The sequence below is a fragment of the Nomascus leucogenys genome, chromosome 18 (genome assembly GCF_006542625.1).
Source record: "Nomascus leucogenys isolate Asia chromosome 18, Asia_NLE_v1, whole genome shotgun sequence".
In the NCBI taxonomy this organism is placed as follows: Eukaryota; Metazoa; Chordata; class Mammalia; order Primates; family Hylobatidae; genus Nomascus; species Nomascus leucogenys.
In genome coordinates, this window is record NC_044398.1 from 44024426 (window position 1) to 44258711 (window position 234286).

A 234286-nucleotide genomic window follows, 5' to 3' on the forward strand; every position below is an offset into this window, starting at 1 on the left:
ATTTATTTCTGTTCTGCTCTAAATGGCTTCATTTCTAGAAAAGTTGTCATATTTCCTCTTACATCATTTGTTTTCAAGTAAGTTCAGAGTAAAATCCTCTCATAGAATTTTTTTTTCTTTTTAATAGTGAAGACCCTTCTGAGGGTACTATGTTTAACAAAATCAAACTCATTCTTTTTCAAGGTATTCTGTTTCTAGGAATTACTGAAAAGTAAAGGGAAGTTGTACATACCGTATTTGATTTTTAGCACCTGAATCAGACTTTGAAAGAGCTGTGCAATTACAAACAGAAATCACATCTCATCATTTTAGTACTTCTTAAAGCTATAACAATTTTAAAAATAGATGATGGAGAAGAAAAGCCTCCTACACTCACCCACACACACACAAAAAAATACTAATAGCCCAGAAATATGAACCAAAAATTAGAATTTGGTATAATTAACTTGTACATAATTTCTGCCCTCCTAAGGATTTGTGGACAGAATAAATATTGTTTGCTTATTTGCTCATTCATTCTTTCAACATTTATTGAGCACCTACTAGTGACATGAACAGGCACTGCTCTGGACACTGACAACACAACAGTGAGTACAGCAGACAAAAACTTGTGCTCTCGTGGAGTTTACATTTTTTTTTGAGACAAAGTCTCACTCTGTCTTCCAGGCTGGAGTGCAGTGGTGCAATCTTGGCTCACTGCAACCTCCACCTCCTGCATTCAAGTGATTCTCCTGCCTCAACCTCCTGAGTAGCTGGGACTACAGGTGCCTGCCACCACATCCAGCCAATTTTTGTATTTTTAGTAGAGACAGGTTTCGCCATGTTGGCCACGCTGGTCTCGACTCCTGACATCAAGAAATCTACCTGCCTTGGCCTCCCAGAGTGCTGGGATTATAGGAGTGAGCCACTGCACCCGGCCGACATTCTTTTTTTCAAAAAAAAGTTATTTATTTTTATTAAAAAAAATTTTTTTTGAAACAGAGTCTTACTCTGTCACCCAGGCTAGAGTGCAGTGGTGCAGTCTCAGATCACTGCAACCTCCGCCTTCCGGGTTCAAGTGATTCTAGTGCCTCAGCCTCCTGAGTATCTGGAATTACAGGTGTGCACCACCACGCCTGGCTAATTTTTGTATTTTTAGTAAAGACAGTGTTTTGCCATGTTGGCCAGGCTGGTCTCAAATTCCTGACCTCAAGTGATCTGCCCACCTCGGCCTACCAAAGTGCTGGGATTATAGGCATGAGCCACTGCGCCTGGCCTGCTTTCTTGTAAAAACAATTTATTTTATAACTATGAACTTCACTGTCTGATCCTAGTTAAGCCTCTATTAACACACATATGAAGGGTTATCTGAGAATAAAGATCATGGGTTAATCTATCTACTGAGCTTGTGGAATAAATCCTGCCATTAATTTTGTCAAGGCAATCAGTGACTTTCTGAGCCATCGGACAGAATGTCTTCAGTTCAGTGCTGTCCTCTGAGCCTCAGGCTCATGTGTCCAGATCTTGCCTCACTGCCTCACGTGGATGTCCCACAGCCACCCAAGCCCACCTACTTCACGGGTTGGATGGTTGGCCATCTGTATGTGCTTCTATCCTTTCTTCTGATACAGACCCTGCCCCTTTAGGTGCAGTGATTGGTTCAAGAAGTGGGTTTGTGAACCAGGCCAGAACAATCAGAATTCTTCTTCCCTGAGACTGCTAAAACCGGATCTTGGAAAGAGATTCTCTTCTCTTACTGGTGGCTGAGCTGGAAGAATGAGTCCAACAGGCCCTCTCTTCCCTCTCGTGTGAAGAAAGTCTGTTTGCTCTAGGAGAGAAAGAAGCCAACAGGCACTGGGAAGCAAAGAGTTGAAATGAGAGAGACAGAGTGTTCTGCCAGTGTGACGGTTCCTGGATCTTGTCATTCCCAAGGCTCCACAGTTATCTTTTCCTTGGTTTGCTCAATTTTCCCTTTATTGTTTTTTTTTTTTTTTTTGAGACAGAGTCTCACTCTGTCGCCCAGGCTGGAGTACAGTGGCGCCATCTTGGCTCAATGCAACCTCCACCTCCTGGGTTTAAGCAATACTCCTGCCTCAGCCTCCCAAGTAGCTGGGATTACAGCCATGCATCACCACACCTGGCTTATTTTTGTATTTTTAGTAGAGATGGGGTTTCACCATGTTGGCCAGGCTAATCTCGAATTCCTGACCTCAAGTGATCCACCCACCTCAGCTTCCCGAAGTGCTGGGATTACGTGCATGAGCCACCACACCTGGCCTTCCCTTTATTCTTGACCTTGTTTAAATTGGGTTTCTGTCACTTGCAACCAAAAGAATCTCAACTAATACAACATCCAATGCCAAATTCAGGATGTGACATTCTGTCATCCATGCTACAGCTTCAAGAAGTATTAAAACAGTAAGATGTGGTTTCTGTTTGTAATTGCACAGCTCTTTCAAAGTCTGATTCAGGTGCTAAAAACCAAACATGTTATGGAAAACTTCCTTTTACCTTTCAGTAATTCCTAGAAACAGATTACCTCGAAAAAGAATGAGTTTGATTTTGTTAAACATAGTACCCTCAGAAGGGTCTTCATTATTAAAAAAAAAAAATGTGATGAGAGGATTTTACCCTAAACTTATTTGAAAACAAATGATATAAAAGGAAATACAGCAACTTTTCTAGAAATGAAGCCATTTAGAGTAGAACAGAAATAAACTGAAATATTTGACCACCAAGTAGCTAAGCAAACAAATCTTTAGGAAAATATAATGCGAGACGAGGTCTTCAGTTTATTATTTGCCTGGTAAATTCCCTTTGAATGCAAAACATTTATGTTATTCATATATCCTTGTCTGCTTAAACAAGGTGATTAAACTTCTATTGAGAAGGCCTTCAAATAATCCGCATCCATGCTATCCTATCTGAACATTGCATGCTAAATAAGTGCAGAATGCTTATAATTGTAACTATAATTTCAAGACAAATCCCACATGCCTTCTGACTGAATCTCTTCTGTAGAGGAATTCCAGGGCTGCCACTGACTTAGTTCTTCATCCTCCTAGCCAACCTGCTTCTCCTCTTGTATTCTTTCTTTCAGTGAATTGTAGGCACCACCCGGTCATTGAAACTAAATATCTGGGAGCATCCTGGTGTCTTCTCCCATATTGCTCTGACAACAAATAATTACCACAGGTTGCCCATGTACTTCCTGAACCTGTCTTGAATTTGTTTTCTCCTCTCATCCTCCGGACTCCTTCCTTTAAAAAATATCTCTCCTCTGCATCATCTCAGCAGGTTCCTAACTGATCTCCTTGTCTCCATTTTGTTCCGTATGCACCCCCAAATCCGTTCCCATTCAGGATCTCTCCAAAAATAAATCTGACCATCTAATGGAACTGCACAACTTATAAATGTCTTCTCATTATCCCTCAACAGAGCCCAAACTAACCTGCATTTACAAGTCCCATATGCCAGGCCGCTGTGTCTCTCCAGCCTCACTTCTCAACCGCAAGTGCTACCTTCTCATGATGCGTCATCGTCCTGGCCACAGCGGGCCGGTGTTCCCACCTCGGTATTTCCAAAACACTCCTGTATTTTCACATTATTTAAAAATTGCCTGTTTACATAGAAATAACCATTTGGGCCGGGCTCAGTGGCTCATGCCTGTAACCCCAGCACTTTGGGAGGCCGAGTAGGGTGGATCACCTGAGGTCGGGAGTTCGAGATTAGCCTGGCCAACATAGTGAAACCCCATCTCTACTAAAATACAAAATTAGCCGGGCCTGGTGGCGCATGCCTGTAATCACAGCTACTTGGGAGGCTGAGGCAGGAGAATCACTTGAACCTGGGAGGCAGAGGTTGCGGTGAGCTGAGATTGCACCATTGCACTCCAGCCTGGGCAACAAGAGCAAAACTCCATCTCAAATAAAAAAAAAAACAAAAAAAAAAACACAGAATTGAAATAACCAAAGAATGCCATAATTGTTACTGCTTAGCTGAGAACAGAGTGCTGTTTTTCACAAACAAATTATATTCAAAACCCCAAATATTTTATTAAGTAAATTCTTACAGACTACCTTTCCATTTGCAAATCAGTTATTCCCTTTATCTAACCCTGGTTCAAAGTCTAGTTCTCACCTTTTTCTTTCTGCTTGTTTAAATTGGGTTGCTGTCGCTTGCAACCAAAAGAAACTCAACTAATACGATGTCCAATGCTGAATTCAGGGTGGGTATTATCCTGGATTCAGGATATCCTGAAAACTATTTCAAATAGAAGCACTGGGAATGCTGGAGAATCCCAGCATTTGTGGAAGAAGAATCACTGCAAGGCATCCAATGTGTGCCTGGGGTAGAAGGAATGCAAGTGGCGATAGCAATTCTATCTTGCATGTGGTCACCTCCACATCCCTGCGGAGCCCCTCTCATCCCACTTGTGACTTTCTGGCGAGCTGCAGGAGAGGGAAGCATTGTAGAAAAGTAGATACAGATTGGAGAAGGGCCTGACTCAGCCTGGAATCCAGTGTTTTGTGGGGCCACCTTTAAGAAAAAGAATATATTTGGGAGGCTGAGGTGGGTGGATCACCTGAGGTCAGGAGCCCAAGACCAGCCTGACCAATATGGTGAAACCCTGTCTCTATGAAAAATACAAAAATTAGCTAAGTGTAGTGGTGTGCGCCTGTAATCTCAGCTACTCAGGAGGCTGAGACAGGAGAACTGCTTGAACCCGGGAGGTGGAGGTTGCAGTGAGCCAAGATCGTGCTACTACACTCCAGCCTGGGTGACAGAATGAGACTCCACCTCAAAAAAAAAAAAAAAAAAGGAAAAGAAAAGAAAAAAAGAATATAAAATTAGCTGGGCGTGGCAGCATGTGACTGTAGTCCCAGCTATTCTGCAGGCCTCGGTGGGAGGATCACTTGAGCCCAGGAGATGGAAGCTGCAGTGAGCTGTGATCACACCACTGCACTCTAGCCTGGGTGACAGAGTGAGACCTTGTTAAAAAAACAACAACAACAAAAAAGCTGGCAGGCTGCGGCGGCTCACGCCTGTAATCCCAGCACTTTGGGAGGCCAAGGTGGGCGGATCACGAAAATACAAAAATTAGCCATAAAAATACAAAAATTAGCCAGGCGTGGTGGCACGCACCTGTAATTGCAGCTACTCGGGAGGCTGAGGCAGGAGAATCGCCTGAACCTGGGAAGCGGAGGTTGCAGTGAGCTGAGGTTGCGCCACTGTACTCCAGCCTAAGCGACAGAGTGAGACTCTGTCTCAAAAAAAAAAAAAAAAAAAAAAAAAGAGAGAAAAGAAAAAGACAGAAAAGAAAAAAAGGGGTTACAGTAACTGCAAACACCAAATTGAGTATTCATTTAGAATGAGGACAAAATCACAACAAATGAGTGGAGTCCCAGAACTCTAGGTCACTTTCTTCTAAAACCTACTTAGGCAAGTTATCAGAAAAGCTTACGTAACAATGTCCCCTGGGCTGGGCACGGTGGCTCACACCTGTAATCCCAGCACTTTGGGAAGCTGAGGCAGGTGGATCACCTGAGGCCATCCTGGCCAACATGGTGAAACCCCATCTCTACTAAGAATACAAAAATTAGCTGGGTGTGGTGGTGCATGCCTGTAATCCCAGCTACTTGGGAGGCTGAGGCAGGAGAATCACCTGGACCCAGGAGGCAGAGGTTGCAGTAAGGCGAGATCGCACCATTGCACTTCAGCATGGGCAACAAGAGTGAAACTTCGTCTAAAAAAAAAAAAAAAAGTTCCCTGATTGCAAACTAGCTTTCCCTCTCAACCTAGAATATTCCAGCAACTCTTAGCACCCATGGGGGTCTTTGGAAGTGAGGGAGGAGCCTTGAAGTTTAAGCTGCATTAGTTTCTTGGTAAAGCTACTGTAGACTCAGGCCAATAGAATAAAGGACACAGCCATTTTGGGATCCTGATTCCCTGGTTCATGCTCTCTGTTAGGAATTGGCAACATTTGTCCAGGACTGTTCCTGGAACCAGGGCCAAGACATGCCCTGGAATTGGGAGGGGAAATCAGATTACTGAGTGAGGCGAGGCTGGAAATGGCTCTGTAGCTCCCTCCTCCTAAGAAGCGGTTACCTCTCTCCACCTTCTAGTTGAATTATCCCTATAAGCCCAGGTTTAATGGGAAGGTAACCCAAAGAGTAAGCAAGCTGTTGAATGGTATGGTAATATTAGGTTGTGAGTTTAGGAGGAAAGATGGGGTGTTGCAGAAGCCCCAGGCAGTGGCTCAGACCTGAGCCATAGACACCAGCTCCTTTTTTAGTTGCTTGGAATGATTTAAATGACCAGGATAATGTCATAGTTTGTAGGATAATAACCAGAATGTGACTTTAGAGGAAAGGAAACAAGTTTTGTTATTGTTTGTGTGTGTGTGTGCATGCACCTTCTATGCTTATGCACAGTGCTTGGCACTTTATGTATCTTTTCTCATTGAATCTTAACAACTCTACCAGGTAGGGAAGCCAAGGCTTAGATAGGGAAAATACATCTCCCCAAAATACCTCTCTCTACTAGGCACTTGATGTGAAGTCCTTTCCTTGGTGGAAATACTATACTCATCAGAAGCACTGGGAGGAAGACAGAGTTGAGTTTAGTTCCACATTCATTGAGCCTTTACTTTGAGCCAGGCCTCATGCTAAGTAACTAAGTACTTTATCGTGAATTCAGAGGCAAATGAGACACAATTCTTGCCTCACAGAGCTCATAGTCTGGTTGAGGAGATAATTAAGTTATGCATAATTTCACTATCATAAGGCAATAAACGTTTCTTCAACTTTATATAAAGCAGACCTACAAGCAAAGGACAGTAAACACATGTCCTCTAGGAACTTTCTGCAATTGTAAAATTTCTCTTACAATCTAATATTTTAGCTTTAAAAAATCATGCTCTGTTTTAAGTTATTATTATTAAAAAAAAAAAAGATGCCCTGGAGAAGATGCTCTATAACCTTTTCTTTTTTTTTTTTTTTCTTTTTTGAGACGGTGTCTCGATCTGTCGCCCAGGCTGGAGTGCAGTGGCATGCTCTCAGCTCACTGCAACCTCCACCTCCCGGGTTCAAGCGGTTCTCCTGCTTCAGCCTCCCAAGTAGCTGGGACTACAGCCACCTGCCACCACGCCCGGCTAATTTTTTTGTATTTTTAGTAGAGAAGGGGTTTCACCGTGTTGACCAGGATGGTCTCAATCTCCTGACCTTGTGATCCGCCCGCCTTGGCCTCCCAAAGTGTTGGGATTACAGGCGGGAGACACCGCGCCCGGCCTGCTCTATAACCTTTTGTACTCCATATTCAGTGTTAGGTGCCTCAGCTTGAGAAGCAGAAGGCCAGATAAGTGCTACAGGACAGCTCAGCAGGCCACTAACCCAGCCTGGGAGTGGGCTGCCAAGGTTTTCTAGAGAAGGAAATTCCAGAGCTAAGGCTGGAATGAAGAACTGGAGCCCAGCCCAAGCTGAAGCAGAACTCATATACTAATTACTGAACTGCACTGGGTTGTGTTTGAAGTAAGGCTCATTTAGAGTTTTACAGTTCGTTTTCTCTCCCCTTCAACACAAACACTAATGGACCAATCACTTTCTAGAAGGACAAGGAAAGTAACTAAAATTCATTGAGTGCTGACTCTATGCCAATCACTTTGCATATATATCTCAGTTAATTCTGACATCTGTCCCGTGAGATTGGTATTATTTATTCCCATTTTATAGATGAGGAAACTGGGAGTCTAAGAGGCTGACAAACTGCCCAAGGTAAAAAACTGGGAAGTATAGCCAGGATTCTGATTGCAAAGTTTGTGTTCTTCCCACCACATCATGTGGCTAAGCCTGTTTCTCAAGAGTCTCTTTAGTGGATATGCAGAAGCAGTTAAGAAAACAGTGGGATTGGCTTCAAGTTTCAAGGAAGAAAAAACTCTTTGGCCATCTCTTTTGGTCAAAGAAAGTTCTGGAAAGGGGTTTCTGTGCTACTCCTCTGGCTGGCATTGCAGCGCCCTACCTCACCAAGCCAGCTCTGCTGAATCTGGACTTGGAGAAGTGAGAGTTCACAGGACATCCTCTGGGAGTGTCCACTGAGGTCTGCTTTACACGGTTTATACTTTGCTGTAAACAGCTCGCTGTTCCCAATTAAACCTGTACGATCATGTCTGAACTTTTAGGAAATGAGGACTTCTTTTTATGGTTCTCTTCTCAGTGGTAAAACCAGAGCCCTTGTCAGTCCACGAGCCTCCTTAACCTGTTGGGCCTTGACTCTGAGACTCCAGACTGTAGTCCAGAAATGCGTGGATCCTGGCACAACGCCCAGGGAATGCCTAAGTGAGAGGATGGCTCCAGGTCTGGAGCCATGTCTTCCAGAAGGATGTTCTCTGATTCTTCTTAGCAGGGTTCTAGGGCGTCCCAAACCCAGGTCTCTGATGCTATTCACGCTAGGATAGGGAATACAGATCTTTCAACTAAAAAGTGCTGCCTGAAGTAATTTTTGAAGAAACAGTATTTCAAAATGACTACCCTCTCTCTTAGAGAGAAATCACTTTAATTTGAAATTGGGGTAATAAAGAAATGAATGGGTTTAGCTCTCTTTAATGTTGACAAATTAAGAAAGGAATATGTGCTTATTAAATAAAATATGAAAAACACACATAGGCAGAAAGAAGAAAAAAAAGTGACCATAGTCCTACTACTGGGAGACAACCGCTACTTAGCATTTTGGCTAGTTTATACCATTAAAAAAATTGTGTTTTTTTTTGTTGCTGTTTGTTTTTTTTTGAGAGGAAGTCTCGCTCTGTCGCCCAGGCTGGAGTGCAGTGGTGCAGTCTTGGCTCACCGCAACCTGTGCCTCCTGGGTTCAAGCAATTCTCCTGCCTCCCGAGTAGCTGGGACTTCGGGTGCATGCCACCACGCCCAGCTAATTTTTGTATTTTTAGTAGAGAGGGGGTTGCAACATGTTGGCCAGGATGGTCTCGATCTCCTGACCTCGTGACCCACCCACCTCAGCCTCCCAAGATGCTGGGATTACAGGTGTGAGCCACCATGCCCAGACAAAAAATTTGTTTTTTTAAAAGAATCGGCTGGATGCGGTGGCTCATGTCTGTAATCTTAGCACTTTGGGAGGCCGAGACAGGTGGATCACCTGAGATCAGGAGTCGAGACCAGCCTGGCCAACATGGCGAAACCCCATCTCTACTAAAAATACAAAATTAGCTGGGCATGGTGGTGTGTGCCTATAATCCTTGCTACTCAGGAGGCTGAGGCAGGAGAATCGCTTGAACCCGGGAGACAGAAGTTGCAGTGAGCCAAGATCGTTTGACACTGCACTCCAGCCTGGGTGACAGAGTGAGACTCCATCTCAAAAAACAAACAAAAAAATCGTAGTAAGAACACTTAATATAAACGGAAACTTTATATCCATTGAATAGCAACCCCCATTTCTGGTGCTCTGCATGTTTAGAGAAACTTCTCTAGTAGCAAACTACAGAAAAGATCCCTGAATGTGTGGTCTTTCTACCATTTATTTTTAACAGTGAGAACAGAGGCATCAGTTCAGCCAATGGTTTCAGAACCTGTTTTTTTTTTTTCCCACTCCGTCATCCAGACTGGAGTGCAGTGGTGCCAACATGGCACTGCAGCCTCCACCTCTCTGGCTCCAGCGATCCTCCCACCTCAGCCTCCTGAGTAGCTGGGACTACATGTGTGTGCCACCATGCCTGGCTAATTTTTAGTATTTTTTGTAGAGAAGGGGTCCCCCTATGTTGCGCAGGCTGGTCTCAAACTCCTGGGCTCAAGCAATCCTCCCTCCTTAGCCTCCTGAATAGCTAGGACTACAGGTGTGTGCCACCATGCCCGGCTAATTTTTGGTATTTTTTGTAAAGGAGGGGTCTCCGTATGTCACCCAGGCTGGTCTCAAACTCCAGGGCTCAAGCAATCCGCCTGCCTTAGCTTCCCAAAATGCTGGGATTACAGATATGAGCCACCATGCCCAGCCCATTTTCTTTCTTTTTTAAGGTGGCATTTTTTTTAGTTTTAATTTTTGTGGGCATATATATATATATATTTTTTTTTAATCGGGTACATATTTTGATACAGGCATGCAGTTATAATAAGCACATCATGGAGGCTGGGATAGCCATCCCGCAAGTATTTATCCTTTGTGTTACAAACAATCCAATTCTACTCTTTCGGTTGTTTAGATGCTTCATTTTCTTTGTTCCTTTTTTTTTTTTTTTTGAGACAGAGTCTCGCTCTGTTGCCCAGGCTGAAGTGCAGTGGCGCGATCTCGGCTCACTGCAACCTCCGCCGCCTGGGTTCAAGAGATTCTCCTGCCTCAGCCTGTCAAGTAGCTGGGATTACAGCCATGGGTCAGCATGCCCAGCCAATTTTTATATTTTTAGTAGAGACAGGGTTTCATCATGTTGGCCAGGTTGGTCTTGAACCCCTGACTTCAAGTGATCTGCCCACCTTGGCCTCCCAAAGCGTTGGGATTACAGGCGTGAGCCACTGCACTTAGCTGAGATGCTGCATTTTCAATGCCAACCCCTCAATCCCTGCCCATTGTATGCACTGAGACCATCAAGTGATTCTTTTATATATCCTTCGTGTGGACCTGCACTGGCTAGTACATACAATAGCTGCTTGGCATGTGTGACTGTGTAAATTCTAAATTAGTTAAAAATAAATAAAAATCAAAATTGTTTCTCTGTTTAGCCATATCAAATGCTCAATAACCACATGAGATTAGGGGCTACTGTGTTGGAACAGGGAAGATACAGGACATTTTCATTTTCACTGAACGTTCTATTAAACAGTGCTGGTGTCAGTTCTGACCTGCTCAGCTCAGGCCTTAAGAACAAAGTCTTGAGGCCGAGCATGGTGGCTCACGCCTGTAATCCCAGCATTTTGGGAGGCTGAGGTGGGAGGATCACTTAAACCCAGAAGTTCGAGATCAGACTGGGCAATACAGGGAGGCCCTGTCTCTACAAAAATACAAAAAATCAGCTGAATGTGGCAGTATCACCTGTAGTCCCAGCTACCTGGGAGACTGAGGTGGGAGGATTGCTTGAGCCCAGGAGGTTGAGGCTGCAGTGAGCTGTGATCACACCACTGCACTCTAGCCTGGGTGACAGCAAGACTCTGTCTTTTTAAAAAACAAAAAAAAGAAAAAAAAACATTTTTTACCTCAAATAATGACAGAACCCAGAATATTTCTCAGCAATAAAAAAAGCCACCCCAAGAAGCAGCACAGAGATGGGCTCAGTCTCTGAAAAGGAAGTCAGTCATTAGTCACCTTCTGACATCCTAGCAATTAGCTAGTCTTGGGAGAAGAGCAGGTATCTCCAGAGAGGTGCCAAATAAATAGGAGATAAGAGACTATAAAAATGAAAAGCCTTTTGGCCTTTCATCACAGGATAATCCAATGCATGTGAATTAATGGTGAAAGGCTCAGTAATAGCCTTTGTGAGGAAATAGGAGCAATGTAGCAGGATATCCTTTTTCCGCACTAAAGCACCCAATTCTTTCAATTTTATATACAGCGGAAGCAATTAATTGTACTAGAAAGAAATCCACTGCTGGCTTTTCCTGATGGCCTCATAAGCAACAAGCACTATTGTTCAGTTTCCGGGACAGATGTAAAGTCATTCTATTGCACTGCTGAGATTTTTCTGAATGTTTAGTTGGACTTCTCCAAAGATAACTTCTGTGTTAACATCTAAAATTTGGTTCGTCTTGTCATCACACATTTTCAGTATAAGCAACTGTCAAAAAGTTAATTTTTATTGTGCTATTGCACTCCAGCCTGGGCAACAACAGTGAAACTCCATCTCAAAAAAAAAAAAGAAAAGTTAATTTTTGATTTGTGATATAATCCAGCACGTGACTTGATGCTAGTATTTTTTCCAAACGTTATGTGACTGAATCATAAGTTACTCACTTTTGTTTGTTTTACATGTTTACATGCAGTTGAACTGCCCTGCTTCTGCTTTTGTGGTATCATCCACAGTGTTCAGGAATCAGGCATAACAAGATTATACATCAAAAAACTCGGAAATTTAACATTTCAAATGCTGGCCTGTATGGCATTGCTTCGCCTTCTAGATGCATTAAAATACACCATATTTCATTAATTCTCAGATGCACTTTTTTTGACATTTGAAACTTTCTGGAATTGCGATATCTTAATTAACGTGTCAGGGTTTAACTGGCAAGGTTTTTCTTCCTTAGTTGTACATAAAATAATGATGGATCTTATAATCAATGGTATCCATGCTGTTCTTTGGGTGGAAAAAACCCAAAGTGAAACAGTATCCTAGTTTTGGTGACATATGGTATACATAGTTAAAATCTGATGAGTATGATGTGTTATTGCAAGTATAACAACAGAACTAACTCTTTATTTTTTTCTGAGACATGGTCTCCCTCTGTTGCCCAGGCTGGAGTGCAGTGGCATGATCACATCTCACTGCAACCTCTGCCTTCTGGGCTTAAGGGATCCTCTTGCCTCAGCCTCCTGAGTAGCTGGGATGACAGGCAAGTGCTACCATGCCTGGCTAATTTTTGTAATTTTTTTTTTTTTTTTGAGACGGAGTCTGGCTCTGTCGCCCAGGCTGGAGTGCAGTGGCGCAATCTTAGCTCACTGCAAGAAGCTCCGCCTCCCGGGTTCACACCATTCTCCTGCCTCAGCCTCTCTGAGTAGCTGGGACTACAGGCGCCCACCACCACGCCTGGCTAATTTTTTTATATTTTTTTAGTAGAGACAGGGTTTCACCGTGGTCTCGATCTCCTGACCTCGTGATCCGCCCGCCTCGGCCTCCCAAAGTGCTGGGATTACAAGCGTGAGCCACCGCGCCTGGCTGTAATTTTTATAGAGATGGGGTTTTGCCATGTTGTCCCAGCTGGTCTGGAACTCCTGGACTCAAGCGATCTGCCTGCCTCGGCCTCCCAAAGTGCTAGGATTACAGGTGTGAGCCACTGTGCCTGGCCTAGAATAACTCTTTTTACTAAGAAAAATATTCACGTCAATCAAATAAATAAAAACCTTAATTACATATCTTATATGGGATTCTAACTGACTTCATTCTGACAAATATACAATTTGTCACTTTCATTTTTCTATCAATCAACCAGTTCTTTTAAATAATATCCACTCTTTTTTTTTTGGTGCTGAAACCCAGAGTCGAAAATATCTACTTTTCTGATTATAAAATTAACACTGGGCCGGGTACAGTGGCTCATGCCTGTAATCTCAACACTTTGAGAGGCCAAGGTGGGCGGATCATGAGGTCAGGAGTTCAAGACCAGCCTGGCCAACATGGTGAAACCCCATCTCTACTAAAAATACAAAAATTAGCTGGGCATGGTAGCGCACACCTGTAGTCCCAGCTACTCAGGAGGCTGAGGCAGAAGAATCACTTGAACTTGGGAGGCAGAGGTTGCAGTGAGCCGAGATCATACCATTGCACTCCAGCCTGGGCGACAGAGCAAGACTCCATCTCAAAAAAAAAAAAGTAACATATTGTCCATTTTGGGGGAGACAAAGCTTATGGAAGAAAATAATAACCATCCATTAGGCCACCACAGAACACTGCCAACATTTTCTCTTTATTTCAGGATAATCTATTTCTTTATAAACACATATATTTAATAATACAAAATTAACAAATGCTTAAATATATCTTGTTGTATGTCCTGAAAGGTATATAATGTTACACAATAAAAAAGCGGGTTCTTTAAGCAAGCCAGGGACCAGCCTCCCTACTGCCATTGGAGTAGAACTTTCTGGTGTTCGATAGGATCACGTGCAGATGTTGCAATGCATAATTCCAGGGAGCACCATTCGTGTCAGACAGGTTGTGAATGGCACCCCCTTAAAGTTGTGCAACCTAGCAACCCTGGTGCTCAGTACCATGACCATAGCGACAGTGGTACCTATGCAGGGGAGATAGGAGGGAGGATGCAATAGCACAGCAGATGCATCAAGGAGTTTGCAACTACCCACCAACCTTGAAAACAATGGATTCGCAGAAGCAAGGATTCAATAACTGGTAAGCTCCAGTGACCTGGGACTGCTTTTTTGATACTACGTGTATTTTGGTACTCCCTAAACTGTCTCCTCAGGCTGAGAGGCCCCTATTTATGTTGAAGAACAAAGGTATGAAAACTTATTTGGGAGAAAGATATAAGAACAGCTAAGCTATGTGGAAAGTCAGTGATGTAGACCATTGAGAGAAAAGCCTAAGGAGATAAGGATGGAGAAGTCAAAGATGACTTCTGGGAAGAGGTGGTACTCAGGCAGTATAGGGAGGAGAATGGCATTAAATGGAGAATGAATATGGTCCATTCTTCAGAAAGTAGTGAGACCAGTCTAACGAAATGTTACTCTATAGCAGTGTTTTCAGATTTAATGGGACTGGTGTTTCACAACAGAGATCTAAACAACTGGGCAACATTAGTTGAAAGAGGGAATGACCAAATAGGAGGAGAGCTAGCAGCATTCAGGATCGGAGGAAGAGGGGCTTTACGGTAGGTAGCAAACTAAATGGAAAATAATCTGCATTTTAAAAGAAACACTGACAAGTATTGGTTACTGGTTATATATATGACTACGTATGCCTTTGAAATAATAAAGGAAGTTGTTTTAAAGTTTATTTATTGAGAACAAGTTGTTAGATGATAGTTCTGCTATTATGATGTACAGGATTTGTTAGTAGACTCTCATTCCAACAAGATAAGTGCTTTATCATTAATCCTCAAAAATATGGAAAAACAAAACAAAACAAAACACCTAACCCTGCCTTGGCTAATAGAAATAAAAAGAAATGCGCCAGGGCAAACTACCAGTAGAGAACAAAATTAAGTATGTCATTCATTTAATAAATACTTACTACCTACTGGTGTGCCAAGCAGCACACTGGATACAATGGAGTGAGAATGAGACAGTTCCCTGAACTTTTGAGTCCAGCACAGGGTCAGGTACTTTCAACATATCCGATGGGTAAACTAGTATGCCTGGTCACATTGGTGACACCACACCACATCTAGGAATACATCCCAATAACCATGTAAGCCATGAACAGTAGGCAAAGTATGGTGTTAATGAATCTGCACTCCTGATCCAGATTTTATCTCCCTAGTTATCTCAGCTTGAATCTTTTATCATCGCACGTTGCCTTCCTTTTACTAGTCATTCCCAAGGTAATCATATTCAGCTCCACATGCTGGGATTTCTGGACTACTAGCTCCAAAGGAATTCTTGAGTAGAATCAGTGTTTAGGGATAGTAAGAAGAATCAGACATGGGTCTTTTCATTTTTGAATGTATATATGGGTTTTGTGTGTGTACATATACACACACACACGTACATGTATACTTACATATATGCATATGTACATATATACGTACATATGTACATATACATATTTGTGTGTACATATATATGTATATATGTACATATGTACACACAAACACCTACACACACACACACAAATTTCAGACTAGAAATCTATTTGAATTATATTCAATAGATTATATACACACACACCCCCATTACACTTGGATTAATTTTTAGCCAGAAAAAAATACATATACATTTTTTTTTTTTTTTTTTTGAGACAGTCTCGCTCTGTCGCCCAGGCTGGAGTGCAATGGCGAGATCTGGGCTCACTGCGACAAGCGACTCTCCTGCCTCAGCCTCCCAAGTAGCTGGGACTACAGGCGCCTGCTGCCACACCCAGCTAATTTTTGTAATTTTAATAGACACAGGGTTTCACCATGTTGGCCAGGCTGGTCTCGAACTCCTGACCTCAAATGATCCACCCACCTTGGCCTCCCAAAGTGCTGGGATTACCAGCATAAGCCACCACGCCCAGCCAAAATTACATATAATATACCTTTAATATGTACTTAGTGTATGTCCAGAGCATATATATTATATATAGTTTTTATCTGGTTAAAAAATAATCCAAGTGCAATAAACCAGGTGCTGTGAGGATAGGGAAAGGCAGGGCAGTGAGCTGCAGCAGGACAGGGAAGGCCAAGATCTACTGTGGGCTGCGTGGGAGTTGGGGTAGGGAGGCCTCAGCTCCTGGTGCTCAGTGGGAGGAACCATAGTCCTCTAGGCAGTGCCTGATAGCCAGAGAGTAGTGAGCAAACAACAGGTGGTAGTCCAAGAGCGCAGTGGGGATTGGGACATCCAGCCTGAGGTAATGGGGGAAGGGAGGCCCAACAGATAGATAGAACACAGACACAGGGAGTCTAGAAACAAAGAGCTTGAGGCAATTAAGTGATGCCACCAAGAATACCTACAACTGCCCAGCAGTCTGGGTGCAGGGATGCAGCTGAGTCCAAACAACAAGCAGAGAAATTCGAGGTCCTGGCAAGCTAACAGGTTAGGGTTTCAGACACAAGAGAAGGGCTGTCAGTGCTTAGAAAGGGGCCAGGCAGTGGGAGGCTGAGTCTTGAGCTTGGGACCAAAGCTCTGATAATTCTTCCTGCCTCAAGGCCTAGGAAAGATCAGGTTCTATGGTAAAGGGTGCACAGATAGTAGGGGAAGGAGGAATATAGAGGCCATGGACTAGGTAGGACCAAGTGAGGGCAGCAATATCCTCCATCATCTGTCCTTCTTTTTTTTTTTTTTTTTTTTTTGAGACGGAGTCTCGCTGTGTCGCCCAGGCTGGAGTGCAGTGGCGCAATCTCGGCTCACTGCAAGCTCCGCCTCCCGGGTTCACGCCATTCTCCTGCCTCAGCCTCTCCGAGTAGCTGGGACTACAGGCGCCTGCCACCACGCCTGGCTAATTTTTTGTATTTTTAGTAGAGACGGGGTTTCACCGTGGTCTCGATCTCCTGACCTCGTGATCCGCCCGCCTCAGCCTCCCAAAGTGCTGGGATTACAAGTGTGAGCCACCGCGCCCGGCCCATCATCTGTCTTTCAATCATAGTAGCCAGTGCTTTGAGGCAAAGATAAATTAAAATGGAGCTAAGGGAGAAGGAGCAAGTTGTTTAGAAGTAAACAAAAGAAGAAGTAAAACACTGTACCACCACAATGAAAATGAATTCAGGTTTTTAAACTTCCTCTATTTTGTGCACCGAATTATATACATCCATCTTATTCTTAACCACAGTTTCTGTTTCAGTTTAGTCCTTCTAAGCCATGATGGGGTACTATTAACCAAAAAAAAAATAAAATATAAAAGAAATGATGTAGTAGTGTCCATGCTGAAAAATGAAGCTGTTTATTCTCCCTAACACCTACCCATTTAATATTGGGTTTGAAGCCAACCTAAAGGGTCACCCTACCAATGGCATTCCTTCACTCATGCCTCCTTACTGGCCTCAAACTTATCATGAGACCCAGAGACTTTGTGCTGCCTTTTGCCTTATAAAATCTTTACAACATGAAAATGACTTTGAATGGATTAGCTTGGATTAATCTATTCAACTTGGATCCCTGAAGGCAGAAGTCCCATTTCACTGAAGAGGATGTAATCCACAGCTTTCCCAGCCAACCTTCACTCTTTCCAAGATAGCCATGCCACCCTCTAACACTAAAAGGGTCTTGGTGACAAGGTTTAGAAATGCCTAGAGGACATGTATGCTTATTTCTCTTCTCTCATTTAACAAATATTCACTTGCCAGGCACTAGGCTCTGAGGAGAGAGTTGAGAACAGATTGACAAAGTCAAGCTGGCCTGTAGTCCCAGCTACTTGGGAGTCTGAGGTGGGAGGATCACGTGAGCCCAGGAGTTCCAGGTTACAGTGAACTATGACTACGCCACTGCGCTCCAGCCTGGGACCTATCTGGGCAGAAGAAAAGGCCATTTCCAGTCTATCCTAGTAACCCACTTAAAGGAATACCAACACATTACGGAATGTTAACTGTGGATCTCGAGGTGTTGCTTTTGAGTTTGGGGGCCAGACCACACGTGTCCAGATGTCTCCCTGGGCAGACAGACCGGAGAAACGGGCTGGCATGCATAAACATGCCAGTAGCCAGGGAGAACAGCATGCCCCACTAGCTGCTGGTAGCCAGGGCGCTGAGGATTGAAGCCTGGGTACTAGCTGGGCCTTACCAAAGGAGAGCAAAAAATTCCTGAAGATTTGAAAAGGAGAGCCTTTTGCAGAGAAGCAAACATATCACGACTTAAAATTCGGTGCTTCAATTTTGCTCTCATTTCTACAGTGGCAGATAACACAAGCCAGGCAACACTCATTTGTACATTTCAGAAACTTGATGTACTAAGGTTCCCATCTGAGACTGCTGTCTATTTTATACACCAATTCATATGTCTAAAAATCCAACTAGGCTATAAAGAGCATAACACTCTTGCCATGGTTTTCTCTGCCGACACATTGCTCAGCATACGTCAATGAGAGCTTTGACCAATCAATCTGAATCTCCTTAAGCAAAAGGCCCATCTTTTCCTTTAAAACTAAAGCTGGGGCTGGGCGCAGTGACTCACGCTTGTAATCCCAGCACTTTGGGAGGCTGAGGCGGGCGGATCACAAGGTCAGGAGATCGAGACCATCCTGGCTAACACGGTGAAACCCCGTCTCTACTAAAAATACAAAAAATTAGCCGGGCGTGGTGGCGGGCGCCTGTAGTCCCAGCTACTCGGGAGGCTGAGGCAGGAGAATGGCGTGAACCCGGGAGGCGGAGCTTGCAGTGAGCCGAGATCGCGCCACTGCACTTCAGCCTGGGCGACAGAGTGAGACTCTGTCTCAAAAAAAACAAAAGGCCGGGCGTGATGGCTCACGCCTGTAATCCCAGCACTTTGGGAGGCCGAGGCGGGTGGATCACGAGGTCAGGAGATCGAGACCACGGTGAAACCCCGTCTCTACTAAAAATACAAAAAATTAGCCGGGCGCGGTGGTGGGCGCCTGTGGTCCCAGCTACTCGGGAGGCTGAGGCAGGAGAATGGCGTGAACCCGGGAGGCGGAGCTTGCAGTGAGCCGAGATCGCGCCACTGCACTCCAGCCTGGGTGACAGAGCGAGACTTCGTCTAAAAACAAAACAAAACAAAACAAAAAAAAACAAACAAACAACAACAAAAAAACAACAAAAAAACAAAAAACAAAAAACAAAAAAACTAAAGCTGGGTATTATGAAGGAAACTTGAGAAAGAAAAGTGACCAATTTTAGTTGATGCAAGTAATCTCACGTATCCTATTCTTCCTGCATAGCAAGATACTATAACCCATGACTGTCAAACCTGAGACAGCTAAAGAGCCCAGAAAAAAAGATAAGAAAACAGAACTGAAAAATAATTCAGAATGACGGAGGCTATCTGCAGCATTAAGGGCAAAGGGGGTAAAAGAAGAAAAGGGAGACAGAATAAAAGATAAACCAAAAAATTGAAACAAAATACACGGGAATTCAAACATTTACACCAGAATATAAGGGAATACCCTGGAATCTAAACATCTCTTCAGGCAAGAATGTGTGTCAATACAAGTCCCTGGCACATTGTTTTCCTTCCCCCTTTCTTTTTACCCAGTTTTAAAAGTGATTTTAAAAAATGCACCTTTAAAAGAACATCTTTTGTTAAATGACTTAAACTTGACACATTCCTTGGATTACTAAGGAGGTTAAGGTCACATTTGGTGAAAAAGGGGCCTATCTCCTCTTTCTTCACATACGGGTCATCGAATATTTTTAAAAGCATTTTCCACCATGAATGAGGGGAAATGGAAGAAAAGAGGTGGTGACAATTATTTGCATTTTCCAAATGGACGGAATGAGCCTCCGGAGGGTACACGAGGTCACCAGCGTGAGCCCGCGGTGGAGCTGGAGGCGTATTTATAGCTGGCTGACCTCAGTCCTGTTGGGCCCTCGCCGCTCCTTATCTTATGCCGCTGGAATTCGCGGGCTTGCAGGTCACAGGAGCCTGGGCGCGCCGGGCCTGGCGCTCCCGAATCGATGAGGAAAGCCGCTCTCCCCGGCAGATCCTCCCGGCCGGGGCACCTTCATCACACTGCCTGCGCCTCGGCACGCTGGCAAGGAGCCCGGGAAGAGACGACGGGAGCGGTGGGTGGGCGAGAAACAAATGCAATGTGACTTATATTTTTCTTTGTCGCAACTACCACGACCTGGCCATCCCCCACCTTGGTGACTTGGTGCCTTCCCAGCGACCTGCTTATTTCATGCCAGCTGACTGGCGTTCACCGTAGTGTGAGTGTCGGCCGGAGGACGGGTCCACGCGAAGGAGCCCGCGAGAGCAGGGGTCTCGGGCCCCGAAGGCCGGAGCGGGCGTCCCGGGCGCCGATGGCCGCAGGGCCCGGCAGCCGTGTCCGCGCTCCCCTCCGCCGCGTTCCATCGCGTGCTCCCTACGGCGTCTGCGGGACGCTGCCCGGGCGGCGGCGGTGGGGCTGGCTTGCGGGGAGGGGCCGGCGGGCCCGCGCGGAGAAGTTCCCACCCCCGCCCGCACCAGCAGCTCGGCGCCCCCTTGCCGGCGGCTGGCCCTCCTCCCGGGCAACTGGGCGCCGGGCTCCGCGGACCCTTCGGGCGCTTCCGCCGTGCGCTCGGCTCCTTTCGTGTCCGGGGCGGGGCGGGGCAGGCGCCCGTGGTCGGGTGCGCGCGGCGCGGGCGGGGGCCCTCCCAGTGCGCGCGCGCCGTGCAAGGCCCGCGGACGCCCGCCCCTCCCCCAGGCCCCCGCACCCGCGCCGCCCCCTCCCCTCCTGGCGAGAGTCGGCGGCTGTGGCTGCGGCGGCGGCTGCAGAGATTGGAATCCGCCTGCCGGGCTTGGCGAAGGAGAAGGGAGGAGGCAGGAGTGAGGAGGGAGGAGGGCCAAGGGCGGGCAGGAAGGCTTAGGCTCGGCGCGTCCGTCCGCGCGCGGCGAAGATCGCACGGCCCGATCGAGGGGCGACCAGGTCGGGGCCGCTGCACGCCGAGGGCGGAGGCCGAGCCGGGCCCCGCTTCGCCCCGGCGGCTCGCCGCGCCCACCAAGCTCCGCGCCGAGGGCTAGAGGATGCGTTCCCCGGGGTCCGGGTGAGTTGGGAGTGCGCGTGCGGACCGGGAGGGGCTGGCCGCAGCGGGGAGGCCAGCGGGGCTCGGGAGAGGCTGCAGAGGCAGCTGGGCGCGCGGTGGCCGGAGCCAGGGGCTGTCCGGCCCGGCCCCGGCAGCTCCGTAGGCCTCGGCGCGCGCTGGGCCGGGACCGCCCTGCCAGAGACCCACGGCACCCCGCGCCGCGTCCCCCGCCGGCCCCTCTTTTGTCTCCCACTCGCGGGTTGCAGGCCGAGTTTGGGGATGCGGAGTGGGCGAAAGTCGCTCCGGGGACGCTTCTGGAATCCTTAAATGGGAAAGGCGCTCACCTCCCCGCCCCGGAGCGGCGAGGCTGATATTCGTGATTTGGCTCCGGACGCTGTGGGGAGGAACAGGGGAGAACAAAGTGAGTTTCGGGCGGGGGTCGAGCGAGAGGAGCAGCCGGCCCGCCCCGGAGTCCCCGCGGGAAGGGGCCCTGGCCCCCGAGCTCCCGGAGCTGCTTCACCTGTTGTCCTGCGCGGCCTCCGCTCCGTGGCCTGGTGATTCCGCACGTCAGTTTTGGAAAACTTTCTGCTGGATTGCCTGGACCCTTTTTTCTCTTTCCAGACTCCTAGTGGAAAGATTTGGCAAGGAAAAAAAAATGAGCTTGCGTCAGGGAAGAAAAATAATATGCTGTGTGTTAGGGTCTGGCGTTTGAGCGTGGTACTCTTTCATGCTCTCAGATGTTTTAATTTGGTCAAACTCCTGCAGGTTTTCTCTTTTAAGCGGTCAACAAACTGTTCAGAGTACATAGTATGAACTTGGCACCTGTGTTACGTCATTTAATCCTTACAGTGAATCTGGCTTATTGTATTCCTCATTGTTTTAGGGGAAGAAACCGAGGCGCAAAGAGGTTAACTAACTTGTCTAAGGGAGCTGGGATTTGAACCCAGGAGCATCGTATTCTGGCAAACGAATTAGGAAAAAAACAAAACAAAACTGTTTGCAAACACTTTTACGTTTAGGAACATTTTTCAGTTACTCTTACTTGAAATTATCGCTATTTTGTTGCTGGAGTTGAAAACAACTACTTTATTGTATTTACTTGTGAGAGGAGTTAAGCTTTGAATTAGAGTGTAACTTAATGCGTCTCATTGTTTTCAGTTGTTGAAATAAAGAATGTGAACCAGAATTATTTAGATTTTTAAATTTGAAGCTAAAATATGGGCAGTTCTCTGATCTAGGAATGGGGTGAGTGTATGAAAGGCCGATTGAAATGTAGAATGCGTTTTTAGTAGAACCAGACTCAGTTCTTGTTTAATTTTTCCTCCATTTTCCGTGGAGCCCAGTTTAAACTTTTTCTACTTTCTTCACTTCTCCCCACCCTTTATAGAAGAGGTTGAGGCACCTAGTAGGAGCTGCTTCATTAAATTCCTTCTTTTACTGGCTTCTTAACCTTCCGTCAAAGAGGGAGAATTTTTTTTTTTTTGTCTTTCTTATTAGTTAACACCTTGGGGTTTTTTTCCTTCTAATTTTCCTACTTAGTGGAGCGTGAGTCATTTTCTCTGTCGTATTTGGGTTCTTTAAAGTACAAATGTTCTTAAGATTTTTTCAGTTTACAAAAACCTTTTCTTAAGTCTGCTACTCCTTCAAGCTGTCTTGTTGCTGCTTTTTCCTTTTCAGATCTTAATAACATTTTAAAAAGCTTATTCGTAATAGAAGTAACACATGGTTGTTAAAGAATGCGAACTAGCGCAACATTGAAATTAAAATTTAGTCATTCACAATCCAACTCTAGAGATTGCCAAGAGTAGTCTACTTTTCCTGCCTTTGCCTGGTTGGTGGCTAGCCACTCATTTCTTAACCCCTTGTTATCTGGATTTCACCTTCACAAGGAACTGTAACAATAAACACATTTAACCACCTTTTTCTAAGTCCTCTCCTTGAGTTTTCTGTAACATTTAACATCGACTTCACATTTTTCAGATGCCTCTCCTTGGGTTTCATTCATCTATACGTTTCATTTAACAAATACTCGCTGTATTCTAACACAGGGTCCAAGGCAGTAAGATACAACAGATCCTTCCCTCATGGAGCTTAAAGTCTAATGGGGAAATACATATTGAAAAATAAAGTCTCTAGTTAAATATAATTGTGATTTTAATTAAGGTGCAGATTATTATAAGAACTTCAAGTGGAGACCTGACCTGATGCTTGTGGTGGTGGGAAAATCTGGGAAAGATTCCTTAAAATTGCTTTGTTGGAACCCAGGCAGATTGTAAAGGATGAGCAAGAGTTAACTATTAACTAGATGAAGAGGGGCCTTCTGTGACATTATACTGACTTTGTTCCTCCCCGCCACTTTTCTGCCTTCTGTTCCTCTTTTCCTCTTTAATATGCGTTTTCCAAGTTTCACTTTTCAGATCACTTTTCTCTGTCTCTAGTCCCTTAGAATGATTGTTCAGACCTTTCTGTTGGAATAATTCTCAATTCTTTATGTGTCTTCTGAATCACTTTTGTTTGTTTTGTTTTTTCTTTTTTTTTTCAGTTGCTTTATGCATATCTGTACCTGATTGTTCTGAGCTTCTTTTCCTTAGCAAACTTGCCTCTTTGGTGTTCTTTATTTTTGTTGATGTCATACCAAACCGAAACCTTTTCCCATTTCATCATACCTTGTCTGTAGCCAACATCTGTTGATTCTGCTTTATGATATTATAACTCTTCTGCTCTCTATTCTTGCTAACTGTGGGGCAATTCTGAATTCATATTGGTGTCAAGGTAGCAGTCAAATCATAAAATGAGTTGGGCAGCTTTCCTTTTTCTCTTTTTCAGAATCATTTTAGATTGGGATTATCTGTTCCTTGAAAGTTTGGAAGACCTCACCTATGTGACCATTTAGGCCTAGATCTTTTTTCTGGAGAGGATTTTGAATAACACTTCAATTTCTTTAATAGCTGTTGGTTTGTGTCGATTTTCTGATTCTCATATGAATTTTAATGTTTCACATTTTTTTCAGGAATTTATTTTCAAATCTAGTGTTATTTGGCTTTCACGTAGTTCTCCCCCCACCACCCCGTGACTCTACCCCCACCCCCTAACTCTGAATCAAGTTCTCATCCCACCTGGACTAATGTTATGATTTTCTTGCCTTCACTTTTCTCCTTTATCTAATCTTATGTATTTTTGCCTAAATTAATCCGTAAGCCCAGTTCTTAGCACTTAGCCACTCAGAAGTTTCCAAGGTCTTCCATTAAATGAAATATTTTCTGTGGTATTTGCCTCAGATTTACCTGTTTTTTTTTTTTAATACCTTAACTTTTTTTCTTTTTCTTTCTTTCTTTCTTTCTTTCTTTCTTTCTTTCTTTCTTTCTTTCTTTTGTTTTTGTTTTTTGTTGTTGTTTTGTTTTGAGACAGAGTCTCACACTGTCGCCCGGGCTGGAGTGCAATGGCGTGATCTCAGCTCATTGCAACCTCTGCCTCCTGGGTTCAAGGGATTCTCCTGCCTCAGCCTCCCAAGTAGCTGGGACCACACCTGGCTAATTTTTGTATTTTTAGTAGAGGTGGGGTTTTGCCATGTTGGCTAGGCTGGTCTTAAACTCCTGACCTCAGTTTATCTGCTCGCCTCAGCCACCCAAAGTGCTAGGATTACACAGGTGAGGCACTGTGCCTGGCCTTTGTAGCAGTTTTTATACAAATATTAGTTTACTAGTTTGCAGGGTGGGTCTGTAATGGACTTTTCTTGCATATTAAAATGAATAAATGGGGAAAGGCTCCTGTCTAGCCTGGCAGTAGCTGTTGAACTGTCCTGATCTGACTATTGGATCTTAGGAGTAGCGAACCGTGGAGAGAAAGGAAAATGGGTTTCCTATCACACTAAATTTTGAAGTAGGAACCATTTCTTTTCCTTTTCTACTTTCGCACCTTTTACTAGTTTTTAGGCTTTAGGATGTCTTTTTAACATCACAAGGTCCATATTGACCAAGTTGGACCAACTTCTTAACACAAGATTAAATGTTGAGTTGCATTGAGTTTTGTCCATTGTAAGATACACTGTAATTTTACAGACCACTTAAAATATGCTTCTAGTTGTAAGAAGCCATTGATTGTAAGGTGCACCCCAATTCCGGAGATGCTAAAATATGAAAAATGGATGCATCTTAGAATTGATGAATAGGGTTTCTCTCCCTAATCAAAGCTCTTGGATGTGCCTGGAAATCCCCAGTAGTGTTTTTTGAAAAGAACACTAGTTAGGGGCATAGGGAGATCAGATGATCAGTAGACTCCATCTCAGGGTGGGCCCTGTGGTCCCTAAGCCAGTTCGTATGGGCAGTTTAATATATAACTAATGAGTAGACATTGAATAGATGAGTAAATTATCTTTGAGTATCTTTTATTTACTCTGATGTTGTAGACTTTGTTACTCTTTTATAGTTTTATATTTCTGATGAGCCTTCCTTTCTTATGGCACAGATTTGTTATACTGTTAAAGTCTGGAACAGTGGAGCTTGGCTCTTGATCCAGCTATATATAATTGGCTGTTGACTTATGAAGGAGGACAGGAGTATGCTAGATATAGGGATAAAATATTATAATCACATTTGCAGTTAGGGCGATTAGTTACATGTTGGAAAATCATTTTGAAGAAAGGAAGACTGAAGATGTTCAAACTTGTAGGAAGGTCTTTCTGGCCTGGCCCAGATTAAACCCATTTATGCCTAGTGTTCCATTATTGGAACGCTAAGCATGTGGGAGTTATTTATATCCTGCTCAAGGTCATCGCCAAGGTCTGATTGCAAAAATTCAAAAAATTGCAGCCTCAGGCATAAATGGGTTAAGATGGTGGCAGATAATTAGGGCCAGGAATGGACAGGAGGTGATAACTAGCTATGGATGAGGGAAGGAATGGGATTGGCAAGAACAACTCCTGGATTTCTAGCTTGGAAAGCAGGGTAGATGTGGGTGATTGATATGAAAAATGTGGAGGGAGAGCTGGTTTGTAGAAGCAAATAGTATTGGTTGGATCACATGGAGTTTGAGATATCTGAAACAGCCAAGTAGGGATTTCCACTTGGCAGTTGTCTATATGGGGGGGTTTGACAGAGGTTTGCGCTGGAGGTAGGCATCTGGGAGTCATTGCTGTATAGATTTTATATTCCAACAGTGGGAATTGGGTGGCTCTCTCAAGTGACTCTTGCTTACAAGTGACAACCCTAACTCAAGTTAGCTTAAAGGAGGGAAAAGCTTCTCCCCAGTAACCCCTATGATTTTGAAAGGTCTAGAAATAGACATGGCTGGACCTAAGTGCTCAAATGATATAATTAATTGAGGTTGTCTTTTCTGTTCTTCACTTTTGTGGTCTCATTTCAGGCAGGTGCATTTACCTGGCAGAGGAAGACATAGGTTATAGGTTATAGAATTACAGATTATAGGTTATAGACCTCGTATCGAGAACTCCTTGTATGGTCTAGCGAAGAGCCTAAAACAGCCTTGATACTTTTTTTTCTTTTCTTTTTGAGACGGAGTCTTGCTCTGTTGCCCAGGCTGGAGTGCAGTGGTGCGATCTGGGCTCACTGCAACCTCCGCCTCCTGAGTTCAAGTGATTCTCCTGGCTCAGCTTCCCGAGTAGCTGGGTTTAACAGGCACCCGCCAATACGCCTGGCTCCTTTTTGTATTTTTAGTAGAGACAGGGTTTTGCCACGTGGGCCAGGCTGGTCTCAACTCCTGACCTCAGGCGATCTGCCCGCCTCAGCCTCCCAAAGTTCTGGGATTACAGGTGTGAGCCACTGCGCCTGGCCAGCCTTGAGAAATTTCAACTTAAGGCCTGGATAGAGAAGATAGACATTAAATAATTATCTAGTTGTAGTTACGTTAAGATCTACAAAAAGGAAGTCCAGGGAATGTTACAAGACTGATAAGGGAAGCTGGGCTGTTCAGGATGCGGGTACTTTGGAAGGCTTTCCTGAGAAAGGTAGCCCGCAGAGTGAGACCTTAGGCAAGAAAGGACAAGGAGACTGTTTTTGGAAGTATTCAGTAGTATTTATTTATTTATTTGAGACGGAGTCTCGCTCTGTCGCCTAGGCTAGAGTGCAGTGGCGCAATCTCAGCTCACTGCAACCTCCACCTCCCGGGTTAAGTGATTCTCATGCCTCAGCCTCCCAAATAGTTAGGGTCACAAGCGCGAGCCACCACGCCTGGCTAATTTTTGTATTTTTAGTAGAGATGGGGTTTCACTGTGTTGGTCAGGCTGATCTCGGACTCCTGACCTCGTGATCCGCCCACCTTGGCCTCCCAAAGTGCTGGGATTACAGGCATGAGCCACTGTGCCCAGCCAGAAGTATTCAGTAAAGCGAGCAGTTTTTGCAGGTTTTTAAAAATTATAAAGGCAATACATCTATTGTGGGTAATTTGGGAAATATAAAAAGCTATAAAGAAGCAGCAGAATGATTAAGTTTCAGCTTCTAATTTTTTATAAATAATGTCTGATACTGGTTTTACTACTGAGTACCTATGCAATCATCCGCATCTTCGTTTCTTTATCTTAAAAAATAGAAGGAACATGGTGAACTTTAAGATAATTTTTCTGCTTAAAGAAAAAGAAAGAAAATCTCTTGACTTGCAGCACAGTTAGCTGCCGAGATTGAAGGTCATGTAATGCTTTTGGTCCTAATGACATCACTGGACTTCTGACTTTTGGCTGAAGAATCACGCCAGCCTTGGCAGTCCTTGCAAGTACCAAAGGGAATATGGCTTATGCCTGCGGTGCCCTTCCCGCATCCTGCTTTCTTACCTCCTTTTTTGAGCTTTAATTTTTTTTTTCTTTAGCCTTTGGGTAAAGTATCAAAATGTTGAGAAGAAAGACTCAATTTTGAAGGTGAGAAATCTGTAGGAGAGTTGGATAGTTTTTTTTTTTTGAGACGGAGTCTTGCTCTGTCGCCCAGTCTGGAGTGCAGTGGCGCATGTCGGCTCACTGCAAGCTCTGCCTCCCGGGTTCACGCCATTCTCCTGCCTCAGCTTCCCGAGTAGCTGGGACTACAGGCGCCAGCCACCACGCCTGGCTAATTTTTTCTATTTTTTAGTAGAGACGGGGTTTCACTGTGTTAGCCAGGATAGTCTCAATCTCCTGACCTTGTGATCCTCCCGCCTCAGCCTCCCAAAGTGCTGGGATTACAGGTGTGAGCCACCACACCTGGCTGACTTGGATAGTTTTGATACTGTTTTATGTATTTTAAGATTTGTAGGTAGTTTTCTTATTAGTAATTAAAATGCTTTGTAATGTATTTCAAGAGTATAGGGTCTTGAGTGTTTTAAATTTGTATATAAGAATGTTTTAGATTCCTGGCTAAAAGAAGCTCTTGTTAGAAAATATTAAAGTAAAGGCTGTTAAATTTTGGTGAGGCTGTTAATGTCTGCATTTTTCAAGAAGTCGTTTAAAAATGTCATGAAATAAAAATATTTCAGTGGTAACTGTTCAGAAGTGTCTTAAATGTATACCAAATCAATGAAATACAATCGCTGGGTGACAGATTATTCTTTCATTTTATAATCTTTTATGTAATAAAAATGTGGGGGAAAAATTGCATGTTGAAGTTGTATGTGTATATTTTAGCAAAAACTATTATTAATCTTTCTGAAGTACTGCTTTGGTCATTATCCCTGTTTGTTAAATATTTTTCCCTGTTTTCTTATTTGCTTACAATAGAAGATCCAAAATATCTTGGACTGGTCTCCTGCTCTGGCCAAGTCAGCCTTTTCTGCCAACATGGTGAAACCCCGTCTCCATTAAAAATAGAAAAATTAGCCAGGCGTGGTGGCGCACACCTGTAGTCCCAGGTACTCAGGAGGCTGAGGCAGGAGAATTGCTTGAACCTGGGAGGTGGAGGTCGCAGTGAGCCAAGATTGCACCATTGCACTCCAGCCTGGGCAACACAGTAAGACTCTGTCTCAAAAAAAAAAAAAAAAAAAGAATATTCATCTCTCTCCTATGAAGCCCTTCTCAGTGGTCCAAGCCTCATAGTTGGCTCTTTGCTGCATCATTATTTGAAGATAGTCTTTTCGTATTTCTTGTACTATCTATTGGTATATTAGATTTCTTTACTACAAACCTTCTCAGAACTTTTAATATGCTAATATGCTTACTTTCCTACTATTTTATCAGCCTAAGTCACCTAAATATCCGATTCAGGTTTGGGTTCAGAATCCTTAGACCTCTACTGTCTACTACAATAGATAGCCACTACCACAGGTGGCTGTTGAAGACTTGAACTGTGGCTAGTCTAAGTGTGAATTACGTACCAGATTTTGAAGATAGTACCAAAAGATGTAAAATATCTCATTATGCTTTTAAAATATTGGTTATATAGTGAGATGATACTGTTAGGGATACATTGGATTAAAGAAATATATTAAAACTGATTTTGGCCGGGCATGGTGGCTCACGCCTGTAATCCCAGCACTGTGGGAGGATTGCTTGAGCCCAGCAGCTTGAGATCAGCCTGGGCAATGTGGTGGGACCTTGTCTCAATTAAAAAAACAAAACTGATTTCACACGATTCTTTTTACTTTTTTAATGTGGCAACTAGAAAGTTTAAAATTACATGTCATATTGGACAGTACTGCCTTTGACTTTCCTTTCCCTGGTTCTTTGCCCATCAGAATGCTTTAAAATCTAGCATAAATCCTTGGCCAGGTGCGGTGGCTCACACCTGTAATCCCAGCACTTTGGGAGGCCGAGGTGGGAGGATCACGAGATCAGTTACTCGAGACCAGCCTGACCAACATGGTGAAATCCCGTCTCCACTAAAAATACAAAAATTAGCCAGGCGTGGTGGCGCACGCCTGTAGTCTCAGGTACTCAGGAGGCTGAGGCAGGAGAATCGCTTGAACCTGGGAAGTGGAGGTTGCAGTGAGCCAAGATTGCGCCATTGCACTCCAGCCTGGGCAACACAGTAAGACTCCATCTCAAAAAAAAAAAAAAAAAAGAAAAAAAAAGAATATTCATCTCTCTCCTATGAAGCCCTCCTCAGTGGTCCAAGCCTCATAGTTGGCTCTTTGTTGTATCATTATTTGAAGATAGTCTTTTGGTATTTCTTGTACCATCTATTGGTATATTAGATTTCTTTACTACAAACCTTCTCAGAACTTTTAATATGCTAATATGCATGGTGAAACTCTAGTATAGTTTCCCTAACTACGTATTACCATAGAACTGTGTGTTTTCTGTTAACAGAAGTTACACATATTTGTGGTTGAAACTTCAAACAATACAGAAATGAAGTAATGAAAGTCTTCTGTAATCATGCTTCACCTGTGCCCCAAGATTGCCACTGTTGAAAGTATATAGAAAAAATTTTCTTTTGTTGCCTTCTTTCCTTTTTTCTGTCCGCCTTTCCTAAAATGGGGTCATACAATACATCCTTATCTTTAAATTTATTTTCACTGAATATATAGGGGGATTCTTTTTATGTCAGTAAACTTCAATTTCCTCATTCTTTTTTTTTTTTTTTTTTTTTGAGGGAAGGTCTTGTTCTGTTGCCCAGGCTGGAGTGGTGCTGTGGTGCAAACAGCTCACTGCAGCCTCCAACTCCTGGGCTCAAGCAATCCTCCCATCTCAGCCTCCCGAATAGCTGGGACCACAGGTGCATGCCACCATGCCCAGCTAATTAAAAAATTTTTGTGTATGTGTGGAGATGGGATCTCACCATGATGCCTAGGCTGGTCTCAAACTCCTGGGCTAAAGTGATCCTCCCTCCTAGGCCTCCCAAAGTGCTGAGATTACAGGTGTGAGCCATTGTGCGCAGCCTCAATCATCTCATTTTTTATAGTCGTTAAGCAGTTATTCCATTTTCTGATTATACCTTGATTTTATTTACCAGTTTCCTGTCAATGAATAATTAGATTATTTCCATTTTTTTCTTTTGCATTACAAATACTGCTGTGGTGTTTGTACATATCCTTTGAAGACTGTTTTTATTTTACGAGATGAATTCTTAGAAATGCATTTACTATAAGAGAAGCCATGCAGATTTGATGGACAGTGCCAGGCCATCCTGCAAAATCTTCATAACCATTCATATTCCAGCCAACAGTATTTGAGTATGTTTGCTCCTCCCAACAGAATCATATCAGTCTTCTTTTTTTTTTTTTTGAGACAGAGTCTCGTTCTTTCACTCAGGCATGAGTGCAGTGGCGCTATCTCGGCTCACAGCAAGCTCCAAGTCCCGGGTTCACGCCATTCTCCTACCTCAGCCTCCCGCCCGCCATCATGTACAGGCGCCCGTCATCATGCCTGGCTAATTTTTTTTTTTTGTATTTTTAGTAGAGACGGGGTTTCACCGTGTTAGCCAGGATGTTTTTTTTTTTTTTTTTTGGAGACCAAGTCTTGCTCTGCTGCCAGGCTGGAGCGCAGTGGTGCCATCCTGGCTTACTGCAGCCTCTGCTTCCCAGGTTCAAGTGATTCTCCTGACTCAGCCTCCGGAGTAGCTCAGACAACAGGTGCACGCCACCATGCCCAGCTAATTTTTGTATTTTTAGTAGAGACAGGGTTTCACCATGTTGGTCAGGATGGTCTCGACCTCCTGACCTCGTGATCCGCCCGCCTCGGCCTCCCAAAGTGCTGGGATTACAGGCATGAGGCACCACGCCCGGCCATATCAGTCTGTTTTTATCTTTGCCAGTTTGCCAGCTGAAAAAACATTCATGATATAAAGTTTCTTGCTGTTGTACGACTATTAAAAAACAAAAAATTTTAAGTTTCATTTGTCTTATACTCTCAACTTGTTATACACTCCTTTGATTTTTGTGCTAAAATACTTTGTATTGCTAACAGTACACATGCATGCTTTGTACAAAGTAAATGTTCAGATATTTGTATCTGTTCATGGCAAAGGCATCCAGAATATGCTACTGCAACATAAAAATTATTTGGAAACGTGGTGTTCATGCTTGTAATCCCAGCACTTTGGGTGGCCGAGGCAGGAGGATCACTTGAGCCCAGGAGCTCTAGACCAGCCTGGGCAACATGTTGAGACTCTGTCTCTACAAAAATTTAAAAATTAGTGAGATGTGGTGGTATGCACCTGTAGTCCCAGCAACTCAGGAAGCTGAGGTGGGGGGATCGCTTGAGCCCAGGAGTTCGAGACTGTAGTGAGCCATGATCTTACACTGCACTCCAGCCTGAGTGACAAAGCAAGACCCTGTCTCAAACAAAACATATATTTTAATCTGAAAACATTTGAGAATAGCTTTTTTTTCCCCCCCGAACACCCTTGTCTGCCTAAAACTAGATCCTCCCCAAAGAACTCAATTGTCATAACCTCCAGTTGTCATAAATCCCTTCCTTGGGAGTTTTGCAAGCAGGGAAGATGGTGTCTTGTCACTGGAGAGAATTTGGCACCACACCTAAACAGACATTGTTACAAACTATCCTATCTCCAGCTGTTCTCCTAAGGGTCCATTTGTCTTTCCTACATGTTACTTGTTTTCCTGCAACAGCCCATTGTTCTTTCCAGTTCGCCTAGTAAGATGGTACACATGCCCCAAATTCGGACAGCCCCCTTGGGTCACATTTTTCTGTGAATTCTTCTACATATGTGAATCAAATCTGTCATTACTCTTGCAGATGTGTTTTTTGTCAGTTTAATTGATCAGACCTCAATTACTGAACATAAGAGGGTGTAGGAAGTTTTTCTTCTCAGACAATGGCCAAATTGATGTTTTTCTGGCTGTAAGGGCAAGGGATAATAATAAAGTAACGTTTTTCTAAAAATAAATATAAGTATCTTAAATATAAAGAGCATAAGTAAAGTTTCTTTAAACTACATTAAAAAAACTATTATCCAAAATGAAACATTTGTTAAATGAAGTGGATTATGCTATTAAAGATGTGCCCCTCACCCCCCTGTGTTTGTTCCTATGGTAGTAATGCTGATTGTTAATGGATGGCATAGTAACTTTGATTGTGTTCACAGGCCTTTGTTCTTAAAGTTATGCAGTCTTCCCTGTTTTTTTCTTAGCATTTTATCAATTTGCAGAAGAGTAAATGGTTTGTAACAGGTTTCTCTGGTCACATCACTGAGGAGAGACAACAAAAGTCATTCAATTGAGGTTAAATCTTTACACAAAGAAGGCATTAATATCTTAAAAGAATAAAGAAATACTGATATGGTTATTGTGACTTTCCATTTATCTGGTTATGAAATAACTAAAAAGGTTAATTAAATGTTGGCTTATTTCTAGGTTTAGTTATGCATCAGTGTGTTTATTGCTTTCTGTGCCTTATTATTACACTCTGCTTTCTAGGTTTGTGACCTTGAGCCAAAGTTGTTAATTACTCTAAGCCTCCTTTTCTCATATGTAAAAGGAGGATAATAATGGTCCTCTCTCTTAGGGTTACTGAGGACTAAATGAATGATGAGTGCAGTTCAGTGCTTAACACTGTGCTTGCCACATAGTAGCTTAATGAATGTTAGTGTAGATGAATATTTCTGAGAGAAATAAGCTGGACAGTTCCATCTTAAAATGCAGGTTTGAATGGCTTCACATACAGCGTCCTTGAAAATTAAATCTGATCTTGTTGCTTTCTAAAAGTATGCATTATTTTAGCTTCCATGTTAATATTCACATTTGAATTTGCAAAATGCTTCTGTGTATCATCAGTACTGGCAAATTGATATAGGAAATTTTGTTGGTTTTCCTGCTTTGTACATCAAGAATTGGAGGCTAATGAAGGTTAATTTTCCCACCAATGTCAAACAAGTTGGTGTAAAAGAGTAAATAGATGTAGAGCTGAACTCTGTAGTTCTACCTACTAGGGAGGCTGAGGTGAGAGGATCACTTGAGGCCAGGAGTTTGAGGCTGTAATGCATTATGAGAATAGTGTGCTACGTGAATAGCAACTGCACTTCAGCCTGGACAACATAGCGAGACCCTGTCTCTAAAAAGAAAAAAGTAAATAGAATCAGACTTTTCCTCCTTCACTCAGAGTGGATGACTAGGACCTCAAAGTTACATATAAAGTAAAGACTCCACATACTAAAAAAAGCCCTAGGCATTAGTGGCCAGAATCCTTTCCAGGGCTCATTAAGATGTGGCAGAATTAGATCACAAGTTGCGGGGAGAAGGAATTGTGCCAGAGTAGTCATTGCAGCGATTAGTTTGCCTAGCAGGGAGCGCTGTAGTTTTTCTTCCCTTCTCCTTCCCTCGGAGTATCCTTCCCTTAGAAGCTTAGTGTGGAGAGGTCTAAGAGAACCATTCCTGGAGGTTAAGAATACTAGCAGAAGATGGAATGGAATATCTGATTACCTAGGCTATATTAATTATGCAGCAGGCTGGTTTATCTGTACCTATTTGAGCAAAGGATAAGGAAAATTAGAAATCTCAGTGTGGATGGAGGGGTGGCAGTGACCTTTTAGTTCAGGTGGGTAATGCAAATGTAACCAGGCACCAGCCTTCTTGCCAGGCAGGCTGTGCTGGACAGGGAAGCAAAAGTAATTGGAAGAGGGTGAGCTGAGGCTGGGCGAGGTGACACAGACCTATAATCGCAGTACTTTGGGAGGCCAACGTGGGAGGATCACTTGAGCTCAGGAGTTCGAGATCAGGCTGGGCAACATAGTGAGACCATGTCTGTGCAAATAAATGAGCCAGGCCAGGTGTGGTGGCACATGCCTGTAATCCCACCACTTTGGGAGGCCGAGGTGGGTGGATCGCTTGAGCTCAGGAGTTTGAGGCCAGCCTGGGCAACATGGCGAAACCCTGTCTCTACAAAAAATATAAAAATTAGCCAGGTGTGGTGGCGGGCACCTGTGGTCCCAGCTGCTCAGGAGGCTGAGGTGGCAGATTGGCTTGAGCCCAGGAGGTTGAGGCTACAGTGAGCTGAGATCGTGCCACTGCACTTCAGCCTAAGTGATAGTGAGGCCCTGTGTCATATTCCCTGCTTCTTGGGCAACTGAGGCAGGAGGACTGCCTGAGCCCAGAAGGTTGAGGCTGCAGTGAGCTGTGATCTTACCACTGCACTTCAGTCTGTGAGAGAGAGACCCTATCTCAAAACCAAACAAAACAATACAACAAATGGAGGGTGAGCTGAAGCAGATCTTTAGGTGGGCTGAGAGCCTCTAGTCTCCTTTGTCATGAAAGAACCCCACTTGTCCCCAGAAGAAAAGCTATCATTTGTCTGCTTGTGATACAGACAGTGTAGTCAGTATTAGCCAGGGAAGTGGCAAGTAAGATAGCTACTCCAGTCTCCCTCCTCCCTCCCCTAATCAATCAGACCACACCCCTTCCTCCAGGCTAGCTGTCTTGGACTGTGCACCCAATCTGAATTTGAAGAGAAAGGAGGTGATTGTAAGACTGAAGATTAAAGTTTTAAACTGCACTTTTTAACAACCAAGAGCCATAGGAACTTTTCAAGATCTCTGTAAGAAATGGAAAAGGGAGATTTGACCAACCACAATTAGGGATAGGGATAGAGAAACAATTGTTTCTTGTGTTTGTACCAATTTCAGACCCTTTGTTAAGAGCCTTAAGTTCCCATTACCTTAAGTTAAGTTCCCATTAAGGCCTTTGGACACATAAGATCCCATTAAGTTCCCACCTTAAGTTCCCATTAATGCCTTTGGACACCAAATCCCATTCTCTTTTTCTCCGTATGAGGCTGTCACAGTACTATAGATGACCATTTGATCTTCTCAGTGGCCTGTTTCCAAATGCATTCCGATTCTCAATACTATTTTAGCATTAAGTGTATCATTTAATTTTATCTCAGATCTATAAGCTGTATATTATATGATAACCCTTTTAATTGGAACATTAACTCAAATATCTTAATTCCTTTTTATGGAATTGTTGGAGTTTATCAAACCTTGGAAACATTAAATAACATAAAAAGCGCTCAAAAGGAAACACTAGTTCAATATTTTATTTTTATTTAGTGTATGAGATTTTGAGTTTTAGAGTTTTAAATTAATATTCAGCCATTATTCACATATAAAAGGTAAATAGGTTTTAGTTTAAAGAATGTTGAGCAATAAAATACAAGATTGAGATGGATTAAATGGCATCTGACATATTTCCTTACTCTGAATCCATTTAACCTTTACAAGTATTCTATGATATAGTTACTGTTATCAGTTCCCTTTTACATGAGGAAACTAAGGCTGCAGAGGTTAAGTAGCTTGTCAAGGGTTGCATAGTTCATAAGTGGCAGAGCTGGGATTGAAACCCAGGCAGTCTGGATTTTAGAGTCCATGCTCTTAACCACATAATTATATTGTCAAATGGAGGAGGAGAATTTTAAGATGAGGATGTGTACTAGGCACAGAGTTGACTTTTAACAATTAACCTCTCTTTTAATATTTAAAACGTGGTAGAGATTTTCCACATTTAAATTTTCCACAGTTAATCTTTTGAGATTGATTGATTGATTAATTGAAGCAGGGTCTCACACATTCCGTTCCCCAGGCTGGAGTGCAGTGGTGTGAACGCGGCTCACTGTAGCCTCGGCTGCCTGGGCTCAAGCTTAGATCCTCCCACCTTGACCTCCCAAAGTGCTGGGATTACAGCTGTGAGCCACTGTGCCTGGCTCCGATTTATACTTTTTTACTTTACTGATTTTTTTTTTCATTTGTATCTTAAACAATATTAAAAGGTCAGTGGCATATAGTTTAAAAAATATTTATCCAAAATTCTTCCCACACACGTTCTTTAAAAGTTAGTGCGTTTTTTTCTCATCTCTGAGATGTATACATGTTTAATTGGCGATGGTCAGAGATCTTTTTTTTTTTTTTTTTTTTTTGAGATGGAGTCTTGCTCTGTCGCCCAGGCTGGAGTGTAGTGGCGCGATCTCGGCTCACTGCAAGCTCCACCTCCCGGGTTCACGCCATTCTCCTGCCTCAGCCTCCCGAGTAGCTGGGACTACAGGTGTCCGCCACCACGCCTGGCTAATTTTTTGTATTTTTAGTAGAGACGGAGTTTCACCGTGTTAGCCAGGATGATCTCAATCTCCTGACCTCATGATCTGCCCACCTTGGCCTCTCAAAGTGCTGGGATTACAGGCGTGAGCCACCATGCCCGGCCAGAGATAGATCTTTTTTCACAGCTTTACCATGAGTGTTACTCTTAAAATAATTGAACTTGGGTAGATGCTTGCATAACATAATTATGTTATTTGTATCGTTTCATAGAATAAAACCTACCCTGTGAGAGAACAAGAAGAAAAAGAGATGTCAGGTACTGCAACGTCAGTTGAAAATGAAAGTGATTAAGTCCATCTGTGGGGCAGTTTTTGGAGTCAGATAGATTGAGAAATGAAATCTGATTTTTACCTGTTAATGCTGCTGAATAATAATATGGAATATTATTAAATTGCTTTTGTTCTCTTAACAGTTGTTTAAATGTAATTGGTTATGGCATGTAGACATCTAAAAATCATCCCATTCCTTTAAAGTTTCTTTTCAAAACAAGTCTTTTTTCCCTCCTGATTGCAAAAATAATGCTTACAGAACAAATTGAAACACATAGAAAAGCCCTGAGAAAAGAGTAAAAATCCCCTGTATTTATACTAAAAGGTAACATCTATAAACATTTTGGTATATATACTGTAAGTTTAAAAAAATTCTACAATGTTTCTACTGTAACTTAAGAATTTGTGCAAATAAGGTGAGTAAAGCTAAGTTCATCCTGAGTGTCTGAACCTGGAATAAAAGGAACTTGAAATTTGTAGGGGTAGGGGTATCTAAATAGAAATAGAAAGTTCTGAAAATTTGGCTGTCTTATTCTAGTTATCTGGGTTTTTTTTTTTTTTTTTTTCCGAATGTTCTTCCTTTCCTTCTCAGCTTTTGCCACTTTTAAGTTTGTTTTTTTTTTTTAAATCAAGATGTTTCACATTTGATATGTTCTTCGGTAATAATAGACTAAAATATAGTAAGATGTAGGGAAACAGAACCTAAACTGTAGGAGGTTAAAAACCAGATGAAGGCCAGGTGCAGTGGCTCACGCCTGTGATCCCAGCACTTTGGGAGGCTGAGGCGGGTGGATCACCTGAGGTCAGGAGTTTGAGACCAGCCTGGCTAACATATAGTGGCACCCTGTCTCTACTAAAAAAGTACAAAAATTAGCTGGGCATGGTGGCGGTCACCTGTAATCCCAGCTACTTGGGAAGCTGAGGCAAGAGAATCACCTGAACCCGGGAGGTAGAGGTTGCAGTGAGCTGAGATCGTGCCACTGCACTCCAACCTGGGCAACAGAGCAAGACTCCGTCTCAAAAAACAAAACAAAACAAAACAAAAACACCAGATGGAAATAGAAAATCTAAAACCTCTAGCAGAATGAAGCTAGAAAGAATGGAATCTAAACACTGAAATTATACATCTGCTAGGCAGCTGTGTGTTCTTTATAGGTTCTGTTGTGGAAATAGCAAAAGAAACTTTGAAAGAAAAAGATATCTTAAATAGACTAAGCATATATTCTTATCACTGTGATATGCACATTTTTAGCTGTACAGCATGTATGTCATTCTTTTTTTTTTTGAGGCGGAGTCTCACTCTGTCTCCAGGCTGGAGTGAAGTGGTGCGATCTCGGCTCACTGCAACCTCTGCCTCCCGGGTTCAAGCGATTCTCCTGCCTCAGCGTCCTGAGTAGGTAGAATTACAGGCGTCTGCCACTACACCTGGCTAATTTTTGTATTTTTAGTAGAGACAGGGTTTCACCATAATGGCCAGGCTGGTCTCAAACTCCTGACCTCAGGTGATCGCCCACCTCGGCCTCTGAAAGTGCTGGGATTACAAGTGTGAGCCACCGTGCCCAGCCTTCAATTCATCTTTAAATGAATTGTCCCCATTTTCTTTTTTTTTCCTTTTTTTTTTTTTTTTTGAGACAGAGTCTCGCTGTGTTGCCCAGGCTGGAGTGCAGTGGCGCAATCTCGGCTCACTGCAAGCTCCGCCTCCCGGGTTCACACCATTCTCCTGCCTCAACCTCTCCGAAGAGCTGGGACTACAGGCGCCTGCCACCACGCCCGGCTAATTTTTTGTATTTTTAGTAGAGACGGGGTTTCACCGTGGTCTCGATCTCCTGACCTCGTGATCCGCCCGCCTCGGCCTCCCAAAGTGCTGGGATTACAAGCGTGAGCCACTGCGCCCGGCTGAATTGTCCCCATTTGATAGGAGTTATTATCTTTTCTAAAAATAACATAACTTTTTTGGATTAAATTTAGATATCCTATTTATATCTTCAGCATTGAATCAATATTTTATTAAATATACATTAAGGGAGCTTCAGTGATACTAAAAGAGTGTGATGCTGTTGTAAATTTGTCATTGCTTTCCTTTTTGTCAATATTCAAGGATTGTCTTGGACCATGGGCCAAGCCTGAATTGTAAGAAGGAATGGAAAAGCATGGTAACCCATTAAAGGGTAAAGAAATTAAAAAAAATAAAATTGTCAGAGACATACTCTTTAAAGGGCCAGATTTTTTTTTATAAGCCTTTAAAAAGAATTGATGATTCTTATTTTACACAAAGATTTTTAGAGGAAAGAAAAAGTATGCAAAAGAAAAGATGCTCTTTGAAGCTGGCCATAACCCTGCTAGCAAAATCAGACAAGGATGGATCAGAAAAAGAGAACGATGTCTATTCTCACTTACCATGTATTTGTAACATCACAAGTAAAACACTAGCAAATTGAATCAAACAGTATATAGATACTATAGGATAAAGCTAGCCCAAGATTCAAGGATGATTTGACCTTAGGGAATATATTAGTATCATTTACACTAAATAAATCTAAGGAGGAAAACAATGCAACCATCTCAGTTAATGGTAAAAAAATATATTAAATGAAATTAACTCTTTTTGATAGCCTAGTTTTAAGAAAAGAAAGAAACTTCCTCAGCCTGAGGCATGTAGCAAACCCAACTGGTAAAATATTTACCATGAAAGGAAGAACAATACTAAGCTCATTTTTAGTGTTCTTTTTAGTGCTGGAGACTCCAGCCAATGTTTAAGGGAAGCTGAAGTGAAAAAGTTCTAAATATTTGAAGGGAAGGTCATTTGTGTACTGTTTGTTTATGCTTTTCGCTAAGCATGTAATCTACCTAGAAAAGCCAAGAAAATCGATTGACAAACTGAGAAAACTAATAAATGAGTTCAGTAAGTTGGCTCTACACGTGGTAAACGAAGAAATCCATAGGTTCCTGTACACCAGCAATAGCCGTGTGAGACGTACTGTCACATCTGTTACATCTGATAAAACCTGCCTATTAATCTTTGGCCTGCTTGTCAGTTTCTTGTCCCAGACATGCTTTGAGTCATGAGGAGAGCACTCCAGGAGATGAGGCTTTCAGTTTCCTGCTTATCTCAACACGAAAGTCAAATGTTGTGAAGGGTGGACACAAGGCTGATGGTTTCATGATAGCCCCAGAGAGCAAAATTCATTCCCCCTGATGCCCATCTCACCCTGCTATAGAAAGTTTCATTTTTTGGACAGCATTTCCTGAGAGAATGTATCACTGAGTTTTCTGGAGACCTGAGGTCTAATCCTTACTATTCTGCTGAAATTGACCAAAGGATATACTAAGGAAAACAGAAAAGGCATTCCTCTAAAAATAGCTAGTTTTTTTTTTTTTTAATGTAATAGCTTGCAGTAAACAATGGCAACAATACAGAAAAGTGCTTTCCTCCCTACTCTCTTCGCTCTCCCCTCTGTGCTGTTTCCTTTTCCTTGGTAACCACTGTTGTTACTGTATGTATCTTCCTAAGATTTTCTTTCTATTTACAAAAATACATATCCATTTTTTGGTGCTTTATACAGATGGCATCATGCATTGTGCATTGCAGCTTGCCTTTTTCAGCTAACATTTTCTCTGTCTCCCTCCTTTTCCGCTGCTCACCCTGGGGTTCATTTCCCCGCAGAGTCTTTTCCCACTGCACTGCAACTCCTGAAACCTTCCATTGTCTCTCTTTTTCTATTTACCTTCTTGTTCTTAAGGATTCTTTAATGTTTTAAGTAGCCTCTGTTCCCCTTCTTAGACTAATGTTTTTAAATGGGTAAAATACATAAGACTTATGAAAGAAAACAATTATTTTGAAATATAGCTATTAACATTTTTAGATATAGTAATGTTTGTTCTTTTATTAACTCATTAAATAATCCAGGGGTGAGTTTAACAACTGCCCTAATTTTTAGATACTGATGAGCATAAATAATGCTTTGAGTTGCCTGCAGCAAGTAGTTTGACGAGAATATCTGATTTGTTTTTATTACAAAGTCACAGGTGTTGCTAATACTACTGTGTGTCCTGCCTACTCTCATAAGTAAAGAAAAATTCAAAGTTCGGTTAGTGAAAATAAAAATGTAATCTTTTTCACATCTAAGGTTATGAACCTCCTGAATTTTGTGAGGTCATGGGCTCCTGAATAAGAACTTCTGCAATTGAAACTTAGTTCACACTGGAGGACACTGATTCTTTTTTGTAGTCCACTCAAGCAGTGGAATTTTCTCTTGCAGACCCCCTTTCCTTGGGCCTGGAGGGGTTATCCTTTACCCTCTTTGCTACTTCCAGATCACTCTCCCTCCCACCTTAACATCAGATAGAAAACATGATATTCAATCTCATGATACATCCTGTAGTTTTCCTTGGAACCTTGACTGACTTCCTTCTCATTTAATGAAGATTTTGTCTTATATGGCTCCTTTTCCCTAATACTTCTTTATTCTAGTTCTTGATCTCAACATCTGGGTGGGAGACTCTTCACTACCTTCCTTGGCTCTTAATATCTTGACATCCTGCAAAGTTTCCACCCTACCTCAGCTGTCATGGTCGTACCCCAGTTCTGTTATACAATAATAACAAAAAATTATAACCCCTTCCGTAATTTCAGTTCTACCCTGATCATCACTTCCCACTTTACTGGCTCATGCCTTCTAGTGCCAACAATTCTTTTATCTCACTGGGACTTAGAACCCATTGACCCTATTATCTTTGCACTGTTCCTCACCACACTCTCTCCTTATGTCCTTACCCTTCTCTTTATTCAGTTTAATTTCTGTTTTTGGTCATGATTGTTCAGTTGCAAATATTCTCAGTACACTTGCCCTCACTTGCTTCATTGCTTAATTGAGAAACCCCAGTGCTGGTTAAATCCAACTGTGCCTACTCTACACTTGTACTTTTTAAAAATGTGGTTTAAAAAAATGGATATTAACTGGGCACGGTGGCTCATGCCTGTAATCCCAGCACTAAAGTTATTTGGGCATGGTGGCATATATGCCTGTAGTTCTGTGTCTGGAATTGGTGGGTTCTTGGTCTCACTGACTTCAAGAATGAAGCTGTGGACCCTCGCGGTGAGTGTTACAGTTCTAAAGGCGGCCTGTCCGGAGTTTGTTCCTTCCGATGTTCGGATGTGTCCGGAGTTTCTTCCTTCTGGTGGGTTCGTGGTGTCGCAGGCTCAGGAGTGAAGCTGCAGACCTTCACGGTGAGGGTTACAGCTCCTAAGGCGGCACGTCTGGAGTTGTTCGTTCCTCCCGGTGGGCTCGTGGTCTCACTGGCTTCAGGAGTGAAGCTGCAGACCTTCTCGGTGAGTGTTACAGCTCATAAAAGCAGTGTGGACCCAAAGAGTGAGCAGTAGCAAGATTTATTGCAAAGAGCGAAAGAACAAAGCTTCCACAGTGTGGAAGCGGACCCGAACGGGTTGCCACTGCTGGCTCCGGCAGCCTGCTTTTATTCTCTTATCTGGCCCCACCCACGTCCTGCTGATTGGTAGAGCTGAGTGGTCTGTTTTGACAGGGTGCTGATTGGTGCGTTTACCATCCCTGAGCTAGATGTAAAGATTCTCCCTCCCCATCAGATCAGTTTAGATACAGAGTATCCACACAAACGTTCTCCAAGGCCCCACCAGAGCAGCTAGATACAGAGTGTCAATTGGTGCATTCACAAACCTGGAGCTAGACACAGGGTGCTGATTGGTGTGTTTACAAACCTTGAGCTAGATACAGGGTGCCGATTGGTGTATTTACAATCGTTGAGCTAGACATAAAGGTTCTCCAAGGCCCCACCAGAGTAGCTAGATACAGAGTGTCAATTGGTGCATTCACAGACCCTGAGCTAGACACAGGGTGCTGATTGGTGTATTTACAATCCCTGAGCTACACAAAGGTTCTCCACATCTCCACCAGACTCAGGAGCCCAACTGGCTTCACCCAGTGAATCCTGCACCCGGGCTGCAGGTGGAGCTGCCTGCCAGTCCTGTGCCGTGTGCTCGCACTCCTCAGCCCTTGGGTGGTCGATGGGACTGGGCGCTGTGGAGCAGGGGGTGGCGCTCGTCGGGGAGGCTTGGGCTGCACAGGAGCCCATGGAGGGGGTGGGAGGTTCAGGCATGGCGGGCTGCAGGTCCCGAGCTCTGCCCCACCAGAAGGCAGCTAAGGCCCGGTGAGAAATTGAGCGCAGCGCCGGTGGGCTGGCACTGCTGGGGCACCCAGTACACCCTCTGCAGCTGCTGGTCCAGGTGCTAAGCCCCTCATTGCCCGGGGCCGGCAGGGCCGGCCGGCTGCTCCGAGTGGGGGGACCCGCCAAACCCACACCCACTCGGAACTCCAGCTGGCCCTCAAGCGCCGCGCGCAGCCCCGGTTCCCGCTCGTGCCTGTCCCTCCACAGCTCCCTGCAAGCTGAGGGAGCCAGCTCCCACCTTGGCCAGCCCAGAAAGGGGCTCCCACAGTGCAGCGGTGGGCTGAAGGGCTCCTCAAGTGCCACCAAAGTGGGAGCCCAGGCAGAGGAGGCGCCGAGAGCGAGCGAGGGCTGTGAGGACTGCCAGCACGCTGCCACCTCTCAGTTCCAGCTACTTGGGAGGCTGTAGTGGGAGGATCACTTGAGCCTAGTGAGGTTTAGGTTGCAGTGAGCTGTCATTGCACCACTGTATTCCAATGGGTGACACAGCCTGACCCTGTCTCAAAAGAAAAAAAAAAGAACATGTATTTACCCTCTTAACAATTATTAAGTGTACATCACAGTATTACAATATTGTTCGTTATTTTGTACAACAGATCTCTAGAACTTTTTTTTTGTTCTCTGCTGTTACAAGCTTTTAAAAATTTTATTTTTAGGCCAGGCGCAGTGGCTCATGCCTCTAATCCCAGCACTTTGGAAGGCTGAGACAGGTGGATCACCTGAGGTCGGGAGTTCGAGACCAGTCTGACCAACGTGGAGAAAGCCTGTGTCTACCACAAATACAAAATTAGCCAGGCATGGTGGTGCATGCATGTAATCTCACCTACTGGGGATGCTGAGGCAGGAGAATCAATTGAACCCGGGAGGCAGAGGTTGCAGTGAGTCGAGATGGTGCCATTGCACTCCGGCCTGGGTAACGAGCGAAACTGAAAAAAAAAAAAAAAAAAAATGGACAAATGTACGTATTTAGGGGGTACATAATGTTGACATAAATGTACGTATTTATGGGGTATGTAGTGATGTTTTGATACATATAATGCATGACAGGCTTGTCCAACTCGTGGCCCAGGATAGCTTTGAATACAGACCAACACAAATTCCTAAACTTTCTTAAAACGTGAGGTTTTTTTGTGATTTTTTTTTTTTTGGTAGCTCATCAGCTATCATTAGTGGATTTTTTTGTTGTTTTATTTAATTTTTTTATTTAAAAATACATAATTTTTTAATAGAAATGGGGTCTCACCATGTTGTCCAGGCCATTCTCAAACTCCTGAGCTCAAGCAATCTGCTTGCCTTGGCCTCCCAAAGTGCTGGATTACAGATGTGAGCCACTGTGCCTGCCCTGCCGTTAGTGTATTTTATGTGTGGTCCAAGACAATTTTTCTTCTTCCAACGTGGCCCAGGGAAGCCAAAAGATTGGACATCCCTACTGTACAGTGATCAGATCAGGATAATTAGCATATCCATCATCTCAAACATTTATAATTTCTTTTTGTTCGGAACGTTTGATATTCTCCTTCTAGCTATTTGAAACTGTATATTATTGTTCACTATAGCCTTCTTACGGTAGGATAAAGGATAAAGTACTAGAATTTATTCCTCTTGTCTTGCCGTAATTTTGTATCCTTTAACAAATTTCTCCCTGTCCCTCCCTTTCCTCTACCCTTCCTATCCTCTGTTGTGTTTTACTTCTAACTTTTTTAGTTTCCACATGAGTGAGAACATGTGGTGATTAACTTTCTGTTCCGGGCTTATTTCACTTAATATAATGTCTTCCAGTTCCATCCATATTGCTGTGAATGAGTGGATTTTATTTATGTATTTTCTTTTTTTTTTTTTTTTAAGTAGAGATGGAGTTTCACCATGTTAGCCAGGCTGATCTCGAACTCCTGACCTCAAGTGATCCATTCCTCTCAGGCTCCCAAAGGGCTGGGATTACAGGCATGAGTCACCATACTCGGCCCAGATTTTATTTTTTATGACTGAGTAGTATTCCACTGTGTATGTATACCATATTTTCTTTATCCATTCATCTGTTATTAGATGTCTAGTTTGTCTAACCCATATCTAGGCTGTTTGAATAGCAATAAACATGGGGATGCAAATGTGCCTTCAGTAGAATGATTTCCTTTCCTCTGGATAAATTCCTACTAGTGGAATGCGGGATCATATGGTAATTCTGTTTGTAGTTATTTGAGGAAACTCTGTACCGTTCTCTATTGTGGCTGTACTAGTTTATATTCCCACCAATAAAGTATATGTTCTCTTTTCTCCTGTCCTTGTCAGCACTTGTTACTTTTTAAATTGAATTGTTTATCTTTTTCCCCCGTTTGCCCATTTGCCCATTTTTAATTGGATTGTTTATCTTTTTCCTGTTGAGATGTGTGAGTTACTTGTATATTCTGGATATTAGCCATTCTTTTTGATAATAGCCATTCTAACTGGGGTTAGAGTTGTGGTTTTGATTTGTATTTCCCTGATGATTAGTGTTGTTGAGCTTTATTTATTTATTTAGACAGAATCTCGCTCTGTTGTCCAGGCTGGAATGCTGTGGCTTGATCACTGTCCACTCTAAGCTCAACCTCCTGGGCTTGGGCAATCCTCCTGCCTCAACTTCCTGAGTAGCTGGGACTACAGATGTGTGCCAGTGGGCCCAGCTAATTTTTAAGAGTTTTTTGGAGAGATTGGGGCTCACTATGTTGCCCAGGCTTGTCTCAAATTCCTGGCCTTCAGCGATCTTTCAGCATCAGCCTCCCAGAGTGCTGGGATTACAGGTGTGAGCCACCATGCTCTGCCCTCGTTTGTTTTTGTTTTGCGAAAGAGACAGGATCTCCTTGTCACCCAGGCCAGAGTGCAGTAGTGCGATCATAACTCAGTATAACCTTGAACTCCTGGCCTCAAGGGATCCTCCCACCTTGGCCTCCCAAACGCTGGGATTACAGGCATGAGCCCCTGGTAATAGTACCTGGCCTATTTCATATGTTTTTTGGCCATTTTTCTTCTTTTGAGAAATGTCTGTTCAGATCATTTGCCCATTTTTTAATTGGATTTGTTTTGCTGTTGAGATGTTTGAGTTACTTGTATATTCTGGATATTAATCCCCTGTTGGATGACTAGTTTGCAAATATTTTCTCACATTCTGTAGCTCGTCTCTTCATGATGTTAATGGGTTCCTTTGCTGTGCAGTAGCTTTTTAGTTTAATATAATCCCATTTGTTTATTTTTGCTTTTGATGCCTGTGTTTTTGAGGTTTTACCCATAAAATATTTTCCCAGACCAGTGTCCTGAAGTGTTTCCCATATGTTTTCTTACAGTGGTTTTTACCATTTCGAATCTTTTTTTTTTTTGAGACGGAGTCTTGCTCTGTCGCTCAGGCTGGAGTGCAGTGGCACGATCTCGGCTCACTGCAACCTCCGCCTCCCAGGTTCAAGCAATTCTCCTGCCTCAGCCTCCTGAGTAGCTGGGATTACAGGTGTGCACCACCACGCCTGGCTGATTTTTGTATTTTTAGTGAAGATGGGGTTTCACCACGTTGGTCAGGCTGGTCTTGAGTTCCTGACCTCATGATCCTCTTGCCTTGGCCTCCCAAAGTGCTGGGATTACAGGCGTGAGCCACCACGCCTGGCCAAGGATTTATACTAGATTTAAAGCATTCTGATGGGCAAAGAACCAGGAAAAGGAAAGTCAAAGGCAGTACTGTCCAATATGACATGTAATTTTAAACTTTCTAGTTGCCACATTAAAAAAGTAAAAAGAATTGTGTGAAACCAGTTTTGTTTTTTTAATTGAGACAAGGTCTCACCACGTTGCCCAGGCTGGTCTCAAGCTGCTGGGCTCAAGCAATCCTCCCACAGTGCTGGGATTACGGGTGTGAGCCACCATGCCTGGCCAAAATAAGTTTTAATATATTTCTTTAATCCAATATATCCCTAACAGTATCACCATGTTGGTCAAGCTGGTCTCAAACTCTTGATCTTGTGATCCGCCCGCCTTGGCCTCCCAGAATACTGGGATTACAGGCATGAGCCACCATGCCCGGCTCTCATTTTGAATCTTACACTTAGGTCTTTGATTTCTTTTGAGTTGATTTTTGTATAGGGTGAGAGTTGGGAGTCTGCTTTTATTCTTCTGCATATGGATATCCATTTTTCCCAGCACCATTTATTGAAGAGACTGTCCTTTTCCCAATGAGTGTTTTTGTCACTTTTGTGAGAAATCCACTGGCTGTAGATAGGTAGATTAATTTCTGGGTTCTCTATTCTGTTCCATTAGTGTATGTATCTGTTTTTAATGCTGCACCATGCTGTTTTGGTTACTACAGCCTCGTAGTATATTTTCAGGTGTTGTATTGTGATACCTCCAGCTTTTTGCTCAGGGTTGCTTTGGTTATTTGGGGGCTTTTGTGGTTCTGTACAAATTTTAGGATTTGTTTTTCTGTGAAGAATGTCATTGGTATTTTGATAGGGATTGCATTGAATCTGTAGATTGCTTTGTGTAGTATTTCTGGCACTTTCTCATCTTGCCTGACTGAAACTCTGTACTTTAGAACAACTCCCTATTTCCCTCTCCCCTCAGCTCCTGGCAACCACCAGTCTACCATTTTACTTTCTGTCTCTATGAGTTTGATTATTTAAGATACTTAATATAAGTGGAATTATGCAGTACTTGTTGTTTTATGATTGGCGTATTTCACTTAGCATAAAGTCCCCATGGTTCATCCATTTTGTAGCATATGACAGGATTTCTTTCTTTTATTCTTTTTTTTTTTTTTGTGATGGAGTCTCACTCTGTCACCCAGGCAGGCTGGAGTGCAGTGGCGTGACCTGGGCTCACTGCAGCCTCTGCCTCCCAGTTTCAAGTGATTCTTCTGCCTCAGCCTCCCAAGTAGCTGGGATTACAGGCATGTGCCACCACGCCTAATTTTTATATTTTTAGTAGAGACGGGGTTCACCATGTTGGTCAGCCTGGTCTTGAACTCCTGACCTCAGGTGATCCTCCCGCCTCAGCCTCCCAAAGTGCTGGGATTACAGGTGTGAGCCACCATGCCAGGCCCAGGATTTCTTTAGGGCTGTATAATATCCAGTTGTGTATATATACCACATTTGTTCATCCATTTATCTGTTGAGAGACACAAGTTAATTATACACTTTGGCTATTGTAGTGAATAGTGCTGCAGTGGACAAGAGTATGTAAATATCTCTTCGAGAACCTGTTTTCAATTTTTTTAGATATATACCCAGACGTGGGATTTCTGGATCATATGGTATTCCATTTTAAATTTTTTGAGGAACGTCTGTACTGTTTTTCATAGTGATTGTACTGTTTTATAGTCCCACCAGCAATGCACAGGAGTTCTAATTTCTCCACATCCTTGCCAACACTTGGTTTTCTGTTTTATGTTTTTTGTTTTTGTTTTTTTTTTGATAGAGGTAATTTTAACTGGTGTGAGGTGATACCTCAGTGTGATTTGATGTGAGTTTTGCTGATAATTAGTGATGTTGAGTAGCTTTTCATATTTTTCTTGGCCATTTATGTATCTTCTTTGGAAGAATATCTATTCAGGTGCTTAGCTCATTTTAAAGTTGTGTTATTTGTGGTTTTTGTTTTGTTACTGAGTTGTAGGAGTTTTTTTATTATTCTGGATATTAAACCCCTATCCGATATGATTTTCAAATATTTTCTCTCATTCTGTGGGTTGCCTTTTCACTCTTTCTTGGTTTCATTCTGGTTTTGGTTGATTGCTTGCCTTGCTGCACAGAAGTTTGTAAGTTTGACGTAATTCTGTGTCTATTTTTGCCTTTGTTGCCTGTGCTTTTTGTTTTGCAGCCAAGAAATCATTGCCAAATTCAGTATCATGAAGCTTCTCTATGTTTCCTTCTAGTTTTATGGTTTCAGGTCTTATGTTTAGGTTTTTAATCAATTTTTAGTTATTTTTTATTTATGGCTTAAGATAAGGATCTATCTTCATTCTGTTGCATGTGGACATCCAGTTTTTCCAGCACTATTTGTTGAAGAGATTATTCTTTCCCCGTTGCGTAGTCTTGGCTCATCATCTGACCACATACACAAGGGTTTATATCTGGGCTGTCTGTTCTGTTCCATTGGTTTACATGTCTGTGTGCTAGTACTATTTTGATCACTGTAGCTTTGTAACAAGTTTTGAAATCAGAAAGTGTGAGGCCTACAGCTTTGTTCTTAATCAAGGTTGTTTTGGCTATTCGAGGTCCTTTGAGATTACTTACAGATTTCAGGATGGCTTTTTCTCATTTTGCGAAAAATGACACTGGAATTTGATAGAGATTGCATTGAATCTGTAGATTGCTTTGGATAGTATGTACATTTTAACAATATAAGGTCTTCCAGTCCTTGAACATGAGATGTCTTTCCCATTTGTGTGTTTAATTTTTTCCTCAGTTTTTTGTCATTTTTAGTGTACAAGTCTTTTGCCTCCTTGATGTTTATTTTTAAGTATTTTATTTTAGTTTTACTTTATTTTTTTAGAAACGGGATCTTGTTCTGTCACCCAGGTTGGAGTGCAGTGGCGTGATCATGGCTCACTGCCACCTCCCACTGCTGGGCTCAAGAGATCTTCCTGCCTCAGCCTTCTGCGTAGCTGGGACTACAACTACAGGCGTGCATCACCATGACCATTGTCAGCTAACTTTTAAATTTTTTGTACAGATGGGGTCTTGCCATCTTGCCCAAGCTGGTCTTGAAGTGCTGGAATTACAGGTGTGAGCCACTGTGCTGGCCTTGTTCTTAAGTATTATTCATTTTGATGTTATTATAAATGGAGTTATTTTCTTAATTTCCTTTTTGTGTTGTTTATTGTTAGTGTATAGAAATGCAACTTATTTTTGTGTGTTGACTTTGTATCCTCCTGCTTTGCTTAGTTTATTATAATAGTTCTGACAATTTTTTTGTGAAACCCTTAGGGTTTTTCGTGTATAAAATCATGTCGTCCGTGAATGGAGATCATTTTACTTCTTCCTTTCCAATTTGGATGCCTTTTTTCCTTGCCTCCTTTTTCTGATTGTACTGTGTTGAGTAGAAGTGGTGAGAGTGGGCTTCCTAGTCTTGTTCCTGATCTTAGAGGGAAAGCTTTCATTTTTTCACCATTGTGGTGTTTGCTGTGGACATTTTATGTATGGTCTTTATTATGTTCAGGTAATTTCCTTCTATTCCTTCCTAGTTTGTTGAGTGTTTTTACTATGAAAGGTGTTTTGTCAGATGCTTTTTCTGCACCAATTCAGATTGTTACGTGATTTTTGTCCTTCATTCTGTTAATGTGGTGTATTACATTTACTGATTTTCGTGTGTTGAGCCATCCTTGCATCCTAGGAATAAGTCTCCCTCAGTCATCGTGTATGATTTTAACATGCCTTTGAATTTGGTTTGGTAGCATTTTTTGAGAATATGTGCATCAAAGTTTAGAAGTGTTTCTTCAATTTTTTTGGTGAGACTTTGAGGAGATTTGGTATTAATTTTTCTCTAGACGTTTGGTAGAATTCCCCAGTGAAGCTATCTGGTCCTGGGCTTTTTTTGTTGTTGGGAAGTTTCTAAAATTACTGAGTCAATTTTCTTACTAGTTATAGGTTTGTTAAGATTTTCTATTTCTTCATGATTCAGTCCTGGCGGGTTGTGTGTTTCTAATAATTCATCCATTTCTTCTAGGTTGTCTAAATTGTTGGCATGTGATTGTTCATAGTAGTCTCTTATCCTTTTCATTTCTGTGGCATTTGTTGTAATGTCCCCTCTTTCATTTCTGATTTTAATTATTTGAGTCTTGTTTTTTTTCTTAAATCTGGCTAAGGATTTGTCAATTTTATTGATCTTATTTAAGATCTTTTTTAATGTAGGCATTTACTGCTATAAACTTCCCGCTTAGCACGACTTTTGCTATATCCCTTAAGTTTTGGAATGTTCTGTTTTCTTCTTGATTTGTCTCAAGATGTTTTCTAAACTGCTTTGTGATTTCTTCTTTGAGTCGTTAGTTTTTCAAAAGTGTGTTGATTTCTAAATATTTGTGAATTTTCTAGTTTTCCTACTGCTTTTGATTTCCCCTTGTCAGAAAAGATACTTGCTATGATTTCAGTCTTCTTAAATTTGCTAAGACTTGTTCTGTGGCCTAACATGTGGTCTATCTTGGAGAATGTTGCATGTGTACTTGAGAAAATGGGTATTCAGCTAGTGTTGGGTGTAGTGTTTTTGTTGTTTGTTTGTTTTTGAGATGGAGCTTCCGTTTTTGTTGCCCAGGCTGCAGTGCAGTGGTGCGAACTCAGCCCACCCCAGTCTACGCCTCCTGGGTTCAAGTGATTCTCCTGCCTCACCTTCCCGAGTAGCTGGGATTATAGGCATGCGCCACCACGTCTAGCTAATTTTGTATTTTTAGTAGAGACAGGGTTTCTCCCATTTGGTCAGGCTGGTCCCGAACTCCTGACCTCAGGTGATCTGCCCACTCGGCCTCCCAAAGTGCTGGGATTATAGACGTGAGCCACCGTGCCTGGCCGGGTATAGTGTTCTTTATGTGTCTGTTAGTTCCGGTTACTCTCCAGTGTTCAAATTCTGTGTCTCCTCATTGATCCTCTCTCTGGTGGTTCTGTCCTTTATTGAAAGTGGGGATATTGAAATCTCCTGCTATTACTGGGTTACTGTCTGTTTTTTCTTTTAATTCGGTCAATGTTTGCCTTATTATATTTGGGTGCTCTGGTTCTGCACTTGCACCTTTACAGTTGCGCTTGGCTGGAGAATTAACTTGGCTGATTGGCCTTACCACTAATTACCACTAAGTTCAGGAGAGTCCTTAAAACTACACAGCAATAGTTCCTAGTTCATTTATTCTCCCAGTGTGACCTAAATGATCATTTAGACCTGCTCCTTCTCAATCCTTCAACATCACTTTCACCATCTTTAGCACACAACTTTGCTTTTCATTTTGTTGAGAAAACAGATACCACAAGAAAAATATCTGCAAAGCTCCTGCCACTACTGCCTGTGTCTGTGCTTCGTGTATTCTCACATCCCTCAATTATTACGGAATGAACTGACCATGCTTCTAGCCAGGGCCAAAACCTGCACTGTGCTCACTCAGCCCTTGCCTCTACACTCTGCAGGATCATTCTCCTCCACAACAACATACTGTTGTTTCTCTCATCTTAAAACACAACAAAACTTCTCTGAACTCCATTTTTCCTTCTAACCGTTGTTCATTTCCCACCCCCACCCCTTTTTTCCCCAAAAGAAGTATCTACACTTTGTTTCCAATTTTTCTCCTCCCGGTATTTCAGGAGGCTTTCCCTCCCAGCACCCTGTTTCTTGCAGGGCTCTTGCGAGGTCAGCTCTGACCCTACCTTTCTCATCCTTGAATTATTTGACCTAGTAACAGTACTTGACACTGGCGATTACTTATTTCCTGCTCCTTGAAACACTTTGTTCACTTGGCTTCCAGGACAGCATACAAAGAAATTCCCCATCTCAGTCTTTTGTCACGGAGTCCCTCCAGGGCTCAGTCCTTAGACCTCTGTTTTAACTATGCTCATTTCCTTGTTGATCTTATTTGACCCACTGGCTTTGAAACCCTCTTTGTTTTAAAGTTTGACAGAAGTCCAAATTTTATATCTCCAACCTGAGCCCCTTCTTTGAAATGCAGACTTATGTTCCACCTGGATGTCTAATAGGCAAATGAAATGCAGCTTTCTCTAAAGGAAACTTATTCTTCCTCCAGTAACTTAATGGGCCATGCTTAGAATGGCTCTTTTTGTCCAAGAAAATTCAAAACCAAAACCAAATCTATTTTCTTCTGCTTTAACATCAGTCTGCAGATTATTTTTGGTCTAAAGCATGAGATAGGGCTTTTTATTTATTTTTAATCAGGCGGCTAGCTAGTTTCTTAACAGTATTGAATAATATATTTTTAATTGTTTGAGTTGTCATCTTTATTCTGAGAATAATATCAAGGATTTAAGTGAAATTGCCCACTAATGTTTGCATTACAGATTTCATGCCCCTTTAAAACATGTGTTATCTCAATTCGGAGCACACTCTTATAAAGTAGAATCAATGATAATGGATTTTTAAAAAAAGAACTAAATAAATTGAATAACAGCACAGAAACAAACTTTCAATTTAGCATTTAATAGACCAGGAACAACACATCAGTAAAGAAAAGGGGTCACTAATTACTGTTTGGATACTTGGATTTTAGTTTGAAAAATAAGTAAATTTTACATAGTAAAAAGCAGTAAAGTAAATTTAACACAGAAAGTAAAAATGGTGTATGAAATATATGACCAAACTAATGGAAGTTTCTGTCTAAAATAAAAGATCTATTTGTAGGGTAAGTAATCAGATTGGGAGTAAAAGGCAGAAATAGTAAAATCATCACATGCACAAATGCTGTCTGTATTTAATCCCAGTTAAAGACATGGGAAATAAGATAACCCTAAGGCTATACTGCTCACGTATTAAACTGACAGAAGTATGTAATATGAGGAAATAGCATGTCTTGTTTGGTCAGTGTATTAGTCCATTCTCACATTGATACAAAGAAATACCAAAGACTGGGTAGTTTATAAAGAAAAGACAATTAATTGACTCGCAGTAATGCAGGCTATACAGGAGGCATGGCTGGAGAGGCCTCAGGAAACTTACAATCATGGCAGAAGGGGAAGAGGAAGCAGGCCTATCTTCACATGACAGCAGGAGAGACAGCAAAGGGGGGAGTGCCACACACTTCCAGATCTCTTGAGAACTCACTATCATGAGAACAGCAAGGGGGAAATCTGCCCCGCCATAATCCAGTCACCCCCCAGCAGGCCCCACCTCTAACACTCAGGATCACAGTTCAACATGAGATTTGGGTGGGAACACAGATCCAAGCCATGTCAGTCAGTATCATAAATTGGTTCAACCATAGAGGAAGAGAATTTGACTAAATACATATTTTAGGGAAAAGGGAAGTACTGTAGGACTCAGTGGTTTGATCTTAAAATTTCTGTGCAGTGATATCAGACTATATTCCTAATCTAACTAGGGTTTGTTTCAAGGGAATTAGGGATAAGGTGAGTAAGCTAGTAAACCCAAGGCAAAATTTCTTAATGCTTTTTAAAATTTAAAAAGAGGCCCATTCCATTAGAGCATACATTGAATCAAATGTTTCATGTAAAACAGGATGGAAATGAACTTTTCTATTTGGCTAAGTGGTGTAGGCTGAAAAACCTGTAGGCTTTCTCTTTTCATCAACTTCATGCTGAGTCCTGTCTCATTTTATTATTTACACAATTGAAATACAAAAAGTTGTTCCCAAATGATGCCCCCCATACCCTGAGTTTAGGAGGCAGTAATGTAAAGCAGTGTCCAGACATTGGTCTTAGGGCTGGAGTGGAAACAGACTCCTGGAGGTGCACGAGCACATGGATAATTTTACCTGAATCAATTTCCAAATCCTAAACTTTAACATGTCTCTTTTTTAAAGCATTTCTCCCTTTGAACCAGTGTTCAAGCAGTTCTTCCCTTTTTATTTTTTGATGTGGAGTTTGGCTCTTGTCACCCAGGTTGGAGTGCAATAATAGTGTAATCTCGGCTCACTGCAACCCCCGCCTCCTGGGTTCAAGCGATTCTCCTGCTTCAGCCTCCTGAGTAGATGGGACCCCCTGCACCATGCCCGGCATATTTTTGTATTTTTAGTAGAGATGGGGTTTCACCATATTGGCCAGGCTGGTCTCGAACTGCTGACCTTAGGTGATTCACCCACCTCGGTCTCCCAAAGTGCTGGGATTACAGTTGTGAGCCACTGCGCCCAGCTCCCTTTTCAAATTCCTTTCCACTGTGGCTTTTTCCATTATTAAAAAAAATGGCGTAACTCTTCCCCAGCCCTTCTCTTACCATGATGCACTTGCCTTGTAGTGGAAAAACCTCAGGGATGAAAAGGGTGTCAGGACAATTCTAAGACACGAATGGAATAGTGCTGGAACAATTAGATATTCAATTGCAAAAGAATGCAGTTGGACCTTTACCTCATACCATAAACAAAAATCAACTCAAAATGAATCAAAAACTTAAATGTGAGAGCTAAAACCATAAAAATCTTAGAAGAAAACATAGGTATAAATCTTTGTGACCTTGGATTAGGCAGTGATTTCTTCAATATGACAACAAAGCACAAGCAATCAGAAAAAAGTAGATAAGTTAAACTTTATCAAAATTAAAAACCTATGTGCATCAAAGGATGCTGTCGAGTGAGAAAACAACCCATAGAATGGGAGAAAATACTGTAAAATATATTTGATAAGCAGCTTGTATCTAGAATACATAAAGAACACATAACTGGCTGGGCGCCGTGGCTCACACCTGTAATTCCAGCACTTTGGGAGGCTGAGGTGGGCGGATCACTTGAGGTCAGGAGTTCGAGACCAGCCTGGCCAACATGGTGAAATGCCATCTCTACTAGAAATACAAAAATTAGCTGGGTGTGGTAGTGGGCACCTGTAATCCCAGCTGCTTGGGAGGCTGAGGCAGGAGAATTGCTTGAACCTGGAAGGCAGAGGTTGCAGTGAGCCAAAATCATGCCACTGCACTCCAGCCTGGGTGACAGAGTGAAAACTCTGTCTCAGAAAAAAACAAAAACAAACATGTAACTAACTTAAAAAACCAAAAATCTAATTTAAAAACAGGCAAAGGATTCAGATAGACGTTCCTCCAAAGAAGATGTACAAATGGCTACATAAGCTCATGAAAATAATATTGTTAGTCACTAGAAATATGAATCAAAGGCTGGGCGTGTTGGCTCACGCCTGTAATCCTAGCACTTTGGCAGGCCGAGGTGGGCAGATCATGAAGTCAGGAGATGGAGACCATCCTGGCTAACATGGTGAAACCCCATCTCTACTAAAAATACAAAAAATTAGCCAGATGTGGTGGCAAGTGCCTGTAGTCCCAGCTACTCAAGAGGCTGAAGCAGGAGAATGGCATGAACCCAGGAGGCGGAGCTTGCAGTGAGCCGAGATCTTGCCACTGCACTCCAGCCTGGACGACAGAGCGAGACTCCGTCTCCAAAAAAATATATATAAATCAAAACCACAATGAGATTCTGCTTCTTATGCACTAGGATGTCTATAATCGAAAAGATAGATAATAACAAATGCTGGTAAGGATATGGAGAAATGGGAACCTCCAGACACTGTCTGTGGGAATGTAAAATTGTGCAGCTGGTTTGGAAGCAGATTAGCAGTTCCTCAAAAAGCTAAATGTTGAGTTTCCATATGATCCAGCAGTTCCAGTCCTAGATATATATCCAAAAGAATTAAAAACATGTTCACAGAAATTTGTGCATGAAAGTTTACAGCAGCATTATTCATAATAGGAGGAAACAACTCAAATGTCCAACTGATAAATAGATAAACAAAATGTGGTCTGTCTAGGCAATGGAATATTATTCACCCATGAAAAAGAAATGAAGTACTCACTCATTTTGCAACATAGATGAATTTTGAAAATGCAGGTTCAAAGAAGTCAGTCACAAAATATCATATGTTGTATTATTCTATTTTTATGAAATATCAGGAAAAGGCAAGTCCACAGAGAAAGTAGATTAGTGATAAAAATATACTGGAATTACTGTTGATGGTTGCACAACTTTGTGAATATGCCAATAGCTACTGAATTGCACACTTTAAAAGAGTGAATTTTATTATACGTCAATTATATCTCCAAAAAATGAAATAAAGCCTCATGGGGCCCCCAAAGTGGTGATTCCAAATATTGGTTTTAATGTTAAGAAAATAAATGGCCATAGCCTTTGGAGAACAAATCCTTTTATGGTTTTCAATTTTCCCACTTCTAACAAAATTGAAGGATCAATTCCAATATTTACAAATAATAAATGTGTTAGCTACTAAATCATGTAAAATATTTCTGGTGGAAAACCACTACATAATTTTCAACAGATAACTCAGAAGGAATTTTAAAAGTCGTGTGACCCAACTGACAGAATTCCTTTTTTTTCCATTACCTGTTTATATGAACAAGACTTCTCAGTGCTTTCTTTTTTTTTTTTTTTGAGACAAAGTCTCACTCTGTCACCCAGGCTGGAGTGCAGTGGTGTGATCTCGGCTCACTTCAAGCTCCGCCTCCTGGGTTCAAGCAATTCTCCTGCCTCAGCCTCCTGAGTAGCTGAGACTACAGGCACGTGCCACCATGCCAGGCTAATTTTTTGTATTTTTAGTAGAGACAGGGTTTCACCATGTTGGCCAGGCTGGTCTCAATCTCCTCACCTCGTGATCCCCCCGCCTCGGCCTCCCAAAGTGCTGGGATTACAGGCGTGAGCCACCACACCCAGCCCTCAGTGCTTTCTTGAAACACACACACGGAAAAGTAGAAATTCACTAAGTGATGTCTGATTTTAGCAATAATTATTCAGAGATACATGAACTAATGAAGAAAACAAAAACAAACCCTGTCCATCTCATTAAGAGAGGTACATTTCCAGTAATTTTTCCTTCCTTCCTTCCTTCCTTCCTTCCTTCCTTCCTTCCTTCCTTCCATCCATCCTTCTTTCCTTCCTTCCCTCCCTCCCTCCCTCCCTCCCTCCTCCCTCCTTCCCTCCTTCCCTCCTTCCCTCCTTCCCTCCTTCCCTCCTTCCCTCCTTCCCTCCTTCCCTCCTTCCCTCCTTCCTTCCTTCCTTCCTTCCTTCCTTCCTTCCTTCCTTCCTTCCTTCCTTCCTCCCTCCTCCCTCCCTCCCTCCCTCCCTCCCTCCCTCTTGCTCTGTTGCCCAGGCTGGAGTGCCGTGGTGCACTATTTTGGCTCATTGCAACCTCCGCCCCTGGATTCAAGCATTTCTCCCATCTCAGCCTTCCCGAATAGCTGGGACTACAGGTGTGTGCCACCATGCCTGGCTTTTTTTTTTTTTTTTTTTTTTTTTTTTTTTTTGCTAGAGACGGGTTTCACCACGTTGGCCAGGCTGGTCTCAAACTCCCGATCTCAACTGATTCACCTGCTTTGGCCTCCCAGAAATGCTGGGATTATAGGTGTCAGCCACTGTGCCCAGCCTCCAGTAAAATTTTTACCTTTAATGTTGTTAATTACTGTCAGATCTTTTTTTTTTTTCTTTTTTTTTAGATGGAGTCTTACTCTGTTGCTAGGCGGGAGTGCGGTGGCGTGATCTCTGCTCACTGCAACTTCCAACTCCCTGGTTCAAGCAATTCTCTTGCCTCAGCCTCCCGAGTAGCTGGGATTACAGGCACATGCCACCACGCCCAGCTAATTTTTGTATTTTTAGTAGAGATGGGTTTCACCATGTTAGCCAGGATGGTCTTGATCTCCTGACATTGTGATCCGCCTGCCTCAGCTTCCCAGAGTGCTGGGATTACAGGCGTGAGCCACCATGCCTGGCCTACTGTCAGATCTTTAATGTTTGCCATTTAAATGAATTGCATACTGCTAAAAATTGTAATGGTAATTGAATTCAAAATAATTTTTTAAACACTTAGAAACTTCTTTATGGTCAGGAAATTTAATTTTTTTTTCATTTAAACATCAGACAGGCTGGGTGCAGTGGCTCAAACCTGTAATCCCCATCACTTTGGGAGGCCAAGGCAGGAGATCGCTTGATTGAGTCCAGGAGTTTGAAACAAGCCAGGGCAACATAGGGAGACTCCGTCTGTATAAAACATACAAACAAACAGAACTTCAGACGTGTATGACTGAGTGACTAATAAGACTTCCAAACATTAGCAATTGCTATATGCAGGGCAAATGTAATGGAAATATGAGTTCAAGGAGGAAAATATGCTGTGAAAATTTCATTTTAAAATGGATCATGGTGGGTATCAGATCACAATTGTATTTGGATTCTGTTGAAGAGATTTAAGGTTGATATTACAGTGACCTTGCTAAATTATATTGCTGTTCTGTGCTCTGTTTCCCTATATATAAATGGGATAATAATAGCACCTATATCAAGGAGTAATTTATTATTATGTCTAGTGCAGCTTCTTGGCAAATACTCTTTGAACTATGTTCAGTGATTCACATTCTGTTTAATAGCCCACTGCTTTGTTTCTTTCTGGTAAGTCTTCTGCCTTAATGCAGTCTTCTCTAGCTACTGTGTGTCCTTTTTTCATCCTCTTGATCTATACCCCACCCCCCCACCCCCCCACACACATGGTGGTGTGGACAAGGCAAAAGAAAGTTAGCTGGATTTATGTTTCGGAATTTCAAGGCTTTGTATTTACAGTTGACTTGTTAGAAGAGGAAGAAGAGTTAAAAAGTATAGCATTGGGCCGGAATATCATTAAGCAATAAGATCACATTGAGTCATATAGGGAAGGGTACCTGTATTTTTATTTCATCTGTACTGGAGACAGGATTTCCGATGACATGCTTGCTCACTGACAGTTTTTTGTTTTTTTTTTGAGACGGAGTTTCACTGTTGTTGCCCAGGCTGGAGTGAAATCGTGTGATCTCGGCTCTCTGCAACCTCTGCCTCCCGGGTTCAAGCGATTCTCCTGTCTCAGCCTCCCAAGTAGCTGGGATTACAGGCGCATGCCACCATGCCTAGCTAATTTTTGTATTTTTAGTAGAGACAGGGTTTCATCATACTGATAGGCTGGTCTCAGGTGATCTGCCTGCCTCGGCCTCCCAAAGTGCTGAGATTACAGGTGAGCCACTGTGCCCGGCCTGACAGTTTTTTTAGATGATTTAAGACAGTGTCAATTATGTAGTGTAGTTGGTATATTTTCTGTTGTTACTGTAACAAATTACCATACCTTTAGTGGTTTATAGAGCACAAATTTATTATCTTATGGTTCTGCAGGTCAGAAGTCCAACACAGGTCTCACCAGGCTAAGATACAGGTGTCTACAGGGCCGTGTTCCTTTCGGGAAGTTCTAAGGAAGTATGGATTCTGTGCCTCTTACAGTCTCTAGAGGCCGACTGCATTCCTGGATCAGGCTGCTCTTCCTGTTCACCTTCACAGTGAGCAAGGTCACATGGCTCTGACCTGTCATCTCTTTCCCACCGTACTTGGGAGAAGTTCTCTGCTTTTAAGGACCATGTGAGTAGATTGGTCCCAACAAGCTCATCCAGGATAATCGCCCCATCTCAGGTTTTGTACCCTTAGTCACACATCTGCAAAGTCCCTTTTGCCATTTAAATAACATATTCATAGGTTACAGGGATTAGGATGTGAATGTCTGCAGGGTCCATTATCCTGCTACCACCGTTGGTTTTTAGTCAGCTACATAACTTTAAACTGTTCATTTTATCTATTTTTTTTATGACAGTTGTGGTTAGAGGTGAGGCTTGGATTGGTCCTGGCCTGAATCTTGTTCTGCTGTGTAGCAGCACTGTGACGTTAGGCAAGTTTCTTCTCTGGACTTATTTCTTCTTTGGTGAAATCAAGATAGTAATGCTTGTCTGTATGTACTGAAATAAAGTAATAGTTTAGGGTTCTAGACGGGAGGCAAGAGATTTCTATCAGTCTCTTTGTGTCTGTCTCAAATAAGCAAATATGTGATCACCTAACTCACAAGGTTGTTGTGAAGATCAAATTAAGTCATCAAGTTAGAGTGCCTTTTGAAATGGATAAAAAGTATATAAAATTTTGTTGGTATTAATTTTAGAATGGCTTTTAAGATTTTTGTCAAAGGTGAGAAAGTTCAGTACATTCTTTGATACCTGCCTAGCAAATATTTTTAGGTTTCTATTCCTTTCCAGATTTTCAGATTCACATATTTCCTTTATTAAATTATGGTAAATGAAAAGATAAGATGAGAATTAAAAGTAATGACTTCCGTGATTCGTATAGTCACTAGGATTTAAAATTCAAATTTATCTAGAGAGAGAGAGAGAGAGAGAGAGAGAGAGATAGATTTTTTTTTTTTTTTTTTTTTTTTTTGAGATGGAGTTTCGCTCTTGTTTCCCAGGATGGAGTGCAATGGTGCCATCTCGACTCACCGCACACTCCACCTCCTTGATTCAAGCAGTTCTCCTGCCTCAGCCTCCTGAGTAGCTGGGATTACAGGCATGCGCCACCACACCCAGCTAATTTTGTATTTTTAGTAGAGACAGGGTTTCTCCGTGTTGGTCAGGCTGGTCTTGAACTCCCGACCTCAGGTGATCTGCTGCCTTCTGCCTCCCAAAGTGCTGGGATTATAGGGGTGAGCCACCACTCCTGGCCTATCTAGATAATTTTTAATCTTTATTTTTTTTTCTGTAGACTTCTTTGGAGCTATACTATATTTGTTGTAGAAGCAAAATAAATACTAAGTCTACCTTGCATTAGTAAGACTGATTTTTCTTAAATCCTGAGCTACATTTAAAATCTTGGTTAGTAGACATTTTACTCAGATAGTGATTCATTTATAATTGGCTTGTCTAAGTACTCAGTGTTTGACAAAAATATCACTGTGTTAAGCAAAAACCATATTTAAAAAGTGATTTGATTTTTTTTTCTTATGCTGTAATAATGAATAGATGCTTAGGGGAAACTAAGCAGCACAAAGATGCCATTTTGGGAGGTTAAATTACTTTCTAAAAGTTGCTGTGAAGGAGAGAAGGAAAAGAGATCAGGTTACACATTCTTTGTTCCTGAGCCTACCACTGCACACGTTCAGAGAAGCAATAGTGAGGCTAGAGTATGCATTTGCCACTATGTCTTCAACCCTTCCCCATAGTAGGGAGGGAGGGAATTAGGAAGTTTTCCTAACAGGGCCCCGAAGAGTACCATTTTAACTTAAATACTCTTAAAAGTTGCTACTTATTTTTTTTTAAGGCTTTCTTTACTTTTTTATAATTTAGCATTTCAAGTAATCCAAATAATTATTTCTTTGTATATTCAGAGGTATTTAAAAATATTTTCTTTGAGAGCTTAAAGGTTATAGTTTAATAATGCAGTTAAACATCAATTTATCTCAAATTGATATTGAGTTAAATTTAAAGAGTATTTTAAATTATATTTTGAGGGGAAAAAAATAACTTTCTTGGCACAAAATGGCCATGAATTAGATTGTGTGTTTCAGAAAGGTAGTGGTAAAAAGTCCCCAAAGCAGTTACAATATTTCTTTTGTTCTGTTTCCTTGCTACTCTTAGATAAATGAAGAGTTTAAAAAGAATTTTCACATAAAAACGATCATAAAATCCCAGTGCCATATTTTGAATATTAATTTGACTGTTTTATGTTGTAATTTTTTTCCAGTTGGTTTTAGTTAGAATATAAGCTTTTTTTTTAGCCTTTAAGGAATTATTTAAACAATTTTGGTTATTAAAGTTTAAATGTATTTCATAAATACGTGTTTATAAATATGTGACTGGTCCCTTTTCTGAGGGGTTAGGAAGTTTAAGCATTATTTATAAGCTGTTTGTAAATCCCTGTCAAACATTATTCGTCCATTAAGAAATGCTATTTTTGTCTTCACTTTTAGGTCATTTTAAGTATTAATAATGTTCAATCAATTTGCTTACTACCCTTCTGAAGAAAGTCACTGTAATTAGTAATCAGAATTATATCACATACATTTAGGCACATTTATTTATTTATTTATTATTTATTTTTAGTATTTTGAGAGTAGATGCTGTATTTTCTTTTCTTTCCTTGTTTTTTCTTTTTTGTTTTTTGAGACAGAATCTCTATCTGTTGCCCAGGCTGGAGTACAGTGGCATGATCTCAGTTCACTGCAACCTCCACCTCCTAGGCTCTAGCAGTGCTCCCACCTCAGCCTCCCAAGTAGCTGGGACCAGCTCACGCTACCACTCCTGGCTAATTTTTGTATTTTTTTTAGAGACAGGGTTTTGCCATGTCACCGAGACTGAGTTACTGTATTTTCTTAGCAGAATATTGTCCCAGTGAGCTTTTTCCAAAAGAGAAAAGGTACAGCCAATAGAAGTTTGTGGTTGGGTATTGGGAGTTGGTGTTCTGTTTTGTCCTGTTCATAAAAGTTTTATTCTCTCTAGCTCTCATGCTTTAGTTCTAATTTATTCACAGATTTTTGCCCAGTAACTTGATTTTATACTTGGCTTTCTATATTGTGGCTCCAATTTTTCTTCCCAGTTTATACTCTTATTTTTCCTTTCTTTTTCTTTTCTTTTTTTCTTTTTCTTTTTTTTGGAGACAGTCTTGCTCTGTCGCCCAGGCTGGAGTGCAGTGGCGCGATCTCTGCTCACTGCAGCCTCCTCCTCCCAAGTTCAAGCGATTCTCCTGCTTCAGCCTCCAGAGTAGCTGGGATTACAGGCGCCCGCCACCACGCCCGGCTAGTTTTTTTGTTGTTGTTGTTGAGACTGAGTCTTGCTCTGTCGTCTGGGCCGGAGTGTAGTGCCCTAATCTCGGCTCACTGCAACCTCTGCCTCCTGGGTTAAAGTGATTCTCCTGCCTCAGCCTCCTGAGTAGCTGGGATTACAGGCGCCCACTGCTATGTCCAGCTAATTTTTTGTATTTTTAGTAGAGACGGGGTTTTACAATGTTGGTCGGGCTGGTCTTGGAACTCCTGGCCTCGTGATTCGCCCACCTCGGCCTCCCTGAGTGTTGGGAGTACAGGCATGAGCCACCGTGCCCAGCCAATTTTTGTATTTTTAGTAGAGATGAGGTTTCACTATGTTGGCCAGGCTGGTCTTGAACTCCTGACCTCAAGTGATCCACCCACCTCAGCCTCCCAAAGCCCTGGGGATTACAGGCGTGAGCCACCGCGCCCGGCCAGAATTTGAACTTTAATTCTTCAAATTGTATGGCATTTTCAGGTACCATCGAGGGCTTTTCTTCTGTACTTCCGTGTGTTCAAATATGGACCTTGTTCCAAAAAGATTGAGTTGTGGTTCCCTGTAATGTCAAGAAATCTGTTAATGCATGAGACCTGGAAGATGTTTGAAAGTGACTAGTGAGAATTGGGTTGGTTGCTGTAGGATATTGTCATTTAAATTATTAAGTGAATATATTTATATATTTAAAAATTAGATGTAGGTAAGCCTCAGAAATGGGAAAATGAAGATAAATCTTAGGAGAGATTTTTGAATCTTTTACTTAAGACTGTGTTCAAAACTTTATCTATTTGCTATTCATTATTATTTTGATATCTTAATTGCTAGTGAGATTAAGACATTTTTGACACATCGTCTTCATTTAAGGTCATGGATGTTTTGTATCATTCTTATATAAGCATATTTGTAAGACTTTTAGAGGTATTCCTTTCTTAGTCCAATTTTTTTTACTAGGGAGTTATGACTCATTTTGGCACTTTGCTTTTGTATGACATTTTATATCTTTGCAAAAACCAAGTAATTAGACCATTCATCACAATTTCCATACTTAAAAAACTAAGTTTTTGCATGTTATCAATAAAAGTAGCATTTTAACAATTATCCTTTCCACATCATTTGATAAATGCTATTGGTTTTGTCTGTTATTTTTATAAATATATAAATATGCTTTAATTACTTAAATGTTCCTTGAGCCTTAGAACTTAAATCCTGATAAGGGTTTTACTTTTTAAAATACTTAAGTTTATTATTTGTGCATGTTTTACAGAAAAATGAGTGGCTTTTAAAAGATCAAAATTAAAGACTTAAACATGGAATCTCTAGGACATATAAAATATGAGTAGAACTGTGTATTTATAAGATGTTAATGTAAGCCTTCAGGCCTTGTAATATCTTAAAGGAACCACTTCACTGTAAGGGAGCAGTTTGTCTTTCTACCTTTCCAATTGTATTGAGATTTTGCCCAGTATGTCTTTTTACTTAAACACCTTGGTGAAAGCTATCCAGCGTCCTGTTTTAAATCTCCTTTGTGGCACTTACCATAATTACTTTCAGATCTGTTTCCATTCTCAGAAACTGAAACTGTAAGCTCCTGTGAGTGGGGAATCCGACTTGTTTTAATGCATGTGAGCTGAGCACTGTGCCTTGTGTCATTAGTCAGTGGTGTTCTTTTAGTCGTTGTTATGTTAATAAAAAAGCTTTAGTTTTTGCAAGGCTTTGTTTTTAGAGGTTCTGGAAAGGAACATATTAACCAAAAAGAAGAGCTGACTTCAATTTTACTTGTCTTGAAAATAACTACTAAAGGGATGTCAGGGAACATTAGTGAAATTGGAGAACTTAAGGAGTTAAAGTTTTAGCTGTTTTTTTCAAAGGATATTGTCCTTCAAAATCTTTAACTTGCATTTTTGTTACTGTGATTTAAGATGGTTGTAATTATCATTGATTGATGATACCTATCAAAAGGCAACCCTAACCAACCATTTCTGCTGGATTCTGAATGCCGAGAAAGGAAAACTGAGAACTTTGTGAACTATTACAAGTTGTCTGTAAAATGAGATAATAATATCAACTTTACAAGGTAATTTAGGCTTTCATGAAAACCAGAGTGTGAAAATGCTTAGTAATGTGCTGGGCACACTGCAGGTGCTCTACAAATAACTACTGATAACTACTTTTTTTCATGAGTAATTGTAAATTTTCTTTCTTTCTTTCTTTTTTTTGTTCTGTTTTATTTTGAGACAAGATCCTGGTCTGTTGCCCAGGCTGGAGTGAAGTGGTGTGATCTTGGATCACTGCAACCTCTGCCTCTTGGGCTCAAGTGATCCTCCCACTTTATCCTCCTGAGTAGCTGGGACAACAGGCACACATCATCACACCCAGCTAATTTTTGTATTTTTGTAGAGATGGGGCTTCACTTGGTTGCCCAGGCTGTCTTGAATTCCTGGGCTCAAGCGATCCACCCACTACAGCCTCCCAGTGTGCTGGGATTACAAGAGTAATTGTAAATTTAAAATGAATTTCTTTTCCATCCCAAACCAGTATCAAAATGCAATATAGTAAATTACTTTTTAAAAGAGAGATGTTTAATGGCAGTTGTTGTTGGTAGTCTTTTAACTTTGAGTCTTTAAGTGGGTATATTATAGAAAAACAACGTTGCTTGGAGGGAAGATTTAACTAAAAACAAGAAAAAAAGAATAGCGGATGAACCATGATTCTTTAACATACAGGTTGCAAACTAGTGACCTGTCAGTTGGATTTGGCCTGTAGGCATGTATTTGGCTTATAATGTAATTTTTAAAAAATTAGTGGCCAACAATTAAAATTGAGAGAGTTTTCAAAAGAAAATGCAGATTTCTGACTCATCTTGAAAAATGGTAAGATGGACAGCACAGGGCCTGTATTCCCAGTTGCAGACCTCAGTGGAGCTAAGTAGACTGTTCTCCTTGCCATCTCCCCAGCTCTCAGTTGCCATCACTCACTGCATTTGGACTCTTTTTTCATAAAGTCAGCCAAGGGGGGAGTGACAGTTCTCATGTTCCTATCAAAAGAGGGGAACCTAAAATAAGGCCATTCGTGTTTTTGTTTTTGTTTGTGAGACGGAGTTTCGCTCTTGTTGCCCAGGCTGGTGTGCAATGCGATCTCAGCTCACCGCAACCTCCGCCTCCCAGGTTCAAGCGATTTTTCTGCCTCAGTCTTCCAAGTAGCTGGGATTACAGGCTCCCACCACCATGCCCAGCTAATTTTTGTATTTTTTAGTAGAGACAGGGTTTCACCATGTTGGCCAGGTTGGTCTTGAACTCCTGACCTCAAGTGATCCACCCGCCTTGGCCTCCCAAAGTGCTGGGATTACAGGCATGAGCCACCACCTGGCCAGGCCATTTGTGTTTTAAGAAAAACAGGAAAGCATGTAATTCTTTGTGAAAATAATGAACATTTCTATTTATATCTGTCAAAAGTCCTATTTCTTAGGAGTTAAGACATAATTCATAGCAATTAATATATGTGGAGAAGATACGTAATGAATAACTAGAAGAGGAATTCAGACATTGAAAGGCATTATTTTAAAATGAGAATAAAATTAGTAGTGCCGCTGCGAGGAAAAGAATCTTCATGTACTTACGTATGATGAGAAACTTCCTAAGTGTCTAGAGATGGCAAGAAAATTTGTATGTTTTGCATGGCAGTAATTGTAAATGTGAGCTTATCTGGAAATATCGTTTGCATAGATGTTAAAAATATGGGCAGGACAGTGTATACTAAAATGCTAAATAATTTCTACTGAGGCTGACATAAGCTTATTTTTTAAATTCTTTAATTTTTGTTTTTATATATTTTTTGAGACAGGGTCTCATTCTGTCACCCAGGCTGGAGTGCAGTGGTGCTGTCACGGGCTCACTGGAGCCTTGACCTCCCCACGCTCAGGTGATCCTCCCACTCAGCCTCCTGAGTAGTTGGTGGCGTGCGCCACCATGCCCAACTGATAGTTTGTATTTTTTGTAAAGATGAGGTTTCGCTGTGTTGCTCGGGCTGGTCTTGAACTCCTGGGCTCAAGCCATCCACCCACCTTGGTCTCTGAAAGTTCTGGGATTACGGGTGTGAGCCACTGTGCCCAGCCTGATAGAAGCTTAGGGATTAATATCACCTAGTTAGCTCTGTTTGTATATGATATCTGTGTGAATTTTGACTGTTTCTCCCCTCTCTTCTTTAGTCATTACCCCTGTTTTTGGTTCATTCCTATCAGCAAACAATCTCTGGTAGAGACTTGGTAAGAAAACCCAACCATTCCCTTAAAAAAAGTCAGCCTCTACCCCTTCCTTAGCCAGATGCTTCAGGGATGGTCTGCTTGCAACACTTCCTCTCCTTCACCTTCTTTCAACTGTTTAACCTGCCTTATTCTTTTTTTTGTGAGACGGAGTCTTGCTCTGTCGCCCAGGCTGGAGTGCAGTGGCGCATGTCGGCTCACTGCAAGCTCCGCCTCCCGGGTTCACGCCATTCTCCTGCCTCAGACTCCCGAGTAGCTTGGATTACAGGCACCCGCCATGATGCCCGGCTAATTTTTTTTTTTTTTTTTTTTTTTTTTTTAGTAGAGACAGGGTTTCATCATGTTAGCCAGGATGGTCTCGATCTCCTGACCTTGTGATCTGCCTGCCTCCGCCTTCCAAAGTGCTGGGATTACAGGCGTGAGCCACCGCCCCCCACCCTTGCCTGATTCTTATTCTCCTGTCCACTACAGTTTGCATTCCTCAGGCCATTTTTGTCTGCGTCGTTGAGGGCCTCCGTGGTCCAGCCCCATCTTCTTTACTCTCTCAGTAGCATTTGGCACAGCTGGCTCTCCTGTGCCAAACTCTTAGCCGCTGTGATACAACTCTGCATATAGCCTTCCACATCTTTCAGCACAGTCCAGATGGTGGTGAGGGGCGCTCCAGATCAGGGCTGAGGATGGTGTCTTGCTGGCTTCTGCCCTTACCCTGAATCCCTTAAGCCCTGTGTACAGTGAGTATCATAATTCTGGCCTTATATACTATACCGTACATTTTGGGCTAATTTATGAAAGGATGAAAAATGGGACTTGGAAAGTAAAAATAACCCATGTTAAAGAATCTGAACTACATTAGTACTTTTTGCCTCTATATTGCAGATACAAATGCTTGAATGACTATTATGTAAAAGAAAGGGAGAAGAAACTAAGAATTTGACGTGGGATGTCACATTCAAATAAGCAGTTTTTTCCCCTTTAGAACATTTGCTTATAACCTAGGTCATTTAACCAGTTGAGGTTCAAGTAGCTCTCAGATCAGCTGGTACAAGCTTGAGGGAGAAAAAAAAACACCATCCTTACAGATACTTCTCATTCATTAACGTAGAATGTTAGCTTTAATCAGCGTAGGAATTTGTATGCATTTTAATAACTCAACACCAACTTGTCAGAAGTTAGCTGCATTTTAGATAATTTCTTTCATTCCAGCCAAACATAATAATCACAGACATGTTAAAAAAAAAAAAAGGAGTTAATTGGGAGGCTGAGGCAGGAGGATTGCTTGAGCCCAGGAGTTGGAGACCTGCGTGGACAACATAGTGAGACTCCATGTCTCCAAAAAAGACAAAGATTAGCCAGGCGTTGTGGTACATGGCTGTGCCCCTATCTAGGGATCTGCACTCTAGCCTGAGCGACAGAGCAAGACCCGGTCTCAAAAAAAAAAAAAAAAAAAAAAAAGACCCTAAGTCCTTTTTTTACTGCATATCTTCCTAACCATTCTAGGAAAAGTCAGTTGTCAAATCCAAATGAAAAATTGTTTTCTTTAAAGTGAAGTCAGATGGGTAGAATAAAATATACTGATGTTACTGCCATAGTCACAATTCTGAAGCACAACATAATTGTAATAATGTCACAAGCTTACCAAGGTTGCTACATGAAACAGAAGAAAATTAAATTTGGTGTTAATTGTTTTTTTAAAGAGACAGCATCTCACTTTGTTGCCCAGGCTGATCTCAAAGTCCTAGCTTCAAGCAGTCCTTGGCTTCCACAGTGTTGGAATTCCAGGCGTGAGCCACCCTGCCTGGCCATTATTATCTTTAATAACAATTTACATCAGCCACATTTTTCTTTATGGTTTTTACTTTTGATGTCAAACTTAGACATTTCTTTCCCCATTACAGTAGTGTTTTCCAGTTCTTTTATAGTTTTACATTTTATATTTGAACGTTTTATTTATCTGGAATTAGTTTTGTTGCATGAGGTAAGGATCCAACTTAATTTTTTCCCAAATGGTTAGCAGATTCTTTCACCACTCTTTATTGATTTGAGATGTTACTTTTATTATATTCTCATATATATTTGGATCTACTTTTGGTCTCTTGTGACCTGTCTCTTGACAGTGGAGTCACACTGTTTATATCAATATAGCTTTGGGTACATTTTAATACTTGGTAAAGCAAATTTTTCTGACTTTTTCAAAAGTCAAGGATATTTGTTTATTTTTCCAACTGTCTTTAGAAATTTTTTGTCTGATTCTACTTAAAAGCCTGCTAATATTCATTGACTGAATGATTTGATTTGGAGAGGACTACCATCTTTACAGTATATAGTTTACTAATTAATAAAATCGCGTTTCATCTTTCACAAGTCTTTTTTGACTTTCAGTAAAGTTTTGTAGTTTTTCTCGTGTGTTACATTTGTGGGTGCTATTGTGAATGATACTGTTTTTCCACTATCTTTTCTTTTCTTTTTTTTTTTTTTTTTGAGACGGAGTCTCGCTCTGTCACCCTGGTTGGAGTGCAGTGGTGCGATCTCGGCTCACTGCAAGCTCCGCCTCCCGGGTTCATGCCATTCTCCTGCTTCAGCCTCTCCGAATAGCTGGGACTACAGGCGCCCGCCACCATGCCCAGCTAATTTTTTGTATTTTTTTTAGTAGAGACGGGGTTTCACCGTGGTCTCAATCTCCTGACCTCGTGATCTGCCCGCCTTGGCCTCCCAAAGTGCTGGAATTACAAGCGTGAGCCACCGCGCCCGGACTTTCCACTATATTTTCTAACCAGTTTTGTTAATATATACACAGCTTACTAATTTTTATTAAATCATTCAACATGTTTAACTTTCTTTTCTAATAATTTTCAGTTTATTCTCAGGGGATTTAAAATATATCATCTTTAAATAGTAATAACTTTGCTAAATCAGTTTTAATATATTCACAATTGGGACTTAGTAATATATGGGTTTGGTTAGTGGTTTTATGTCACATAGTTTTCTTTTTTTTTTTTTTTTGAGACAGAGTCTTGTTCTGTCGCCCAGGCTGGAGTGCAGTGGCGTGATCCTGGCTCACTGCAACCCCACCTCGTGGGTTCAAGTGATTCTCCTGCCTCAGTCTCCCTTGTAGCTGGGACTACAGGCACTCACCACCACACCCGGCTAATTTTTATATTTTTAGCAGAGATGGGGTTTCGCCATCTCCTGGTCTCTAACTCATGACCTCAAGTGATCCACCCGCCTAGGCCTCCCAAAGTGCTGGGATTACAGGCATGAGCCACTGAGCCCAGCCACACATGATTTTCTTTATAGACCCTATTTACAAATTTATGGTCTGAGGTACTGGGGATTAGGACTTTAATATATGAATTTATTTTATTTATTAAATACAAGATTGGTGCAAGGTTGGTGTTTGATGATTTCCTCAATCTTTATTTTGTGACCACCAGTGAATAACTCAAGTATTTGTGTTTTTAAACACTTGTATTTGGTCAAGTATGTCTCATATCTATAAAAAGTTTTGAATTTATTTTAGCTTAATGTTTGTAGGTGGTTTTTTTTTTTTGTGATTCTAATTATTTGTTTGTTTGGGTTTAGGCCCCACCCTGATAACCTCATTTTAACTTGATTACCTCTGTAAAGACCCTATTTACAAATTTATGGTGTGAGGTACTGGCGGTTAGAACTTGAATATATGAATTTAATTCATTTTTATTTTTATTATTTTGAAATCATTTCATACTTAGAAAAGATGCAGGAATACCATTGTGAATGCCCATACTCTTCATACCCACATTCACCAGTTTTTAACATTTTCCCATATTTGCATTATAATTCTCTGCTTCTGTCTCTTCACTCCTACCTGTACACACACACACACACACACACACACACACACACACATTTTTAAGAGTGAGGTGGTAGATATTATGCCCCTTTACCCTTACTATTTCAGTTTCCATTTTCTTTTTTTTTTTTTTTGAGACAGAGTCTCGCTCTGTCGCCCAGGCTGGAGTGCAGTGGCAGGATCTTGGCTCACTGCAACCTCCACCTCCCCAGTTCAAGCGATTCTCCTGCCTCAGCCTCCCGAGTAGCTAGGACTACAGGCGTGCGCCACCACGCTGGGCTAATTTTTTTGTATTTTTAGTAGAGATGGGGTTTTGCTGTGTTAGCCAGGATGGTCTCGATCTTCTGACCTCATGATCCACCCGCCTCCGCCTCCCAAAATGCTGGGATTACAGGCATGAGCTACTGTGCCCGGCCTTCAACTTCCATTTTCTGAGGACATGGATATTCTGTGTAATCATTCTTCAGTTATCAAATTCAGGGAGTTTAACATTGAGGCGGCACTTTGATCTGCAGTCTGTATTCCAGTTTTGTCAGTTGGCCCAACTGAGGTTTTTTTTTTTTTTTTTTTAAAGCATTTTTCCCTTCCAGTGGAGGATTCAATCTGGAGTCACATATTGCATTTGGTTGTCCTGCCTCTTTAATCTCCTTCTCTCTGAAGCAGTTCCTTAGCCACCTGTTGTGTTTCATGACATCAACATTTTTGAAGAACACCAGGCCAGTTATTTTCTAGAATATTCCTCACTTTGGGCTTGGCATTTTCTCATTATTAGATTCAGGTGATGCATCTCTGGCCAGAAGTCTACATAAATGACGATGTGTCCTTCTAGGGTATCAGACTCAGAAGCATACTGTGTCTGTCCTGCCTGTCATTGGTCATGTTAATTTTGATCACCTGGTCAAGGTGTTTTTCCAGTTTCTCCTCTCTATAATTACCGTTTTCCCTCTTGTAACTAGTAAGCAGTCTGTGGGGAGAAACTTCAAGAGCACACAAATGTCTTATTCCTTATAAAATTCACTACTTCCCTGCAGATTTAATTGGTCTTGACTATTTATAGTTGTAGAATGGTGATTTTTCCACTTTCATCACTAGTTCTACATTTATCATTCTGAATTCTGTAAGAACCCTTCTTACTCCCTTATGTATGTGTTTGATTTATCTATTTAGTTGTCGTCACTATGGGCTGACAGACTCCATTTCGTTCAATGAGTTATAGTCCTTATGGATTTTTTTCATCAGGGTCTCACTCCTGTTGCGCAGGCTACAGTGTAGTGGTGTGATCACAGCTGTCTACAGCCTTGACCTCCCAGACTCAGTTGATCCTCCCATCTCAGCCTCCCAAGTAGCTGGGACTACAGGTGCACACCACCAAACCTGACGAAATTTTTTTTTTTTAAAGTATAAATGGGGGTTTCACCATGTTGCCCAGGCTTGATACTCCTGGGCTCAAGGGATCTGCCTGCCTCGGCCTCCCAAAGTCCTGGGATTACAGGCATTAGCCACTGTACCTGACCAGCCCTTATGTTTTCTGAGGTTCATGTTGTCCCAGAGTTTGATAGTGGAAGTCTCTTTGTTCCGGCTCTCGTGTCCTTTGGATATGGCCTTGTCATTTTTTCTTCCCTTTAAAAAAAAAATAAAATAAAGAGCACTTCTTTTTGCCATAGTGATGTTCCAGGCTTCTATAGGACCTTCTTTGCCCCATCCCCAGAATCAGTCATGTCTCTAAGGAGCCCTGGTTTCTCTTAGTGGGATTCAATATATAGAAACCAAGATCTGGGTCGTAGATGTTCTCATTGATACTGGGGTGTCATTGGTTCTAGCCACTTTCAACAAATGTATCTAGGAAATAGACTATTATTTTTTAACATATTATCTTTAAAATCATTTTTAGTTTATACTAATACTTCTAATTCTAAACCAACCCCTCAGGATTTTTTTGGCCTTTCCCCAGTCCATTTCATTCTAATTTCATTTCCAATTTATTTATTTATTTTTCATTTTATTTTATTTTTTTTGAGAAGGAGTCTCGCTCTTTCACCCAGGCTGGAGTGCAGCGGCGCAATCTCGGCTCACTGCAGGCTCTGCCCCCCGGGGTTCACGCCATTCTCCTGCCTCAGCCTCCCGCGTAGCTGGGACTACAGGCGCCCGCCACCTTGCCCGGCTAATTTTTTGTATTTTTAGTAGAGGCGGGGTTTCACCGTGTTAGCCAGGATGGTCTCGATCTCCTGACCTCGTGATCCGCCCGCCTCGGCCTCCCAAAGTGCTGGGATTACAGGCGTGAGCCACAGTGCCCGGCCCAATTTATTTTTAATTAAAAAAATTGAAGTATAATTTATGGATTTCTGTATTTAGTGAAATGCATAGTTCTTTTTTGACTTACTTGTTTATCTGACGCAGAATCTCTCTCTCTCATCCAGGCTGGAGTGCAGTGACATGATCATAGCTCATGTAGCCTTGAACTTCTAGGCTCAAGTGGTCCTCCTGCCTCAGCCTCCTGAGTAGCTGGGGTTACAGATGTATGCCACCATGCCTGGCAGATTTTTAAATTTTTTTGTGTAGAGACAGAGTCTTTCTATGTTGGCTAGGCTGGTCTTGAATTCCTGGCCTCAAGCAATTCTCCCACCTCCGGCTCCCAAAGCGCTGGGATTACAGGCATATGCCACCATGCCCAGTCCCCATCGTTCTTATGTATTCCGTTTAATCTGTTTTGACAGTGCATACGCTTCTGTAATCCCTATCAAGATACTGTTCTATAGTTGTTTTTTTTCCTTTTGTGACGGAGTTGCACTCTGTTGCCCAGGCTGGAGTGCAGTGGCACAGTCCTGGCTCACTGCAACCTCTGCCTCCCGGGTTCAAGCAGTTTTCCTGCCTTAGCCTCCCTACAAGCTGGGATTACAGGTGCACACCACCATGCCCGGCTAATTTTTGTATTTTTAGTAGAGATGGGGTTTCACCATGTTGGTCAGGCTGGTCTTGAATTCTTGACCTCAGGCAATCCACCCAGCTCAGCAGAACTCATTTGGGCCTGTTGCTTTCTGTTTTGGAAGGTTACTGCTTACTGATCCAATATCTTTAATAGATATAGGCCTATTTGGATTATCTATATCTTCTTGTGTGAGTTTTGGCATATTGTGTCTTTTAAGGAATTGATCCACGTCATCTGAATTATCAAATTTTTAATCGTAAGTTTGTTCATAGTATTCCTTTATAATCCTTTTAATGTACATTTAGAGGGGCTCTGTAGTGATCTTTTTTTTTTCATTTCTGATACTAGCTATTTGTGTCATCTTTTTTTAATTAGTTGGCTTAGCTAAAGGCTTATCAATTTTATGATCTTTTCAAAGAACCAGCTTTTAGTTTTTTCTTATTGATTTCCTATTTTCAGTGTCATTGATACTATTATATTTTTATTTTATTCCACTTACTTTGGATTTAATTTGCTCTTCGTTTTCTAGTTTCCAAAGGTGGAACTATGAGCTTTCGTCCATTCAACTTATTTCATGTAACGTCAATTCACTGAAAGAGTTTAGAGATTTGAAGCAATGGCCTGAGTTTGACAAACCACTTGTCCTGTCTAAACCCTATCTCCCATAAAATGAAAGAAGGATATTACTTAAGTTATGAGATTGCTTGAAATTCAGTTACAATGTTGGTGAAAACTGATTTTAAACTGTGAAGTGCTACAGTTTTGATGTTATCACTTCCCTTAAATGTACAAAGATTATTTCTTTACAATCACCATTGGCATTTTGCCTCAATTTATGGTCAAACTTTGTTTGGTTTTCAGTTTCCAGAATTTCCATCTCCCACCCGTTACCCAAATCAGGACATTATATGCCCATCTTCAATAATCTTTCGTTTCTCCGATTCATCACAGGTTACTTACAGGGATCCACTTATCTTCCCTGAGTGTTTCTCAGTATTTGAATTGTAAATTATAATCCTGTCTTGGAACAACAGAACTTGAACTCATATTGAGTCCTGTGCTCACCTATCTGTTTTGATCTTCTTTATTATGAGTCGTTCATTCATTGTGAAAAATCTCATTTCAGTGATAGGGAAGGCAAAAAAAATCAGTCTCCTGACTTTTTTCCCCTGCTGTTTTATTAAAATTATAGAATATGCATAACAAAATTTACCATTTTAACCATTTTAAAGTATACAATTCCAGTTGCATTAAGTATATTTACATTGTCATGGAATTATCACTACTGTGTATTTTCAGAACTTTTTCATCATCCCAAACAGGCCCCCTCCCCCCCTTTTTTTTTGAGACAGGGTCTCACTCTGTCACCCAGGCTGGAGTGTAGTGGCACAATCATAGCTCACTGCAACCTCCACTTCCCACGCTCAAGCGATTCTCCCACCTCAGCCTCTCGAGTAGCTGGGACTACAGGTGTGTGCCATCACACCTAGCTAATTTTTGTATTTTTATTTTGCAGAGATGGGGTTTTGCCATGTTGCCCAGTCTGGTCTTGAATTCCTGGGCTCAAGTGATCCTCCTGCCTCAGTCTTCCAAAGTCCTGGGATTACAGGAGTGAGGCACCACACCCGGCCTCTTTTTTTTTTTTTTTTCTTTTTTCTTTTTTTAAGAGACAGGGTCTTATTCTGTCATCTAGGCCTCAGCTCCTGGCCTCAAGCGATCCTCTCCCCTCAGCCTCCCCAAGTATTGGGATTGCAGGTTTGAGCCAGGATGCCCACCTGCAAACAGAAACTCTTTACCCATTAAACAATAACTCTGTAGTATTCCTTCCTTCCTGCCCCTGGTAACCACTATAGTACTTTCTGTCTAATATGAATTTGCCTGTTCTAGGTACCTTATATAGGTGGAATTGCATATTTGTGCGTGGCATATTTCATTTAGCACATTTTTTCAAGGCTCATCCATATAGCACGTATCAGTACTTCATTTCTTTTAGTTGCTGAATATTATTATTATTATTTTTGAGACAGAGTGAGACTGTCTCTCAGGCTAGAGTGCAGTAGCATGATCTCGGCTCACTGCAGCCTCCGCCTTCTGGGTTCAAGCGATTCTTGTGTCTCAGCCTCCCGAGTAGTTGAGATTACAGCCACCCACCACCATGCCCGACTAATTTTTGTATTTTTTTCTTTTTTTTTTTTTTTTTTTTTTTTTAGTAGAGACAGGGTTTCTCCATGTTGGCCAGGCTGGTCTTGAACTACTGACCTCAGGTGATCCACCCGCCTCAGTCTCCCAAAGTGCTGGGATTACAGGCATGAGCCAACACACCCAGCTGCTGAATATTATTTTATTGTATAGAGTAATTTATTCATTCATTGGTTGATAAGACATTTGGGTTATTTTCACCTTTTGGCTGTTGTTCCAGATAATGCTGCTACGAACATATTTGTACAAGTTTTTGTGTGGAAATATGTTTTTGTTTCTCTTAGGTATATAGGAAAAGAATTACAGAATCAACTCTGTGCTTAACCATTTGAAGAACTGGTTTTCTTTTCCAAAATGGCTGCACCATTTACAGCCCTGCCAGCAGATTATAAAAGTTCCAGTTTCTCTGCATCCTTGGCAACACTTGTTATTATTTTTTTATTATAGCCACTCAGGTGGGTCTGAAGTATTTTGTCGTGTTTTTTATTTGTGTTTCCTTGATTATCGATATCGTTCAGCATTTCCATGTGCCTATTGCTCATTTGCATACGTTCTTTGGAGAACTGTCTGAGATTCTTTGCTCATTTTTGATTGGGTTATTTCTCTTTTTTTGTTGAATTTTAATGGTTCTTTATATATTCCAGATACAAGTCCTTATCAGTTACATGATTTACAAAAATTTTCCACCATTCCCATTCCGTGAGTTGTCTTTTCACTTTCTTGATGGTGCCCTTTGAAGCACAACATTTTTGTGTGTGTATGTGTATTTTTAGTAGAGACGGGGTTTTACCATGTTGGTCGGGCTGGTCTTAAACTCCTGATCTCAGGTGATCCACCCGCCTTGCCAGTGAACCACCATCGCACCCAGCCCGTTTTTTTTTTGTTTGTTTGTTTTTTGTTTTTTTCTGTTTTTTTTTTTGAGCCAGTCTTGCTCTGTCGCCCAGGCTGGAGTGCCGTGGTGCCATCTTGGCTCACGGCAACCTCTGGCTCCCGGGTTCAAGTGATTCTTCTGCCTCAGCCTCCCGAGTAGCTGGGATTTCAGGTGCATGCCACCACACCCTGCTAATTTTTATATTTTTGGTAGAGACAGAGTTTTGCCATGTTCCTCAGGCTGGTCTTGAACTCCTGAACTCAAGTGATCCACCCGCCTCAGCCTCCCAAAGTGCTGGGATTACAGGCGTGAGCCACTGCTCCCAGCCAGAAGCACAATTTTTAATTTTTATGATGTTCAGTTTATATTTGTTTTTTCCTTTGTTGCTTGTGTTTTTGTGTGTCTTAATATGTCTTTTAAGTCTATTTTAATCGATGGATTCTCCCCTTCCTGCCTCTCATTTATCTGTTGAAGAATTTTGCCTATTTGACCTGTAGAGTTTCTTACGGTCTGGATTTTTCTAATTATGTTCCCATGGTACAGTTCAGCTTCTCTCTGTCTCTGTATTTCCCGCAAATTGGCAGCTACACCAAGAGGTGTGATCAGATTCTGATGTCAAGGGCTTTTGTCTATCTTATAGGCAGTCAGTATGTTATTGTATTAGGAGACACAATGTGTGGTTGTGTCTCTGTGATATTATTTTAGTAGCTTTGATGCCGAATGCTGATTAGGTCTTCACTGGGGTTTGCAAATGTATGATAGTCGAATTCTGTTATCATTTGTTAGCTGTCATACTTTTGTTTAAATTTTATTTTAAAAATTAATATAAGCAGAGACAGGAGGATCGCTTGAGCCCAGGAGTTGAAGACCACCCTGGTCAACATAGTGAGACATCATCTCTACAAAAAATTAGAAAAATTAGCCAGGCGTGGTGGTGTCCACCTGTAGTCCTGGCTATTCTGGAGGCTGAGATGAGAGGATTGTTTGAGCCCAGGAATTTGAGGTTATGGTAAGCTCTGAGCATGCCACTGCTCTCCAGGGCAAAAAATAATACAGTTCTATGAATTTTAACACATCTATAGATATAACAAACTACAACAGTCATTATACAGAGCAGTTCAGTCACCAGAAAACCTCCTGCTGTCCCTTTGCAGTCACACCCTTACTTCACCCCTAACTCTGGAAACCAGCAACCTGTTTTCTGTCACTCTAGTTTTGTCTTTTTGAAGTACCCTCTTGAGACTGTGTTATTTAGCATTATGCCTTTTGAGGGTCATCCAGGTTGTTGCATGTGTCAAGAGTGTTGTCCCTTTCTGTGGTTGATTATCATTCCATTGGATGGATGTGCCAGTTTTTTATTCGTTCACTTTCAGAAGGACTTTTGTGTTATGTCCAGTTTTTGGCGATGATGAATAGAGCTGCTCTATACATTCATGTATAGATTTCTTGCTTGCACATAGGTTACATTTCACCAGCTAAGTACCTAGGAATGGGATTACCAGCATATTCCTACAGAGCTGTATGCCTTTTAGTTCTCCAGGGAATAGGAAAGACAAAATACATGCTTATTCTATCCTTTTACTGAGCAGTTTTTAAAAACAGACTGTTTCTTAGAGCATTTTCAGGTTCACAGCAAAATTGAAGAAATACGAAGAGTTCCCATATCTCCCCGATCCACATGTACATAGCCTGCCCCACTGTCAACATCCCCCACTAGAGTGGCACGTTGTTTCCAACTGGTGAACCTATGTTGACATGTCCTTATTACCCAAAGTCTGTAGGCTTCATTAGGGTTCACTCTTGGTGTTGTACATTATATGGGTTATATTATATATTAAATGCAGAGTGATGTCTGTTCACCATTATGGTATCATAGAGAATAGTTTCACTGCCCTATAAATCCTCTGTGCTTTCTGCTTATGTATTGCTCCTTCCTCTCAACCCCTGGCACTGATCTTTTTACTGTCTTCATAGTTTTGCTGTTTCCAGAAATATCATATAGTTGGAATTGTAACAATTTTAAAAATAATGAATTTGGTTCCCTATCTTCTCTGAAGATGATTTTCTTTCCTTTTTGTTTTTTGAATTGTTATGAACTCATTTGTTGGGGTTCAGTCCATTGTAATTCTTACACCTGTTAAAGCTCAAATTGTTCGTTTTTGGCCAAGGGGAGCCTTTTCTGGTAGGCTTCTGAGTCCTTCTAAAGTGACTCATAGTCTGTGATTAGTCCCCTCACTACCTTATAAAATGAGACATTCCGGGAACATCTTCTACAATTTCTGCCTCACACCTGGAATATCTCCAAGAAGCCTTGGGTTTTTTTCAGTGGGAAATGGTATTTCAAAACCACCGCCAGGATTGTTGGTGTGTTCTAATGCTCATTGCTACTGAGTTAGTCTTCATTTCTAATTCTAAGTGGATAGTGCTGGGAGGTACTACCCTCGGAATACTGGTTTTCAAGGACATAGGTGTGGTAGAATATTTGATAATTACTCATTTATTTTGTCACATGTTATGTCTCTGACAGTTACAAAACAACAATAATATATCCACCATGGGTTGAAACCAGTTAAAACCATTCTTTGCATGAGCTCTCCATTTCCACCCATTCCCTGTGCAGTTGTCTTCCGTATATCACCAGGGCATATCGCCATTAGAGCACACACCCATTATGCGCCCTTGTATTCTGTTCCTCTTCATCTCTGTGTAGTCGACAGGTAACTATTTAGTGCTCACCTCTATTCCTATGTCAGTATCCCTCTATCTACATGGGTTCTCTCAAACTCATTTTCTAGTAGATATCTCTAGAAGGGCTTATGGGAACAATATTCCCTGAGTTTTTGTATGTTGATAATATGTGTAATGTTTATACTTGAATGTTCTACTGGCCATAAAATTCTTGGCTTTCATTTTCCTTCCTTGAGTATTTTATTTTCTGGTATAGTATGTTGTTTTTGGAAAGTTTGTTGTTAATGTAGTTTTTTTCCCTTATAAATTACTTGATGTTTTTGCCTAGATGCTCAAATTTATTTTTTCCTTAAAAATCCTGCAGTTTTACTATATCTTGGTGTTGATTATTTTGGCTCAGTATTTTCCAGTATGCAATGTGTGCCTTAAGTATGTAGTTTCTAATTTTTTTCTGGTGTCCTGGCATGTCGTCCAGGCTGGCCTCTTAATTCCTGGGCTCAAGTGATCCTCTCGCCTCAGCTTCCCCAGTGCTGAGAGTACGGGCTGCATTAGCTCTTTTTTCTTAATTTTCACAAAAATTTCTTGGATTACAGTTTTTAGTGTTGCTTGTTCCCCTGCTTTTGCTTTCTCCAGGGATTCCTGTTATACAAGAAATAGGAACAATTTTTGTTGCTTTCTTTAGAATCCTATTATTTCATCATTTCTTTTTGGGTTTTTAGAATTATCTCCTTCTCACTTTCAATTTCTCGAAGGCATCTGTAATATTCATTCTTGTGTTCCTTGAGTTTTATTCTTCATTTCTCAAATACATTTTTAAATTTCTAATTACTTACCGAGTCATGTTCTCACATTTCTGAGTTTCTTCTGTTCTAATGTTGTTTTTCATGCTTTATATAATTTTCTTAATGTTTTTAGCTCATTTCGAAATACTAATAGTAGGTTCTAATTTTAATCTCCTTTGTGTTTCTGGCCTTCTAGCATGATGCATTTGTCTGTAAGGCGGATGTTGTTTTGTTCCCGATTCCTTCTCTTTTTTTTTTTTTTTTTGAGACGGAGTCTTACTCTGTCGCCCAGGCTGGAGCGCAGTGGTGTGATCTCACCTCTCTACAACCTCTGCCTCCTGGGTTCAGGCAATTCTTCTGCCTCAGCCTCCCGAGTAGCTGCGACTATAGGCGCGCGCCACCATGCCCGGCTAATTTTTGTATTTTTAGTAGAGACAGGGTTTCACCATATTGGCCAGGCTGGTCTCGAACTCCTGACCTTGTGATCCGCCGACTTGGCCTCCCAAAGTACTGGGATTACAGGCGTGAGCTACCATGCCTGGCCCCTTCCCCATTTTCTTATAATAACTTCTATGAGATTTGGATCTGAAAACTTTGTCATGGGTCAGTTTTATTGGAAGTTCATTTTCCTGTATCTTTGGAAGAAGAACTAGTGACTCAGGGATAGCATTTCTAATTTCACAGAGTTATTTTTCTGTTATGAAACACAGATTGCCTTTGAGGTCTCCTGTTTCTATTACTGCCCCTCGCTTTTATGTGGGCTTCCTCTTTCCTTTGTTTCTGGAGAACCTTTTCCTGTTCAATGTTGTTTTAATTTTCAGCAGTTTTTTTTCTGTGTGAGTGAGGCTCTTTCCTAGCAGGGAGGTCTGGTTGGTCATTTTCAAGTTCATCAGGGCTTGACTGCTGTGTCCACTTCAAGCCTTATGCTATAGGCCCTTCGCACCATCTGCATCTTCAAATGTGCCCACTGTTCGTTCCAATGAAGACTTGTTTGTTAATTTGGCTTGTAGAGGGACATGGAAGTCTTTACCTCTCTCAAAGCTGGAGATTTGCAAAGCTGGAGATTTGCAGGCATTGGTTTTATCTGTAACTGGAGATGAGAGTTCAGGCTAAACACTGGTTTAAAAATCTGTATATGAAGTAGCGATACCCTGGAATCTAGGACTGAGATCCTGTGCCTCACACCCGCCCACACGGCCAAGTGCCTGCCTGTGGCAGTGACTTCTTAGTGCTTGTCCACATCTAGGTCTTCTTTACTCCCAGGCTGATGGGAACATTTAATTCCTTTGCTCCTTGATGTTAGGTGGGATCAGGTGACTGATGCTGGCCAGTGGACTTTGAGGGAGATTGTATTACTTCTGAGTTGGCATAGTGAAAAGCCCATGAAGATGCTCTGCTCTCTTTCTTGCCTAGGAAACCCTGGTCATAGGATTCATTTGATGCAGGAACAAAGTGGTCAACCTGGCTCTTTGAATAACTGGAAATAGCCCCTGCATACCCGTGTTGGACATATTACACGAGGCAGAAATAAATTTCTGTTGTGCTAAGCCATTGAAATGTTGGGGTTGTTACCACAACATCACTTAGACCTGTGCTATCTAACATGGCAGCCACTAGGCTACATGTGGCCATTGAACACTTGAAATGTGGCTAGTCCTAATTAAGATGTGCTGTAACTTTAAAATAATACTATATTTGGAAAAAAGTGTAAAATATCTTAATAATTTTTATATTAATTACATATTAGCATCTTGTATTCATTGGGTTAAATAAGATGTATTGAAATTATTTTCAGCTTTCTCTTTAGTTTTTTTCATGAAGCTGCTTAGAAAATTTAAAATTATACACGCGGTCACATTTGTGGCATTATCCACAGCACTGACCCCTACCTTAGTAATTCAGTACCCCTCCCTCATTTTGACAAAGGATGGGCAGTTGATTGTCTATAGAGAAACTGAATCAGTGAAACTCCAGATCTGAAGAGAGTACAGAAGAGGAGTACACTACAGATGGAGATTAAACGAAAGTCGACCTACTGGATCAGGAGATACACCTCCTTGTCTTTAATTTCTGTCCATGTCCTTTTTCCACTTGTTTGCAGAGCACTGACAATTGGAGTTATACACTTCACCTAGGAGTCTGAAGGACTCTTTTCCAAGAAATTGAATGGCTTCAGGGAAGAGCCCACTATTTAAGGCTCTCCGTATCTGCACAAGCAGGAGTTACCCTGCAGTGAAGCCTGCTAGTTCACAAGCCTCACCTACATGCAGAGAGGGTCCAGTTGAGGTTGACGAACCACCCTTTATGGGAACAGCACCCAAGATAACACCAGACACAGGTGGAAAATTCTAACAGGAATTAACTTGTTAAGGGAAAGAGAATAATAATATGAGTCTATTTGCATATTATCAGTGATCTGTTTGCATATTAAATAATTCAGATAATGAAAGTACAAGTGAAAAAATGAGTCTTTGCGATAAAGGTCTTCTCCAGCCATCCCCATTTCTACAATAACTTTTTTCCAATCTTTAAAATCAAGGTAAAATATACATACCCCAAATTTATCATTTTAACCATTTTTAAGTATATAGTTCAGTGGTATTAAATACATTCATAATGTTGTGCAACCATCACCACCATCCATCTCCCATATTCTTTTTATCTTGTAAAGCTGAAACTACACTCATAAAACAACAACTCTCCCTTCTTCCCTTCCCCCATTCTTGGCAACCACGATTCTACTAATCTCTCTATGATCTTGACTACTCTAAGTACGTCATATAAGTGGCATCATTTAGTATTTTTCTTTTTGGTGGCTGGCTTATTTCACTTAGCATAATATCTTCAAGGTTTATGTTGTGGCATGTCTCAGAATTTCCCCCCTTAAGGCTGAATAATACTCCATTGTATGCATATACCACATTTTGCTTATCCATTCATCCATGGATACTTGGGTTACTTTCACATTTTAGCTGTAGTGAATAATGCTGCCGTTAATGTGGATTTGCAAATAAAAGAGTACTGTAAACAAATGCCAACAAATTGGATAACCTAGATGAAATGGACAGATTCCTAGAAACACAAAACCTACTAAGACTAAATAATGAAGAAATAGAATATCAGAATAGACCTGTAACTAGTGAGGAGATTGAATGAGTAATCAAAAATCTCCTGACAGAAAAGAAAAACCCTGGACCTGATGGCTTCACTGGCGAATTCTACCAAACATTTAAGGAAAAACTAATAACATTCTTTAAGTTTTCAAAAAAAAAAAACAAACAAAAAAAAACCACACTGGAGAAAGAAAACCCTTTCCAACTCATTCTATGAGGCCAACATCACACTGACACCAAAGTTAGACAAAGATACTACAAGGAAACTACAGATAATACTTCTTAGGAACACTGATGCCAAAATCTTCAACAAAGTACCAGCAGTTTCCTCTAATATTTTAAGAAGTTTGCTGAAGTGTGAATAGTTCTTTGGTTAATATTTTTTCGAGACGGAGTCTCACCGTGTCACCCAGGCTGGAGTGTAATGGCATGATCTCGGCTCACTGCAACCTCTGCTTCCCGGGTTCAAAGGATTCTCCCGCCTCAGCCTCCCGAGTAGCTAGGATTATAGGCACCTGCCACCATGCCTGGCTAATTTTTGTACTTTAGTAGAGACAGGGTTTCACCATGTTGGCCAGGCTGGTCTCGAACTCCTGACCTCGTGATCTGCCCTCCTCGGCCTCCAAAAGTTCAGGGATTACAGGTGTGAGCCACCGTGTCCGACCAGCTAATAATTTTAGGGAGCAGATGAAGAGGTCTTCAGATTGCTTTTAGCTCAGGTTTTTTTTGTTTTAAAATTTATTAAGTGGAAAGAAACATGTTAACTGAAGATTGAAGTTTGCTGAAGTATGAATAGTTCTTTGGTTAATAATTTTAGGGAGCAGATGAAGAGGCTTTCAGATTGCTTTTGTCTCAGGATTTTTTGCTTCAGGATTTTTTGCTTTAAAATTTATAAAGTGGTTGGAAAGAAACATGGTAACTGAGGATTGGTGCTAGTTTTTCTTGACAGGTCATTTCCTATAGGGAGGGCAGTAGTGTAAGCAAAACAACAAAATATTCAAAATTCTCAAATAAGTACTATTTATTATTGAAAAACTCAGATAAATGTAGAAGTTATTTTTTCTCTCTATTGAGCAGCAGTCACATATGCTAGAATCATAGTTTGAATGATTCAGACTGTGTACCTGTGATCTGACATACCTGAATTGGAGTTCCATCTCTGCCACCCACTTTATTTTACTCCATAGAGAAATTACTCAAGTCCCTTAAGACAGACACTGAAATAGGATACAGTTTCCAAGAAGTCAAGATTTTTTGGATTTTTTTTGTTGTTGTTGTTCATTGCGGTATGCTGAGGTTTAGGTTAGTTCCTGGGACACAGAGCTAGCAGTCAGTAAATACGTTGAATGAACACGAAGAATTCCTGCCTCCGAATTGTTTTGGGGATGAAATGCAGTAATGCATGTAAAGCATTGGGCATGCAAGTGAAGCCAGCCACGTATTACACAGTACTCAGCTCTTACCTCCGTATCTTACATTCTTATTTCCGTGACTGTATCCTCACACATGAAGAAATGGCTACTTATTTATTATTGTTATTATTACTATTATTATTGCTACTTATTTTTTAAAGCCACTTGCATCTCTGGAGATCTCTGTATGTATATTAAAAATACCATGTTTTGTAACAATTGGCCTTAGAAAACTTTTCAATTATACAGAATTTGAGATCTTTACAACTTGAATTTTCTTGTTTTTCTTTTTTTTTTTTTTTTTTTCTTTTTGAGTCTTGCTCTGTCTCCCAGGCTGGAGTGCAGTGGCGCGATCTCAGGTCACTGCAGTCTCTGCCTCCTGGGCTCAAGTGATTCTCCTGCCTCAGCCTCCTGAGTACAGGCACGTGCCACCACGCCCAGCTAATTTTTGTATTTTTAGTAGAGATGGGGTTTCATCATTTTGGCCAGGATGGTCTCGATCTCCTGACCTCGTGATCCGCCCACCTCGGCCTCCCCAAGTGCTAGGATTACAGACGTGAGCCACCGCGCCCGGCCACAACTTGAATTTTCATAGCAAACTAGTTTTTATTGTCAAATTAGAAATTTATGCTTGAAGCCTAGTGCTTCTTTTGCCTATGCATCTCATCTAAAAGTAATGGCACTTATCACGTCAGCCTCATGGATTGTGGTAGCGGTTGTTATCCTTGAAATTACCGGTAGGGTAACAGTCTCCAGGCATACCATGGGTTCTTCAGTTATGAGTGGCATAGCTTATGTACATGTTAACTGTGAAGAATAAACAATTTTTCCAACTTCCTGCAGTACTCTCATTTATGTCTGTAATGTGAATTGTCCAGAGGGGAATTTGTGGTCAGTTGATGATTAGGCTGATGGTTTCTGCTGGCTCTGGCAAAAGGTGAATCCAGTTGCTTTCTAGCACTTTTCCTACTAACCCTGCTTCTCACCCTGTACCTAATACCACATTTTTAATTTAGTTTTGTTTGAGACAGGGTCTAACTTTCTGACACCCAAACTGGAGTGCAGTGGTGTGATCATAGCTCGTCTGCAGCCTCCACCTCCCAGGCTCAAGTGGTCCTCTCACCTCAGCCTCCTGAGTAGCTGGGAGTACAGGATTACACTCCCATGCCTGGCTAACTTTTTTAAAATTTTTGGATAGAGATGGGGTTTTGCCACGTTGCCATGGCTGGTCTAAACTACTGGGTTTAAGCAATCCTCTTGCCTTGGCCTCCCAAAGTGTTGGGATTACACGCGTGAGCCACTGCACCCAGAATCACCTTTTTAGTTTGGAAGATGACATCTTTTTTTCTTAGAGAAGCTTGAGGGTACCAAATTAAGTTCTGTCAGTTTCTTCTGTCTCCACCTGAAAGATCACTGTATGACTTCTTTTCTTCCTCCTCGGCTGTTGCACACGAAGTTTTTCCCTTTTTCTAAGGCTCAGTCCTTATTGTCTGAGACCTCCCTCTCATTATCCATCTCTCCATCCTTGACTGTTTCTAGTTCGATTGTAACACTGATCAAATCTCCTTCAAGTTCAAAACAAACCAGCAAAACCTTCCCTTGATACTGCCATTACCTCACAGCTATGTACCGTGCTCCTTGCCCTCCCCCCGGACTTCTCGGGATGCTAGTTGATGCCTGTGTAGCGCCTGTCACTGTTTCATATACTCCTTACTGGCCACTGCCTGGTTGGCATCTACCACTTCTCTGGAATCAGCAACCCCAATAGCAGATTTAACTGCTGGTTCCATGGTTTTTGTTACTTGTCCTTTTTTGCAGTGTTTTATTTTATTTTTTATTTTTATTTATTTATTTATTTATTTATTTTTTATTTTTGAGACGGAGTCTCGCTCTGTCGCCCAGGCTGGAGTGCAGTGGCGCAATCTCGGCTCACTGCAAGCTCCGCCTCCCGGGTTCACGCCATTCTCCTGCCTCAGCCTCTCCGAGTAGCTGGGACTACAGGCGCCCGCCACCTCGTCCGGCTAATTTTTTGTATTTTTTTTTAGTAGAGACGGGGTTTCACCGTGGTCTCAATCTCCTGACCTCGTGATCCGCCCGCCTCGGCCTCCCAAAGTGCTGGGATTACAAGCGTGAGCCACCGCGCCCGGCCTGCAGTGTTTTAAATAATAATCTTTTCACTTATTTTTTTAAAGAAGGTCATTTAAAAAAATCATCCTGCAGTAGAAAATTTGGAAAATATGGAAAAGTATAAAGAAGACAATTGTCAACTGTAATACCAGCAGTACCTATTGTTAAGCTCTAGGGCATGTCATTTCCATCGCTCTCTTTTTAAATGCATTAAACAGAGAATGATCACACGGTTATTTTGTGATCTGATTTTTTCTATCTTAATATATTGTGAGTATATTTCCAAGTACTTATTCTCGTGTGGCATAACGTTTGTAGTTACACAAAGTGGCGGTGTTGAGACTGCCCTGGTTCAAATCTTGGCTTCAGTTACTGCTGCAGTGTGACCTGAAGAAAGTTACTCCTCTGGGTTTTAGTTTCCTTATCTTGAAAATAGTTATAACATTCTTAATAACTTCTAGGGTTGCTGTAAGTATTAAGTGAGCCAACACATAGAAATAATTCTTGGTACTTAAAAAACATTAGCTGTTGTTAACAATATTGTCTGACTGTACTGTAATTTACATTATTTTTGTTTTTGCTTGTTCTGCTGTCATTAAGCATGTCGTAAGACCATACGTGTCACTAAATCTGGGTGCACAACATGATTTTTTTAAAATATGGATTTTTATTAGTAGGATTGCTGGGCTAGTGGGTACATCATGCACATTGCTAAGTTGCTCTCTAGAGAGGCTGCATTTATACCTCCCAAGGCTGTACAGGAGACCATTAACTTCATTACATTTTTCCAAAAAACTTTATGCTGTTGCCCACATTTTGTGCTGCTCCCTTGCTAAAAGTGAATAACAATATGATCATGTTGTTACCTCTCTGTTGCCAAAATGTTGACTTGATGATAAGGGGTTCACTGTGACATCATCATTACCCACAGATGTTTCTTTTTTCTCCCTCCTCCCCCTCTCTTCTCCTCCCTCCCTCCTTTTGTTTCTTGAGACGGATTCTTGGCTCTGTGCAGGCTGGAGTGCAGTGACACAATCATGGCTCACTGCAGTCTGGACCTCCGGGGCTCAAGTGGTCCTCTCACTTCAGCCTCTTGAGTAGCTGGGACAGCAGGCACGCACCACCACACCTAGCTAATTTTTGTATTTTTTGTAGAGAGGGGTTTTACCATGTTCCTAGGCTGGTCTCGAACTGCATGTTCCCAGGCTGGTCTCGAACTCCTGGGCTCAAGCGATCCACCCACCTCGGCCTCCCAAAGTGCTGGGATTACAGACCTGAGCCAGCATGCCTGGCCTCACAGATATTTCTTGATCTACATTTATTCATTATTTAGGTCCAACTTTAGCATGTGTCATGTATTTATATATAGGTTCTAAATCTTTCTGTTTGAAAAATGTTCATTTTTCTATCCAAAATGAATTCAATTTTCCTTTTTATTCTAGTCCCAGTCTGTGTATGAGTAAAACCCCAAGGACCCTGTATCCTGATTTTACTATTTTTTGTTAATGGTTTGAAACAGCTTTATTAAGATATAATTCACATACCATACAATTATTTAAAGGGCACACACTTCAATGGTTTTTAGTATACTCTCAGATCTGTACAACCATTATCACAGTCATGGGCAATTGGTTCAGGATTTGGGAAGAAAATGTATGGCATTAGGATTAAAAGTACAGTGTTTAGAGTCTGGCTGATCTGGGTTTAAATCCCAAATCTACCATATATTAACTGTGTGACTTTGAGAAGGTTACTTAATCACTGTGAGCTTCAGTTTTCTTTTTTTTCCCATTTTTATTTTTTTTTAATTTTTTTTTTAAGGTAGAGTCTTGCTCTGTCACCCAGGCTGGAGTGCAGTGGCGCGATCTTGGCTCACTGCAACCTGTGCCTCCTGGGTTCAAGTGATTCTTTGCCTCAGCCTCCCAAGTAGCTGGGATTACAGGCCACCATGCCTGGCTAATTTTTGTATTTTTAGTAGAGATGGAGTTTCACCATGTTGGCCAGGCTGGTCTCGAACTCCTGACCTTGGGTGATATGCCCGCCTCAGCCTCCCAGAGTGCTGAGATTATAGGTGCGAGCCACTGTGCCCGGCCTGAGCTTCAGTTTTCTTATCTATAATATGGGATTACCAGTGGTATCTGCCTCATAGGCTTATTTTAAGGATTAAGCAAGATAATAAATGTATAGAATTTAGCACAGTAACTGGCACATAGTAAATGTTTGATAAATGGAACTCGGTAAATATTGTTGGCATAATTTTGTTCTTAAATCAACCAGCAAGTGTTTGATGCTATTATTAGGCAGTGTTATTAAATAATGGAAGGTGTTTCTACCAGTGATTCAGAGTGTTTTCTGTATCCAGCAAGCTTTTAATACAGCTGCTTGTATTATTCTCCTGTATAAACTTCTAATTACTCTCTGAAAATACAGTTGGTTTCCTATTGATAGAGAACAATAATAGTAGCTTACACTTAGTGCTTACTGTCTGCCTGGCACTGTTCTAAGTGCCATACCTATATTAACTCGTTTGATCCTCATTTTACAGATTGGGTATGGAGGAGGTTAAACAACTTGGTCAAAGGATTACAACAGGTAAGTGGTGGAGCCAGGATTCTAACCTTGGTATTCAGTCTGGCTACAGAGCCCATGCTCTTTCTTATCTTTGTGTTCTTCTCTTTACTTCCTAAAGAATGGTAGATGCATTTCAAACATTCTGTCATCTTGGCTGCTGAGGATTCTGTATGGAAAAGCACTATGAGGTCTTTAATGCTTGGTTGGAAGGAGAACTAAAATGAGCAGTTATGTGTGCTGTGGGCATGGGCCTTAGGGCAGCTGTATATTTATCATCCGGGTCAGACCATACATTGATGATCCTGCTTCACCACCATAGAATCCAGACCCCCCGTGGGGCCATGACCAGCCACAAAGTACCCTCCCTGACCCTGTGGAATGCCTGTTTGAACTTGCACTACTCCCTCCTTGCATAGTATCAAATCCTGCGGATCCTTGGAAGGCCACCTTAAATTACTTCCCACCTGTGAAGCAGTAAACTTTAGTGCTCTTCGGTTAGTCATCATGTGTGGTGGTATGACATTTGCAGTGTCATCTGTTACCATTATTTAAATTTGAATATCTTTATGTCTTGGCTCCTCATGTTGATTACATGTTTCTTGCAGACAGGGAACTATGTCTTAAATGTTTTAAAATTTGCTTTAATGGCCCCTGGAAATATTACCAGGGTGTGTGTGTGTGTGTGTGTGTGTGTGTTTCTTTCAGTCTCACTTGTCTGTCGATAATAGAATATCTCTGAAATTCAAACATACCTAGCCTCACAAACTTAGTCCCAAAGGTACATGCTGTGTTTTTGCAAGAAGGTGGGTAGTCCCTAGTCGGCTGTTGGATTATGTGCATTGTGTTGGGGTAGTAGTTGCTGCTAATTGCCTGTCTGCAGCTCCTCAGAACCTGTTGTTGCTTCCTTTTGAAACCTTCCTTGATTGCCCTAGTTGCTGCTTATCCTGCATCCAGGCCCCTCCCTTAGGCATGTGACTCACGGATTTAAAAGACAGTGCTGTATGGTAATTAACTACCTGCCTCTCATCACATAGAGATGAGAACTTAAATGTAGGCTTCCCATCTAAAACTTTCTTCCCTGTGTGTTTATCCACCCACGGACATGTAGCAGCGCTGTCCCACACCTGGCCTTTTGGAGGAAATATTGCTAGACTTATTTCTCCTGTTTGAAATCACTAGTTGGCATATTCGTGTACAAGTGATGGATTTTACATGGGTGCTCTTAATTGAAAATAATTTTATTTTCTGTAACTTCTAGAATTTTGTTAGTTTATTGATGCACACATCTTGGGTGGGTTACAACTGGGTTTTTTGTGAAGATGATTTTAAGTTTTTAGTAAATAACAAGTATTACATGACAGTTTAATTGGACTAAATTCTGACATAACCCGTACATCCTTAAGGTGACAGATGGTTATCATTTTCTGTGAAATGAAATTAGTTTTTCAGGAAACTTTGTCCACATAAAGGAATTGATTCCACCCTTACTACCTGCTTAGCAATCCTGAAAAATATTGTAAATATAATCTTAGAGTATGCATCATTAGGAAATAAATCTATTTTGAGAAATAAATTTTAACATACACTATTAATAGGACATTTAGAAATGTAATTTTCTAAATATATTAGAAATAATAGAACATTTAGAAATGACATTCTTTTTTTTTTTTTCTTGCTTTTTGTTTGTTTGTTTTAAGACAGGGACTCACTCTGTTTCCTAGGCTGGAGTGCAGTGGTGCGATCATAGCTCACTGCAGCCTCAACCTCCTGGGCTCAAGCGATCCTCCCACCTCAGCCTCTGAAAGTGCTAGGATTACGGGGTTAGCCACCAGCACCCAGCCAAGAAATCCCATTCTAATATATTAGTATGGTTTTATCTATTTTAGCAGTGTAAAATAAAATCTTTGTGAGTTATATATAGTATAATTGAATTGCCAAAATAAATGTCCTTGCCCTCAAATTGCTTATGATATTGTTTCTGAAGCACAGACATAATCTTTTGACCTTTTAAGCAAAAATTAATTTTTCATTCAACTTTTTTTTTTTTTGAGATAGGGTCTTGCCCTGTTGCCCAGGCTAGAGTACAGTGATGCAATCATGGTTTGCTGCAGCCTCAACTTCCCAGGCTCAAATGGTCCTCCCACCTCAGCCTCCCTAGTAATTGGGACTGCAGGCACATGCCACCATACTTGGCTAAATTTGACTTTTTTGTGTGGAAATAATGGTCTTGCTCTGTTGCCCAGACTGGTCTTGAACTCATGGGCTGAAGTGATCCTCCTGCTTCAGTCACCCAAAGTGCTGGGATTACAGGTGTGAGCCATCGTGCCTGGCCTTTCATTCAACTTGTAATTCACAGTTTCCAGAAAAAAAGTTTTAAAATTACTGATGGAGGAAAGATATTTGGGACTTGCTTGTAAATATGTTAATATTTGATCTTAATAAGCTCTGTCATACTAACACTGTTTATTAAGCTTTGTGGTAAAATTACTACCCATAACTAAAGAATAAAATAAATATTTTCTGCAAATTGTTAAAAATTTATAAATTGATGGAAAAGTTGAATGAATAGTGAACACCCTTGTGTCTTTCACTAACTCAGCGGCTCACTTGCTAACGTGTGCTTCATTTGCTTTCTCTTTCTCTGTTTATAAAGACATGTATACTTTTTTTATTCCCCTGAGCCATTTGAAAGTAAGCTGCAAACATCTTGACATTTAACTTCTAAACATTTTAGCACGTGTATCCTAAGAACAAAGTTGTCTTCCTGAAGAGTTACATTATCATACTTAAGAGATACAGTATTAATACAATATTATCGAACATGTGATCCCTATTTAAATTTCATTTATTTTCTCCCCCAGAACAGTTCTTTATAGATGTTTTAATTTTTGATCCAGAAACCAAGGGAAAAAATATATCTATATCTGTAGAGAGCTAAATATATCTATATTTGATCCAGAAACCAATTAAGGAAATACACACACACACACACACACACACACACACACACACACACACACACCCTTTTGGCTGTCATATTTCTTTAGTTTCTTTTACTTTAGGATAAGCCACTACCCCACCTCCATCTACCACACGGCAGTGGTCTTTTATGAAATCTCATCATATTTTTCCTTTTCTTATATAAGCAGTCCCACAATTTGCTGATTATATTTCATGCCTAGATTAAAATAAAAATATTTTGGAATGAATATACTATATAGATGGCATTAATTTTCCATTATATTACATTAGGAGGAGAAGTAATTTTTTTTTACATGTTGTTTTTTCCGCTGTATAATAGTTTAGTATTTGCTTTAATATACTTCTATTAAAGATTTGTGATATTGTGTCTTTAAATTTCAAAATAGAATTTTGTAATTTACTCTTAATTTTGTTAGTATGTTATATTCCAAAATTATAGAAAGTGCTGTAATAGACATTTGTGTACATTACATAAAGTAATAGACATTTATGTAATGTGGGCATAGATTTAAATTTTTTTAAAATTGTTAAAATATTAACATTTAACCATGTCTACTCTAGATAGGTTTAATCTTACAAGGATCTATCTGCTTATCTATCTATAATGTATATATCCATTTTAAATAATAATAACAATACATGAATAAATCTGGTCCAAACTTCTATCTTGAGAAATATAACAGCAACTTTGAACTCCTTCATCCCTCAAGACAGTTTACTCCTCTCTTCCCAGAGGTAACCATCCTCCTAAATTTGATGTCATTCCCTTAGTTTTTTCTTAAGTTTTACCACATCTGTGTTGTCCCTTTGACATACTTTTTTTTTTTAAGCTTTTCCTGTTTTTGAGCTTTATACGAATGGAATTATTCTGTATGTATTCTTCTTGGGCTTGATTTTTTTATTTACATTACAATTTTGAGATGTCATTTATGTTGACATTCTTAGCCGAGGTTCATTAATTTTCACTATTTGATATAATATTCCAAATTACTGGAATATGGAATATTTTATGAATATACCACAATCTGTTTTACTGCTGCTTGACACCTGGGTTTCACTTAGTTTTTGGTATGGAAAAAAATACTGCTTCAAATATTCTTTTGCGTGGCTCATGGTAGCTAAGTACAAAAGGTTCTCTGGGTTATATACGTAGACCTGGGATTGTTGAGTCTTGGGTGTATACACCGTCAGCTTTACTAGGTATGGCAGAATGTCTTCTTTTACACAGTTGTGGAATAAGCCAAATGAGTTTAAGAGGAGCAGGTTTGTGAGAGGATGGACAAGCGAGATAGTGAGTTAGTGAGTTACATTTCATGTGTTTTGAGTTTTAGCCTATTTAGTTAGAAATGTTAAGTAGGCATTTGAGATATGTTTACTTTTTTAGCTCCACCCATCTTTGTTTTTTCCTAAGTTGACTCATTCAGGTAAGTCATCTCTCCCTTCTCCTTAAAGTGGCCTTTAAAGAAAAAAATTGCAGGCCAGGCACAGTGGCTCACACCTATAATCCCAGAACTTTGGGAGGCCGAGGAGGGCAGATCACAAGGTCAGGAGTTCGAGACCAGCTTGGCCAATATGGTGAAACCCCGTTTCTACTAAAAATACAAAAATTAGCTGGGTGTGGTGACATGTGCCTGTAATCCCAGCCACTTGGGAGGCTGAGGCAGGAGAATCACTGAACCTAGGGAGGCGGAGGTTGCAGTGAGCCGAAATCGTACCACTGCACTCTAGCCTGGGTGACAGAGTAAGACTCTGTCTCAAGGAAAAAATTGCAGTATCATGGTACAACAATTACTTGATCATAATAGAAGATGTGTTCATTTTTTATATCTTCAGTCTCAGGCCATCCGTCATATGCAGCCTTTTTATTTTTATAGACCTTGAACCACAGAACTACATTAAGCTAGTTTGCTGTTTTCCAGGGATGACATAAAGGAGAAGTGGGTAGAGGGTGATGCTGTTATTAGCAAGTGTGCATTCCAGGTAGCGGTTCGCAAAGGGGAGAAAACATAGCAGAAAGACAGGGGTGCAAGCTGAAACAAATGAGCCAGTAAGTAAAAAACCACAACACTCTTTTGTGATTATTTAGATCTGAAGCAAATAGCAGCATGTATTAATAGTCCCTGATGGTTTCACTGTATCATAGCGTAACTCTGGTATTCATAATGTCAATTCTGAATTTCTTTATGTGTTGAGAGAGTGTAATCATGCCCATTTTAGCAGAGCTGGTGAACTCTTAGCAATCTAGAATCACTCTCTGATAATTCCTGAATTAACAGTAGAAATTTAACTGTTTTATGTGGTGAAATTTTTCTAGGAAGCTTGTTCCATGGGCCATTTACCTATTAGCTAATAAAACAAATGGTCTATTGATAATTTCTCAAAAGCTCTGTAGAAAAAAAATACATATACAATATATTTCTCTACTGGCCGAATTGGATTTACTTGGAAAAGGAAAGAGGGTGTTATCAAAAAATTTAAATGTCTTGTTAGGTTCGTAAGTTGTAGAGCAAGATTGAGAATGTGGAAGTGTTTTTATGCTTCATTGTTGGGAAGGATAAATTGCAAAAGAACATAGAGCTGGATGATTATCTGGGGTTCATTCTGTTGCAGGTGCCACAGATTGGCACTCCCCTCGGAATTGCCACCCCTTCACGGAGCCAGAGCAGGAGGGATACGGAGGGAAAGGGCCCTTTCCCAACTTCAGACTGAGCACCCAGAAGTCGACCTGGGACTGCTGTTTTGTTTCTAGGAAACTAGAAACCTTGGCAGAATTGAAATTTCGTAGGTGATTTTTTCTTCTTTGCTCTCCAAAAAATAAACTTGTATGTACACACATATGTATATACACTCACACCTACATAAAAGAAAGATAATTTCAAAGAAATAATGTATCTTGTATAGTCCTTGAACAGTTATTTTACTATTCAAAGTAGGTTCTTTAAAATTTTAAATTTGAAATAACTATAGGTTTACAGGAAATTGCAAAAAATAGTAAGGAGAGGTCCCTTGTGCCTTTCACCTTTCCCTTAATGGTTACTTCTTACTACCCACAGCAGAGCATTAAACTAGAAATTGCCATTGGTACATTTTGTGTGTTTAGTGCTCTGCTGTTTAAACATATATGTAGTTGATTTGTGAACCGCTGTGGCATCAAGACAGAAATGCTACCACCACCAAGATCTCCCTTGTGCTGCACACACCTGCCCCATGGCAGCCAGTAATCTGCTTTTCATCTCTATGATGTTGACATTTCAAGGATATTAATAAATGGAATCACATAGTATGTGACCTTTTAAAATTAGCTTATTTTCACTTGGCACAATTCCTTGAGATCTATCCAAGTTGTGTGAATCAACAGTTCTTTCCTTTTTATTGCTGAATAGGGTTCCATGGTTTGTTTATCCATTCACCTTTTGAAAGATAATCTCTTTCCCTAGTTTTTGGCTTTTAACAGTAAAGCAGCTATGAACATTCATGTTCAGTTTTTTGTGTGGACATAAATTTTTATTTCTTTGGGAGAGGTGCTGTTAAAGAAAAAAAAAATTATTCAGTGACACTTGTTAAAGCATGGGAAGGAAGACATTATTCAGGATCATCCCTGTAAGTGTAGGGAGCACTACAATAGTGTCTTACAATGGATGGGGAGAGAGCGTGGCCTCAGTGCTGGATGTAGCATGGGCAAGTGGGAATTTGTAGCCAAGGAGCTGGTTGAGGGCCAGTGGATGGAAAATTCTCAAGAGGAAACGTCAGGTGTAAGGGGTTTCTGCCTAAACTGACTGTAACAGGATTCTTTCTTGCTGAAGACAGGCCAAGGTGATCAGACATCAGCTGGAGGGTGGCAGAAGAAGAAGAGGGTAATCAGATACCTTGACAGGAGGTTTGCTAATGTGGCTTAGCAGGGTTCTTTGCTAAAACAGGAATTTACAAGGAAGTACACAGATAGGCCTGGGATAAAAGTTCAGGAGCCTGGCTCATTTGGCCAAGCAAAGAATCTTTGCCAGAGCCCAGGGGTGTGCAGTTGGTGGCTTACCTGTAAGTAGCTGTGCCATTTTACATGCTCACTGGCAATGTATGAGAGATCCAGTTTCTTCACATTCGTGTCCACATTTGATATTGTCACTTTTTTTTTTATTTTAGTTGTGCCAGTAGGTGTGCAGCATAGTTTGGTTTGCATTTCCCTGATGTCTAGTAATGTTGACGGAGTCTCGTTCTGTTGCCCAGGCTGGGGTGCAGTGGCGCGACCTCGGCCCACTGCAAGCTCCGCCTCCTGGGTTCACACCATTCTCCTGCCTTAGCCTCCCGAGTAGCTGGGACTACAGGCGCCTGCCACCGCGCCCGGCTAATTTTCTGTATTTTTAGTAGAGACGGGGTTTCACCGTGTTAGCCAGGATGGTCTCAATCTCCTGACCTCGTGATCCGCCTGTCTCGGCCTCCCAAAGTGCTGGGATTACAGGCGTGAGCCACCGCGCCCGGCCGACCATATCTTTTCATGTGCGTATTTGCCGTCTGTATATCCTCTTCAATAAAATGTCTCTTTATATTTTTTGCCCATTTTCTAGTTGAAATTTTTTTCAATTGTTGAGCTTTTAGATTTCTTTATATATCCTAGGTGAGGCTTTTATCACATGTATTGTTTGCAAATATATTTTCCTAGCCTGTACCTCATTTTTTTGCCTTCTTAACAGGGTCTTTTGTAGAGCAAACATTTTTAATTTTGTTGAAGTTCAGTTTATCGTGTTTTTTTTTTTCTTTCATGGATCATATTTTTGGTGTCATTCCCCATTCCCCACTCTCCAGCCCCAGACGGCCACAAATCTACTCTCGGTCTCTGTGAAATTGCCTATTCTGAATATTTCCTATAAGTGGAATCATATGTCTGGCTTCTTTCACTTAGCATATATTCAGGCCTCATCCCTGTTGTATCATGAACCAGTTCTTTTTATGGCTTTGTTTATTTTTATGGTTGAATAATGTTCCACTGCATGGATAAGACCACATTTTGTTTAGCCATTTGTCAGTTGATCCGCAATTAAGGTTGTTTTCACTTCTTCGTTCGCACCAGTACAGCTGCGTGTGCACCCTTCAGCCCTGCACCTTCCTTATACACGATGCACAGATGTATGCATGCGAGTACCTGTGTGTACAGTTCTGTTTTCTTTTTTAAATAATGGAGGATTAACTTATTTTATAGTTTTTTTCCTTCAGTATTTGGGATGTCTTTTTATGTCTATACAAATAGATAAGATATATATCTCATTATTTTAAATGACTATATAGTGTTTAGTGTGACTGTTTAATTGATCCTATTCTAATAAACATTTAGGTGACATTGGGTAACTTCTTGTTTTTCTTTTTTATATAACAGTAGCACCAGGCACAGTGGTTTACGCCTATAATCCCAGCACTCTGGGAAGCCAAGGCGAAAGGATCACTTGAGCCCAGGAGTTTGAGACCTGCCTGGGCAACATAGAGAGACCTTGTTTCTACAAACAAACAAACAAAAAATTATCCAGGCTTGGTGGCACTTGCCTGTAGTCCCAGCTACTTTGGAGGCTGAGGTGGGAGGATCACTTGAGCCCAGTAGGTGGAGGCTACAGGGAATTAGGATCACACCACTGCACTCCAGCCTGGGTGACAGAGCAAGACCCTGTCTCAAACAAAAAAAATAGTGACACTAATCATCCTTGTGCAAGTGTCATTTTGGTGCATAGCTCATTTTACCTACTTTTGGATTTTTCTCTTCAGTGCTATTCGTCATTAACTTATTTAGAAGTGTATTGATTACTTCCTATAGGCCAGGCACTGTACTGTGTATCAGACACTAGGGACACAAGCACTAGTAAAATGCTATTGCTATACTCGAGTTTTTTGTAAAGATGATACACCTATAAGTAGGTAATCATGGTTCACTGTGATAAGTGCACAATGCGTTATTACTAGAATCCTGTGGAACAAGTAACTACATAAGGGAGTGCGGAGGATTAAAACAAGGGAGAGGATACTTGAGGTGGGTGTTTGTGAGGACAAATGGAAGTTCACTTGGGAAAAGATAAGAACACTGAGTTTTGAAATAGAATTGCAAGTGTGAAGAAAGGGACCAGCACTGCATAGGGTGGCATATTTAGGAAATAGCAAATCCATAGTTTAATACAGTTATCAGGAAGCTGTTGGGCAGGAATCGTAGCAGAAGGTAAGGCAGGTTAGGTTAAATAGATTGAAAACAGATTATAGCAGTCTGTGAATGCCCTTCTAAAGAATATGGACTTCATTTTGTACATAATTAGAAATCATTGAAAAAGGCCGGGTGCGGTGGCTCACGCCTGTAATCCCAGCACTCTGGGAGGCCGAGGAGGGTGGATCACGAAGTCAGGAGTTCGAGATGAGCCTGGCCAAGATGGTGAAACCCCGTCTCTACTAAAAATACAAAAGTTAGCTGAGTGTGATGGCGCACGCCTGTAGTCCCAGCTACTTGGGAGGCTGAGGCAGGAGAATTGCTTCAACCCGAGAGGCAGAGGTTGCAGTGAGCCGAGTTCGTGCCATTGCACTCCAGCCTGGGCGACAAGAGCGAAACTCTGTCTAAAAAAAAAAAAAAAAAAAAAAGAAATCATTGAAAAAAAATGTAGGCACACTTAAATTTTTTTAACATCAGTAAATTTTTTGTGCTGTGACTGTTTTTAGAACACTTTATCACCTCCCACAATCACTGCCTTCTACCTCCTCATCTAGGCAACCACTGCTTGTTTTCTGTCTCTAAATTTGCTTTTCCTAAACATTTCATATGCGTTGGAAACATACAGTATGCAGTATTTTTACATTGGCTTCTTTCATCTAGTGTGTCTTTGAGGTTCATGTACACTGTAATGTGTATCAGTATTTTGTGCCTTTTTACTGCCTAGTGGTATTCCATTCTGTGGTGATGACACTTTATGTGCTCAGCAGTTGATGGGCGTTTGGATTGTTTCCAGTTTTTGGTTATTATGAACAAAGCTGCTATGAACATTTGTAGATAAATCTTTGTGTGGGCACATATTTCTCTTGGGAAGAGGAAATTTTGGATCCTGTGATGAGTTTATATATAACTTTAAGAAATTAGGGCATGGTAGCTCACACTTATAATTCCAGTGACTTGGGAGGCTGAGGCGGGCGGCTGAGGCGGGAGGATTGCTTGAGCTCAAGAGATCAAGGCTGAAGTGAGCCGTGATTGCGCTACTGCACTCTAGCCTGGACAACAGAGCAAGACGTCACCTCTAAAAGAACAAAGAAAAAAAATTTACAGACTATTCCCCAAAGTGACTGCATCATTTTACAGTCCCGTCAGCAATGTATGAGGTTTCCAGCTTCTCCAGATGCTTATCGACACTTGGTATTGTCTTTTGACTATGGCCATTCTAATGGCTGTATAGTGTATCTCATTGTAGTTTTAACTTGCATCTTCCTAATGACAGGATGTTTATAATCTTTTCATGAAGCATAGTTATATTTTAGAGACGTGAGTCCAGTGAATAGAGGTAAGAATGGAGGTGAGCTACATGAAAGATGAGAGCCTACGTCAGACAATATGTGTAGAGATGGGGAGACATTTTAAAGATACGTGTATCAGAGTTAGAATGAGCAGCATTTAGTAACTCCTGAGTATAATAGATGAAGCAGAGGGAAGTGGGGCTTGTGATCCCAAGATTTTAAACTTCGGCAATTGGGCACTTTTTGGCTAATGGTGCTGCCATTAGCCAAAAAGTGACTGCAGGTACATAAACAGATTTTGTGCTGGTGGTTGATGGCTTTTGTATTAATCTTGTTCTCTTGATGTGCCACTGGAATAAACATTTAATAGAGTGTTTGGAAACATGTATCTAGTTCAAAAGAAGGATCTGCGCTGAGGTATAAATTTAGAGCAGTTTACATTGTGTAGGGAACAACTAAATTCATGGAAGTAAATGATGTATCTGTTCCTAAGTCACCCTGTCTGCTGAGTTACTTGTGGCAAATTGTTTAAACAGTAAAAGAATTTAATATGAAAAGATCCACGTTAAGATGATTCTAGGATTAATTCATTCAGGCATGACAGCATCACCAAGGACCAGATTCTTTGTATCTTTTAATGCTGCTGCTGTTCTTGATCTGTTGGGTTGTCCTCATGGTCCAGTTCTTGTTTACACATTCAAACCCAGAATTGCATGCAAAAAGGCCGGGAGCATGTGTTTTTGCCTGGGTCTTTTTTCATCAGCCAAGAAAACCTTTCCTAAAAGCCCCCTAGCAAACTTACTTTCTTGTCTTCTTGGCCAGAATTGCATTAGGTTTGTGTTACCAGACTACCCACTGGCAAGGGGAATGGAAATTGTCACAGTTGGTTCAGACCAGAGCTTTCTAGCCGAAGTATCTTTTTCTGTTATCTCTTCTGGAAGAAGCCTTTTCCCCTTGCCTTTTGAGTCTCTTCTGTAGTTCAGGTAGGTTAGATTTTCTATGCAACCCAGTTTTGTTACTATTCAATACTTCACAACAGCAAATACTTGCCAAAATGCTACACTGTGTCGTGCTAGATTCTAGGATACAGAAATGAATAAGAAACTTGTAGTTTGACATAGATATAAGCTTCAACAGAAGAATGCTATGATAGATTTGTACACTAAAGTTCCTTTGGACTATGGATTTAGTACAACTGTTTATATGTTTGGTTTTATGAGTAAAGGCATCTTGAGTTTCAAAATCCTTATATTCAATTTATAAATGAACTTTTGGAAATTTAGAACACAACCCATTCATGAGTTGACCCTCCCTTTCTAGTTAGGTGGTTACATGTTTATTATAGGAGTGCATGGTATACTAGCCTAAAGTAACTGTTCATTTGAGTTATTTACAGCTAAAACCACATTATGTTTTTCTGGAGCATGATGTTTGTGTTTTCTAGTTAACTTACCAAAGTAACAGTAATATCTTTAGTTTAAGAACCCAACTGAAATGTTTGTAAAATATAGATTGTTTTGTAATTTGGCTCTTTTTTTTTTAATGGTCATACGAATGCAGCTATAGTGTTTGCAGTATTTGTACAGTGCATGGGGTGCTTTTTCTGCGTGCTAAGAAGGGAGGAGAAATGATAGGGAAGAGGGGATTTGGAGTAGCCGAAGGAAAAAATGTGCAATCAGTGTTGTTGATTCTACTGAATTCTAAGAATTCCATTACATCTTGATATCTGGTACAAGCTCAAAGTTAATCTTAAATTTTGGCTTAGGGCATGGCTGTACATGCTGGCTACTCGGGAGGCTGAAGCAGGAGGATCCTTAGAGCCTGAAAGGTCAAGGCTGCTGTGAGCCATGATTGTGCCACTGCACTCCAGCCTGAGTGACAGAGTGAGACCCTGTCTTTAAAAAGAAAAAAAGAAAAAAAACAAGTGTCCAGGCATGGTGGCTCACGCCTGTAATCCCAGCACTTTGGGAGGCTGAGGCGGGCAGATCATGAGGTCAGGAGTTCAAGACCAGCCTGGCCAACATGGTGAAACCCCATCTCTACTAAAATACAAAAATTAGCTGGGCATGGTGGTGTGTGCTTGTAATCCCAGCTACTTGGGAGGCTGAGGCAGGGGAATGGCTTGAACCCAGGAGGCAGAGGTTGCAGTGAGCTGAGATCATGCCACTGTACTCCAGCCTAGGTGACAAGCAAGACTCTATCAAAAAAAAAAAAAAAAAGTGTTTTGGCCTAGATTCAGTAAAAGAATATTTACACTGTTTTCTATAAAGCAAATCTTACGAATAATAGAAATCAGTGGGTGACATTCTGAAACCTTACAGATAACTGGTATGATATCCATAATCAGTGCTTGTCCTTGGATTCTGCATGGGTAGTGAGCTTTCAAGTATCTTGTTGGTTGAAGATTTAACCATTTTAATAATTTTGAAAACCAAGATGGATGTGTACATTCTGATGACAAGAAAAGATGTTTTGTAAGGGAAATGTGGGATTAAAATGAACTTTTTGTGTTTGTTTGCAAATAATTATTAATGTTGAGGAAATTTTGATGTTAGCTCTGAGTTATGAATGTTAGAATATATTTAGAAACGTTTGATTTTCATTTTTTCCATGTCATTAAGAAGCTTGGATATGTTTTTTAAAGAATTGCCTTCTTTTTCATGTGTTTTCTATAACTAATAGGCTTAGAAATTTCAGACACAAAATCTTTGAAAAAATGACTTGTACTTACTTGGCGTTTTGTTTTGACTAACACCCCTGGTGCTTGTTGAACCACAGTTCATAGTGTTAAAAGCCTGTGGTAAATTACCCAGTAAGCTAAGTGATTAAAGTTGTTTGGAACATTTTGCCCATGTACGTCCTATTTTTATGTGTATACATATTTATAGATTTGTGCTCATAGGACTATAGCACTATATTGCAAAGGTCCTAACCTTTACTTTATTCACACAACTTCCAGCGTGTACAATGTGACTTGCAGAGCTGTACTGTGGAGCATATCCTTTCTTGTGTCTTTTGTTTACCTCTGAGTAATGAAGTCAAATCTTAACTTGATTTTCCTTGGCAAGTCTATTTTATTAAGTTCTGGGATACATGTGTGGGACTAACTAGTCTTAAATTCAGTCTTTAGGAAAGGTTTTCTGGGCTGGGCACAGTGGCTCACGCCTGTAATCTAAGCACTTTGGGAGGCTGAGGCAGGTGGATCACTTGAGGTCAGGAGTTCCAAACCAGGCTGGCCGACATGACAAGACCCTGTCTCTACAAAAAATATAAAAATTAACCCGGCGTGGTAGTGTTCGCCTGTAGTCCCAGCTACTCGGGAGGCTGAGTGGGAGAATTCCTTAAGCCCAGGAATTCGAGACCAGCCTGGACAACAGGGCAAAACCCCATCTCTACAAAAAATATAAAAATTAGCTGGGCATGGTGGTGCATACCTGTAGTCCCAGCTACTCAGGAGGCTGAGGTGGGAGGATTATTTGAGCCCAGGAGGTGGAGGCTGCAGTGAGCTGTGATTGTGCCACTATACTCCAGCCTGGGCAACGGAGCTAGAGCCTGTCTCAAAAAAGAAAAAGAAGAAAAGGTTTTCTGAAGTTTATGTTAAGTGTTTGTACATGTGGGAAAACAGGGAAGAACAGATCATCTGGAGTTTTGGACTTTTGAAGATGGGATGTTTGAAAGCTCTTTTGGTTATGTTATTCGCTATTTTTTAAACTTTAGATTTAGCCTGAAGCCTAAAACTTTAGCCAAGGAAACAATGTTTTAGTAAATGGTGCTATAATAAACAGTAGTTGGTAAGTAGTTTACATGTTAATTTTATAATGATACATTGGAAATATCTGGCAGAATTAGAATCAGGCTATATATATATGTATATATATATGTGTATATGTATGGTGTGTGGGTGTGTGTGTGTGTGTGTGTAGTCAGGCTGGTCTCGAACTCCTGACCTCAAGTGATCCACCCACCTCAGCCTCCCAAAGTGCTGGGATTACAGGCATGAGCCACTGCACCTGGCCAGGCCATATATTTTTGAAACAGACACTTTGATGGACTGTGTTTACTTTTATGGGGATAAATTCATTTGAACTTTGTTTAATACAGTGATTGCCTGCTCTGTCTCCCACATCCTCAGGGAAGAATGGAGTACTTGGCGAAGAATGGCTTTGGAGGAAAATCTCTTTATGCCATTTCTAAAATGGAAACAGTGCATTTCTTTTCTTGATTAGTAAAAGGGAAATTAAAGATTATGAGCATCTCAGAAGAACACTAAACACTAACTCTTTATTTTTGCCTTCCCTCATTTCTCTGAGGGACAGCCTGAGAGTTTTATAGTCATATGAGGACTCTGAAAAATGTTAGAGACCTGGCTGAGTTGTGGGTAACTAGTGCATTGAGAAGACTGAAAGGCTCCTGAATGCAGACAAAGCATTACTAATTGCATTCAGGGTCAGGTTGTCTTTAGCCGGACCATGAAAGATACAGCAGCCTGTCTGCTGAGCGGAGACTCTTGTCTTTAAGAAAGACTGCTACCTGATATGCTAGACCGTTTCAGGTTGCCCTAGTTTACATGAATTTAGTCATTATTGCCAAGACTGCTAAACCTAAGTGTGACAGAAGTGATACTTCTAAATGGACTTGAAGACAAGGTATTTGACCTTGCAATGGGGCATAGGCAACGTTCATACAGTTTTTAAAATACGAAACAGAATACTTTGCTATTTGAAGTTTCCGTTAAAAGATTGAATGAAATTATTTTTAAGATCTCAAAGTAAACAGCAGACATATCTTTAGGAATTTTTTTATGACTTGAACCCAGAATGCGGAGGTTGCAGTGAGCTGAGATTGTGCCACTGCACTCCAGCCTGGGTGACAGAGCGAGATCCTGTCTCAGAAAAAAAAAAAAAAATTAAGCTTTAATCGTTTCTATTTTTTAGATTTATGAATGCTTGCCCCTTAAAGGGTAAGATATTAATGGCAGTACTAATATACCGTAGTTTAGACCTATTCCACAGGCAAAGACCAACCAGTGCAATTAATTCTTCAACCTCACAAGTCCTAATGTTCTAGGTAGAAGTGTGGCTGAAATTAAAACTGGTTATTAGACTGTAATACAAAAGTAGAAAAAAGTGATATTAGCTAGGTGGTCCAATATATTTTTGTCTAAGCAGGAATCTGAATATTGTAGAATTGTACATTTTGGTACTGCTTCTAGCTATTCCTGTTCTTTTTTTTTCAAATTGAGATGAGATTTTTTTTTTCTCCAAAGCTTAAGCTAACATAGGAATTTTATATGGAAGTACTGTTCCCACAGAACTAACTTTACAAACGTAAAGCTTGGGCAGAGGTTGAGGAAAATGGTAAAGTGATAGATTTCTTAAAAACTGTAGAAATTTTCATTGACTTTACTTTGTAAATGTATAGTTGTACACGCGAAACACTTCTAGTATTGCTTCTACATGTATTATTCTGACAAAGTTCCTTAAGTTAGTCCTTAAATTAGTTCTTTTTTTTTCTAAACAGACTTATGAAAATATGCATCAGTTTAATACTGTCTTGGAATTCATGAGATGGAAGCATAGGTCAAAGCTGTTTGGAGAAAATCGGAAGTACAGTTTTATCTAGCCACATCTTGGAGGTAAGGAAAAGAACATAATTAGAATAATATGAAATTTCTTATTTTTTAATAGTTGAAAATAATCCTTCCACACTGCAACTTTATTTGAGCGTTCTTCAGTTTCTTTGTAACATCACAACTTTATAGTAGCTTCTTTAGTTTCCTTAATCATCTTCCTGAGGAGTTCATAAGTAATTCTAATATATATTCCTCATAAATGTTGAACCTCTTCAGGAGTGAAAGGTATTTATTTCTTACTAATCACTTTCATAAATCTCTTTTTAGAAGGTAAGTATTAAATGGTTTATATGTTTATTTCTTCCCCCTAAGTTTGCAAAGCAGAGTTCAGAATGCAAGATTAGGCCAGGTGTGCTGTAATCCCAGCACTTTGGGAGGCTGAGGCAGGTGGGTCACTTGAGGCCAGGAGTTCGAGACCAGCCTGGCCAACATGGCGAAACCTCGTCTCTACTAAAAATGCAGAAATTAGCTGGGCATGATGGCTTAAGCCTGTGATCCCAGCTACCTGGGAGGCTGAGGCATGAGAATTGCCTGAACCCAGAATGCAGAGGTTGCAGTGAGCTGAGATCACGCCGCTGTACTCCATTCTGGGCAACAGAGTGAGACTCTGTCTCGAAAACAAAATAAAAATAAAAATAAAAATAAAGATTATATTGAAAAATGAATGTTTATGTTTTTTCTGAAATTTTTATGCTTTTTAGAATTCAGGATTTTTTTTTTTTTTTTTTGAGACAGGATCTTGCTTTATCACCCAGGCTGGACTGCAGTGAGCATACTTTTCAACCCCCTGGGCTCAAGCGATCCTCCTGCCTCAGTCTCCCACATAGCTGGGACTACAGGCACACATCACCATGCCCAGCTAATTTATTTTTTGTAGAAACAGGGTCTCATTATCCCTCTGTGTTGCTCAGGCTGGTCTTGAACCCCTGGACTCAAGTGACCCTCCCACCTCAACCTCCCAAAGTGCTGGGATTACAGGCATGAGCTACCACACCCAGCCCAGGATAAGATTTTTTAACATGTTAGAATAATAGATCTTTGGAAATAGAATTTGAAGAGGTAGGAGCTGCAGTCATGCCAGAAATAGGAGGAAAGAAGCCATCCTAAGACAGTATGTACAGGAAAATCAGGCTTACTGTTTTAAAATCCATTTAGAGACTAATGATCAGGTAAAAGGTTTGAATTATGTGGGGAATCTACATTTTAAGAAATAGATAGGATGTATGGTTTTATGAAGTGGTCTACGCTTACACTTCTGGAAGTGGCAGGCTTTGCTCGCTGCTACTGTTAATACTTGCAGCATTCACTTGCCCTTCTCCTGCCCCTGCCAAACCGCTGGATTAGCTCTTCTGAAAAATACCGTGACTCTCAAATTCTATTATTAGGTTTCAGATTGTTTGATTGGTAGAGTTGTGATCGTTTTTTTCTTTCTCAGTTCTTTTGGTTTCCATGACTGTGTGCTCTTCTGATTCTACTTATTTAATTACTCCTTCACCTTTTTTCCTTCCCCTCCTACTCTTAAATAATAATGACCTTCCCCAAGGTTTTATCTTAGAAATTATTCTGTTTTTTTCTTGTGTCTTTCCTAGTCTCATGATTTCCGCAATTATCTCTAAAATGATCTCTCTCAACTTCCTATCTCAGTTGTGGCATTTTCTCTAAGCTTCAGGCCCATATTTTCAGCTGTTTACAGATGGCTCAGCTTAGTGCCTCAGACTTCCCATTATCTAGCACATCATTCATCATGAGCTCTGCACCCGCTATTTCTCCTTCTGTTAATGGACCTCTTTGTCACCCAGGCTTAGAGTCTCAGTGCTGTATCGAATTCCTCATCATTTGCTTCCTACCCTTAGGCACAAGTGAAGTCCTATCAGTTTTACCTCTCTAATGTATCACAAATATTTGAATCCTCTCCTTCCAAATCCCCCTTCACCATCCAAGTTTAGGTCCTTGTATTACATCTCACTGAAAATATTGCAGGGATCTCCCAGCTTGCGCTGCTTCTCACTCCTACTTCACTTTACATATTGCTGCCAGCTTAAATTATCTTAAGAGATAGTTTTGCTTGTATTGTCGGTGACACTTTGCCTGTCTGCCAGAGTAAGGACAAATTCCTCTAATTTTAAAGATAGTGTAGCTTTGCCTTCATCTGTCCATTTCTTTCACCCTTTAAACATTTATTAAACACCTACTGTATGCAAGGCACTGTGTTAGGTCAGAATGCAAAACATTAAATAAAAACAGGTTCCTAGCTATACTCAAAAAATAGTCTGTCTAGGGATGGATGAGCATGAAAACAATTATTGAAGTGCAATCTGAGAAGTGCTGTATTATAATTGAAAAGATATATTTGATTATCCCACACTGTGTACATAGATTATAACATCACTGGTACGCCCATAATTGCATACAGCTGTAATTTTCAAAAGAATTTAAAAATACAAGTGACGATGTCAAAAAACAAAGGTGTATTGGCATCACCTGGAAAGACTACACCAATGTTGTGAGAGGAGAGAATTGTCAGGCAGGCTTCACAGAAGAGATAATATTTGAGCAGAGTCTTGATGGACGAATAGAAGATTGCCGAATGGAAATTGGAAAGTGTAATACTGTAAAATACATATGTGGTTTTTGATGCCATTTCCTGGCATTCAACTCTTAAAATCCTTGAAACCTCTGAAGTGATGTCTTTTTGTATGCTAGTGAGTTAACTGGTAGATGACAGCCCCCTTGGTAGCTTTAGGATGGGGGCTGGTCAGCAGAAAGACTAAGGCAGGATTAGAATCAGAACTTTCAGTTCCCGCCCCCACCAACCCCCAACATTTAGGGAGGGGAGAAGGGCGAAGGTTAAGTTGATCACCAGTGACCCGTGGTTTAATTAGTCGTGCCTACAGAATGAACGTTCCATAAAAATCCAAAGAACTGGGTTCAGAGAGCTTCTGGATAGCTGAACATGTGCAGGCTCTGGTGCCCTGTACATCTCTTTATCTATCCTTTGTAACATCCCCTATAATAAACCTGTAAACATAAATGTTTCCTTGAATTCTGTCAGCCGCTCTAGCAAACTAATAGAACCTGAGAAAGGGGTTGTGGGTACCTGGATTTATGGCTGGTTGGTCAGAAGCACAGGTAAAATAACCTGGGCTTGCCATTAGCATTGGAAGTGGGGGCCGTCTTGAGGATGGATCCCTCAACCTGTGGGATCCGATGCTGCCTCCAGGTGGGTAATGTCAGAATTTAATTGGAGGTTCCAGCTGGTGTCTGATGCAGAATTGTCTGCTTGCTTATTGGTGGAGAGAAACCCTCACACATTTGGTAAGAAAAGTCTTCCCTGTTGATTGTTTTGGTGAGAGGGCAGAGGAAAAATAGTTTGAGTGTTTTCCATACTCACAGAAGGCAAGGGAATTAATTTCATGCAGAGCCCAGAGCGGGGTGGAGGCAGAGCTTGAAAGTATATAGAATGTACAGAAGATAGAATAATTTTTGTATGGCTTGAATTTAGAATAGGAGAGAGAGTTTGAGGGACAAGGCTGGAAAGGACCTTATGAAGAATTTTGAATGCCATGGCAAGGAGTCTAGACTTTTATTTTGTGAAAAATGGGCAGTCATTGAAAAATTTTAACATTTAAAGATATTTTGGATCGTGATTTTTTTTTAAATAATATGATGGTTGTATTAGTTTTCATGCTGCTGACAAAGACATACCCAAGAATGGGTAATTTGTAAAGGAAAGAGGTTTAATGGACTCATAGTTCCACGTGGCTAGAGAGGCCTCACAATCATGGCAGAAGGTGAAAGGCACATCTTAGGGGGCAGCAGGCAGAGAGAAGGAGAGCCAAGCGGAAGGGGAACCCTCTTACAAAATCATTATATCTTGTGAGACGTATTCACTACCAAGAGAACAGTATAGGGGAAACTGCCCCCATGATTCAATTATTTCCCAATGGGTCCCTCCCACAACATGTGGGAATTAGGGAGCTACAATTCAAGAGAAGATTTGGGTGATGACACAGCCAAACCATATCATTGGTGATATGAATGGTAGTTTGGGAAAAGGAAAAACCAAAACTAGAGAGACAAGTTAGGCTATTCTTAACTGTTTCAAGCAAGAAATAATGAAGCTGTCAACTTAAGATGGGGGTCAAATTACCCGGTTAAGCATTGGTTGTTTAGAAAATGTTTAATTTTCTTCTATTCCCCTATGTACTATACTCTTCAGCTAGTGATTTGAAATTGTCCTTCATTTTCTCTACTCTCTTCTCTTGGCATATTTTTGGCCCTCTCTCTCTTGTGGAGTGCCTGTGAACTTTAAAAATCCCATCTCAAATGCCAATTCATCCCTAAAGTTCTTTCTAATCTGTATTACTTTGACTCTAAATATATGTCTTTTCCTAGTCTAAAGCCCCCAAAGCACTTATTTTTATTCTACAGGATATTACTTTTTTTGGTCCCTATTAAACTATGTGGCAGCAAGTCACAAAGGAGGAATCAGAAAGTAACCTGCTCCCCACCCTTGGTGTGTAGTCCAGTTAGCAAGGTATGTATATAAGTAATATAAGTAATGATAACATTGCCATGCAAAAGTGAGGAATGCCACAGGAGTAAATTGTTGCTTCTAGTCAGGGTCCTGTAACTGAGAAGTACAGGTAGAACATAGGAGGTTATGTGAGCTGAGCTTTGAAAGATGAGTAAAATTTAGATGGGTAAAGGATATTTCTGGAAAAGTGGATGGATAGAAAATGAATGTTTTTGTAGGAATGTGGTGAAGGTCTTAGAAAGGGCAGGAAGTATAATGTGAGAAAGCTCTTTTAGGGAAATTACTCTAGCGGTGATATATAAACTATACATCATTAGAGAAATGAAGTGAGGAGGTAGGGAGCTGAGTGAGGAGATTGTGGCAGTAGTTAGGCATGAGCTGATCAGAATTCAATCAGGGTGGTGATTGTGGAAATAGAAAAGAAAGACTCAATGGTAAAGGTATTGTGGCAGAAGAAGGGACACTGATGTGTGACTAGATGTTGGAAAGAGATGATGCCGCCCGAATTTTGAGCCTGGATGGTGGGGATAATGTTGGCCTCATTAATAGCCAAGGTAAGTTGGATCCTACTTTTCTAAATGTAGAGAAACGTTCAAATTTATGTTTTACTGTACTGTTGGTCTCTTAATTTGCTTATATGCAACAAGTTTTTTTGGCATTATTTTTCTAGCCTTAACATATTCAAAGGGAGATTTTATGAAAAAAGCAAAGTATTACCTCTTTTACAAAAGCAGTTTTTAAGGAAATAAACAGTATTCTGTTCATAGTTACCTCTTTTGCTATCATGTTAAATGCTGTGTAAGATTTAGTAAAATTTACGAATGTTTAAAGTATTTCTACAGGTATAATTCTGACACCATTACCAAAGGATAGTATCTTGTTTTAATAGAATTACTGCTTAAGGAATGGGGACCTGTGAAAAATTCCTTAAGTAGAATTCGATGTTTCCATATTAACAGATAGGCATTATTATGGTACTGTGCATTAGAGAAATATTGTATAGTAAGGCAGTAAGTTAATTATATAAAACTGGCTTTTAAAATGCATTTATTAAAATTCTTATCAACTGTTAACTGATGACTGATTTAGAACTTTGCAATATTTAGAAATAATCTAATACTCTCTGTTGAAAATAATCACTAATTGTTTTATAATTATACGTGTGTAAAACTGGGAGACACTACATTATTGAGGAAGGAAGGCACTTGTGTTTTGTTTGTTTTTTAAGTCAGGCTTTGTGTTGAACTATTATTATTTATTTATTTATTTAGATGGAGTTTCACTCTTGTTGCCCAGGCTGGAGTGCAATGGCACAATCTTGGCTCACTGCAACTTCTGTCTCCTGGGTTCAGGTGATTCTCCTGCCTCAGCCTCCTGAGTAGCTGGGATTACAGGCACCCGCCACCACGCTCAGCTAGTTTTGTATTTTTAGTAGAGACGAGGTTTCGCCATGTTGGCCAGGCTGGTCTTGAACACCTGACCTCAGGTGATCTGCCCACCTCAGCTTCCCAAAGTGAGCCACTGTGCCCAGCGCAGCATACTCTGTTTAAAAGCACAGGCAGTGTAGCCAGAGGACTTCAGTTTGAATCTTGACTTTACCACTTAGTTTGTGTTCTCTTGAAAGAAGAGCCTGAGAAAAAGACTTACCGGCTGATAGGTTATTTGGGAGATGAACCAAAAAGCAGAAGTGAGAGAACGGGAAAAGTGAGACAGAGAAGGGAGTGAAGTTTCATTAAGTGGGTGATCCAGTTCCCCCTGCGGGCAACTGGGCTTCAGCCCTGTGGGTGTCTTCTGAATGTACCTCACTGTTGTCCCACCAAAGGACAGGGAGCCTGAGACATGCATGCACCAACTTTCACCTGTTGTTAATTGAAGGTTGCTCCGTGAGCTTTAACTCCAGCAGGTCTGTGCTTGCGCCTCCATGCTGTTGAGCAGTCTCCCTTAGGTTTACAAAGTCTCCAAGGAACAAAACAGAGCAGTGCCTCCACTCCCATTTGAGTCAGGTGCTGTGCGTGCCACATAGACCTGCCCACCAGAGCCACAGTGCAGAGAGGGGTGAGCTGCAGAGCACCACCAGGGTCTGCTGTGGTCTGCCCCTTTTATCAGTGAGATTTCCTCATACCCCATTAGATCTGCTCTGTCACTGACCCTGCAGATTGGTGGCTGATTATAATCACTAAAGAAATATCTACCAAGTGCAGTGGCTTACGCCTGTAATCCCAGCACTTTGGGAGGCCAAGGCGGGCGGATCACGAGGTCAGGAGATTGAGACCATCCTGGCTGACATGGTGAAACACCATCTCTACTAAAAATACAAAAAACTAGCTGGGCGTGGTGGTGGGCGCCTGTAGTCCCAGCTACTTGGGAGGCTGAGGCAGGAGAATGGCGTGGACCCGGGAGGCGGAGCTTGCAGTGAGCAGAGATCGCGCCACTGCACTCCAGCCTGGGCAACAGAGCGAGACTCCGTCTCAAAAAAAAAAAAAAAAAAAAAAAAAAAGAAATATCTAAAACAAGAGGGTTAAAATCCCCACCACTGCAACTGGTCCTGAGCTCTTATTTCCATCCTTGACATTCATATGAGAGTGTGGGAGGTGCCTTGTGTTGGTCATTCACATAAAATAAAGATTGGCACTTTGTGTTCCCTCCCTTAGGGCTGTCAGCATGCCTCTTCTCCAGGCTTCTGGTCTCTTATTTCCTTTTTGGCCCCTTTTAATACAAAAATTAGTTGGGCATGGTGGTACATGCCTGTAATCCCAGCTACTCGGGAGGCTGAGGCAGGAGAATGGCATGAACCCGGGAGGTGGAGGTTGCAGTGAGCCAAGATTGCGCCATTGCACTTCAGCCTGGGCAACAAAGCAAGACTCTGTCCCCCCGGCCCACAAAAAAAAAAAAAATTAACCACACACCCACTTGCTTCTGTAGAGAAACCTAGAACTCCTGGTCTCAGAAATGTCATCCAGGTCTCGCTTTCAGGCTTTTTGATTATTCTGCAACTCCAGAAAAAGAGGCTGTTTAGTCCCACTCTCTTCCATTCAGACTGCCTCCTCTTAAGTTTTAAAGACATTATTATTTTTTCTTAATTTAAGCTTAGTGGATTTACTTCTGGTTTACTTATTTGATCCCTCTCCAGTTTGGGTGCTTTAATTTTATTTATTTATTTATTTATTTAGAGGTGGAGTCTCGCTCTGTCTCTCTGCTAATTTTTGTATTTTTAGTAGAGATGGGGTTTCACAATGTTGGCCAGGCTGGTCTGGAACTCCTGACCTCAAGTGATCCACCCACCTTGTCCTCCCGAAGTGCTGGGATTACAGACATGAGCCCCTGCGCCTGGCCCATTTTGGGTGCTTTTAGATGCAGACGGTGGTTTGTGAATTTGCAGCTCCATATGATATAGTGGGGAGAGCATGCCACAAGGTTTTCAGTAGCATCTCCTCATATTCTGTTACTACACTTCAATTCCTAACTTATCTTCCAGCCTAATAATTTCTCTCTTGCACTACTGTCTTATGGTTTCAACTGTGAAAGGTAATTTCCAGTCTCGGTGTCACAGATACTCCAGTTTAACCTCTGATTATATCTTACGTATTCTTTCTTCCTTTTCTTTCTCCCTTCCCTGCTCTGTCTTTTATAGGGCAGGGGTTAGGGAACGTCTCATTGCCCCTTTTGTTCTAATTTTTCCTCATTGCCTCTTTTTAAAATGATTTTTTTTTTTAAAGATTATATATTGGCCAGGCACGGTGGCTCATGCCTGTAATGCCAACACTCTGGGAGGCCAAGGTGGGAGGATTGCTTGAGGCCAGGAGTTCGAGACCCCATCTTTATTTAAAAATACACACACACACGTGTGTATGTATGTGTGTATAAAGATTATGTAAGCAGCCTATTAATAAGTTCCTATATAAAATTTTAAACACTATGCACCAAAGCCTTTTAGGCCCTCTTCCCCACCCTTCATCCCATTGCCCTCCTCACCACCCTCCTTCCCCTCCATCCCACTGCCATCTTGGGGACCTCTGTTTCTTAGGTTATTGGTCTGTTTGTGTATTCCATTCCCTGTTGAGTTAATTTTTGTATTAATATCTTTATAGAAAATCATACTTTTTTTTTTTTTTTTTGAGATAGAGTCTCCATCTGTCGCCCAAGTTGGAGTACAGTGGTGCCATCTTGGCTCACTGCAACCTCCGCCTCCCGGGTTCAAGCAATTCTCCTGCCTCAGCCTCCCAAGTAGCTGGGACTACAGGCGCCTGCCACCACGCCTGGCTAAAGTTTTGTAGTTTTAGTAGAGATGGGGCTTCACCATGTTGGTCAGGCTAGTCTCTAACTCCCGACCTCAATGATCCACCTGCCTTGGCCTCCCAAAGTGCTGGGATTACAGGCATGAGCCACCACGCCCAGTCCATACAGTCATTCTTGATTTTCAGATTTATTCTTATAAAATTATGCCTAATGAGAATATCTGTCTCATAAAGTTAGTGTGAAGATTAAGGAATTTAACATATAAAGTATGCAGAACAGTGCCTGGCCTATAGAGCTCTAAGCGTTAACTGTTATTTAATATTATTATACTTGAATATTTATAATTATTTTTGGTAGGCCTCCTTGTACTTCATATTATTTATTTGTTCTTTATTTTTGTGCTTAGACTTCCTAGGGATATTGAACTTTCTAGGTAATTTCATGGGTCTTTTCAAAGAGCCAGCATTTTGGTTTTATAAATTAACTCCATTTTTTTGTTACATATTTAATAATTTTTGCTTTTAACATACTACCTTTTCTTCCTGCCTTTGGTACCCATTCTTGTCTTCCATCTCGGTTACCCATAATATTCTTCTATTTTTAAACATTTTTCTGTTGTTTCTGAGGATTTAGGAACAGTAGGAACACATTTGTTTATTCTCCCAGACTTACTTAGAGCTGCTCATATGTTTTCAAAAGCTTCTTGCACCTCTGTCTCCTGGTGGTCTGTAATCTTTCCAGCAACCCAGGATTTAAATCTGGGAACCGCCTATGACAACTGCATCTCTACTTTCTATCAGATCTAGAAGTTGCTAAATTCTGTCAGTGCCACCTCTATAATAGTTTTCTTGCACTTCTCTATTCTCATTGCCTCTTGGTTGGGATGGTTACTTCTTGTGTGAACTACTATAATTACCCTTTGGCTTATCTACCTCACCCTGTCCCTTTTATCCCATGTAATGCTTCAGGAGTGATTTTTCTAAACCATGGTGCACTCACTTCTTTGTTCTGAAACCTCCAGTGATTTATTGTCTGCTGAGTGAAGTTCAGGCTACTTTACACTAGCATTTGAGAATCTTATGAATTAATTTCTGCCTACACTTAATAATTCTTTATTCCTTTGTTCTTTAGGAAAAATCATAATTGGTAAGATAAACCAAATATAAAACTATATAGTAATGCTGTTTTTCAGTCTTATTGATGTCACTCTATTCCTTATCTTTACCATGCTTTTCTGACTTTGTGCTTTTGCCTCTGGATTTCCCAGTCTGGAATGCCTCTCTCACATCCTAGTATGTTGAAATCTGTCCATTATTCAAGTGTGAGCTTAGATGCCAACACTTTGATGAAGGCTTATCTGATCCCATTGCCTAGAATTAATCTTCTTTTCTCATGTCTTTGGATTTGAACTGCAGCTTCTGGGCTCTGTTACTAGTCATACCATTTTCGATAGTCTACCAGTAACTTCTGTGCCTTAGATCCACATCTACACTGGCTTGTCAGGATTGGTCAGTGAATCAAATACATAGTAAGTATAAGCTTCTAGAACTGCACTATCCGATATGGTTGTCATTAGCCACTTGTATTTTGACTACTGAGTAGCCACATATGGTTAGTGGCTACTTTATTGAGTAACATAGAGACTTTCATGATTGCAGAAAGTTATTTTGAGCAGTATCTAGAACAATGCCTGGCAAGTAACAGACACCAGGGAATGTTGTTCCTATGTATCACATCCTCATAGTAGACACTCAGTAAATATTAGTTTAACTTTCCTTTCCTCATCTGAATTTTATTAGCGTTTACCTGTGCCATTTAAAAAGTAATAGTTTATCTTTATGGCAGCTAACACAGTGTATGAACAATAAATATATGTTGGGTGAGTAAGTAAATACTACGAAGCATCCAGAAAGCATCTTGCTCTCTTTTGGGGTGGGGAGAGTAGGGGAGTGGAAGTTAAAAAAAATTCATTACTCAGGCCGGGTGCAGTGGCTCATGCCTGCAATCTCAGCAGTTTGGAAGGCCGAGGCGGGTGGATCACTTGAGGTCAGGAGTTTGAGACCAGCCTGGCCAACATGGTGAAACCCCATCTCTACTAAAAATACAAAAATTAGCCAGGCATGATGTTGCATGCCAGTAATTCCAGCTCCTTGGGAGGCTGAGGCAGGAGAATGGCTTGAACCTGGGAAGCAGAGGTTGCAGTGAGCTGAGATAGCGCCACCGCACTCTAGTCTGGGTGATGGAGCCAGACTCCATTTCAAAAAAAACAAACAAAAAAAAAAAAAAAGTTCATTGCTCAATAAGTGAATATTTCCAGGATGCTTAAATTAAACAGGGTAGACTAAGCAGCTAAATAAAGGTGGTCTTATCTACTGCTTTTCAAATTTAGTATACTTGCATGTCACCTGGGGGTCTTGTTAAAAGATTGATTCAGCACAGTCTGGGATTCTGCATTTCTAGCCAGCTTGCAAGCTAGCCAGCTCTGCCCAGTGAGGGTGTAATTCACTAGATTGGCTACTTATACCCATTTTAACATTTCCTAGTCTTTAGAACTAGTCCTTTAATTTAGCTCAAAGTTTTGTTGTTGTTGTTGTTTCGAGACAGGGTCTTGCTGTGTTGCCCAGGCTGGAGTGCAGTGGCATGATCATGACTCACCACAGCCTTGAACTCCTGGGCTCAAGTGATCCTCCTGCCTCAGCCTCCTAAAGTGCTGAGATGGGTTACGGGCATGAGCCACCACACCTGGCCCAAAGTTCTCCTTTTTGAGGTGATAATTTTTAAAGACAGCCATTATATGTTCAGGAAATATAAGCCTGTTTTTACATAAAGTAGGTGCATTGTTCAGTACCAATATGAGAAAGACTTAATTATGAATACAGCTTTATATTACTAGATTTCTTATGTCATAATATAAAAAAACTGGTAAACTTAGCGCTGAACTATTCATGATAGTTGAAAGTTTTAAGCTAATTCAAAATATGAAATAAACCAGAAATATTTTGGAAAGAGAGGTTTCAAGTATATTCAGGTCCTCCATTTTATGATGTGAGTCTAAATTTCTGTTCTCTGATGTCTAGAAATCACAAAAGGATGGTGATTTTGGGAACGAAGTTCTTGAGCTAGCACTGTCAGTAGTAACTGGCTGTTACTGTAAGATCTAGAGATATATTTTTAGATGCCAGTATACTTATAAAGAACTGTTAGAGTGCATTTTATGGTTTTATGGTTGGTTTAATTCCCCAAATATATTGCCCTTAGCAAGATATTACTATTTTTTATTCCTTAAATTTATTTATTGAACATTTTTATTCCTTTGCTTAGAAATGTGCTAGACAGTGGCAATTACATTGCTGCAAGATAAGTAAAAAAATCAGCTGACTAAGCTTTATAAGAGGAGGAATCATGTCTGTTTTATTTACCATTGGATAGTCAGTACATGGCACATAACCAAGTCATCATTAAGTCATTTTTGAGTGAACATTGCTCAAGATCTGCAAAGCAGCTGTGATGTGTGCCGGGTGTACTGGAAGTTGAAGGGGACTCCTCATGCAGCCTAATGAGTTGGGATCGAGGACTGCATACACAAGGGAACTCGCAGATCAAGTCCTGAAGAGAACATTGTAGTTACTCTGGCAAAGAACAACGAGGACACAAAGGCTGCGCAGAGGAATGGAAGCCTGGAAGGAATGCCTGTGAAGGGAGAGCGGCTGCACTGACTTTGGTAGAGTTGGAGCATTGTAAGGGTATGGAGGAGAGGGGAGGAGAGTAGTAGAGGCCTCAGCAGATGTCAGATCACAAAAAGTCTTATGTTACTAATTTTATCGTATGAAATGAGGATTTTTTTAGGTTTTTAAGCAGAGAGAATGGCAAGGTCATTTGGTTTTAGAAGTTAGTCTGAGCTAGGCATGGTGACAGATGCCTGTACTGGACAAGCTGAGATGGGAGGATGGCTTGAGCCTAGGGTTGGAAGCTGCAGTGAGCAGTGATCACATCACTGCAGTCTAGCCTGGGCAACAGAGCAAGACCTTGCCTTTAAAAAAGAAAAGTCAGAAATACCCCTCACAACTCTTAAAAAAAAAAAGTTCTTTCAAGCACACATGGAGTGTTTTATGAAAGGGACCATTTACTAGGCTATACAGCAAGTTCTTATACATTTCAAATAAGATCAACCATGTTTTCTGGCAAGAAAGCATGTAGGAAATGAATAACAAATTCTACACATTTGGAAATTTAAAAACACACTTCTGTAAATCCCACAGATTAAATATAAAATAATCAATTTAGTGAACACCTAGAACAAAACAATAGAGAAAATGACAGCCTGAGCAAAATAGGGAGACCCTGCCTCTACAAAAAAAAATAAAAATTAGCCCAGCACAGTGGTGTCCCCCTGTAGCCCCTACTCAGAAAGCTGAGATGGGAGGATTACTTGAGCCTGGAAAGTTGAGTCCGTGGTGAGTCGTGATCACACCATTACACTCTAGCCTGGACTACAGAGCGCAAGACCTTATTTCAAAAAAAAAAAAAAAAAGAAACTTAGGACATATTAAAACGTGTGAAACCCTGAAGCCTTAAATATTCGTATTTTAAAAGAAGATTTAAATATTAATAAGCTAATCTAAATTAGGGAAAGAGCACGGCAGTAAATTCAAGTGAAGTAAAATAGATGACACAGATAAAAGCTAACAATTCTAGAGTTCTTACTCTATTCCAAGCACCATTCCATGCTCTTTACAAAGGTTATCTCATTTAATCTTCACAAAGCCATGTGAGGAGGGTATTGTTATTATGTGCACTTTACACATGAGGAAACTTAGGCACAGAGAGAAACTTATCCAAGCCTCTAGCTAATAAGTGTGATAGATTTGGGGCTTGAAATGATGAATTTTTTTTTTAAAGATACATTGAAGAGGATTAACAAAGCTGAAAGTTGTTTTTTATGAAAAGGCTAATAAACTATTTGAAAGATTGATCAAGAAAAAATATAAAGTACAAATAATACTGAGGATGTAAAAGGAAGATACAGAAGAAAGTCTTAAAATATCTTGAATCACTTTATACCAATAAATTTTACAATTTAAATGTCAATTTTCTAGAAAATTATAACAATAAAAATTGACACAGAGTAAATAGAAAACCTGGATATTTCTGTAACTATTAGAGAAATTGGATTTGTAATTAAAAGAGCCACCTACTTTCATACACTTAGAGATAAGCCTTTGGCCCAGATGATCATTTTTTCTTTTTAAGAAAATAATAAGCCTCTTTAGAGACTTCATTTATTATATGAAGAATTAGGGAAAACTTTGTCCCACCATTTTAGGCTATTTTTACATTAGAAAAAATACTGCATGTTTATGAAAATTTACTAGGGGCAAATTTCAACTTATCTGTAAAATAGTAATGCCAACTGTGGAGATGGCACTGTAAACCAAAAGGCAGAATGACTAAAGAAACTACTTGAAAATTTAACAATTATCTCTTCATTATCCTTCCTTATCGGGGAACCTGCCCTGATAGTCACGTAGGTTCTTTTCTATTTTCCTTAAGCATTGGCCGGTTTGAGAAATAAAGGGACAGAGTACAAAAGAGAGAAATTTTAAAGCTGGGCGTCCGGGGGAGACATCACATGTCGGTAGGTTCCGTGATGCCCCACAAGCTGTGAAACCAGCAAGTTTTTATTAGTGATTTTCAAAAGGGAAGGGAGTGTACGAATAGGGTGTGGGTCACAGAGATCACGTGCTTCACAAGGTAATAGAATATCACAAGGCAAATGGAGGAGATCACAGGACCACAGGACTGGGGTGAAATTAAAATTGCTAATGAAGCACGATTGTCATTGATAACATCAGGAGACAGGGTTTGAGAGCAACCGGTCTGACCAAAATTTATTAGGCGGGGATTTCCTTGTCCTAATAAGCCTGGGAGCGCTATGGGAGACTGGGGCTTATTTCATCCCTACAGTCTGGACCATAGAAGACGCCACACCCAAGGGGGCCATTTCAGAGGCTCATCCTCAGGGGCGCATTCTCTTTCCCAGGGATGTTCCTTGCTGAGAAAAAGAATTCAGCGATATTTCTCCCATTTGCTTTTGAAAGAAGAGAAACATGGCTCTGTTCTGCCCGGTTCACCAGCGACCAGAGTTTAAGGTTATCTCTCTTTTTCCCTGAACATTGCTGTTACCCTGTTCTTTTTTCAAGGTGCCCAGATTTCATATTGTTCAAACACACATGCTCTACAATTTGTGCAGTTAACACAATTATCACAGGGTCCTGAGGTGACATACGTCCTCCTCAGCTGACAGGATTAAGAGATTAAAGACAGGTATAGGAAATCACAAGGGTATTGACTGGGGAAGTGATAAGTGTCCATGAAATCTTCACAATTTGTGTTTAGAGATTGCAGTAAAGACAGGCATAAGAAATTATAAAAGTATTAATTTGGGGAACTAATAAATGTCCATGAAATCTTCACAATCCACGTTCTTCTGCCATGGCTTCAGCCGGTCCCTCCGTTTGGGGTCCCTGACTTCCTGCAACACTTCCTGCTCCAAGATTTGCTATGATGAGTTTTCCAAATGTTAACGACCTGGAAAAGCTCATTGTTTTTAAGACGTATCCCTTCTGAGTCTTGTGATTTGGTGGTTTCTTCATCCAAAACATATCATCCTCTATAAAACTTCCTGATCCTCAGATTTAACTTTTCAGTTTCTTTTTCCAGTTCTCGTCAGTGGTTTAATGGCTGTATCTGAGCACCTAAAAGGTAAAGACTCTTCCAAGCTGTTGAGACTCTCTCCAGGCAGGGGAATGACTATCTGAGTCTGACATTATGTCATTAAGTTCTTTTTTTTTCTTTTCTTTTCTCTTTTTTTTTTTTTTTTTTTTTCAGACAGAGTCTCGCTCTGTTGCCCAGGCTGGGGTGCAGTGGTGCAACGTCCACTCCCTGCAACCTCTGCCGCTTGGGTTCAAGCAATTCTCAGCCTCCCAAGTAGCTGGGATTACAGGCACCTGCCTCCACGCCCAGCTAATTATTGTATTTTTAGTAGAGACAGGGTTTCACGTCAGGTCTCGAACTCCTGAGGTCAGGTGATCCACCTGCCACAGCCTCCCAAAGTGCTGGGATTACAGGCGTGAGCCACCGCACCCGGCGTCACTAAGCTTTTTAACCAGAGAGGCTTTGAATTTCACACACACAGAAGCATAATTGTGGCCATACAAAAACCTCAGAGTTTCTTCTGTCTTCCACCCAATCAAAGTCTCCTTCAAAACTTTAAGTAAGTTTCTATTTGCCACTTCAGGACACACCTGCACTGAACTAGACAGTGACCTAGAAACTTGGTTTGATTTGGCAAATTTTCTGTTAAAATGCTCCACACTTTTCTTATGCCTATTAGAGTTATTTCTGACCTACCGTATTTACTTTCAGAATTTTCTGAAGCTTTAATCTTTCAGGCAAAGTACTATTTGAAGAACTCTTGAGTATTTACTTTCTGTAAAGGAAGTTCACATGTGGCAGCTTTCTCCTGAGTATCTAATTTGCAATTGCCTAACTGCTCAGTGACATCCACTACTGTCTGTTCTTTGTGTTTGGCATTAGCTTTGAGACCAGCTTTCTTTTTCATTATGCTTTTTTGGTGCAGCTGTGGTCTAATACTTGTTGAATTTGGTCTGTTTCCTGGTAGAATGGAGGAAACAAAGTCTTGCTCGTTATCACTGCTGCTGTCCTTAAGAGTGCTGGAAGAACTATTGCTAGAAGATTCATATTGCTTTTCAAAGTGGCTAGGATTGTCGATAGCTGATGTTTTAATGGCTTTACTGCATAACTGTATTTCTTTTCCAGAATGGCCACTTTGCCCATCCTTTAGCAGTTGAAAATCTGGATGCCTCTCCCCATACTGGAGTTTTGGGAATTTGTGCTTCAAAAAACTCAGATGCTTCGTAACAAAAATTGCTGCAAAAAGACTTTCTTTCAGTGATACCATAGACTTTATTGGTTTTGAAATTTTTTATTTAATTCCCAGCTTCTTGTGACATAAAGGATAACCACAGAGTTTGACAATGGAACGTTCATTCACTACATCGTTGTAGTGAGCAGGTGTAATGAACTTCCCCTTTTAGAAGCATCTTCTAGTTTCAAAGTACTTGTCTGTGGCATTTTGAGAACAGTGGGAGCCCCGGCCCTCTGCAGCCCAGCGCAGTCAGCCATGGGGGAGAGAGTAGTCCGCGGGTTGGGACCAGCTCCAGAGTCTCGCCCCGAGGCCCCGTGTCCGTACCTGGCCCAGATTATCTTAAGGGTGAATTCCTTTAAACTATCATGTCGTAGGTATGTCCAGATTTACACACGCTGTTCCAGAGAATAGCAAATTAAGGAAAGTTCCTCAGTTTATTGTGACTAGTATAACCTTGGTACCAAAACCAAGCATGGCTAATATGAAATAAATTATAGACCAGTCTTGCTTATGTAAAATCTAAAAAGATAGGAGCAAAACAACTCCAGTAGTATGTTTAAATATTTTATATGTATATATCTCATGTCTACAATGCTGACTGTAATACAGTTCTGACAGAGTTAGCATGAGACTCCACAGGTTTAAGGGTGCACTTCCCAACGAGACTGCCCTTGCTGCAAGTACAAGTTAAAAGTTTGGTGGTCCCCAGACCACCTGTGCTTCCAATTAACTGGCTGCAAATCTGGGGGTTCCCATGAATCCCCTCAAGTTTGATAATTTATAAAGTGACTGACTGAACTTGGGATAGCGGTATACTTAAGTTACACTTTAATTATGAAGAATACAGATCAGGACCAGCCAAATGAGATACAGGGGACTGGGAGGGTTCCTAACATGGAGCTTCTGTGCTCTCTTCTCCTGGGATCAGGGTATGTTACCCTCTTGACACATCAGTATGCTCACCAATCAGGAAGCCTACCTGAGCTATGGTGTGTGGAGATTTTATATGTAGGTGTAATGGAATAATTGGCCATGTGATTGAACTCAAACCTTCAGTGTTCTCTCCTTTCTTCCTTAGAGGCTTAGCTAGCTCAAACCCCATCCTTCTACACATGGTGGCCTTTCTGGTGAGCAGACCCCATTCTGAGTCATCTTGTTAGCATAATCTCCCCCATTCTGAGTCAATTGTTAGCATCATCTCAGGAATGATCCATGAGGCTCCTGAGTTACAAAGGCACTCCTACTACCAAGGAAATTCCATGAATTAGAGGTTCTCTCCCAATAACTAGGGTCAAAGACTGAATACATTATTTATTATACAATAATGACAAATAGAAATTATCTCAGGAATCCAAGAAAAGTGTTAATTATCATTGCTGCATAACAGTTTATCCCAAAACTTAATGACATGAAACCCTAACTTACAAGAATTCAGGAGTAGCCTAGCTGGATGCGGTTCTAATCTTTATGTCTCACAAGGTTGCAGTCAGGAAGTCAGCAGGGGCTACAGTCATCTGAAAGCCTGACTCGGGGAGAATACACTTCCAAGGTGACATACTCACATGGCGGTTGGCAGGACGCCTCAGTTCTTCACCCCATGGGCCTTCCCGTAGGCTCGAGTGTCCTCACACTGTGACAGCTGGCTTTTTCCAGATCTAGTGATCCAAAAAAAAGCAAGGAGAAAGCTGCAGTGCCTTTTAAGACCTAGTCATTATTTTTTCCTTTCTTTTTTTTTTTTTCAATTAAATTGAGATGGGGTCTTGCTATGTTGACCAGGCTGGTCTCAAACTCCTGATCTCAAGCAGTCCTCCTGCCTATTCCTCCCAAAGTGCTGTTATTACAGGCAGAAGCTTGTAGTTTTTCCTTTATTCTGTTTGTTAGAAGGAAGTCACTCAGTTTAACCCATACTCAAAGGAATTAGTTTCCACCTCTTAAAAAGAAGAGTATGAAAGAATTTGTGGATGTATTTAAAAACCACCACAGATGGTTTATTCAATAAAGTTCTTAATATGAATTGGTATTAATTTATTAATTCATTTGCACATTGAAGGAGAAAAACTCTGTGCTCATATCACTAGATGAAGCAAAAGCACTTGATGAAATTTAACTCCGTGATGAAACCTCTCAGCAAACTAAGAAGGGAACTTCCTTAATGTGATAAAGACTTTCATTAAATTTATAATTAATTTAGGAACAATTGACATACCTAATATTGAGGCTTTCTGTACCTAATATGATTCATTTTTCTATTAAACTTATTATTTTGTTCTTCAGTATTTTAAAATTGTGCTTATATCAGTGTTTTACATTTGGAATTGCAAAATGATACAATGAAAGGTGAAGACTGGAAGTCCTAGCTAGAGCAATTAGGCAAGAGAAGGAAATAAAGGGCATCTAAATTGGAAAGGAGGAAGTCGAATTGCCACGATCATATATGTAGAAAACCCTAAAAACTTCACCATAAAACTTTTAGAACTGATAAATGAATTTAGTAAGGTTGCAGAGTACAAAATCAATATACAAAAATTAGTAGTGTTTCTATACACCAATAATGAACTAGCAGAAAAAGAAATGAAGAGAGTAATCCATTTACAAAAGCTACCAAAAAATGAAATACATTTGACCAAGGAGGTGAAAGATCTCTACAAGGAAAACTATAAAACACTGATGAAGGAAACTGAAGCGGGCACAAAATATGGAAAGACATCCATATTCAAGGATTTGAAGAATTAATACTGTGAAAATGACCATACTACCAAAAGCAAGCTATAGATTCAATGCAATCCCTATCAAAATACCAGTGACAGTCTTCACAGAAATAGAAAAAAAAAAATCCTAAAATTAATATAGGACCACAAAGGACTGCAAATGCCAAAGCAGTTCTGAGCCAAAAGGACAAAGCTAGAGGCATCACACTACCAGACTTCAAGATATACTGCAAAGCTCTAGTAACCAAAACAGCATGGTACTAGCATAAAACCAGACAATAGACGAATTGAACAGAATAGAGAACCTAGAAATAAATCCACATATTTATAGCCAGCTGGCAAAGGAGCCAAGAACATGCTTTGGGGAAAAGACAGTCTTCAATAAATGGTGCTGGGAAAACTGGATATACATATGCAGAGTGAAACTGTACCCCTGTCTTTCACCATATACAAAAATAAACTCAAAATAGATTAAAGACTTAAATGTAAGTCAGAGGCACCAAAGACAAAGTGAATCATCTATTTTCTTTTATTATTATTTTTTAAAGTATAGAGATGGGGTCTCACTACATTGCCCAGGCTGGTCTCAAACTTCTGGGCTCAAGTGATCCTCCTGCCTTGGCCTCTCAAAGTGCTGGGGTTACAGGTGTGAGCCACCAGCGCCCAGCTAAATACTGTATTTTCAGCCCTTGTTTGCCTGCAATATGAAGAGATTGCTACACTTATTGAAAAGAAGAGACCGGAAGTGGTGGTTCATGCCTGTAATCCCAGCACTTTGGGAGGCTGAGGCAGGTGGATCACCTGAGGTCAGGAGTTCGAGACCAGCCTGGCCAACCCCGTCTCTACTAAAAATATAAAAATTAACCAGGCTTGCTGGCATGCGCCTGTAGTCCCAGCTACTCGGGAGGCTGAGGCAGGAGAATCTCCTGAACCCGGGAGCTGGAGGTTGCAGTGAGCCAAGATTGCACCACTGCACTCCAGCCTGGGCAACAGAGTGAGACTCATCTCAAAAAACAAAAAGAATTTGCATATAAGTCGACCCATGCAGTTCCAACCTGTATTGTTCAAAAAAACCAAAACCACCATTAGACCTAGAATCCCACTTCTGCAAATCCAACCTACAGTTTTATCGGCCCAAACAACAACAAAAGCATCTCTTCAAGTTTATTTATTGCCTCATTGCTTATGCTAAATTATTGGAAATGATCTAAAATGTCCATCAACATGGTTGTGCACTGTGGCATGCACCTGTAGTTGGGACTACTCGGGAGGCTGAAGCAGTGCAATCTGATTGCACCTGTGAATAGCTCCTGCACTCCAGCCTGGACCAGCATGGCAAGACCCCATCTCTAAGGAGAAAATGTTCATCAACAAGAGAATGGGCAAATATGACCATAAGATATTCATAGGATAAAACACTAGATAACAATGAAAATGAATTAAGAAAAACTACAAATATCTATCGTGGAAATACTTCACAGTGTTATGTGAACAAAATTAAAGCATTATACATATAAAAACAGTAGTTTTTATATATCTATAGAAAGTTTAACAATATGTAAGGCAATGCTATATGTTACTTAACAATCCTTTCTTTGAAATAAAAGGCAAGTTGATGTGTGTTTAAACTAGAAATCCCAGGAAAAAATCAGAAAGGTACCTGGGCTTAAAGAAAGATGCTAAACGGGGCTGGGTGCCATGGCTCACACCTGTAATTCCAACACTTTGGGAGGCCGAGGCTGATGGATCACCTGAGATCAAGAGTTCGAGACCATCCTGGCCAACATGGCGAAACCCTGTCTCTACTAAAAATACAAAAAATGGCCAAGTGTGGTGGCATGTGCCTGTAGTCCCAGCTACTCCAGAGGCCGAGGCAGGAGAATTGCTTGAACCTGGGAGGCGGAGGTTGCAGTGAGCCGAGATTGTGCCATTGCACTACAGCCTGGGCAACAGAGGAAGACTCCATATTAAAAAAAAAAAAAAAAAAAAAAAGATGCTAAAAGGAAAGCAGGGACAAGTAAACATCAAATCCATTTCATGCCATAGAACTTTTTTTTTTTTTAGGCGGAGTCTCACTCTGCCTCCCAGGCTGGAGTGTGGTGGCATGATCTTGGCTCACTGCAAGCTCCACCTCCCGGGTTCATGCCATTCTCCTACCTCAGCCTCCCGAGTAGCTGGGACTACAGGCGCCCGCCACCAGGCCCTGCTAGTTTTTTGTATTTTTAGTAGAGACAGGGTTTCACCATGTTAGCCAGGATGGTCTCGATCTCCTGACCTTGTGATCTGTCCGCCTCGGCCTCCCAAAGTGCTGGGATTACAGGCGTGAGCCACAGCACCTGGCCTAGAACTTCTTACAACACCCTAAACCAGTACATTTCAACCTGAAAAGATGTTGTAACGCAGAATAAAGAAAAGTACAGATATTTCATTCCCAAGGGAGGAAACTCTTCCAGGTTCCCAAGTTCTTGAGCTTCATGTGCATACAGCAGGAATCTGTCATCTTGAGGGAGTTATTTCTTAAACCTTTGGGTTTGTAAGATTTTAGTTTTCTATGCTGTCCTTTTTTGGTCATGCTTGTCAGGGAAGAATTGTTAAAAATCTATTTTAACACCCTCTGCCCTTATTCAGGGCAGTTAGAGACTTAAATTTTACGTACACATACTACCTTTGAACCTTCAGTGTGTTGTTTACGTACTGAAAGATTGCAGTTGAATTTAGATCATGCTTTGAAGTTCCCTTTGTCAGACCACATTGTTTGTACCAAAGAAAGACTGCATTTTCTTTTTGTCTGTAATTATTTCCATAATTATTTAACTTGGTATAACATGTGGTACTGTAAAAGCATAACCCAAGCCATTGTTTGCCTTAAACAACATTTTAGACATTCTTAAGCCCTTTTAATTTATATCTCAAACTTGAGGATATCCATGAAAACAGTGGAAACTTTTTCCTCACCGGATCTTGACACAAGTCAGGGATGGAAGTGAGCAAAAGGAATTGGTGTGGTTTTTATATCATTTCAGTTGTGTCGAGATAAGGAAATGGGATAGTTTATCCACTGTACTGCTCTTTTGGGAAAGTCTGGTTTGTATATAAAAGTAAAAGGAATTGGCATAACGTTTTAATTCCTTCTGCTCTATTCAGTCATTCCCTCAACAAATATTTATTTAGTATCGATTATGTGCCAAGCACTGTTCCAGGTGCTAAAAATATAAAGTGAGTGAAACAGACTAACCCTCCTGGCCTCATGGAGCATATATTCTGGAGGAGGTGGCAGGCAATAAAATACACAGAAAATTATATCAAATTATATAGCATGACAAATGCTAAAGAGAAACAGCCAGAAAGGAGAGGAGTGCTAGGCATGGGGATGGGATTACAGTTTTAAATAGGGTGGGCAGGAAGCCTGTAAATAAGAAAGGGATTTTGAGTAAGTGGTTGGAAGGGGCAAGGCAGCAGTCCTGGGGAAGACCGTTACAGGCAGAGGGACCTGCACGTGCCAGGGTCCTGCAGCAGGACTGTGAGCGGCAGGTGCAAGGAACACCTACTAGGCTGGAACAGAGGGAGGGTGGACTACTGGAGACTAGCTTTTCGTCTGAGTGAGTTGGAGCACCGTTGGAGGGATCTGAATGGGGTGTGATGTGGTTTAACATGCTTTCTCTTAGGATCACTCTGGCTTCTGTGTTGCAAATCCATAGTGGGCACAGGAGGCGCTTTCAGCAATCCAGGCAAAGGGGTTAGTGGCTTGGTCCTGAGTGAGCGGTGGAGGTAGTGGGAAGTGTGTGAGTTCTGTATACATTCTGCAGGTAGAACCAGTGGATTTGATGACAGATAGGAAATGGAATGCAACAAGGAAAGAGGGAGTTGTCAAGAATGACTTGAGATTTTAGATCTGGTTACATCTGTGTAGCGATATTCTAAAAAAAAAAAAAAAAAAAAAAAAAGATTTTAGACCTGGGACTTTTAAGATTTTACGCCAAGTAAAGAGGCTGTTAATGGAGGTGGAAAAGACTTAGAATCTAGCAGATTTGGGAGGGAAGAGGCAAGGAAAGATAAGTAGTGACAAATTGTGTAGTTGCTGATAACATTGTTAAGTCAATTTTTATACTATTTGAGCTGTCTTTTTTTTTTTTTTTTCCTTTGGGACAGTCTCGCTTTGTCACCCAGGCTGGAATGCAGTGGCACAGTCTCAGCTCACTGCAACCTCCACCTCCCAGGTTCAAGCAATTCTCCTGCCTCGGCCTCAAGTAGCTGGGATTACAGTTACCCACCACCATGCCTGGCTAATTTCTGTATTTTTAGTAGAGATGGGGTTTCACCATGTTGGCCAGGCTGGTCTTGAACTCCCTGCCTCAAGTGATCTGCCTGCCTCAGCCTCCCAAAGTGCTGGGATTACAGACAAGAGCCACTGTGCGGGCCTGAGCTGTCTTAAAAATAGCCCTTATAGCAGCCTGTGTTTTCAGATGTTATCAAGTATCTTTTCTGATAAGACATTTATTTGCCTTTATTCAGAATTGCTAGTTTTATGCTTATCTAACCCAGAATACTCAAGTGTGCCTTTCCCTTTAATCCTCATATTAGCTATATTAGCTAGAGTATTTTTGGTTGTAACAGAAAAATTGACTCTCTCTGACCTAAAAAATGGAATTTATTGGCTCTTAACTGAAGAGTTCCAAAGTAATTGAGGTTTCAGACAAGGTTGCTTGAGTGGCTCATCGATGTCTCCCAGGATCTGGCTTCTTTTAGTCTCCTGGCTCTGCTTTCTGCTTCTCCTTCTGGGCCCAACATAGCTGCCAGCAGTTTCTGGGACTACCTTATTAGTATTGAGTCTGAGAGAGTGACTTTGTCACTGCAGGGTCAGTCAAAGTCCTGAGACTATTAGACCAGCTCGCCCCTGAACTTTTCGTGGCATGGAAGATAGAATATGCTTAGTGTAGGAGCCTCTACTCCTGAGATCTTAGGGGAAATCTTTGTACCCTGAATTAAAACAATTTTTTAAATAGTTACATAAGTGGAAATAAATGATTGATTTTTAAAAATTGCTTTTGCATTGTACAAGCACCATGGTTAACACAGCAAAAACAATTCCTTTTTAAAGCAATCAGGTGGGAAGGGAAAAAAATTAAAATTGTATTCATACATTAGTTTAATCAAGATAATTTTTCTTCTTAGAGATTTAATATTGTTGCCACTTGACCAGCTGGAACTACAAAGGAACCATTAGATAATAATGAAGTATGATACCCCTTTCAGCACTCCTTCTCACCTTTTTACTTTACATCTCTAATTTTGCCTGGCACAAGGTCTCTTCTTCCTCTGTGGATCCTCTACCTACATGTGTCTACCTGCTAATTAGACAGGCACATGCACACTAGTTTTCCTTACCCCCAAAATTAAATTTGCAAATGGGACCGAATTGCTCCCTGTTCCCCTCATGACACCGACATGACAAAAAAAGTTATTCCACTAATTCCCTTGGTGGTCGGTTTAGGACTTTCTGCCTCCACTATTGCTCTCGGTACTGGAATAGCAGGCATTTCAACCTCTGTCACGACCTTCCGTAGCTTGTGCAATGACTTCTCTGCTAGCATCACAGACGTATCACAAACTTTATCAGTCCTCCAGGCCCAAGTTGACTCTTCAGCTGCAGTTGTCCTCCAAAACTGCCGAGGCCTTGACTTACTCACTGCTGAAAAAGGAGGACTCTGTATATTCTTAAATGAAGAGTGTTGTTTTTACCTAAATCAATCTGGCCTAGTGTACGACAATATAAAAAAACTCAAGGATAGAGCCCCAAAACTTGCCAACCAAGCAGGTAATTACGCTGAATCCCCTTGGGCACTCTCTAATTGGATGTCCTGGGTCCTCCCAGTTCTTAGTCCTTTAATACCCATTTTTCTCCTTCTTTTATTCGGACCTGGTATCTTCCGTTTAGTTTCTCAATTCATCCAAAACCGTATCCAGGCCATCACCAATCGTTCTATATGACAAATGTTTCTTCTAACAACCCCACAATATCACCCCTTACCACAAGATCTCCCTTTAGCTTAATCTCTCCCACTCTAGGTTCTCACGCCACCCCTAATCCCGCTTGAAGCAGCCCTGAGAAACATCGCCCATTCTCTTTCTCCATACCACCCCCCAAAAATTTTCGCAGCCCCAACACTTCAACACTATTTTGTTTTATTTTTCCTATTAATATAAGAAGGCAAGAATGTCAGGCCTCTGAGCCCAAGCCAAGCCATCGCATCCCCTGTGACTTGCACGTATACGCCCAGCTGGCCTGAAGTAACTGAAGAATCACAAAAGAAGTGAATATGCCCTGCCCCGCCTTAACTGATGACATTCCACCACAAAAGAAGTGTAAATGGCCGGTCCTTGCCTTAACTGATGACATTACCTTGTGAAAGTCCTTCTCCTGGCTCATCCTGGCTCAAAAAGCTCCCCCACTGAGCACCTTGCGACCTCCACTCTGCCCGCCAGAGAACAACTCCCCTTTGACTGTAATTTTCCTTTATCTACCCAAATCTATAAAATGGCCCCACCCTTATCTCCCTTCGCTGACTCTCTTGTCGGACTCAGCCTGCCTGCACCCAGGTGATTAAAAGCTTTTATTGCTCACACAAAGCCTGTTTAGTGGTCTCTTCACATGGACACGCATGAAACTAGGCAAGGATCAGTGTTTCTCTACAAATTGAGTTGACAAAAAGAAATTACCTTCCCCTGCCCCCACAAAAAAAGAACCAGTATTTCTCAACAAGCAGAGTACTGTTAGCATTTGGTTCTTTATTTTGAAGGATTGTCCCCACACATTGCATTTTCTATCCTGGTCCCTGGTCAAACCGTATGTCCTGTCATATCCCAGACATTATTCCAACCAAAAAGTCACCTACATATTTTTAGATCCTCTTAGGAGGGGGTGGTAACCCAGCCACTGCTGATGCCTGAGGGGAGTGCAAAGCGGGGTTTTTGAGGAGCTGGGACTGAGACCCTGAGTAGTAGGCACCACTGGGCCTAAAAGGATTCCATGGGGTTGGTTCTGGGAGTGTGGAAGGAAGCAGAGAGTGTATATTGCTGCTGCCAATTGAATGCCAGTGGCATTCAGGCAACTGACAGGAACAGCGAACCAAATTGGGAAAAAGAAAGTACCTTCTCCCCTCTTCCAGCTTTCTCTAGTTCCCCAGTTGGCAGAGCATCTCCGGGAGCCAGCTGGTGAAGGACATATTGTCAGCAGCATCCCAGCTCCAGCATCAGAAAGCAGTCTATAGATAGAAGAGGGAGCTTTTTTTTTTTTTTTTGGCTGAAAAGCGATAGTGTAAAAAGGGACACAGTACTTTATGTTTTTTAATTTCATTACTTTCCTGCCAGCGCCTTACATGCAGTAACAAGTGGAATTTGGGCTTTGTCAGCAGCAAACCTGCCACTTACTGGTTGTGTTAATTTGGGCTAGTTTCTTTCTTTTTCTTTTTCTTTTTTTTTTTTTTTTTTGAGACGGAGTCTTGCTCTGTCACCTGAGCTGGAGTGCAGTGGCGCAATCTTGGCTCACTGCAATTTCTGCCTCCTGAGTTCAAGTGATTCTCCTGCCTCAGCCTCCCGAGTAGCTGGGTTTACAGGCACCTGCCACCATGCCTGACTAATTTTTTGTATTTTTAGTAGAGACAGGGTTTCACTATGTTGGCCAGGCTGGTCTCGAACGCCTGACCTCTTGAGCCACCATGCCCGGCCAACTCGGGCAAGTTTCTTAACTTTGCGCTTCATTTTTTTTTTTTTCCAGAGTTATGAAGATGAAAAAAGATCTTACAGGGTTCAATAAAAAATAACTTCCAGTTTCCCGTTTAACATATGTGCTCATGGTATACCCGACAAAACGCTGCACTTCGGATTAGAAAACCTGGGTGTTAGTTTGTCGTATATACTAGCTACATGGAATTCAACAAGTTATTTATCTCCCTGAACCTATCTTTTCTCTGTAAGTAGGAATGATTTTACTTACGGTAAGGATCGCAGAGATGGGATAATGCACGTAAAACTAATTTGTAAGTTATAAAAATGACAGTGACGATGGGATGCTAAGCAGGTACCATTAAATACCACCACATACCTGAGTTTCTGTGATTTAATCTGCACAAAAGACCTAGATCATCTGTTTTATGCTAGACTCTGAACTCTACCACCACATTAAACTGTTTTTTTCTCTATTCAATTTACCAGTAAAGGTTGAGCATCCCTAATCCAAAAATCTGAAATCTGAAATGCTGTAAAACCTGAAGCTTTTTGAGTGTCGACATGATGCTCAAAGGAAATGCTCATTGGGGTGTTTTGGATTTCACAGTTTTGGATTTGAGTTGCTGAACCAGTAAGTATAGATAGTGCAAATATTACAAATTTAAAAAAAAATCCAAAATCCAAAACACTTCCGGTCCCAAGCATTTCTGAGAAGGAGTATCACCTTGTACCCATTGTATGCCTATGGGGTGACCAAACCCTCTCCCCTTCCAGACAGTTCTGCAATAACTGATTCACTTCGCCTGTTTTCGGTCATTTTTGCGTGTTCTAGAGGAGAAACAGAAGAGTAACACCTAGGCCTCTTAAATAGACAGCTGACAGACATTATGAATCTCTTTGAAGTACAGATATGCCAAAGATTGCTATATAGTACAATCTAGTTGTAATTGTGAGATTTTTGTTGTTGAATACAGTTAAACAAAAAAGCTTTGGAGAAACTAGGTTAGGGAATTTGTAGTACAAGGTTGCATGATGTTTTGAAAACAGATTATCTATTTGAAAAATGTTTCAGAAACCTGGAAGCATTTCTTCTGCATCTAATATTGAGGTCCTGGTGAAGGGTATAAAACACACAGCATCAACTATATATAATGCTATACTAGATTGTCTTGATTCTGTGGTCCTGGAAGAGTTTATACTTGTGTTGGGGAAACGATCTTGGCACAGAAGGAAAGTGAAGGTTTTGAGTGGGGCAGGGACAGTGGAGCAGAAATACAAAGGTTAAATGTGGGCTTCATTTGATTGTTAATTAATAATTGAGCATGGGGAAAGGTAGAGCTGGAAAGTAATTTGCGATGGCGATGAAATTGGTAACTTCAAAGTGGTGGAGACATGACAATGGAAGTTTTATACAGTGGAACTTCCCCATCCCTGTTTTAGGTCATCACTTAGTTGCATGGTTGGCTCTCTTTGCTCCTGGCCCACGGGCATTATTGTAAAACTTTCTAAAAGACCCTGTTATGAATGTCTTACCCATAGCAAGATCTGACAGCGTGGACGCCAAGGCAGGCCTTTTGGTAAGATTTCTGTGTATTACCTCAGATACACTCAGACAACTCTCTAAGCACGTTATTTTCTTCAGGGTTTTATGTTTAGATTTGGAGGATATTGTTTTCTACACTGATGTAAATAACTGTGAGTGGTGTTGCTCCAGTTGTACAAGTGTGTATTCGTCTAAGGATTGATGGGGAGGAGTGTAGAGATCGGGAAGGAATGGATGAGTTGCTTGTTAAGGGAAAAGATGATATTCTTATGCTAATCCAGGCTCTGGATAAGGAGCAGAGCAGCCATGCGAACAATGGCCTTGGAGCCAGGAAGTCTGCAGTGAGTCTATTCCTTCTCAGAAAGCTTGTCAGACCAGGCGCCTGGAGCTGCCTGGGGGGAGGGACCCCTGGAAAGGGGAGTTTTCTCCTTGCTATTTTATGGAATTGGCTGCTGGCCAGCTTGTTGGAAATTCCCAAACTTCTCTACTAGAAAGTGAAAATCAACGGTGGGGGGCTTAACGGGAAGAGGAAAGAATGACTTTAGTCTGTTTTTTCAGCTGACTTCAGCCTTTTCCTGTTTTTTTTTTTTTTTTTTTTTTCAAGTTCCAATTGAACTGTTGGTTCAGTTGTCTTGCTGTTTGAAGAGCTTTAAAATCTTTTACTTAAAAAAGAAATTATTTATATTTGAGTAATTCTGCCTTAATGTTATTTTCCTGAAAAGAAACAGTACCAGTCTGTGTATATAGCAAGGGGAAGTAAATTTATTTAGATGCCTATTTCGTCTAACTATTCAATAGCTTTTAAATGCCAGCATGATTAAAAAATTTTGATTATGCAGCATGTCAAATATATGCATCTCCTTATATTCTTCACGTTGCAAGATTAGATATTTTTAATTTAATGTAAAAATTCCGATGAATCATTTAGGAATTTAAAAAATATATTTTATCATTAGATGTTATATAATTTTAAGAATGATTGTGGCCAGGCGCGGTGGCTCACACCTGTAATCCCAGCACTTTGGGAGGCCGAGGTGGATGGATCGCCTGAGGTCAGGAGTTCAAGACTAGCCTGGTGAAACCCCATCTATACTGAAAATAGAAAAATTATCTGGACGTGGTAGTGCGTACCTGTAGTCCCAGCTACTCCGAGGCTGAAGCAGGAGAATCGCTTGAACCCAGGAGGTGAAGGTTGCAGTGAGCAGAGGTTGCACCAGTGCAGTCCAGCCTGGGCGACAGAGCAAGACTCTGTCTCAAAAAAAAAAAAAAAAAAAGGCTGGACGTGGTAGCTCACACCTGTAATCTCAGCACTTTGGGAGGCAGAGGCAGGAGGATCACCTGAGGTTGGGAGTTTGAGACCAGCCTGACCAACATGGAGAAACTCCATCTCTACTAATAATACAAAAATTAGCTGGGCATGATGGCGCATGCCTGTAATCCCAGTTACTCGGGATGCTGAGGCGGGAGAATCGCTTGAACCCTGGAGGTGGAGGTTGCGGTGAGCCGAGATGGCACCATTGCACTGCAGCCTGGGCAACAAGAGTGAAACTCTGTCTCAAAAAAAAAAAAGAATTGTTGAAAAATAAGGTTAATATTTTGCTATGTGATTATAGAAACAGTTAATACGAGACAAAGGAGAAGTGCTCAATTATTAATAATTACATCTATTTGTTGAAATGTTTACTGAGATGTAATATTACTAACTCTTTTGAGTTAGTAATATCCCCATTTTGTGGTGAAGGAAACCGAGACCTGGGTAGCTTAAGTAATTCCCCAAAATCACACAGCAAATAAATACTGGAGCTGATTTTTAAAAATTATTTTTTTTTTATTTTATCAGTGAATACCACATCAATATATGTGGTGTTAACACGTTTATTAATGCAGTTTTTAGACAAATGGTGCTCTGGGGCCCTCCCCTCTTTTCACTCTCTTGGAAGGCCATCTCACCCAGAGTCATAGCTGAATATTACCGTTCTTTTGGCATAACTGATTTGTACGTTCAGCCCTAAATGTGTCCTTTAAGTTTCAGAACCAAATGCCCATTAGACATTCCCTTTGGGTAATCCCAGATCTCTAAATTTGAACCTTTGATCTCTTCACTCCTGTCAAAATCACTCATTCCCACTTCAGTAACTGTTCATGCCACAGATGTGGGAATCTTCTTTGACGCTTCACTTTCCCTTACCCTACATTTAATCCATTGCTAAGTACCACTGAGTTTTGTTTTGTTTTTTTTTTGAGACAAGGTCTCGCTCTGTTGCCCAGGCTGGAGTGCAGTGGCATAATCAAAGTTCACTGCAGCCTTGAACTCCTGGGCTGAAGAGATCCTCCCACCTCAGCCTCCCTAGTGTCTGGGACTACGGGTATGCACTACCATGCCCAGCTAATTTTTTAAAGTTTTTTGTGCAGATGAGGTCTTGCAGTGTTTCCCAGGGTGGTGTTGAACTCCAGACCTCAAGTGATTCTCCCGCCTCAGCCTTCCAAAGTACTGAGATTACAGGTGTGAGCCACATACCCAGCCAAAAATTATTTTTGAAGTATAGCATGAGTCCATCCACTATACCACTGCCACCCTATTCTCTTTTTTTTTAATTCACCCATTTGCACACGGATTCTGCCCTAATCTTAACCACCATTGTCATTCTCCTAAATTTCCACAATATTCTGCTTACTGATCTGTTTGCTTTTGCCGTTATCCCCTCCAGTCCATTACATAGAAGTCAGATGATGCCCACTTAGGCTTAAATCCCAAGTCCTTCATATGCCCTTGCCTGATCTGGTCTTTGTCTTCTCTGCCCCTTCACCCTCATCTCCCATCACACTATGTCTTATTCTCGACATTTCAGACAATTGTTCTCTCTTTGCTTTTCTCTCCATCAAGATCTTTGCCCAGGGTGTTCCCTGTGCTTAGAACTTCCCCTCTTTCTTTGCCTGGCTGACTCTGTTTTTCAGATCTCAACTTAAAGGTCACTTGTCAGCATTGCTTCCCTTTCCCCTCCATCTAGATTAGAGCGGGATCACTGCCCCTATTCCTTCAGGACCTGGCACTTTTCTTCCTTTGCACTTACCACGAGTTATGATTGTGTATCATTTGTGTTTTCTTGTTTGGTGTCTTGAGTATCTTAATTGTTTTGTTTAATGACTCTGAACTCCATGAAGGCTGGGCCTGTTTGGCTCTGAACAGTGTATTCTTGGTATCTAATACAGAATCATGCATAGCACAGACACTTAATAAACATTTAGGGAATAAATTAATAATTCAATGGCAAGAACACTGATTCCATAGGACTCCAGCATTGGAAGGGATAACATAGATTATTTAGTCTAGGGCCAGGCGGTGGTGGCTCACGCCTGTAATCCCAACACTTTGGGAGGTTTAGGCGTGTGGATTGCTTGAGTCCAGGAGTTCGAGATCAGCCTGGGCAACATGGCAAACCCCATCTCAACAGAAAATACAAAATTAGCCAGGCCTGGTGACACGTGCTTGTGGTCCCAGCTACTCTGGAGGCTGAGGTGGGAGGATTGCCTGGAGCCCAGGAGGCAGTGAGCTGAGGTTGTACCACTGCACTTCAGCCTGGGCAATAGAGTGAGACTCTGCCTCCAAAAAAAAAAAATTTAGTCCAGTCTCCCTTTCTATCATGTTGGTCATGTCTTTGACAAAGATACACTCAAACTTTATTCCTTATGTACTCTGTGAGCAAAGCCCCTGGGTTCTTTCGGTTGTATCTCAAGTGGAGTGGTTGCCCTGTCCTTTGCATTCCTGTCATTCTTCTCTCAAGTGCTTAGGAGGCCTGGCCAGGTGGAATAAAGTAAGATGGTTGTCCTGTTTGATTACAGCAGCATTTCCCTTCATTCTCAGACTGCATGCATGTCTTAGGAGTCGTCATCAATACCAATACGTATTGAGCTCGTAGTCAGGGAAGATTTGATGGCTGTTCTCCATACAAGTTATCACAGCTTTTTTTGTCTATAAAAATTTCTTGCAGATTGAATTGTTATGGATAGCACCTGTTAGTGACTTCCTTTGCCAGGTTGGCAAGTGTGTTGTAAACACGGATGAGAGGAGGAAATTTCTATTTAGCACCTACTGTGTACCAGGCTCTCCTAAATAGTTTAAAATGTGTATTTACATTATATAATATATATAAAATCAGTCAGGGAAGTATAGGATAGTTGTTAACATGTAGAATCTGGAATCAGACCTCCTTGATTTTAATTATGACCACCACTTACCTGTTGTGTGATCTTTGATAAGTTCCTTAAAGTCTACTTGCCTGTTTCTTCATCTCTAAAATTAAAATAATAATTTAACCTTTAAATAAGTTGGTTGATGGTTTGATAACTTAATATATGCAAAGCATTTATGACAGTACTGGCACACAGAGGTTAATATGTGTTAGCTATTATTTTATATGGGTTCCTTAAGTTTAAAAATATTTAAATTTATTTAATTTTTTTATTTTAAAAATTGTTTTAAATATGTGCTTGCTATTATCTCATTTGGTTCTCAAAATAACTGTCAGTTAATAAATATCATTCCAGATTTGTTTGTTTGTTAAGATGGGGTCTTGCTGTGTTGCCAAGGCTGGAGTGCAGTGGCTCTTAACTGTTGTGATCACAGTGCATTGTAGCCTGGAATTTCTGGGCTCAAGTGATCCTGTTTGAGCCCAGGATTACAGCTGAGATTACAGGCGGTCGCCACCACAATTGGCCTCATTCCAGTTTTAAAGATGAGGAAACTGATTCAGAGAGGTTAAGTTAAAGGCAGATCCAGAATTTGAACTTCTGCCAGGGTAGCAAGGGTTATGGATATTTTTGCGGAAGGAATCACACACAGTCCTTTCCTCTGAAAGGGAAAGCACTTAGAGTCTTGCGGCCAGCCAGCTTTGCAGGATGCCTTGGTTGTAGCTCTAATGAGACAAGGCCACATATTAGCATTAAATAAACTGATGAGGAAACAGTGACAATGAAAGATGTAACAAGGCATAGGGGTCAGTCTCCTGCCCAAGACTGTGAGTTCCTTGCAGCAGGAACAACCATACTCATATTTGTATTTCTGGTACCTAACATTGGGTCGGTAATATGTACTTCAGATGCAGGCCAGTTGCAGTGGTTCACACCTGTAATCTCAGCACTCTGGGAGGAGGCCAAGGCCACAGGATTGCTTGAGGCCAGGAGTTTGAGACCAGCCCGGGCAGCATAGCGAGACTCCCCCGCCCCCACCCCTATTAAATTAAAAAAAAAAGATGTTGTTGGTGAATAAGTGAGTAAATTAATAAGTGAAAATTTGGGGAAGGGTGGAGACCTAGCAAGGGAGGCAGGACCAAAGCCAGGGTTTCTGGCATGGTCACTGAAGAGTGGTAGCCAGTGGAGGAGGAGGAGCAAGCAAGAATTTAGACAGGTGGAGTGTGATTCTAGTAGAAATATTTAATGGGAAAATTGAAATGAGGAAGAGAGATTAGGATTGGAAATATACTGGAAACTTCTCTTGAATTGGAAACCTGGAACATATATCCTTAGAATGACAGTTGAATTATTTCAAGAAGTTTTCAAAGAAATGCTGTTAAATCATTTGGCAAGCATTATTCTATAGTTATTTTAGACTTTGCATCTTTTTCTCTCAGCGTTATGTAATGGGAAACAATTTTATATTACAGAAATAAGAGATTGCAGGGATTTTTAGAACTAAGCCATATATAATGTACACGTATAAACGATAACCTTATTGTAAACCTTCTTTGCCTCAGTACTGTAAATAACTTTGGAAAGTGAATTAAAGTGAAAATTCTTACTTAGATATTATAAAATAGAAAGCTCAGGTTATTAATGTAGAAATCACACCAGGGTCATTGTGTCATAAATAAGCAAAATCTTTGTCATTCAGGAATAGTTCAAGCTGAAAGTCAGTAAAATCAAACCACCTGAAACAATGGGATGGGGGTAAAGTAGAATGATATATATCTTGATACTAATTAGCCTTTTCCCCCATTATTTATTTAACAATTTTACTTTGAGGCCTTTAAAAGTTCACTGTCTATATTAATAATCACCAAACCTTAATTGGAGAGATTATGTTTCGTGTCATACATATTAGAAGTTCAGTTTTATCTTAATAAAGTCAAATTTGCAATATTTTAGGAAATATTTTTTTTTAAGATACCGCTTTTTTCCCTCCCCTCCTCTCCCCTCCCTTCTTTCCTCTCCTCTCCTCTCCTCTTTTTTTTTTGAGATGGTATCTCGCTCTGTCGCCCAGGCTGGAGTGCAGTGGTGCAGTCTCAGCTTACTGCAAGCTCTGCCTCCTGGGTTCACGCCATTCTCCTGCCTCAGCCTCCTGAGTAGCTGGGACTACAGGCGCCTGCCACTACACCTGGCTAATTTTTTTGTATTTTTAATAGAGACGGGGTTTTACTATGTTAGCCAGGATGGTCTCGATCTCCTGACCTCATGATCTGCCCACCTCAGCCTCTCAAACTGCTGGGATTACAGGCGCGAGTCACTGCACTCGGCCTTCTTTTTTTTTTTTTTTTTTTTTTTCTTTCTTTTTTTTTTTTTTTGAGATGGAGTCTTGCTCTGTCACCCAGGCTGGAGTGCAGTGGCACAATCCGCAATCTCGGCTCACTGCAACCTCTGCCTCCTGGGTTCAAGTGATTCTCCTGCCTCAGCCTCCTGAGTAGCTGGGATTACAGGCGCCTGCCACCATGCCTGGCTAATTTTTTGTATTTTTGGTAGAGAGGGGGTTTCACCATGCTGGCCAGGCTGGTCTTGAACTCCTGACTTCACTTCAGGTGATCTGCCCACCTTGGCCTCCCAAAGTGCTGGGATTACAGGTGTGAGCCACTGCACCTGGCTCCCTTTTCTTTTTTTCCTTTAATGATGAAGCACACTCTTTAATTAAATATGTGTAGTTTTCGCCTGGCATGGTGGCTCACACCTGTAATCCCAGCACTTTGGGAGGCTGAGGCAGGTGGATCACCTGAGGTCAGGAGTTTGAGACTAGTCTGGCCAAGATGGTGAAACCCTGTCTCTACTAAAAACACAAAAATTAGCCGAGTGTGGTGGTGCACACCTGTAATCCCAGCTACTCAGAAGGCTGAGGCAGGAGAATCACTTGAACCCGGGAGGCGGAGGTTGCAGTGAGTTGAGATGGTGCCATTGCACTCCAGCTTGGGTGACAAGAGCAAAACTCTGTCTCAAATAAAATAAAATAAAATGAATAAATATGTGTAATTTTCTAGGTCGGCTTCCTCTTCTATCTATAGAATAAATTATTTATTAGAAAGACCTAAGGTGTTTTCATTATATCTACTAGAATTTGCAAGAATGTTAATGGTTACCCTTATGTTTTAAATTTAACTTTTCCTGTTTAAGTCTTAATATAGTTGGGAATTTTCATGTTATTAATAAAATAATTACTTTAGAACAGCCAGAAAAGACTATTGAGATTGTTTAATATACTTCCCTTGTTGTACATATGGCTAATCTGAGGTCAGGAGAGGTTGCAGCCTCAATTTATTTGAAGTTTGAAATTATAGTGCCTAAAAAAAAAAAAAAAAAGCAAGGATAGCTTTAATCTTTTAAAATGTGTTTGTTAAAGGTGTGTTTGGGCATTTGTTTCCCTTTTAGTTTTGAAAAATTTCCAAAATTCAGTTGTATTCCTTACCTTTTAAATATTTTTGTCTTTTAGGAGTCGCAAGAAAGCAGTGGGAGTTGAAGTCATTGTCAAGTGCTTGCAATCTTTTACAAGAAGATCACTGAATGATAGTCATTTAAATTGGTGAAGTAGCAAGACCAATTATTGAAGGTGACAGTACACAGGAAACATTACAATTGAACAATGACTCAGCTATACATTTATATCAGATTATTGGGAGCCTATTTGTTCATCATTTCTCGTGTTCAAGGTAAATCAGTGTTCATTTTAGTAATGTATGTGTGTATATAAAAAGCACTATTTCTTGCTTCTGTTCTTTCAACTCATCCCTGTTTGAATAGTTAGGCCCAGCCTACTAGGGCAGCTTTTAGGAAAGAAGCAAAGATGAAACACGTGCCAAATAATTTTTTAACTTGGCTGTGATGGAAACATTTTCAAGTATTTTTGAAATCTCAGTCTCTCTGAGTCTATCTTCTCCTTCACAACATAGGCGTGATGATACACAGCATTAGGTCTTGTGAGGATTAAATGAGATAAAGTATGTAAAGCCACCTCAGTTAGTGGCTGAAAGACAGGGTAATAGGTAGTCCAGGCTGAGCTTCAAAATTCCTGTCTCCTTTAAAATACAAAAAAGAGTAAGTGTAAATAATAATTGAAAAATCATTTTATTGGCCAGGCACAGTGGCTCACACCTGTAATCCCAGCACTTTGGGAGGCCGAGGTGGGCCGATCACGAGGTCAGGAGTTCAAGACCAGCCTGGGCAACATGGCAAAACCTCGTCTTTACCAAAAAATACAAAAATTAGCCAGGTGTGATGACGGGGGCCTGTAATCCCAGCTACTCGGGAGGCTGAGGCAGGAGAATCACTTGAACCCTGGGAGGTGGAAGCTGCAGTGAGCTGAGATTGCACCACTGCACTCTAGCCTGGGCGACAGAGCAAGACTCTGTCCCTGCCCCCACCAAAAAATTTCATTTTATTGTTGTTAAAAGAGTTTAGAAAGATAACTGGCACTTGTCTGTGCTGAATACTAAAATTTCTTCATAGAGCACTGACAGTTTGTTTATGACCAATAATGTAATTTTGCTACTATGTGTTCACAGCTTAGAACTCCCAAACAGGAAGTTATTGTGATGACTCTTAGGACCAGATGGCCTGTATTTGCACATAAGCTTTTTCCTGTATGGTTTAAGCAGGATAATATTTTAAGCTGAAAAGACAGTACTGTTTTGCAAGAGGATTTTAGATAAAACTTACTGGATGTCTTCGTTCACAAGTTTTTTACTTCACAGGTTGCTTTTTACTAATGTTTTGTTCACAGTGATCTGGATTAATATCTGCTGTTAAGAAGAAACATGATTAACACCATAAAGCTTTTGATATTTTCCATCTTTTTTTTTTTTTTGAGACAGAGTCTTGCTCTGTTGCCCAGGCTGGAGTGCAGTGGCCCTATCTCAGCTCACTGCAAGCTCCGCCTCCTGGGTTCACACCATTCTCCTGCCTCAGCCTCCCGAGTAGCTGGGACTACAGGCGCCCACCATCACGCACAGCTAATTTTTTGTATTTTTAGTAGAGACGGGGTTTCACCATGTTAGCCAGGATGGTCTCGATCTCCTGACCTCGTGATCCGCCCGCCTCGGCCTCCCAAAGTGCAGGGATTACAGGCATGAGCCACTGTGCCTGGCCGATATTTTCATCTTAAAGCACAAACATAGAATGAAATCTATAGCTTCTTTTTATTTTGCCTTAGTATTATAACAATATCCTTAGTATTACAACAATATCCTTAGTATTACCATGCTCAGAATACAGAGCCTTTAGCAAAAGCCACTTTTTCTTGTGAAACACCAAATTATTTAGTACAATACCTTTACTTCAATATCCGTTACATGCCTTGTTGATCAGCATCAACCAAAGCTGCTATAGTTTTGAAGATGAGTTAAATTCATAGTAATATTATATTTGCTACCTCACTTCCAGGTAATCTCCATTTTGGCATAAATTTTTTAAAAATCTATTTAGATCACACATAGGCAATATGATACAAAATTCTCAGTCCTCGCCCCAATTCATGTTGTTCTATAATAAACTTTTATTAGATGGAATAAGTTGGTAATTAGTTACTATGTAAAGCAAAAGATCTTATTAAGAATTACATTTCTCTGATAAAGAGTGAAATTTGTTACATTTCCTTTAAAAAAATTATTTTGATAGTTGCTTCAAATAACATACAAATGTTTGCTCTTAAAGCTAAAACCAATGTAGAAAAGTTATTTCTTAGAGATCATTAGGAAAGATTGTAGAATGGTATTAATGGAAATAACTTTTGACTTTAGCTCTAGCTTTATCTTGTTTTGAATTATGTCTCAGGAAAATAAACTTATCCATACCTTGGTTTCCTTGATGTAAAATAGAAATAATAATGCTTATCCTAGATATAAACAAGAATGTTTTGACCATCAACTGTTAGGGTATAGATTTAATTGCTTTACATTGAGATAAAGTTACTTAGGTGTGAATAGAAAAATGAGTCATCTGATATTAACAGCTAATAGATACTTAGTTCTTTTTTTTTAAGACTTGGTCACAAATTTTACAACAGGATATATTAATATTGGATAGATATGTAGTCCCTTTTTTGGATTTTGTCACAAATTTCAGAAATGGATTTTAGTTTTAAGTAACTAATAATGACTTCAATAGAGATTTATTTTTAACATAGGTGGTAGATTTGCTGTACATTCAGTTATTGAGTAGTGTCAAGGCTGACATGTCTGTAATTTTCTTGACATTTCCCTTGTGGTTTCCAAGTGGCTGCTATTATCTGCATTTGAGGCAGGTAAAACTGGGAAAGGGTCAGCACTGGCCTCAACTAGACCTGATACCAGGAAAGCAAAAGTGTCACAGATTTTATCTTAAGTCTTAATCATTCCTAATAGCAAGATCTACTGGAAAACAGAGAAACAGGATTGTCACAATTGGCTTAATCTATATCCATTGCCTAGGGCTGGATGTGTTATTCCCCCAAACAAAATCAGAGTTTGGTTAGCTGGGAAAAGGGGGAAAATAGGTATCAATTGGACAACTAAAAGGATCGGGGAGAGATTTAATTTTTTCCATCAATTAGAATGTTTTCCTCTACAAATAATTTTAAAAAAATTTAAAAGAGCTTAAACATGACATTTTGGGCTAGGTGATTTTTGTTTTTTTTTTAAAAAAGCTTGAACTATAAGGAGAATGTAGTAACACACAAGAAATCTGTATATAAGGGGACCGTAGTTGGTTATGTGCCTCATCAAGACCCAAGTTCTTTGTCTTTTCAACTGTGCCATCTCTAAATGTCAGGTTAGCCACAGTGTCACAGTGTGGCTGCTGAGAGACTAGATATCACATGCAGATGAGGTAAGCATGTGTTGACAATGCTCAGTTAAAGAAGAGGGAAATCTGTTTGTGTCTCTTTTTATTTGATAAATCTTTCCCCATTCACTCACTTCCTCTCCCCAACAGACTTCCTTCTAATCTTAGTGGCCAAAATTCATTATATGCTCTTGTGTTAAATCACTGGCAAGGGGAATGAAACTAAAATTGTTGGATTAGACCAACAATTATCTCTGCTGAGAGTAGGAGGGCTGCGCTTCCCTGAATCACGTGGAGGAGGGGGCAGACTCTTAATGTGTGTGTACATGTGCACATGCCTGTTGCCAGCATGGGAAGGAGGAGAAGAATAAGGAGAAGAATAAGGAGAAGAATAAGAGTATCTGTTGCTGGATACCACATCTGTCGACCTGACGTCATATGCTAAAATGCTCATGTTGCTATGAAATTTTCAGTTCCTTTTCAAAGGGTTCTATACCCCAGAGTTGCATCCATTTAGTACACGCAGCTACTAATCCAGGACTTCTGGCTGGTGCGAAGCCCTCTCCTTCAGGTCCAGGTGCCTCTTCATGGTCCAGCAGTGTGTGGCTAAAAGCAATTATCGGTGCACAGTATACCTGGTATCCAGTGATAAAGATAAAGTGGGATAAGTACTGTATAAAACTCCCATTCAGAGGACGAAAAATTGGAAACAACCTCAGTATTCATTTATCTACACTGCTCCATAGCATGTAGATAAATGATGCTTAACCTGTTTGTCAGCCTCCAGTTTTATTTTCTGGGAGGATTTGCCTTGTCTCTGGTGTTCCTTGGCTAGTGTTTCTGCCTTCATGGTCACATCTGAGATGGAATTAGTGGAGGATGATCTTTGTGGAGACTGAACAACTTTAGCGGCCTGCTTTCTGTTAGTATGGAGGTCTGATTACTGGAAATTGTCCTATGGATTGAAAACTCACAGCCTGACTGAGTCAGCCTGGGATATCTTTGGCAGTACAGTTCCTGTAAAGTTGTAGTAGTCCTATATTCTGTTTGCTCTGGTCTCTTTGGTTTCATTCCATTAAACACAGTTAAATATCTTGTCTGGATGTATGTTCTGAGAATTTCTGACCTAGCCACTGGCCTCTGCTTTGCCTGTTCTCCTGGCCTTTGGTTTAATGACCTCCGCTCTGAGGCACTCTGCTCCTTTCCCATGCTAGAAAGTGACCTGCTTTATTTGGTATCATAGCACTTATCTATGAATAAATATTAAAATAGTACCAAGTGTCAGTATTTATTCATCTTTATTGTCTTTCTCCATCCAAGATCGTAAGCTTTAATAGATATGGGACTTTGTTTTGTTTACTGTTCTAGTCACCCAGGGCTTAAAACAGTGGCTACCACTGTGTAGTTACTCAGTACATTTTGGTTTAATGGATGAATACAGTTAAAGTGAAAAAAGCAAGTTGGAAAACTGCTTTCTTAGCCATATATTTTTACACTGACCAGCCCAGTAGCAACAAGCACCTGTAACAACCCAATTGTAGTATCTGATTATCTTTTTTCACTAAGAATCTAGAACTCCTTGGAGAAATCACTGAGTTTAAGTTTGGCAGGGAAAGAGCAAGGTGATCTTGGTATCTTGGCCAGAAAGCAAGGAAAAGTTCAAAGGATTCAGTGACCGGTTTGAATTGAATACTAATTGTAGTGGATTCAAACAAATCAAATATGTTTAAATCCATGTGTTTATAATAACACTTAAGAAAAAAACTAGTTAGGCCTGGGGGCTGTGACTTACACCTGTACATGCCAACACTTGGGAGGCCAAGGCAGGAGGATCACTTGAGCCTCAAGATTTGAGAACATCCACAGCTAAACTGAGAGTCCCTTTAAAAAAAAAAAAAAAAAAAAAAGAGTTTGAGACTAGCCTGGGCAACATAGAGCTGGTCTCTACAAAAAAAAATTTTTTTTTTTGAGATGGAGTCTTGCTCTGTCACCCAGGCTGGAGTGCAGTGGCGCAATCTTGGCTCACTGCAATCTCTGTCTCCTGGGTTCACGCCATTCTCCTGCCTCAGCCTCTCCGAGTAGCTGGGACTACAGGCGCCCACCCCCACGCCTGGCTAATTTTTTGTATTTTTAGTAGAGACAGAGTTTCACCATGGTCTCGATCTCCTGACCTCGTGATCCGCCCGCCTTGGCCTCCCAAAGTGCTGGGATTACAAGCGTGAGCCACCGCGCCCGGCCTCAAAAAAAATTTTTAATTAGCTGGGTGTGGTGGTGTGTGCCTGTATTCCTGGCTGAGGTGGGTGGGAGAATCACTTGAGCCCGGGAGCTTGAGGCTGCAGCGAGCCAATGATCACGCCACTGCACTCTAGTCTGGGCAGCAGAGCAAGACTCTGTCTCAAAAAAAGAAAACAAAACTAGTTGGTTACTGTTAAAAGATGCTAATGAGGTCATTAATTTTGAAAACTGGTAAATAGAGGGGGAAATCAAGCATTAATCTTGCCTTTCTAACATGAACTGTGCCACCTGTATCCAATTAGTAGGTGAGGGAAAGCATCTCATAGATGTATTCCAAGTCAGAAAAAAGACAAATGATAGGATTAGATATATTATTTTATACTATGCCGATTGAATTAGTGAATCTAGACCTTAAAAACAGAGATAAGCAGGCATTTGGTTGTCTCCTGCCCACAACATACAGAGCAGCTGCATTTCAGCGCTCAGTAGACACATGTGACTTGTGGCTACCATATTGGACAGCACAGCTCTCGAGCTAATTACCGTTTACAAAATCCATAGAGAACAAGAGGACATGTTAAATGATGCCAGGAGGATGTGATCAGAAATTCCAGACTGTGGTAAATACTATACTGGTAAATACCAGACAAGTTACCCAATGTCTTCAAGTACATCTCAAGGGCAGGAAGAGGAAGAAGAAACTGGTAGATTAAGAGACTTGGAGACAACCAGCTGTGTTGTGTGAACCTTATTTGGATCCTGATTCAAGGAAACTACTAAAGTAATTTGTAATATTTATGATACAATTGGAAATTAGAAAGCAATTTATAACATTTGTAATATAATTGGAAGTTTGAACATTGCCTTGATGTTTGATGATATTGGTAAGGATAAGGAATTACTATTAATTCTTTTAGGTGTGATAATTGTGTGTTTTTTTTAAGTTCTTTTAGAGATACACATTGAAATATTTACAGATAAATGGACATATCTGGTATTAGCTTCATAATTATACGAAAGGGGGAGGGAGTGAAACAAGAAGGGCCATGAATTGATCATTATAAAAGCTGGGCTGTATGGGTATGTGTGGGTTCATTGTACAGTTTTCTCTACTTTTATAAAAGGTTTCTGGCCGGGTGCAGTGGCTCGGGAGTTCGAGACCAGCCTGGCCAACATGGTGAAACCCTGTCTCTACTAAAAATACAAAAATTAGCTGGGCATGGTGGCATGTGCCTGTAGTCACAGCTACTCAGGAAGCTGAGGTGGGAGGATCGCTTGAACCAGGGAGGTGGAGATTGCAGTGAGCCGAGATTGGGCCACTGAACTCCAGCCTGGGCAACAGAGTGAGACCCTGTCTCAAAAAAATAAAATAAAAAGTTTTCTGGAAGAATACTTCATTTATAAACATATATGTGTAAATGAATAGAAAAAGGACAAGAAGCATATACACCAAACAGATAATAGTGGTTATGTTTAAGGAGTGGGAGGGGGATTAGATGGGCACAAAGAGGACTTTTTGGTTTACATGTGGGGTTCAATTTTTTTTTTTGGATGCTGTGAGAATACATTATTGTTTTATTTAAGTATTTTAAAAACTACTTGTAGGAAAAAAAAAAAAAAAGACCTAGCACGGTGGCTCATGTCATGTCTATAATCCCAGCACATTGGGAGGCCGAGACAGGCGGATCACCTGAGGTCAGGAGTTCGAGACCAGCCTGTCAACATGGAGAAACCCCGTCTCTACTAAAAATATAAAAAATTAGCCAGGTGTGATGACACATGCCTGTAATCCCAGTTACTCGGGAGGCTGAGGCAGGAGAATTGCTTGAACCTGGGAGGCGGAGGTTGCAGTGAGCCGTCACGCCACTGTACTCCAGCCTGGGCAACAAGAGCGAAAACACTATCTCAAAAAACAAACAAAAAACCCATCAAAAACTACTTATAGGAAAAATACTTATTTCAAGCATATGCCTAAGTAGAGAGAATAATATAATGAAACTCTATGAACTTGTCACTCAGTTTTGACAGTATCAACTCATGACCAAGGCTGTTTCCTCTCTACCCCCATGCACTTCTCCCACACCCATGTCACCCTTGGATTATCGTGGGTAATTTTGAAATAATATTTCAGTTAAGTATAAGATACCTTGGCTGGGCGCGGCGGCTCATGCCTGTAATCACAGCACTTTGGGAGGCTGAGGCAGGCAGATCACTTGAGGTCAGGAGTTCAAGACCAGCCTGCCAGCACTTTGGGAGGCTGAGGTGGGCGGATCACGAGGTCAGGAGATAGAGACCATCCTGGCTAACACGGTGAAACCCTGTCTTTACTACAAATAGAAAAAATTAGCCGGGCATGGTGGCGGGCGCCTGTAGTCCAGCTACTCAGGAGGCTGAGGCAGGAGAATGGTGTGAACCCAGGAGGCGGAGCTTGTAGTGAGCTGAGATCATGCCATTGCACTCTAGCCTGGGCGACAGAGTGAGACTCCGTCTGAAAAAAAAAAAAAAAAAGACCAGCCTGGCCAACATGGTGAAACACTGTCTCTACTAAAAATACAAAAATTAGCCGGGCGTGGTGGCAGGCGCCTGTATCCCAGCTACTTGGGAGGCTGAGGCAAGATACTTGCTTCAACCCAGGAGGCAGAGGTTGCAGTGAGTGGAGATCGTGCCATTGTGCTCCAGCCTGGGCAACAGAGTGAGACTCCATCTCAAAACAAAAAAAAAAAACAAAAAACAAGATTCCTCAAAGGCCACATACTCTGATCATAATGCAATAACAGGAGTTCAACAGTGTAAACTTTGCTTTGTTTGAGCATATAATTTTTTTTTTTTCTGTTTGAGACAAAGAGTCTTGCTCTGTGGCCCAGGCTGGAGTGCAGTGGCACAGTCTCAGCTCACTGCAATGTCCATCTCCTGGGTTCAAGCGATTCTCCTGCCTCAGCCTCCCGAGTAGCTGGGATTACAGGCACACACCACCACACTCGGCTGATTTTTGTATTTTTAGTAGGGTTTTACCATGTTGGCCAGGCTGGTTTGAACTCCTGAGCTCAGGTGATCCACCCACCTCGGCCTCCCAAAGTGCTGGGATTACAGGCCTGAACCACCATTCCCTGCCAACCTGCTGGGTTCTTAAGTGATCCTCCCACCTCAGTCACCCAAGTACCTGGGACTACAGGTGTGCTCCACCACACCCAGCTAATTTTTTAAATTTTTTGTAGAGACCAGGTCTCAGCATGTTTCCCAGGCTGATCTTGAACTCCTGAGCTCAAGCAACCCACCTTCCTGGGCCTCCATAAGTGCTAGGATTACAGGCATGAGCCACCATGCCTGGCAAACACATGATTTTTTTTTTTTTTTTTTTTTTTGAGGTGGAGTCTCACTGTGTCAACCAGGCTCGAATGCATTGGTGTGATCTTGTCTCACTGCAACCCCTACCTCCCTGGTTCAAGTGATTCCTCTGCCTCAGCCTCCTGAGTAGCTGGATTACAGGCTCACAGCACCATGCCCAGCTAATTTGTTGTATTTTTAGTAGAGACAGAGTTTCACCATGTTGGCCAGACTGGTCTCAAACTCTTGACCTCAGGCAGTCCACCCGCCTTGGCCTCCCAAAGTGCTGGGACTATAGGCGTGAGCCACCGTGCCCAGCCAAGCATATGATTTTTAATGCAATAACTATATTCATGTTTCTAGAAGCTTTTTTTTGCCACTTAGCGACATTATGGATGACACTGCATGTCAGTATGTGTCGGACATGTGTCAGCATGTGTCGGAATGTATCAACCCATTCTTGATAATGGGTTCAGAACCAAGTTTGATTAATGTTAACTGATTAACTGCAGTTTTTATGTTCAACTGAAATACATCTAATTGTAATTTTTTATTGGCCTTCCAAAAGTGTCATAAAATAAGCCTAATCATTCACATATTATCCTATCAGATGTGAAAAGCCCATTTCTATGCTTTCTGGCCCTGCCACAAAATCTTTTCTTTTGATTTTCCTCCTAGACCAACATAGTATGACAGAACTTTGTTTGGTGATGGAAATTTCTATATCAGTAATTTGCAAACTATAGCCCACAAACTAAATCCAGCGCATTGCTGCATTTTGTGCTGCTCATGAGTGAAGAATGGTGTTTCTGCATTTTTAAGTGATTGAAGAAAAATCAAGAGAGTATTTCATGACACATGAAAATTATATGGAACTCAAATTTTATTATCCATAAGTAATTTTATTGGAACACACCCATGTTCATTTTTTTACATGTTGTCTGGCTGATTTTGCATTGTATCAGCAGAATTGAATAGTTGTGACAGAGACCTTGGGGCCCACAAAACCAATACCTCTTTTCTATATCTCTGCTGTCTTGTGTGATAGCTACTAGCCAAATGTGGCTTTTGAGCACTTGAGTTGTGACTAGTGTGGGTGAGAAACTGATTTTTAATTTTACTTCATTTTAATTCATCTACATTTTAAGTCACATGTGGCTAGTGGCTACCATATGGGACAGCACAATTGTAGACATGCCACCTTTTCCCTAGTTCTTGCCTCCTTGTACTTGACTTTCCTCCTGCTGATGTCTTCGTGGTTTCTATTTAATTAATGGTGCAGACTGTTGTTACAGAATTCATTAGGTTACCATTGCTGATTATCTCATATGTATAGTGTATCAGTAGCCCATTGGTCTCACCAACCGTTTGCCATCTGAGTTCTGTTGTAGACATTCTGTCTTAAGGTTGGGGCAGAGAGCATTTATTTGCTGTAGAAAATGGAAGCCAATAAATTATTGGGAAAGTATGAAAAATTATTTAGCCAGGAATAAAAATCTAGTAAAATCATTGATGCCAAAAATTGCCATTGATTACAAGGACCTGTAAATGTGCCTGTGTATAGTCATGTGTCTCTTGTAACTGTTTGTCTCTTTGTATGTATATGTTTTCATCTTTTCCTGAGATGTTATACTTAAACATGTAAGCTATTAAATATTTTGTGTGTGTTTGTTTCGAAATATAACCTATACCCCCAGTCCACCCCAGGGCTCGTAATTTATTCTTTGTAAATACACGGGACTTGTGGGTGGGGAGAGATTGACATGTTCAGAACTGACAGAAGGCCATGTGCCAAGTGAAGTGATGATGGTGAGACCTGCAGGGCCCAGATCCTGCTGGGCCCTGGGAGCACACAGTGGAGGTTGGATTTTATTCTGTGTGCGTTGTGGAGCCATTGGTTGGTTTTATATAGGAGTGACAGATTTGTGTTTATAAAATGTCTCTGGCTGCTCTGTGGGAAGTGGGTCGCAGGGACCAAGAGCAGAAGCAGAGCGACCAGTTGGAGACTTCTTATCTTAGTAGAGGCATGATGTGATGGGCCTTGGTGACAGCAGCGGAGTTGGAGAAAAATGAAAACAGTTTACGTACATTTTGGAGGTTGAGCCAAAAGACTTTGGTAAGACCAGGTTTGAGGCAAATCAAGAGTTCATTTAGGACAAGTCAGTCAGGAGATGCCTAAGCAGGTCATGGCTAGAGGGGTACATCCAGGAACCATCAACAGAGTGGGCGCTGTCACCTAGGGAGAGCACAGAGAGGCTCTTTCCAGTTACTTTTCTTTGTATTCAGTATCCGCTTGGTGAAATCTTGCAAGTTTTTAAGATGTAGCTTAGATTTCATTACTTTTGACACCTAAGATCAGTTTGAGTTTGACACCTAGGATGAGCCTTTTCCTTTGTTTACATGTAAACACCTCCATATTTTGTCACTTTTTTTTTTTTTTTTGAGATGGAGTTTTGCTCTTGTCGCCCAGGCTGAAGTGCAATGGCTTGATCTCTGCTCACTGCAACCTCCACCTCCCAGGTTCAAGTGATTCTCCTGCCTCAGCCATCTGAATACTGGGACTACAGGCGCCTGCCACCACGCCCAGCCAATTTTTAAATATTTTTAGTAGAGACGGGGTTTCACCATGTTGACCAGGCTGGTCTTGAACTCCTGACCTCAGGTCATCCACCCACTTCGGCCTCCCAAAGTGCTGGGATTACAGGCGTGAGTCACCGCACCTGGCCTTGTATTTTGTCACTTTTCACATTGTATTTATTTGCTTTTGTGCTTATTCCCCCTCTGCTTTCCACCAAGTTTCTCAAGGCCACATAGGTGGTTTTGATGCCACATCTTTGTGTTTCTAGCATTTAATACCTTGCCTGCACATAATAGATCCCTAATAAGTATTCTGTTGAATATTTGGCAATAATAGAAGCTCCAGATACAACTACTGTAATTGAGTTTTTTGTCTCATAAATTCAAATACTATTCTAGAAAGTTTCATATAACTTTGAGTTTTTCATGTATCAGTGATCTTTTAGTGTTAGGATCTTCGTTATTAGTAACATCTTCATTTGTATACTATTTTACATGTAGTTAAGCACTTTAGTAGATATTCATTTGATCTACCTATAACTTCTTGATTTGAATTAGGCAGGAATTATTATCACCATTTTCTATAGATAGCTGAGGTTCAGAGAGTAACTTATCTGTGCCCATAACTGGGACTTGAACCCTTCACTTCTTGCTGTTATCTCAAGTGATATTTCTGCCACACTAAACTGCTTTTTCTGTGTCACTAGATTTTTGAAAAATCAATTGCTGTGATATATACTGTTTGTTCTCCAGAGCTGAATTGATAAGTGTCTTCTGTTAATGTAATAGGATTTTAAAGCTGGTTAGGTGCCCTCACCTGTCCTCTACTCCTATAGCCTTATAGAGTAAATGAAGCCTGGAAAAGTGACATGGCTTGCCCAAGACCATCCAGCTAGGTAAAGCGGGGTAGGCCCACGGCAAAACAGAATCCCAGTCTCCTCATTTCCTGCTCAGTGGATTTCTTCCCTTCCTGTACCTCCTGCTTCCCCCACACCATCTTTTACAGTTGATGTTTCTAACATAAATGAGGTCTTTCCGCTTTGTAGCAATCAGGTCCAACGGAAGCCTTGACATCATATTACGGAATTTATTTCTGAAAGGAGAGTGGTGTGGGGGGCGCGGGGATGAGTAATACATGTATGTACGCAAACTTCCAGCTTTTTTTTTTGAAGTGTTTTCTCTCCTGGCCGGGCACGGTGGCTCATGCCTGTAATCCCAGCACTTTGGGAGACTGAGGCAAGTGGATCACTTGAGGTCAGGAGAGACCAGCCTGGCCAACATGGTGAAACCCTGTCTCTACCAACAAAATACAAAAAAATTAGCTAGGCATCGTGTGGGGTGCCTGTAATCCCAGCTACTCGGGAGGCTGAGGCAGGAGAATCGCTTGAACCTGGAAGGCGGAGGTTGCAGTGAGCCGAGATTGCACCAGTGCACTCCAGCCTGGGTGACAGAGTGAGACTCTATCTCAAAAATAAATAAATAAAAATGTTTTCTATACTCATTCAGTAGCAAATTCTTTTACTAAATATTCAGTATAAGAAAGTGAAGGTTATTGGCCAGGCATGGTGTCTCACGCCTAGATTCCCAGCACTTTGGGAGACTGAGGCAGGAGGATCGCTTGAGCCAGGAGTTCAAGACCAACCTGAGCAGTATAGGGAGACCTTGTCCTTACAAAGAATTTAAAAATTAGCCGGGCATGGTGGCATGTGCCCTTGGTCCCAGCTACTCCAGAGGCTGTGGTGGGAGGATCACTTGAGCCTGGGAGGTTGAGGCTGCAGTGAGCTCTGATCACATCACTGTACTCCAGCCTGGGCAAGAGTGAGATCATGTCTCAAAAAAAAAAAAAAAAAAAATGAAGATTATTAAAACTGAAGGCATGGAATCATCAAAACACTGTTTAGCAGCACTTTTTCTGTTACCAGTGTGTGCATATGTGATATTTTTTGTCTTTTCAGTAGTTTATCTCATCAGTATGGTAAATGTAAAATCAAGTCTGTGTGTGTCTTGAACCGCTTATTTAACATTTATAATGAAATACATATACACTTGTCTGTTTGGTTCTACCTTTCATTCCCTTGAGAGTAACCCACAAAGAATGGCCTAGCTGAGTCAGAGAGAGGAAGTAATTAGTAGAGCAGTTTTTTTAGTGCTGTTCTGCTTCCAACCTGAAAGATTTAGTACCAAATATGACAGTGTCTGTCACTGCTGGCTACTAGACTCTAGTGTAAGAACATAGTTCCATTTCTGTGAGCTAACTGCTGCCCTTCTATAACCTTCAGTTTCTGCCAGCATGGTCTGCATTCAAACCAATGACCTTGAGGTGAAAGTCTCCAGATAACATGATTGGTCCCCATGCTCTCATAATTTCGTTACTTAAGCAATTAAAGGCCAAAGCAAGATGCTTAGTAACTCCTTTTCCACATAGAGGCACAAATAAAGGAAAGCTGGTCACAAGTTTTGAACCAAAGAGTTAAAAGAAGAATCATAACTTGTCTCTATTTAATGATTGGAAACTCTCACAGACTTCTCTGAAGTCTCTCCCCGTTTTGTACCTTTCTTACAAGTGATGACTGTATACTTTTACTTGGCAGGGGAGAGACCACGGTCACAAAGGTGGTTTTCCCAGGGCGAGGCTTATTCATTGCACTCCGGATGTGCTGACCCCTGCGATTTCCCCAAATGTGGGAAACTCAACTGCATAATTGTGGTAGTGGGGGACTGCATTCATGCCTTTCCCTGGTTAAATTAAAATTTGTTTAAGTTTTTTTTTTTTTTTTTTTTTGAGACGGAGTCTCGCTCTGTCACCCAGGTTGGAGTGCAGTGGCGTGATCTCGGCTCACTGCAAGCTCCGCCTCCCGGGTTCACACCATTCTCCTGCCTCAGCCTCTCCCGAGTAGCTGGGACTACAGGCACCCGCCACCACGCCCTGCTAATTTTTTGTATTTTTAGTAGAGACGGGGTTTCACCGTGGTCTCAATCTCCTGACCTCGTGATCCGCCCACCTCGCCCTCCCAAAGTGCTGGGATTACAAGCGTGAGCCACTGCGCCCGGCCAAGTTATTTTAAAAATACAAAAAACAAGATTTGACTGTATTCTGCCTTGCGCCACTCGTTTGTCTTTCACTAGTGCAAAAATTGTGATATAGCTGTCTTCATATACCCCACAATACCTGGTGCAGTAATTCTGTGCATACTAACTTAATAAATGTCTGTTTGTTGTATGAATGAAATTTATATTTCTAAAGAAACATGCTAGCTATAATTATTGTGATAAGAAAGCTTTAACAACTTTTTCTCATTGAGAATTGTCATGAAACAATGAGCTTTTCAGAAATGATTTACTTAACAAATTCCATATTTGAATGCAGGACAGAATCTGGACAGTATGCTCCATGGCACTGGGATGAAATCAGACTCCGACCAGAAAAAGTCAGAAAATGGAGTAACCTTAGCACCAGAGGATACCTTGCCTTTTTTAAAGTGCTATTGCTCAGGGCACTGCCCGGATGATGCTATTAATAACACATGCATGTAAGTATTTTATGCAGCCCTTCTTAAGAGTTAGGAGAATAGAGTTGCATTTAGTGCTATTTTAAGAATTGTTAAACTTGTCTGAGGTTTTTTTTCCTTCATATATGGTATCTTTCCAGGAAGCCAAAAAGCCTTTTGTTTTGTATATTAGAACATTACTCCATTAAATGATTGATAGGTGAGTTACTATATTAGAATTATGTTATAATGCAGCTTTTAAAATAAGATCAAAGGGATCTAGTATTTGTTTAACATCTGAGTTTTTAATGATCTTTTAATCTTAAATTTATTGATGCTCATTTTAGAAAACTTAAGAGATTACCAAAAAAGAAATCAGAAAACTCACTGACAACCTCCTACTTTTTAATTTAAAAAAAAAAAAAAGACGGAGTCTCGCTCTGTCACCCAGGCTGGAGTGCAGTGTCGCGATCTCGGCTCACTGCAAGCTCCGCCTCCCGGGTTCACGCCATTTTCCTGCCTCAGCCTCTCCGAGAAGCTGGGACTACAGGCGCCCGCCACCACGCCCGGCTAATTTTTTTTTTGTATTTTTAGTAGAGACGGGGTTTCACCGTGGTCTGGATCTCCTGACCTCGTGATCCGCCCGCCTCGGCCTCCGAAAGTGCTGGGATTACAAGCGTGAGCCACTGCGCCCGGCCTAAATTTTTTTGTTTTATAACTATAGACAGGGTCTTGCTATGTTGCCCAGGCTGGTCTCAAACTCCTGGGCTCAAGCAATCCTTCCACCTCAGCCTCCCAAAGTGCTGGGATTACTAGGGTGAGCTGCCACACCTGGCCTCTTACTTCTTAATTAGTTGAAATATTTTGCAGATATATATAAATCATATTGTGTTAATTTTATGCTTTTTTCTTACCTGTGAATTTACCAATCCAAATCTGATTTATAAAACTATTATAATTTTTCTAGTGTATTTCATGTTAACTGCACAACATGTTTATATATGTTCATGTAATTCTAGTCCATATTTGTTGGAAACATTGACATATTGACTTAATAAGACCGAAAAAAATTGCCTAAACAACTCAACCTCATCAGTCAATTGTCTCCTTGTTATAGAGGCAATAACGAATGTCATATTGTACTTTTAATAATTGTATGCTCCCTGAATGAACCAGATAGAAAGCATGAAACTTTACACGTAAACTCTTGAACCTGCATGACGGTCATCATGTCTTAGGTTTGCTGCTTGTCCCCTGGTGGTGGTGAGCTCTGCTTGGCTGACTGTGACTAGTTTTCCATTTATACCTTCCTGGGAGTTTGCCAGCAGGGAACTGCTTTCTGCTATGTCACCAAATAATGTTTTGCTAAACTTCTTGTCTGTAGCACCTGCCTGATATAATGGGCTGTCTGTTAGTGGCTTAGTAACCCAGAGTAAAACCTAATCATCCATTTTAACAGAATTCTGCCCCACACTTAACATTTTCTTCTCACAGAAAACCAAGAATTCTGCAAAATTCTTCTAAGTAGAAGCAGCACAATTCCTGATATTAACAATAAATAGGAGCACAGAAAAAGCTTTTAGAAATTTCTCCCATACCTGTTGAAGTCTATATGAATATATTAAGGGGAAACTCCAGGATGCTAACACTAAAATAAGAATTTCATTATATATGTATGTAAATTTATTGAAAATTTATTCAAAAGTCCTCTCCCTTCATCATATTCAGTAAAAGGTGCCTTTCAGTCCCCCTTTTTTGGTCATTAAGCCTATTTGTATGTTTCAGAGAAAAGTTTGTTTTTATCTATTATCGTATACAATATGGAAGTACTGAAAAAAATGGGTAAAAAGAGACAGTTATTTTAAAGTATATTTTCAAAACATGACATAAAATTTTATAAATCAGCTTTCTGTGATCACATGACTGTGATTAGCAAAGAAAAGTCACATAACTCCTATGTGGAGGACTTGTTTAATTGAAATCCTTTTCTGCTTGACAAAGGGTTGTCACTGGCCTTTTAGATCGTAGCTCAGATATAACTTTCATTTGTCTTAAAACCTCTTTGGCTTTGCCAATAAATCACATGTGAATGCAATTCTAAATCACAAAACAAAGTATTAAAGGCCATCTGTACCTGTTCACATTCAGACTCAAATTTCATTAGTACTTTCTATGTGAATTTATGTTTTGTTTTGTTTTTTTCTGTTTTAGAACTAATGGACATTGCTTTGCCATCATAGAAGAAGATGACCAGGGAGAAACCACATTAGCTTCAGGGTGTATGAAATATGAAGGATCTGATTTTCAGTGCAAAGTAAGATATAATTTGGGACCCATGAGACAAAGAATTGAGGGGCCATATGAAAGCATCGATTTCCCCCAGGAGAAACGTGCCTGATGTACACATTGCTGTATGTTCACATCAGTAAATATATTGGAGGAATATCTACTGTCTAGATTCTGTCCTATATTCATATGTAGAATTTATAACTAAATCATTTCTGAAAAGCTAATTGTTTGATTACAGTTTCCTTTTTTATTTCCATAGACAGCACCTGGCTGTGTTGCCCAGGCTGGAGTGCAGTGCTGCGACCTCCGCTCACTGCAACCTCAAGCCAGCCTCCTGCCTCAGCCTCCTGAATAGCTGAGACTACAGGTGCATGCCACTATACCTGGCTAATTTTTGTATTTTTTGTAGAGACAAGGTTTTACCATGTTGCCCAGGCTGGTCTCAAACTCCTGGGCTCAAGCAGTCTGCCTGCATCAGCCCACAAAGTGCTGGGATTACAGGTGTGCGCCACTGTGCCCAGCCTGATTACAATTTTCTTTGTTCTCTATTTGGGAAGCTGAAGCAGAAGAATTGCTTGAGCCGGGGAGGCCAAGGTTGCAGTGAGCCGAGATCGTTCCACGGTACTGCAGCCTGAGCCACAGAGCAAGACCCTGTCTCAAAAAAAAAAAAAAAAAAAAAAAATTCTTCTTTCTTTTTTTAAATTTCAACCGTCTTTGGCTACTGATTACAATTTTCAGTGAGAAAAAGTTTCTAAACTTTCTTATCACAATAATTGCAGCTAACGTTTCTTTAAAAATAAAAATTTTATTCAAGTAATATGATTATGGTAATTTAAATTCCAGGTTATTTTACCTTAAAAAAAGTTTTAAATCATCCTAGGTTGTCATGACTGCAAAAAAATTATATTGTCATACTTATTTGTAGATTATAAACTTTACTGAGAAGACTTTTAAGATAGTGGCAGTAACCTTTGTATCACTCTGAGACAACTTAGAAATGTTAAAGATATACTGCAAACTCTAGGGCAACCACTAAAGTTGAAAAAAAAATGTTAAGGCCTTGTAAGGAGGTGTCAGTGGAGCTGCTTTAAAAGCAGCAGCAAAGGAATCAGAATGGTAATAATTTATGAGCATCCTGATGGCTCTGGGTTATAAACCTGATCTCTTCAAAATTCTGTATAGTAATTTTGTCCCAGGAGATCCTTCCAGTGTTTCTGAAAACCAGCTCCAGATAGAATTGTTTGTGCATAATTTAAGTCTCAGCTATGTTAGAAAGTTGTTCCTATTATTTGGAAATTCTCAGGACGGAGGCCGGGCGCGGTGGTTTACGCCTGTAATCCCAGCACTTTGGGAAGCCGAGGTGGGTGGATCACGAGGTCTGGAGATCAAGACCATCCTGGCTGACACAGTGAAACCCCATCTCTACTAAAAATACAAAAAATTAGCTGGACATGGTGGCGGGCGCCTGTCATCCCAGCTACTCGGGAGGCTGAGGCAGGAGAATGGCATGAACCCGGGAGGTGGAGCTTGCAGTGAGCTGAGATCACATCACTGCACGCCAGTCTGGGCGACAGAGCGAGACTCTGTCTCAACAAAGAAAAAAAAGAAAAGAAATTCTCAGGATGGATAGAAACCTTAAAGGTTATATGTTTCAACCTCTCGGCTAATGTTTGGAATCACCCTCTTTGCAAATGACTGCAAATCTATCTTCCTTTCTGACTCTGAACCATAGAGAACAAACCTAATCTCTCTTTAAGATGACAGCCCTTTACTAAGTAAAAAAAGTGCTTCATCCTACTAGTCTTTGCCCAGTGAAAATAATTGTTCATAATGACCTCAACTAGTCCTTCTATGATCGGCTTTACAGTTACGCACTCTCCACTTCCTCAGTGTAATATGCAGAATTGAGTGTGGTATGACCAAGGAAAAAAGTAGAGAGTAAATAGCCCTGTTCCCTTTTTCTAAACACAGTCTCGTGTTAGATGTTTGGCAGTCATGCCATATTCTTGAACCATTGAGCCTTCTGTCCACTGAAATCCCTATGCCACTCATTCATGCTGCTGCTGAGCCACATCTCCTCCACTCTTCATTGGTGCTGTTGGTTTCTTCACACAAATAAGTAGATGGGAATGGAATGAGGTTTTCGTATACAGTTGTTACATACTTGTCTGTATGAATTTTATCTTATAAGCATTAATCCTTTGCTCTAATTTGTTGGGATTTAAAGGATGCTAATTCAGTTGTTTCTTCCAGTTTTAGGCTATTTGCATGTTTATCAACCACACATACTATACATTTTTTAATCACTTAAAAAATTGAAGAAAGAGCTATGGTTAGGGTACTGAGCCCGGCAGTAATAACCAGTGTTCAACAGGCCCCTAGAGTAGGCCTGTCCTAAGCTGAATTCACCATTGTAAGTTAGTTGTTAAACTTGACAAGCTGTTCACATCTGTATACTATATATGTGAACCTTTGGATAAGGTGCTCTGCTCTCTTGTTTTCTCATCCATGAAGGAATTACTATAAGGATCAAATAATATACATGGGAATAGTTTAGCACGATTGGCACATAGTAAGGGCTTAATAGATGTTAGCTTTGACCATATTGATTCTTTAATAGAGCAGTCTTCATGCTGTTACCCATATCCGTGGGTACACTTAGACGGTGTTATACAAGGGTAACGGGCACGTTTTAAGGGAATCAGTTTTTGGATCCTAAACTTCAGTAGGTCCTGTTGCTGAATATTTCTCTGCCTGAGAACAGAACTTCTCAAGCAGTTCTCTTTCCCTTAGTCACTTTTCATAGTCAACCCCTCCTAGTTTACAAATGGAAGGCCTGAGGTGTAAAACTTCAAGTTTCCAAACGGTGTTGTAATTCGAAGTAAAGGCATCAGTGTAGGCTATGTCGGGATATCAAATAAGTGTTTACATGACAGATGGTTTTCAATTGTTTGCTTTCAACCAAGTTGCTGGATCATTGAAAATAATTTTTGATGATAGGATCTTTATGGCACTTTTAGCACATGCTTTGGAAGGACTTTAAACAGTTACAGGCTGGTCATGGTGGCGCGATGGCCCAAGCCTGTAATCCCAGCACTTTGGGAGGCCGAGGTGAGCGGATCACCTGAGGTCAGGTCTTAGAGACCAGCCTGATCAATGTGGCGACACCCTGTCTCCACTGATAATACAAAACTTAGTCGGGTGTGGTGGCACGTGCCTTTAATCCCAGCTACTTGGGAGGCTGAGACAGGAGAATTGCTTGAACACAGGAGGTGGAGGTTGCAGTGAGCCAAAATCATGCCATTGCACTCCAGCCTAGGCAACAAGACGAAACTCCATCCAAAAAAAAAAAAAAAAAAAAAAAATTATGGGACAGTGGTATAACAACGTCTTTCCATGATCATCATCTTGCTTATGTGAATAAATTGTCTTGATGATGACAAAAGGAAAAATACGAATAAGATTAATGATGAATCTTCTCACTTTAGCAGTAATTTTTATCCATGAATTCGTGAACTGATTTGTTTTAAAAGTCCCATCCATATCATTAAGAAATGCCTGGCCAGGTGCAGTGGCTCATGCCTGTAATCCCAGCACTTCTGGAGGCCGAGATGGGTAGATTGCTTGAGCTCACAAGTTTGAGACCAGCCTGGGCAACATGGCAGAACCCCATCTCTACAAAAATTAGCTGGGCCTGGTGGCTCATGCCTGTAATTCTAGCACTTTGGGAGGCCAAGGCAGGCAGATCACCTGAGGTCAGGAGTTTCAGACTAGCCTGGCCAACATGGTGAAACCCTGTCTCTACTAAAAATACAAAAATTAGCCAGGCGTGGTGGCACACTTGGGAGGCTGAGGCAGGAGAATCGTTTGAACCCAGGAGGTGGAGGTTGCAGTGAGCCGAGATAGCACCACTGCACTCCAGCCTGGGTAACAGAGCGAGACTCCGTCTCAAAAAAAAAAAAAAAAAGCTGAGGTGGGGGGATGACTTGAGCCCGGGAGGCAGAGGTCGTAGTGAGCTGAGATCATGCAACTCCACTCTAGTGTGCAGAGTGATAGCCAGATCTTGTATCATAAAGAAAAAGAAAAAATGCCCTTTCCAATAACATTTTCTTAAGTTTGTATTTAATAAAGATTGTAACATATATATTGTTTTGATCAATTTTATGCTAATAATGGTTATGATAAACTAGAATAATTTTCTAAGACTTAAAGACAGACAGTTATAGGAAATAAAAGAATTTTTATGTACTTTGATGTGGACAGTTATATATTTAGGACATAATTATCATGGGTGATATTGAAAGGAAATAAGAGTTCAAGGAGAAATAAGAGTTCTAGTGTAAAATTTCTCATTGCTAAAAGAAGCATTTGTTCATTTATTCTTTAAACTGATGATAATGGGTATCAAATTGCAGTGCTATTTAGATTCTACTGAATGCATTAAAAAATGATGTAACACTTCTATTTCAAAATGAGGTAACAATTCTATGTCAAAGTGTCATTATGTACAGTAAGCCAGAAATTATTAATATATTGCAGCCATTTAAATTTATGGTGAAAATTTTTAAGTGTCAGCTGAAAAATACGTGAAGGGTACGTTGCTTTTAAGAATTGGGTTACGCCAACAAAAATTTTGACCAGCACTTACCTAACTTTCTGTATTTCTTGGTAAACGTCACCCAAGCACAGCTCTGTCATGCTCATCCTCACCCTTTCCCCAGTGTCTTCACGCACTGCCAGGTGTGGCGCAGAACAGATGTGAGTGCCTCTTACCAGGCCTCGCGTTCTTCCACTCCCCAGGCTGCATTGGTAAATTGTGCTTATTCTGTTTCCTCCTATAGGACAAATTATTTTTCAGAAACCTCGCTGCCATTCCTTGTAACTTGGCTTCAGTTCCTTCCTCATATACTGTCTCCAGCCCAAGCACACTGAATAAGTTTATTTAAGTCAGAATCACTTACTTCATAAGTGCCGAGTAAATTTGTTTCCCACAAAAATTCATATTCCCCACATAAATCTAGAAATACAGAATTGACTTGGGCAGAGGGTACGGGTGGAGAGTGCAGGAAAAGGAAGGGCTGTGTCACCCAAATTCATAATCTCGACAAACCCAATTTTTGCCTACCCAGATATATAGTTAACCTGAGTAAGACAGACGTGAGATGAGTCAGGTGTTGCTTATTCTTACTGAAGCCACACTGGGTCTTTAGGGGCTTATAAGTTTTTTGGCTTAGTCTAGAATCTCATCTGGGATTCATGTCAAGCAAGAGGAAGGGAAGTTAATTTATTGAATATTTGCTATATGTGTATAGTATCTTAGGGATTCAGTATATTCTACCTTGTTTCCCCCCAACTACTCTATAGAGCAGATTTTTTTAAAGACAGGGTATTGCTCCATCACCCAGGCTGGAGTGCAGTGGCGCAATCACAGCTCACCGCAGCCTCAGCCTCCTGGGCTCAAGTGATCCTCCCACCTCAGCCTCCTTAGTAGCTGGGACCACAGGCGTGCACCACCACACCTGGCTGATTTAAAAATTTTTTTAGAGATGGGGTCTCACTATATTGCCCAGCCTGGTCTCAAACTCCTCCGCTCAAGCCATTCTGCCGCTTCAGCTTCCCAAAGTGCTAGGATTACAGGTGTGAGCCACTGTGCCCAGCTCATCTTTTTTTAACCTGTATTTTTTAGCACACTAAAGCCCAGAGATAAATTACTTGCTCAAGGTCACAAAGTGAACAACTGGCAAAGCTAGGATTCAAACTGTTTGATTCCAAAACCCTTGTATTTTCTGTAATACTATGCTCCTTAATCTGTTGGCAGAGTCTATTTTTGGCTTCTTTTTAAAAATTATTATTTTTAGAGATAGGGTCTCACTACATTGCCCAGGCTGGACTTGAACTCCTAGGTTCAAGCGATCCTCATGCCTCAGCCTCCCAAGTAGCTGGGATTGTAGGCACACACCACCACACCCAGCTTAAAGTCTACTTTCTTTCCCTTTTAAAGAAAAGGGACATATATAATACACATATATATAACATATATATAAACATATATACATGTTTATATAAAAATGTTTATATAAAAATATAACATTCTGTTATCTATCATAGTTTCCAACACTCCATCTTTCTGAAGTCTTTAAATTACGCCTGTCTTTCAGCCATCTCTCTTACAAGGGCTGTCATCTTCCTGGGATATAATTCACCTAGGTTAGAATATAGGAACTCATAAGGAGTACAAAAACATCGTAAGATCTCTTCGTATATTTGGGATATCATTTCCCACTTAGTAGTGTTTGAGTTACCTTCGTCGTCCCTGTCAGCATCCTTCATAGAGAAAAAGAAACAAGACAGGAGTTGAAGAATTGTTCGTTTTTGTCCTTATCATCCACTGTCATGTCAGCAGTACATCTGTTGCTTGGAGAAACCCCATGCTGCCAAAGAAACCCTTTCTTGGTTTTTCTTTGCACTTTTCTCTTCTGCAAGGCCAAACTCAATTTAGCTTTCCTGGAACCCTTTTTGGATGCTTGGCACTTCTTTCATTCATCGTTAGTTATATGATTTTCGTTTCCTCCTTCATGTGTTTTCTCTGAATCTGGGATTATTTCAGACTCTCCAGTTTAACCCTAACTTTTTTCTCTCTCTCCTTATGATCATTTAAAAGTAAAAATTGTTTAAAAGTTATTAATAAAACTTCATTTAAAATATAAAATATGTATTTGGAGATTTCCAAATGTTCTTGACCATCTTCCCAACAGAATCTGAAGTCACGGGCTCATGTTTACCTCTTTAAAGTCATAGCTGATTATACTGAGGCTTTTCCTTAATTTCTGCTTACATTCTTGTTACTTGTGTAGTGGCAAACAGTTCTTTACTATTCACATGTTGGTCAGAATGGCAGTTCTCCCCAGGCTGTGCTGAAATGGCAGCATTCAACTTGTCAGATATTGTATTGTTAATCCAATAAAACATCACATGCAAGTGCTGCTGCCCTTCCAGTGACTGTGTCCTTCTCTGTGCTAGCTTTCTGCTCTTTTAGGGACAGTCTCCTTGCTGGCTGGTGATCTGTAATCAGCTCTCAGGAATGCTTTCTGTAGTTTGTCCTTCCCTCACCACGGATGCTCAACTTGCCTCCGCATCAGGCTCATGACTTCCGACGTGGCTGGGGTAGGCAGGGTCTGCAGCGGCTTCTGCATGCTCAGCTGCCTTGCTAACCAGCCTTTTCTTTGGACTAGGACACCCTCCACTTTGTAGTCTGATCTTATATCTCATCCACATCTCAGTACCACAGTGAGATTATATGTACCAGACCAGTTTATGATTGTAATTACCTAAGTTCGGGTTTGGTGTTCTAATCTAGTGTCTAACACACCATCCACATAGATATGTTCTTAAGAAAAGCCATTTTGCAGTCTTCACTATTTCAGCACAAATTTTAATCTTTCAATAATCTTTTTACATATAAAATTTGCAGGCCCCTTTCACTCACTGAATTAGAAATTGTATTTTATGAATACTAAAAAGACGTATCATCAGTTTAAAATACCAAACCATTTCTAATTTTATCATTACTCTTCTTTTAGGATTCTCCAAAAGCCCAGCTACGCCGGACAATAGAATGTTGTCGGACCAATTTATGTAACCAGTATTTGCAACCCACACTGCCCCCTGTTGTCATAGGTAGGTTAGCCGAGAAAAGTCGGAGCATGCTTCTCAAATATCTTCTCTGGTTTTACAGTAACCAGGCTACCTAGAATTGAACACTTCAGATTATTTTTTCATTTCATTGTTTATTTCATTGTTTACTTTTATCATCAGGTCCGTTTTTTGATGGCAGCATTCGATGGCTGGTTTTGCTCATTTCTATGGCTGTCTGCATAATTGCTATGATCATCTTCTCCAGCTGCTTTTGTTACAAGTAAGAAGATATTTATTTTGAAGCAAAATATTTTGTCAAATGTTAGATGTCAACCGCTGTTTGTAAAGCCAGTTGCAGAAACCATTAACTTGTATTCTCTGGTTGTATATCTCCTTTATGTAACTGGACTATAGTTCTCTTAAGGGAAAAGGACCTTACTACCAATTAATTAATTGGGCACAATTTCATACTTCTTGTATGTTCATGAATACTTAATGATTTTCTTATTAATGGAATAGTGAGCTTTCTGGTATCTGAATGTTTTCAGTCTGTCCCAAGAAACCCCACTGCGTTATAATTCTGTTTTTTTTTTTTTTTTTTTGCGTTATAATTCTCTAGAAATTTGGAGCTCCAGAATTGTTTGCATGTAGCCATGATTTCAGAAGACAGTTGCCAAAAAAGAAGAGTAATAAGAGACAGTCCCTAATGGATATAAACTTTAATAATAAAACATTATCATACCAACCTAGATACATTAATGAAACAAGTTAGTAAACCCATAAATAAACAAACCCAAGTGCCCAAGTACATACAGTAATTTAGCATATGATAAAGGAAACACTTCAGATTACTGAGGAAAAGACGTTCGCATACCTCCTTGTTTTTTTTTTTTTTTTTTTTTTTGAGACGGAGTCTCGCTCTTGCCCAGGCTGGAGTGCAGTGGCGCTATCTTGGCTCACTGCAAGCTCCACCTCCTGGGTTCACGGCATTTTCCTGCCTCAGCCTCCCGAGTAGCTAGGACTACAGGCGCCTGCCACCATGCCCAGCTAATTTTTTGTATTTTTAGTAGAGACGGAGTTTCACCGTGTTAGCCAGGATGGCCCTGATCTCCTGACCTCGTGATCCGCCCACCTCGGCCTCCCAAAGTACTGGGATTATAGGCGTGAGCCACTGCACCCGGCGACCTCCTTGTTTTTATTATAATTCCTCACCCTCAACAATGGGGTACCACAGTTGAGAAACCGTATTTTGGGTCTTTCTAGATAATAGACTTGGAATCTTCTAGGAGATGGGGTGGAGAGGAGAGCTCCACATCTGAGGTAGCCATCATCCCAAATGGCCCCCAGCGATTCTCACTGCCTGGGTTCCTCCCCTTGGGGCCAGTCCCCTCCCGTAACACATCAGGGCTGATCTGTGTGACAAATAGGATATGGCAAAAGTGACTTCCAGGTGTATGTTATAAACAGCTTTGCAGCCTTCACCACGGTCTCTGGGATCACTCACTCGGGGGGAAGCCAGGCATCATGCTATGTGGACACTCAGCTCTGAGAGAGGCCCACACAGGGAGGAACTGAGGCCTCTTGCCAATACCCAGCCTGCAGCCTGTCAGCCTTGAAAGTGAGCCGCCTTGGAAGTGACTGCAAGCTCCTGTCAAGCTTTCAGATGAGTGCAGTCTCAGCTGACATCTGACCCTGAGCTACCCAATCAAGTCACTCCTGAATGCGTGATCCACAGAAACAGTGAGATAACAATTGCTGTTTTAAGCCACTCAGTTTGGGAGTGATTTGCTAACACAGTATTGGATAATCCAGTGTCTGACTTTCTGAAAATTGACTTTCAAGCAGTCTTCTTGGTGTTATTGTCACCCTCAACTTTACTTCCAGAGATAACCACAATGGCCAGTTCCGAAGTTCTTGGGGGAACTCCATAGTATAAACTGATTGCTTCTTGGTTTTCTCAATTTCTAGCCTAAGAATCAGACTTTTTGGGTCTGCAAAGTCAGTACTCATTCATCTGCTTCGTGAATTCCAACAATGTTTACTGTTATTTTATCTCCTTTTCTCCTTGCCTGTTAGACAAAGAAGTTTAAAACTTTTTATTGCTGTTTTAGTGGGCTAGTAAAAGCAAGCAAGTATGCTCAATCGGTTATTTTAAGCTCAAAGTCCCTTCGTCAAATAACTGAATCTTTGCCAGTAAGACAGGTGGTAATATCTCAAGGTGATTTTAATTTATATTTTTCATATTAAAATACTTTTTTTATACATTGGTTTCTTTATTACACAAGGGCACTGTAATGTATATATTATTTTATTTATTTATTTATTTAGAGAGAGAGTCTCACTCTGTCTCCCAGGCTGGAGTGCAGTGATCTCAGCTCACTGCAATCTCTGCCTTCCAGGTTCAAGGAATACTCATGCCTCAGCTGCGCAAGTAACTGGGATTACAGGTATGCACTGCCACACCTGGCTAATTTTTGTATTTTTAGTAAAGACGGGGGTTTCACCATGTTGACCAGGCTGGTCTCGAACTCCTGACCTCAAGTGATCCACCCGCCTTACCTTCCCAAATTGCTGGGATTACAGGCGTGAGCCACCGCACCTGGCCTGTAATGTATATAGTAAAATATTGTTGAGTATGCTTTTATTTTTCTTTTAAGAAAAGAGCTATCTATATTTTTATTTAAATCATGTATTCATTTTGGGGGGCCTGTTTTTCCATTGAATTGCATAGATTTTTTTCTCTTTGATTTATAGAAGCTCTTTATATTTCAGAAATCAGCCCTTTGTAATATGAGCTACCTATACTTTTCTTTTTTTTTTTTTTTTTCATGCTGCGTTACCGCAGAGCTACCTACACTTTTCATTGTGGTGTGTCTTGAGACTGCCTGCAGTACCTTCAGCCACATAGTAAAGAACCCTATCAGCCAGGTGTGTGCTCTCTAAGCAATAGGTAGGATGTTTCTTCTTAAGGAAATCTGTTCAGCCCAAGAGATAAAACCTAAAAATACTGCTGTTAGGGCCCAGTGAAATGGTCCAGGCAGATTATCTTACAGTGAAACTTGTAATCAGTAAACCCTACCCATATACTAACAGCTTGCCAATCAGGGTATCAGGCTGTGAAGGATACTGATCTCTGAGAAACAGGAAACAAGTGAGGTGAGCCTTGTGATTGCCCACCTTCTTCTCCCTGAACAGAGTTTCGGGTTGGGCATCACAGGGGGAACCCGGGTGTAGCTGGTAGGCTGTCTCAGTTTGAAAAGTTGTGAGGAAGCTACCAAGCCTGGGGAAAGAACACCTGAAATGATTGAGAAAACAGTGTTTGGTGCTCACACAAGGCTGGGAGTAGGATCTGTTCACACCAGCTGTGAGGGTTGAAAACCCCATAATTCATAGGTTTTGGTTGAAGGACTCAGGAGGATTTTGCCTCAGTGATGGGGAATAATTAGCCCTAAACTAAACATGGCTCTGGTCTCACCCTAAAAGCAAGCCCCAAACGGATCACACCGTGTCTAAGTCACTGTATCCTAGAACAAAACTCAACAGTATTTATAGGAATATAAAAATATCTGGCATCCAACAAGGTAAAATTCACAATGTCTGCCATCCAATAAATGAATACTATGAATAAATGAATACATATATGGGCCGGGCGTGGTGGCTCATGCCTGTAATCCCAGCACTTTGGGAGGCCGAGGCAGGTGGATCACAAGGTCAGGAGATCGAGACCATCCGGCTAACATGGTGAAACCCCGTCTCTACTAAAAATACAAAAAATTAGCTGGTCGCGGTGGCGGGCGCCTGTAGTCCCAGCTACTCAGGAGGCTGAGGCAGGAGAATGGCATGAGCCCGGGAGGCAGAGCTTGCAGTCAGCCGAGATCGCGCCACTGCACTCTGGCCTGGGAGAAAGAGCAAGACTCCGTCTCAAAAAAAAAAAAAAAAAAAAAAAGAATACATATAAATATGGTCCATAATGAGGGAAGAAATGAAGCAATCAAAACCACTGACCCAGAACTGATATAGACCTTAGAATTAGCAATGACATTAAAATAGTTGTTATAACTGTATTTTATATGTACAAAAGTTAAATCAAGACATGGCAGATTTTGTAAAAGACCAAAATGAAACTTTAGGAAATGAAATCTATAATATCTCAGATGAAATATATACTAGATGAAATTAGTGACAGACACTGTAGAAGAAAAGATGAGTGAACATGAAGACATAGGAATGAATAGAGAATCAGTGAGCTGCGGGACAACTTCAGATGGCCTAATATAGATATAATTGGAGTTCCCAGAAGAGAGGAGGGACGAAAAACATACAGAAATAATGATCAAATGTTTTCAAATTTATCTATTATTATTATTTTATTTATTTATTTATTTATTTATTTATTTATTTTGAGACAGAGTCTCGCTCTGTCGCCCAGGCTGGAGTGTAGTGGCGCGATCTCGGCTCGGGTTTACGCCATTCTCTTGCCTCAGCCTTCCGAGTAGCTGGGACTACAGGCACCCGCCACCACGCCCGGCTAAGTTTTTGTATTTTTAGTAGAGACGGGGTTTCACCATGTTAGCCAGATGGTCTCGATCTCCTGATCTCATGATCCGCCTACCTCGGCCTCCCAAAGTGCTGGGATTACAGGCATGAGCCACCGTGCCCAGCCTATTATTTTTATTTTTGAGACAAGATCTTGCTGTGTCACCCAGGCTGGAGTGCAGTGGTGCAATCTCAGCTCACTGCATACTCCACCTGCCGGATTCAAGCGATTCTCGTGCTTCAGCCTCCTGAGTAGCTGGGATTACAGGCGTGTACCACCAAGCCTGGCTAATTTTTGTATTTTTAGTAGAGATGGGGTTTCACCATGTTGGCCAGGATGGTCTCGAACTCCTGGCCTCAAGTGATCCACCTGCCTCGGCTTCCCAAAGTGTTGGGATTATAGGCGTGAGTTACTGCACTCAGCTTTTTGAAATTTAATGAAAACCATGAACCCAGATAACCTGAAAGCTCAGCAAACCCTGAGTACAAAAAACATGAAGAAAACTACATTAAGGCACATAATTGTATTGCTCAAAACCGATAATAAAGAGAAAATATTAAATGAAGCAAGAAGGAAAAAAGGCAGAGTATCTACAGAGGCACAAAGTTAAGGATGACAGCAGACCTTTTGTTGGAAACGGTGAAGTCAAGAAGATAGCGAACCAACATCTTTAAAGTGCCCAAAGAAAAACATCACAGACCTTGAATTCTATAGCCAGAGAAAATATCCTTCAAAAATGAAGGTATTGTGAAGATTTCCAGTCATACAGAAAACTTGAAAGAACTCCACGTCCTTAGACCTACCCAACAAGAAATGTGAAGGGAAGTTCTTCGAGTGGAAAGACAGGCCAGGTGGAGATAATAATCCACATAAAAGAATGAAGAGCTGGAAATGGGGATCCAAGTGACCCTGACACAAACTAACAATATCTTTTAAGATGAACAAAAAAGACTACTCATCTGAGACTCAGGCCATGGACACTCAAGTGAGTGACCTATAACACTTCACAGAACATACAATCAAACATCAGGAACTGGTCATGTAGGCTTTTTTATAGTTCTAAACTAAATACTACATAGAACTTTGTGACTGCCCTGTTTATTTAGCTTTTGAACTTCATGTGCTAGTTCAGTCTGTGAAGATTCATTATTGATCAGATATACACAATCTGTAATTTGGAATATTCATTCATATTTAGTTGAACTTTAACAAGTCACAAGTTGTTCTCCATAGCAAACCGTAAAAGGATAAGATTAAAGTTAAAGAGAGGTCTGTCTGTCAGCATATTAAGGTTTTTCTGTTTTGTTTGCCTCATTAATGTTTTGTTTCCCTTTTTTCCGATGTAATCGTTTTCCTCCAATTTAGATATGTCTGCAATTTATTCTTCAGTCTCATTTACATTCATGACCCATGATCCTCAAAACCGATACCTTCTCTAAAACCTTATCTGGAACCATGGCCTCCCTCCACTGTGGACGAGGCATCATTCTGTACCATACGCCAGTTCCTGGTTGTTTCCTCTGGCATCTTCTTTTGTAGCTCCTTTAATCCTTCAGACTGCTTAGATCCTATGATCTGCCCCCATAACACTTACTAATTTTATCTTGCATTTTTTTTTACATTGGCAAGTATTCATTTACTTACTCATGCATATTTGCCAAAAGTCTGCATTTCCATTCAACAGGAACCTCATTGGTAACAGATTACTTAACCATTAATATTGATGATCAACTGGCTGGCTGTTTAAATTGCCACTTTCCTATTGAATTTTGAAGGGTGCCCATGGTGAGTCTTGTGTGTCCCTCATGCTTGGCACACAGTGGATACTTACTCTTGTTGATGTTTGCCAGCCACCCTTGGCCCAGAATTTCTGCTTGGGAAATAGCATCACAGATGCATTTGTCAGATGAAAAGCCTGCTTCTGGCTTTATAATGGACCCTTTATCCTCATTGTCTTTAGGGGACTCCTGGTCCTGCAGTAGTTAAATATTAAGAATTGAATGATTTTTTAAGTTGTAGTGATTACAGCAAAAAAAAAAAAAAAAAAAAAAAAAAAAATTGCCAAGTAATGTTTTATTTAATAAGAAAGAACATAAACATTTTCTGAATACCTAAAAAAGGAGCTGTCAATCAGCTTTTAAAGTGATTAAAAATAAGAAAAAATGCCCTATATGTACACGTATTTTTATCACGTTCAGCACTCTCTATGTATTTAATTCTAAGTTTTAGGTCCAAGTTTTCATTTGATACCATATTCCTTCTGCCCGAAGAATTTCTTTAACCTCTTGGGGTGCAGGTCTGCTGGCTATAAGTCCTCTCAGCTTTTGTCTGCAGTCTTTTGACTTCATTTTCCCAAGGTATTTTCACTGGCTATAGAATTCTGGATGGGCTCAAGTTTGTTTCCCTTAAAGCTGTCACTCATTATCTTCCACTTGCATACCTTCTGACATACATTTTATCTTTGATGTACTGTGTGTAATTTTTTTCATGGTGTCCTTTAATGTTTTTCCTTTATCTTTTAAACAACTCAGCTACAATACATTTAGAAGCGTGTGTGTGTGTTTCTTTTTTGGTATTTACTCTGCTTTGGGTTTCACTGAGCTTAGTAAATCTATGGTTTGCTATCTTTCATTATTATTGCAAAATTATCTACTTTTTTTTAAAACACTTTGTCCTTTTATCTGTCTCTTCTGTTTTTGAGACTCCAATTATACATATTTTAGATTATTTGGTGTTGTGCCACAGCTCTTTAATTCTTCAGTTTTTCTCACTCGTTTTTTCTCTTTGTATTTTAGTTCAGGTAACTTCTATTTACCTATTTTCAAATGCACAGATATTTTTTTTTTCTTCACCTGTGTCCATCTGAGCTGTGTATCGTTGAGCTCATCAAACTAATTCTTCATCTTTAATAGCATGTTTTCCCTTTCTCACATTCCTGTCTGACTTCATTTCTCTGCTGACTCTCCATCTCTGTATTCTGTTACCACCTTCACCAGGTGCCTTCCCCTTTTAATCACAGTTCTGTGAAAGGCCCTCCTGGCAGCTTCAGCCCAAGTGCTGTCTGACACTGGTCCTCTTCATTGCCTGCCATCTTGGCAGTGAGTGATTTTTCCTTGCTTTTTAGTGGGTCTCATAAGTTTATTTGGATGTTGTACATCATGGTAAGAATAGCAGAGATTGTCACAATGAGTTATCAACCTCACCCCAATTAAAATGGCTGTTATCAAAAAGAAAACAAATGCTGGGGAGGGTGTGGAGAAAGGGGAACCCTAGCACACTGCTGGTGGAAATGTAAATTGGCACAGCTACTATGGAGAACAGTGTGGAGGCCCCTCAAAAACTAAAATCAGAACTACCATATGATCTTGCAATCCCACTATTTGGTATATATCCAAAAGGAAATCAGTATATTGAAGGCCTGTTCACACACCTATGTTTAAGCACTATTCATAATGGCCAAGATGTGGAATCAACCTGTGTCCATCAGCAGGTGAATGGATAAAGAAAATGTGGTCCATACAGTGGAATATTACTCAACCAGAAAATTAATGAAATCCTGTTATTTTCAGCAACATGAATGGAACTGGAGTTCATTATGTTAAGTGAAATAAGCCAGTCATAGACAAATATTACATGTTCTCAATCATATGTGTGAGCTAAAAAGGTTGATTTCATAGAGGTGGTAAGTAGAATAACATACCAGAGGCTAGAAAGGATGGAGGGAAGGAGGTTGGATGGAGACGGATGGATGAAGAGAGGCTGATTAAGGGGCTCAAAAACACAATCACTAATAGAAGGAATAAGTTCTAGTATTTGATAGTACAGTAGGGAAATTATAGTTAGTAATTTATTGTGTATTTCAAAGTAGCTAGTCTTTAAGAGAAGAATTGTAATATTCCCAACACAAAGATATAACCTGGGCAACATGGCGAAACCACATCTCTACAAAAAAATACAAAAATTAGCTGGGCATGGTGGTGCACATCTGTGGTCCCAGCTGCTGGGGAGGCTGAGGTGGGAGGATTGCTCAAGCCCAGGAGGCGGAGGTTGCAGTGAGCCAAGATCATGCCACTGCACTCCAGCCCAAGCAACAGAACAAGGCCCTACCTCTTCTTCCCCACCTAAAGAAAAACAAAAGATAAATATTTGAGGTGATGGCTATCTCAGTTTCTCTGATTTGTTCATTTTACATTGTATACATGCATAAGATATCACATGTACCCCCCAAAATATATACAACTGTTATACATCAGTTTTAAAAAGAAAAACAGACATCGAGATAAAGACATTCCTGAAAATGGGCATACCTCCTCTTAGGCTGTTGATAGGCAGGAGGTGTTCAGTCTAGTACGAGTCGATTTGGGTTAAGGTTTTGTTCAGTGTTTGGGCCTGTGCCTTCAATGCCTCACAAGTTTCTTGTGATGGGCTGCTGTTCATTTGCTTCGAGTTGGGGTTTAGGTGCAGAAGGAAGGGTTTTTCTCTGAGTTCCTACCTCCCCCGTAGCTTTCAGCTCTTACCACATCATCGCACCTCTGTGGGAGTCACTGTCCAAATGTTCTTGTTCCTCCCGCAGAGGTCATCCGCTGTTGCGTGTTATTCACATTAGAGGACAGTTGGAAAGTGAGGGGGGCGTGCCTGTTGTCCTTAGGTAGGTTCTGTGTTGCTAGACCTTAAGGGTGCAGCTTCCTCAGGGCTCTTGCACCTCCTCCCACAGAGGTAGCTGACCGCCCTGTGGTCCTCTTGTAGGATCCTATGCCCACAAGGAGAGAGGAAGGTGTCGTCTTCTCCTCTTCCTCAGCATCAGAGGATCTTAACCTGGTCAGAGCACAGGGAGCGTTTCCTCTACATCCCGAAGAGGCAGAGGGACTTTGCTGCTTCTCCTCCCTCCGAAGTAATGGATCTTTGCCTGTGCTCTGGGGCAGGGGGAAGAGGGTATGCAAGAAAGAAAACAATAGTCATGTTATACAGCAAGGGCCTCGTGTAGATAGAGTTTAGGTAGTCATAATAATGCAAGCACTGAATGTTGAGCTAAACAAATAATATAACTATGTAAGGAGGATGTGAGGATGGAAGTATTTCTGTTTTGGGAAGCCGCAGGGTGTTAAATGATCAGTTAAATTGTCATATTCCCCAGTGTAAGGTCAATAGTTAAAGCCTAAGACTGAAAAACTTAAAATGTCAATGTAAGGATGCTATTTAGAAATAATGAGGGCCAGGTGTGGTGGCTCACGCCTGTAATCCCAGCAATTTGGGAGGCTGAAGTGGTTGGATCACTTGAGGCCAGAAGTTCGAGACCAGCATGGCCAACCTAGTGGAACCTCAACTCTACTAAAAATACAAAAATTAGCCTGGTGTGGTGGTGTGTGCCTGTAGTCCCAGCTACTTGGGGTTCCCAAGCATTGATCAAACCAGGAAGGTGGGGGTTGCAGTGAGCTGAGATCACACCACTGCACTCTAGCCTGGGCGACAGAGTGAGACCCTGTCTCAAAAAAAGAAAAAAAAGAAAAAAGAAATGGGTAAATATTAAATAAGCTTCAAAAAGTCACAATTCGTGATTCTAAGAAGTGGAAACTGGATAGGAGGAGGAGAGGAGACAAAGGATGGCTTTTTCATTACCAAGCCATGGAGAACTGTATGACATTCAAAGGTAGGCGAATAAAGATGCTTGATAAAATTAAATATTAAGTTCTATAAATATGAAATTTGATACATTTAAAACTGAATTCTAAAAGTTTATAACACAAGGGTAGGGATAAAGGTGTAGGGAAAATAGGCATTCTCATATGTTGGTGGAGGGATTCCAACTGGTTCACCCTTTAAGGAGGTCAGTAGGGCACTCCATCAAAGTTCCAAATTCAGTAATTCCTACTACAGATATGGTAGAAAATTGTATTTCACACTTGCATGCAATAAGACTAGAAGCCATCTAAATATTACCAGTAGGTGGCCGGGTGCAGTGGCACACATCTGTAATCCCAGCACTTTGGGAGGCTGAAGCAGGTGGATGATTTGAGGTTAGGAGTTCAAGACCAGCCTGGCCAACATGGTGAAACCCCATCTCTACTAAAAAAAAAAATACAAAAATTAGCCAGGTGTGGTGGCAGGCACCTGTAATCCCAGCTACTCGGGAGGCTGAGGCAGGGAGGATTGCTTAAACCCGGGAGGCAAAGGTTGCAGTGAGCTGAGATTGCGCCATTGCACTCCTGCCTAGGGGACAGAGTAAGACTCCATCTCAAAATAAATAAAGAAAAATAAATATTACCAGTAGGTGAATGGTTAGCAGCTATACAGTGGAATACTATCTAGCCATTAAAGAAAAAGGTGACACTTTGTGTACTTCCGTGGAATGATACCCCAGGTAAGAAGCAAGATGCAGAACGGCATCAGTGTCTCTCCAGATTACCAGAGAAACCACAAGTAGTTTTGTTTCTAAGGAAATAGGGAAATAGGTCTCTTCTAAGGAAGTGAACTTGATAGCTTAGGGATAGAGCTGGGAGGAAGGTTTTTTTTTGCCATATACCCTTTTGTGCCTTTTGGATTTTAAACCATTTGAGTCAATTACCCATATAAAGTTTTAAAAATAAAATTATAATAGTTAAGTACATTGGGCTATTTATATGGAAAATAATTTGTTTCTTAGTTTCCATTATATATTATACATTCTGAATGGACCATATGACTAAATGAGAGAATCAATATGTTAAAACCAGGCCAGGCACAGTGGGTCACACCTGTAATCTCAGCAGTTTGGGAGGCCAAAGCAGGAGGATTGCTTTGAGCCCAGGCTGGTCTCATCTCGAACTCTTGTGCTCAAATCAACTCCCTATCCCAGGAGTTTGAGACCAGCCTGGGCAACATGGTGAAACCTCATCTCTATGAAAAATACAAAAATTAGCCAGGCATAGTGGAACATACCGGTAGTCCCAGCCACTTGGGAGGATGAGGTGGGAGGATCACTTAAGCCCAGGAGGTTGAAGCTGCAGTGAGCTGAGATCATGCCACTACATTCTAGCCTGGGTGACAGAGTGAGACCCTGTCTCAAAAAAAACAAAACAAAAAAAACCTTGAGAACGTATTTATTGACATTAGGATTGGAAGGTTGTCTTAAGAGACAAAAGCATATGTCAAAAAGAGTAAAGATGAACTAATTTGTCTACACTAAAATTTTAAAACTGACATAAAAATGCCATAAAGAGAATGCTGTGATAATCACGGACTGAGAAGATTGTTGAAACACAATTGTCAACATTTGATGTACAGATTATATAATGAACGCCTACAAAGCGATGAGGAGAAGAGTTCAGGGAACACTTCAATTGAATAATGTGCAATAAACACAAATAGATTGGTCAGTCACAGTGTCTCACGCCTGTAATCTCAGCACTTTGGGAGGCCAACATGGCAGATCGCTTGAGCTCAGGAGTTTGAGACCATCCTGGGCAACATAGCAAAACCCCATCTCTACTAAAAATACAAAAAAAAATTAGCTAGGCATGGTGGCACGTACGTGTAGTCCCAGCTACTCAGGAGGCTGAGGTGGGAAGATCGCTTGAGCCTGGGAGGCAGAGGTTGCAGTCAGCTGAGATCGTACCACTGCATTCCAGCCTGGGCAACAGAGCTAGATTCTATCTAAAAAAAAAAGTATTTGTTAAAAATATGAATAGGCAGTTCACAGAAAAAAAAAAAAAAAGCTGAACTGTGGAAAAAAATTCAATTTTGCTAGTAACCAGAGGAAAGCATATTAAAAGAAGGCATTGCTTCATATCTATCAAGTTGGCAAAGGTCTGAAAATATGACTTCGAGGTTTGGGTTGGAATGTAAGGAAATGTATATTGTGATTATTTGAAGTTGTATTTTTTTATAGCTAGGATGACACTTCACATCTGATTCTGATAGTGTCTTTTTACATGCCAATACACTATAGACATCTTTCCATTTTAACATCATACATAGAACTCTGAACTCCATTTCTAGATGTATTTGACAGGATATATTATCCAATGATAAGACTAATTTGGATAGGATTCTGTCTGAGGGAAGGATAACGGTATAGAGAACCTCAAGGTTTTTCTTAGGGTTTTACAGTTTCTCATTTTTAATGTAGATTGTTTTCTGCTTTTTTAAAAGGCATTATTGCAAGAGCATCTCAAGCAGACGTCGTTACAATCGTGATTTGGAACAGGATGAAGCATTTATTCCAGTTGGAGAATCACTAAAAGACCTTATTGACCAGTCACAAAGTTCTGGTAGTGGGTCTGGACTACCTTTATTGGTAAGTTAAGCGTTCCTATAAACATGAATGGTGTGTTGATTTAGAATGTGTCCTCATGATGGTGGACAGTATAATTATTGCAGATCAGGGAACAATAGTGGACACATTTTTTTCTCCTTATTTAGAAAGAGGTATGCAGTATTGCAAAGGTGAAATTAGTTAAAAATAAGAAATATGAACCAAGAAAAATAGAATAGGCAAGTAAGATAGAGCTATAAACAAAGTTAGGAACCAAGTCCTACAGAGAAAGGCGGGGGAAGTTAGATCACGAAGTCCTATACGAAAGGCAAGAGTTAGCTCACAAGTTTTGCTCTAAGCATTTTACCAGCCAACTTAAAGAGGAATCAGGTATAAGATTCCTTGCATCTATAAGTTTAAACTGATTGATTGAGGGAACTGTAACTATCTCAGATTTTGAAATAAAGTTTCAACAGATAGAAAGGATGCTTCTCTCAGTATACTACTACCAAAACATAGTTCAATAAAAAATAATTTTAAAGGGAATTACAAATAAATTCCAACAAATTTGGACTGATTCTTGGTATCAGGGGAAAAAAATAATCCCAGCAGGTTCATTTATATATGGAAATACTCAGATTTTTGGGTTGAAGGAACTCTTATTTGAGAGGACCTGTATTATGAACACTAGATATCCAGATAGGTTTTGGTTTTTAATTGTATTAGTTGAAAGAAACTGATCTCTTATTTTATTTTATTTTACTTTATTTTATTTTAAGTGTATTGAGATCGTCTGTCTTCTGTCACCCAGGCTGGAGTGCAGTGGCCCAGTCTCGGCTCACTGCAACCCCTGCTTCCCAAGTTCAAGCAATTCCCGTCTCAGCCTCTGAAGTAGCTGGAATTACCAGATGCACCACCATGCCTGGCTAATTTTTTTTTTTTTTTTTTTTTTTGGAGGGATGGGGTTTCTCCATGTTGGCCAGGTTGGTCTCGAACTCCTGGCCTCAAGTGATCCTCCCACCTTGGCTCCTAAAGTGCTGGGATTACAGGCGTGAACCACCGCACCCACCCTGATCTCTAATTTTAAAATTCATCTTATTAAATAACTCTAATTGAATTGGAAAGGTAAAAGTCAAACTGCCTTCATAGGCAGACAACATGGTTGTTTATGTAGAAAATCCCAAGAATAGTACAATAAAACTACTGCAGCCAGTAAATGACTTTATCAGGTTACAGAATACAGAGTCATTGTACAAATATCACTGAATTTATATGCACTAGCAACAAACAATTAGGAAATGATAAAAACAGTATTTAAAATAGCATCAAAAACCATGAAATATTTAGAATAAGCCTAACAATTTATGCAAGCCCTGCACACTGAAAATTATAAAACATTGCTGAAAGAAATTAATAAAGCCCTAAATAAGTAGAGATGTTTATAAATCTGAGGAGTCAGTATTAAGATTTCAGTTTTCCTCAAATTGGTGTGTAATTTCATTTGAATCCAAATGAAAATCAGAGCAAACTTTTATAGAAATTGATGTATATTGTAACATTTATATGGAAATGCAAAGGACTAGAAGAGCCAAAATAATTTCGAAGTAGAAGAACAAAGAGGAATCACTACCTGATTTCTGGACTTACCGTAAAACTCAACAATGATTGCAATTTGGTACTGGCATAAGGATAGATGTATTGATGAATGGAACAGATTATGGAGTTTAGAAAGGAACATGCACTTAATATGGTTAATTGATTTAAAAAAAAAAAAAAAGATGCCCAAGTAATTCAATTGGAAAAAGGCAGTCCATTTAACAGATGGTGCAGGAAAAATCAGGAATCCATTTACCAAAAAGTTAATCTCAGCCCTTACCTCCTCACTCTGTATACAAAATTAACTTGAAATGTAGCATAGACCTAAATGTAAAAGTTGAAGTATAAAACCTCTAAAAGGAAATGTCCGAAAAAATTATTGTGACCTTGGGCAGACTTCTTCAGTACATAAAAAACACAAATCATTTTTTTAATGATAAATCAGGCTTTATCAAAATTTAGAACTTCTGCTATTTAGAAGACACTGTTAAGAAATTGAGAAGACGGCCAGGCGCGGTGGCTCACGCCTGTAATCCCAGCACTTTGGGAGGCCGTGGCGAGTGGATCACGAGGTCAGAAGATTGAGACAATCCTGGCTAACACGGTGAAACCCCATCTCTACTAAAAATTCAAAAAATTGGCCAGGCATGGTGGCAGGTGCCTGTAGTCCCAGCTACTCGGGAGGCTGAGGCAGGAGAATGGTGTGAACCCGGGAGGCGGAGCTTGCAGTGAGCCAAGATCGCGCCACTGCACTCCAGCCTGGGCAATGGTGTGCGACACCATCTTAAAAAAAAAAAAAAAAAAAAAAAAAATGAGAAGACAAGTCACAGATTGGCAAAGCGGATCTGATACAGGGTTTTTGTGCAAAATATATAAAGACCTTCTGCAACTCAATAATAAGACAACCCAATTTTTTTTTTAAAATGGACAAAAGATTTGAACAGACACTTCCCCAGAGAAGATATAAGAATGGCAAACAAGCACATGAAAAGATGCTCAGCGTCAACAGGGATGTACAAATTAAACACAGTAAGATACTACTGCACATCCACTAGTATAGCTAAGACTGACAATATTAAGCGGTGACAAAGATGTAGATCAACTAGAAATCTCATACATTGCTGGTTGGAGTGCAAAATGGTATGGCTATTTTGAAAAACAGTTTGACAATTGTCTGGAAAGTTGAGGGCATACTTTCCGTACAATGAAGCAATCCTTCTGCTAATTATTTACCCAAGAGATATGAAAACTTGTCCACACCAGAGGCCTGAATGTGAATGTTTATAGCAGTTTTATTTTTAATAGACATAAACTGGAAACAACCCCAAAGCTCATGAATTGCTAAATGAATAAACAAATGCTGGTACATTCATACAGTGGAATACTACTCATCAGTAAAAAGGAACAACTTCTAACACATGTAGCAGCAACAGTGGGTGAATTTCAAAAGTATTTTATGCTACATGAAAGAAGCCAGACACAAAAGGCTACACAAAAGTGATTCTCCTACCTCAGCCTCCCAAGTAGCTGGGATTAAGGCATGCACCACCATGCCCAGCTAATTTTTATATTTTTTTTAGTAGAGACAGGGTTTCACCATGTTGGCCAGGCTGGTCTTGAACTCCTGACCTCAGGTGATCCACCTGCCTTGGCCTCCCAAAGTGCTGGGATTACAGGCGTGAGCCACCATGCCCGGCCAAAAAGTGAGAATTTTTTTACGTGATTAAAATATTCTGTATCTTAATTGTGGTATTGGTGATTATGTGATATAGATTTGTCCAAGGCTTGTTGCACTTTTCTCAAAAAGGGTACATTTTATATAAATTATACCTCAATAATCTTAAAAACTTACAGGCTGAGGCAGGCAGATCACTTGAAGTCAGAAGTTCGAGACCAGCCTGGCCAACATGGTGAAACCCTGTCTCTGCTAAAAATACAAAAATTAGCTGGACGTGGTGGCAGATGCCTGTAATCCCAGCTACTCGGGAGGCTGAGGCAGGAAATCGTTTGAACTGGGGTGGCAGAAGTTGCAGTGAGCTGAGATTGGCCGCCGCACTCCAGCCTGGGCAACAGAGCGAGACTCTGTCTCAAAAAAACAGAACAAAATTTACAAAAGTGTTCTATAATAAATGATACATAAAGTCACTTTAGCTTTGCACTAAATCTAGTCCATTTTAGAAGCATTTCCAACTTGGAACATAATGTTCTTTTTAATTTAGAATGATCACTAATGCTTCTGAAAATGAAAGGTAACAATCCATGTACATCTTTTATTTAACAAATATTAAAGTACTTCTGATATTGTCCCAAATAAATACCTATATTCTGTGAGCAGGGGATGGAGTTCAAGCAAATATATATGTAAATAAGAATAAAGTTATGATTGTGTTAAGTGCAACAACTGAGAGGTTTTGTGTGCTATGAAGGTGTTTAAGGGAGAAAATAGCACTCTTAAGGGAACTGGACATTCAAAAAAACCGAGAGACAGGAATGAGTTTGAGTGAATTCTTAAAGTTGAGATAAGTCAAACAAGAGGTTTGTGGGTGGGTGGTCAAAGCGAATAATGGGGCCAGGCCAGATTAGGCAGGGTCTTATAGATGGGATTTTTAAGATCTTTAACTGTCATTTGGACTTCGCTGCGTAATAAACCACCCCAAAACTTAGTGCCATGGAGCAGCAAACATTATTTCCCATTCTGTGAGTCTGTGGGGCAGTTCATTTGTTGGACTTGCTCAGCTAGAGCTAGGTGGTGTAGTTCACACCCGTGGCCGACAGTTCATGCTGCCATTATTTTTTGGTCACAGGGTTCCCAAAGCAGCAGGAAGGGGCAAGCCCCAGTCCACAAACATTTGTCAGGTCTTTGCTTGCATCATGTTCGCTGTTGTTCTTTTATCCAAAGCAAGTCATGTGGCCTAAGCCCTGAGTGCGGACCAAGACTACCCACGACTGTGTGCACTGGGAGGGTAATTATTACGACCATTTTTGCAAACAGCCACTTTGAATAACCTGTTTATGATTTCAGAATACATTGTACATTGTTTCATACATTAAAGTACATTATGGCTGGGCATGGTGGCTCACGCCTGTAATCCCAGCATTTTGGGAGGCCGAGGGGGGGTCGGATCACCGGAGGTCAGGAGTTCAAGACCAGCCTGGTCAACATGGCTAAACCCCATCTCTACTAAAAATACAAAAGAATTAGCTGGGCATGGTGGTGGGTGCCTGTAATCCCAGCTACTTGGGAGTCTGAGGCAGGAGAATCACCTGAATCTAGAAGGTGAAGGTTGCAGTGAGCCAAGATCACGCCACTGCACTCCATCCTGGGCGACAGGGCGAGACTCCATCTCAAAAAAAAAAAAAAAAAAAAAAGTACATTATAAGTTTTTAACTGGAGTTGGTTGGGTATACCGTGCTTTTTGATGAGATGGACCACCCCTTTGCCAATCTTAATGGGTTTCTTTGTTTTTTTTTTTGTTTTGTTTTTTGAGACGGAGTCTTGCTCTGTCGTCCAGGCTGGAGTGCAGTGGCGCAATCTCGGCTCACTGCAAGCTCCGCCTCCCGGGTTCATGCCATTCTCCTGCCTCAGCCTCCCGAGTAGCTGGGACTACAGGCAGCCAGCCACTGCGCCCGGCTAATTTTTTGTATTTTTTAGTAGAGATGGGGTTTCACCATGGTCTCGATCTCCTGACCTCGTGATCTGCCCACCTCGGCCTCCCAAAGTGCTGGGATTACAGGCGTGAGCCACCGAGCCCGGCCAATGGGTTTCTTTCATCAAGAGCTCAAACCTTTTACTTTTTTCTATAAAGGTTCAGCGAACTATTGCCAAACAGATTCAGATGGTCCGGCAAGTTGGTAAAGGCCGATATGGAGAAGTATGGATGGGTAAATGGCGTGGCGAAAAAGTGGCAGTGAAAGTATTCTTTACCACTGAAGAAGCCAGCTGGTTTCGAGAAACAGAAATCTACCAAACTGTGCTAATGCGCCATGAAAACATACTTGGTGAGTACACACTGATTCAGTCAATTTCATGTTTGACAAGGTTAGTGGGGTACAGGTGGAAGCCTCCATATGTGCTTTGAAAACGTGTGAGTTCAACTATATACATTTGGCTAAAGGAAACCTAGTAGAATCCATGGTTTAAATAAAACATAGTCTGGAATGCCAACCAAGCTCTTTCTTTACTAACCAGCTGAAGAAACAGCAGTGAGTTTCAAATGGAAAATAATACTAGTTTATTGGACTTACTCCCATAGTAATGAAAACCCAGTCTTTTATAGATAATTTAAGCAGTGATTTAGGGTAATATTAACATATATGCCTTTTCCCTTTAATAAGCTCAACAGCCCAACATGCAGTTTCATTGTACGTTCTGTGTTTAATGTGTGTTTCCCCCCATTTCCACATTTACACAATAGCAAAGTAATTCAGGTATGAGCTGGTCAGTCAGGTACATAAGCCGACCTGGCTATCCTGAGTTTTCTTTTCCCTTCACCTCCTGTTTTCCTCCCTTTAATTTGGAGAGCACATAGCATGTTGCCAAGCAGGCAATTGTATTAGTTTCCTAGGGCTACTGTATCAATTACCACAAACTGGGTGGCTTCAACCTCCAAAACGTATTCACTCACAATTTTCGAGGCCAAAAGTTTAAAACCAAGGTGTTGGCAGAGCTGTTGTGTCTCTGAATACTCTGGCTACCAGTGGTTGCCAGGAATTTTTGGTGTTCCTTGGCTTAGTATAGACAACACTCTAGTCTCCATTTCTGTCATCAGGTGGCCTTCTCCCTGGGTGCCTGGGTCCACATTTCGACCTTATAACATCACCAGCCATTGAATTCGGGCCCACCCTAATCCTGTATGAGTCATCTTAACTTGATTACATCTGCAAAGACCTTCTTTCCAAATAAGGTCATGTTTATAGATGACATGGATTTTAGACGTGAATTTTGTCGGGGAGCACTGTTCAGCTCAGTGCATAGCGTTCACTGACCTTTTTCTGGAGGGAAGAGGGTAGGAGAGAAAGGAAAAGAGCAGACTGTGGACCTGGCAGTCAAGGAGCCAGACTGAAAAGGCAGCTGTGATGAGTCACTGATGGGCAAATGGGAGTTGGCTTAATTAGGAGCTCTTAGTTGAACATTCTTAATTTTATTAAAGTGTCCACTTTTTGCTTTGAAATTGAGAGCCTTTTCCACTAGAGAATCATGTAGGTTGATAATATTCTCCAGGTTATTTGTATAACATGTGATCTTTTTTTCTTTTCTTTTTTTGTTTTTTTTTTTTGAGACAGTCTCATTCTGTCGCTCGGGCTGGAGTGCAGTGGCGCTGTCTTGGCTCACTGCAACCTCTGCCGCCAGATTCAAATGATTCTCTTGCCTCAGCCTGCAGAGTAGCCAGGACTACAGGCACGTGCCACCATGCCCAGCTAATTTTTGTATATTTAGTAGAGACGGGGTTTTGCCATGTTGGCCAGGCTGGTCTCGAGCTCCTGACCTCAAGTGATCCTCCCGCCTCGGCCTCCCAAAGTGCTACAGGTGTGAGCCACCACGCCTGGCATATATGATCTTTTTCTTAATCATATTATCACTTTCATGATTATTAAGATTATAATAAATTTATTGTAGAAGTACAGTTATATGTGTAAATGTAGAAATAAAATTTTTAGTAACACATTCACGACTTGGTGTCAGGCAAATTAAAGTTTCACTATCTGCACATGATACCTAAGTTTTTCTTGGTATCCAGAATGAGCATTACTTCTCCCTAGCCATCTCTGATGATAACTAACCTTTTAAACTCATCAACTGGACAGGTTTCATAGCGGCAGACATTAAAGGTACAGGTTCCTGGACTCAGCTCTATTTGATTACTGATTACCATGAAAATGGATCTCTCTATGACTTCCTGAAATGTGCTACACTGGACACCAGAGCCCTGCTTAAATTGGCTTATTCAGCTGCCTGTGGTCTGTGCCACCTGCACACAGAAATTTATGGCACCCAAGGAAAGCCCGCAATTGCTCATCGAGACCTAAAGAGCAAAAACATCCTCATCAAGAAAAATGGGAGTTGCTGCATTGCTGACCTGGGCCTTGCTGTTAAATTCAACAGGTGAGTGGTTCTTTGCCCCACTGTTTTGAAATTATTTTAATCTCCAAAAGATATTTCCCTATTTGTATTCAAGATAATGGAATTCTAAAAATGTGCATATGCTCGTTTTTAGTTACATAAATGTATAGTTGGGGGGATTTTGTTCTTTTTACAAAAATTGTGTCCTACTCCTCCTATACATAATTCTTGATATATATATATATATAGCTTTTTTTTTTTTTTTTAAGACAGTGTCTCACTCAGTTGCCCAGGCTGGAATATGGTAGTGTGATCTTAGCTCACTGCAACCTCGACCTCATGGGCTCAAGCAATCCTCCCACCTCAGCCTCCTGAGTAGCTGGGACTACAGGCATGCACTGCCACACCTAGCTAACGTTTTTATTTTTTGTGGAGATGGGGTCTCACTGTGTTGCCTAGGCTGGTCTCAAACTCCTAGGCTCAGCTGATCCTCCCAAAGTGCTGGGATTACAGGTGTGAGTCATATAGTCTTAGCTGTCCTTCCGTTTCAGCTGATGTAAATCTACTTCATTCTTTTTAACAGATACAGAGTTTTCCATATGTGGAGGTACTGTAGTTTATTCTTAAGACCCAACTGATGAACATTAAAGGTGTCTTCAGTTGATTATGAAAAAGTTTTTTAATGAACATTGTGGTATTTTAACCATATATTATATATTTGATCCCTGTGCACTTGTACAAGCATTTCTTCATGATGGATTCCTAGAGAAGGGCCTGCTGAGGCAGTGAGTTTATACATATTAAATTATGGTATGTTGCATATTACTTCTTTCAGGAGTGTGCCTCAGTTTACACACCTGTAAGCAGTAGAGATAAAGATGTCATTTTTCTGTCAACACTTGATGGTGTCAGTATTTTAAAACAAATGTAAGTGTTAGAAATTACAAATTTTTAGGAAACCTTTGAAACCATTTTAATCTTGTAATTCTAGAATGGAGTGGCTGCTTTACATTTCAGTATTCATTTTAGGCTATAATATAAAAGTACCAGTCTTTAAAACAACTGTAAGAGACATTTAAATCTGTTACAGTGTTCTGAGTCAGTGTAGTATTTGTTGGCTCAGATATTTATCAGATGCTATAAGAAAATACAACTCATTATATTGATCACTGCTTTAGAGTAATTATTACTAATTGTCAGTATGATCATGTAAACATTGCTAACAACAGAACTGTGTTGATGGGACCCATAAAGAAGAAAATGTAATCCTATGTCACAAAGCCTTCGTGTATCATACGAGAGTGGTAAAAGCAAATGATTCCTCTTGTATTTTCATATTCACCACTTCTCAGACATAATTATCTACTACTTTATCTTTTTTTTTTCTTTTCTTTTCTTTTGTTTTTTTTTGAGACAGATTCTCACTCTGTTGCCCAGGCTGGAGTGCAGTGGCATGGTCTCGGCTCACTGCAGTCTCTACCTCCCAGGTTCAAGTAATTTTCGTGCTTCAGCCCCCCAAGTAGCTGGAATTATAGTCATGTGCCAGCACCCCAGTTAACTTTTGTATTTTTAGTAGAGACAGTGTTTCACCATGTTGGCCAGGCTGATCTTGAACACCTGACCTCAGGTGATCCGCCCGCCTTGGCCTCTCAAAGTGCTGAGATTACAGGCATGAGCAACCGTGCCTGGCTTTACTTTATCTTATATTCAGTGTTGTCCTCTTTCTTAGACACCAAACTTATTTAGTGACAAAACCTGACCTGAATGGATGTGAGGTGTGTATTGCCCTTATCCAGTTGAGGAGGATTATCGCACTTAGTGTTTTGCTGTAGACACAGTACTGAGTACTGAGTTGGATTAAGAGTGCTGCCCCAATTCTGCCGAGGATGTCGTGTAGTATGTAGCATGTATTTAAAGAAAAATCTGAAAAATGCTAAATTCCACAATACATCTGGCCCCAAGGAGAAAAAGAAGCTTTTATAAAATAGGACAAAAATACAAGATAAACTATTTTATTCTTGGCCCTCAACTTGGACCTTGGCTTTCTTTTGTTTCAGCGACACAAATGAAGTTGATGTGCCCTTGAATACCAGGGTGGGCACCAAACGCTACATGGCTCCAGAAGTGCTGGACGAAAGCCTGAATAAAAACCACTTCCAGCCGTACATCATGGCTGACATCTACAGCTTCGGCCTGATCATTTGGGAGATGGCTCGTCGTTGTATCACAGGAGGTAGGAGTTTGAGTAGTTTCTGATTATGTTTATTTACCCATCATTTAAAAAATAACAGCTCCAGTTATATAACTTTTTATTTTTTAATTTTTGTGGGCACATAGTAGGTGTATATATTATTGGATAAGGAGCTATTTTGATACAGGCATGCCGTGTGTAATAATCACATCTTGGAGAATTGGGTATCTGTCCCTTCAGACATTTATCCTTTGTTTCACCAAGTAGTTATACTCCTTGAGTTATTTTTAAGTGTACAATTAAATTATTACTAACTGTAGTCTCCCCCCCACCGTTGTGCTATCAAATACCAAATACATATTCATTCTTCTATTTTGTTTCTGCTCATTAAACATCCCCCCCGATCCGCTGCTACCCTTCCCAACCTCTGGTAACCATCCTTCTGTTCTCTATCTCCATGAGTTCAGTCATTTTGATTTTTAGATCTCACAAGTAAGTGAGAACATGTGAAGTTTGTCTTTCTGTGCTTGGCTTATTTTACTTAATGTTATGACATCCATTTCCTCCATGTTATTTCAGAAGACAGAATCTCATTCTTTTTTCTGGCTGAATAATACTCCATTGTGTGTAGGTGCCAAATTTTCTTGATCTGTTCATCTGTTGATGGTCACTTAGGTTGCTTCCACATCTTGGCTATTGTGAACAGTGCTGCAGCAAACATGAGGGTGCAGGTATCTCTTCGGTTAGCTGATTTCCTTTCTTTTGGGTATACACCTAGGAGTGCAATTGCTGGCAGTTACATAATTTAGATGTCACATACGTCAGAGTCCCCAAGACCGCCCCCAGGTTGTGTGATTTCACTTGAAGGACCACAGGACTTGGCATGTGGTTGTCCCAATGGCTAACTTTTATCCCAGTGAAAGGATACAAATCAAAATCAGCCAAGTTTAGAAAACCAGGCGAGGCTTCCCGGGGTGCTGTACCAGTGGAGTCAGGGTGTGCTTCATTCCTCCTACGAGTTGTGACAACACATACAAAGTGTTCTCATTTGGGAAAGCTCCTTAGAGACTTGGCACCCAGAGATTTTACTGGAGGCTGGTCACATAGGTATCCTGTGCCTGGCATGTACCAGAATTCCAGCAGGAAAGCAGACGTGCAGTACACACCACATTGTTTGCACAAGCAGCCCAGGAGTGGTGAGTCACCCTCACCGTTTCCGGGAAGTTTTATATCCATTTAGGGAACTGTTTACCATTTGTGTACCCAGGCACTGGCCAAGGCCAAACCTTGCAAGCCGCCTTTTCTAAGGGAAGGTCTCAGGCCTGCTGTGTGAACCCTTATCTGCACCTCATAAGTCTTTCTACTGCAGAGCAAAATGAAACAAAATAATAAAAACTATTCATTAGTAGGAACAACCATATAAGTAAATAATTATACTTTAGGGTAAATGGCTGATTTCGCCTTGCTTATTTTTTTTTTTTAAGGAAGATTGATATGCCCTTTGTTGATGGACTCTATCACAGTTGTGATGACATCCCTGGTGGAGGTAGAGAAAATAGTTGGACATAAATAAGAGAAAAACATACATCTACTATTAAGAGTGAATCATCGTGTCTGTATTTTTTCTTGTGTAAGAATCCGTTTTAGTTCCATAGTTTAGCAAAAGATGCTTACTAGATTGGTATATTTTGTCCAGCAACCATTTTTGTGCCCGTGTTTTCTCACTCCCTTATAGGGATCGTGGAAGAGTACCAATTGCCATATTACAACATGGTACCGAGTGATCCGTCATACGAAGATATGCGTGAGGTTGTGTGTGTCAAACGTTTGCGGCCAATTGTGTCTAATCGGTGGAACAGTGATGAAGTGAGTGGAACTCAGTCCCCTGAAGAAGTGATTGGTAAATGCCACCAAAGATATTCTCTGCTCACTAAACATCTCTTTACTTTTCAGTGTCTACGAGCAGTTTTGAAGCTAATGTCAGAATGCTGGGCCCACAATCCAGCCTCCAGACTCACAGCATTGAGAATTAAGAAGACGCTTGCCAAGATGGTTGAATCCCAAGATGTAAAAATCTGACGGTTAAACCATCGGAGGAGAAACTCTAGACTGCAAGAACTGTTTTTACCCATGGCATGGGTGGAATTAGAGTGGAATAAGGATGTTAACGTGGTTCTCAGACTCTTTCTTCACTACGTGTTCACAGGCTGCTAATATTAAACCTTTCAGTACTCTTATTAGAATACAAGCTGGGAACTTCTAAACACTTCATTCTTTATATATGGACAGCTTTATTTTAAATGTGGTTTTTGATGCCTTTTTTTAAATGGGTTTTTATGAACTGCATCAAGACTTCAATCCTGATTAGTGTCTCCAGTCAAGCTCTGGGTACTGAATTGCCTGTTCATAAAATGGTGCTTTCTGTGAAAGCCTTAAGAAGATAAATGAGTGTAGCAGAGATGGAGAAATAGACTTTGCCTTTTACCTGAGACATTCAGTTCGTTTGTATTCTACCTTTGTAAAACAGCCTATAGATGATGATGTGTTTGGGATACTGCTTAGTTTATGATAGTTTGTCCTGCCTCCTTAGTGATGTGTGTGTGTCTCCATGCACATGCACGCCAGGATTCCTCTGCTGCCATTTGAATTAGAAGAAAATAATTTATATGCATGCACAAGAAGATATTGGTGGCCGGTGGTTTTGTGCTTTAAAAATGCAATATCTGACCAAGATTCGCCAATCTCATACAAGCCATTTACCTTGCAAGTGAGATAGCTTCCCCACCAGCTTTATTTTTTAACATGAAAGCTGATGCCAAGGCCAAAAGAAGTTTAAAGCATCTGTAAATTTGGATTGTTTTCCTTCAATCACCATTTTTTTGTGGTTATTATTTTTGTCATGGAAAGCATCCTCTCCAAAGTTGGAGCTTCTAATGCCATGAACCATGCTTACAAAGAAAGCACTTCTTATTGAAGTGAATTCCTGCATTTGATAGCAATGTAAGTGCCTATAACCGTGTTCTGTATTCTTTATTCTCAGCAACTTTTAAAAGGGAAGTTATTTATATTTTGTGTATAATGTGCTTTATTTGCAAATCACCCACTCCTTTACAACCATACTTTATATATGTACATACATTCATACTGTAGAAACCAGCTCATGTGTACCTCACATCCCATCCTTAAGAGAAGAAATGTTATAAAGTAGAACTAAATATGAATTTTCAGAATTAATGCATTCAAAGTAATATATCAAATCCAGGACTTTGTTAACTTCAGCCAAAAACTTCATTAGGGTAATATCATCTCAATTTTTTCAAATGAAAGGATTCTCTAATTAGAAATTTATATGTCAGAGCTGTTATAAATTTATCAACTGTTAAATATGTTTTGGACATCTAAATCATTTGAGATTTTTGGTTTTTTGATTTCTGTTCCCTAACTTGTGAAGACAATGAAAAATCAGGCAGAAATATTTAGTATCTAGTCAGTATCTGTAGCTACACTGTAAAACTGTTCTTCAATAAAATGGTTCATATTTTATAGATGCCTTGTTATCTCAAGAAATCTGGTTTACATAAACTTATACTTCTTTAATGCCTTTTAAATATTAATCTATTCTGAGCAAACAACTCATGAGTACATCAAGTGAGATAGTTTTATTTGATTATAACATAAAATAAATGTGATTATATCACAACATCATCAAAAAGGTTTAAATTAAACGGCAGGAAATCAGCATATGTCTACCCATTACCAAAATTTGACTGTCATTTAAGGTTAAAACTTACAAATTTGTCTGCACATCAAATTTCACAAATTTGAAACTTGCCTTAACCATTTTGATTAATAAGTTTCATCTACCATAATTAAAGTCTGAAGTGTTCATCAAGATAAGTAAATTTGCATATGGATAATACCCAATAACTTGCTTTTTCAGAATTTTTCCCCGTATGTATACTGAGAAATACAAATATTTTAATCTGAGTTTCCGTATGATATGATTGCACTTAGAACACCCAATTTACTTAAATCTTGGTTTACTTTTGACTTGATACCATAAATCTTTAAAGTCATTTGTCATCTTAATAAAAATATAAAGACAGGCAAAGTTTATTGCAAATGTACAAATGGTATGTGGAAGCAAAAAATTACAGCCAGTATATGAGGCCACTATTACGGTTTTTTAAAATTAATTTGGTCTAGTAAAAGTGATATCAAGAGTTAATCTTAGAAACTTGCTCAGTAAAAAACATTTTCTAGTATAACATGTTCTTTAAAAAGCAAATGCTGCCATCTTTGGAATCTTAATCTAAAAATGGGGCCAGGCGTGTGGATCACAAGGTCAGGAGTTCAAGACTAGCTTGGCCAACATGGTGAAACCCCATCTCTACTAAAAATAAAAAACTCAGCCAGGCATGGTGGCGGGTGCCTGTAATCCCAGCTACTCGGGAGGCTGAAGCAGGAGAATCGCTTGAAACCAGAAGGTTGAAGTTGCAGTGAGCCAAGATCGTGCCACTGCACTCCAGCCTGGGCAAAAGAGCGAAACTCCATCTCAAACAAATAACAAAAAACAAAAATGTTGCATTAAACTTAGTTTTTGTCTCTCCTTTCCACTCTTATTCTTAAATTTGAAGCTCGTCGAGTAAGTGAAATATTTGAAGAATATGATAGGCCAGCAAGAAGAAGTATTATGTAGTACCATAGTTAGTAAATTTGTAAAACCTTGGAAGCCATTATTTGGTCCCACTTGTAATTTAGTGTTTTTAAAGTGTGTAGCTTCATTCAGATAGCTCTTTAAATAATTAAAATATAAAAGCAAACAACCCAAACTACCTGACTATAAACAGGAAAAGTTAACCCTCAAAGAGAGTTCTCCTTGTGAATTCTCTTTATGCTGGCAAATAGCTGTAGGATTAAAGGCATATTAGGGTTTCCTTCAGTTTGTTTATTCTAAGCTTTTACTGTGCTTTCTTACTGAACAAGTTTCTGATGTATAAAACTTGCATCCGATTTCTTTGGAAATATTTTCACAAAAGTTATTTTAATCAGTATTTTACATTGCCTTTCCAGTGTCCAGAAGTGTTTCTAAACTTAGAAAGTGACCTATAGTTTTTTAAAATTGTTTTCCTAGGATGTGCCAAATTTTGATTTACTCTAACAGTCAGTACTTTTCTTCAGATGCTTTGTTCTGTTTAGAACAAAAATGCACTATAGTTTTTAAAGAATCATGCATCTTTGAGTTGTCCCAGGATCAAATTTGATATTGAATAATTTATTCCAGGGCAGCTTTCATAAACATACTTCATAGATGTTGTTTTGAAATGTTTCTAAATATCTAAAATCATTTCAACAGCAGAAATGATTTTTATTTTAACAGAAGATTATGATAGCCCTCGTAGTGTTTAAAAGTGGTCATATTGATTACTTACTTGGAGTCCGGTGTTGAAATAGCAGTGCCACAGCTCGTCTCTTGCGTCGGTGCTGCTGTGAGAGTCACAGTGGAGACTGCAGGGAGGAGGTGTGTTCCTAAGAACCAAAATCCAGCGCAGCATCCTGTGAAGCCACATGTAATGATGGTCCCGTAAGGAAAGTATGTGAATATGGCTCTTGTAAAGGATTAACTATTGTAATTTTAGCTTATGCTCTGTATTCTGTTTTCTGTGGAATTATTTAAGCCCTTTTAGTGACCTTTGTCCTGGCCCATTTAAAAACTAAAATGTAGTATATATTGTATAAGATGGAAATATCATTATTGCTTCATTAGGGAAAACTGTACATAGGCATTGAAAGAAGGGTAAAAGCAAGCAGTTTTATCAGGCAATTGTAAAACACCAAAAATATAGATTCGTCTTTGACATGTAACACACTAAATGTATTTTGTACAGCATCGGGTTTAAAAGGTGCCTTACTAAGTTTACCATTACTTGCTTTGTTCTATATACAGATTATGTCCAATGTATCATTTTGAAGTAAATAACCTTATTTTAGTACACTTTAGTGATGTGTTTTGTGATGCTACACTCAGACGGTATTGTGCATCAAAAGTCATCTGTTGAGATTTTTATAACAATTAAGTTAGTGTACATACATATGTTCCTGAGATGTACACTTCAACTACCAGAAACCCAGTATGGAGCACAGGTAGGTACACGCCTTGTGGAGATAGAGAACTTCTAAACCTATCACAGTTCAGGGGTTTTTCCTTTAAAAAACAAGACAAAACATTGTTTTCTTTTTTTTTTTTTTTGAGACGGAGTTTTGCTCTTGTTGCCCAGGCTAGAGTGCAATGGCACGATCTCAGCTCACTGCAACCTTTGCCTCCTGGGTTCAAGCAATTCTCCTGCCTCAGCCTCCCCAGTCTGGAACTACAGGTGTTTGCCACCATGCCTGGCTAATTTTTTGTATTTTTAGTAGAGACAGGGTTTCACCATGTTGACCAGGCTGGTCTCGAACTCCCGACCTCAGGTGGCCCACTTGCCTTGGCCTCCCAAAGTGCTGAGATTACAGGCATGAGCCACCATGCCCGGTCAAAACATTGTTTTCTGATTATGGAAATGTACTCATGGCAGAAAATTTGGGAAACAACAGGAAATAATAAAGCAAATAAAAATCACTCAAAATTCTATTGCCAGACATTACCACTATATACATTTGAGTGTTTCTTTTCAATCTTTTTTTTGAGACAGTCTTGCTCAGTCACTCAGGGTGGAGTGCAGTAGCGCGATCTTGGCTCAGTGCAACCTCTGCCTCCTGGGTTCAAGTGATTCTCCTGCCTCAGCCTCCCGAGTAGTTGGGATTACAGGTGTGCACCACCACACCCGGCTAATTTTTGTATTTTAGTAAAGATGCGGTTTCACCATGTTGGCGCAGGCTGGTCTTGAACTCCTGACCTCAAGTGATCTGCCTACCTCAGCCTCCCAAAGTCCTGGGATTACAGGAGTGAGCCACCACGCCTGGCCGGTTTCTTTAATATTATTAATAGAGCAGACATTAAGAAACAATTGTCTAATCCTTGTTCTTCCAAAATAGGTTTAATCCTTGTAGATAGTTTCAAGCAGACGCTAAGTCGGTTACTAAGTCTTCACTTGGAGAAACATTTGTCTGCTGATAGTAGTAGCATATTGACCATTTCTGACATGTCATCCTTATATCAAGTTAGGTGCACTCTCCTACACAGCCTTGGCTCAGCCCTCGGAGCATACAGTGTTGACTGGGTGGGCATGATCCGCTGAAAGTGGCCAGCAGTGAGCAGAGGCCACCTATTGTCAGCGGCACTACTGCAGGCATGGAGACTTAAATGTGTGAGTGCTGGTATAAGCAGAAGTGGGAGAGTCACCTCGATGCTAGGATCCAGATGGCGGCTTATTTCAAGTGCAACGGCACATATAAAAAATATTTTTGGAAGGGAGCAAGGACTAGGGCTGAAAGGTTCATTCATAATCTTTTTTTCTTTAGATGGAGTCTTGCTCTGTCACCCAGGCTGGAGCACAATGGGGTGATCCCAGCTCACTGCAACCTCTGCCTCCCGGGTTCAAGCAATTCTTCTGCCTCAGCCACCTGAGAAATTGGGATTACAGGTGTGCACCACCACACTCAGCTAATTTTGTATTTTTAGTAGAGATGGGGTTTACCATGTTGGCCAGGCTGGTCTCGAACTCCCAACCTCAGGTGATCTGCCCACCTTGGCCTTCCAGAGTGCTGGGATTATAGGCGTGAGCCACTGCACCCAGCCCATAATCTCCTTTTGACATAGGAATTGTTAATTCACATATTCCATCAACCTATTGCTCCTCTGAATCTTAGCAGCTTCTTGGTCTTTGTTCAAATGAAATCTAAGTCAATTCCATATCTCTCAATGTCCCTACATCCACCTCAGTGCTTATATCCTAATTTTGTCTTTTTTAGAGACAGTCTCGCACTGTCACCCAGGCTAGTGTGCAGCGGCTGTTCACAGGCACAATCATAATGCACTGTAGCCTCAAACTCCTGATCTCAAGCCATCCTCCCACCTTAGCCTCCTGAGTAGCTGGGACCATGCCACCATGCCTGGCTCACATTCTAAATGTTATGCAGGAAGCTCAAAGTGTTAACATCTGAAAATCAATATGGAATGTTTATATTGAAAATATTTTCGGCCAGGTGCAGTGGCTCACGCCTCTAGTCCCAGCACTTTGGGAGGCCGAGGCGGGCAGACCACCTGAAGTCAGGAGCAGCCTGGCCAACATACAGTGAAACCCTGTCTCTAAGGTACAAAAATTAGCTGGGTGTGGTGGTACTCGCCTGTAGTCCCAGTTCTTTGGGAAGCTGAGGCAGGAGAATAGCTTGAACCCAGGAGGTGGAGGTTGCAGTGAGCTGAGATCGCACCACTGCATTCCAGCCTGGGCAACAGAGCAACAGAGCAAGACTCCATCTCTCAAAAAAATAAAAAAATAAAAAAAAATATATATATGTATGTATGTACATATTCAAGTGACGTGAAGAAAAAGTTGGGCCCCCCTTGTTTTTCTTTAATGGAAGAGCCATTTTTAAAAGCCAATTTAGAATCCATATGATGACATCTGTTGCTCTACTGTATGACTGAAATGCAGGTCAATGTTGAAAAACATAAAAAAATGGAAGTCTCCACCGAAAGACCTACACTGCTGTGGGAGGGATTTTAATCAGACGTTTCAAAAGCAATTTTTATTACTTGATCCTGTCCTCATACTTGGCTAGGAGTTTGGCTGAAGATAGAATCTAACTCTGAAGATGATACTCCATGATCTTCTAGCATCCCTTGTCGCCGGTGAGAAGTCTGATGTGGATCTAATAAATGACATGTTATACAGGGTAACTTACTTTCAAGAAATAGAATTTTCTTTTTATTCTTGATGTTGGAAGTTGAAACTGGCCATATCTAAATATATTCATTCTGTTTCTTAGTACTAATGAGGTCTTTTCTTAGACCTGGGAAATTTTCTCCCATTATTTCTTTTGTTTCTTCCCTTTTTTCTTTCTTTTCCTTTTCTCTTTCTAGAACTTTCTAGAACAAATCTCAGGTCCCCTAGATGTTTCTTCCATAATTGTTACTATGCTTCTCCTGTGTTTCATCCTACCTTCTACTTTTGTCAGCCCATCTGAGTTTATTTCAACAGCTAAATGTTTTATTTTGAAATGATTCCAGGCTTCCATTAAAGTTTCATGAATAGTATAAGGACTGCCATTTACCCTTCACCCAGATTCATAAACTGCTAACATTGCACAATTGCCTTGTCATTCTGTGTGTGTGTACAGGAATCACAGAGACTCATCTTGTAATGTTTGTAATGTCTGTGTATCGTGTATGCACACATTTTTTTCTGACCTATTAGAAGCAAATTACAGAGCTAATACCCCTTTATCCCTAAATACTTCAGGGATGTTCTATTACTTAACCAATTATGTACAATTATCAGAACCAGGAAAGTTCACATTGATACAATAGCAATGACCAACAATACCATAATCTATAGACCTTACTGAAGTTTTGCTAATTGTTATTTTGGTGTGGTTGGGTTTTTTGTTTGTTTGAGATAGGGTCTCATTCTGTCACCCAGGCTGGGGTACAGTGGCACAGTCATAGCTCACTTCAACCTCAAACTTTGGGCCTCAAGCGATCCTCCTGCCTCAGCCTCCCAAAGGGCTATGATTACAGGCATGAGCCACCATGCTGGCCTCATTTCCCCTTTCCTTCTCAGAAGGATTCTGGCTTTCCCTGCCGCATTCATCCACCTCCACTACCCCCTCCAAGAGAGCTGAGTCATCGTCAAGCCAGGTTTGGGGAGCTTTCTTGATGGAGGGGATGGAAGGAGGGTGGTGCTCAGGCTACAGCGGGGAGAGCTTTTCCGTTTTTGAGCTAAAGACATAACAGAGGGTGCAGAGGCTGAGAAAAGGAGAGTTCTAAGAAACATGTCACGAGCTATGTAGCCTCTTCACACTGCTTCTGAAATAAAATCTAACAGTAGGAGTGACTTTGGCATTATGTTGTGGTTTCTGCAGACAACTTGGGATTGGCCCCTGCAGGTTTGTTAAGGGCGTGTTTGTCAGGGTATGGGGGCTCCCTGCTTCCAGAGGCCCAGCAGCTGCTGTGTACCTGGGGTTCAGAGCCGACGGCACGGCTGGAGTTCTGACACACAGTGACCCCGAATGTGTTTATTTTTTTCCTTGTGGTGATGGTGGAACTGTTCTAGGGTTGGTTTTTGTGTGTTTTTGTTTTTGTTTTCAACTTTTATTTTAGATTCAGGGGCTACATGTACAGGTCTGTTACCTAGGTATGTTGTGTGATGCTAAGGTTTGTGGTATGAATGATGCCATCACCCACATACTGAACATAGTACCCAATAGTTAGTTTTTCAACCCTTGCCTCCCCGACATGTCTCAAGGGCTGGGTTTGAGTTTGGGGCTCCCCCCAAAGCACTCCCATCTCCCCAGCAGTCTCACATGTTTGAGGTCATGATTTCTTGTTGCTGTTTCATTTCAGACCTGATCCCTTCTATTTTTCAGGAATTACTAAAATGTCCTGATGTACTTATGGTACCATCTCATTTTCCAATTGGCGATTTTTTTTTTTTTTTTTTTTTTGAGGTGGAGTTTCGCTCTTGTTGCGCAGGCTGTAGAGCAATGGCTCGATCTCGGCTCATTGCAACTTCTGCATCCCGGGTTCAAGTGATTCTCCTGCCTCAGCCTCCTGAGTAGTGGGGATTACAAGCGCCCGCCACCATGCCTGGCTAATTTTTGTATTTTTAGTAGAGACGGGGTTTCATCACATTGGCCAGGCTGGTCTTGAACTCCTGACCTCAGGTGATCCGCCTGCCTCGGCCTTCCAAAGTACTGAGATTACAGGCATGAGCCACCAATTTGGGGATTTTAAAATATTTTTTCCACATCAGGTTTGCGGGTACCACCGTGTGCTCCGTCCGTTGTGTTGTTTTGGGTGCCACAGTGAGGGTGCTGACCACTGGTCTGGGTAACGGGGGTCTGCTTGCAGTACAGTCAGAAGGAGCCTCCACCCAGGTGGAGACAGGAAGTGTATCAGATGAACTTCGGAATTCTTGCTAATCTGGGGTCCTAATTGTAGGACCGTTTAAACAAAATTTGCCCTTAAACTTGATGTTAAGATTTTGTGAAATGCAGTCATATATGTTTTGTTGCATGGAAAACACCCTGTCTAGAAGAACCATTATTTCTCTAGTTATCCCAGAAGCTTCTGGAGTGACACAGCCATGCTGTTGGCAGAGTTAGCATGTTCATGTATAACCTTCCTCTCAAAGAGGACCAACCATATGAGGGTTGGATGACATGTACCCCTTCCGGAAGGGATCAGTTCACTTCATTTACTATGGGAGGTAACTTCCAAAGGATAAGACTGCATTACCTGATGTCTCAACTGTTACCAGCAGAGCCTGACCAGTCACTGCACGATTGAGCAGAAAGAAGACACAGCACAGTCTGCAGCAGCAAGGCCCACCTGCTACTGGGCTTCTAATCTTTGTTCTGGCGTGGCCAACTGCTTCATGCCTTGGGGCAGAATTGGTCTTGGTAACTGACAGCTGCACTGGGGGTGGGTGATATTTAAACCTGTGGTTAAGATAATAAAATGCCAGAGGCCAGGCGTGGTGGCCCACGCCTGTAATTCCAGCATTTTGGGAGGCTGAGGCGGGAGGATCATTTGAGGTCAGGAATTCGAGACCAGCCTGGCCAACATGGTGAAAACTTGTCTCTACTAAAAATACAAAAATTAGCCAGGCATAGTGGTGGGTGCCGCTAATCCCAGTTACTCGAGAGGCTGAGGCAGGAGAATTGCTTGAGCCCGGGAGGCAGAGGTTGTAGTGAGCCGAGATTGCGCCACTACACTCCAGCATGGCTGACAGAGCAAGACTCCATCTCAAAAAAGAATGCTGGAATACCTAATTAGAGCTGTAAGATCAACCACCTCACACTAAAGACAAAGTTCAAGACAGGTTGTGATTTACCCCATGTCAAACATTAGCAGTGTGGCCTGGCATACTGTTCCTTTTAACACCGATGTTTTAGCACAGTGAGTGCACAAAACTTAGTGCTAAATAAATTCTGAGGAACAAGTGAAGTAATGACTCCTAGCAAACAATGAGAAGTGCTGGCACCTTGTTAACACCAACAAGCAACTCACTACGAAGTCCAATCTGATTTTTTTTTTCTTTTTTTTTTTTTTGAGACAGAGTCTCGCTCTGTCTCCCAGGCTGGAGTGCAGTGGCACGATCTCAGCTCACTGCAACCTCCGCCTCCTGGGTTCAAGTGATTCTCCTGCCTCAGCAATCTGATTTTCTTATAGAGAAGACTATATTCAACAAATTTTGAGTACCTAATACCAAAAAAACCCTTGTTTCTGATAGCTAGATGACTGTTTTCTCAGGTCGGTTTGCTATAGGATCTGAAATTTTTTGAAAACCATATGCTGGTATATTACAGGAATAATTGCAGCTATGAGCTGTACTGTCTAGTCCAGTATTAGTGTCTTTGCCTAGTGTGGAAGCTTCCGAGTGTTTTATGTAAAATGAACGGAAATCATTCTACATAACAGGGCCTGGAATAATCAGTCACATTTACCCACATAGTTTCACGTTGTCCCATATTTTTTTTACCTACTCTACCAATTATTTTTTCCCTCCAGAAGTAAATGAGGCAGAGATTTGAAGGGCATCACTTTATTCCAAAGTTGATCATTAGTGAGCGGGATTTTTACAGTCTTCCTTCCCTCCTCCCTCAGCTGCCTCCTGGTTAGAGATGCTAACAAGAATTACGATGGTCCTAAGATACTGGAGGAAGTAAAAAAGGTGAAGGCCCTACACATTTTAGTTCACATTTGGCATTTCTTGGTCTTTACCCTATGTAAGGCAAGGAGAAAAAGACATGAAATTTAAATTACAGATAAACACAAGTGTATTAGTCCATTTTCACACTGCTATAAAGAACTGCCCAAGACTGGATAATTTATAAAGGAAAGAGGTTTAATTGACTCACTGTTCCACATGGCTGGGGAGGCCTCAGGAAACTTACAATCATGGCAGACAGTGAAGAGGAACCAAGGCACCTTCTTCACAAGGTGGCAGGAAGGAGAATGAACACAGGAGGAACTATCAAACTTATAAAATCATCAGATCTCATGAGAACTCACTATCACAAGAACAGCATGGGGGAACCGCTCCCAAGATCCAATTACCTCCACCTGATCTCTTCCTTGACGTGTGGGGATTATAGGGATTACAATTCAAGATGATATTTTAGGTGGGGGCACAGCTAAACCATATCGTACAAGGAATGACTGAAACTAAAGATATTTCCTTTCCCTTGGTTGGCCAGGCTGAAGTCTTCATTACTGACTAATAGAGACCAAGCAGGTTGGTTTAATCCCATTGCCCTCTAGTGCTTTCCAGTGTTGGCCAAAATGTTGCCTCCATTTTAAACAAACATTCCTCCTGGGAAAGAATGTCTTTCTATCATACGATTAGGGAGAAGAGAAGAGGAAGCAAGAGAAAAGTTTAAAGTGTTGTACAGAAGTTTCCAACCACAGGAGGAGCAAAACACCAAAGAAGTTGTAGAATACAGGGTGTGGCGAAGAGTTGGAGCCCAGGCCGTGCTGTCCGAGAAGGCATGCCAAGCCAAGGTTCAGGCTTCCTAGGACCATGTCCTGCCCGGAGAAGCATTCCAGTCCTTCTCATCATGGAGAAATGGCCAAGCCCCGTGCGGCTAGAAGGAGGCCACGTACACCACACTGTCTTTGCAGAAGGTTTCCAGGGAAGAGACAGACCAACTGAATGACCTCCAGCCCATCCCTGGCCAGAGCCCCAGGCCAAGGAGAGCTGGGCAAGTCCATGATGTCTGATCAGATCGGGGCTGGGGTTCAGGTCTTAAACATCAGGAAGCCCCCAAATGCAGTGCCCGGCAGGCTTCTCTTTGTTATTGATCCCTGGGTTAACTCAAACCACACTCGCTCACCCTTCTGCAGCTCAGCCATGGCAAAGACCGTTGCTGTGCTTCCACTCCCCTGCCCAGTGGTACATACTGGAGTCCGATGGTGACCTCCAAACACCAGCTGCCCGGTGCCTGGCCCTGGGCCAAATTCAACGCTCACTGCAAACAGGTAGACACCACGCTCAGGGGCTCGGAAGTAGCCATGTTCAGGGAAGTAGCTGCTGCCAACGTTGATGTATGTAGTGTTGAACTTCACTGTCTGCAGGGCAGCCGTCCCTTCTGAAAAGCTGGCATAGAAGGCCACAGGGGATCCTGAAACATAACAGGACAGTGCTTAGTGACTCATCCCTTACACTCTTGGGTGGGAAATTAAACCCTGAGACCTACTGCCCTCACCTTATTAGCACTGGAAATAGGTCACTATTTCTAGATAACCTAGATATTCCCAACAGCAGTGTTATTGCAGCTAGATGGCCAATTCTGTTTTTCACTAATAGAGAGGAAGGAAAATGCAAGTCTGTTGTCTGAGCTGATGTACATTTTAACAAAATACTTTCTTTTTTTTTTTTGAGACAGGGACTCACTCTGTCTCCCAGGCTGGAGTGCAGCAGTGGTCATGACTCACTGTAGCCCTTTTTTTTAATGTAGAGATGGAGTCTTACTATGTTGCCCAGGCTGATCTCGAGCTCCTGGGCTCAAGTGATCCTCCAGCCTCAGCCTCCCAAAATGTTGGGCTTACAGGTGAGCCACCATGCCCAGCCACAAAGCACTTTCTCGTTTGATCCCTTTTCCTTCCAACTTTCTTGAGAGACAGTAACCCTGATTGACAAAACAGGTTGAATCCTTCACCGGCTGCCCAAGGCTACATGGTTTGTAAATGGCAGGCTGGGACAGGAACACAGGTCTCTGACTCCCAGACGACCACTACTTGCTAGAAATCTTGAGATACTCGGGAGAGGGAGAAAATATCCATCTTCAAGGTAATAATAATGCTAACACTGGGAAGGTATCTGCAGAGCCATGAAGGCTGGATCCTCCTGGATGTTGAAGACAGAACCTTGGAGAAAGAAGGAAAGAGCAGGTGGAGCCAGGGAAGAGAAGCCCCTTCAAGCTGGTCGTCTTTTTTTCAGTTGATAAAGGGTCTCTTGTTGCCCAGACTGGAGCACATTGGCGATCATGGCTCACTGCAGCCTCAACTTCCTGGGCTCAAGCAATCCTCCCACCCCAGCCACCTGAGTAGCTGGGTCTACAGGCATGCGCCATCATGCCTGGCTAATTTTTTATTTTCTGTAGAGACAGAGTCTTGCTCTGTTGCCCAGGCTGGTCTCAAACTCCTGAGCTCAAGCGGTCCTCCCACCTCAACCCCACAAAGTGCTGGGATTACAGGTGTGAGCCACCGTTCCTGGCCAAGCTGGTCATCTTAATGTGGTTTTTCAAAATGTCGTACAGAGCCCTGAGATTTACATATGGGTAAATTGAGGCCCAGAAAGAAAAAGCTTATTGCTCCAGACCACACAACTAGTAAATTACCAAGCCTCCTGGGAGCAGACCTTGAATCTCTAGACTTCTGGTTCTCTGCAGGGAGCATTTTGGCCAGCCTTAGGACAGGAACACTGACAGAACACTGGTGCCAGGTCCATGCACGGGCACAGAGGCAGAGGAAGTTGCCATGTGTGGAGGGTGTACAAACAGCCAGGAAGAAGCCAGTCCTGCTGCCTGGCCAGCATGGTTGGGCAGCTGGGGACAGGGTCATGAGACGGCACAGGAAGGGTGAGTCCTACTTGGGTCCTGGCTGTGACACTGGCCTTGGCACCAACGAGGTCATGTCCACCATGGGGTTTCTCAACCTGCCTCCTCTGTAGGGGTTTAAAAGAAGGTCCCCATTTCTTAGGTGATAAAACCAAAGTCTGCAGAGGAGCAGTTTGCTGAGCAATTACTGACTTGGGTCCCGGAACTCAAGCCTCAGCTCTTTGACTCCCAATCCAGTAAGCCTTTGTGAATAAAAAAATGTTGCTTTTCTCTAGTTCTGGAAGATTTTTTGAGAATTAGACAGTTGAGAATAGGTTTCCCATTTGTGTTAAGATTGTGTCAAATCAGCCGGGCGCAGTGGCTCACGCCTGTAATCCCAGCACTTTGGGAGGCCAAGGCAGGCGGATCACCTGAGGTCGGGAGTTGGAGACCATAGTGACCAACATGGAGAAACCCCATCTTTACTAAAAATACAAAATTAGCCAGGCGTGGTGGGGCATACCTGTAATCTCAGCTACTCGGGAGGCTGAAGCATGGGAATCGCTTGAACCCGGGAGGCGGAGGTTGCGGTGAGCCGAGATCACGCCGTTGCACTCCAGCCTGGGCAACAAGAGTGAAATTCCGTCCAAAAAAAAAAAAAAAAAAGCCGGGCGCAGTGGCTCACGCCTGTAATCCCAGCACTTTGGGAGGCCGAGGTGGGCGGATCACGAGTTCAGGAGTTCGAGACCAGCCTGGCCAACATGGTGAAACCCCGTCTGTACTAAAAATATAAAAATTAGTTGGGCATGGTGGCAGGCGCCTGTAATCTCAGCTACTCGGGAGGCTGAGGCAGGAGAATCGTTTGAACCCGGAAGGCGGAGGTTGCAGTGAGCCGAGATCACGCCATTGCACTCCAGCCTGGACGAAAGGGCGAGACTCCGTCTCAAAAAAAAAAAAAAATGTGCCCAAGTCAGAGGCCGGCGGCTGCCTCTGCAATTCCCCTAACACCCTGCAGGTGGGTCTCTCGCCTAGCCGAAGGAAGGCCTGCCCGCAGCGCCCTCTACCGGTGCTAGGCCCTCGTTCCGGCCGTTCCGTCTAGGCGCCTGCGCAGGGAGTTCCGCCGCAGAGGGAGACCCTCAACTCAGCCTTGCGCCGGACAGGCCCTAAGATGCGGGAAGGGCTGTGCAAACTCAGAATGTGCTTCCCTGCAGGGCACACATTCAAGCCCTACAGCCTTCCTACAAACAAATAAAGGGAAATTTGGGGTGTGTGGTGTGTGTGTGTGTGTGTGTGTGTGTGTGTGTTTGAGACAGAGTCCTACTCTGTCGCCCAGGCTGGAGTGCAATGGAGCTATCTTGGCTCACAGCAACCTCTGCCTCCCAGGTTCAAGTGATTCTTCTGCCTCAGCCTTCCAAGTAGTTGGGATTACAGGTGCCTGCCACCACACCTGGCTAATTTTTTTTTTTTTTTTTTTTTTTTTTTTTTTTTTACAGAGTTTCGCTCTTCTTGCCTAGGCTGGAGTGCAGTGGCGCAATCTCAGCTCACTGCAGCCTATGCCTCCCGGGTTCAAGTGATTCTCCTTTCTCAGCCTCCCGAGTAGCTGGGATTACAGGCGCCGGCCACCACACCCAGCTAATTTTGTATTTTTAGCAGAGATGGGGTTTCACCATGTTGGGCAGGCTGGTCTGGAACTCCTGACCTCAAGTGATCTACGCGCCTCGGCCTCCCAAACTGCTAGGATTATAGGCATGAGCCACTGTGCCCGGCCTGGAAATTTGTTTTTAAGGACAACATTTTTTTGAAATAAATATTGTCTTGGTAACCACATTTCCAAACCATGGGGCAAATTCTGAAAGTCATCAGCATACTGAAGCCTTGCACCATGCACGAGAGGAAACGAGAGAAGTGTCAGTATCGATGGACACAACCTGGACCCTGAAAATGCTGGGGAAATGGGAAAACGTTGACTGCGTTCCTACATGGGGTAAGCCTTGTGCTAGGTATTTGGTAAACGCAGCAGTCTTCATAACAAAACTTTGACGTGGGTAGGGATTCTGCCATTTTACTGAGGAAGAAACAGACAAGTGATGCCAGAGCCTGGGTGCTTCCCACTGCTCCACATTGCCTCTTGGGCCATAGGGAGGGTCAGCAGGGGCAGGGGCTGCCTGGGACGGGACCTTCAACAAGACCTTGGACTTGCCACATGCCAGGCTGCACATGGCCAAGATGGTGGCCTTGTACTTAGGTACAAGGTGGGGTGTGGGTGTCTGGGTGGGGAGAGGCCACAGCTCCAAGCCCAGCCTCTGGCAGGGAGAGTCACTTGATACACAGAGCCTAGCTGTCCCCCTCCCAGGACCACACTCAGGGAGGGGATGGGAAGCTTGGTCGCACATGCCTTCAGCCTCAAAGCCAGCTCCCAGGCCCAGGGCCCTGCAGGGACCAGCCATGGAGTGCCTTTTGGAGGGGAAGAACCAGCACCCTAAAGACAGCGCTCCTCTGCTGCTCACTAGCTGTGCAAGCAGGAAACTTCTGTTTGCGCCTCAGTTTCAGGTAATGTGGAAGTGCTGATGAGCGTGTCATTGACCTGTTGGGATGGGTCATTGTGGTAAAGCCCAGGAAGGGGACTAGCACAGAGCAGTGGGACAGGTTAACTGTATTTGCAGAGGGAATGAGCTCCTTCCAGGGCCCATGGCTTTCCCTGTACAGTCCACTGAGGTGTGTTCCAAGACCTTAGCAGGTGCCTGAAATCTCAGACAGTACCAAACCCTATATATACTATTTTTTTTCTCTATGTACATACCTATGCCAAAGTTTAACTTGTAAATTAGGCACAGTAAGAGATTGACAATAATAATAAAATATAAAACAATTATAACAATATACTGCAATAAAAGTTATATGAATGTGCTTTCTCCCTCTCTCAAAATCTTATTGTACTGTACTCACCTATTTTCTGATCGTGGTTGATGCAAGAAACTGAAATCAATGCTGGGCACATGGCTCACATCTGTAATCTTAACGCTTCAGGAGGCTGAGGTGGGCAGATTACTTGATCCCAGGAATTTGAGACCAGCCTGGGCAACATAGCAAGACCCTGTCTCTACAAAAAGTACAAAAATTAGCTAGGCATGGTGACACATGCCTGTAAGTCCCAGCTACTCTGGAGGCTGAAGTGGGAGGATCAGCTGAGCCTGGGGAGGTCGAGGCTGCAGTGAGCCATGATCCCACCACTGTACTCAAGCCTGGATGACAAAGTGAGACCCATCTCAAAAAAAAAAAAAAAAAAAAAAAAAGAAAAGAAAAAGAAAAAAAACTAAAATCATGGAAAGTGAAACAGAGCTAAGTGGGGCTGCAAGTGGCCACAGTCCCTATCCACATTCTCCCTAGATACAGTGGCTTAAACGCACATGGGAACGAAGGGGGTGAGGTGAAGAGATGAGATGGGGGGACCTGAAGGCTGCCCTGGCAGGGCAGGAGGCCCTTCCCTCTCTGCAGCAGAAGCAGTAGGCGGCACTAGTGTGCGTGTGGCCTCCAGGCTCTGTCGCTCACGGGCTCTGGCACTAGCAGGTGTTTCTTGTGACTTCTCCTGTCTCCCCATAAGCCAGGTAGCTTCAGAGACCCACACCCCTGAAAAGCAGGTGGGCCAAGGGGAAGGTGTACCCAGTAGGGGTGACGGATGGCCGTCCTGTTCTCTTTCTTCCTTGCCCTCTTGGAGGCAGAAGAGCTGCCGGCAGCCGGCCCTGGCCTCCTAGGCTCGTCCAGTCTCCCCGGCCCAGGAACTCACCTGCCTCCCAGAGCGCCGCGCCCAAGGCACCTGGGACAGGCCCTGTGACGCGCGTGTCCACCAAAGGCTCCGCTTCCTTCTTATCCCTCTTCCGGGGAGCTTCCAGGCCTTTCTGCTGCTTCTTCCCTTTCCTGCTCAGCAGGGTCTGCAGCTTCCCCAGGTCCAGGCTGACGTTGGCTTCCATGAGCCCTTGGAAGTTCCCAAAGAGGCTGTGGAAGAGCCGCTGGTGCTGCTCCAAGCTGCGCTGAGTGGCGAAGAGTGCGTTGTGGAGGCCGTCAAGGGAGGCGTTGAGGGAGGCGGCCCCGGCCCCGGCCTCGGCCTCGCAGCACCGCCCGACACTCTTGACGTCGTTGCTCAGGCGCTGGAGCTCCCGCGCCAGCCCGGCCAGGGCGGTGGTGGCGGCCTCTTCGCGGCCCGCGTCGTGGCTGGGCTCCAGGTGCTCTGCCGGCCGCGGGGGCTCCGAGGCCTGCTCCAGGGCCGCCACTCGGGCGGCCAGCTCGTCCCAGCCGAGCGCCTGCTCCTGCAGCCCGCTGGCGGCGTCCTGCAGGGCCACGCGGATCTGCTCGTAGCTCAGGGGCAGCGGTCCCGGCGTCTGCTCAGACATCTCCTCCAGCACCTCCTCCCCGAAGAGCGCGGCCAGCACCGCCTCGTGCCGCAGCGCGTCCTCCAGCAGGGCGGCGAAGGCGCTGTGCAGCTGGCGCACCTCGTGGCGGGCCTCGGCCGCGGCCGCCTTCAGCGCGCCCACCTCGGCATCCAGCGCCTGCACTTGGCTCCGGAGCCGCGACGTGGCCGCCCGCGCCCGCTCGCCCTCCGCTTTGTGCGCGTCCACGGCCAGCGACACGGCGTCCACGGCGTTCTGCAGGGCCTGCAGGGAGGAGCCGTCCAGCTGCCGCCGCTCGTCCAGGCTCACCTGGGTCTCCTCCAGGGCACGCGTGGCGTCCCTCTGGCCCTCCCGGATGACGTCCAGGTCTAAGTAGAGCTTCTGGCAATTGCAGTCCTTCACGTACTTGATGAGGTCGGCATGGCCACCCTGCAGGTGCTGCAGCGTGAGGTTGAGCTCCAGGAGCTGCCGCTCCACCCCCTCCTTGTTCTCCTCCATGATCAGAGACTTCTCCATCAGGATCACGCGCAGCTCACGGAGCGCCGTGTGGTTCACCTGCAGCTCCTCCACCTGCCGCTCCACCTTGCTAATCTGATCGAAGGTCTCATCCGATTCGGAGTACAGTTCCTTGATCTCATCCACGTGCCGGGTCAGGGTGGCCCTCATGTCCTCCAGGGTGTACTGCAACTCCTCCTCCCTGCGGGCTGTGGTCATGTGCAGCTCTGAGAGGTTCCTCTGCAGCTGGCCCAGCCTGGCCTGCAGACTGTCCGGCTCAGGCCTTGCCCCAGCCCCGGGCGTTGCCAACACCAGACTGCCATTGGTCCCTGGGGCCTCCTGAGCCTTGTGCAACCTCTTCAATTTGGTGTCCACATCGGCCTGGAGCTCCGAGATCGAGTGGTGCAGGCTAAAGTGCTGGGCATGCAGGCGGTCCTCCACGTCCTGCCGCAGCTGACCCACTCTCTGAGTGTTCTCCTGGACCTTGGCCTCAAATTTGGCACCAAGCTCCTGGAAGTCAGCCCTGGCCACAGCACTGTCCTGGACTCTGGAGATGGCCTGGCGGTTGGCCTCCACATCAAGAGACAGGTTTCTTATGGCCTGGGAAAGGCTGTGCAGGCTTTGGTTAAAGTTCCTCCAGATGGGGCTGAAATGCACTTGTAGGAAGGTGTCCACGTGAGGTAGCAGCACCTGCTCCAAGGATCTATCAGGGAACTCTGCAACAGACATGCGGTGTGACACAAGCCCTGCAGGAGCAGACACTCCTCCCAGGCTGGGACCAGCGGGGTCCTCCCCTCCTTCCCTCAGTGTGACCAGGCTCTTCCTCAGCCCCTACAGCCTGCCACTCACCGTGCCCTGTTTGATTTGCTTCCATCATTGCAGCTGTGAGGTTACCAGGCAGGGCTTTCCACAGGCCTGGCAGACTGTCTGCCACCTGGTGCACATCATTCTGGAGATCTCCCAGCAGGTGTTCCTGCTGTTCCTGTTGCACCTCAACCTCATTGATCGCTGCAGCAAGGTGGCCTAAATACACAGCAGACATAAATGTCAAGGGCTAACTCACCAGGCCTGGGAAGATCACGAGGTTCAGAGAAGGAGAGTTGAAGGCTGAGAGCAGGGAAGGTAGCTGCTGATGTCCTCTGAGCAGGAGCTTAGAAGCCTTAAACCCCTGGAGGGCAAATGCATAGCAAGTGAGCCCTTACCTTGCCTCCTACACCTACAGCAGACATGACTAATCAATCATGGTACACTCCCCTCCTCAGCACATGCACATGGCCTCACAACTTCATTCTTGGCAGCCCTTGTCAATAAATACTTCACCACATAATGAAACTCATTTGCTTTCTCAATCTTGGGCCCAGCCTTGAAGGGCCCTGCTGCAAATGGTGTCTCTTGGTGGGTTTCCTGTGCTGACTCCGAGACCAAGGACAGCTTGACTTCCTGGCTCTGGTTAGGGCTGTGGGAAAGGGTGAGAATGCTTTTTCCAGGCACAAGGGCTTGTGTGGTTCAGGGGGGCAAGGAAAGTGCCAGATGGACCAGTCCTTCCCAGAAGATGGGGCGAAGGAAAAGGGTGTGTGTGCTTAGCCAGCAGGCAGCTGGGGGCCCTGTGAGCCTGGCCTTCAAGGTGGGAGGTGGTGCAGGCCACAGAGCAGGCCTTGCTGATTCTGGAGGCAAGGTTTCCCTGAAATGGCACTGCTGTATCACAGGAGAAAGGGCCAGCTGGCTACATGGGCCCCACCAGCCTGCCTGCCTGCCCCTTCTGGAAAGCAACACACCAGGTTCAAAGCTGACTGGTCCATCCCGAGGTTCCTGGTGGCTGTCACCAGGATCTGCAGGCTCAGGGACTGCCATGGAATCTGCAGAAGAAAGCATTAGATATTGACCCCATTGGTCAGGGGAGCTGCTTGACCTTGGGGATCAGAGATCAAGGGGGAAAGGGGGCTGCAGGGAGCCCTACCGTGGTGCTCACAGTTGGGGCCCGTGTAGCCAGGGCAGCACCTCCAGGCCAAAGAGGTCAGCACCTTCTGCTTGACCTGGTACACCGGCTTGTGGGCCATGCGGTACCTGGAAGAGGAGGAGGGCTGGCTCAGTGACTCCAGGGAGGGCCCGCTCCAGGCCTGGGCAAATGGCCCACCCTCCCCTACTCACATGACTTTGACTCTCTGGCAGTCTGGAGCTCCCTGCGGACACGGCTGCTGCGAATGAACGAGGAATTTCTCTGTTTTGCAAAGAGCTAGTAAGGTGACCAGCTTGGACATTGGGTAGGGGCACCAGTTACTGGAAAACAAGCCAGAGGAGAAGGCTGCTGAGCCACATCCAGGTCAACAGGGGGTGGCAGTGCAGAGCCACCGGTCCCCGCCTCCTGCCGGAGCAGTGCTGGGATTCTGGAATCCATTATCCTGAGGAGAGAGCCTTCCGCATTATTCATCCCTGGGCTCCAGAGCAAATGTTGCACAATCCCTACCTGCGAAGAGAGCACCTGCTCCACCACCTTCCCGAAGCCTCCCCGAGCCAGCAGAGAGGCTGAGAAACCCACCACAATCCAGAGCTGTGAAAAGCAGCTCCAGGGTGATGACTGTTTTAGCCAACAAAACTAACTGCGAGAGTGTGGGGAAACACTGTGTGCACTGCAGCTGTCTGCATGGATTCCCTTTGGTGAGGTTAGCTGCAGAGCCAGAAAGCTCTCACTGTTTCTCCTGCTACCAACATGCAGCCGGGGCTGGAGAATCCTGGGTTCAAATCCCTCACACTTTCTGGCTGTGTGACCCTGAGTGAGGCACTTAGGGAGCTTCTCTTTCCCCATCTATACAATGGTGATCGTAATGCCCTCCTCTAAGTGGGCAGAGAAGCACCAGGGGCCTGGCTCCTGACAAGTATTCTGTGAACACAGCCCCACTGCCCCATTCCAGCTGCCCTGGCAGCCTGCCCAGTTGCTACTTATATGAGGGACCAGCTCCCTGGCCATGCCCATTAGGACCATTCTAGAAAGGGACTTTCAAACAGTTGTCCTAAGGAAAGGTAAGCAGCTGGGTGGAGCAGTGTCCTCTCTGGGATGGCCACCGCATCAAGGTCATGCAAGGTGGTTGGGGGTCACACTCAGCATCCCGCACACCTGAGAGGTAGCCCCTCCATCCTGGCCCTTCACCAGCATGTACTGTGGTGGTCCCAGGAGTGGGGGACACTCATGCTGACGGAGCCCCAGTTCACTGACCCAGTGGCTGACTCCATGGGGTCAGTGGCAGTGGTCAGAGAGCCCTTCCCCAGGCAGCCAGCTGCCAGAACAGAGCTCGTCAGAGTTGCAAGTGGCAATGATCTCTGTGGCACAGTACAGCTCAGCACCTCTTGGGTGCCGGGTGCTGCGCTCAAACTCAGGGTGTGGATGTGGAGGTGCAGACTTTCCCTTCAGGGTCCCCAGGGAGAGCGGGCACTCTTAGAATGGGTGAGAAGTGCTAGGATCTGCAGAGACTTTCAGGAGAAGGAGCTAATGGGGCTGTGTCTTAAGGCCAGAAAGTCGGATGAGGCACCGGATGTGACAGGGGTGCGTGGGGGTGAGGAAGGGGCTGCAGAAGGAGGCTGGGACGAAGGGAGAAGCCAGACCTCAGCGGAGGAGCTGGCCCATGTCCCTGAGGGCATGGGAAATCATGGAGGGGTTTCAGCAGGGAAGTGGCATGAAAGAGCCACCCTGGTTCCTGGGTGCAGAGAGGATGGGAGGGCAAGATGTTGGCAGCTGTGTCCAGAGTATGGGGAGAGATGGTGGCAGCTTGGACTGAGTGATGGTGGACGTGGGAGAAGTGGCCACATCTGTGGGCTCTTAGAAAGCAGCGTTCAGAGGCCTTGGTGATTAAGTGGCTGTCAGTGCCGGGATTTTATTCTCTGGAGCCGGTCTTTGTCCTGGGGCCGTCAAGCACTGTCACACAGGGGATAGTGTTGGGAAAGGCAGGGGCGGGGGATTCGAGTGACCTTTTCTTTTTTTGGAGACGGAGTCTCGCACTGTCGCTTGGGCTGGAGTGCAGTGGTGCAATCTTGGCTTGCTGCAACCTCCACCTCCCAGGTTCAAGCGATTCTCCTTGCCTCAGCCTCCCAAGTGGCCGGGATTACAGGTGCCCACCACCACGCCCGGCTAATTTTTTTGTATTTTTAGTAGAGACAGGGTTTCACTATGTTGGCCAGGCTGGTCTTAAACTCCTGACCTCGTGATCCACCTGCCTCGGCCTCCCAAAGTGCTGGGATTACAGGCATGAGCCACCGCACCCAGCCAAGTGACCATATTTTGAGTGCTGAGCCCCCAGTCTGCTTTACCCTCTTAGCAGCAGACTGGAAAGTTTCTTAGGAAAATGAGCCAGCCCGAGAGGAAAAGACCCAAAGCTGCTGACACCAGGGGTTCTCCCATAAAATAGCCAACCAGAAGATCCTATGACAAAATGGGTCAGAAAGGGGTATCCATACACCCCAGCTTCCAGTCAGCTTCTCAGTCTTTCTCCTCTTAAGTGAGCAGACATCCAGGATTTACCCGAGAAACACTGTATTCCAAAAGAGGGCCAGGTACAGTGGCGCACGCCTGTAATCCCAGCACTTTGGGAGGCTGAGGTGGGAGGATCCTTTGAGCCCACGAGTTTGAGTCCAGCCTGTGTAACGTAGTGAGACCTCATCCCTACAAAAAATTAGCCGGGTGTGGTGGCACATGCCTGTAGTCTCAGCTATTCAGGAGGCTGAGGTAGGAGGATTGCTTGAGCCCAGAAGTTTGAGGCTGCAGTGAGCCATGATTATGCTACTACACTTCAGCCTGGGTGCAGAGCAAGACCCTATCTAAAACAAACAAAAAAAAGAAGTCAAAGTGGGCAAACGGAAAAATGTCAACTTGGACAAAAACCAAGACTGTGTAAGGAGAAGAGAACCACTCCAACATTTGCACTAAGATTTCCAGGTTGATAAAAGAAATTACTGCACCCGGCCAGGCGCGGTGGCTCACACTTGTAATCCCAGCACTTTGGGAGGCCGAGGCGGGCGGATCATGAGGTCAGGAGATCAAGACCATCCTGGCTAACATGGTGAAACCCCGTCTCTGCTAAAAATATTTAAAAAATTAGCCGGGCGTGGTGGCGGGCGCCTGTAGTCCCAGCTACTCGGAGAGGCTGAGGCAGGAGAATGGCGTGAACCTGGGAGGCGGAGCTTGCAGTGAGCCGAGATCGCGCCACTGCACTCCAGCCTGGGTGACAGAGCAAGACTCTGTCTCAAAAAAAAAAAAAAAGAAAAAAAAAGAAATTACTGCACCCAAGAAACAAGACCAGGAAGCTATGAAAAAAAAAAATGAGGGGGGGATGGGAGAGGAAGGGTGAGCATTCAGAGAACAAAAAAAAACTCTTGGAACTTAAAAACATAACAGTAGAAATGAAAATAAATTTAATGGAAATGTTAGAGGGTAAAGTTAAAGAAATTTCCCTAAAAAGAGCAAATGGAGAGATGAAAAATTGGAAAGAGAAAAGAAAAATAGAGGACCAGTCTTGCAAATGTAACATCCAAATAGCACCAATTTCAGAAAGAGAGAACAGACAGAGGAAATCATCAATGAAAAAAAAATCAGGCCAGGCATTGTGCCTTATGCCTGTAATCCCAGTATTTTGGGAGGCTGAGGCAGGAGGATCACTTGAGCTCAGGATTTCAACACCAGCCTGAGCAACATGGCAAGATCTCAATCTCCACAAAAATATTCAAAAATTAGCTAGGTGTGGTGATGTACACCTGTAGTCCCAGCTCCTCAGATGGCTGAGGTGGAAGGGTCCTGTGAGCGCGGGAGGTTGAGGCTTCAGTGAGCTATGATTGCACCACTGGACTCCAGCCTGAGCAAAAGAGCGAGACCTTGTCTCAACAACAAACAAAAAACATATTCCAGAAGTGAAGGACTTTAATTTCCAGATTCAAAGCACCACCAATTACCTGCAATATGATGAAAATACACTTACATCAAAACATGTCATGAAATTTTAGAACTCTGGAAACAAAGGGTTTCTACATGCTTCCAGAGAGAAAAACCAAGACAAACACACTCATACAAAATCAGTAATTGGAATGGCTTTGAACCTCTCAACAGCAATATTGGAAAATGGAACACAGTGAAAATTGCATTCAAAATACTGAAGAAAAATAATTTACAACCCAGAATCCTATATCCAGCCTAACTATGAACCAGTGTGGGGAGTGAGAATAAAGGCATTTTCAAACGACCCAGGTTTCAGAACATTTACCTCCCATGTATCCCAGTAGGAGACTACCTGATGAGCAGTGGTTTGAAATATTGCCTGCACATCAACACCATCATGCAAGCCAGGTGTGGTGGCCTGCACCTGTAATCCCAGCTACTCAAGTGACTGAGGTGGGAGAACTGCTTGAGGCCTGGAGTTTGAGATCAGCCTGGAGAACATAGTGAGACCCCATCTCAAAAAAAAAAAAAAAAAAAAAAAAAAGACACCCAAAAACAAAACCACTGTGTGGCACTTTAAAAATAATAGTCTTGGGGCTGGGTGTGGTGGCTCACACCTGTAATTCCAGCACTTTGGGAGGCCAAGGCAGGTGGATCACTTGAGGTCAGGGGTTCCGGACCAGCCTGGCAAACATGGCAAAACCTCGTCTCCACTAAAAATACAAAAATTAGCCAGGCATGGTGGTGCACGCCTGTAATCCCAGCTACTCAGGAGGCTGAGGCAGGAGAATCACTTGAACCCGGAAGGCAGAGGTTGCAGTGAGTGGAGACTGCACCACTGCACTCCAGCCTGGGTGACAGCTAGACTCCATCTCAATAATAATAATAATAATGAGTGTATTAATAATAATAATACACTCATTATTATTATTTATTATATTAATCATTAATTAATAATATATTAATAATATATTAATAAATAATAATAATAGTCCTGGGCCAGGTGCAGTGGCTCATGCTGGTCATCCCAACACTGGGAGGCCAAAGCAGGAGGACTGCTTAAGACTAGGAATTTGAGCCTGGGCAATATAGTGAGACTTCATCTCTACAAAAAATACAAAAAATAATAAAAAGAGGCTGGGTACGGTGGCTCATGCCTATAATCCCAGCACTTTGGGAGGCCGAGGCAGGCAGATCACGAGGTCAGGAGTTTGAGACCAGCCTGGCCAACATAGTGACATACTGTCTCTACTAAAAATACAAAAAATTATCTGGGCGTGGTGGTGGGCGCCTGTAATCCCAGCTACTTGGGAGGCTGAGGCAGGAGAATCACTTGAACCTGGGAGGCGGAGGTTGTGGTGGGCCAGGATCACTCCACTGCACTCCAGTCTGGGTGACAGTGCAAGACCCTGTCTCAAAAATAATAATAATAATAAAAAGAAAGAAAAATGATAGTCTCCTAGACCCCCTGAGGTTAGGGCCTGAGCACCAGCATTTTAAGGCTCTCTGGGTCATTGCATGGCACACCCAGGATGCAGAACCATGGTGCCACAGGAAACACTCCAACGAAACAACAGAGAGAATCAAGAAAGAGAAGGCACAGGATCAGGAAACAGATTCCAACACAAAAACCAGGTGAAGGGAGCCCCCAGAATGACAGTGGGCTGTGGGATGAGGGCAGCAGTTCACACTGGAACACACCTGGAGGCTCTGGGAGCTGCATCTCCAAGAAGACGCAGCTGATCCGACACCCGGCATGAATGAGAGTGTAGAGAGCAGATGTGGACAACTGGCTGAAGGTATGGAGCTGAGTTAGTGATAAAGACACGGAATAAGCAGAAGAAAAAAGCAAGACATGAAATTTTAGAACTCTGTGAGTTCTAAATTTTTACTACTGGGAAAACCAAAAGTGTGCAAGGGGGCAAAAAAGTTTCACAGTTTATTTCAAGGCTTAATGCTGAGCAGTACACATGGCCCTATGGATGCGTGCACATGTATTTGCTTTGGGGTAGGAATGAGATCTGGCTCATAGGTAATGCTACCTCCATCCCAGCTACTCAGGAGGCTGAGGCAGGAGAATTGCTTGAATCTGGGAGGTGGAGGTTGCAGTGAGCCAAGATCGTGCCATTGCACTCCAGCCTGGGCAACAAGAGTGAAACTCCATCTCAAAAAAAAAAAAAAGATAATGTTACCTCCTAAGAAGTAGCAATGCAAGCATGTTCTTTAGTGATACAGAGGTAAACGCAAAAGAATCACCTGCAAATTTGAAAGTCATTGCCTTTGGGACCAGAGGGAGCTGGGGCTTCTGACTGTCTCAACAAGCCTTAGAGAATCAGTTGACTCCTAATCGGGAGATCAGCAAACTTTTTTTCTAAGGGTACAGATAATAAATATTTGACACAAGGCCAGCTACATAATCTGCAGGGCCCAGTGCAAAATGAATATGTGGGGCCTCTCCTTCAAAAAGTATGAAGAATTTCAAGATGATGACACCCAGGGTGGGGCCCTCCAGAGTGCAGGGCCTTGTGTGTGACTGCACAGGTCACATGCCCCTGATGCTGGCCATGGTTTCAGGCTTTCCAGGCCACATGAACTCTGTCCCATCTACTCAGCTCTGCCATTATACCACAAAAGCAGTCAATGACAATATGTAAATGAACCAGCCTGGCTGTGCTCCAATAAAACTTTGTTAGCAAAAACAGGTGATGGGCTGGATTTGGCCCACTGGCCATAGTTTTCTGACCCCTGCCTATGAGTATGTATAACTAATAAAAATGAAACTTAAAAAAATAAATAAAGTAATTTTCATCAGGAAGAGAAAATGCAGATGAATAATCAAGAACAGTTTGGAACCCAGGCACAGTGGCTCATGCCTGTAATCCCAGCACTTTGGGAGGCCCAGGTGGGAGGATCACTTGAGTGCAGGAGTTTCAGACAAAACTGGGCAACATGGCACAACCCTGTCTCTACAAAAAATACAAAAATTAGCTGGGCGTGGTGGCACGCACCTCTAGTCCCAGCTACTTGGGAGGCTGAGGTGGAAGGATTGCTTGAGCTGAGGAGGTGGAGGTCGCAGTGAGCCCACATTGAACCACTGCACTCGAGCCTGGGCAATGGAGCAAGACCCTGTCTCGAAAGAAAAAAAGAAAGAACATTTTGAAAGACAACAATGAGTAGGGAGTTTCTCTCACAACTATCAAGACCGACTCCAAAGCCAAAGAATGAAAACGATGGGGCGTTGGCTCAGGATTTGATATGCCAGCCAGTGGGAACAGAGACCAGGAAGGGGCCGGTGCATCTCCAAGGGATCAGTCAACATAAAAAGGGGACACCTCACGATAAGGATGGAAGGAAGGAAGGAATGCTCACTCAACACTGAAACAGAGGGCTGGGAAGGTGCTGGCCCCAGAGCTCAGGAGCCACAGGTGACATGCTTGTCTGCACAGACATCCACCTGGGGCCCCATGGAAATTCCTGGAACATGGGCTCAGTATCGGGGCAACCTGCCCCCAATATTTCAACATAGGTTCTATTTTCCCTAAGTGTCGGCCAGTCTGAGAAATAAAGAGAAAGAGTACAAAGAGAGGAATTTTACAGCTGGGCCTCTGGGTGTGACATCACCTATCGGTAGGACCGTGATGCCCACCTGAGCCGCAAAACCAGCAGGTTTTTATTAAGGACTTTAAAAGAGGAGGGAGTGTATGAACAGGGAGTAGGTCACATGCTTTAAGGTGCAAAAAGCAGAGCAAAGATCACATGCTTCTGAGGAAACAGGGCGAGGACAAAATCAGAAACTCCTGATAGGGGTCTATGTTCAGTGGTGCACATATTGTCTTGATAAACATCTTGACAGAAAACAGGGTTTGAGAGCAGGGAACCAGTGTGATCTCAAATTTACCAGGGCTGGGGTTTCTCAATCCTGGTAAGCCTGAGGGTACTGCAGGAGACCAGGGCGTATCTCAGTCCTTATCTCAACCTCATAGGACAGACACTCCCAGAGCGGCCGTTTATAGACCTCCCCCCAGGAATGCAATTCTTTTCCTAGGGTCTTAATATTATATTCCTTGCTAGGAAAAGAATATAGCGATATCTCTCCTACTTGTACATCCATTTATAGGCTCTCTGCAAGAAGAAAAATATGGCTCTTTTTGCCCGACCCCGCAGGCAGTCAGACCTTATGGTTGTCTTCCCTTGTTCCCTAAAATCGCTGTTATTCTGTTCATTTGCAAGGTGCACTGATTTCATATTATTCAAACACACATGTTTTACAATCAATTTGTACAGTTAACACAAACATCACAGGGTCCTGAGGTGACATACATCCTCAGCTTAAGAAGATAACAGGATTAAGAGATTAAAGTAAGACAGGCATAAGAAATTATCAGTATTATTAGGGAAGTGATAAATGTCCGTATTAAAATGAAATCTTCACAATTTATGTTCAGAGATTGCAGTAAAAATAGGTGTAAGAAATTATAAAAGTATTAATTTTGGGAACTGATATATGTCCATATTAAAATGAAATCTTCACAATTTATGTTCCTCTGCTGTGGCTCCAGCCTGTCCCTCTGTTTGGGGTCCCTGACTTCCCGTAACAGCTCAGCCCTAGAGAAAAATCTCTCTTAGACCAGTGGTTCTTAATGGGAGGAGAGGGTACTTTCCCCAGGTGCATTGTCACTACTGGGTGGTGGGTGCTACTCAAGACTGGGTGTCTCATGGGTGGGGCCCAAAGATGCTGCCAAATACCCTACAATGCATAGGACATCTCCACACCCTACAACAAGGAATTATCTAGTCCAAAATGTCAGTAGTGCCAGGGTTGAGAAACTCTCTCTAAACAAAGTTCCATTCCTGGCAAACCTCTGACCTACTAAAGAGGGCCTGGAAGGCCTGTGCCCCAGGCATGCCTGGCCTGGTCCAGCCTGCCAGGAGTGACCGGGACTTTCCACCTCGAGCTCCTGGAAGTGGAAACTATGCCGCCCACCCTTCCTGCCCAAGAACTTTCTCTGCTGACCTGCCCAGAGCCTGGGCTTCAGCACTGCTATTCTCTCTGCCCATGCTCCCTGCCCTGGGCAGGCCCTCCCTTGGCACAGTACAGGCTGCTGGCCCAGAACCCTGGGAACATTCCTGACCTTTGCTTTGGCTTCCTCCAGCTCTTGGCAGCTTCTTGCTGGCCCTTGATGCCCATGCCCCCCCCCAACTTGCTGAAGTGCCCATTTTTCCCTCTGCCCCTCCATCTCAGGCTGGCTTCATCTTTGTGCCCTCCCCTTGGGGAGTCCTGCTGGGTGCCCTCATCTCCCAGTGGCCAACCCAGAGTGGATGTGGGGCTTATCTGGCCTGGTTTGGAGCTGCCCTTGGTCTTCTGTGGCCCCAACCTGCTGCCCCACCCAGATGGGAGGGTATGTGGACTCCTTTGGAGCTTTAAATGGAAGCTGGGCAGCCTGCGCTCTCCTCTCCTCTCCTCCTCCTCCCTGAACCCACAGTGACCTTGAGCAAGGCCCTTCCCCCATCATCAAAATGCGAAGAAACTGTGCCTCTGCGGCACACAGATCAGAGCGGGGGTGGGGGGAAGAGGGAGAGAGCCTGTGGGAGGGGGAGGGCGCATCCATCATGCAGATTGTGTGGAGTGCCTTCCCTTCCCCAGCCAGGAAACGCCCTCCCAGGGGCCCTCAAGTCTTCCTTGGGAAGGAGGGCGTGTTCTCAGCAGCCTTGCTTTCTGAGGCCCTGAAGCCAGCCATTAACCTGACCATTCCAGGGGAGAAACTCACAGGGTTTTGTCCTTGAGTCAGAAAAGGGCCTTGGCAGAGAAGCCTGAGGCTCTCTCAGGGACCAGCCCAGAGCTGAGAACCCCTGAGTGTGGTTCTGGAAGCTTCAGCTCTGGCCAGTGTGGGCTCTTCCCTGTTCATGCCAAGGGCTTTGTGCCGGGCAGGGGTCGGGGGTGGGGGTGAGGATGGGGGAGGAACAAGTGCAAAAGGTGCATCCTGGCCCAGAGAAGGCAGCCTGTGCTCTGCCCTACTCCTGTGTGACCTTCAGTCATATGCTGGACTCTTCTGGGCCACAAGCTCCCAGCTGGGAAAATCCCAGTGCCCCTTGTGTGAGGGACAGGAGAGGCCTGAGGCCAGTGACTGGGGCCAACCAGCCTGCTGGCAGCAGCGTCCCCTACACGGCCACCCTCTTGGGGGGGACAGGACAGCCTGGGTGGGCCCGGGCTCTCACCGTCACTTAGGAGCTGTGTGGCCCTGGGGGGCATCCCCACCCCTCTGAGCTGTCACAGCAATGTGATAGATGAGACACCTTGCCTGGGGCTCAGTGCGGTCCCTACCACAGACTGAGTTCCACTGGGACAGCAAATCCTGGGTCTGAGGAGCCCACATTCTAGACATCCCCAAGCCAGGGCACACAAAGAGCCTCTTCCCCCCGAAGTCCTAATGCTCAGGCTGCTGGCTCCCTGGGCTGGGCCCCTCAGGGTCCCTGGCAACCTAAGAAGCAGTTAACCCCTTCACTTCTCCACCGCAGGGAAGTCTGAGGACATAGTGGTTCTATTCAAGCTTCTCCTTGCAAAGGGTCTTATTGGGGCCTGCATCCTGGGCCCGGCCTAGCCCTGGGGCTCTGGAAACAGATGTGAGCGGCAAAGGCAGGGCAGAATGCCTGGCCCTGGCAGCCGAGCCTCCTCGTGATGGTGTCGGTGTCACCACCCCTGCTAGTGGAACCCAATTTGCCTCCCCTTCCCATGCTGCGGGGACGGGGGCTGGAGCACGCTTCCGCCTCCCTGGTCACAGGAGCACGGGAAGCAATCAGCCCAGGAAGCTGCGGCATTTCCTTCCTTTCTCACCAGCCCATCCGGGCTTGGTGAGAGAGCATGGGCTTGCCCTGTGGAGACTGCAGCTTCTGGATGTGGGAAGGAGAGCCCTGCAGGCAGGGGGCTTCCAGGCTTGGGACACCTGGGCATTCCTGGGCCAGGTACATGCACCCTCCCACTCTGAGAACCCCAGAGAAGGACTGCGGGGCCCCTGCAGGGCTGCCCATCAGCAGTTCCCAGACCCTCACTCCTTGGGGCTAAGGGAGCAATGTCTCTCCCACAACCAAGGGGGCAGGGAGGAAGAGGAGCAGCTCCCTCCTCCCTCCTGTCCACCGGGTCCTCTCATCCTCCCTTTGATCAAAAGGAGGAAGGTGGCCTGAGACTCAGGCGTGGAGCTTCCTTGTTCCTGGAATCAGAGCGGAGTGGCTGGATCCACCCCGCCCCTCCCCCAACCCCCGCTCCCCCTGCCGCCCCACCATCTAGAATCACCTGCACCTCCCAGCCCTGAGCAGAGTTGGGGGAAGGTGGGAATGAGGTTTCTCCATGGCCAACTGCTCAGCCACTGCTCCTCACGCCACTGCCACCAGCCCCTCACTAAGGGGCCTCTTGCCCCTCCCTGGTCAAATCCATTTTCAGGAAAGCACCCAACAAACCTGCAACTCAGAAGCCAAATGAGACCTATCCCAGGCAGGTCCGCTCTGCGATGGTGGCTCTCATACACCGCATAGAAGTGTAAGGTGGCCCCCCCTCACTCCCTAAATCCATGTAGATGCCCTTAGCCAAACAGGTCTGGTGTGTGGGGGCAGGAGGGTGGAGGTAGGAGCATCTGGGGGCCGGGGCTGGCTCCGAGTGCTGCAGAGAGTTGACTATGAGCTCTGGAGTCAAACTCAGATCCTGCTCCTTAGCTGTGTGACCTTGGGCAAGCCCCTCAGCCTCTCTGAGCCTCAGGCTCCTCCTCTGTAAGTGGGGCTGTTGGAGGGATGAACTGAGATACACATGGCAAGGTGCCTGGCCCTGAGACTGGGGGCCCCGTAAACAGCACCTGCTGCTCTGATTGAGGGGCAGTTGGAGATGAGGGGGGACTTAAAGGCCCAACACCTCATCAGCAGGAGGGGCCCTGGCCCTGTACACACAGAATGTTGGAAAGCTATGTTCTGGGTCCAGTTGCAAGACCATCCTGCCCACTTGCTGGGTCGCTGAGGCAGAGTGCCCTGGATTGTGCTCTGGAGAGCAGGGGGCCCTCTCTGCTCACTGCTGGGCAGTCAGTCAGGTCCCCAGGGAACTGAGATCAAAATCTCAGGGCAGCCTTGCTGGGTCTCAGCTTTCAGAATTGATTTCTTTGGAAGAACAGGAGGCATAGCCAGGCCAGCTGGCAATGGCTTCAGCCACAGTCCCCCAGTGCCCCATGCTGGGTGATTGATGGTAGCAGCTGTGCCTCCCTGACAGCCCCCCAAGCCCCATTCCCTGCCGTGGCTCCGACAGGGAACTCCCTGCAATTCTTAGGTGGATCCTGAAACACCCAGTCCAGGCTCCTTGTTCAGCCTCACAGCTGGCCCAGCAGATAGATACTATTAGCCCATTTCACACATGGGACCCCAGTGAGGTCTAGAGAGGCTCTGCTCTAGCTGAGCTGGGACTCAGATCCTACTCCATGACCTCTGCCAAGGTCCAGGCCCTCTTACCGTCCAACGGGGTCCTCGCCGGTGTCCTTAGCCTCTGCCCTCCAGACCCCAGGTAGCCTGGAGCTCTGCAGATCAGAGAGCCTAGTACTGGGAGCCTGGGCCCATGCCCCCAGCAGCCCCCAGCCCAGGGGGCCCCCAAGGCTGAACAGCAAGCTCAGGATCATCTTGGTGGTGGGGCAGGCTCAGCTCACACTCAGCCTTGGCAAGTGGCTCCAGAAACTGCTACTGACGTTGTCTTCAAGTTAAATCTCAGGAGGAAAAGAAAATACGAGGACAACAAAGAGAGGAAGTGGCCTGGGCCAGCCTACCCGGTGGGTCTTGTCCTGCCCCCCAACTACCCTGGCTGGCCCCTACAGGGACCGCCAACCACACAAGCCAGTTCCTGTCCCTGAGGACTTGGCTCAGGGATTCTGGGAATGTGGTACACACAGGGGGTGGCCCCACCAAATGCATCCTTATGGGAACCTGCTCCCTGGGAGCCATGAAAAGAACGTGGACTTCGAGGTGGGGCCATAGGAAGTGGTCAGGTCCATCTCAGGGGACCTGCTGCCCATCTATACTGCTGGCCAGGAAAAAGGGGGCAATTCATGCCTCCTCAGCACCTTCAGCACTGGGCGGCTCAGAGAAGGGAAGGGACTATTCTGGGGTCACACAGCATGCAGCCAGAGGCCAAGGCATGGGGAAGTCCTTCATTTCCCCACCCCCACCCACCTCAGATCCTCCAACTGGTTTCATGGGAGCCCAGGGTCTAGCGGCATCCAGGATGCTGGTGGGTAGCTGCACAGCCCAGGCCGAGGGAGGTTGGCCGCTCTCACCTAACAGGCCTATGTGGCCCTGACCCCTACCTAGGAAGCTGGGGACATTGGCCAAGGTGCCTCCTGTCTCTGTGCCTGTCTGTCCAGGTGTAGCATAGACACAGCACCCCCAGGACCAAGAGCACCCAGCTAGGGCTCTCCCCATGGATGGGCAGGGCAGTAAATGAATGAGGGACAGGGATGGGTTGGGAGGTGGCCAGCCCCCTCCAGCCCCTGGAGGGCATAGGGCAGGAGAGCTGGGCTGAGCCAGCAGGAGCCCAGGGAGCCTGGTCTCTGCCTTCCTATCCTGGAGGAAGGTGAGGCTGAACCTCCTTCCCTTCCTCCCTCCCTCCCTGCCCCCACTGCACGCGGGGCTGGCTGGGCTCCAGCTGGCCTCCGCATCAATATTTCATCGGCGTCAATAGGAGGCAGCGGGGACAGCCGCTGCGGCAGCACTCGAGCCAGCTCCAGCCCGCAGCTCGCAGGGAGATCCAGCTCCGTCCTGCCTGCAGCAGCCCAACCCTGCACACCCTGCACACCCACCATGGATGTCTTCAAGAAGGGCTTCTCCATCGCCAAGGAGGGCGTGGTAGGTGCGGTGGAAAAGACCAAGCAGGGGGTGACGGAAGCAGCTGAGAAGACCAAGGAGGGGGTCATGTATGTGGGTAAGTGGGGCATGGCAGGGTGGGACAGTGTGGTGGCCAGAGGGTGAAGTGCCCAGCTGCCTTCGCCAGACCTTACTCCCCAGCCCCAGGGAGGCATTTTGGGAGGGGGCGAGGCCCTGGCTATTAAGGCAGGGTCTCCAGACCCTGGAGCACCCACAATGCCCTGTGCACACCTATTTTGTCTCTGGCCTCCTCGAGGCCTCTGGGTGTCAGAGACCGCAGACAGGGCTGGCTACCTGTCTGTGCACACATAAACACATTCCCAAGCATACCAGCCTCCCCTGAGCCTGGAGCCTCTGAAGCCATGAGCAGCCTGTGCTCAGGTGGTCCCCACCCTCTCCATATGGGCGCGGCTGCAGCCAGGTCACGGATCCCCACCCTCCCTAGAGAGAAGGGGCGGGCTGGGGGATGAGACCTAGGCTCAGTGTTCCCTCCCCCGCATCCTCTCCTGGCGCTCTCCAGAGGAGGAAGGGGAGGTCAAGCCAATGACTCAGCTCTGGCCCATCCTGTCCTGTTGCTGCTTCTGAGGCCCGGCCACACCCAGGCAGGGGCTGGACCCTGGGTCTAGCCAGTGTCCCTACCTCAGGCCTATTCTCTCTTGTCCCCCACCTTCTGTCTTGTCCCCTTCCCATCCATCCACTTCTTCCAGACACAGCAGGAAGAGGCCCTCTGAAGGGGCCGCCAGCCCCCAGACACCATCCTCACCCCACCACCGACCCCACAGTTTGTCCAGCTGTTCTGTTGTGTTTGTCCTGACCACTCCCAACACCTCGAGGGGGGTCTGGGCTGACAGCTCCATTTCCTCCCCAGGAGCCAAGACCAAGGAGAATGTTGTACAGAGCGTGACCTCAGGTGAGGAGCCCCAGGGCCAGGGGACACATGGGGGATAGGACCCCTGGGGCTCCTGCATCCTAGTGCTAGGGCTCAAACCTAGAGTCCTGCCTTACCCCCAGCTGGGGTCCCAAGCCCTACAGACCCCTGCAGACCATGAGGCTAAACTAGGGTGGGCGTCTCCTTACCCCCACCAGCATCAGAGATGCCCTGGAGTCAGAGGGAGCAGGGGAGGGTCCCAGCAGGGCCAGGGCTCTGAGCTCCTGGGAAGGGGCTGCGAGCCTGACTCCAGCAGGCCTGCCTGGGGGCTGGGGCTGGGGCGGAGGCCAGCCAGTGTCCTCCCGTAGTGGCCGAGAAGACCAGGGAGCAGGCCAACGCCGTGAGCGAGGCTGTGGTGAGCAGCGTCAACACTGTGGCCACCAAGACCGTGGAGGAGGCGGAGAACATCGCGGTCACCTCTGGGGTGGTGCGCAAGGTGAGCCCCGGCTCTCAGACCTGCCCAGTCTTCTCCTGGGCCCAGAGAGGCTGCTGGGCGGAGGTGGCATGACTCCACTCCACACCCCAGGAAACAAGACGGGGGGCTGGGGCTGGCTTCACTTTCAGCATCCACTGAGCGCCGGCGTGGGGTGGGGTCCGTGCTTGCTGTTCGACCTGCATTCGGGTCTGGAATCACCACAACCACCCCTTCGGGGGACTTGGGAGCCCATCTCATAGACAAGGAAAGTGATGCTCAAAACCACACCTCCTGGACGGCTCTCAGCATTTAGCAGACATCACATTTTATAAGTGAAAACAGGATCCCACATGGTGACAGGCAGCCTCCCGGGCAGTGGTCATCAAGCCGGGGGCTGAGTCGCACCCGCCCCGCCCCCAGGGCCCAGCCTCCCTCCCTGGGCTGGGCGGGGCAGCTGCCTCCTGCTGGGAGCCTCAGGGAAGTAGCGTCCCCTGGTGGTGGGAAAGCAGTGCTGCTTCTGACCCTACCCTCTGCAGCTGCCTTTGTGTACGTGTGTGTGCCCGTGTGTTGAGTGAGCGTGTGGGTGCATTTGTGAGAATGTGTGGGTGTGCATGCATGTGAATGTACACATGCGTGTGCAGCCCAATAGCAGACAGCACAGGAGCAGTGGGGCGCTCCCCAGGGACGCGTGTCGGCTGGGTGAGCTGTCCCAGCACCTGTGACACAGCAAGCTCTGCTTTATGCATTGTACGCTTATTAGTTCATTTAATATACACAAAATCCCATGAGACGGTGTGGAAACTAAGGCCCAGAGAGATTAATGTGTCCAAGGTCCCATGGCTAGTTCATGTGGGCTTGGAATTCCCCTGAGCAGTCTGTACTCTGAGAGACCCTGTGGCAGTGTACGTGGTGGCCTGGGCTAGGATTCCAACCTGGGGGTGGGGCAGGGGAGCAGTGTCCAGCTCTCCTACCTGCTCCAGGCCTCCTAGGTGGTGGAGTCTGAGGCTCTGAGCACTGAGAACCCCTGCGTTGGGAGTGGGTGGGTGGAAGGGTGGGGGCTGCCCTACTCCTCTTGGCTCTGGGGTGATGCCCAGGTGTCTGCTTCCAGGGCCAGCACAGGGTCTCCATGTCCTTGGAGCTGGCAGCCGCTCCCTCTCCTAGTTCCCCTTCCTCGTTGTATGACCTTGAGAAGCGGAGGAACCTCTTTGGGCCTCCGTGTTCTCATCTGCAAGATGGGGGTGAGAGTGTCGGTCTCCCTGGGCTGTGTGATGAGGCAGGGCCATGACCTCCATGAAGCGATTCTCCTGGTCTATGTGAGCACCCAGCAGAGGAAGGTGACCATCATCATCATCATCATGTGTCCTGGGCAGAACACATAGAGCCCCAGGGGGCCCCTCCCTCCTCACCCCGAGCAAAAGAGGCCCTGGGGCGAGGGTGCCCGGGCATTCCTAGTGAATTGCGGAGCAGGGCTAGTGAGCCCTTGGAGCCACCTCGAGGGAGACTCATTTCCTGGTGACACCCAAAAACCAGTCAGGAGTCATCTCCCAGTGAACCGTGAAAGGCCTCAGCAGGGACTATCTGACCGCTCATACCCCTGGCCTCATCATCAGCCTTAGGGCGGCAGGACTCAGCAGGTGGCCACCTGCCCTGCTGCTGGATAGCCTGGCCGACTTCAGCCAGCACAGCACTGCCCTTTTATGACCCACTCCGCCAAGGGGCAGGATGGCCCTGGGGCAACACAGAGGTGACAGGATCCTCCCCCCCGCCCGCCGCCAGAGGCAGGTGCTGAGGCCAGAGTGCAGGGCAATCACCAGTGTGGTCCTACACACCCAGATGGCATGATCTCTCATGCAAGTGTCTGGCTGGCATGGAGTGCACGAGATAGAAGAAGATGGGAAGTGAGAGAGGACTGTGTAACCTCTGCTGGCCCTGACCAGCCTGAGCCCAGAGCCTGTCCAGGAGGCAAGGAGAGGGACCCATGCTCCTGCGGACTGAAGTGGGCCTGGAGCAAGCCTGATGTCATGCCAACACACCCCACCACTTTGAGCTCGAAGGCCCTGAGCTGCATGCCAAGCCTCCCTGGCCTCAGAGTCCCTATGTGAACCCCAATCAGCCTTCCTTGTAGGGCTACTGAGGGTGGGGTCAGACCTGGGGCTTCAGGGACCTCTGCCCACTCTCACCCCCACTCCACCCTACCCCACCCAGGTTCCTCATCAGTGAAGCCCAACTAGGTGCTTCCCAGAGACGGGGGACCAACTTGAGGGGTAAAGCTGGGCTCCAGGGTACTTGGTGCCCCTGGAAGGCCTTGGCATCATCAGAGCCCTGGATATTGTCTGAATTGCACACCCCCAATACCTCCAGCCCCTCCAAGTACAACAAGGCCATGAGGGGCCTCTGCTCCTCCTTGAGACCAGGGTAGACAAGGCCCTGGTTGCAGGGCAGCTAGGGGTCTCTGCATTCTCCACATGGCCTCATGCCCCCTTTTGTCCCCTACAGGAGGACCTGAAGCCATCTGCCCCCCAACAGGAGGGTGAGGCAGCCAAAGAGGAAGAGGAAGTGGCAGAGGAGGTAGGAGCTGGGCTCCTGGGGTGCATCATGGGGGGTTCCTGGGTAGGGACCCCATCCCCCACAGACTCACTGCTTCCCTCCTGGGTTCCCAGGGCCCAGAGGGGCCTCCTGACCTTCTACAGCCCCCACAGGGACTGTGGGCAGGGCTAACCCTGAACCTGAGTGGGAGGTCCCCCCACAGATGACCCCTCAGGCATGGGGCACAGAGGACAACCTTTCCCAGCCCACTCAGGGTGGCCCGTGAGGGCTGGGGCCTGGAGCTGGGTGTGCAGGTCATTCTCTCTCCCAGGCCCAGAGTCGGGGAGACTAGAGGGCTACAGGCCAGCACGGACGCCCTGAAGAGAGCTCCTCTGCCTTGGACACCATCCCCTCCTAGCACAAGGAGTGCCTGCCTTGAGTGACCTGCGGCTGCCCATGTTCCTGCCCTCGTCCCTGGCTACCCTTGGCCTGTCCACCTGTGCTGCTGCACCAACCTCACTGCCCTCTCTCAGCCCCTCCCACCCTCTGGTCCTTCTGACCCCAAATATGCTGCTGTGAATTTTTTTTTTTTAATGATTCCAAATAAAACTTGAGCCCACTCCTGCCATGCTTCCTCTGGGTGCTGTGTAGCTTGAGTAGGGGTCCCCAGGTCCTCCCAGGAACAGGAACAGGTTCACCCTGTTGATAGGACCAGGTATCCTATAGGGACACACACAGGGCATTCACGGGACCTGTATGAGCCTTCAGGAACACCCCCAACCCACCCATTGCCTTTAACATGGAGAAGGCAGCACTGCCTTCGGCTCCCCAGGACATTCAATAGGACTCACAGTCCCAGCCACGGGGAGAGCTTAGCTCAGCCTCAAGGTAGCCTCCGTGTGCCTGCTCTGAGTCCCTGAGGAACCCACTGTCAGCAAGAGGTGAAGATAGGCTCCTGGGCCTTCCCTCCGTGTGTCCTGGGCTCCAGTGTCGCATGAGGAACAGGGCCACCTAACATCCTCCCTGGGGCAGATGGTGACTTTCAAAGATGGAGAAGTCTAAACCTAGTGAGGATGAAGGGCATCCCCCAGGAGAGACAGGAGGTGACCCTGCAGCACCTCCCACCTGGCCCCAGCCAGTCTCATGCTCCCCGCTGGACCTGGAGCTGGGTACCCCCTCCACCCCTCCTGCACCCAGAAGCCTGCCAGGTGCCACCAAAAACACAACAGCAGAGATGCACGAGGCCGCACCTTGACAGAAAAATAGTAAAAAGCAACAGCTGCTGAGTTCCTCACAGGCGTTGACTGGGCACTGTTCTGAGCACTTCACCTTATTTTATCCTCAGAACAAACCTCTCAGGTTGGAGTTGTAGATCCAGGTTTTGTTGAGAAGCACAGGACTGGGCAGAAGCCCAGGTGGCTCCCCAGCCCTGCTATGGCTGCATGGGCCCCAAGGTGCTTATAGTGGATTGCCCCCAACCTAAGGTTTCAAAACAACCCAGGGCCTGCTGGCCAGTGGCCTACATGAAGGGCTGTTTGCCCAGCCCACTCTGAACAAGCCTGCCGGGCACGACGCAAACAGCCCATCATGTAGGCCACTGGCCAGCGGGCCCTGGGTTGTTTTAAAGCCTTGCATGCCGGGCAGGCTTGTTCAGACCAGGGTTCCCTGGGGATCCTGGCTTCCCCTTTGATACTCAGATGGTTTGGGCTCAGAGCATCTCAGTGGCTTGTCACAGGCCTTCAGGCCTGGGTGTTGGAGCCAGAGCTTGAGTCCGTCCACATGTGACTTCAGACACTGCCCTGTCCACACCGCCTCCCCATCCAGCCTCTGCAGTGGATTCAAGGGCAGCCCAGCAGGCTGGGAGCCCAGTCAGACACAGCTGAGCCAGGCTGTATCTATTGTCTGGCCATGGGCATCCACTGAAGAGGCAGAACGGAGCAGGGGGCTGCTGGTCTCCACACTCCCAAACCCTGCCACGGGCAGGCATGAAGGGTCTGGAAGCAGCTCAGGGCAGTCAGGGCTGTTCCTGCTCCCCAGCCCAGACATGTGCACATTAAGCAGGCCTGTATGAACCCAGGAGGAGGCCACCTGGGGCCTGGGTGTGCCCGAGAGTCCTCTGGGCTGTGAGAGAAAGCAAGGAGGAGCAAGGCCGGTCAGGTGATGGGGGTGAGGGAGAGGGCACCTATGCCCGGCTCCCAGCGACAGCCTACCCCAGGCTCCAGAGCCCTCTGCCTCTGCTGGAGGAGCCCAGAGGGGTCCCTGCTGCCCCTACCACAGCCCCACCCACAACCCCCTCTCAGGGTTTGTTCCTGGACTCAAATGACAAACACCACTAGAAAGCCCCTTCCCAGCCATGGGCACTGGCAGTGCTCTTTGCCTTTGAAACCTCATGTGCTCTGCACCCTGTGAGGCTGCTTCTGACCTCCCTGCAGGAGCACAGTGGACTCCCCTTATCCACCAGGACACACCCAAGATGTTTCCAGCTGCCTGCAATCCCAGATAGTACCAAAGCCTACATATGTGTCTTCCTACACGTACACATGTGCCTCCCTATGATGAAGTTTATACATTAGGCACAGTAAGAGACTAACAATAACCAATAAGAAAATGGAACAATTATAACAATATACTGTAATGAAAGTTATTTAAAACATGAATTATTTCTAGAATTTTCTTTTTTTTTTGAGACGGAGTCTCACTCTGTCATCCAGGCTGGAGTGGTGGCGCGATCTCTGCTCACTGCAACCTCTGCCTCCCGGGTTCAAGTGATTCTCTGGCCTCAGCCTCCCAAGTAGCTGGGACTACAGGCGTGCACCACTAATTTTGGTACTTTTACTAGAGACAGGGTTTCACCATGTTGGCCAGGCTGGTCTCGAACTCCTGACCTCAAGCTATCCACCCACCTTGGCCTCCCAAAGTGCTGGGATTACAGGCGTGAGCCATCATGACCAGCTATTTCTGGAATTTTCCATTTAACATTTTGGACCTTACCAATTGTGGTGCAGGGGCCAAGGGAAAACTTCCCCTTTACCCTCTGAAGCTTCACTGAAAAGTCAGCTCATAAAAGCAGAATAGAAATGGAATACACATTCATTAGCATGCAAGGGGAAATCAGAGTGACTGCCCTGCCACAAAATGGGGTACAGATGAGCAGTGGGGAAGTGTGGTAATTTCAGGGGGCTAGTAAATGATTTTCAGGGGAATTCAGTGGGCTTGAAGAACATACAGTGGCCTGGGACAAAGTCTGTTGGGCTCACAGAGCAGACAACGGTTTGCAAAATCTGTCCAGGTGTGTGAGCAGGCTTCAGTCTTTCTTCCTGTGACATGAGTTCAGTCAGAGAAAACTCGGGGAAGGGACCAGGGGTCATTGTTTTCTTCTTTGGTGGGTCCAGACTTTAGGCAGATGAGGGACTTCAGAGAACAACTTCACTGTATGCTTTGGAAGAGACGAAGGGTTGAGGGACCTGTGAGAGTCTGGTCGGAGGGACCTTAAGGCTTCTTCAGTTCAGAATGTCACACCACTATATTTCGGGATATTGGTTTCTGAGCCCCAACAATGGGTAACTGAAACTGCAGAAAGCGAAATCACAAATTAGCTGGGCGTGGTGGCTCACGCTTGTAAACTCAGCTACTCAGGAGGCTGAGGCAGAACCGCTTGAACCTGGAAGGCAGAGGTTGCAGCGAGCCAAGATCCTGTCAT

General features: G+C 42.7%; 3 protein-coding genes, 1 non-coding gene and 1 pseudogene across 9 annotated transcripts; 3 read left to right on the plus strand and 2 right to left on the minus strand.

Moving 5' to 3' along the window:
* The first annotated feature begins 20581 nt into the window (after nt 1–20581).
* On the plus strand, nt 20582–196332 carry BMPR1A (bone morphogenetic protein receptor type 1A). 5 transcript variants are annotated; one of them, XM_030797813.1, is made up of 14 exons: nt 20612–20969; nt 95987–96157; nt 106358–106472; nt 142854–143070; nt 157680–157842; nt 160012–160114; nt 167670–167766; nt 167905–168004; nt 180389–180533; nt 185894–186086; nt 187893–188190; nt 190206–190381; nt 192075–192205; nt 192293–196332. In XM_030797813.1, the coding sequence occupies exons 4-14, from the start codon at nt 143004–143006 to the stop codon at nt 192416–192418; spliced, it is 1599 nt and encodes a 532-aa protein (XP_030653673.1). In that variant the 5' UTR covers nt 20612–20969; nt 95987–96157; nt 106358–106472; nt 142854–143003; the 3' UTR covers nt 192419–196332. The 5 variants fall into 5 exon arrangements, with proteins under 5 accessions (XP_003278642.1, XP_030653676.1, XP_030653673.1 ...); XM_030797814.1 differs by lacking the exon at nt 20612–20969 and adding an exon at nt 90248–90415; XM_003278594.4 differs by lacking the exon at nt 95987–96157 and having other exon boundaries at nt 20582–20969.
* Nucleotides 31592–132716, minus strand: LOC105739000 (annotated as a pseudogene).
* LOC115831378 lies at nt 156887–157051 on the plus strand. Its single transcript, XR_004026892.1, has one exon. It is a non-coding gene; the product is annotated as a U1 spliceosomal RNA (small nuclear RNA).
* A 6695-nt stretch (nt 196333–203027) lies between the features above and the next one.
* Nucleotides 203028–225607, minus strand: MMRN2 (multimerin 2). Its single transcript, XM_003278595.3, has 7 exons — nt 225317–225607; nt 213067–213195; nt 212876–212982; nt 212694–212774; nt 211768–211941; nt 209823–211634; nt 203028–204622 (listed from the first exon to the last, which is right to left on the minus strand). Exons 1-7 carry the CDS (start codon nt 225478–225480, stop codon nt 204240–204242), a joined length of 2850 nt encoding a protein of 949 aa, XP_003278643.2. The 5' UTR covers nt 225481–225607; the 3' UTR covers nt 203028–204239.
* Nucleotides 225608–226247: 640 nt separating this feature from the next.
* SNCG (synuclein gamma) lies at nt 226248–231212 on the plus strand. 2 transcript variants are annotated; one of them, XM_030797672.1, is made up of 5 exons: nt 226390–226775; nt 227586–227627; nt 227954–228081; nt 230557–230628; nt 230918–231212. In XM_030797672.1, exons 1-5 carry the CDS (start codon nt 226655–226657, stop codon nt 230936–230938), a joined length of 384 nt encoding a protein of 127 aa, XP_030653532.1. In that variant the 5' UTR covers nt 226390–226654; the 3' UTR covers nt 230939–231212. The 2 variants fall into 2 exon arrangements, with proteins under 2 accessions (XP_030653531.1, XP_030653532.1); XM_030797671.1 differs by having other exon boundaries at nt 226248–226775; nt 230557–231212.
* Nucleotides 231213–234286: the final 3074 nt, after the last annotated feature.

Coding starts and splice junctions, on each gene's coding strand:
- SNCG (XM_030797671.1), top strand. CDS start 226,655: ATGGATGTCTTCAAGAAGGGCTTCTCCATCGCCAAGGAGGGCGTGGTA. Junction 227,628..227,953: donor TGTACAGAGCGTGACCTCAG/GTGAGGAGCCCC, acceptor GTCCTCCCGTAG/TGGCCGAGAAGACCAGGGAG. Junction 228,082..230,556: donor CCTCTGGGGTGGTGCGCAAG/GTGAGCCCCGGC, acceptor TGTCCCCTACAG/GAGGACCTGAAGCCATCTGC.
- MMRN2 (XM_003278595.3), bottom strand. CDS start 225,480: ATGATCCTGAGCTTGCTGTTCAGCCTTGGGGGCCCCCTGGGCTGGGGG. Junction 213,196..225,316: donor GGCGAGGACCCCGTTGGACG/GTAAGAGGGCCT, acceptor CTTGTTTTCCAG/TAACTGGTGCCCCTACCCAA. Junction 212,775..212,875: donor CCCCAACTGTGAGCACCACG/GTAGGGCTCCCT, acceptor TTTCTTCTGCAG/ATTCCATGGCAGTCCCTGAG.
- BMPR1A (XM_003278594.4), top strand. CDS start 143,004: ATGACTCAGCTATACATTTATATCAGATTATTGGGAGCCTATTTGTTC. Junction 143,071..157,679: donor CATCATTTCTCGTGTTCAAG/GTAAATCAGTGT, acceptor ATTTGAATGCAG/GACAGAATCTGGACAGTATG. Junction 190,382..192,074: donor TCGTCGTTGTATCACAGGAG/GTAGGAGTTTGA, acceptor ACTCCCTTATAG/GGATCGTGGAAGAGTACCAA.